The sequence below is a fragment of the Sorex fumeus genome, unplaced genomic scaffold (assembly GCF_029834395.1).
Source record: "Sorex fumeus unplaced genomic scaffold, SorFum_2.1 ptg000041l, whole genome shotgun sequence".
In the NCBI taxonomy this organism is placed as follows: domain Eukaryota; kingdom Metazoa; phylum Chordata; class Mammalia; order Eulipotyphla; family Soricidae; genus Sorex; species Sorex fumeus.
Window position 1 is genome coordinate 7,837,786 of NW_026606098.1, and position 242,573 is coordinate 8,080,358.

Sequence of the window (242,573 nt, forward strand, 5' to 3'; positions counted from 1 at the left end):
ACTAATTTATTACTTTTTATAAGTGACAGCTGGACTGGACTGAGCCCTTGAGGCCGTGGCCTGGTCCTGACCCGGCACTGAGGACCCCGTTTGCAGACTCTTCCTCCCATCCCCGGGCTGAGAAGGAAGCATTTTGGACACGTTCTATGTGTGTTTTCCAGTTTTTCTGTACTTTCCTTGTATTTATGTGGAGTACCTGGTTCCAGTCTTTGCCATCGGCTCAGGTGTCTGGGCCCCAGAATTCTGTGCTCCATCAGCACAGCGAAGGGCCAGGAGTTCAGAGTTGCTTCCACCCGCAGAGCTTCCACCCCAGGCCAGCCTTGTACTCATGTAGGCTTCAACCCAGATGAAAGGGGTATGGTGGTCAGGGCTTTGCTGGATGCATAGGAGTTTGAGCTCTGGACAGATGGGCTCCCTACTCCCCAGAAGCTGCAGACCTTGTCCATGCTGTTTCTGGGAATTCCCTCCTGACAGTCTCACTGGGATGAAGCTTTGGAGAGCTCGAGGCCCAAGGTGGATGTTCATGTCCCAGTCTGTGCCTCAGTTTCCTTGTGTTTACAGAACTAATCCCAAGGCCTGTTTTTGAGATACCCACTGTGTGCCAAATGCATTTTGACTCGGCTTTACTCCCCACCCACTGCCTCCTGGAGAAGGCTGGATGTGGCATTACCCCCATCCACAGGCAGGAAGTTGAGGCCAGCCGGGCAGAGACGCATGCTTCCAGCAACCAGCCCCCGCTGGGAGAGACCCAGGCAGCTCCCTTCTGAGTCAGATGCCCCTCTGAGCTCCCAGTTATAAGGGTGGCCAGCAAGGTAGATTTGTACTGGGCGGGGGGGCGCCTGCCCGCTTTCACTGGTGTTGGAACTAGACCAAGTGTGCATGGCTTCCTCTTGCCTTCCACCCTGGAGCTGACCATAAATAAAAGGCCACTTTGCAAAGAGGAAATATATCGAGTCTGGGTTTCTGAGGAGGTAAGGAACGGAGTGGGGTGGGGATTTGGGATATGATGAGTTTTGGGGACTAGAGCAATAGCACAGCTGGTAGGGTGTTTCCCTTGCAGGCGGCTGACCTGGGTTCGATTCCCAGCATCTCATATGGTCCCCCGAGCACCGCCAGGAGTAATTCCTGAGTGCATGAGCCAGGAGTAACCCCTGTCATGCCTGGGTGTGACCCCCCCCAAAAAAACAGAATGGGTTTTGAAGGCAGCATAGGATTTAACAGAGTGCCTTGTGAGGTTTCCAGTGTTCAGGGATGACTCCAACACAGTCAACACAGTGCTGCCCAATAACTGGATCTGGGGAGTGGAGCTGAAACGGGTGCAAGGACAGCACATAGAACCCTGTCTATCTCTCCGTTCCCAGCCCTTTAAGACTTTGGGAGGCTGGGGAGAGAAGACAGCGGGGAAGAGGCTTGCCTTGCTCCCAAGCGAACCCGGGTTGGAGCCCTGCCACCATAAAGGGTCCCTGAGAGTCACTTCTGAGTGCTGCGCCACGAGTAAGCCATGAGCACTGTAGAGTGTAGCACAAAGTGAAAACAAAGCTTAGTTTGGACACTCACCTGCGGGTCATGTCCCTTCACTGCTGGACTTTGCTGGAGTGGAATGAGGAGGAAGGAAACAGGGGAGACACTCTAAAACCGCACCCTTGAGGCTGGAGAGAGAATACAGGGCGAAGGTGCTCGCCTTGCGTGCAGTCGGCAGGGTTTGATGGCCCATAGGGCTCTCCCAACACCAGCAGGAGTGATCCTGGAGCACCACCGAGTATGGCTCCGAAAAACAAAACATTTACGTAGCACATACACTCCCACCCAGCCCTCGAGCTCTCCCACGAACCGGGCACCACGCGGACTTGGGGGCTCTCCCACTATCAAGGCCCAAGTTCCTTCCGTCGTTCCTGGAAGGTTCAAGCCATGCGACTTTATTTGGGATCGCTCGGGCCACACTGAGCGCGGCTAAACGTAGCCTGGGTGTGCTGGGCCACCCCGAGGGCGCTCGGCTGTTTCCGGCTCCCCTCGGCTTCCGCGGGAGAGCGTTCGGCTCTTTTCGGAAGCCCTCGGGGTGCGCACAGGCCCCGCCCCCGGCGCGTAGGCCCCGCCCACCCCGAGTGCGCTCGGCTCTCTCCGTAGGGGGCGGGCCCGGCCGTTCGGAGCCGCGGACCCACGGCTGCGGCGGCGACGGCGGCCGCGGAGGAGCCGCGGGGACGCTGATCCCGGCTTGACTGTGGTCTCGGCGGCGACGGGGCAGACGGCGAGCAGGTGGGTCCAACGGGCCGCAGGGCAGGCGGCGCGGGGCTGCACCCGGGCCAGACGGGGTTCCCGGCCGAGCGGGGCGGGGGGCTATGCGGGGCGCTGGACGCGGGCGCCAGGCCCCGCGGGGACGCGCGCGGCGGGAGGAGGCGCCGCCGGGAGCGGGAGGCCCCGGGGAGCCCCTGGCAGCTGTGGGAGAGCGCTGGGGGGTGTGCAGGGCCCAGAACTGGCCAGCCGGAGTCCCCGCCTTGAGGCCCTGCCTACAGTCGGGGGGGCCTTCGAGCTGCAGCGGGGGTGTCCAGGCATTGTGCGGGGCAGAGCGGGGTGCAGGAGGGTCGGGGGTCGCGCCACTTCCGGTTCCCGAACTGGGCCACGCAGACCGAGTGCGCAGGCCCAGCGTCCAGCCGCCTCGCCCCCGGCCGGGCCCTGCACCCCGTCGCCGCGCCGAGATTCGGGGCGCCCGCACCTGGGCGTGTGCAGACGTGCTCGCAGCGAGGTCCGGAGGCGGAGCCCGCGGTCTCTCGGCCGCCGCGGAGCCGGGCCTCAGTTTCCCCACCTGTAGAGTAAGGGGGCCGGGGCTCAGGGAACTCGGGCCTCCTGGCCAGACTCCCTCAACAGGACCAGCAGCTTTGGCCCACGCTGACAAGCCTTTGCGCGCACTACCTCCCCTTCCCCTGGTCCCCTAGTCCCGAGGCTGCAGCGGGGGCAGCGGCACAGCCCTGAGGGCCTCAGTGTACCCTTGAGGACGCCTCGTGCTCTGAAGCGGCCGGCGGATGGGCTGGGTTGGGCCCCCACTGCAGTCCCGCAGAGATGCCGCCTTGCAGGGCTTGGACGCGGCGGCACCTCCCCCACCGCCCCCACCACCTGTGGCCTCCAGCTCTCAGGCTTGTCTTCTTCGTCCCCTCCCGCCCAGGACCTAACTATACATGGGAACTCTGGCAGCTGCCTCCCCGTCCATCCTGGGCCCTGGGTCTGGGGGTCTGGCTTCCTGCAGAGCAAGTGGCCCAGGCCCCCCATAGCAAGTCCGTGGCGAGGGGCCCCAGCCTGATAGCCCCTTTTCTTCTAGGTGGACACCTCTCTTGAGCATGCTGATGGTCGGTGTCCCCGGCCCCCTACCCTGGCACAGCGGGCAGAGCCGGCAGCCCCCGGGGCCCATGACCCCCCGCAGGAAGGCCTGAGCAGTCTGGCTCCACCCTGCCCTCTTCGGGGGGGACACGGTGGCCCACCTGCCTCTCCCCTGGCATCTTCAGGAATGGTGGGGCCCCCGGCGTGATCAGCCCCCAGGGCTCCCCACCGCTGCTCGGGAAATAGAGATCTGAGCGGCCCCAGAGGACCCTCCTGGTCCCCAGTCCCGCCAATGGGGCCACCGGGGCCCCTCGCAGCCACCTGACCGCCCAGGGCCCCCCCAGCGCCTCCCCCCCCAGGCCATGGCCGGCGCCGAGGGCTTCCAGTACCGGGCGCTCTACCCATTCCGCCGGGAGCGACCGGAGGACCTTGAGCTGCTGCCCGGGGACCTGCTGGTGGTGAGCCGAGCCGCCCTGCAGGCGCTGGGGGTGGCCGAGGGCGCCGAGCGCTGCCCGCAGAGCGTGGGCTGGATGCCTGGCCTCAACGAGCGCACGCGGCAGCGTGGGGACTTCCCCGGCACCTACGTGGAGTTCCTGGGGCCGGTGGCCCTGGCCAGGCCTGGCCTGAGACCCCGCGGCCCCCGACCCCTGCCTGCCCGGCCCCGTGATGGACCGCCTGAGCCAGGTGAGCCCAGGAGGGGGTGGAAGAATGGGGCGCTCGAACCCTCTGCCAGGGCCCGGGCACCTCAGGCAAGTGCGGGCTGGCCCAGCGGGCCCTGGCAGGGCTCCTGTTGAAGAAGGGACAGGAGCAACTAGGTCGCGAGGAGAAAGTTGCTGGCAGGAGAATGGGGTGCAGTGCCGGGGCCTGTCTGGGTGGGCAGTGGGCAGTGCCCGGGACTCAGGGCTCCACGTGGGCCCGGCCTGCAGTGTGCTTCTGAACCCCTTTGTTATCCTCAGTTGCATCATTTGCAGACATGTCACGGGGACCCCAGTCTTGTCGGGCTTGCCAGGGCAGAGCCGGGGGGCCCTGCGTGGTGCACTGGGAACCAAGGTTCCATCGTGGGGAGCAGGCCAGGCGTGTGGGGTCACCGCTCAGGCCTGGAGCCGGGCTCGGTGAGGTGGGCACCCGCGCAAGAGGCCGGGCCTGGGCGATGGCAGGGTCCATCCCCATGGCCCTCGTGAGTGGCCCGAGGGCACCATTGCCCACACAGCGCCGGCACCTGGGCCCCCCGCTTGCGCGCCAGCTGGAGCAGCCAAAGAGGCCTCATCTGGGCGGGCAGCCAGATCCTGCCTCTGCCCCTGGTAACAGCCACCAGGCCCCACCCCCAGCCCCACCTGCCTCAGTTTCTCCCATTGTACGAGGGAGGGGGCACAGCTGCTTTCCTCTGCTCTGCAGTTCCTGTCCTCGGGGTCCCAGACCACCCTCCCCTCTCTCTGCTCGCCTCTCCAGGCAGGTCCCTGATACCCTGCACGGTGAGGGGGGGGGGCCCAGAAGCCCAGGAAGAGCAGATCACCCCCCCAACAGGCGCGGGAGCCTCCCTTCCATTCTGGAGGTGTGGCCAGGCTGCCTCCAGTGCGGAGGTCCGCGGGAACGGGTGTCCGGGGAGGGACGCAGCCTTCCCGCAGGCACCCCGTGATTATTTAAGGCAGAGGCGGCCCGAGAGGCACATGCGTCACGTGTCAGAGCCAGGGGTTGACAGCCAGGCAGGGCGGGTCGCAGCCATTCAGGAGCAGACATAGGTGCTAGGACGGGGTGGGCGGGCTGTGCCTGGGGGGGGGGGCGGTGTTGGCGTGACTGGTGGGGCTAGAGGGGGTGCTCTGGCCCCTTCCTCCCACAAAAGGGTCTCGGGGTTCTTCGGGGCCCTGGGGATGTGACCTTCCTGCCACCCTCCGCCCACGCTGTCCCTACCTGCCCGCTGATGCCCACCCCTCTCCAGGCCTCACGCTCCCCGACCTCCCTGAGCAGTTTTCCCCTCCCGACGTGGCGCCCCCCATCCTGGTGAAGCTGGCGGAGGCTGTGGAGCGCACAGGTGCGTCCAGGCGGGTCAGGCCTCCAGCGGGGACAGCCCCTTGCTGGATGGGGCAGGTCGGCCAGGGGTACTTGGGGTCTCCTTGTGGGAGTGTGGGTGCCCCCCACCATTCCACCCCCAGCACGGGCTTCCTCTGCCTTCCCCACCCCTGCATGGTCACTGGGCTCACCCGCTCCTGCCCTCTGCTCCTTCAGGACTGGACAGCGAGGCTCTGTACCGCCCGGAGTCACCTGCCTCACGCACAGGTGAGGGCCGGCCAGGACGGGCAGGGTGGGCAGAGGGCTCTGACGACAGCCCTGACCACCACGCCCTGTCCCGGTAGACTGGACCCTGAGTGACATAGAGCAGTGGGACGCGACAGCACTGGCCGACGGCGTCAAGAGCTTCCTGCTGGCGCTACCCGCGCCCCTGGTGACCCCCGAGGCCGCGGCTGAGGCGCACCAGGCCCTGCGGGGTGAGACTGGGGGGCAGGCCGGGGCGAGAGCGTGGCCCCAGGTGCCCTGTCGCCGCACCCGGCTCACCGGGTCCCCGGCCGTCTGTCCACAGAGGCCACGGGGCCGGTGGCGCCCACTCTGGAGCCCCCAACGCTGCCGCTGCACCGCGCACTCACGCTGCGCTTCCTGCTCCAGCATCTTGGACGCCTGGCCCGGCGGGCTCCAACCCCCGGCCTCGCTGTGCGGGCCCTGGGTGCCACCTTCGGGCCGCTGCTGCTGCCGCCGCCCTCGCCGCCGCCAGGGGGCGCTCCCGAGGGGTGAGTGCTTGGGGGCGTGGTCTTGGGCGGGGCTCCCACCGATGGGCGGGGCCTCGTTGTGGGCGGGGCGTCTGTTGCAGAGACTGATGAGAGCAGCAGGAAGCTTGGGGCTAGGGGTATCCCAAGAAGATGCTGGCAGGGTGGAAGGGAGCCTTCTGCAAGGAGGAAAGCAGCGAACCCCTCACCTTACGTCCCCATGCCCCCGAGTCCGCTCGGGGTGTGGTCCTACGTTAACGTGCTGCACGGATGGAGACAGGCACCGATCCCAGCATCTGCCCCTGCTGTCCAGCATGAACTCAAGGGTGCAGGGGGCAGACAGTGTTGCAGGAAAGCTCACTGCGCCCCCCACCCCACCCCCAGGACCGAGCCCAGCCCTGACTTCCCCGTGCTGCTGCTTGAGAAGCTGCTCCAGGAACAGCTGGAGGAGCAGGAAGTTGCCCCCCCAGGTGACCCTCTGGGGTCCCGTGCCCGGGACTGTGGTCAGAGGTGGGCGGGGTGCAGCACACCTTGGTGCTCATCACAGCTCCTCTTCCTGATCTCCAGCACTGCCTCCCAAGCCCCCCAAGGCCAAGCCGGCCCCCACGGGCCTCACCAATGGGGGAAGCCCACCCTCCCTGCAGGACGCTGAGTGGTACTGGGGCGACATCTCCAGGTAGGGTCCTGGGACTGAGGTGAGGGGGGACCTGTAGGGTTGGATCTCCCTCCCAGCAGGTACCTCCATTCTGGGTGGTCCCATTCAGGGAGGAGGTGAATGAGAAACTCCGCGACACGCCCGATGGCACCTTCCTGGTCCGAGATGCTTCCAGCAAGATCCAGGGGGAGTACACACTGACGCTCAGGTAGGGCCCACTGCCCCCAGGTGAGGCTGGATGGGTAGCCAGAGAGCCCCTGGTGCTGACTTCCCGCTGTGCCCCTAGGAAAGGCGGGAACAACAAGCTGATCAAAGTCTTTCACCGGGACGGCCACTATGGCTTTTCTGAGCCTCTGACCTTCGGCTCGGTGGTGGAGCTCATCACCCACTACCGCCATGAGTCGCTGGCCCAGTACAATGCCAAGCTCGACACGCGGCTGCTCTACCCGGTGTCCAAGTACCAGCAGGTGTGTGTGGGTGGCCCACGGGCAGGCTGGGGGCCCGAGGCGGAGACCTGTTCTGACCCCCCACCCCCCACTGTCGGGCTGCGTTGTACAGGACCAGATTGTCAAGGAGGACAGTGTGGAGGCGGTGGGTGCCCAGCTGAAGGTGTACCACCAGCAGTACCAGGACAAGAGCCGCGAGTACGACCAGCTGTACGAGGAGTACACACGTACCTCGCAGGTGGGATGAGGAGGGACAGGGCACCTTGCAGGTCCAGGGTTGGGATGGGGGGACAGGGCACCTCTCAGGTCAGGGGGTGCCAGGACAGACTCAAGACAGGGCAGGCCCGGTTGGATTGGCCAGACATCCAGAAACCTGCATTTTCTTATCTTTATTTATTGTAGTTTTCTAGGGTTTTTTTTTTTTTCTTTTTGTGTTACACCCGACAATGCTCAGGGGTTGCTCCTGGCTCTGCACTCAGGAATCACTCCTGGTGGTGCTCAGGGGACCGTATGGGATGCTGGGATTCAAACCCAGGTCTACTGTGTGCAAGGCAAACACCCTACTCCCTGTGTTATCGCTCCAGCCCCTTACTGTAGATTTTTTTTGTCACACCCCATTCCCTGCTCTGATGCTCAAGGGTTACCCCTGGCTCTGTGTTCAGGATTCACTCCTGGAAAGCTCGGGCGACCCTCTGGGAAGCTTGGGGGGCCTCTGGGATGCCGGGAAGTGAGCTCAGGCTGCTCGTGTGCAAGGCAGAGGCCTTCAGCACGGCTGCTCCATCCCGAGGCAGCTTGCTCAGAGAACAGAAGGAAAGGGCTCTGGAGACGGCTCAAGGGGCTGCGTGGTGCTCTAGGCCCTGCTTTGGGCCCAGCCCCTCCAGCAGCAGCCCCTGAGTACCACCCAAGCCGGAGCAATGGCTCGGAGGCTAAGGTGCGAGCCGCGGACCTACCTCCCGAGTTAGTCCACAGCCATCGAGCCGAGGCTCTCGAGAAGCAGTGGGTGTGCAGGCAGGGCCTCGAGGCCGGCTTGGTGGGTTATGTGGGGCTCAGTGGGGAGGGAGCCCCGATGAAAAACCCGCGCCACCCCCCTCTCCCCACCTCGCAGGAGCTGCAGATGAAGCGCACGGCCATCGAGGCCTTCAACGAGACCATCAAGATCTTCGAAGAGCAAGGCCAGACGCAGGAGAAGTGCAGCAAGGAGTATCTGGAGCGCTTCCGGCGCGAGGGGAATGAGAAAGAGATGCAGAGGTCAGTGGGCCACCTACCGTGCCCGCGGGGCTTTGGAGGATGAAGAGGGGTTCGGAGGCCTGTGCCCACCTGAGCCGCTCCCCTCCCAGGATCCTGCTGAACTCGGAGCGGCTCAAGTCCCGCATCGCCGAGATCCACGAGAGCCGCAGCAAGCTGCAGCAGGAGCTGCGGGCACAGGCCTCCGACAATCGGGAGATCGACAAGCGCATGAACAGCCTCAAGCCCGACCTCATGCAGCTCCGCAAGATCCGGGACCAGTACCTCGTGTGCGTGACCCCAGGACCCCGCTGCAGGCTCCCAGGCGCTCAGTCGGATTGGGAGTTTCCCAGGGGGCCATGGCCCCCACCCTCCATTCACCCCAAAGAACTATGACATTTCTCCCACCCCCACCCCGCAGCCCTGTCTAGTCACTCCTTTTCAGCAGAGAAGCAATGGACGAGCTGCCTGGCCCAGCCCACCGCACCCCACATCTCCCCAAACCCCAGATGTAGGCGGGCCCTGGCTTCAAGCTGCACTCTGCAAGCGGAGGCTGCCCCCTGGTGGCAGCCGGGGGTATCGCTCCTCAGCCCGGATGGGTCCTGGCTGTCTTCCCCCACCCCTGTCCTGCCCCTTTGGAAACCCAAGACCCGCTCATCTCTCCTGCCCTCTGCAGATGGCTCACCCAGAAGGGCGCCCGGCAGAAGAAAATCAACGAGTGGTTAGGGATCAAAAACGAGACTGAAGAGTGAGTCCCGGGATAGAGTGGGAGGTGGCAGGCCAGGCGGGCTTCCTGGAAGGTGCCAGAGGACGCCAGGGGTGGGGTGCGTGGGGAAGCAGGGCTGTTCACCGGCCAGTGAAGGGGGTCCCAGCCACGCCGCCTCCCCACAGCCAGTATGCACTGATGGAGGATGAGGACGACCTCCCCCACCACGAGGAGCGCACGTGGTACGTGGGCAAGATCAACCGCACACAGGCAGAGGAGATGCTGAGCGGGAAGCGGGACGGCACCTTCCTGATCCGCGAGAGCAGCCAGCGGGGCTGCTACGCCTGTTCTGTCGTGTGAGTGCCCAGCGGGTGGCCATGGGGGGCAGCGGGGCAACCGATGGGCGGCCCGGTGACCCCGTGCCCGCACCGCAGGGTGGACGGCGACACGAAGCACTGCGTCATCTACCGCACAGCCACGGGCTTCGGTTTCGCAGAGCCCTACAACCTGTACGCGTCGCTCAAGGAGCTGGTGCTGCACTACCAGCACGCCTCGCTGGTCCAGCACAACGACGCACTCACCGTGACACTGGCTCACCCTGTGCGGGCACTGGGGCCCGGGCCTCCGCCCGCTCGCTGAGTGGCCCCCACCTGCCTGAGGCCCCGCCCAACGGTCTCAGACCACGCCCAGCAGCCTCAGGCCACGCCCCGAAGGAGGCCCCGCCTTCTCTGGTAAAGGCCCCGCCCCTCTGGTTGAGACCCCCACCCCCACCCCACGCCTGACCGCCTTCCCCGTGTGTTCCCCCCTCTCCCGGGGATCCATCCCTGTCCCCCAGCTCTGCCACTGCAGATTTCCGCGCCTTCTGCACACCTCCGCTCCCTGAAGGCCGCCCCCCACCCCCCGGCCTGGGCACCCCTTTTTAAGCCATAGACAACGGAGCCGGTCAGGAAGGAACTGAGCTCGGCCGCTTCCAGGAACCTCGGGGTGACGTTCTCAGGGCCGGGCGGGACCCGACCCACAGACCCCAACTTCCCCTGCAAACACTGAAGTGAAACCCCCGCAGGGGCCCCAGACGCCCCCTCGGGAGAATGGACAGCTACACTAAGCCCGCAAGCGGCGGCGGGCGCGGACTGTGACCCCTGCAGAGCCCCCTCCCCTTTTGGGAGAGCCCCCCGGTTTTCTACGCCCCCCGCGGACCCCGGACCGCTCTGCGGGCGAGTTTTGTACATCGGTACGATAAAACCTCAGACTGCACGAGCCTCTGCGCTGATTCCGAGCCTGGCCCCAGACTGGGTGGGCGCCGGCCGTGTCCTCCTGGGACCCCCTTCATGCCGTGTGGGGGACGGGGGGGGGGGGCGGAACCCCCCGCGGTGGCTCAGATGCCTGGGCCGGGCCCGGGTCCAGCCAAGAGTGGAAGCACAGCTGGGGCCCCGGCTCCCAGGGGTATCTCCACAGCCATCCCCCAGCACCTCGGGCTCCTGGCCGCCTCTGTGGCCCAGAGCGACAACGGCTGCTGTGCTCCCGGCCACCCCAAGTCCAGGAGCCCGTCTGCAGGAGGTCTGGGGATCCCGCTGTCAGCCCCAGCGATTGGGGTGGAGGATGGGCAGGAGGGTACTGGGGCCACCCCAGATGGACACAAGGCCAGGCTGCCTGGTCTCCCCCACCCCCCCATGGTGCCAAGCTGATGGGGTCCCTCTCCTTGGAACCAGGCCTCTGTCGGGCTGAACATGAGCACCTGGGAGTGGAGGGGTGCCTCTTCCCCAGCTGGCTGGGCCACCCCAGCTACCTGACTGCAGCCTGGTGGGGTGGCTGGCCACGTGCCAGGCAAGCACCTCATTTTGTTTTGGGGCCACACCTGGTGATGCTCAGGGCCAACTCCTGGCAGGGTTGGGAGAAACACGCCAGGTGCGCTGGGCGGGCGGCAAACGCCCTCCCCGCTGGCCGCCGTCCGCCCACTCTGGTCCCACTTGGCAGAAAGGGGTGCCGGGGTTGAGGGCTGTGGGGAGCACCCCCAGTTCTGGCTGGCCCCGGCGGGTCTGGGTGCTAGTCCAGCCCAGGAAATAGCTCCTTCCTCCTTCCGGGTCCCTGGGAGGAGGCGACCCCGCAGCCAGCCGCGGACCCTGGGGAGAAGTGACCTGACCGGTGGCGGATCTGAGCCGTGTCCCACCCGCCCCCGCCAGCAGCCCTGCGACCCTAGGGTGGGGCGATGGGGGAAGGGCGGCTGGCAGGGACTGGGCGTGCTGGGGCGGGGTCGCGGGCTGCGGGAGGCCCAGTCCCCGCCTCCTGGAGAGGGGGCTCCGCGCCTGCGGGCGCCCGCGAACCCCGCCGCCAACCGTTGGGGGCGGTTTCAGCCGGCCGGGAGGGCGGCCCCGAGGGGCGTGGGCCCGGCGGGGCGGGTCCTCAGGGGGCCGGGCCTGGGGCCCCGCGCTTAAAGGCGGCTCCGCGGCCGCGAAGGCCCAACCACTCCCGGATCCCGCCGCGATGACCCCGTGGCCACTCGCGCCGCCGCTGCTGCTGCTGCTGCTGTTGTCCGGCCCCTGCTCGGCGCGGGGGGTCCGGTCAGAAGGGGCCTCCTGCACGGTAGGGCCGCGGTGGCAGCGTGACCCCGCGACCAGGGCGGAGCCGCCCGGGGAACCCCGACGGCCCCGGGGAGCCGGGCCAGGGAGTCGCGCCCGGACGGCGGATGTGCGCGTCGGCGCCGGGGAGGGGGGACGCGGTGGGCATCGGGCCGAGCCCCAGGCGCGCAGAAACCCCTAGGGCCCCGGAGCCGATCACCGCGCCAGGTCGCGGGAGCGGAAGCCACGGCTCCTCGTAGGCGTCGCCCCCGCAGCCCGGCCCCGGGGGGATGGGGGGCTCAGTGGGCGCCCCGAGAGCTGGGACGGCCGAGGCGGGCCCTGCGCTGGGCCCTACGCCCGGGCGGGAGGCGGCGAGCAGGCAGAAGACTGCGTGCATGCATTAGGCGCCTACGGTATGCACCGCTGCGGAGCAGGAGCCAGGGCTCGATCTCCCTGCCCGCGGCGCCCACCACCGTGGGGCCGGGCTGCAAGCGCGGTACATGCATTAGGCGCCTACTGTTTGCGGGGGTGGGGGGGCGCATCACCAGTCCGCTGAGATGCCCCTGCTAGACCTGGCCGCAACACCTCACCCCAACCCCACGTGCAGAGCATGGGGGTGCTGAGCCGTCACCCGGCCCTTTCCCCCCACCCCCACCCCCGCGCCCCTAGGACCCAGAGCTGTGCGCGCTCAAGTCGCCCCGGGCCCCGCCCGTCAATGTCACGCTGTACTACGAGGCGCTGTGCCCCGGGTGTCGCGCTTTCCTCATCCGGGAGCTCCTGCCCACCTGGCTCATGGTCATGGAGATCCTCAACGTCACGCTGGTGCCCTACGGGAATGCGCAGGTGCGCGCGCCAAACCGGGGCGGCGAGGCTGGGGGTGGGTGGGGACGGCTCTGGGGCCTCGCACGGGCCTCACCGCCGCACCCCTGCCCGGCAGGAAAGGAACGTGAGCGGCCACTGGGAGTTCCAGTGCCAGCACGGGGAGCAGGAGTGCAGACTGAACAAGGTGGAGGTGTGTAACCGCGCCCGCCTCTGGGGCTGTCCTCAGAGCTGGGGCGGGGGGGTTGGGGGTTGTGCCTGGGTACCCCCCTCTGCCCACTCATGCCCAGCCTCCCCCACCCCTAGGCCTGCCTGCTGGACCTGCTGGAGCAGTACTCGGCCTTGATGACCATCGTCTGCATGGAGGAAATGGACCCGATGGAGAAAAACCTGGCTCCGGTGAGGCCTTTGCCCTCCCGGGCGGGGCAGTGAGGCAGCCATCAGGCCTCCCGACTCGCAATCTCTGGGTGGCACCAGGAAAAACGGCCACCTTTTGGGTAGTCTCTAAGTCTCTAAAACGGGATGAAGGTCAGGAGATCATGGAGGAGGTCCCCTCCCCCCGTCCCCCCAGGCGTGGATGCCTAGGAAGGACTTCCTTCTGTCTGGGGGACAGCGAAGGAAAAACCACCTGCCTCCCTGTCTGGGTGATTATGAAAAAGAATCCCAAGTGGGTGACTCACGGCAGCACGCCGGTCAAACATCGGGGCCACCCAGGAAAGTCTCAACGCAAGACAGCCCGGCAGGGCCCGTGTGGGGCCAGGAGAGGGCGGGAAGACGTGGTGGAGGGGATGCCCCCTGCAGAGGGAAGGGCTGTCCCCGCCATGAGGACTGTGGGGGGGGGGCTGGGGAGGCAGGGACCGTTGGGAGATAAGGGGAGGAAGCTGAGGCCGGCCTGGCCGCCCGCAGTGCCTGCAGCTGTACGGCCCCGACGTGACCCCCGAGACCGTCCTGGCGTGCGCGGACGGCGAGCGAGGCGCGGCCCTCCTGCACAGGAACGCGCAGCTCACGGACACCCTGCAGCCGCCCCACCAGTTCGTGCCCTGGGTAGTCGTCAACGGGGTAAGAGCCCGGGAGTGGGGGCGGGGCCGGGCCGGGGCCGGCAGTGTGCAGGCGCGACTTTCCTGACCTCTCCTGTCCCCGCAGAAGCCCACCGAGCAGCCCGGCCACCTCCTGAGCCTCGTGTGCAAGTTGTACCAGGTGGGCCACAGGCCGGGGGGCGGGGCGGGGGGCAGCCGGGGCAGCGGGGGCTGCAGACCCCTCACTCCTCACCGTCCTTCCAGGGGGAGAAGCCAGAACCCTGTCAGGACGTGACCCGGAGGCACTGGGACCTTTGCTTCAAGTGACCTGACGGCCACTGGCCGCCCGCTGACCCCGCTTTTCGTGAGCTGCCCCCGGATCGTGAGCTGCCCAGCATCTGGGCGACGGACGCATCCCACAGCTGCTGGGCAGAGCTGTGCCCGCGCCCTGTGCCCATGCCCCTGCCCAGCTGAGATGCCGCCGCAGAGGAAGGAGCTTAATAAACCCTCCAGGGTGTTGGGATCAGTTCTTATATCTGCTAGTCCTACCTTCCTGAACCCGACGTTGGGGTCCTAGCAGCCTAGCACAGGGGGTCAGAGCCTGATGGACATGCGCCACGAGATGCACCAGCCCTCGAGGCGCCTTGAAGGGGAGGTCAGGCTGCTGCCCAGGGAAGAAGGGCATTGGTGCTCGGCCTCTGAAGGTTGAGTAGGAGTTCTACAGGCCTGACCGTATTAACTCATAAAATCGCTGGCCACCCCTTTGGTTGGCTCTACAGTAGGTGACATGGTTTGTAGTAGAGGTCAGGTATCCAGTTTGGGGAGTTTCAAAGAATGTATTCACAAACCGGGGGGCAGCTTAGTGGCCACAAGCACCTGCTTTGTGAGTGTGGGGGCCCAGGGATCTGTCCCCAGCATCACTGAAGGCTCATGCGCCTGGCCCTGCGCTGTCTTTGTCACTGTCATTCTGTAGGACCCGCCAAGCCCTCCAGGAGTCAGCCCTGAGCACTGCAGCTTGTGCCCTACCCCACCCCCAAGGGAGCTGCAGGCAGTCAGCCCCCAGGCCGTGGCCAGCAGAGAGCCCTGCGGGCCCTCAGCATTTCAGCAGAGACACTTGCGGGGGAAGGGTTGGGGGGTGCTGTGCAAACAGAGGCAGCAGGTGCTGGCGTGGGGAGGCCACACGGGTCCCGCCAGGGAGCGTCCCCCCGCCGGATTGTCGCGTCCCTGGAGGAGACGCTTGAGTGCTCCCATGTGGCGGGGGTTTCCTGAGGCCCCAAAAACCCCAGCAAACACCCCCCTTCAAACCACAGACCAGCTTTTCTCTTGGGGCTGGGGGCAGGGTGTCAGGAGGAAGGAGAAGGAGGTGGATCGGTGGTCAGGAGGTGTCCCTGCGGGGACAGAGCATAGCCATCAGCAGGAAGTGGGATCCCTTCCTTGGAAACCAGGCCGTGACCCTGGTTCCTTCTGAAAGAGAAGCAATTTCATGTTTGCTGCCCCAGGACCCCGCCCCCACACACACCAAAAAAAAGGAACATTCCAGATAGGGTTGGGGTGTACCATGGTTAGGGACTTGCCTTTCATTCCACACAGCAGACCCTGGTTTGAACCCCAACACCCCATCAGGTCTCAGGAGCGATCCTGAGCACAGCCAGAGTGGGCCCGTACTAGGAGGGGCCCATCCCTGCCCAGCCCAGCAAGAAGCTCTGGCTTCTTCACTGGGGGGGCCCACTGTGAGTCTCAAGGCCACTCCTGGGGGCCTCAAGGGACCTGCATGGTGCACTGGCCAGGTGCGCGACGGCTTCCCTGCGGTGTGGCCTCACCCCTGCCGCCCTGCTTGCGGCTCCTTCCTATTGAGATCACCCTCACGCTTCTGAGTGCACCCCCTTCCTCCCAGGCCCGTAGCTGCTGGCCCCCAAGGGGTCTCTGGGGGAGGTGCAGGAGCAGCCCCAGCTCAGGATCCCCCCCAACGCCGGGACGTTTGGCTGGACGTCAGGGAAACCTAGAGACACACATGCCACTTCCGCTGAGGCCTCTATATTTAATTGGGTTCAGGTGGGTCACACTGCAGGGCCCTGGGGACCATGAGGTGTGCGAGGGATCAAAACTGGTCTGCCACGAGCAAGACAAGTTTCCTTCTTAAGAATCTTTATTTTTTGCTTGCAGTCACACCTGGCAGTGTTCAGGGCTGACTCCAAGCTCGGTGCTCAGGGGTCACTCCTGAGACTCTGAGGGGATGCCGGGGATCGAGCCCGGGTGGGCTGCAGGTCAGGCAAGAGCATACCCTCTACACTACCACTCAGGCCCCGTCATCTTTTTTTATTTATATTTTTGCTTTTGGGGTCACACCCGGCGATGCACAGGGGTTACTCCTGGCTCTGTGCTCAGGAATTACCCCTGGCGGTGCTCAGGGGACCATATGGGATGCTGGAAACCGAACTCGGGTCGGCCGCATGCAAGGCAAACGCCCTACCCGCTGTGCTATTTCTCCAGCCCCCCATCTTATTTTTTAATAATTTTATTTATTTTTTGGTTTTGGACCACATCCAGTGATGCTCAGGGCTTCTCCTGTCTCTGTGCTCAGGGCTTACTCCCGGGGGCTGGAGGGCCAGAGGGACCCTTTGGACTGTTGGGGATCGAACCCGGGTCACCATGTACAAGGCCAGTGCCCCTTCCCTGTACAAGTGCTGCAGCCCACACTTCATGTCACTGCGTTCCACACTGCTCCCGACCTCTCACCCCTTCAACTTTCTTTTCTCCCTTACAAGTTTCAGAGCCTGAGGTCAGAGCAATAGCCTGAGGGCTGAGCACTCAGCTTTGAGGCTGACTCAGCTTTGATCCCTGAATGGTCCCCCAAACACTGCCAGGATTGATCCCGGAGCACCGAGCAGGAAGTAAAACCTGGACACCACCAGGTGTGGCCCCAAAGCCCTCAAGATTATTTTTTAATAATCAGAATCTTCCCAGACACTAAGCTAGGCTGCATCTGACTCCCTGAGCACCGCCAGGGTGGACCCCAGACCCTGGACAGAGCCAGGATTGACCCCTAAGCACGACTGGGTGTGACTCCCCCCCTAAAAAAAAACAAAGAAGGTAAAAGGTAAAGGTAAAGGCCCTCCCGTTGATCGTCGATTTGCTCGAGCGGGCCCAGTAACGTCTCCACTGGAGACTTTGTTGTTACTGTGTCTGGCATATCCAATACTCTCAGTAGCTTGCCGGGCTCTCCGAGAGGGGCGGAGGAATCGAACTCGGGTCGGCCATGTTGGCCGCTTGTAAGGCGAACTCCCTACTGCTGCAAAGAAAGTAAATAAAATACAGACAAATATCCCTCCCAGCGGCGGGGGGGGGGGGGGGGGGGGGGGGGGTGGGGGGGTGGGGGGAGGGGGTCCTTGTGCAGAGCTTCTCAGATTTCCTGATAGAAACTTCCCCTTTCCCCAGCGGCCCCACTCAGAGAAAAAGAGGAAAGAAAGGAAAAGAAGCCAGGAGAACATTTAAAGGAAGCAACTAGCCTTGCTGGTGGCTGACCCGGGCCAGTCCTTGGCACCCCAGAGCCGGTGGGGTGACCAACCCAAACCCCAGATGAAGGAATCCTGGCAGGCTGCAGTGACCAGTGTCCGAAAGGGGACTCCCAAACCCCGTGTTCAATCCCTTCGTTCCCACAGCACCCCAGGGTCTTTGATGGTTTGTTCCTTCACCCCAAAGTTCAGGAGGTGCTGGAGTTGAGTCTTGCCTCTGCCGTTCTCCCCCAGAGGACTCTGGGGTTCTCATATGATGAGGACCCCCTCATCTCTGCAGGGAGAAAGGGGCACCCTCAGAAATGCGGGGTGACGGGGGTGGGGATGCCCAGGACGGGGAAGCTTTAAGAGTCGGGACAAAGGAGTCGTACTGCGGGGGAGGGTACCTGTAGCCTCTGGCCGACCGTGTCAATCCCCCTCACCATCTGGGCTCCCCTGAGACCCACCAGGCCCCGCTGCTCCCACCCACTCCCCAAAATACAGAAGCCAGAGCCACTTGCTGGGCCGCTCAGCGTGGGCGGCGGCGGACTTCCTTTTACGGAAATTCTGAGAGTTCTGGGGAACTGCAGCAGGTTCTGAAGAAGTTTGGAGCCAGGGCTGGTTTCATAGAGAAACGTCCCGAGGCGGGACGGAGACCCCACGGCGCCATCTGGTGGCACTTCGCTGGAACTCCCATAGCCGATTTTCCCACGCTTAAGATTTCCAGCCCTTTTCTTTGCTCCAATGTTAGGTATGGGGTAATTAAGGATCAAGCAGGCATTTTTGGCCGCTGCAGTGGTAGCAAAGCGGTTAGGCCCTTGCCTTGCATTCAGAGGACGCTGGTTCATTCATAGCCAGGACGCTGACTACGGTGCCCCAGTCATGCCAAGGAATGATTCCCCAAAGCATAAACAAACGTGAAAAAAAAAAAAAGCAGCCTCAGTCCCTTGATGGCAGATCCCCTCAACCCGACCTGGCAGGTTCTGAGCTCTGTCTTGATTCCATGTCCTTCCTCCTTGTAGAACAAGGTTGGGCCTCCCTCAGAATGTGGGGTGTGGGGCTGATCATTATAGTAAATATTTAATAAAACAAAAAAGGGCCCCCCGTTGATCGTCGATTTGCTCGAGCGGGCCCAGTAACGTCTCCATTGGAGACTTTGTTGTTACTGTGTCTGGCATATCGAATACTCTCGGTAGCTTGCCGGGCTCTCCGAGAGGGGCGGAGGAATTGAACTCGGGTCGGCTATGTTGGCCGCTTGTAAGGCGAACGCCCTACCCGCTGTGCTATCGCTCCAGTATAAAACAAAATAATATTTTAATAAAAAATAAATTTAAAAAAGTAAAAAAAATAAAACTTGCCTTCTTATGGCAGACTAGGTTCTACCCTCAGCACTCCTCGTGATCCCTAGAACCACACTGGGGTGACCCACCCAGGCCCCCCACAGGTGATTCAGCTATGTACTCCAGAAAAGTTGGGATGGCAAGATTCAATCCCAGGCCACCCGCGTGAAAGAAAAGCCCCCAGATCGCTCTGCCCCCGCTACAAGTGCCGAAGCTGTGTGCTTGGTCCTTAATTAATTGCTCCATCCTCAGAAGCAAAACCACAGGTTTAGAGAAACAGGCCTGGGGAGGGATGGAAACGCCCACAGCGCCATCTCGTGGCGTTTCAGCGAAACTACCGCGGCCCGACTTTCCCATGCTAAGATTTCCAGCCCTTGGGTTTCGGTTCATGTTACGGTAGGCTGGCTACTTACCTTCCAGTGGGCGACCCAGGTTCGATTCCTGCCATGCTGGCTTTTGGGGGCACATAGCTGAATGTCTTGTGGGGGTTCAGAGTAGGACACCCCAACGTGGTTCTAGGGATCATGAAGGGTGCTGAGCATTGAACCTGGTCTACCAGAGCAAGGCTAGATTATTTATTTTTGTTGTCTTTGCTTTGAGCAGGGAAAGTTCTGAACATGCATGAAGGAACCGGCAGAGGAACCCAGGTGTGAGGGACCCAGGGCTGAGATCTTCAAGCCTGTTCGGATTGGGACTGGGCCTTCTCCACCCAGATCCCCCATCTTCCAGTAGCTAGGCCACCAACTGCCCCAGGCACCATGTAATCCCATCAATGGCCAAGATCCAGAGACTAAAACCGAGCTCCGAGAAGAGTACAAGGCAGAGTCTCCTGCCCCCGCGCCTGGCTGTCCTCACTGGGGCCCCTTGGGGGCGGGTTGAGTTTCCCTCCCCACTCTGAGCAGAGTCCCAGCAGCTGAAGACCTCCGGAACCAACCACAGCTATGCTTAAGACCACTCTACACACGCTCGAATGATCCTCACGCATGAAGGAACCGACAGAGGAACCCAGATATGCGGGACCTGGGCTGAGAACTTCAAGTCTGCTCGGATGGGGACTGGGCCTCCTCCACCCAGATCCTCCATCTTCCAGTAGCTAGGCGGTACACCTACCAACTGCCCCCGGTGCCCGTGTAATCCCCTCAATGGCCAAGTTCCAGAGACTATAAAAATAAGCTCCCAGAAGCACGCAGCTGCTAATGCTAGATCTCTTATTATCTAGTTCTTGCTCTCAGAGAACCTGGCAGGCTACTGAGAGTATCCTGCCTGCACGGCAGAGTCTGGCAAGCTCCCAGTGGCATATTTGATATACCAAAACCCAGTAACAATGACGGGTCTCATTCCCCTGACCCTGAAAGAGCCTCCAATGTGGCACTTGCTAAAATCTCAGGGTTAGGACAAAAGGAGACGTCACTGGTGCCTGCTCGAGGAAATCGATGAACAACGGAATGACAGTGATACAGTCATTTCCTGCTTTGAGCAGGAAAAGTTCTGAACCCACTTTGCTATCTCTCTGACTGAGCCCATATTTACGAGAATGGTCAACCCCACACCCCATCACCCCACATTCTGAGGGTGTCCCAAATCCGTACAAGGAGGAGAGTACATGGGAGCAGGATACAGCTCAGAATGCTCCGAGTCGGGATGAGGAGATCTGCCATGAAGGAACTGAGGCTGCTTTGTTTTTTTTCTGTTGTTTTTTTTTTAATTTGTTTGTTTATGGTTTGGGGGCCACACCCTGCAATGCTCCTGACTCTGCACTCAGGAATCACTCCTGGCTGACTGGGGGACTGGATAGAAGCCTGGAAATGAACCAGGATCCTCTGAATGCAAGGCGAGAGCCCTAACCATTTTGCTACCACTGCAGCGGCAGAAGCTGCATGCTTAATATTAAATTACCCCATAAATAACACTTTCACACCTTTTCAAAATGTATATTAAGGGGGCTGGAGAGATAGTACAGCGGGTAGGACATTTGCCTTGCACGCGGCCAACCCAGGTTCGATTCCCAGCATCCCATATGGTTCCCTGAGCACCGCCAGTAGTAATTCCTGAGTGCAGAGCCAGAAGGAACCCCTGTGCATCCCCGGGTGTGACCCAAAAAGCAAAAAAAAAATGTATGTTAATACATCAAGCTTCTCTGAAAAATCTCACTTTGATTTGTTTCTCCCTGATAATAAGTAATAGTATTTTTTTCATATGCTTTTTGATTATCTGTATATCTTCTTTGGTGAACTGGATTTTCAGTACTCTCACTTTTTGTTTGTTAATTTTCTTTTCTTTTCTTTCTTTCTTTTTTTTTTAACTGGGCAGGGGAGGGTGGTGAACATCCCCTACAAAGCTTAGAGATCTGGTGGCTATTCGCAGAGATACTCAACCTTGTGGTATTAGCCTGATGGCTCTCTGCTCGAGAGAGCAGTTTGGTGCTGCTCCCTCTCCCTAATAGTTCTTGTGTCACAGGTATGACACCCAGCAATGCTTTGTGGGATGTGATGTAAAGAGGATTCAACTCAGGACCTTTCACATGCAAGAAAGTACACCTTGAGCTATCTACCCTGCCTCTACTTTGTCCTTTCTTTGTTTCCTGCTCTCCCAATTTTTGATGGACTTTTCTTGGGGGGGGTGAGGAGAGTTTGCTTTTTTTTCTGTGCAGTGCTATTTAATTTGATGTATTATCATTTGTTTGTTTGTCTTGCCTCTAGAGTTGAATCACAAATGATACCACTGAAGCCAATATCCTGGAGCAATGGAAAACCCTTTTTCTTCATTTTTGATTTTGGATCGAACATTCAAGTCTTTGATCCATTTTTTAATTAATTATTAATTTTTTTTCTTGCTTTTTTGGAGTCACACCCAGCGATGCATAGGGGTTACTTCTGGCTAATGCACTCAGGAATTACTCCTGGCGGTGCTCAGGGGACCATATGGGATGCTGGGAATCGAACCTGGGTCGGCTGCATGCAAGGCAAACACCCTATTTGCTGTGCTATCACTCCAGCCCCCTTTTATCCATTTTAAAAGATTTTTTTTTCAATTGTGAGATACTGGTCTGATTTCACTTTTTTGCATATGTCTGTCTAGTTTGTTGAAGAGACTTTTTATTTTTTTATTTTTGGGTCACACCTGGCGATGCACAGGGGTTACTCCTGGCTCTGCACTCAGGAATTACTCCTGGCGGTGCTCAGGGGACCATATGGGATGCTGGGAATCGAACCCGGGTTGGCCCCCGTACAAGACAAATACCCTACCCGCTGTGCTATCGCTCCAGCCCCTGAAGAGACTTTTTTTTTAACTCTAGATTGTCATAAACTAATTACATATATGATTCTATATTTCATCCTTTTTCATTTGTCCTTTTAGGTTTTAACGGAGAAGATTATCCATGACTTCTACTCGGATCTCTTCAATAGCCACATCCACCTGCCCACATGCCAAATTCCACAGGATGGATATGTCACTCCCAACATTCTCCCTTCTGAAATCCGACAAGCCATTTTGTTGGTAAAGAAGTGAACAGCACCCGGCCCAGACAAGGTCAGACCCGAACACCTGAAGAATCTGCCGTCTGTACTCATCAATACACTGGCTCGGCTCTTCACATGCTACCTGTCTGAATGCAAAGTTCCATCCCAATGGAAAACCAGCAGGACTGTACTACTGTACAAGAAGGGAGACATCAACAACATTGGCAACTATCGCCTGTTGTCTGTTGTTTACAAGCTATTCACTCGAGTCATCCTGATTTGGATTGGCAGAACCCTAGATGAAGGACAACCATGCGAGCAAGCCAGGTTCCGAAAAGGATTCAGCACTATCGACACAATAACCAAGCTCATTGAGGTTTCTCCAGAGTTCAAGATGCCGCTCTGTCTAACGTTCATTGATTTAAAGAAGGCCTTTGATTCTGTTGAGACGGAAGCGGTCGTCGAAGCCCTAGCCAAACAGGGCATTCAAACTTAATACATCAGGATCCTCCGTGAGCTCTCTTATGGATTCACTACCAAGATCTCACCATTCTACAAGGAAGTGATCATCCATGTCAAGAAAGGGGTTTGGCAGGGTGATACCATTTCACTGAAACTCTTCAGTGCCTCCCTTGAGAACGTCATGCAATGACTGGAATGAGAAGGAACGGGAGTGAAGATAGAAGGTCGGCAACTACACCACCTCCACTTCACTGATGACTTCGTTCTAATAATGCCAAACATTAGCCAAGCGGCACAAATGCTGGCCGACTTCAACCGTGAGTGTGGAAAGGTCTGACTCCAGTTGAATCTCATGAAGACAATGTTTATGAGAAACGGTCTCATTCCTGACGTTCCATTCGCTCTCAATGGAATGAACATCTCCGAATGCAACAGTTATGTGTACCTAGGTTGAGAAGTCAACATGATGAATGACCTGGCACCTGAGTTGTGCAGGAGGAAGAGAGTGGCCTGGGACGCCTTCAAGAGCATCGAAGAAATAGCTAAGAGGACGAAGAACCTCCCGCTCCAGGCATATCTCTTCAATTCCACTGTTCTTCCTGCATTAACATACACCTCAGAGACCTGGGCCCTATGAAAACAGGATGGGAACGCTATTCGGGTCTCCCAAAGAGGAATCCAAGCTATGCTTGGATTATCACGCTTCACTCAAGTGAGAGAAAGAATCTGGAGTTCCGACCTCTGTCGACAATGAGAATCAGGGACGCTGTCTCATTTACCAAGTCGTTGAAAATCGGATGGGCTGGACACGCGTAATGCGATTTGGAGACAACCGCTGGACTAGTGCCATTACTGACTGGATTCCTCAAGATGTCAAAAGATCACGTGGCCAGCCACCTACGAGATGGTCAGACTTCTTCGTCAAGACCCTGAACGATCCGTTTGAGGCTCTTCGTGTTCCTGGAGCGAGCAGACGCCATTGGGCTACACTAGCATGCGACAGGAATGAATGGAGATGTTACTGGCGCCCGCAAGCAAATCGATGAGTAACGGGATGTCAAGTGATCAAGTGATCAAGAGATCAAGTTCATTTTACCGTTGTTAATTTTTCAAATGATCAATAGCACAGCGGGTAGGGCGTTTGCCTTTCACGCGACCGACCCGGGTTCGATTCCTCCGTTCCTCTTAGAGGGCCCAGCAAGGTATGGAGAGCTTCCCGCCAGCACGGCAGAGCCTGGCAAGCTACAGTGGCGTATTCAATATGTCAAAAACAGCAACAACAAATCTCACAATAGAGACATTACTGGTGCCCGCTCGAGCAAATCGACGAACAGCGGGAGGACAGTGCTGCAGTGCTACTTAACACTGAAGCAGAGAAAAGGGCTGGAAATCATTAAGGTAGGAAACTCGTGCCGCGGCAGTTCCACCAAGTCGCCACGAGATGGCGCTGTGGGGCGTTTCTTAGAGAACCCTAAGGCTTTTCCACGGGGGGTCCTGATCTCCCTCCAAAACCTGTTATAGCTCACCAGGACACTCAGAATTTCTGCCAAAAACAATTTTTTTCTTTTTGGGTTACACCCATTGATGTTCAGGGGTTACTCCTGGCTCTGCGCTCAGGAATTACTCCTGGCCATGCTGGGGGGACCATATGGGATGCTGGGAATTGAGCCCGGGCCTGCCGCTTGCAAGCCCTACCCACTGCTCCGGCCCCAAAACAAATTTTTTTATAATAAAATAATTTCTTCATAGGAGAGCTGGATTCTCAGCCCCCTCTGCAGCCCACCACGCTGACTGGCCAAGCAAGTGATGCTGGCATATTTTTGGGGGGTACCACACATTTCTGGGGGGCTCCGGGGGCCTATATGGTGCCCAAGATCTAACCCAGGATAACCACAGGAGAAGATCGTGCCTTCCCTACAGTCCAATCTCTTAAAATTAGTCCCAGTTCTTAAGAGTTTCCAGCTTGGTCATGCCCACACCCTCCCACCCCACATTTCTGAGGCTGCCATCTTCCTCCCTCCCTGAGAAAGTTTTGGAGTTCTCACAGTCACAGTCACAGTCCTCCCGTTGTTCATCGATTTGCTCGAGCAGGCCCAGTAACGTCTCCATCGTGAGACTTATTGTTACTGTGTTTGGCATATCGAATACGTCACGGGTAGCTTGCCAGGCTCTGCCGTGCGGGCGAGATAATCTCGGTAGCTTGCCGGGCTCTCCGAGAGGGGCGGAAGAATCGAACTTGGGTCGGCCATGTTGGCTGCGTGCAAGGCAAACGCCCTACCGCTGTGCTATCGCTCCGGAGTTCTCACACATATGAGAAATTCCTAAGTCCTCTGTTCTCCTTGGAGGAGGGTGGCAGAGGAAGATTCAACTCCAGCATCTCCAGAAACTTGGGATGAAGTTTCCTGACTAAATGAACTGGGGGTGGGCTGGGAAGAATGTTGATTAGCACAGTAATGATGAACCTAAGACAGGGTAAACTTTCCTGCAAATGCTAAATATACGACTTCTGCCAAGGATGTTTGTTTTATTTGGGGTTCAGAGGGTGGGTCCATAGGGTTTTGGGGACCATTAGGAGTGCCTGGGATTGAACCTTGTTTGCCACAAGCAAGGCAAGTTTTCACATTTTAAAAATTTAATTAAAATATTTATGTCTTCGGGCTGGAGTGATAGCACAGCGGGTAGCGTGTTTGCCTTGCACGCGGCCGACCCGGGTTCGAGCCCAACATCCCATATGGTCCCCTGAGCACCGCCAGGGGTAATTCCTGAGTGCAGAGGCAGGAGTAACACCTGTGCATCGCCAGGTATGACCTAAAAAGCAAAAAACAAAAAATAAAACGGGAAGTTAAGTGATTAAGAATAAAATATTTATGTCTTCTTCTCTCTGAGCAAGACAAGTTCTGAACCCACTGTGTTATGTTATGTCTCTGGCTGAACCGCTTCATAAAAGTTTTCTGTTGTTGTAGACCCCACAGGCCAACACCCCACTTCTGAGGGTTCTCCCTTCCTTGTTCTATAAGAAAGAGGGGTGTGGAAGCAAAATTCAGCTCGGTATTCCACCGAGTTTGCATGTGAAGGCATTTGTCAGCACTGGAACTGAGGCTGCTTTGTTTTCTTGTTTGCTTATGGTTTGGGGCCACACCCGGAGCAATGCTTAGGGGGTACTCCTGGCTCTGCATTCAGGAATCACCCCTGGCATGACTGGGGACGGTAAGGGGAGCCTACGAGCGAACCAGAGTCCCCTGAATGCAAGGCAAGAGCCCTAATCGCTCTGTACCACTGCATCACCTGAAGCTGTGTGCTTGATCCTTAATGAGCCCAGACCTAACAGTGAAGGAAAGAAAAGGGCTGGAAATCTTAAGCGTGGGAAAACTGGGTCACAGCAGTTCCGTTAAAACGCCACGAGAAGGCGCTGTGGGCATTCGTGTCCCTCCTCAGGCCCGTTCCTCTAAGGAATTTCCACCCTTGGGTTTGCTTCAGTGTTAAGAATGGGGTGGTTTGGGATCAAACACGCAGCTTCGGCCTGTGCAACGGTAGCAGATCAATTAGGGCTCTTGCCTTGCATTCAGAGGACCCTGGTTCATTCATAGGTTCCCCATATGGTCCCCCAGCCATGCCAGGAGTGATTCCTGAGTTCAGAGCCAGGAATATCTCCTGAACATCACCAGGCGTGGTCCCCAAACCATAAAGAAACAAAACCCCAAGCGTCCTTAGTCCATTGAAAGCAGATTCCCTCACCCAACTTTGGGGGTTCTGAGCTGTATCTTGCTTCCATGGCCCCTCCTACTTGTAGAACAAGGTTGGGACACCCTCAGATGTGTGGGGTGATGGGGGGTGGGGTTGACTATAACAGCAAACCTTTACTAAAGTGTCCCATCAGAGAGATAGCAAAGTGGGTTCAGAACTTTTCTTGCGCAAAGCGAAGAGAACAACAAAAAACCTTGCCTTGCTTGTGGCAGACCAGGTTCAATCTTCAGCATCACTCATCATCCCTAGAATCACTCTGGGATGACCACCAGAACCTCCAGAGAAGATTCAGCTAAGTACCCCTAAAACCTGGAAAGGCGGAAATCTAACCCAGATCCACTGAATAAATCTCTGATAATCCACTGATAAATTCTCTCTGCTCTGTGTTGGATCCATGAACTGAGGCCGCGAACTTCATCCTTAACGATCTCAGTTTCGCTGAAACGCCACGAGATGGCGATGTGAGCTTTTCCATCCCTCCCCAGGCCCGTTTCTCTAAGGAATTTCCACCCTAGGGTTTGCTTCAGTGTTAAGAATGGGGTCATTCAGCAGGTATGAGCCGGGGGAGTGGGGGCGACTAAAACCTCATGGGTCAGGGGGCGTTCCGGTCCGTCCTTCACGCCCTACCGAGGTCACCAGTCGCCCCCCGCGAGCGGCTCTCCAGCACGGCCATGGCCCCAGAAGCACAAGGACTTAATGCAGACCCAGCAGCTTGGAGCAGAAAAGTGAACGGACTATGCGTTGATCCAGCCCATCAAGTCTGCCGGAGGGGAAAGGGTGTTGCCCCATTCGCCCTCTCCTCTCTGGAAAGAAAGATGGTGGCCACATGGGAGCCTTGTGGACAGCAGGTATGAGCCGGGAGTGTGGGGGCGACTAAAACCTCATGGGAAGGGGGGCGTTTTGCTCCGCCCTTCACGCCCTACCAAGGCCACCGGTTGCCCCCCGCGAGCGGCTCTCCAGCACGGCCACGACTCCAGAACACAGAAACCAATTTCTTAACTATCTGACTTTCAGTAGAAATACTTCCAGGGTCAATAGGTAAAATAGCAGAAATCCAAAACCAACATTTAATTCTTGAACCCAGCTGTAGAAAGCAAATCACTTCATAATGCTTTTTCAGCATGTCTGATTTGGGGGGGGGGGGTAAACTCTAAATAATAGTGGTGAATCTTTTATTGAAACAATGAATCTAATCAAAGCAGATAGAGTGTTAACTAGAATTCATCTGCCTCACAGGGACGGAGAGGGGTGGGGGGTGGGGTTTTATTGGGGTTCTTCATGGTAAAAAATAAGTATTGGTAAAGGGAAATGTGTTTGATATTTGCATGACTGAGACATAAACCTGAAAGCTTTGTAACCTTTCCCACAGTGATTCAATAAATAAATAAATAAAAATTAAAAAAAAAAAAGAATGGGGTCATTAAGGATCAAGCACGCGGCTTCAGCTGGTGCAGTGGTAGCACAGTGGGTAGGGCTCTCGCCTTGCATTCTCGTACCCAGGTTCGTTCCCCAGTACCCCGTATAGTTCCCCGATCACCCCAGAAGTGATTGCTGAGTGCAGAGCCGATACCCGCTGAGCATCGCCTGGTATAGCCCAGAACTATAAACAAACAAAAAAAACAGCCTTTTTTTTTTTTAGTTCCTAAGATGTCTGATTTCTCACGCTAGAGGAGGCTAGCAAGCTGAGTGTTGCTTCTACACCCGGTTCCTCCACACGGAAAGGGATCCCCTCAGCCTGAAGGGCCAGTGGCCAGAGCACTCGCGCAGCAAGTAGGGCCTTTGAGAGTTAGGACCCGTTCTGCTATCTCTTTGGTTGAACCCTTCATAATTTTTTGTTATGGTGAACCCCACATTCCTTCAGCCCTTCACCTCACATTTCTGCCATTTCTCCCTTTACTACGTGGCAGAGTGGTGGTGGAAGCAAGATTAATCTTAATACCCCCGAGTTTGCCCTCAGATGCTTTGTTTTCCTGTTTATTTTTCGTTGGGAAAATCGATGATGCTCAGGGGTTACTCCTTAGCTCTGCACTCGGGAATCATTCCTGGCATGAGTGAGGGACCTTATGGGGTGCCGGCAAACGAACCCGGGTCCGCCGAATACAAGGCAAGAGCCCTAACCCGAAGCTGCGTGCTTGATCCTTAATGACCCGGTACCTAACATTGAAGCAAACCCAAGGGCTGGAAATCTGAAGTGTGGGAGTCGGGCCACTGCAGTTTCGCCAAGCCACCAGGAGAGGGCGCTGTGGGCATTTTTGTCACTCCCCAGGGATCTTCCTCTAAGGAATGTCCACCTGGGTCCTGGTCCTGACCTCCCTTCTAGAACCTGCTAGAGCTCCCCAGTACCGCAGAGTTCTCTTTCTTACTTTCTTTTTCTTTCTTCTTTCTCTCTTGATTCCTCCTTCCCTCCCTCCCTTCCTTCCTTCCTCCTTCCGTTCTTTTCATTTTGGGTCACACCGGTAATGCTCAGGGGTTATTCTTGGTTCTGTCTTCAGGAATTACTCCTGGAGGTGCTTGGGGTCATTCTTGGTGCTGTCTTCAGGAATTACTCCTGGAGGTGCTTATGGGGTGTGGGAAATAGAACCCAGGTCCGCCACATGCAAGGCAAATGCCCTACCCACTGTACTATGGCTCTGGCCCCTACCCGCAGAATTTCTGCAGAGAGGAGCCGGATTCTCACCCACCGTTGCAACCCGCCTTACTGACTGGGCTTGTCTTCTCTTGGGGAGCTATGGGGGGGAGTGGGATTGGAGCAGTACACGTAAAGGTTATTGGGATATTTTTTCTTGTTTATTTGTTCTTTTTTGTTTGTTTGTTTTTGCTTACACTTGGTGTTCACCTGGCTGCGGGTGTGTCCAGTGACGGTTGGACATCACTCACAGGCAGAAGGTGGTTCCAGCCAGCAGAGAGCCCGGGAGGTGGGTGGATGGGTCAGTGGGAGCAAGTGGGTCAGTGCCTGGGCATTGAGGACCAATCCGAAGCGGGGTGGGGCGGACCCGAGTATGGCTCAGCGGGGTGGGGCGGGACTGGACCGCAGGCTCCACGCCGAGCCCCCAATCTAGTGTTTTCTGGAGCTCAAAGGTGAAAACTCCGAGAATTCCTCCAGAGCCTAGTCTGGCTATTTCACTGACCAAAGTCTTAGGGTGAATTCCTCTGATGTTTGTGCGGGGGTCACAACGGCGGCACTCAGGGCTGACTCCTGACTCTGTGCTCAGAATTGCTCCTGTTGGCAGGAGGGGGATAGTACGGGGTGCGGGGGGATTGAACTGCTCCCCACGTGCAGGGCAAGAGCCCTCCCACCTGGTTCTAGCTGTGGCCCTATAATTTGTCTCATTTGTTTGCTTTATTTAGGCTAGTTTTGTGCGTGTTCTGAGGTGTCCGGTGTCTCTGGAGCGCTGGTCCTGAACCCTGGGGCTCCAGCCAAGATTCTTGGCCAAGAGATGGGGGGGGACCAAAGATGAAGGTCCCAGTGCTGCCGGGACCCTGTGCTGTGGTTTCTGGAGCCAGCCCCGAGGTACTCGGTGTGGTGCTGGAGCTGGGTGTGCACCCTAACGCACTCTTTCAGCAGTCCTCACTCATTTCTAGCCCTCAGACTTCTCAAGGGCGGCTTGCGACTCTGCAGTCAGGACAAGTCAGGTCGGCAAACACCCTCCCCACTGTGCTATGTCTTGGCCCCACAAGAAACTACCTTTCCCTACCCTTTTACTCTAGAAGAACACATTCCTGGGGGTACAATTTGCCTAGCAGGCCAACCTGTACCTGCGGGGCAAATGCATCAGCAACCTGAGGGTGCCTTCAGGCTTCCTGATACCCCGAGTTGCCGCTGTGCCTCTGGTCAGACTCCAACAACTTTGGACCACGTTTCCCAAGAGATTAAACAGCCAAAAGTTAGGTATGTGGGAGCCACACCCACAAACCACCTCAGGCTCAGCTATACAAGCTCATTTATCGGCCTTGCTTCAGAGACCCATAAACAAATCTTGAAAAAGAGCAAAATCAGGCCATTTAAACACATTAACAGCCATGATTCAGAGACTCACAAATGAATCCCAGAAGAGAGCAGTGCCGAGATGTCTCCCCACCCCGAGCCAGGCTGACTTCACTGGAGCACCTCAGAGGGGGGCAAGTGTGTCCCTCCACCTGTCCCAAATGAACCCCAGCTGCTGCAAACCTCCAGAACCCAATCACCACCACGTTTATGGCTGACCTTCACAGGCTCATCCGAGTCCCCCACGCATGAGAATGAATCTGCTGAAAAACCCAGATATGAGGGACCAGTGACTGAAAACTCCAGGCTTCATGGAGTCAGGGATGGGCAACCTCCCCCCATCTCCCTGCCCTTCTGGTTCCCTGGCAGTCATGCCCAAGAACTGCCTGTGGGTGCCATTTAAGCTAATTAATGGCCAAGATTCAGAAACTCACAAATGAATCTCAGAAGAGAGCAGCACGCAGCAGAGGTACCTCTGGACTCCAAATATTAAAAAATTTTAGACTTCTAGGAGCACGCAGCCACTTTTGAGGCTGCATGACATCTCATACTATTCATAACAAGCAATACAAAATAAATTATTTAGCATCTGCCTATCGGGCAGGCTTGGGTGGTGGTAGGAAAATTAAAAATAATGGTGGTGGAAGGCGTGATGGTTGTGGGATTGGTGTTGAAATACTGAATGTAAAGAAATTTTGTGAACAACTTTATCAAAATTAAATTTAAAATTTTTAAAAATTAAAAAAAAGAATACACTCCTGGCACCTCATGGTTTTCCTACCAAAACTGTATATCATTTCCCTGGCATATTCTGCATGCAAAGTTTCTCCTGCCCCTTTCTTCTATTGATTAAAATTCCATTGTGCAGTGAGCATTCAGGTGCTATATTGGGGATCAAACTAAATGCCCACACATAAAGGGAAACACTCTGAGCTCCCTCCTAAGAAATCACTCTCTCTCTCTCTGAGCCCCCTCCTAAGAAATCTCTCTCTCTCTCTCTCTCTCTGCACGATTGGTGGGTATGGGCCATACTAGGAGGTGTACAGGGGCTATTCAAGAACACCCCTAGTGAAAAAGCACAGTAGAAATGACATCTGTACCTATATGTTCATTGCAGCACTGTTCACAATAGCCAAAAACTGGAAACAACCCAAGTGCCCTAGAACAGATGACTGGTTAAAGAAACTTTGGTACAGCTACACAATGGAATACTATACAGCTGTAAGGATAGGTGAAGTCATGAACTTTGCTTATAAATGGATAAACATGGAGAGTATCATACTAAGTGAAATGAGTCAGAAAGAGAGGGACAGACATAGAAGGACTGCATTCATTTGTGGAGTATAAAACAACATAACATGAGGCTGACATCTAAGGACAGTAGATACATGGGATAGGTAGATTGCTCCATACCTGGAAGCCTGCCTCATGAGCAAAGGGGAGAAGGCAGCTGGAATAGAGAAGGGATCACTAAGAAAAAGATGGTTGGAGAAATGGGAGATGTGTGCAGAAAGTAGATAAAGGACCAAACATGAGAACCTCTCAGGGTCTGTATTGCAAACCATAATGCCCAAAAGTAGAGAGATTATGGGGAATCATGTCTGCCATGGAGGCAAGGGGAGGGTGGGAAAGGGGGTATACCAGGGATATTGGTGGTGGGGAATGTGCACTGGTGGAGGGATGGGTGTTTGATCATTGTGTGATTACATGAAAGCTTATAACTATCTCACCGTGATTCAATTAAAAAAACACATCAGATTAATCAAATGAAAAAAAAAAAACCACCTCTAGTGGTACGTGGAGACCATGTGGTACCAGAGATCTAAGTGAGACCGGCTGCATGCAGGACAAGCCCCTTACCTAATCAGTACTCACTCCATGGTGTCGATTCTTTTTTTTTTTTTTTTTTTTTGCTTTTTGGATCACACCCGGCAATGCACAGGGGTTACTCCTGGCTCTGCACTCAGGAATTACTCCTGGCGATGCTCAGGGGACAATATGGGATGCTGGGAATCGAATCCAGGTCAGCTGCGTGCAAGGCAAACGCCCTACCCGCTGTGCTATTGCTCCAGCCCTAGTGTAGATTCTAATTCTGAGCTTGTGCTTCCACAGGCTACATTAACTTCCAGGACAATTGTTCAATGTAGCCAAGATCATGGTTGTTAGTGGACCCCAAGGCTTGCATCGCTTTGTCCAAATGAAGACAATAATCAAGATAAACAGCACAGAACAGGAATTGTTTATTGCATTTGGAGTGACCCACCCTATTCAATGGATAGTCATTTTACCTAGTGTTGTAAATAGCTTTTCAAGTCTCTTCAATTCTCCAGAAATATTTTGGAAATGGAAGTTTAACTTGAACATCCTTGTGGGTGTGGGGGTTTGGGGTGGTACAGCTGACTTCCACAGTGTGAAAAATGCCTGCTGGGTGTTGGGTCCCTTCCCCCATTTCCTGCAATCATATTTAATTGCTCACGGAAATGAAATAATTTGGAAGCTTTCCTTAAAAAACGGCTTTGCAGTTCACACAACAGGTGCCAAAATTCACAGAAGCAAAGAATGTACACGATTAAATAAAATTTTTTTTACTCTCTCTCTCTCTCTCTCTCTCTCTCTCTCTCTCTCCATGCACTGTTCTGCTTGATACTCACAGTGCATTTAGTCCCCCCCCCCTTTTTTGTGTGTGGAGGGGACACCAGTCTGTGCTCAGGACTTATGCTTGTCCCTGCACTCGGAGATAACTCTTGGCGGGTACCAAATGGAGTGCCGAGGAACGATGCTGAGTCAGATGCGTGCGTCCAAGGCAAGCGCCTTACCAGCTGTAGGATCGCTCCGGGCCCCAATTGCTATATTTTTCAAAGAAATATTCATAACTCCTGGGCTGCCCTCAAGAAGGCAAAGGTAAGACTGGGTCCTGGGCTCCCTCAGACTGGCAGTGCAGGGGTTTACAGCGAAACTCACCTCCCTCTTCCCCCCGTCCCGGATCCCCAATAGAAATTAGTTGTTGCTATTGCCAAGAGGGTGAACGCATCGAATGCCGAACATTTAATGAAAATTATCACTCCACCAAGGTCAAGTTTGGTCCGGGATCCAATAGGGATGCAGGCGGTAGCCACACCCCCGCTCCACTTCCGCCTCTATAACTGTCATGGGGAATTCCGCCTTCTGGAAGTCTCAGGATCATTGGCTACCTTAACTGAGAAGGCGGGATGACAGCCCAATGCTAACCTACGATTGGCTAATGTTGGAGGAGGCCAAGGAGGGAGGGGGCGGAAACGAGGATGGAACGTCAGCAAATGCCAGCGCAGTGTGGCTGTGATGCTTACTGCTGATCGGCCCGTCGGTTAAATTCCAGTCTTTTATTGGGTTAAACTCTGAGGGGCGGACGGTCAGCGATTGGCCAACACGGCGCGTGGGCGGCTCCTGCGGCGCTTACTGGCGATTGGGTGGTACAGGCTGGAGCCACCGGTGTCGGAGCACTCCCGGGCCATGGCCTCGGGCGGCTGGCGCTGGCTGCGTGGCCTGTGGGCCGCGGGGCAGCCGCTGTTCCAAGGACGGGCGCTGCTCGTGACCAACACGCTGAGCTGTGGCACTCTTATGGCGACCGGGGACGCCGCGCGCCAAACCTGGGAGCTCCGCACTCGGCCGGGCCAGAAGTACGACCGGTGGCGCTCAGGTGGGCTACTTGGCCCTTGAACCCGGGGCTTTTGACCCCGAGTGTAGGTTTGGAAATCCCTGAGCCGGACCCGCGGGTTGTCACCTGGGACTGAGACCGCCTCTCTCAGGGATCCTCACAGAACCCTCTGGCCCTGATTTCCCTCCCCCTCCTCGTTTTCTCTGTGCATTCGAACCCTTGCAGCCAGGACTCTGCAGGCTTCACCTGACCCCCTACTTCCCCGCCCATTCCCGCACTTCACTCTCTCTTGGAAAGCAGGTGGAAGGTACCGCCTGGCGGGGTGAACTGGGAAGGCGGAGCATGGCTGGCTGCAAACTGTCAGCCCTGAGCAGGATGGGTGTGCATAGGGCGATGCCTGCCTGACGGTGGGGACCCTGTTCTCGATCCCCTCAGCAAGGATGTTTGTGGTGGGCTGCAGCATGGGACCCTTCCTGCATTACTGGTACCTGTGGCTGGACCGTCTGCTCCCCGCTTCCGGCCTCCGGGGCCTCCCAAACATCCTCAAGAAGGTTTTCGTGGACCAGCTGGTTGCCTCCCCAGCGATGGGCGTCTGGTACTTCGTGGGTAAGACGCAGCCTGGTGTGGGCAGGAAGCAGAAGATGCTCCATGGATGTGAGGGGACCTGGAGGCGGTCTCAGGCTCTGGTGCTCTTCTAGAAACGGGTGGGGCCGGAAGACTTCCGGAAGGAGGGGGTGCTGTGGGTCAAAGGCCAGGGCTATGGAGCCCCGACTGGGTGCATGCAGCAGACACTTTTATTATCTGCCGACCTGTAATAAAACTTGCCACCGGCTGGCACGCAGTGTCTGTCCTCTGTCCTCCTTCCCTGGGGCACGCTCCGGCCCATAACCTCTCCCTCACTGGGCAGCCCGTCTCTCCCAGCTCCACCCCACCCACTCCCCGAAGCCTCCCTGAGGTCCAGCCAGGTGGGTGGGTTCATCCTCGCAGCTCTGAACTTGGTCTTTTGGCTTCCTTTCCCAGGCATCGGCTGCCTGGAGGGCCAGACGCTGGAGGAGAGTTGCCAGGAGCTGCGGGACAAGTTCTGGGAATTCTACAAGGTGGGCTTAGACTTGACCTCACCCCTTTGCTTCAGGCCAGTGACTGCTAAGAATCTGGCCCGAGGCACATTTCTAAGGCCCCACCCCCTCTGGCTCCCTCCCCGGCCCTTTGAAGCCCCGCCCCTTTTCTAGCCCCGCCCCCGCCCCACCCCCATAGCACCAGGCCCCACTCCTCACCCCTGCTCTCCCTGCAGGCCGACTGGTGCGTGTGGCCCGCAGCACAGCTGCTCAACTTCCTTTTTGTGCCCCCCCATCTCCGAGTCACCTACATCAACGGGCTGACACTGGGCTGGGACACGTACCTGTCCTACCTGAAATATCGGGTGAGGCCCGGATAGCAGGCACTGGCGGGGTAGTGGGAAGGGGGGGCTCAAAAGGCCGTGCCCACCTGACCAGCCCCTCTTGTCTGCACAGATCCCGGGACCCGGCACATCCCCTGGCTGCGTGGCCCTGGGCACGGTGCACACTGAGCTGCCCTCGTCGCAGTCCGGATGCCAGACAGGGCAAGACTGACCGTGTGGCACCCCCGCCTGGGAGAAGGAGCCCGAGGACCTGGACACGGGGCGGGGCTGGCCCTCCCCAGTCAGATTCGTACTTCAGTTTCTCCATCTGAACACACCCATCAAGGTGGTCCAGCCCTCAGTTGGGCACCTCAGCCACAGGTGACAGGCAGCCGAGTTCCCAGTGCTGCCTAGGACCATGGTGGCGCTGACATCGGCCAGACCCCGAGCCCGCACACCACCCGGACTGGAAATGCATTAAATTCTCTGGTGGTCGTGCAGCCCTCAGAGTATGGGGCAGGAGCTCGGCGCACACGGGGGTGTCCATTCGCTTTATTGTGGGGTGTGGTTGTTGTCAGGGCATCTCCTGGGGGTGGGAGGGCAGGTTTGAAAGTCGGGACGTCAGAACAGACGGAAGGGGCCTCCCAGGGTAGCAGACACCCATAGCAGCCCCCCACCCTTAAAACCAGACCCGTGGGGAGGGTGCACCGCGGGCCCCCACCTCGGCCCGCTGTCCCCCGAGTCCCATCCCAGGGGCCCGGTGGGTGTGGCCAACTCCCATCACGGATCAGCCTGCCGGAGGGTGTCATCCAGCCCCCCCCTTTAACTAAACGTGTGGATGGGGCTGAATTTTAAAAAAAGGGGGTTCAGGAGAGGAGGTGCATGGTGAGGTCATGGGGCCACGACAGGCCACGGCAGAGGGACGGGACTGTTATGTACAGGGCGGGGCGGAGCGGGCATCTCCGATAAATAAATAAATAGCTACGATCATAGATAATAAATAGGGGGGGGCGGGCGGCGGGGGGCGGCTCAGCAGGCGCAGTCCTGGTGCGGCGGCGCCTGCTGGTCCGTGAGCTGCGGGCCCTGCTTGGCGCCGGTCACCGCAGGGTCGGCCGCGTCCAGCGACTCGGACATCTTGTCGCAGATCACGTCCACCAGCCGCTCAAACGTCTGCTTCACGTTGATGTTGTCCTTGGCGCTGGCCTCGAAGAACTCGAACCCTGTGTGGGGGCGGTGGGGTGAGGCCCCACCCCCAGAGCCAAGCCCCTCAGCGCCCCCCTCCTCCCCCCGAAGCTGCCCTGTCACTGTGCCCAGGATCTTCCTGTTTTCCTTTGGTTTGGGGGCCACACCCGGAGGTGCTCACTCCTGGTGGGGACCCTCCCGGGGCTGGGGATGGAGCCCGGGCCAGCTGCCCTTCGCCCTGCCCTGCCATGCGCGTCCCGACGCGTCAGGACTCGACCCAGAGCAAACCCCGCAACGCCACAGGCGGCCCAATCCCACTACCACACCCGCAAACAGCTGATCTCTGGCTCAGGACCCCTGTTCTGTGCCCCTCCGCAGAGGGTGGGCGCCCGGGCAGGAAGCGCGCATGCGCGGGCCCCGGGTCTCTCCGTGCACTCACCCAGGTGGTCGGCCAGCTGCCGGCCACGCTCCGAGGACACCACGCGCTCGTCCTCCATGTCACACTTGTTCCCCACCAGGAGCACCTGCGCGTTGTCCCAAGAGTAGGTCTTGATCTGGGTGGACCTGCAGAAGGGCGGCCGGGGTCTCAGCAGGGAAGACCCCTGGGCTCCTCCTGCCACTGCAACCCTCCCAGCCTCTTCCCCACATACCCATTCCTCGCTGCTTTCTGGAGTCTAGAATGTTCTTTTGAGGTTTTTTTTTTTTTTTTTTTTTGCTGTGTGGGGGGGCTTTGAGCCATACCCTCAGGTGCTGAGGGGTGACTCCTGGCTCTGTGCTCAATCAGGAATCACTCCTGGGGACCCTCTGGGATGTCCAGGATCAAAGCTGGGTCAGAGGCATGCAAGGCAAACGCCCTCCCCACTGTACTGTCTCTCCACTCCTGTTCTTTTATTTTGCAAGATGGGGGCTCGGGGGGCAACACTCCACACTGCAGGGCATGGGGGACCCAATACAGTGCCAGGGATCGAAGTTGTGTCATCTTATACAAAGCAAGCAACCTCCCCCCCAGTGCTAACTCTTTGGGGGGGCAGTCAGGTCTCCCGAGCAGTGCCCAGGGGATGTAGGGCTATCTATGGTGAGACTCACCCAGCAGAGCAAGGCCAGAGGACAGGGGCCTTGCTCAGGTCTGGCAGTGTCTGGATATCAGTGGGGGTGGGGACCCCAGGCCACACCCATGATGATCAGTATTCTACATGGTGCCAGGAACCAATCCAGATTCGGGTGTATGCAAGGCTGGGCCTCACCCCTGCACTCTCTCCTGGGCCTGGGTCTCAATCCTGCACACACTCTCCCGGGCCCAGGTCTCACCCCTGCATTCTCTCCCAGGCCCAGGTATCACCCCTGCACTCTCTCCCAGCCCCAGGCCTCACCCCTGCATTCTCCCCTAGGCCCAGATCTCACCCCTACATTCTCCCCTAGGCTTAGGTCTCACCCCTACACTCTCTCCTAGGCCCAGGTCTCATCCCTATACTCTTGCCCCAGACCCGTGTCTCACCCCTGCACTCTCTGAGCTGTGTCTCCTAGTGATCTCCAGGATGGATCTTTCTTGTACATTATTACTATGGGGTTTGGGCCACACCATGTGGTGCCCATTTGGAGATCAGCAGTGCTCCCTGGCAGTGCTCTGGAGCTGCATGTGGGGCCAGGATGTGGGGAGGAGCAAGGTGAAGGGGGGCACCACCCCGCAGGCCCAGCACCCAGGCGCAAACTGTGGGACTTGGAGTTCAGGCAGATTCTCCATCCTCTGGCCCGGGCAGATTCTCTTGGCCCCAGAATGTCTCCCCACCCTATGCAGAACGTTAGAGTGTGTCTGTGGAGGCACCAGGACAAAGAGGGAGGAGCACATGCCTCAGGTGGGATGGGGGGGGGGGGGTTACAATATTTGCTGACTTCAGCAGGAATGGGGGTGTTGTGAGTTTGTTTTCAGAAAAGGGGTGGAAAGCCAAGTAAGCTGGGAGGGCGAGAAAGACAGTCCAACGGGCAGGGTGCTTGCTTTGTGTGTGGCAGACCCAGGCTCGATCCCCAGCACCCCAGATGGTTCTTGAGCACTGCAAGGAGGTGATTCCTCAGTGCAGAGTTGGGAGGAACCCCTGAGAATCACCCATTGTGGCAACAAACCAAAATAAAACAAACTAATAATAATATTAATAATAATTGGGGCTGGAGAGATGGCACAGCGGGTAGGGCGTTTGCCTTGCACGTGGACGACCCGGGTTCAATTCCCAGCATCCTATATGGTCCCCTGAGCACCGCCAGGAATAACTCCTGAGTGCAGAGCCAGGAGTAACCCCTGTGCATTGCCGGGTGTGACCCAAAATAATACTCCAGGAACTTCTGTGTCAGTGCCAGGAGCTGTCCTTACTGTTTGACAGTTTCTGCCCCCTCCTCCATGCCCCCAATATGCCAACAAGCCTTGTCAGCCCCCCTCGGAGCACTCTTTGCCCTAACTCCGAGCCAGTGCCACGCCAAGATCAGAGTATGCCAGTGGCTGCGGGGACGCAGTGCGGTTCTTGCGGCACTAGCTGAGGTAGGGCCCTGCCGCTGGCTGAGTGAGCCCGGGGCCACTCACCAGTCCTGCACGGCATTGAATGACTCTTCATTGGTGATGTCGTACATGAGGATGAAGCCCATGGCCCCTCGGTAGTATGCCGTGGTGATGGTCCTGTACCGCTCCTGACCTGCTGTGTCCTAGAGGAGAAGAGACAGAAGGTCAGAGGGAACCCCACCCCGAAGTCCTCAGAATCAGGGGCCTGACCCCCAAACTAAAACATTTGCTTATAAATGGAGGGATGTGGAGAGTATCATGCTGAGTGAAATGAGTCCGAAGGAGAGGGAGAGATATAGAATAACTGCATTCATTTGTGAGATACTAAAAAAAAAAATAGAGACTGATATCCAAGGCCAGGAAAAACAGAAGCTAGGAGGACTGATCAATGGTTGGAAGCTTTCCAGGAGTGTGCGAGGGGGACGAAGGGAAGTTAGGATAGAGAAAGGGCCAGAGGACCAGTAAGACACTAATAGTTGGAACAGTTGGAAATGATCACTCTGGACAAGAGATGAGTGTTGAAAAGTGATAGACATAACCTTTCATCCTCTGAATTGCAAACCAAAATACTCAAAGGGAGGGAGGGAGGGGGGAGGGGAGAGGGGAAAAGTGCCTGCCATAATGGCAGGGGGGCAGACGGGAACTGTGTGGTGGGAACTGTCCACTGATGAAGGGCTAGGTGTTGGACATCACATGACTAAAAATCATGAACAATTTGTAACTGTGTATCTTACTGTGATCATTTTTTTTTTTTTTTATTTTTTGGGTCACACCCGGTGATACAAGGGGTTACTCCTGGCTCTGCACTCAGGAGTTACTCCTGGCGCTGCTCAGGGGACCATATGGGATGCTGGGAATCAAACCCAGGTCGGCCGCATGCAAGGCAAACGCCCTACCCGCTGTGCTATCTCTCCAGCCCCTGATTCTATTTTTTTAAATTATTGAAAAATAAAACAAAAAATTCAAAAGGAAAAAAAAATACTTACAGAGAGAAAAAAAAAAGAGAGAAAGAAAAAGTCTTCCATTTCAAGTCTGGGGCGGGGGTAGTGGGTGGGGAGCACATCCAACAGTGCTCAGGGGTACTCCTGGCTCTATGCTCACGAACCACTCCTAGCAGAGCTCGGGGGACGATATGGAGCACCTGGTATAAAACCCAGGTCTGCAAAATGCAAGGTAAATGCACTACCCATTGTACTATTGCTCCGGCCCAAACTTAACTGTTTGGCTCAGTTTGAAGGCCACACCCAGCAGTGCTCAGGGGTTACTCCTGGCTCTGAACACAGAAATCACTGCTGGCGGTGCTTGGGGGACCATATGGGATGATGGGGATTGAACCCAGGTCCACTGTGTGCAAAGCAAACGCCCTCCCTGCTGTACTAGGGTGTTGTTTGTGGGTTTTTTTTTTTTTTGGGTTTTCTTTTATTTTGCTTTGGACTCTTGTTTTTTTTTGTCTCTGGGTCACAAGAGCCAGCTGTGCAGCCAGTGATCCCTATTGGGGCCAGGTCCAGAGGGGGAGGCGTCTGCCTCATATGTGAAGACCTGGATTGGATCCCAGCATCCCTTAAGGTCCCCTGAGCACCACCAGGAGTCATTCCTGAGTGCAGGGCCAGGGGTAAGCCTTGAGCATTGCTAGGCCTGCCCTCTTCCCCCCAAAATCACTTCTAGCAGGGTTCAGGAGAATCTATGGGGTTTTGGGGTTCAAACCTGGGTCAGCTATGTGCAAGATAAGCGCCCTCCCTGCCCTTCTGGGGAAAAACCTTACTGTAGGGATGGTAGCGCTGCCCCAGTGCTGGGGGTAGGAGGAGCTGGGGACACCTTTGGGGTCACTGGTCCCCGGTTCACAGCAAGCCCCCGTGCCCTGCATGGGAATGAGTGACAGGCGCAGAGATGAAGCACACAGAGGCCGGCAGGCCCCGCGGCCCCACGCACCCAGATCTGCAGCTTGATCCTCTTCTCATTGCGGTAGATGGTCTTGACCTTGAAGTCGATGCCCACGGTGCTGACGAAGGCAGGCGTGAAGGAGTCGTCGGCGTAGCGGAACAGGAAGGACGTCTTGCCCACCGAGCTGTTACCAATGATGAGGATCTTGAACATGTAGTCGAAGTTCTGGTCTGAAGACTCCTTCTGCCCATAGCGTGAGTCTGTGGCCGACGCCATCTGGGGATGCGGGCAGGCGTGGGTGAGCCTGGGGGTGTCCCTCCATCCGCCGCCCCCCAGAGGAGGGAACGTGTGGGATCGCTCCCAGCAGATGGAGGGCCGTGACCTTGAAAGGCTAGGAGGCTTCTGAGGAGGGGCTCAGGGTGACTACCAGGGAGGAGCTGTTCCTGGAGCGCCCCCCTGCAGGCCTGCACCCACGCTCCGCCAGAACCCCAATAAGCCCTATAGGGCAGCACCGCTCAGGGGGAGGCTGCGCCCCCATTAATCATTCACGCGGGGCGCACGTGCAGCCGCCATCCAGCCGGGATGCAGGACGTGCATCCGCAGTGCCGGTTCTCCTGGGCAGGGACAAGGCAGCTGCGTCACGTGACGGGGAGGAGGCGTGTCCATGCTCACGTGCACCCCGCCGGACACACACTAACCAGTGCATGAGGAGAGTGCACAGGTGAGGGTGCCAAGGCGATGGGGCCCTGGGCGGCCGCTCACACTTGTCCACACAGAGACTTCCATGTCCAAATGTGCACAGACAGCGTGCCCTGCAGCCGTGCGCACGGCCGCGACCCAGTACGCAATCCCGGCACGTCTGCACACGGTCCCTCCTGCACACACACGCAGACCACGCATCTCCGCACACAGGTAGCATGCAAACACCTGGTCCAGGTGCCCCGGGTGTCACAAGACTGTTCCCTGGCGCACACTCCAGGGTACACGAGCCCCGCGGCACAGGCGGGCGCGCACACGCGTGTGCACACCACGCGCACGCGCACGCACTCAGCCTCCCGTGCGCACAGCTTCCCGCAAGGCACCCGCCTCCCCTCCCCCTCCGCCGCAGAGCCGGGGGTGGGGAGAGAGATGGGGGTGAGGGCTGGGCAGGCCGGGGGAGCCCGCACAGGCCTCCCCTTCCCAGGCCCGCAACCGCTGCATCCTTCCCCGCATTCCAGCGCACCCTACTCGCCCCTACCCCGACAGCCCATCAGTCAAATGAAGGTTATGCGGGAGCTCGGCGCAGAGCACACCTGGACACCCGGGAGCTCACCTTGGCCTTCAAGAAACCGGCGGCGACCCTCGAGCGGCGACTTCTTGGGCGGCGCGGGGCCGGGGCCGCGGGGGCGCTGATGCGGGGCTGCGCGGCGGCGGCTGGGGCCCCTGCAGTCCGCGGTGACGTCCTGCAAAGAGCGGGGCGGGGCCTCGCATGCAGATACGGCGTGACGCCATCGTGGGGCGGGGCATCACGCCGGAAGGCGGGCCGCTAGCTCGTGCGCAACCTATAGGGCGCGGTTTCTGCACAGACAGAGGAGTGAGGGTCCAGTAACAAACGGAGGCGGTGCGGGTGGGCGTGGCCACCTGCCGGGTCCCGCCCCTGGTCTGCGTGCGGGAGGTGGGGCTTCTCGCCCCTTTAACGGGCTTAAGAGCTCTGAGCGACGGGGTGAGAAGCCAACCAGCAGCTGTCCCCGCCCTCCTTCTGACCAATGGCAGCTCACGAAAGGAGCAGAAAGGCTGATGGCTGGGTTGAGTCCTAGGTTTCAGGAGGCGTCGCCTTTCCTGTCCCTGACCCTCCTAGTGGGGACTTCTGCTATCGCCACCCCACCCGGGGTGCAGTGACCTCTTCTCCAACACCCTCTACTCTTCGGCAAAGAGAAACAGAGCTCCGTGTCCCCCTCTTTCTGGGGTTCAAGGAGGAGGCCAAAGACCCCCGCCTCATATCTCCCCAATCAGAGGGTCGGGCTGAGGGAGGAACCTTCCCGCCCAGAACTGAGACGAAAGGGAAGAATCCGGGGAAAGGGAGTGAGGGCCGGGGGACCGGAGCGATCCCGGCGCCCCACGGGGTCCCCCGAGCCCCGACACCAGTGATCCCCGAGCGCAGAGCCAGGACTCAGCCCTGAGCACCGCCGGGTGTGGCCCTAAAACTAAAAAGAGAAAAAGCGAGGGGCAGACAGTCGCGCTGAAAGCCTCTCCCTTCTTGCGCCCCATTTTCCAGGGAACAAAATGCCCAAAACACGGCGGAGGCAGGTCAGGAAAAAAATAAAATAAAATAAAGGCCTGTCCCCTCAGCACCGCGAAAGGGAGAGCCGACAGGGCTTCAGAGAACCCACAGTTTGGTCCCAGCATCCGGAGATGCTCCCCTCAAGAAGCGGCGGAGGCTGGATGATGGGACGCAGTGATGCATGGTTTGTCACACACGCCCCCACCTAGTCTTAAGGGTGCGAAACAGCCAGTGCTGGGGGAGAGAGGGGAGAACCGGGTATTTATTTTGAGTCCCTGGCCCGCAACTCTGGCGCCCCCAGAGACTCTGGTTCCCACTTGTCCGTTCCTCCCCAGGAGGTAGGGAAAGGGGGGAGGGTGGGCTCGTCCTGTTTATAAAAAGCTCGCCAGCTGCAGAGGCGACCAGAATAACTTCGCGCCTCCAGGCCGCTCCCCGCCCCCAGGCACCATGGAAGCAAATGTGTCTCTCTCTCCCCCTCTGCCCCCTACCCCTTCTCTCCCCCTCTTTTTCCTTCTCTCCCCTCTCTCCCCTTCTCTCACTCTCCCCCCCCCCCCAATCTCTGTCTGTCTGCGTCTCTCTTGTGTTTGTCCTTCTCTACCTCTCTCAGACAAAAGAAGTATCACAAACCCAGTACGGAGAACAGAGAGAGCTCAAACCATTTACAAAGAAAGAAAAACAGGGGGCTGGAGCGATAGCACAGCGGGTAGGGGGTTTGCCTTGCACGCGGCTGACCCGGGTTCGATTCCCAGCATCCCATAGGGTCCCCCGAGCACCACCAGGAGTAATTCCTGAGTGCAGAACCAGGAGTAACCCTGTGCATCACCGGGTGTGGCCCAAAAAGTTAAAAAATAAAAAAATAAAATAAAAATACCTTGCATGCGGGCTGGAGCGAAAGCACAGCAGTAGGGCGTTTGCCTTGCGTGCAGCCAGCCCAGCCAAGCCGGGTTCGATTCCTCTGCCCCTCTCGGAAAGCCTGGCAAGCTATTGAGAGTATCTCGCCCGCACGGCAAAGCCTGGCAAGCTACCCGTGACGTATTTAATATGCCAAACACAGTAACAACAAGTCTCAAAATGGAGACGTTTCTGGGCCCGCTCGAACAAATCGATGAACAACGGGAGGACAGTGACAGTGACAGTGACCTTGCATGCATCTCTGTCCCCAGCGCTCCACCCAGAAACTCCAGGGCAGCCTCAGAAATCCCTATTGGTCCCTCCCCACAGCAAGAACAAGTCCAGGAGGAGAAGCGGCAGCTTCTTCAGGGATCTTTGTGTGATATAAAGCAATGGGGGGCTTTATTGTCAAGAATTAGCAGAAGTGGGGGGGCTAGGTGAGAGGGAAGTGGGCGCCTCATGTGCCACTCCCGTTCTGTCTCCAAAGTCCCAGGTCATGGTCCTGCTGTCCACTCTCCATCGCCCCCAGCCTAACCCTTGCAAACTAAAATGTAAAATGGTTATATATTTTTACATCAGCATTTAGCATCAAAGATTTGCAGGGGCCCCCATACAGCAGGAGAAAGGGAAGGGAGTCACAGGACACCTCCATCTTTCTTGGCCAAATGTTCCTTGCACTGATGGCGGGAGATACCTGCCCCAGGACCTTTGCACCTGCCACCTGCTGCTTTGGGCCGAACTTAGCATCCTCCGCCACCTGGCGTCTCTGCCATCTCCTGCAGAGGTCCTCTCCTGCCCCTCACCTCCTATCTCCTCACCACAGCTCTTCTTGCTGACCAGCCCCCAGTCGATAGGTCAGGCTCATCAGAGACATCGTGGTGTGAGGGACTGGGAAGAACAGCAGGTCCAGGAAGGGAACTGGACTGGGGCCTCAGACAGGTCTGGTGGAGGGCATGGGGCAAGATGGGTGTACCTGGCTTCTTGGTGGGTGCAGTCAGGGAGGACTTCCTGGGGCTGGGGGCACTGGACTGAGTCTCGGAGAGGGAGGGAGCGTCTGTGGAAAGGCACTAAGGGGACCTTCTTGGGGTACAGAGGGCAATTAGCATGGAAAGAAGACAACAGGTAGGGGAGAAGGAGGACGCACAGGGCCAATCCAAAGGGACAGTCGGGGTACAGAGGAAGGGCAGTGCCCTAGGGAGAGACTCCGAGTGCAACAGGCAGAACTTTATTACAATCCGCGCCAGTGCTCGCTTCTCACTGGGAAGCCCCTTTCCTGGAGAGAAAAACGGAAACCCCCCAAATCTTTGTAACATTTGAATGTCAAAATGTAAATAAATCTTTTTCATGTTAACATTTCGGGCTTGAGGGAGTGGGAGATGTGTGAGTCAGGATGGAAACGAAACTCACAGAGCCGGGGGACCCCTCTGGAACCCCGCTGCGGCTCCCTCTTTATGGGTGTGAGGCTTGAGAATTCACCCTCCAGCCACTAGAGGGCGCCCAGCTCCAGGGCCTGGGGCAGGAAAGTTCTACGGCCTCAGTGTCCCCAAAGAGAAACAGACACAATGTTGATCTAAAATACCTTCACAGCTCAGAGACAACGCGGTGGGGAGGGCGCAGGGCTTGCAAAATGCGGATGACCCGGGTTTGATCCCAGGCATCCCATAGGGTCCCCAGAACCTGCCAAGAGTGATTCCTGAGTGCAAGAGCCCTGAGCATCACCGGGTGTGACCCAAAAGCAACCCAAAGTAAGGGGGTTCCTCAAATCCCACAGACAGTTCAGGTCCCATATACACTTCTAAGACATTTCAGGGAGGGTCCGGCTACCCGCCCCACTGTGTGCGCGGTACGTTCTGGTACCACCAGCCCAGCAATGACTCTCCTCCTAGATTTAAGATCAGAAGACACAGACCCCCCACAGGACCCGGGGTGGCATGGGGACTCTCTGTTTTCGGCGGTTGTCTGCGAGGAAGACAATGTGACTGGGGGACACAGAAACCCCCGTTCCGCAGCTACTTGCTAGAGCCACCGGGAGGACAGGAGGGTAGTGCCCCTCACAATCCCATTCAATAAATGTCAGGGAGATCTGGCCAGCCCCAGGGGAGGTTGTGAACTGGCCTGGCATCAAAGTGGACCCTGAGACCAGCCTGGGCACGTCTGAGGGCTGCAGGGCCATTAGGAGTCACAGGGTGGAGCCGTCCCGCTGTCCCCAACATCCACACAGGCCTGGCCCATGGTCCTTGGGGTGTCCAGGAGGAGGGTCTCTGGGTCTGGACTGGCTTCTGGGGACAATAGTCGAGGGCCGGGTGATCCCGAGGACTCCTGGTTTGACATTCCCTCTTTTCCCTCTTCCTCCCCTTCCTCCTCCTCCTCCTCCTCTTCGGCCTCCTCCAGAGTCAACTCAAACTGGAACCTGTCGGGGCCCCCGTGCTCAGGGCTGCTGGTGTCCATGGGGCTGCGGGGGATCTTGCTCTGGTACCACTCGCGGTTGTCTTCCAGCATGTCCAGCAGGTCCTGGGCATCTGGGTGGACCAGATCAGCCCACGTCTCCCACAGGGGGTGAGCGATGTAGTCGATGAAACCCACCTTGGGGAGTAATGAGGTGAGGGGGGTGTGAACCCCCGTAACCAACACATGGCCCAGCCTCCAGGCCTCTGCCTGCGTTGTTCCTTCTAACTGTGAATGCCTCCCCACCTTTCAGACCCCTCCTCAAAAAACCCTTTCCTGGACTAGAGAGATAGAACACCAAGGAGAGGGTTTGCCTTGCATGTGGCCAATTCGGGTTCAATCCCAGGCTTCCCATAGGGTGTCCTCTGAGTATCGCCAGGAATAATTCCTGGGCTCAGAGTCAGGAGTAACCCCTGAGCATCGCTGGGTGTGGCCCCCAAACAAATAAAAAACCCTTTCTAAAAGTCTGCCGTTTAGGGACGGCGACCCCTGCCTCCCAGGTCCTTTCCTTTATTCCAGCCCTGACCTCTCAGGGCTGCGGGCACCTGGGCATGGTCCCCAGAACAGCTGGGGCAGCTGGTGTTCCCTACAGTCCGGAGACTGTGGGGGGGACCTGACTCCCCGCCGCCCTGCACAGGCCTCGCCTCCACTGCCCACCTGGGCTTCTGACCTGTTGGCACCCACCCCTTCCCCCAGCCCCACCGCCAGACCTGAGATTTCTCCACCGAGGCGCTGTGTTTGTCGCACATGGGGCTGACGTCCAGCCCCGCGTCGCGCTCGCGGTCGCCCTGCTGGAAGAACTCAGCCATGATGCGCTCTGTCCACTGGCGGTACAGCTCCAGCGGCTTCGTGGGGTTGCTGAGGTCGGCGCAGTGCACCAGGCTCTGCAAGACCTGCGGAGAAGCGACTCATGGGGGCGGGAGGCCCCGCCCAGGCTTGGCAGCCCCCAGACGGCCACAAGGATGCAGAGGAGGGCGGATCCATCCTGGCACCCGGGCTTACCCCAGCCTTGAAGGACTACACCTAGCCCTCACGTACAGGAGGTGGGATTGGGTGAAGCCCCACCCCATGGGCGGGTTCTGGCAAGGTCACGCCCGCGAGCACGAGGCTATCAGGTGAGTAGAGGTGGTGGCTCCGCCCCAAGTAGAGGTGGAGTCAGGCGAGGCCCCGTCCCAGACGTGCAGAAGGTGAGCTCCTGCGAGGCCTCGCCCTGTGCACGCACTAGGCAGGATTAGGGGGGCCCGCCCATATGCTCACGGGGCGTGGTTGCATCAACCCCGCCTTGACCGGTCCTGGGCGCAGAGGGTTGGGGGTCAGGCAAGGCCCTGCCGCCTCTCACCTGGATACGGTCTGAGTAGTGGTCTAGCATCAGCACCCCCAGGCTCGTCACCTTCTTAGTCTCCACCATGGTCTTGAGGTCGGCCAGGAGATTCATGTGCTTGGACATGTCAGTGGCCAGCACCTGGGGAGGAGCAAGAGAGGACCTGAAGAAAACCCTGGCGAGCCACAAGGACCCGCCCTCGGCAGCTCCCTGTGCTCTGAAGTGGCTGGGACTGGCCAGGTTCTTGGTCTGCCCCCCCTGTGAGGCAGGCGGGCTGCGGGGTGGTGGCCTGCTGCCCACCTCACACGCATGAGACCTTGGTTTGAACCCCTGCACCACAGAGCAGATAGACCCAGGTAAACAGCACTGAGGAATCGCTTCCAAGTCTCAGCACTTCTCCCCAGACCTCTCTCCCTGAGGGGCGCTCCCCTACATGCCCAAGCCCGAAGGCCCAACTCCTCAGAACCCTCACTTTGTTCCCCAGGCTGGGTCTCCCCTGCGCCATCCTCGCCACTGTTCCCCGTGCAGGACACTTATCCAGCTCAGGGAACCCGTCTCGACTGCCCTCAGGCCCGTCCCTGCCCACCTCCACCCCTGGGACTGCAACTCCGAGTACAGTGACCCCCGTCTTGGTCATGGCCACCAGGGAACATGACAGGTCCCTGAGAAAGCTTGTCAGTGGGATGGAAGAGGTGGAGACCTCAATACTGATGTGTGCCCCCTGTCCACGGTGCCTCACCATATCGATGACCATCCTGCGCAGAGTCAGCCGCTGCTTGGTGCTGAGGTTCTGGAAAATGTCACAGTTCTCTCCCTGAAGGAGCTTGAAGCCCACGGCCAGGTGGTGGTTCTCCAGCACCGACGAATCATTATACATGAGTGCCAGCTCTGAGTCTGGGGCCAGGGTTCAGGAAGAAACACTGAAGAGTCTCCAGATCCACTGCCCCCAACCAAACTCCCCAAAGTGGGTTTTATGTATCCTTGGCAAACTCCTATTCATACACTGGAGCCCCAGCCCGAATACCCTTTCCTTCAGGAAGTTCTCCTGGAAGACCTGACTTCTCTTCTCTGGTCCAGCCCTGACTTGTACGGGGCTGGGTGGGGGACAACTGTGCTTATTGACTCTAAGAGGGGGAGCAGAGCACGTGGCACACACCAAGCACTGCCTCAAGGCGTGTTCCTTGGAGTCAAGTTGGCTTCTTGAACCGGGGTGGCCAGTTCATCAGGGGTATGCCGGAAGTGCCACTCCCGACTCCCAGGTGAGCCTCCTCGGGTCCATCACTGATGGAGCACCCAGTGTGAACCCAGAGCCCCCAAAGGAGGAATGACTGTGGGCGCCAAAGCAGAGCACGGCCCCCGCCTCCAGAGAGCCCTCATCCCACTCACTGGTGTTAATGAGAAACTGGTTGGAGACCCCGGGGTGGTCCACGTCGTGGATGGCACTGGCGAAGATGGCGGCCATTATCTCCAGGTCTGTGAACACGGCCTGCGGGGCACACGACAGGTGAGGCTGCTCGCCCACACCGTGGCGCCCATGCCTGCCTGGCTGCCCGGGACTCCTACCTCCAGGGCCGGTGTGGCCAGCAGGACATGTGCGGACTGGGCCACGTCAGCCGCATGCGTACTGTTGTGGTAGGCCACGTCCTGGCGGTAGTGACTCTCCAGGGTTAGCAAGTAGGTCACCAGTGTGTCGGGGGGGATCTGGAACGTCTTCAGCAGGTCCCTGCCCTGCTCCAGTCCAGGCCGTCAGGGCCACGCCCTGCTCCGACTCCCCCTGCGCTCCCCTCCTGTTCGCTGTCTGGGAGTATCCCCAGTGCCCCCTCCTCTGTCGGTCCCTCCAGCCTCCCCATCCCCCTGGGTCCCTTTGGGGGTGGTCCCAGGGTGGAGGTTTGGAGAGAATGAATGGGTCAACTCAGCCAACTCCCTGAGCCAATGAGTCACTGGGAAGTGACAGGGAATTCAAGGAACATGTGTCCCTGAGGCTGAGGGCAGGAAGAGGAACCCCAAAGTTATTGGAAGGCAGGTTGAGGAGGTACCTGGAAGATGCTGAAAATGACAGCCGTGAGGGGCCGGCCCCCACTCAGCTCCGCCACCTTGAACACATCCAGCCCCCACTTGTGGACGCCTTCCAGCACCTACAGGCAGGTGAGGAACTGTTGGCAGCACCTCCTGCCCCCCAGGACTTGAGCCTCAGCACCCTCCTGGCCAACCCCACTGAGGCGCTGAACCCCTCACACATCACAGAATCCTGCGGGGGTGACCCACCTTTGCCAACTGCTCCTCCTGGTCAGTCTGGACCCCAAAGCGTGGCACAGCAGCTGCAGAGAAGCTGGCCTGGGGCGGGGATCGACGCAGGACACTGATCTGGGACATGGGTCTAGGGGCCTCTGCTTGGGCCACCAGGGGCAAGTCCATCTCAGTCTGCTGGTCTGTAGGTAGGCACAGAAGCTGATTCCTGTGCTGGGATCATCCCCGCCCAGCCTCAAGATGAATGGGTTTCCTTCCTCCATGAGTCAAAGAGCACTTAGAATAGAGTCCCTGTTCAGGGGACTGGTCCCAGTGACTGCTGCAGGTACACAGAAGCGCTTGGCACTGAGGATCAACCCAATAACCTTTCCATCCCTCAAATGAAGACCCATCTGTCTGATTCTTTGCATCACTTCCTTGGTGAGCTCTTATTCATCCTTCAAAACCCTAGCATTAATGCCCCCTTCCTCCCAGCATTTACTCTTGTTCTCCCCTCTCATCCAGCCCTGACTCCAGAGGGTCTGGGGTGCCTGTGTCTGTGCTCTCTCCCAATACAGTTGGGGCTTCTCTCTCTCCCTCTTTCTGCCTCTCAGTGGTGTCCAGGCAGTGACCCCCACCCCTGCTCACCCAGGAAGGTCCGGGCTATGTACTCCGACACCTGGTTCCCGGAGCGGCTGGTTTCCGACAGGTGTGTCAACTCTCGGCTCAGCATCCGCTTGAACTGTGGGGATGGGGGTTGGGGTGCCAGGGCTGTGCTAGGGTGGGGCGGCGCGGCAGGGCACTGGGCTGCTGTGGTCCCTCACCTTGTTGGAGGCCATCTCGCCCACCGAGTGCTGTGTCTGCAGGCTCTCAAGCTGCTCCAGGCACCAGTCCAGCTCCTCTAGAGTCTCCCATGCCAGCTTGTGACCAGGCTCCTCTGAGAGTGGTGAGTCAGGACGCTGCCCCTCCCGCCCAGAAGGTCCCCCCGCTTCCGGCAGGGCCACTGAAGCGCCCAAGATCTGAGCCCCAGAACTGTCCCGAAGGGGCTGTGTGACCACGTGCAGATCGCTGTGCCTCTCTGAGCCTCGGCTATCCTCCGCTCCTTTTGTGCGGGGTAAAATCGCCATCAGATTAGCCGAAGGGCACACCCAGAGGTAAGTCTAGCCCAGAAGCTCACTGTGGAGGGGTGCTCACCTGGAGGTGCGGGAGGCTGAGCTGTAGTCAAGGGGTTCCCCACGGATGCCTGCCTGGGGTACAGTGGACAAAGAGATGGCCATGCCCTCAGCCCTCCAGGTTGCTCTCACCCAGGCCACCCACCTGTGCCAGCAACACCTGCGATGGCCCCATCCTGCCAGGCCCCGCCCCAACAAAGCCCCTCCGACAAAGCCCCGCCCACCACTAGACACCGCCCTCTAGTGTAGGCCCCGCCCCACCGTGTAGGCCCCGCCCCCACCGTGTAGGCCCCGCCCCTCCCTGCCACCACGCTTACCTGGCTGCCCCTCTGCCTGGCAGGTGGGCCAGGGCAGTCACATTGCTCCGAACAGTCCGCAGACTGGCCAGGACCTAACAGCAGGGTGATGGTCAGCATGGGGAATGGTCGGCCATCTGGGAGGGTGTGGGGATCAGGGAGAGAGGCAGCTGGACTCCCACCTGGGCGAAGGGTGTCACGATCATGTCTTCTCCATGACTGCGGAGAGCAGAAGTGGCAGGAGGGCTGTCAGGAGGCGTCCGGCACGGTCTATGCTCCAGCTTCTACCCGCCCTGCAGAACCCTCCATCTACATCGCCCTGTCCACTGCCTGAAGGCCACAGCAGCCCCTCCTACTGGCCACACACATTATCCCTGCCTCCTAAAGGAGGGACTCAGTCCCTGGGGTTAGGACTCACAGGTCACTGGCCACGGAGGAATTCCTGGACATGGCCTTGGGAGAGAGCTCGAAGTCGCTGTCTGATCGGTAGAGGAAGGATTCCCGCCGTTGGCAGTGCTGACTCGGAGCTTGAGCTGCGCGACCCAAGCCAGGGCCCACCTGGGGGTCGAGTGAGCTTCTTCCGCATGAAAATCCATTTTCCAGGTCAAAGCTGAAGGCAGAGGAGGCACAGTGAGAGCTGAGAGTTCTGGGTCACCTGTGAGCTCCTGCAGACCTGAGCCCTTTCCAGGTTAGGGACATCTGACATGTCCTCCAAACAGGGAGGTCTCAGGCTTCCTCTGAGGGCTGTGTACACGCAAAGGGGAAAACGAGGTCCAGGAGACCAGGCCAAAGGCACTCTGGCTCCGCCAGCCCATCCCAGATTCTGTTGGGTCCTTACTATGTGCTCTCTACCTCTGGGCCTTTGCACAAGCTCTATCCCCACAAGGAGGGCCTTACTCCCCACTGTGAGTGCCCCTGCTCTCTTTGATCCCCCTTTCAGCACTTCAGCTGCTCCTTCCCTCTGATCACACCAGGAGTCGGGAGGGGAGGGCGATCTCTGTCCCTTTCTCTGGGATTAGGAGATAAGGGGGGGCAGGGCCGATGGGACAGCGGGGAGGGCATTTGCCTTGCATGTCGTCATTCGGGTTTGATCCCCAGCATCCCATAGGGTCCCCTGAGCATCACCAGGAGTGATTCCTGAGTGCAGAGCCAGGAGTGACCCCTGAAAATCGCCAGTTGTGGCAACCAAACAAAGAAAGACTGGGAAGGGATGCGGACCAGGATGGAGCAATGAGGAAGAGGGGAGGTCCCTCGGACTTTTGAAAAAGGAGGTGCAGTCAGGAGGGGCAGACATCGGGAGGCACTGGCAGTTGCCCAGGGCTCGGGGACCTCGCTAAAGGCCACTGTCCACCTGGGTCACCGTCAGGTACCCTCAACCCCGTGCTGCAGCTCAGGCCGAGCTGGGTGAGGGACAGGGCGAGATTGCTTCCAGGTCGGCTGGACTCATTCGGCTCGTTCAGACTGGGCGGCGGCGCTCAAACGCTTCAGATCCCACGGGGTGGATGCCCAAGGTTAGGCCCCGTAGGATCCGGCAGGCGCACGAGGGTGGGGCCGAGAGGCCCCTCCCCGTGGCGTCATTGGGGCGTGGTCTCTCTGGCCCCGCCCCGCGGGCTTGCTGCGGCTGGGACGCCCCCCTCCCCAACCCTCCTGAGTAGGGGGTGTCAGGGACAATACCCCACCTCCCCACCCCCTCTCCTGCCTCTCCCGCCAGGTTCTGGGGAGGCGCACGCGCGTGCGTGCGGGGAAACTGAGGCCGACGGCCCGCGCTCCGTGTTCCACAGCCCCTGCAGCTGTTTTTCTTTCTGCGCTAAACTTAGCCGCGAGCCGCCGGGTCAGGCCGCTCCATGACGCGGGCGGCGCGGGGCGAGGGCGCCCGGGCTGTGGGAACCGCGTGCCTGGACGTCCGAGGCACGGGGAAACTGAGGCAGGCTCCGCGGCAACCCGGGGCTCAGGCTCTGGAGCTCTGGCTACGCTGGGACCCGGGAGCCCGTCCCCGGCAGGGCTGGCAAGGTGCCACGGAGGACCGGGGTCACGGCTGACCCTCCCCCTCCCCGCGGTCACTGTCTGGTCACACGACCGGGAGTCCGGCGACCGCCAGCGACCGAGGCGCTGACCCAGGCACGGCCACGAGCCACCTGGGTCCCCAGCCTCGCCCCTCTGCTCTCCCCCAAAGCCAGCATTTCCCTACGGGGCTGGGGAACCCTCCACGGGATCTTGGAACTCGGGAACTCTCGGGTCTGGGGGCCACCGGATGTGCCCCCTTTTACCATCAAAGCCGACATCCGAGGCACCCCTTGAGCCAGGACCTCGGCAGGGCTCGGTGACAAGCCCCCCAAGGGCCATCTGGTTGCTGGACACGAGGAACCGCCGTGCCTCTCCCCCCCCCCCCACCCTGACTGGGCAGGAGGAGCCGCGCTCGGTGTCCCTGCTGCAGGGGGGCACCGGCGCGATCCCCCCGGAAGGGTCGCCCCGCGCCCCGTCGGGACCCCCGTCCCCAGCCCCACCTCACCACAGCGGATGGGCCACGGTGAAGCGCCGCTGCAGGCGAATGCTCTGGTTCACCAGGAGTTTCCTGAAGAGCCCGGGGGAGCCGCGCGGGGACCCCCGGGGGGAGCTGGGGCCCGTGGGCGCGGGGGGGCCCCTGCATGACCCCGACTCCGGGAGGCGCAAGGCTGGTGGGGGCCGGGCGGGGCTGCGCGGGGCCTTTTCAGCTTGGCCTGTGGGGGCGGGGCCGGCCCGGGCTGGGGGGGAGGGGAGGCGCCCCACGGCCGCCCAGCTGCTCCCTCCACCCCGGTCCCCGTGGGGAAACTGAGGCAAGGCGCTGTCAGGCCAACCTGATTCCTGCTCTGGGTGGGCATCGCCGCCCCGCTCCCTCCCTATGCCCCCCCACCCCCGCCCTCTGCGGACACCCCTGAGGGCAGCCCATCAGCTCCGCGGGGGTGGGGGCAGCCGTGAGTGAGTCAGAGGATGGTTGTCGGAAGAGGGTCAGTGGGCACAGTGCCCAGCCGGGACCCCACCACGGACAGCAGCTGACGGCTTCAAAGTGGGAAACTGAGGTGGGAAAAGGCAGCGGCGCCGCTGCCCAGCCTCCAGGTCCCTGCCTGACCACCCGCGGCTGGCCGCCGTGTCAGTGACATTCCCCAGGCCCCCTCGGCCCTGTCTCCACCCCACAAACATCCGCACCCCTTCCGCCCTGCACAGCGTCAGCCCCCTCTCCTGGCCCCACAGTGTGAGGCGGGGTGGGGGGACCTAGGGCTGTGTTCCAGTGTCCTGCAGTGATGATGGTGGCCTGCTGCTTCCGCAGAAAAGGCAGAAATCAAAAACAACCCAGACTCAGCCAAGGAAGGGCTGGGAGTCCTTCGCGGGGGGTAAATCAAGAGGGGCCCCCTCCAAGAGCCCTGTCACCCCTGGTCTTGCCTGAGGCACACTGGGGAGGACCCTAGGAATATTCCCGCCCCGCCCCCCCCCTTCCCGGTAATCATCAGGGTGAGTTCCAGTGACTATGGTGTTTGGGGTCACAGTAGTCGGGGTTCAGTGGGAGGCCTATGGCCTGCCAAGGAACAGTGTGTCCAGTGGGTCTTGGGGGTCTGTGGGGGACCCCAAGGCACCTGCTGGGAACCAATGTTGACTGTTCCGGAGACAGAAATATCCTGGGTGGCTGTGGAGAGGACCTAATTATAGTCAGTCCCAAGGGGCAGCCTCAGGGCTCAGGGCCACCAGCACCCGGGCCCAGGAGCCCTGACGGGACCCCCCCCACCCCCAAGGAGGCTGAGTCAGAGGGGCCAGGGGCTGCGCTGGGGAGGAACTCCAGCCTGTCTGCACGTGACACCCCGATGGGCTCCCTGCAAGCCCAGCAGCCAAGTGTCTGGCCCAGCCCTGCCGTGTGCCTTATAACTGTGCAATGGCCACACGATGTGAGGGTGAGGTCACGGTCCCTGAGAGAACTGGGGTTCCTCTGCACACCCACACAGGCGCCTTCTGAGGGGCGGGTGCGACCTCCAGGTTTCCCACCAACTCCACCCAGCACCAAGTGCGATTCTCATTTTGCGGGTGGGGAAACTGAGGTACACGAGGCTTGTGCTCCTCCTCAAATTGTCGCACGGTGGGGTCAGGTCCACCCACACCCGCCGGAGGAGAAGAGTCCACACTCACCTCCAGGGTGTGATATTAAGGCTTTGTTGATTGGTTCATATTTTTCCCTGCACTTGACCGTGCTTAGGGCTTACTCCTGGCTCTGCACGCGGGAATTAATCCCAGCAGTGCCTGGGATCCTTTGGGTGCCGGGGGATGGTGCTGAGTTGTCACTCGGGTCCCCTGCACCACAGTTCAAGCAGCTTAAACCCTGGAAAGGCAGAGAGAGAAGGAGACAGAGACAGAGACAGAGACAGAGACAGACAGAGAGGAGAGGGGAGAGAAAGACTGGGCATTTGAAGTGTGGCCCGAATAGCCCTCCAGAAGGGGCCCGAGCTGAAGGAGTGCTCCCCCCTGACTCTGGAGTGCTCTATGACATACCCAGCCCCCCGCCCCCCCAACGCCGCCACGGCTGCCCCTCACCGGCCTTCCTGGGAAGCATTTTCTCTCCTTTGCCGCCAGGGGGCGCGCGCTGCCCGACGGTGGGGGCTGTTGCGCCTGTTTACTGGGACGCCTACAGTGAGACCTGGAGGGTCCCGAGTGCTCGGAAGGCGTTTGCCTTGCACGTAGCTGACCCGGGTTTGATCCCTAGGGCCCTAAGGGTGCCGCCGACTGGCCTCTCCAGCACCTCCAGGAGTGAGCCCTGAGCATCGCCGGGTGTGGCCTTCAGCAACAGCACAGAAAGAGCCTGAGAGGCAGGATGCCTGACCCACACCCCGCAGAGAGAAAAATGGTGGGTTCCCTCCTGGTTAGATCCCAGCCGCCTTGCTTCCCTCCCTCCCGCAGCTCCCCACCGCCCTCATGCCCTCCTCCGGGCTCACTCCAGCCTCCTCCGCCCCCTTCCCTGTTGCTCCTCAGAACAGCCACGCTGAATCCACTCCACGTTTACCCCTTGCCCAGAAGTTCTTCTTTCTGTTGACTCATCTGCTCTGGAACATCATCTCCTCCAGGAAACCCTCCCTGACCAACCAAGTCAGGTCAATCATCTCAGAGCCCTGTCACGTGTAGTTTTATGATCCATGTGAGGCGCATCTGATGTGCATGTCTGCCTACTTCACCAGTCCTGGAGAGTAAATGCCTGCTCCAGCTGTGTGCTCAGGGCTCACCACTCAGTGGGTGCTCAGAAAAGACCCGGGGGATGTAGGGAGCCTCCCCTCATGCCCGACAGCCACCCCGACCTGTGTCCGGTGCCCCTAATGCCTGATGCTATTGAGTTTGAGGCTTTGTATATTCCATTCCTTCTGATCAATACTCTGTTCCCTGTACCCACTGCTGTTCAACCTCAGTCAGAGCTGAGCTGACCTTTTAGCCCTTCCTCTCTTAAGGTACCACTCTCCACCCTGGAATCTCTGCCCAGTTGGTTGGAATCGCTGCGACTGGGAGCCCATGGCCGTCCTTGCCCAGTATAGGATGTGGTACTCAATAGGTACTCAATAAATGCTCACTGAACAAGACTGTCGTGGGCTAGAGAGCACCCCACGCTGGGAGACATATACCAGCACACAACATTTGAGACAGAATTGCTCCGTGCTCCTGCCCCATGACATAGACTCAGGGAAGCCCCTGCTTGGGAGCTGGTGGGTGGGCCTGGCCCGGCTTCTCGGAGTGCCCAGCCACTCTGGCCCCAGCACATACCTGTGAGGGTGCCCACACAAGCCCACACATGCTACTCACATGCTCAAGGGCCTCACCCTCCACTCCAGCTTTCCAGAGCCACCTGGGGCCAAACCTAGTCCCTGCTTACTCATTCTTAAATATGGAAAATTGTGAGTCACCGGAAAGCGGAAGGGGGGAGGGGGTCACCTGGGTCACCTGGGCACAAGTCCAGCCAGCCTGCTGCCCCGATGCGGTCCTGGGTTGATGGAAGAAGCCAGGACCTCATCATGGGACGCACCCGGCCTCCTCGAGATCAGCCTGCCTCGGATGCTGCTCCAGTAGTTCCTGGGGGGCTCCTGAACCCCTCCTTTGCCCTGTGGGCCTGGAGGGCCAGCTGGGACCATCACCCCCTGGGGCTGGTGCTCCCCAGAGAGACAGGAGGGAAAGCAGCATCACCTCACCGCTTGCCTTCTACCTGGGACTCAGGCAGGCCGCCAGGAGATGGGGTCAGGTGTGTCCCGCGTGCCCCTCCCCGATCCCCCCAAAACTCTCCACTCTGACCTGCTCACGCCCGCATCCAGATTCTTGCAGAGGTCTGGAGGATCCCACAATACCTGCAGACAGGTAGGGCTGACCCCACCTTCCTCCAGCTCTGACCAGCCCAAGATCCTGTGCAAGCAACCGCCCCCCAGAAACGCCCCCACTCCACAGAAGCCAGACCCCGCCCCACTCCTGTCAGGCCTCATCCCATCAGGCCCCGCTCCATCCCACCAGGCCTCACCCAACTGGGAAAGCCCCGCCCACCAGTTCAGCCCCGCCCATCACGCCAGGCCCCGCCCCGTCGTGCCAGGCCCCACCCACCCTCCCGGCCCCATATGCCTTCTCCAGCCCGGCTCCCATGCACCTCCAGGCCTGCTCTCAGCGGCTGATGGGCTTTTGGGGATCCCAATGGAAACAATGCTGGATGCAGATGGGGCGCCAGGGCTGCCGCCACAGGGGCGGCGAGGCTCGGGTTGTGCCTGGGAGGCTGCAAGCGCCCACTCCTTGCACTCTACAGCTCCCCCTGCACCAGAGAAGGGAAGCCCACGGATCTGCCCCAGCTGGAGCCAAGGAACCCCGCCCCAGGTCTGCGGGTGGAAGCCACAGCGAGGAGCTGTCCACGTGGAGGTGCTGAAGGGCCCTGAGGGGGACTCCAGTGGGAGCTGCAGAAAGGGCCTGGGGGGCCCTCCAGAGATCCCAAAGGCTGCCCCCTCTAGTGCTGAATGAAAGAGGGTGAAGATAGGAGCTTGCAGTGTAAAGAACGGAAATAGTCCCGCAGGTGCTGCTGAAGCCCCCAATTCCCCCCATCCCCCACCCCCACCCCCACCCCTCGCTTCCTGCCATGGTGCAGTTCCTTCTCCCAGAACTTGAAAATGCAGCCTGAAGACAGGTCTGGAGAGTCTCCAGTAGGAGCACTGTCCACACAGGAGGTGCTGAAGGGCCTCTGGCCCTCCCCAGTGCTAGCGTCAAGGATCCCCTGCGGGACATGGACCAGGGCACCTCCCAGGTCCCCGCCTCAGGAGGGCAGGCTCTCCAGCCAAGCCCAAAGAGGGCAGCAGGGTGGGTGCAGGCAGGGAGGGTGGGATACGGCTGTCCAACACAGACACTGCAGGAAGAGTCTCATGCAGTCTGGCCATGCACCCAGCCCCAGTTCCACACCTGGAGCCTCGGGTCGGCCCCTGCGCTCCCCTCTGGACATCCAGGCAGTGTAACCTCAGGGAAGAGGATGGGCGGGCAGGACTGGCCATGTGGGACCTCTGGCTGACCTGAGGGCAGGAGATGCAGTGATTCATTATTGTTATTGTTTTCTGGCCATACTTGGAGGGTGCTCAGGACTTACTCCTGACTCTGCCTTCAGGATCACTCCTGGAGGGGCTCAGAGGCCCTTGGGGTGCTGGGAATTGAACCCCGGGCAGCCTCATGTAAGACCCACGCCCTTCCCACTGCCCAATCTCTCCCATCCAAGACCCCTCCGAGCTCAGAAAACTCACAGGGACATTGGCCATGTGGGGCATGGGGGATGCAGGGGCCAGACTCACTCGGAGGTGGTCAAACCGCAGCCTCCCAGAAGGGACAGCAGACGACAGCAGGGTCGGGGGTGAGGGACCCAGGGCTTACAACCTTCGCTCCTAGCACTGATCTCTGGGGCGTAAATATGGTGTTCCTGTTTCTTGGCATCCGTGAGATCAAACATGAAAAATCACAAGTTCAGGGCTGGAGCAATAGCACAGCAGGAGAGCACTGGTCTTGCACAAATGGCTGACCTGAGTCCAATCCTGGCATCCCATAGGGTCCCGTGAGCACCACAAGTAGTGACCCCTTAGTGCAGAGCCAGGAGTCAGCCCTGAACACCCATTCCCCCCGAAAAAAAAAAAAACCTCAAAGTCTAGACTGCACAGATCGTTCCATGAACACCTCAGGGTTCAGCTCAAAGCCACGAAGACACCCCTGGCTCCTCTGAACCCCCACCCATTTGTGGGCACCCCCCCTAGAGTTCCCTTCAAGCCTACAGCCACATGGATCTGTATTTAGCACCTCAGATGCCTATGTTCTGGAGTATGAGGCTTTGCACATTCTGTTCTTCCTACTTGGCACACCTTTCCCTGCAGCCCCCCCCCCACACACACACACCTACATGCCTGCTTCTCACTCTTAAAGCCGAGCTCAGAGACATGCTTCTAAGGAAACCTTCCTTTCCTCTCTGGCGGTCACCGTGCACCCTCCCAGGCCCCTGATCTCTCCCGGCTGCTGTGAGTCTGTTCCCACCTCTGCTCACCTGTGGCTAGCGCCCAGTGTCATGTCCCCCGAGTGCAGTTTGTGCTCAATAAACGCTGGAAATGGGCCAGAGAGATGCACAGCTGGGAGCACTCTGGCCTTGCCGCAGCTGCTCGGGTGGATGCCGGCACCCCATGTGGTTCCCTGAACCCCACTAGGAGTGATCCCTGAGCACTTCTGGGTGTGACCCAAACAAACAAGCAAAAAGAGGCTTCTATGCAGACTCTCCGCTCCCCTCCCCTGGTGCCCCATCCCCTCACCTGCCCGAGGCTGGCCCCTGGCTGGGCTCTGCCCCACGGGTCTCGATGGTGAATACCACACGGGCGCTGGCTTCTGCGTCTGCTCCGGGGGACCCGAGGCGGCTGGACAGGGGAGGCAGCAGCGGGGTCCCCGAGAAGCGTCTCCGGATGATCCTGGTGCTTTGGGGGCTCACGGGCGCTGAGGCGGAATCCGTGAGCTCCCGCACCTGTGGGGAACCCAGGGCAGGTGGTGAACATGGGACCTCAAAACAGCTGTCCCCCGGGCCCCCACCGGCTTCCTGCACTGGCCCAAAGAAACACACTTGGGGTCTCTTCAGTGCCCCTCCCAGCCTCAGTTTCCTTCAAAGGGCAGTGGGAGGTGGCCAAAGCTCTGGGTGGCCCAGAGCACTAGGCCCGAGCAGGAGATTGAAAGGCACAGGCCCACAGCAGCCTGAACACCATCGTCCACCCTGCCCTGGGCAGCGAGGCCAAAGTCCTACTTGGATGCTCGCAGACACGCAGCCCATTGGACCCTGCATGACACACACAGCCCTGACGGTGACCCTGAGTCGTGGTTTTACCTATTTGGGGGGAGGCAGTGCTCAGGGGTTACTCCTGAGGAATGGCCTCCGGAATGACTTCTGGCGGTGCTTGGGGGACAGTATGGGATTCCAGGAACCAGACCCAGGTCAGCCATGTGCAAGACAAATGCCCTCCGTGCTCTCCTCTTGCTCCGGCGCCTGTCAGGGTTCTATTCACCCTCTTGGCCTCTCCTGCTTCCTGTCGTGATTCCCCAGAGGTCTCAGTGCTGACTGCCAGCTCTGCCCCAAGAGTTACTCCTGGCAGGGCTTGGGGGACCCTACAGGGTGTTGGGGCTTGAACCCAGGTCGGCTGCATGCAAGGCAAGTGCCCCTGCAGACATCACTTCTGCTCTGGGGACCTTGCTGCGTCCACTCGCCTGGTTCTCACAGTGGAATCTGTCATTGTCAGCCCCTGGGGACAGACGAGGTAGGCTGCGGATGTCCCCACACTTCTCAGGGCTCACTCCCAGCATAGCTTAGGGACCCTACGTGGTGGTGGGGATCAAAGTCACATCGGCCATGGGCAAGGCAGTGACCAATAGCTGCACTGTCTCTTGGTCTCTGATGCTTCAGAAAAGAAATGACCTGGAACCCGAACAGCAGCCCCGGCGTCGGGCAGTGTGATGTGCACAGCTGGCCTGGCCTGTCCCTCGCACCGCCAGGAGGGATCCCTGAGTGCAGTGCCAGAGCACAGCAGCTGGGGAGCTGGGGCCCAGCCGACCCCCAGACAATCCTGTGGGAGTGGAATCCAGACAAATCAAAGAGCCGAGGGACTCCAGCACCTCAGGCCCCTGAGCGTGGCCCAGACTCGGTCCTTGCTGCAGGCTACGTGAGGCCTGCCTGGGCCCCTGAGCTTGCTCGGAGATACCTGCAAAAAGCGCATTTATGGGCCACAGTGACAGCACAGCAAGAAGGGTGCTGGCCTTGAATGCTGCTGACCCGAGTTCGATCCCCCGCATCCCATGGGGTCCCCTGAGCACCGCCAGGAGTGATGCCTGAGTGCCGAGCCAGGAGTCACCCCTGTGGGATGTGACCCCCCCAAAAAAATAAGGGGCTAGAGCAATAGCACAACGAGTAGGGCGTTTGCCTTGCATGTGGCCGACCGGGGTTCGATTTCCAGCACCCCATATGGTCCCCTGAGCACCGCCAGGAGTAATTCCTGAGTGCATGAGCCAGGAGTAACCCCTGTGCATCCCCAGGTGTGACCCAAAAAGCAAAAAAATTAAATAAAGAAAATAAATAAATAACATATATCAAAGACGCTCTGCAGTCAGCCCCAGGGGCCCTCACTCTGCTTCGCGCACACGTAGCTGAGCCCTGGCCTACACCAGTCTGGGGTGGGTGGTCCCTGGGCCTCAATGTTCCTGCCGGGAGTTGAGCTTTCCCGGTGCCACTCACCTCGCTCAGCAGGAAGGGGAGGGCCGTTCCGCTGCGCCTCATGCTTCAGGCCGCTCTGATCCTGGGGAGGTGGGATGGAGTCCCCCAAGCCCCATGAGCCCCACGCGGTGCACACCCTCCCTGTGGGGCCTCGCCGCAGCTTCCAGACCTCTGCAGGCCCACACGGACTCAGTGAAGTGCAGCAAGGGGCCCACCCCACCTCGAGTCCCCCAAACTCATACGACCTGCACGAGATCTGACACCTGCTGCCGCCACGCATCCAGCTGAGTCCTGTGACCTGGGGTGTCAGGCAGGAGGACGGGCCGGTCCCCACCCCCCACCCCGTGGGGACCTTAACTATCTCTCTGCCAGCCTGACTGGCCAGGTCATACCTTCCTGCTCGGCCAGGAGTGGCCAGGAGGAGCGAGTGGGAGTGGAGCTGAGGCTGTCCTGGGGAGCTCTGGATGTGGCCTGGAGGGTGGGGCAACGGGGGTCTGTTTTATTGCCTCTGTGTTCAGCCCCCCTCAGAGTCAAGCACACAGAGACCATGCATCACCAGGTGGGCACAGGGCCAGGTGCTGGACAGTGATTTCTGCAGCTCAAGTTTCTGGGATACCAGACGCTTGAGGGACTTAGGGGCCAGAAGGGCTCCCGAGCGCCTGCAGGCTCGGGAGGGTAAAGCTGGGCGGTGCGGGCCTGCCCCAGGCCCATCTAAGACCCTCTACAGGTGGACGGACCCCAAAGAAGGCGGGGGTGTGGCCAGGACGATGGGCGTGACCTCGCTCAGGGGCGTGGTCCGGGGAGGTGGGCGTGGTTAAGGAGGGATGGTGGTGTGGGGGGGACCGGGGAACTGCGGGCAGTGGCCAAGGCGAGGCTAGTGGAAGGGGCCCTGGAGCCTCTCCTCAGAGTTAATGTTTCACCCGAACTGCCGCCTGCCCGGGAGGCCCCGCCGTCCTCTCTGCCCCAGAGAACCATCAGAGCATGACCATCGCTGGCTCAGACTCACCGTATAAAACAGGTGACTTTTTGTGTCCCTCTAAGGGCAGTTTCCCTCCAGGGTGGACACGGACCCTAAGGGCCACTTTTGTCCACGTCCTGGTCACCACTGGATGTCACTCAAAGAAAAGCTGAGGGTCCCAGGATGCCACAGGACCCGGGTCCCCAAATCTGCTCCTCCCAGACCAGGTGTTTTTTTTGGGGGGGAGCCACATCTGGCGGTGCCCAGGGGTTATTCCTGACTCTGCACTCAGGAATTACTCCTGGCGGTGCTCAGAGGACCATATGGGACCAAACCCAGGTTGCCTGCATGCAAGGCAAATGCCCTCCCCGCTGTGCTAGCGTTCCGGCCCCCAGACCAGGTGTCTGTCCCATCTTCAGAGGCAGAGGTGTCGCCCTACTTCTGCACACCTGGGCAGCGGGGTGCAGCACAGACTCCTGGGAAAGCACCTGCCTCACAGGTATGCAGCCGTGAGCTCCCGCATCAAGCTGCACACAGTGCCCCTTAGGACCACCAGATGTGAGACCACCAGAGCCAGGTGTCTGCAGACCCCTGCCACTGCAACAACACAACAGAACAGCAGGCAGGGCGCTAGCCTTGCGTGTCGCCAACCTGGGGTCTGTCAGCCAAGTGCCATGGGGCTCTCAGAGGTCTACCAGGACTAAGCCCTGAGCACCATCGGGTGTGCCTCACCCCCCAAAAGAACAACAGGGCCCAGAGAGCACGCATAGAGGGGTAACATTCTACCCTGTGACCTCCAAACCCTCTCTGTCCCGCTTCACCCCCAGAGCTCGCTCCAGCTGGGCCCAGGCCCGGAATCATCATTTTGGCACCCAGTCTGCTCTGCCCTGCGTGGCTCTGCCAACCTCTTTCACGTGCGACCTCTTGCCTTCTCTTATTGCTCTTCTCTGGCTCTGTTTTTGCTCTTCCTCCCGGAGATTTGTCATTGCTGACGAACCTGCTTCCCAGCCACACACAGCATTTGAACCAGTGAGCCCGGCTCCGTGGGCCACTCAACGGCCACGACGCGCATGGCTGTCTCCCCCTGGTGGCTCATCCCAGAACTGCACCCTGGAACCCCATCCGCCCTGAAGTACTGAGGCCTGGATGAGGCTCTATCCTGGAGCTTCGAGGTGGAATTGGGGTGGGGGGAGGCTGAAGAGAGAGGACAGACACCCTCTGCCCTAGCATTTTCCCATGGAGGCATCCTGCCTGCATTGGAGTTTTTTGTTTTGTTTTTTTTGGCTTTTAGGGTCACACCTAGTGATGCACAGGGGTTACTCCTGGCTCTACTCAGGAATCACCCCTGGCGGTGCTCAGGGGACCATATGTGATGCTGAGAATCAACCCCGGGTCGGCCGCGTGCAAGGTAAACGCCCTACCCACTGTGCTATCGCTCCAGCCCCTACATTGGAGTTTTTAAGAGCCCAGCGCGGTCACCCTGGGCCAGCAACCTGGAAGCTGAGAGATTCATGCTTCCCAGAGCAGAGAGCAGGGTCATGTGAATCAGCAGCCGGTCCCACCCCAGTGCCAACCACGAGTTGGGAAGCTCAGGGCACCTCCAGCTAGTAAGCCCCCATTTCTCTCCTGCTTCTGCCACATGCCCCACAAATGAACACACGTACCAGGAAGCAGGCTGTGGAAGGCTTTATTTCTCAGACCCAGAGAGCCACGGGGACTCCGTGCCAGCATTCCCCCCCAGCAGGCAGCCAAAAGTTCTAGTACCCCGGCCACTGAGTGTGCGGGGGGCCTTTCCATGTGTTCAGGCCCAGAAGGTTGTTGGAACTGAGGGCCATGCGCGTGGAGTGGCCCCGCCACGTAGCCTGGAGTCTCTGCGCGGCTGTCCGCTGCTGCATCAGCTGCCGGCGGACGTGGAAGCCCTTCCAGGCGGCCTGGATGCGGGTGGCTGCGGCTTCCCGGCTGAGGGGCTTTTTGGGGCTGTAGTCCCTGCCGCGTTGGCCCAGGCCGTGCACCACCCGCGTGGGGGCTGCCTGGCCACACATGTGGCAGGTCCGAGGGCTGGAGCCCACGAGCATCACCACGCTGGGAGCATTTCCCAGTCCGGAGGTCAGCGACTGGCAGAGGTGGCAAATGTTCGGCTGGCACGACTGGAAACAGCGGTGCTCGGACATCCGGGGACTCATGCTGGTGGCCTCAGGCCACGGGGCCGGGGACAAGGCATAAGGGATGCGTCTCTGCCGGCAGGAGAAGCCGCGCCAGGCAGCCTGGATGACCACTGCAGCCCTGGTGAGCCGGGCCAAGTCCCGCCGCACGCAGTAGCCCCGCCAGGCAGCCTGGATGACCGCGGCCCACTGGTGCCACACCTTGATGGTCTTCCGCACCAGGTAGCCTCGGACACCGGCCTGCAGGGTGATCACTGCCTGAATGACGAGCTTTTCCATCACCTGCATCGATGCCAGCTCCCTGGAGCTTCTAGGGTTCGCTGCCGCTGCACTGCCCACGGCCCACGGCCCCACGCCCTGTCCTTGCTCCCACGCGCCACGGGGTGGGACAGCCACTCTACTGGTGCCGGCAGAGTTCCACGCTGAGCCACCGGCCACACTGGGGTCCTCGGCACCCTGGAGTACAGGGGGAGTCAGGTACTTTCCAGCGGTCCCTGTGGGGCCGCAGGCACACCCCAACCCAAGGGGTGAGGACACAAAGCCCTGATGCACCCGCCGAGCCGCCAAGGATGGTACTGAGCGAGCGGTGACAAGTGGGACTGTGGGAGCCACGGCCTCCTGGTGACTGAAGCGACAGGACTTCTTGAGACAAGAGCTAAGGCACTTGCCTGCAACTGTCACAGTGGCCTCAGACCGACATGGCGGCACACGTGGGGTCCTGGGGATGGCCCCAGAACCCCAGGAAACGCTTGGGGTTGCCATCCCAGCCCCAGATCCTAGTGGTAAGTTGGGTGCCACAGAACTGCCGTGGGTCAGCCCCTGGGATGCCAAAACCCCAGATGAATCTACTACCCCACGGGAACGATTATAGGGTTCAACCTGAGCCACGGGTGCATGCTGGAGGCTCGAGTGGGCCTGCGGGGCCCCGGGGGACATGGGCACCTGCTGTAGGACTGAGTGGACCTTGGGTATCACAGGGGCCACACACACCTGCTGAAAGTGAACTTTGGGTGCCACAGGGACAACAGGCACCTGCTGGAGGGCTGAGGGGGCCTTGGGTGCCACGGGGACCACTGGTGTCTGCTGGAGGGCTCGGTGAACTTTGGGTGTCATGGCGGCCATGGGCACCTGCTGAAGGGCGGAGGGGACCTTGGGGGCCACAGGGGCCATTGGTGTCTGCTGGAGGACTGATGAGGCCTCGGGGGCCACGAGGAGCACTGGAGTCTGCTGGAAGGCTCGGTGGGCCTTGGATGTCATGGTGGCCACAGGCACTTGCTGGAAAGCTGAGGGCACCTTGGGGGCCACTGGTGTCTTCTGGAGGGCTGATGGGGCCTCGGGTGCCACAGGAGCCACTGGCGTCTGCTGGAGGGTTGGATGGACTTTGGGTGTCATGGGGGTCACAGGCACCTGCTGACGTTCTGAAGGGACCCTAGGTGCCATGGGGGCCACTGGTGTCTGCTGGAGGGCTGGGTGCACCTTGGGTGTCATGGGGGCCACTGGTGTTTGCTGGAGGACTGGGTGGACCTTGGGGGCCACTGGGGCCACAGGCACCTGCTGGAGGACTGAGGGAGGCTCGGGGGCCACAGGGGCCGCTGGTGTCTGCTTAAGGGCTTGGTGGACCTTGGATGTCATGGGGGCCACTGGTGTCTGCTGGAGGACTGGGTGGACCTTGGGGGCCACTGGGGCCACAGGCACCTGCTGGAGGGCCGAAGGGGCCTTGGATGCCACAGGGGCCACTGGTGTCTGCTGGAGGACTGGGTGGACTTTGGGTGCCACCAGGGCAACAGGCACCTGCTGGGGGGTTGGGGGGGTCCCCGGAGACACGGGGGCCTGCTGGAGGGCTGAGTGGGTTTTGGACGTCATGGGGGCCACAAATGCCTGCCGGAGGGCTGGCGGGGCCTTAGGTCCCACAGGGGCCACTGGTGCCTGCTGGAGGGCTCGGTGGACCCTTGGTGTCACAGGGCACACGGATGCCTGCTGCCTATAGGCTGAGGGGCTCCAAGGGACCACAGGGGCAGTGTGGGTCATCTGATGTGCCGTGGGGGTCTGGGGGGCCATGGACACCTGCTGATGCAATGGGGTGCTCAGGGATGCTACCGGGGCCTCAGACATCTGTTCATGGCTCTGGGGTGCCTCAGGTGCAATGGACACCTGCTGATGGAACGAGGGGCTCCAGGGTGCCATGGGGTCCATGGACACCTGCTGAGGGAATGAGGGGCCCTGGGGTTCCATGGGGGCCACGGACACCTGCTGAGGGAATGAGGAGCCCTGGGGTTCCATGGGGGCCACGGACACCTGCTGATGGAACGAGGGGCTCCAGGGTGCCATGGGGTCCATGGACACCTGCTGAGGGAATGCGGTGCCCTGGGGTTCCACGGGGGCCACAGACACCTGCTGAGGGAATGAGGAGCCCTGGGGTTCCATGGAGGCCATGGACACCTGCTGAGGGAATGAGGGGCTCCAGGGTACCACAGGGGCCATGGGCTCGTGCTGATGAAACGAGGGGCTCTGGGGTGCCACAGGGACTATGGGGAACTGCCTATAGGCTGAGGGACTCTGGGGTGCCATGGGGGCAGTGTGGGTCATCTGCTGTGCTTCGGGGCTTGGGGGGGCCATGGAGGCCCCGGTGCCCTTGATAGATTCCCTCAGCCCAGAGCGGGATGCAGAGGCTCCCCAGGTGGTGGCTGGCCTCTGCTGCGGAGGTGGGGTTGTGCTCCCAGTTTGGATGGGGCGCTTGGACACATGGGAGGAACGGGGGGGAAGGTGGGCCGGGCCAGTGCCCTTGAGCTGGGCCTGTCTGGAGTCGACCTCCTGCAGCCCGGGCATCTGACCCTGCAGAGGGCTGGGGTCCTCGGCCAGGGAGCCGGTGCTGTACCGCGTGTCGCCCACCAGGGGGTTGGGGTGGACCCAGGGGGTGGCCTCACAGACTGCGGGCTGGGAGGACCCCAAGCTGGAACTGAGCACCTGAGACCCCTGGGTTTCCAGTGTACCTTCAGCACCTGGGATCAGCTGCTCAGCTCCCTGGAGCACTGAGGTGGCCAAGACGGGGAGCAGGCCAGGGGCACTGGGTGCTTGGGAGGGGACTGCAGCTCCCATCCTCCCCGTGCGCCCTTGGAAAGGGCGGGGCGAGAGGCCAATGATCAAGCTTTGGGGCAGACTTGGGGCTTTGGAGCCCGGGGTCCAACCCCCACCGGGTTCTTCTGGGCAGGCCTGCGGCTCACACGGAGGGCAGGGGATTCTGCTCAAAGGTGTCTTCTGACCGATGCTTCTGATCAGGGACCCCAACAGCAGGCCCCCGGGCCCTGACTCCAGAGAGGAGGGGGGTGAGTGCCCTGAGGGGTGCAGGGCAGGTGGGGGTGTCTGGTGGAGGGACTCTGGGCTTAGTGGAGGAAAGCAGGGGGCCGGGTGTGCAGGGGGGTAGGTGTTGGGGCTGATGGTCAGCCTGTGGGACAGTAACCCCCAGGTGAAACTGGGCTGGGATCTGGATGGAGGCTTCTCTTTGGCGGCCTGGGAGACGCAGGTTCTGGGTGGCAGCGCACAGCAGGGAGCCCTTGGGCTCCGGCTCCGGCTCCCCTTCGGGGACATGGGTCTCTGAACCACAGACGGGAACAGGTCAGCTGCCACCAGACCCTGGGTGTCACTGACCACCCCAGAGCCACAGAAGCAGAGCCTGGGGGAGCCCCCGGCCCCTGCACCCTGCCGAGTCCCCTCCCAGCCCACAGAGGCTGATGGAGCGCATGGTGGTGAGGCAGTCTTGGAATTGCCCCGGGGGTCCCTGGGCCTGCTGAAGTGGTCAGACCTGGGGCTCTGGTGGGGGCCGAGATTCCGGCAGGCGGCTGCAGGGCTGCTCAGACCCCGGGCCCGGCTTCTGGTGCACCGTGGGTACGGGTGGCTGTAGGTGATCTGCACGACGAAGGGGCGGCAGGCACGAGCCTCTGGGGTGTCCTGGGGCTGACTGCAGGGGTCATCCTGACCACTGGCTGCCAGTGCTGGGGGGGCCGGGACCTGGGCTGGCGCTGGGCTCTTGGGTGTTTCGGCAAAATTGGGGGCTGCAGTGATGCTCTCCAGTAACTGGGCTGAGATTGGGGCCACCTCACCAGTCGCCGATGTCTGGCTCTGATCAGGGGTCACCTCTTGGGCCCAAGGTGGGCAACTCTGCCTGGGAGCCCCCTCATCAGTTAGGTGACCTGGGCTGGGGAGCACCTGACAGGTCAAAGGTGGACACTCTGGACCTGGGGCCACACCAGCGGTGTTGCTCAGTGGGCAGCGCTGCCTGCCTGGTGAGCCCGCTTTGGGGGCCTGGGAGATCTGTATTTTGGGGAAGTTCCCCCCACCATCCTGGGCCACGTTGGTGCATGTGATGGGCTCCAACAGGATCGGGGTCGCCACAGGGCTCTGAGGCCTGTCAAAGAGGCCGCACCCCTTCAGGGCCCCCAGATCACGAAAGCATGATTTACCCACACCAGGCCCTAGCTGTGGGGCTACGGGGGGCATGTGGACACTCCCCAGGGAGCGGCTTCTCTTCAGGGACAGTTGGTCCCAGCCCAGGAAGTTCGGGTCCGAGGCCTCGCCCAGGCTGCGGCGGTTGTGCGGGCGCCAGTGCAGTTTAAAGGTCACGCGGCTGGACGCGGGGGTGCGAGCCAATGCGGGAATCAGCTCGGAAACATTGCAGAAGGTGGGGGACTCCCCGGGCCCGCCGGCCTCCTTCTCGGCCTTGTTCAGGCTGCCCTCCTGCGCCTCGCTGGCCACCAGCAGGTTGTCCAAGGACGTGGCGGACAGGCTGAACGAGCTTGCGTTGGGCTGCAAGCTCTGTGAGGAGCCCAAGAATAGCGTGCGGGTGAGCAGGCCCTCAGCACTGGAGCTCGCAGAGGCCAGGTTGCTGGGGAGGTGCTTGGCCTGGCACTCCGGGGAACCCTGGGCCGCCAGCCCTAGCTGAGGACCGCCCAGGGGCTCCAGAGCGCAAGGAATGGGACAAGTGGGAGGAGCTAGAACAGGGGGCGGGGCCACGACAGGGGGCGGGGGCAAGGCGATGGGAGGGGCTACTTGCAACGGTCTCGGTTCCACCCGGGAGCCAAGGACCCTGCGGTGGCAGGGGGTCAAGGGGCTGGGCATCAGGCTGAGGCACCTGTCCCCAGTCTTGGGCCGCGCCGGGGAGAGGGGCACCCTGCTGTACTTGGTGGCCTGCCGCGCGCTTGGGGTCACCCCGCTGACCTCCCTGCAGCCTTGCCTCCCAGGCTTAGCACTAGTGGCCCTGGGCCTCTGCACAGTCCCGGAGACACCCTTAGCCGGGTGCTGCTTGGATACGAAGCACCGGCACGCACCGGGGTCCGTCTGTCTGACCCCTGACAACTGACACTCGCACACATGACCCCTGAAGGTGACGGTTTTGGGGCGCATGTCCCTCCCACAGCCCCTGGCAGTTCTGGAAGCCTTATCCACAGCCCCCCGGCCCACTCCTGACGTCTCCCAAGCCTGCGGGGCACCCCTGCCCATGGTGGGAGTCCTGTGGGAGGCCTGCGAGGGTGCACGTGGCAGGGAGGGCTGACCAGTGCTGGGGCCCACGCCATTGGCGTGAAGAGGCTGCCACAAGTTGGCTGGGAGAGGGAAGGGGGATCCCGCAGGCTGCTCGGGCCCCAACCCCTCTGCCCAGGAGGTGAGATGGAACAGCAGCTCCGTGGCTCCCAGCAGTGGGCAGACAGTCTCCTGCGGGCCCCTGAGGCTTCGGGGTGAGTTGAAGTAAGGCTCCAAGGTGAGCAGCACCCTCCCCAGGAAAGGGGGCACCCCGGAGACCACCAGTGAGCAGGATGACCCCACCATGAGAAGCCCATCCCCCATTTCGGCCAGGAACCCCACCGGCCAGGCCGGGACGCATCCCCCCCAGGCCTCGGGCCAGGGCCCCCTGACCTTGCTTTGCTGGGGTCTCCCGGGACCCAGGGTGGGTCCCCAGCTGCCCGGCGGGCCCCTGAAGTCCATCTCCACGGGGGCCCTCGGCGCCATGCCTCTGCTTGCCGGCTTCAGACTGGCCTTGGGGAGGACCAGGCCGGTCCTCAGCAGCGCCTGGCTGAGGACTGCACCTAGCTCGCCCTGGCACAGGGCCTGGCCCAGCGCCGCCCGCTCCTCCTCCGTCAGCGCTTTGCTGAGCACGTCCGCCAGCTGGCCCTGCATGGTCTTGGTCAGCTCCGTCCGCAGCTCGCCCCGTGACAGCGCCCGCGACAGTGCAGTGCCCAGCTCTGTCCAGGACAGCGCCCGCAGCAGCGCCAGGCCCACCATGCCCTGCGGCAGCGCCCGGCCCACGCTGGTGGCCAGCACCTCCTTGGAGAGCGCCTGGCCGAGGGCTGTCCGCGTGTCCCCCTGCGGCAGGCCCTTGGCCAGCAGCACACGCAGGTCCTCCTGGGAGGACAGCATGCTGGCCAGCTCCGAGCACAGCGCCGCCACCTGCGAGGCGGCCAGTTCCTCCTGACTCTGCGTGGCTGGCGTAGGCGAGCCGCGGGCCACCTGGCTGTCGCCCGAGTCCACGCTGGAGGCGGGATGTCCTGCAGGTCGCAGCGGGGAAGTCTTAAAGCTGGTCAGCAGTGGAGGGGACTGGGGCTTACTGTTGAGCTTGGAGGTGGCCTGGGGAGGCATGAACGGGACTCTGCTGGAGCCCAAGGGCAGTTGGTTCTGGGGTGGTGCCTTGGTAGTTGCGGCCGGTGGGCGCCCCTGCGGGGGGGTCTTTGCTTGGGACAGGTTTGTGCTCGGTGGGGAATGCGCCAGCGTCTGTGAATCAGGGCGCTGTGACAGGACCTTGTTGAGCTGAGTGAGGGGGTGGGCCCCGGCTCTCGGCTGCAGAAATGGGGTCACCGGTGTCGGCTGCAGGACCACCTGGGACTGGAGCTTCCCGGGGCCAGGGTGTGCTCTGGCCCCCCAGGGCATGCCCTGAGCCATGGGCCCAGTTGTCCTCTCAGCCTTGCCTTGCTTGGAAGGCAAAGCTCTGTTCTTGTCCATTTCCACAGGTCCCCCCGAAGGTGACGCCGGCTTGGCCTTCCCCGATGCCGGCTGGGGTGGTGCGAACCTGACGGGCCCATCAGGCAGGGTGGGCTGCGACGGGACCTTCAGCAGCCTGGTCACATGCCTGGTGTTCACCGCTGTGGTCTTCATCCTGGTGATGGTTAGGGACAAGTGTTGTGATGAGGCAGTGGCGGGCACTCCAGGAGGTGGTGGGGGCGCTGCCTTGGCGTGGCCAGCAGGCACAGGAGGCGTGGGGGGTGTGCACAGTGTTCGGAGGACGGCAGCTACGGAGCGCAGGTGGGCGGGCGTCTTGGTGATCATAGCGGCCAGACGCGTCTGGGGGGCGGTCTTGGGCAGAGGCTGCGCCTGCTGCGCGTGGGTCGGCGTCCTGCTGATGGTGACGGTGCGGCAGGTGTGCAGGGATGCCTTGGTGACGGTGGAGGGGGGCTGGAGCAGGGACCGGGCCCTCCCCATGCCGGGCGTTGGGCATTTCGGGGGCGGAGTCTTGGCGGGCGCTGGGGAGGGGCCCTGCGGGGGCCGCAGGGATGAGGTGAGCAGGGTAGGTGACCCTTTGGTGGTCACGGCACGTGACTGGGTGGGTGCATTGGTCACAGGGGCCGTGGGACGCATCTGCACGGAGGGCTTGGTCATTTGGGCTGCCGGTTCAGGGGGGCCTGTGGGGGCCGGACTCCTGTTCATCAGGACGGCCAGGCAGGACTGTAGTGGGGTCCTGGCAGGTGGTGGGGGGCACGTGGGCATGGGGAGCCTGCCTAGGAGAGAGGCAAGGCCGGAGGGCAGTGGTGGCGACTTGACTGAGGCGCAGGATGAGGGTGGCGGCGGGAACATCTGCGAGGGCGTGCTGGTGACAGTCACTGTGGCTGGCGGGTACGTCTGTGGGGCTGGCCGGGGTACTGTGGCCACCACTCTGGGCTGCCCCAGCATCCGGCCCGCTGGTGGCGGGTACGTTGGTGGGTACAACTGAGGTGGAATCTTGGTGGCGGTCATACCAGGCGCAGTCTTAGCCACTTCGGGTGTCTGGGGAGGGACCTTCTGGGGCCCTTCACCTGAGTGGACCTGGGTCTTGATGGCCGCCCGCTGACTGACCACTGTGGGCCCAGGGGCTCCCGCCTTGCTGGCCTTAATCGATGCTTCATCCATCTTCACCGCCTGGGACCCGACGCCGGAGCTGTGGACAGTCCTGGTCAGCAGGCACGGCTGGAAACTGGCCTCTGGAGCCCCGGGTCCCACAAGTTTGATGGTGACGGTCTGGTGAGGCAGGAAGGTGACACTGGGGTCCCCGGGCGGTGCAGCACCTTGGGAGGGATGGGGCGGGGGCAGGACGTCGGCGGAGGGGAACTGGGTCTGCTTGCTGGCCTTGGCGGGGAGCCCCAGGGGCTCTGCGTCCTCCACTTGCTGGAAGCGCACCTGTGCGGGCGGGTGGTAGGGGATGTTCTCGTCCTCCGCCTTGGCCTTCTTGAGCGGGGCATGGCTCAGGTGCCGCAGCCGCCGCGTACTGAAGCGGCGCCAGGCCTCCTGGATGGCCCTGGCCGCCGTCACCTGTGAGACCAGCTTCTGCCGCAGCTGGTGGCGCCGCCAGTTGGCCTGGATGAGGGTGGCTGCGCGGGACATCATCATGTCCATTTCGTCCACCAGGATGTTCCGGAACGCCTGGCTCTCCACCACGGCCCGTAGTCGGGGCACACGCGTGGGTGCCGGCGACTCCTTCTGGGAGCATGGACACAGCTTCTCGGCGTTGCCCAGAGGACTGGGGGCCGGTGGGGGCTGCGGGGGCTCTGCTCTGTGGGTGACTGCTGGCTCCTTGTTGCTGGCTGCATTGTTTGGACGCACAGGCGGCGGAGCAGCAGGGCCTGTGGGGGCGTCCCAAAGGTCAGGTGAGCAGGGGGGTATCCTGCAACCCCCTTGCACCGTCCTCTCTGTGCCTGCCGTCTGTCCAGTGGCCTTGGGCACCTGTGCCACCCACTGATCACCTATTTGTGTCCCAGCTCTAGCTCTGGACAGACTGAGGGAACAGCCCAGTCACGGCTCAGGAATCACGGGCTGGACCACGTGAGCAGTAACTGCACCTCAGCCCTAAGGTTGGGAACAGGTGATGGTGATGTGCCAGCCTAGTGATATTTGAGGGGCGGTGCATGGGCAGGAAGATGGATGGATGAATAATGGATGGGTGGATGGATGATGGATGGATGGGTAGATGGATGATGGACGGATGGATGGGGGGATGGAAGATGAATGGATGGGTGGGTGGGTGGATGGATGATGAATGGATGGATAGGTGGATGGATGGGTGGATGGATGATAGGTGGATGGATGGATGAGTGTATGGATGATGGATGGATGGATGGATGGGTGGATGGATAGATGGATGGATGGATGGATGGGTGGGTGGATGGATGGGTGGGTGGGTGGATGATGGATGGATGGTGGATGGATGGATGGGTGGATGGATGGGTGGATGGATGATGGATGGATGGATGGATGGGTGGATGGGTGGATGGATGAGATGGGTGGATGAATGGTGAATGGATGGTGGATGGATGGATGAGATGGGTGGATGAATGGTGAATGGATGGTGGATGGATAGATGGATGGGTGGATGGATGGATGGGTGGGTGGATGGATGGGTGGGTGGATGGGTGGGTGGATGGATGATGGATGGGTGGGTGGATGGGTGGGTGGATGGATGATGGATGGTTGAGAATGTGGATGAGTGAATGGTTGTGTGGGTGGATGGGTACGTGGATGGGCATGTGGGAGGATGGACAGGAGTGGACAGCTGGTGGAGTGACAGGTGACACTGAATAGGCACATGAACAAGGGGCACGCTAGGGACTGTCCCCATGATTGGTGAATGAAAGGTGAACTTTGGAACAGCTGGATTCCCCAGTGAGGCCTGGGACCAGAGAGAGGGCGGGTGCCAGAGGTGACACTGGGTAAACGGGAGAATAGGCAGTGACTATGGCCTGCAGGGCTGGGATGACCTGGCACAGACCGCAGGGGCGGCCCCGCCGATGTACCTTGGAGGGGCATTGGAGGAGCAGGAGGAGGCGTGATCTCAGACGCCAGCTTGCCGGAGGAAGCAGCCTTCAGCCCTTCAGCCCATGCAACACACAGCAACACTGCCCTGGGCTGACTCTGCTTGGGAGCGAGAAGAAAAGGTGTGTCAGCAGCAAACACACCTGAGGACCACCGAGGTGGTGGCGAGGAGGGAACTCATGGTGCGGCCACCTTGCTCTTCAAACTAGCAGAGGGCACAGCACCCACCAGAAGGCCAGCGAGTGCCTGGCCGGGGAAGCCTGAGGAGGAGGAAGCCCTGAAACCACCCAGTCCTGATGACAGGTGGCCAGGGCGGGACTTCCAGCCCCAGCATGGGTGGAAGGATGGGGGAGTGGGGTGGGGGTGGGTGGACGGCTGTGTGGGTGGATGCGTGGGCCAATGGGAGGGTGTGTGGGTGCATGTATGGGTGAATGGAAGAATCAAGGGGCAGAGGGACGGGGGTGAGTGGGGGGCCAGGGGTCAGGGCAGACATGGATCACAGATGGCTCAATGGAGCGAGAGTGAGACGGGTGGGGGAGGGTAGGTGCCTGGATGTGTGGTTGAACAGATGTCCGGGTCCTGGCCAGTCGACCCCGGCACACTGGAGTATGATCCCCTGAAGTCGTCGGACTTAGTCGGACTTACTCCCTATGGCAGAGGGAGTGGGAAGGGGGGACACCTCTGCCCTGGCCCTCTGAGCACCCATAGGGAGTGCTGCTGAGACCCCAACAGACAGTGGGCAGTGGGTGGACGAAGGAGACTGCTCCCCAGGGCTGGGATCTGCCGTGGTTATTGCGGGGAAGGGGACGGCCACATGGTTGAGACCAGAGTAAGTGGAGGACAGTGTGAGGGATGGTGGTGAGGGAGGAGTCACCGGTACCTCCACAAGCCTCAGCTGGGGGCCAAGAGTCGGGAGGGCACTTGCCTTGCATGCGGCCAACCTGGGCTCGATTCTCTGGACCCCTGGGCACTGCCAGGAATTATTCTGGAGTGTGAAGCCAGAAGTAATCCCTAAGTTTCGCTAGGTGTGACCCCCAAACAGACACACTAAAAGCATCCACCGGCTTTAGGAGCAGCCCGACCCCTCTGAGCCAGTTAAAGCCCTTGGTCTAGGCACCCCGGGATGGTCTTGGTTGAGAATCCCAACTCAGGCTTTCCGGGGATGCCTAACCCCTCGCCCAAGAGCTGAGGTGCTGGCGTACCCCATCTAAAGCAGCCTAAAGGGAAGCAGGGTTCGGGGAAACCCCAGCGGGTCCCTGTGTTCCCCCACCCGAGCCCTCCTGCCACCCCACTCACCTGCCCCCGAAGTTGAAGCCAGCAGCCCGAATGGGCAGCCAGGGGGTGTGCAGGCTTTATGACCCGACACCAGGTTCCGGCCAATCGCACTGGGCCTGGGGCAGGAGTTCCAGCAGGCAGCCTGGGGGGGTGGGGCAGGCCCAGGGCGGTGGGGCTGCTGCCTGGTGGAGACAGATTCTGAGCCGAGTGGGACACTGTCCCAGAGCCCAGCTTTGGCCTGGGATCCACCCAGTGCCGGGACACAAACTGAGTTACTTGGGGGGGCCCTTAGAGGGATGGATGGAGCCTAGCCCTGGGAAGAGTGGGCTCTCAGGGGGTCAGCAAGCAGGACAGGACTGGGGGTCTCAGAGCAGCAACGGAGAAGAAAGGGACAGGAAGTGGCCCCTCAGAGAGGACTCAGTTCCAGGGCAGAGCTCCTGGAAATGCCACTGAATCCTATCCCCCTAAAGTCACTGCTGGGTGTGGATGAGGGCAGAGGCTTCCCCGGCATCTGGAGCAGAGGGCTCTGACTGTACCCCTATCCTGGAAGGTCACTGACGGGAAGACCATGGCCGGAGGTCCGGGTCTCGGTATCTGACGGATACCCACTATCCCACCGGGCCAGGCTGGGGAGCCACAGTAGGGGAGCCTGTCCGTGGTCTGGAGATGCTGGATCTGTGGACAGGCCAAGGAAAGGGAAGTGGGGTTTGGGGAGAGCAGGGTCGCAGGCTGGGGAGGGACAGGAGCTGTCCTGGCCCAAGAGCGGTAAGGGATGGTTCCTGGTCAGCATAGGAAGGTGACGGCCTGGTGCCACGTCCGTCAGTCCCTCCCTCTGCTCATGTACTCATTTGTCACGTTTGCTTCTCAGGGGGCCCATACCCAGCAGTACTTGGTCACTCCTGTTGTTGGGAGCCACGAGACACTGGGGATCAAATCTGGCCTTCCTACGAACGGAGCTGCCCAGGCCTCTCTCAGCTGTAGGCTTGGTTCCAGCCTGCACCCTTGGACTTGCCGACCGAACTAAGTGTTCCAGGGCCAGAGGGGGCTGGGGTCGGGCGTGGAGGACGGGCAGCCCAGACCCGGGTGGTGGGCGGAGGGGGAATGTGCCGGCTGGGAGTGTGGGTTCCAGTACCGCCCAAGGCCGAGCACAGCTGGGTCTGGCTCCCAAACAAACGAAAGTCTGGTCCACCGGCCTTTCCCAGGAAGTCTCTGAGGTTGTGGGGTGCGTGGGCAACCCATACTCCAGGCCCCGCGGGTCTGTTTCATGGGCCCCTTGGAGCCCTGCGAAGTTCTGAACCCTTCTCTGCTTGCCAATGAACCCCAAAACGGTCGGGAGCTCGGGTGGTCTCGCGGGACTGGCAGCCAGGCCTGCCCACGTGCCGCCCGCGCACGGTGAGGCTGGAAGGCGGCGTGGGAATCGCGGAGGGCCGGCAGGAGGCCGGGTCCCCGCACCTCTGGGCTCCTTCGAAGGCCGTGTGACTCCCAGGCAGCAGCCGACGCTGTTTCCCCATCCGCCCACGGGAACTCAAGCCACAGCGAGCCACAGGACGCGGGCGCGGCGCCGGGCTGCGAAGGCCCGTTTCCGCCCTCTGCTTCCGGGGCTGCCCTCGCTCCCGCCGCCCGCGGGTGCGCCTAGGGGGCGCTCGCGGAGTGCCGGAGGAGCGGGCCCCGCCCCCGGGCAGGGGCGAGGAGGCGGGCGGCGGGGTGCGGGGCACGCAGGTCCCGCCCACACGCCAGGCCCCGGCGGGGGAATGAGGAGGCCGAGGCGAGCTGGCGTAAGGAGACTTTACTTGAAACAGAAAACCGGGCGAACCGAGGCGTACAAACAGGAATGTGGATCGTAGCAAAGCCCCATAAAACATAACAGAAGAGCGGGAGGCTGGGGCGTCGGGGACGGAAGAGGGGGCGCGAAGGGCGGGGGAAGGGGGGCGCAGAGGGTTTTTTCTCATTTCCTTAAAAAAAAAAAAACCAACACAAGAAAACACACGCGCGCACACACAACCAACGTTTGTTCCCGAGTAGAAACATAAATAGGGCTGCATCGGACACTCTGCTCTTCTCTCTTCCAAAAACAAAAACGAAAGGGAAAAAGAAAAGGAAACGCCGGGCTAGAGGCTGCGCCCCGCCGAGCCCTCTGCGCGGCGGCAGCTAGTACAAAGGGGCGGCCGGGGCGCGCGGGTGGCAGCGCGCGCGGGGAATCATGCGCTCGCCCCCCCGGGGGCAGGGGGTCCAGCTTGTCGAGTCCGAGGAGCCTCTCCGAGTCCAGGCGCCCGGGGGCGGGCGAGTCCCCGGGGCCGCGCCCTCTCCAAGTCCTGGGCGCCCGCGACTCCCCCCCGCCACCCGCGCCCGCCTTCGGGGCAGGGGGGCCGCGCATGCGCCCCGCCGCGGGCTCAGTACGCGGGCACCTGGTGCTGGGGCAGCAGCTGGCAGCCGCTGTTGACGTGGCTGAGGACCTTCTGCTTGAGCTGCGCCACCTGCTCACGCAGCAGGCTGGCCGTGGACGCCAGCTCCGTGTTCTGGCTCTTGAGCGTCTTCACCTTCTCCTCCAGGCGCGAGATGCGCTCCAGCTTGCGCTTGCGGCACTTGGACGCGGCGATGCGGTTGCGCAGCCGCTTGCGCTCCGCCTTGATGCGCTCCTGCGTGTCCATGTCGATGGGCGACAGCGGCGGGCTCTCGCCGAAGCTCGGCACGTCGGGCACCGTCTGCGGCTCGTCCTTGAGCGCGGCCAGGCGCGGCGGCCCCAGCGCGCCTGGGGGCGGCGGCGGCGGCGGGAAGGGCACCGGCTCGGCGGCGAAGCCGACCGTCGCGGCGCCCCCGGCGGCCCCGCTGCCGCCCGCATAGCTGCTTAAGTTCGCGTAGACGGGCGCCTCGGGCGTGGCCGCCGCCGGGGCCAGCTCGCCGGGGGGCGCGGTGCCCGCCGCCGTGCCCGAAGGTCCTCCGGCGGCCGCGGCCGCCGTGGCCGCGCCCGCGCCCAGCTGGTTCTGCTTGTGTAGATCCTCCAGGGCCTTGACGAAGCCCTCGGCGAACTCCTGCTCCTCGCTGGCCGCCACCTTGGGGTAGAGGAACTGAGTGCTAGTCGGCGTGGTGGTGACCAGGCCGTTGGACTGAATGATGAGGCGCTCCAGCTCCGGGGACGCGAGCTTGAGCAGTCCGAGGTCCGGCGAGGCCAGCAGGCTGTCGGGGGGCGCCGCGCCCGGGGCGCCGTCGGTGCGCAGGGGGGCCGGGGGTGGAGCGGCCGCGGGCTTGAGCGCCGCGGCCACCTGCTCGCTGAGGCTCAACGTCAGCGCGTCCTTCTTCATCATGCTGCCGGCCGCCGCCGTCGGGGGCGCCCCGGGGAACAGGCGACCCGGGGACGCGAAGCTGCCGCCGCTGCCGCCGCCGCCACTGCCGCCGCCCAGGCCGCTCAGCGCCTCATCGCCGTAGAAGGGTGTTTCCATCCTCCGCCTCCCCCGCCGCGCCGGCCCGGGGGGGAGTGGCCCGCGGTCGCCCGGGGGGCCCGCGCCCCCCCGTCCGCTCGGCCCCTGCGCCCGCCTCGGCCGAGGCCGCTGCGCCCGGCCCTCCACTGGCGGCGGCTCCTGCGCCGCGCAGCCCGCACGCCCCTTTATAGCCTCGGCCCGGCGCGATGAGCTCACTGCGCCCGCTCGCCATTGGTCGCGGGTGACGTCGCTCATTTGCATGGGAGGCGGGGCCGGGGCGCGGTTACCCCGGTGACGCACGGTAAACGGCACAACAGCGCGCGGCCTTGTGGGTTGACGTCATGGGGGCGGGGCCGCGCGCCCGTTCCCCACGCCCCGGGGGCGCCGCCTCCCGCCGAGGCACGTCCCAGGGTGGCGTGATGGGCCCGGCCCGCGGGCGCCCGGCCCCCCTCCCTGAGGCCGCGCGTGGGGGGCTCCGTGCCAGCGGGGGTGGCGGCGGGGACCTCGAGAGGGCCGGGCCGTGTGGGTTGATCGCGGCCCCGCGTCTTCCGCCGCCCTGCCCGCGCCCGCGCGTCTCCTTTGTGCAAACTGCGGGAAGCCCAGGGTCCGGGGTCCTGTACCCACCCGGCTCCCAGCACACGCACACGCTCGCCCGGCCAAGTCCCCGCTCGCCCTCACTCTCGGGGCCGCGGTTGTCCCGCACCTGCGGTCAGTGCTGGAAGCGCTGCTCTTGGCCCGGATGCTCTTCCTGGGTGGGGTCTGCAGCGCGGAGCATTATTTTAAGACTGAAGACTGAGGATGGGCGCCGTGGTGTGACCTAACGAGATCGTATCCACCCTGTGGAACCCTAGCGTCCATGCCCCTGGGCTGCTGCCTCCTTTTGAAATCTGGTCTCCTCGGTGCATGCAGTGAATCCTTCTCGTGGTGAGGGTGCAGGACTCAGCTGCCCAAATCTCCCAGTAGCCTCCGCCCCCCTCCCCCATCCTCCATTTAGCTCTGGGCAGGCCGGGTTGTTGAGGCTAATTATTCTCTGCTCATTACTGTCATTGTGGCTGTCCAAAAAAGACGGGCTAGGGAGCGACCACCAGCCTTCCCAGTAGACAGATGAGGTGGCGTGGGGGCTGGTACGCCCTGCTCCAGCCTCTGCACCCCTCCTACCTCCTTCAGCCTTGTTTGTCTCCCGGCCTTTGCATGCCCTCAGTCTTCTTACTGTTTCCCCTCCTTTCCTGGGAACATCCCCAGAGGTGAGGTGCCCCGCCGAGTTTCCAGGCAGACATGAATGCCCGCCTTCCTGTTCAGTGCCAAAGTCCTGCCCAACCCGGACTCTGAGGCCAAAGGGCCTCGCAGGCGGTGCTGACCTGGCCCTGCCACAGCCCAGGGGTGTGGGTGGCGTCAGATTCACAAGTGTGGGTGTCAGTAGCTGGTAACAAGCAGGATGAGAGGGGTGCAGCGGAGGGGTCTGCACCTCCCTCCAGAGCTTAGAGGGGCTGGAGGGGTCTGCAGACTCTGACTCACTTTTTTATTTCTTTTTATCACACCCCGCGATGGGCTGGAGCGATAGCACAGCGGGTAGGGCATTTGCCTTGCAAGCGGCCGACCCGAGTTCGATTCCTCCTCCCCTCTGGAAGAGCCCGGCAAGCTACCCATGATGTATTTCGATATGCCAAACACAGTAACAATTGTCACAATGGAGACGTTACTGGGCCCACTAGAGCAAATCGATGAACAGCGGGAGGACAGTGACAGTGACACCCTGCGATGTTCAGGGGTTACTCCTGGCTCTGTATTCAGGGTCACTTCTAGCGGTGCTCAGGGGGCCATTTGGGGATGCTGAAGATCGAACCCAGCTGCCTGCGTGCAAGGCCGGTGCCTTTCCTGCTGTCCTATCGCTCTGGCTCAGTGTGCAGACACCTTTCCTGGAGGCCTTGAAAAAACGGCAAAAACTCGCTGGATGTCTGCCATCCTTCTCCCTTTGGTCTGACCAGGCTCAACATTTGGGGGTGTTCAAGGACCTTTTGTGGGGCTTCAGCCCTTGGAGCCATCTTCGAGGCTCCCTGGCTGCAATTCTTAGCTCTAGAGAGACCCTCTTCAGCCAAGTGGTCAACTCCTACTCATCCTTCAAAACCCACTGGTTGAGATCCCTCCTCTAGGTTCTCTGCAGGACTACTCAGAACCTCCAGATAGGGCTGGGCGGTCCCGGGTTGACTCTGTCTTGGCAGCAGCCCGTGATGTGCTCAAGCTCTTCCCTCTGACCCAAAGCCGGGGACGCCAGCAAAGCCGGGTGGTGCTTTCGCCAAGGGCAGTGGGAGTGACAGATGGGACAGGAAGGAGGCGGCAGTGGGTCGGGCCTGGGACTCGGCATTTGGCCGATTTTCCCGCTGCCCAGACGTCACTGGCTCAGAGAGGACATGAGCACAATAATTAAAACAAATAAACAGGGCGCGCCCTCTGGCCCGACCACACACCAGGTCCCCACCCTGCAGAGCAGGTCCGGCTTCGCCCCTCTAAACCGCCCCAATGCAGGGGTGGGGGGGGTGGTCTCGCGGTCCCCGCTGCGCACCTCCCCTTGGAAAGGCCAGAAACCTCCAGTGGCCTGGATGAGACTGAAAACGAGAAGAGGGAAGGAAAGGGGGAGTGGGCCGGAGGGGCGGGCGCAAGCTCTCCCAGTGCACGCCCACCCCTGCCCCAGCGCGGCCCCCACCAGAACAAGGTACCCATCAAAAAAGGAGCACGCGCTGAAAAGGGGGCGACGGGGACCCCCGGGTGAGAGCAGATGGGCGGCCCCGACCTTTCCCGCAGGACTTCAGACCGCGCGGGTCTGGGCCGAAGGTGTCCCGGGGCTGGCGGCTAGCGCGGGGGGTGGGGGGACACAGGGGGCCGGTTCCACCCACCCCCGTCCCGGCAGGGCGCCAAGGGGCGGCCGGGGGAGGGGCGCTGGCTAGGGCCGGGGGCGCGTCTGGGCCGGCGCATTCCTGAGGATCAGGTTACCGGGCAGGCGGCGGCCCCTTCCCTCCCCTGCCCTCCCGCCCCGCTTCCGCGCGGCCGCCCCGCCGCGTCTCGCCCCTGCAGGTGTCTGGGCCCACTCGGGGCCGCTGCGCACCCGCCCCCCTGGCCCTCAGCGGCGCTGGAACCTGAGGGACACCTCGAAAGGTCCCGGCTGGGCTCCCTTGGACCCGGAAGAGCCGCTGACCCGGGTTGTGTTTGTTGATTGACTGACAGACCACACACATACACACACACACACACACACACCCCTTCCCACACACACACACACACACACACACACACACACACACACACACACACCTTCCCTCCCCCCAGGACTGACTTTTGAAGCTCAGAGGTAATTTCTGCCAGACTGTGGAGGCCAGGGCCAAGGTCTCCTGGTGGAAAGCCGACTGGTGGGCTCCGTCCTGGTGAGGCCCAGGCAGTCAGGACCACCGCCTCTAGTTCGAAGCCTCACCACGAATGGAGGAATAGAAGAAACCCCCCCGGAAAATGGAATGAGCAGTGCTAGAAAGATGGGTCAGGAGAATGTGCATCGCTCGCAACCGGGCTTGGACCCAGAACCGCACAGGGTGTCCTGCGCGGTGCCAGGAGTGATCCCTGAGGACGGAGGGGTGTGGCCCAAAACCAAGGGAAAAACAAAACGGAATGAGTAAAAACCCCAGACACTCCTCGCGTGGGACACCCGCCAGGCCTGGACCCTGAGGGACCCCAGCGCCCAGGCAGAGCTGGGAGTAGGAAAAAACAAGGGGGGTGCACACCAGGTGGTGCTCGCTCCTGGGCTGGGTGCTGACTTATCCCCCTCCCGTGTGGGTACTGAACTTAGTCCCGTCCTGCAGACTTGGGCCCCCTCCCTTGCATCGGCCCATGGAATCCTCAGCCAGGGATGAGCCCAGCCCGGACTGGTGGGGGCCGCGAGGGGGGCCGTGGCTGCCCGCACTCTCCAGGGCCTGGTGCTGGCCTGCCCACTTCCCGGGAAGAAACCGAGGCTTCAAGGCGGGGCCCCCAGGACAGCTCAGGGCCCCGCAGTTCCGCGGAAGGTCCCACTTCTGTGCCGGGGTGTTGGGGCTGTCCCCACCCACAGCTCTCGGCTCAGGACCCTGAGGTGGGGGCAGGGGCGAGTGTGGGGATTAAGGGGTGAAGGAGCTGGGGCAGGGCCCGGGGTGAAACAATGAACGCGGGAGAGAATCCGGGCGATTCTCTGGCACCCGCCGCTGCGAGCAGGTGGGGTCCAGGTGCCGGCAGAGGCGGAGGGGCAGGGTGGGTCTGGGGCGCCACATCTCCCCGGATGTGGGAAGATCAGGGGGCTGCGGGGTGCCAGAGTCCTGGCTAGTTAGCAGGGGGCCCCAAGGAGGAAGAAGGTTTGGGGGCCGCCCCTTCTCGCTGGCACAGAAGCCAGCCCAGCTGCCTCGGGAGGGTGGGGGCGGCGACCCCCTTGGAGCCGGGGCTGCTACCCCAGCTTCCTCGCCGGCGGGCCGCCTCCCCCCCCCCCCCCCCCCGCTGACCCCGCTGCCGTCTCCCCGGGAGGAAGTGGAGAGGATGCGGGGGAAGGGCCCCCCACTCTCACTTCCCCTGGGGCAGGGCGGGGCCTGCAGGTCCCCTCCCCCGCCCCGGGAATGGGGTGGGGGCAGGGAGGGCGCAGAGGGGGGCTGGGCGTGGGGTTCGGTCGATGCCGTCGGGCCGCAGATAGAGGGAAGAGCCTGGGCCTGGACAGAACCGACTGCGGGAACCGGCCTTGGGCCCCACGTGCCCCCCTTGGCACCCCAGGCCAGGGCCCGCGGGCGCGCTCCGGACACGCCCGGTCGGCGGGTCAGGGACGGGGTGGCCGGCGCGGCCACTCGGGCCGGAGGGGCGCGCAGGCCGGGCCTCGAGGCTGGCGTGGGGGGGGCACGCTGGGGCCGTCGGAGCCCCCTGCGCGCTGCGGCGGCGCCGGGGTTAAGCGCGCGCGGGGCCGGTGGCGTCAGCGGGACGTCAGGCCCGGCGGGGACGCGGCGGGGCCCGCCTCCGGGGCCAGGAGGGCTCTGTGTGGCCCCCGCGGCCCCGAGGGTCGTCTGGCCGCGCGCAATCCAACCCCCAACAAGTTCTGGGCGCCCGACCTGTGTCCTGGGAGGCGCGGCGGCGCCACGACTGCGTGGGACTCAGTTTCCCCCGCCGCACTCGGAGGTGGAGCTGCTCTCGGCGGCCCGGGGAATTTGGAGTTTGGCGCTGGCGGAATGGGGCTGAGGAGTGGGGGTGGGGCTGGAACCCAGGCTTTGGGGCGCCCCCTATACCCCTCCCCCCGCTAATTAAATACAGATCTGAGAGGAGTGGAGGGGGCCTGGCGAGGTTAACCCCTTCCTCACCCACTTGTTGGGCAACCGGAGTTCACTGACTTGCCCCCGGGTTTAGGATGTCTGATGAATGTGTAGGGGGCCACGAGGGAGGGGTCTACAGAGAAGGCCCAGCCGAGGGGGTCCTGGTGCCCCGTCTAGCCCCAGAGGTGAGGGAGTCGTGGAGGGACATGGGGGTGCCTGTGGCCCTGGGTGCTCTGGGAGGCACGGTCCATGGACACGGCCCAGAAGGATGGTCTCACGGCCTGGGCCTTCTCTGCCCCCTCACCGTGCTCCTCTCCCACTGGGTTAACCGAGGCTCTGCACAGGGCCCAAGTTCTTGGCAAGGAAATGAGAAAAATGGGCCAGAGAGTTCTGGCAGTGCAGAGTTCAGGGGTAAAGGCAGCAGAGGGTTTGGGGCCCCTTTGGGAAAGGGGATGTGGACTCCAAACATGCTTAGGGAACAGAAGGGTGGTTCTGAGTTAGGAGCGAGGCTGTGTGCCAAGGCCTGGGGCAGCATCATGGGGGATAAGGGGACACCTCGACTGGCGAGGGACAGCTCAGAACCACAGTGCTGCAGGCCCTACCCAGCCCAGGTGGCTCTCCCTTCCTCAGTTTCCCACCTCACCCACGTTTCCCAGCAGGCACGGATCCCACCATCTATCTGAGCCCCAACTCAGCCCTGGCTCCGCTGGAGCACTGCAAAGACAGGGGCTGGCACAGGAAATGGGCCCGAGGGGGCCCTGGGGAAAGTGGGCATCAGCGGAGTAAAAATAGCTGACCTGTGCTCTGGGCCAGGAGGCGGCCGCGGCAGTGACGGGGGCTGTGGTGACGGGGCGGCCACGAAGCATCCGGCAGGGCCAAGTTGCCATGGCAACACTGACTCAGGCTGAGGCAGGTAGAAGCATCTGGTACCCGGCAGCCATCCTTGTGCTCACGGCAGGCTCCGCCCTGTGGTGTCCTGGTGGGCGGCTGGTCTGGGCCCCCTCCCCTCCCCTGTGGGCAGGCCCTCCCAGTCCAGTGCCCTCTGCCTTGAAGGGGAACCTGCTGCTGGGTGGTGTGGGTGCTCAGGGAGGGCTCTGGGGGCCCTCTGTGATGTGTCTCCGCCAAACTGTCCCTCCAGCCCCTTCCACGCCGCCTGCTCCCACAGCTGCACTGCTGCCCCATTCATTCACCAGCCCAGGGGGTGGGGGTCGCCCTGCAGACCCTGAGTTTCGGGGTGTGGAGTGCTGTAGCGCCTGTGGGTGGACCCATAGCTCCCAACGACGTGGTCACCCCAGCACCACTGGGCCAATGACTGTAGCTCCCGCATGTCCTCTACTTCTGAGCACTCCCTTGGGGCCCCTTGATGCATTTACAATGGGCACCAGAGGGGGGGGCGGCCATGTGATCCCCAGTAACCACAGGGGATGGGGAAGGGTGTCCGGGCCACACCTGCTCCCATACTTCCAGCAGTGGCTGCGGGCACGGTCGTGCCCAGACCTAAGGTCAGGGAACTGAGGTGCCAGGGACAGACGCTCACAGCTTCTGCAGGGTCCCCCAGCCTGGAGGAGGGGCTTCTGCCCCACGGTTACCACCAGTAGAAGAGGGGTCTGGGGCAGGGACCCAGGCCCTGAGTCTGACTCCCCCCCTAGGGCCCCTTGAGCACCACTGGGTGAGAGCTTGCCCCCAAACTGCCAAGTGACAAAGGCCCCAGCTGTTGTCTGCAGGACACGCCAGGTTTACTGGGCGCAGAGGCAGGAGTATTTTTAGGCACTGAAATGTTTGCCGAACGGGAGTTTCTGCCTGTCCAGCGGAGGGTGGGGGGCGGCATCAGTCACCTCAGGCCTAGCCAGAAGGGGGTTCTCCAGGGAGGCGTCAGGGTGGGGGCGCCCCCATCCAGGCAGGCCTCGCTGGGTGGCGACTTGGCTGCCTGCCAGCTGAGGCCTGGCCAGGCAGGGTGGGGAGACTTGGGGAGGGGCTTGCACACCTGGGCCAGCAGTCCTGGGTCTCAGCTGCATCTTCACCTATTCCCCCACTGGTTTTGGTGTCTTCCAGAACTTTCTGAGTCAACGACCCTCCCCAACCTTGTCTCAAGCCTCCTTGGCCACAGCTGGACAGCTGTCCCCCCCCGCCCTCACTGTGTCCGTGTCAGTTCACAGAAGGGGTTGGCCAGGTGTGGCCCCAGCTGGCGGGTGGAAGGGCCGCTGCCCCCAGACACCAGCATCTGTACCCCAGGCTCTCCAAGGCCCAGCCCTGCCCCACAACACCTGCCAGGCTGGGCAGCAGCACCCTATGAGGGCAGTAATGCAGGAAGGAACCTGCGGAACGGCCCAGTCACACACCAGGGGCGCCACTGGCATCCAGGGTTTGGGGGTCACCTGGGGCTCAGCCCTGGCACCCTTGGCCAGGAGGGCCTGGGCCGGCCCACCACGCCTCCAAGCATCAGCAGCGACCCCCTGCCACCCATGCACCACATCCCGAAGGCCAGGTCTGAGCTGGGGAAGGACATGGGTCCTCTGGGCTAAGGGTTTATTTCTCTTAACAGCACAGAAAGGGTGTGGGGGGCTGGGGACCAGCTACATCCTGGGAAGCTTCGGGGCACACAATCCCCCACGCGCTTGGAAGAGGCGATTCTGGGTCCGTGTCTCATCCAACACCGAGCCGTGGGCCGCCCCTGTGCCCTGGATCCAGCCCGAGGGCCCGCCTCAAACCCAGGGCACACCAGAGTCCACTGCGACACCCCCAGAACGGCGGGCCACAGCACGTGGCCTGGCCTAGGCTCACTGCTTGCCCGCCTGCCGGCCCGGCTTCTTCTCAGGCTGCCCTCGGCCAGTGCCCGTGATGCTGCCACGGCCCCGGCCACCGAACACACCTGTGGGACAAAAGAGATGCTGGGGCGGGCGCAGGATTTCCCCGGGACGCAGCTGACCTTCGGGAAAAGGGAGGGGTGTGGTACAATGTCCCGAGGTTGGGGAGGGACAAGAACAGGTGGGGTGCACAGGGGCCTGAGAGGCACAGGAACACTCTAGGAGGTAGGGAAGGGTAAGGCCTAGGGGCTGGGGTGGGGGGGAGGAGGTGCCACCCACACCTGACAACCCCAGGAGGCAGGCCTGGGGGCCCCCTGGGAAAGGGCAGTGCGGGGCACGCAGCTTCTGGAGAGAGATGGCTCGGACAGGGGAGGGGTACTCAAAATAGACCAGCCAGGAGGGAGGTGGGTGCCCCACTTCCTCAGAGGGGCACGTGTCAGAGAAGGGCCCCTCCGCAAAGGGGAAACTGAGGTTCGGGGCTGTGCCAAGTGATACACATGACTTGGGCAGACCCAGAGAGCAAGAGGGCGGAGGCTCAGAGCAACCCCCGAGGTCCCAGGGCTCACCCCGCCCCCGGGCCCACCCCATCCATCCCCCAGGAGACTCAGCCCAGCCAGAGGGTGAATGTCCCCAGGTGACCCACCTCGCCCGGTGCCCCCCAGGCCGCGCCCCTTCTGCTGCTTCTGCTGCTGCAGGCCACCGCGCCCGCGGCCCTTGGCCACCACCTCCTCCTTCACCATGTCGATGATCTCGTCCGGGATCCGCAGGTACTTGATGGTGCTGCCCCGGATGTAGCACTCAGGCATCCGCCAGAACTTGTCCCCATCCTACAGGAGAGCTTGGGGGGGTGAGGGCACAGTACCCCTCACCTGCACCATGCTCCCAGCCCACCTGAACCAACTTTCCAGAACTCTCTCCGGCGCCTGGTTCCACCTTCAATCAAGAGCACTCTGCCAGGAGTTCGAGATGGGGGGACCCCCACGTGGCCCATTTAGGGCACTCTGGCCACTCAGCCCCACCCCCAGCCAGTCAGGGTGGGTTTCCACAGAACTCAGCGGTCAAAGCCCCCCGGGACCAAGATCCAGACCCATCCTGGCCACACTGTCCCGCAGGACTTGAACGTGCCCTGCCTGTCCTGGCCCAGCTCACACCAGTACCCCACCCCCCGCCGCGACCCCAGCCCTGGTGTGGCCAGCCCTCAGGGGAGCTGACCCTCAGTGGAATGTTCCAGGAACTCCTCTGGAATGTGCAGGTGTAGGCCCAAGCCCACCGGAAGCCAAGGAGAGTTGACCCTTGGGACACCTCCCACCCCAAGTCTGAACCACCGAGGACCCAGTCCCTGTGGCTGCGCCGGGGGCTGTCTGTGGGAAACAGGAATCCCCTGGTGACCCTCCAGGACCCGGCATGGTGGCCAGGCCAGTCTCCCCAGGGCTCTGCAGGCTGGCCTGGACAAAGGGTCCATGCCTTGGTGTGGGAAAAGCTCCTCACCCCATGGCCGCACTGACCCAAAAGGTGCCCAGTGGCCCTGCCTCCAGGCGGCCTGGCCCGCCCCCGCAGCCGGCTGCCCCGCTCACCCTGGACGTGCAGATCACTTCCCGCAGGTTGATGTTCATCCAGTTGTCACAGCTCACCAGGTGTCCATTGTACGTCTCCCCATTTTTCAGCTCCACCAACTGGAGGGAAAGGTCGTCTTCAGGGCTGGTGACCTGTCCCTTCCCTCGAAGCTAGCAGAGCCCCCTGGGAGGCCCCAGAGACCACCCAAATGCCTGTCAGCAGGGGGAAGCTCTCCCGTGAGAAGGACCCAAGGGACACGGTCCTCCGAGACAGTAACCACCGGCCTCCTCTGGGGCTGGAAGGTTCTGGCACAGAGCAAGGGTGCTCGCCCGGTGGCACTCAGGTGGCTCATCTGTACTCACACGTGCCCCCAGCCTGCCCACTGTGGAAGGGTCCAGTCGGGGGGCAGCACCTGACCTGGCACAGCAAGGCCGGGGGCCACTCACCATGGGGTGGTTCTGGGCCGTCTTCAGCAGTGACAGGGGAAGCTGGGGGACACGAAGATATGGACAGTAAGTACCGTGCAGTCGCCAGGACACCCCAAAGCCCCACTTGGCTCCTCGCTGCCCGCAGGGGCTCCCAACTCACAGCAGTTGGGGCCTGAGGAGCGCGACCTAAGGCCCCGCACTGACCCAGTTTGGTCGCTGGACAGGTTACAGTGCTCCCGTGCGTTCCCCAACCCTGGCGGCCACGAGGGACCCCACCATGACTCTGGAAAAGAGCCAGGGAGGGTCCTGACCTGCCCCAGAATGAGCTGGGGTGTGGGGTGCCCAGGGGCACAGCACCCGCCTTTCCTGTGGGGCAGAGGTCACTGCCGCTCCAGGGCAAAACTTGCTCTTGGTGATTCAGGGGAGCCCCACACCAGGGCCTGTTAATTCTTCAGTGGTCCTGGAGGCCCCGTGGCTGTACCCACCAAGCAGTGATGGACAGCTGGGCAGCAATGTCCAGCCCTCATCTGTCCACCAGACGGCCCTGTAATCGGCCTGTCTATGCTGTCCCCCAGCCAGCCTGAGAGGACACAGGCTCCTGTTGGACAGGATGCGCCCTGTGTGGGGACAATAGCGCCCCATGGTGGCGGAGTCTCCTCCGCACGGCATTTACTCTCATCCACACCCCCAAACTGTGCCCAGATAGGGCGCAGGGTCCCCCAGAACTCGACACTGGGAAAGCGGGAAGCCAGCCGGACAGCCGCGGGAGACTCGTCCCAGGTGGCCTGGGGCTCCTCCACCCAGCCTGGGGCACCCGGGAGGTTGCCACCTGGGTCCCCTGCAAAGCGTGTTCTGAGCCTTCTGGCCTCTGCAGGCCAACTCAGCCGTCCGGCCCTGGCCCGCGCGTGCCTTGGGGACTCCCAAGTCTCTGCGCCGCGGAATGGGGCTGCGCGTTGTGGGGGCTGCAGGCGCTCAGCCAGGATCCCCCCAGGAGCGCCTGGGACACCCCCGAGCCCATCTGCGCTGGGTTTCGGGTCTAGGAGATGCCCCAGAGGCAGGCTGGGGGCTCGACGGGCCTGGAACCGCCCCACCCTGTCTCGACGTGAGCGGGACCGTCTCCTGCCGCAGCCGCAGCAGGTGGACGAGGCAAGAGGCCTCGGGAGCCCTTTCCCATACCCCAGCCGCATCCCCCGAGCTCTGGCCTCAGTTTCCCCATCTGCAAAGTTGGAGACCGTAAAGGCCAGGCCGCAGGACTGGCCGCAGGATGCGGTCCACACATCGGTCCCTGAGACCGGCAAGCTGGGAAACTCTGGCACAGGAGGCCTCGCCCAGCGCCCGGCCGGCTCCCCGACCGCGCCGGGTCCCTGCCCTCACCATGGTGTCGGCGGGGCACCAAGCTCGCCCGCCGCTACTTCCGCCACCGCCGCTCCCGCCGGGAAGCGCCCCGCCGCGCGCCACTAGGCTGAACTGGAATGGCAGCGATGTCAGCCAATCAGCGCGAGGTAGAAGCGACGAGTAACCAATCCACGCGGGGCAAGGTGGAGCCCGCTAGGCACGAGGAGCAGGCGGCCCGAGTTCTCTCCGGAGAGCCGTAAAGTGTCGCGAAGAGTGCTGCAAAAGGGGGCAGGGCAACTCACGCCGACAACGGGGACTTGTGGGTAAAGGCGCATGCGTACGTGTGCTACTCTGAGCCGCGATCCACGCTCGGTGCAAAAGTTGTCGTTGTCTGAATTGCAGACATATCTTCTCAGGTTCTTGCGACGTGCCTTGATGTTGCATTTGACCATCCTGTCTTTGGATGCTCCTTTTGTTGTCCGAACCCGACTCCTGCCTCTTGAGAGGATGGACTCCTGGCTGTACACTTCTGAGCCTCAGTTTACCCCTTTTGAAACGGGCTTGATGATGCCGTGCTCTGGAAATTTGCGGTGCGGACCAGAGGAGTTAAGAGGCAATTGAAGGGGCTGGAGTGATAGTACAGTGGGTAGGACGTTTGCCTTGAACGCGGCCAACCCGGGTTCGATTCCCAGCAACCCATATGGTCCCCTGAGCACCGGCAGGAGTAATTCCTGAGTGCAGAGCCAGGAGTAACCCCTGTACATCACTGGGTGTGACCCCCCAAAAAACAAAAGAATTTGGAGGAAGGAGCAATAGTACACCTGGTAAGATGTTTGCTTTGCACGTCGCCGACCCAGGGTCAATCTCCGGCATCCCGTATAGTGCCCTGAACACCACTAGGAGTAACCCCTGAGCATCGCCAGTGTGACCCAAAAAGACAAAAAAAAAAACCAACAAAGAAGAAGCACTTGAACCCACTCGTACCGCACAAACCTAGGGCTACTAAGCTTGGGACATGGTTCTTAATTCTGGCATCCTCCTGAACATCATCCCAAGCTGGCCAGGTTGCTTCCTCTGGGGACACCGACAGGCCGGCCATCCGTTCTGGGGATGCCAAGGGGCGGGTCACCTGACCCAGGCCCCTCAGCTTCACTCAGCGATTGGCGAGCTTTCCTATCCTGAACCCCCAAAACCCGTGTCCCAGCCCCTGAATGACCTGCCTTGGGGGCTCCTGTCGCCATCCATGTCTTTCTTTTGGCTGTCACATCTGCTGTGGTGTTAGGCTGCTTTGGGGGTGTTTAGTTTGCAGGCAGTGTTGGAGGGGCAGGGGAACCTACCCAAATCTGTTTGCAACGGTAAAGGCCACAGAATGTCAAGAACAGAAACGGGGGGTGGGGAGGAAGAGATGTTCCAGCATCAACATGGCGATGCTGATGACTTTTCTACGTTATTCTGAAGAAGGAATTTGCCAGGCAAACGCCTCTTCATCCTTAAAAACTCGGTTTGGGTGACCCCGTGTGGCCAACAGCTGTCACTGCAGCTTTCTGTTTACTGTAGGATTGGAGAGGAGCCCCGCGGGCATCAGTGATTGTTAAACGGGGCTGGAGCCAAAGCACCACAGGTAGGGCGTTTGCCTTGCCCGCGGCTGACCCGGGTTCGATTCCCAGCATCCCATTTGCTCCCCTGAGCACTGCCAGGAGTGATTCCTGAGAGCAGAGCCAGGAGTAACCCCTGTGCATCGCAGGGTGCAAACCCAAAAAGTAAAAAAAAAAAAAAAAAAAGAAGAGCTTGTGAAGCGGAGGTGGTTAAATTGAGAGCAGTAAACCCAGGGCAGTCAGGATCTGTCTGCTAGGTGGAAATGAACAGGATTCGAACCCCGAGATACTGCGGTGCCCTGGAAGAGGCGCTTTGTTGTCTGTGCCATGTGGAGATGGGACTCTGACCCAGGCCAAAGGTAGAACTTGTGCTCCTGCATCCCTGCGCCTCATCCTCCATGGCCCCTCTTGTACTTTGCTCTTCAGCACCTCACCCTGCCTCTTGCCGCCATCAGCATGTGATTTACATGCTGAGACTCTGACCTGTAGGAGCAAAAATGTGAGGGTATGCAGGGGCCAGAATTTGAGGTTTTGTATCTGGTTCCACCTCCTCCTGTTCCTCTTACCCTCCGCTCCTTCCCCAGTTGGAGGCGTCCCCTGGTTTGCTGCTGGAATTACAGAGCTGGTATCACCCTCTCCAGGGCAGAGCCCTGCCTGGTTTACCCCTGGATCCAGGTGGACTTTATAAGACTTTATTCTTTTCTATCCTTTGCATCACTATTTTTCCTAACAGTGAAGTTTACTATTATTATTATTATTATTTTGGCTTTTTGGGTCACACCGGCAATGCTCAGGGGTTACTCCTGGCTCATGCACTCAGGTTCCCTGGCGGTGCTCGGGGACCATATGGGATGCTGGGAATCGAACCCAGGTAGGCCACATGCAAAACAAACACCCTCTCCACTGGACTACTGCTCCGTGCAGTTTCAGTGGTGTTTCTGACAATGGAAACCCAACGTAGAAACAGCAGGTGCATCAAACAACAACAAAATGTCCTTCCTTCCTCTAAACAAAACAACATGAAACCCACTGCTGGCAAGGTTGCAGTCAAACTGGCCAATACACCCACCCTTTCCATCCAGGCAATCTCAGCCTGAGGCTGAATCCTGAGCAGTGCCCTGTTTTTTTGTTTTTTGCTTTTTTGGGTCACACCCAGCGATGCACAGGGGTTACTCCTGGTTCATGCACTCAGGAATTACTCCTGGTGGTGTGCAGGGGACCATATGGTTTGCTGGGAATTGAACACGGGTCAGCCGTGCGCAAGGCAAACGCCCTACCCGCTGTGCTATCACTCCAGCCCAGTGCCCTGTTCTTTTACTCAGCAGCATCAGTCCTGAAGTGGCACTGGGGAATACCAGACCTGTCTCCCCTATGCCTACTGTCCCCGCTGGCCGGGTTGCTCACTGCCTTTTCGGCAGCTCTCCTTGGGAGATTTCTATCTGAAGCTGATACACACCAAACGGCCTTGGTAGTGTGACTTCGGGTCCAAGGCTGGGCAAGGAGTGGCATCCAAGGCAATGCCTTGGGCTGATAGGCCCCACTGTCCCAAGTCCAAGGATCACCTTCCTCAGTACACTGGCTGGTCTGGAGCCTGAGCATCAGCAGACTAAGTGCTGAGTCCAGGGCCCAAGAGATAGCACAGCAAGTAGGGCATCTGCCTTGTATATGTTGAGCCCTTTGGCATCCCACATGGTCCCTCAAGCCTCACCAGGAGTTATCCCTGAGCACAGAGCCAGGAGTAAGCCCTGAACACAGGTGGGTGTGTCCCCCAAACCAAAACAGCCACGTGCAGAGCTCAGCACTGCTCCTGAGGATGTTGCTTGAACCTCGGCTTGGTGTTTGAAGGGACACCACGGCACAGAGACTCATCCCTGGGCCGTAATCCCCGAGGCCAGGAAAGCAGGCCTGATACCAGATGAGGAAGGCTCCCAGACCGGGTGGGTGCTGAAATCCAGGAGATGGCAGCCCCACAGGGGTTGGGGAGGGGACGTCCCGAAGGCAGGTCTATAAGCAACACAGGAACGAAGATTGAGGCGCCATTGGTTCCATGCTTCCCTCAGCCTCCTGGCCCCTGTGACCCTTGGGATAAAGGGTCTTCTGGGCCTGCTTCTCCCTCCATCTGTAAAACCGGGTGAGGGGCTGGAGCCACAATAAATCGGGTAGGGCGCTTGTGGGGCACTCGGCCACACTGGGCTCGATCCCCAGCATCCCATATGGTCCCCTGATCTCTGCCAGGGGTAATTCCTGAGTGCAGAACCTGGAGTAAGCCCTGAGCGTCGCCGGGTGTGACCCAAAACAAAACAAAAACCGGATCATGAAGAGTCTTGCTGAAGGGAAGCGTGGTCCCCAAAATACAGGACCACGCGGTTTGCATAAAGAACGGTCCCAGTGCTGGCCGACGAAATGGTGCAACGGCCGTACCCTCCGGGGCTCAGTGCCTGGTCCTGCAGGCGGAGTAGCTGAGGCTGGGGCGGCCAGAGCCGGATTCAGGAAGTGGTGAGAGTCGAGTCTGGGTTCTGGGCGCGGGAGGTGGAGCCCGTCTTGGGGATAGGGCCTGGGTGTGGCCCTCCGTGGGGCGGGACTCTATGGCAGCGCGCATGCTCAGAGCCAGCTAGCAGGAGGAGGAGCCCGGCGGGGCGCATGCGTCCAGGAGGGTGGGGGCGGGGCGGGCGCTCAAACCCAGCACGGGGCGGGGCGTGTCGGGGGCGGGGCCGGCGGGCGGGGCGGGGCCGGCAGCGGGGGCGGGGCCGGGCGGCGGCAGCGGCGGCAGCGGCGGCGGCTGCGGACGAGCCAGTCGGGCCGGGAGCGGGTCGGAGTCGCCGCCGCGCGTGCCATGGAGCAACCCAGGAAGGCGGTGGTGGTGACGGGTAGGCGTGGGGAAGGGCCGGGCGGAGGCGGCGGGACAGGTGGCAGAAGCGTCGCAGGTTGGGGCCGTGTCACCTGGAGCCCAGCTCGGTCAGCGCGGCGGAGAAAGCGGAGACGGGGGCGGGGTGGCGCGATGTTCCTGTGTCAGGGGGTGCCCAGGGCCGGGGGCGCGGAGCCCAGTTGGCCACTCAGGCCACTCTGGGAGTCGCTCCTTTCCCCGAAAGGGCATCGCCTCCCCGCGGGTACCTGCTGCTGGCGGCGGAGACCGGACCTTGCCCCGGACCTCGGGCCCCTCCCGGGGTCCGGCCTGTCCGCACCCTCGCCCCAGGGGACAAAGGCCGAGTTGGGGGTCAGGAAATGCCCGCCGCTGCTCCCCTGCACTCCCAGATCTACCTTCGTGGGAAACTGCCTCCCCGTGGCAGAGTGACGTGGAAGTCTGGGCCCTGTGTGGCACGTTGTGACCCTCACAACTGTTCTGGGACAGACTCAGTCAACACCTCCTCTCCCCAGTCCCTCCCTCACGACTCTCCCTGGCCCCCCTAAACTTCCTCCCAGAGGAGAGTGGACTCGGGCCGTGTGGGCGTCACCCGCCGGTCTCCCGTCCTGGTCCCGAGATGGGATGTGCTGTCCAGAGGGGCGGGGGTGGGTCCAGCTGCCTTTGTGATCCCTGGGGGCAGGGCTGGAGGCCGGGAGCGCGCCTGCCTAACAGGTGTGGTGAAGGCTGACACTCAAATTCCGCTGGTCCTGGTTGTTGCACCAGGCACCCTGCCCATAAGTGGCTGAGCTGGGACTCTGGGGCAGGAGGATGAAGTGAGGACCCCACTGGGGCTCCAGACATCCCCCAAACCTCCCAGGGCCACTTGGGCTCCATGTCCACTTAGCGGACGCCTTAACTCTGGGCACCCTTTTCTTGGTTTGCTCTGGACCACAGCCAGCTGTGCACGCAGGTGCTCGGGGCATCATGTGGGATGCTGGGATCGGGATCGAACCATTGTCAGCATGTGTCCTTCCAGCTGTGCTATCACTCCTGCCCTTTTACTAACTTCTTTATTTGCTTGGGCTGAAGCGATAGCACAGCGGTAGGGCATGTGCCTTGCACGCAGCCAACATGGCCAACCCAAGTTCGATTCCTCCGCCCCTCGGAGAGCCCGGCAAGCTACCGAGAGTATCTCGCCCGCACGGCAGAGCCTGGCAAGCTCCCAGTGACGTATTCGATGTGCCAAACACAGTAACAATAAGTCTCACGATGGAGACGTTACTGGGCCTGCTCGAGCAAATTGATGAACAACGGGAGGACTGTGACTGACTTTATTTGCTTATTTTGTTGTGATGATGATGATGATGATGATGATGATGATGATGGCCATATTTGGTGTATTCAGGGACTGCCTGGGAATGGGGGGGGAGATGTTGGGGTCTTGCCAAGCCTGTGCCCACCATGGTGGGTGGTAGGGTCCAGGGTGGGGTGTGCAGGGGGGAAGCATGGAGGGTCACCCCATGGCAGGTCACCCCGTGGCGGGTCACCGGGCTGGCGCTTTAGCCCGGCTCGTCCTCACTGCGTGGCTGGCCTCCATGGTGACACAGCACATGCTCAGCTGCTATCTGGGGCTGTCCATAGGGCAGGCCTGGCCTGTGACTGGCCTGGGCACTGTTGTGGCCCCCAAAGATGCCATCCAGCGGTGAGGCAGCTCCAGGAGGTCCTGAGGGCCACCCCGGAACTCAGAACCATAGAGACATCAGCCTGGCAGGGTGAGGAAACACAGGAGTGGGCTGACAACTCTTCCTTTGGTTACTTTCAGGGTTCGGCCCTTTTGGGGAGCACACAGTGAACGCCAGCTGGATTGCCGTACAGGTAACTGTCGGGGGCCTGAGGCTGTCTGGGGGCTGAGGCTCAGGGTAGGGGTAGGGGCAGGAGTGAGGGGCCAGCCGGGAGGGTTCTTGCCTTGCACAGAGCCACCCCCCCACCCAGGGTCCAATCCCAGCATTCTATAGGATCCCCAGAGCACTGCCAGGAGTGGTCCTTGAGCACAGAGCCAGGCGTAACCCCTGAGCACAGTTGGGTGTGGCCCCCAAACTAAAAACAAACAACAACAAAACCTATATTAAAAACTTTTTTTAAAAAAAGTTTTTAAAAAAGAATAAAAGTCGAAAAACCAGGATGGGGTTGTGGCTCTAGCAGAGGTCGTGAGTGCCCTGTCCCGGGAGTATGGATGACACACATGTGCACCAGGCTTATACCCACTGCTCAGATGGGGAGACTGAGGCTCTAAGAGGGGGCTGGAACCCAGGCAACCCCAGGAACAGTATCTCGCAGGACTCCTGGCCCATTAGGCAGGGATGGGCAGGATGGACGTGCAGCAGCTGGGGCGGAAAGGGCGTGTGTGTGTGTGTGTCTGTGGAGGGGGGGTTCTTCCCCCACAGTCCTGAGCTGGGTCAGCCCCTGAGACCTTCCCATTTCTTTGTCAGACGGGGAGGGGGGGGCAGGGGCCGGACAGGGGAACAATGAGAAAGAGGTGCCAGAGATAAATCAGTCCTGCGGAAAGCCCTGGCACTTCCCCGAGCTCGGCCACGGGAGGGGCGGGGTGCCGCGCACCTGCGCGTGTGCACCTGCAGGGGCGCCCGGCCGGGCCCTGCTGGGAGCGTCCCACCCGCGCCTGCCTCCCGCAGACAGAGAGGCTGTGCGCGTCCGGCGTTCGGCCTTTGTGCCCCAGACTCTGCACAAAGCCGCCGTCTGGATTCCGGCGCCCAGGACGTCATCTGCATCTAAATGGGAGGAAAATCAATGAAACCACCTCGGGGAAACCCCTGCATCCCTCTCGGGGAGTCCCTAGATCTGGGCTTCCGCCACCCCACCCGCAATGTGCCTGCACCCCTGAGCACAGGGGGCAAGATCTGGAAAGTTGTCCTGCCCCTCTCCAGTGACTCCGCCCCCACGGGGAGACATCTCTCCCCTCCCTACTCCCTCTCTGTCACCTTCTAGAAGGTACCTTTCAGCTTATCCCCCAGGAAGGTAGGGTTTGCCTGCCATCCTCAAGGAGCAAGTTCCACCCCCAGCCAGCTGCCACCCTGTCTCCTTCCCTGTCTTCCGAGTCATACTGTCCATTGGGCCACTGGGGATACAGTGGTCCCCCTCCATTTTTCCCCAGATGGTGCTGGCCCCCAGCGCGGCCCTAGGAGGGAGAGAGCCAAGTGGAGGGCCACAGATTTTGGAGAGCACATCCCCAGGGCTCTGGGCCCAACACCCCTGACTTAGAACATGAAGGGTGTGGCCAGCAGGCCTGGGGCTGGCCGTGAGGACCTCACTTTGTGGGGTGCAGGGCGCTGACGGGAGGCGGAGCCCAGACAGAGCCAGCCAAGGCTATTAGCTGGGGACAAAGGGGTCTTTGTGGCTGGGTCAAGGGATGGTCAGAGGCTGCGGGCAGGGCTGGCAGGTAGGCGGGGAGGGGGCTGCACTGTGGAGGCCCCCCTGGCCTGTGTCCCATCGCTGCAGCTGCTCCTGGCTGGTCACACTGGCCTCTGGAGGGATGACCTGTGGGAGCAGAGGAGCACCAGGCCAAGAGGTCAGCGCCCTCAGCTCCTCCGGCCCCTGAGTCCTCTGTGCCCATGGGGACAAGGGACCGGCCTGTGTGCTGCAGGCTTGGACCAAGACAGCCCTTCTAGAAGGTTCTGCATGCATGGGGGAGGGAGGGGCACCACACCCAGCAGTGCCAGGGGGAACCCAGCAGTGTGGGGGCCACACCCAGTCCTGTTCATCTCCCTGACTCTACCTGTGCTCCGTATCCCTTTCCACAGACTTCCTGTCCCAGAAAAAGCTGCCAGGGATGCGGGGGACAATTGGGGGGAATTGAAAGGGAGCAAAAGGGGTTGGTAGGTGGTAGGATTTAAAGATGCGCTGGCCTCGCACATGGCGAACATGGCTCAGGCCCCAGCACTGCCAGGAGTGACCCCTGAGCACTGGTGTGGCCCCCAAATCAAAAACCAAAACCTGAGATGCCCAGTCCTTGGAGTGTCCCTGGCTGGGAGCCCCAGGGCCCTTGGGTGGCCTCTGGGTCGACTCCAGACGCTACCTCAGAGGTGAGTGCACGCAGGGTCCCTGGGTCCCTGCAGCCACCTGCCTGCTCTGTCTGGCAGGAGCTGGAGAAGCTGGGGCTGGGGGACAGCGTGGACCTGCACGTGTACGAGATCCCCGTGGAGTACCAGACAGTGCAGCGGCTCATCCCTGCCCTGTGGGAGAAGCACAGCCCGCAGGTGAGCGCGGCCGGGAGGGGATGCGCCTGGCTAGGCGCTGATTGTGCAGACACACTGCACTCGGAGCAAGACAGGCCCGTCGGCTCTGCGTCAGGTATGGGTGGATCCAGGCGTGCGCCTCGGGTCCCCATGTGGACCACCCACTTCTGCTTTGCACCTGGCCTTTTGTTCGTTTCGCCATCCCCTCGCCAGGCACACCGGGGGGCCGCCAGGATCCCTCGGGTGACGCTGGCACTCCGGCCTCACGTTGGCCTGGCCTCATGCCCACCGCCAAGTGCCACAAACCCTCTTGTCTGGCTCCCTCGACCCGCCCGTCTGTGAGAGCTACTGCAGGGTCTGTCCCAGACACAGGACATCCGAACCGGCCATTCCTAGCCTTCTCCCTGGCAGGCCCGTCTGTCCTTCTGTCCCCACTCAGCCCTGTCCGTCTGCCCACAGCTGGTGGTGCACGTGGGGGTCTCTGGCATGGCCACTACAGTCACGCTGGAGAAGTGCGGCCACAACAAGGGCTACCGGGGCCTGGACAACTGCCTCTTCTGCCCCGGCTCGCAGTGCTGCGTGGAGGATGGCCCGGAGAGCATCGACTCCATCATTGACATGGATGCCGTGTGCCAGCGGGTCACCGGGCTGGGCCTGGACGTGTCGGTGACCATCTCCCAGGACGCCGGCAGGTAGGGGTTGGTGCCTGGCGCTCCTCCCGGACACCCCAGCATCCCCCCCACCCCGACCCGCTGCCTCTGTTTGTTTCCTTGTTTTTTTTTTTTTTTTTTTTTTTATCTAATTCTCCTGTTTTTATAGCTTTGGAGCCGCACCTGGCAGTGCTCGGGGATTATCCTCGGCGCTGGTTATGCGGTGCCGGGTATCAAACCCTGGGCGGCCACGTTGTGCGTCAAGTATCCTCCCCTTGGACTATTGCTCCAGCCCCAGTGGCCTGTTTTCTAGTTTTGGGGTCCCCTAGCACCGCCAGGGGAGAAGAGGGCTCACCCCCAGCGTGGGGCTATTCCCAGGTCCTGCTCTCTTTGGTTTTGGTTTTGGGGCCACACCTGGAGGTGCTCAGGGGGCTCCTCCCAGCTCTCCTCAGGGGGTCCTGATGTGGTGTCAGTCGTGGAACTGGGGTTACCACAAGGCCCTCCTTGCCCGTTCTCCCCGGCCTCAGTCAGAAGGTTCCCGAAGCCCGATTCTCTCTTTTTATTCTATTTTTTTTTGGCTTTTTGGGTCACACCTGGTGATGCACAGGGGTTCCTCCTGGCTCTGCACTCAGGAATTACCCCTGGCGGTGCTCGGGGGACCCTATGGGATGCTGGGAATCGAACCCGGGTCGCCGCGTGCAAGGCAAACGCCCTCCCCGCTGTGCTATCACTGCAGCCCTCCCCCAACCGATGCCCGATTCACAGCCCTTCCATTAGCCCAGAGCAGTGCCTAGGCACTGTTCCCGGGGATGGAACCAGCGGCCCAGGATTCACCCCGAGGTTCTCTGGGCAGGGAGGGAGGAGGCGGCGGTGGGAGAGCTCTGGAGCCTGGGCTGGGTGCCTGGCACTGACGGTCCCACCCCGCGGTACAGGTACCTGTGTGACTTCACCTACTACACGTCTCTGTACCAGAGCCGCGGCCGCTCCGCCTTTGTGCACGTGCCGCCCCTGGGCAAGCCCTACAGCGCGGACCAGCTGGGCCGGGCACTGCAGGTCATCATTGAGGAGATGCTTTTGCTGCTGGAGCAGGCGGAGGGCACCCTCAGCTGCCACCACGCACACTGAGGGCCACAGGCCGCAGCACGGCACCTCCGGCAAGCGTGCAGACTTGTGGTGTGCTGGGCACCCTGGCCAGGCAGTGGACATGTCCCCCACACCCAGGAGCCTGGCAGAGCGTCCTCGGCCGCAACCACGGGGCTGGGTGGCTGGGGCAGCCCAGAAAGGGCCCTCGTGGGGCGCAGGACTGCCTTCCTCCCCCTCCCACCCCTTTCCCATTCTCTTTCTGGAACAACAGTGTGAGCTTGGGCAGAGTAATTTATATTCCCGTGGCTTCAAATTCAGGCTCTCGCCAGCCACGAAAGTGTCTTTTCTGGGTGCTGCTGCTTCGCCGCCCAGATGCCCGTCTGCACCCAGCTCGGGGCCAGCACGGCGCCCCCGTTGGCTCTGCATGCTGGGACCAAGATGGGGGCGCCCCGGGGCCGGACAGACTTTGTTGTCATCGACCTAACAAACGGGTCGATGACCCGTCTCGTCTCGCAAGATGTGCCAACAGCTCACAGCCGAGGACCTGCCCGCGTCTGGCTGGATTTCCAGGGCTCCAAGTTGGGGGTCCCATCCCGGCTGTCCTCTCCAGGGGGCCCAGTGGGGGCCGTGCGTCTGGCTCTGGGGCTAATGGTGCTTTTGAAACTCCCTGGACACTCCAGATTTCCAGCCCAGAGACTAGGGGACATCACCCTGGGGGAGTCCAGGGGCACTTTGGCTCTGAGGGGCGGCCTGTCCCCCAAAAGACACCTTCCCCCCTCCCTGGAGTGGCTGGAGGTGGTATGGCTCCAGGCAGGGAAGCCCACAGCTGGGGGCCCATGGCTGAGAAGTGTTTCCGTCACCTCCCCCAAGTCTTGGGGTTTCCCTATCTACCCCCCAACCCCGTTTGGAGTCCCTGGTGCCCCAGCCCAGCAGGCAGCAACCTCCCACACCCTCTCTGGGATGCAGTCCCTTTTGTGTGAACAGAAAGGAGGGAAGGGATTTTGGATTTTGGGGTGAGGGCATTCAAGGCCTGAGCAGGGTCTTTTTTTACTGGTTCCCCCACTCATCCCCCAAATTTCATTTGTTTGTTCCTTGCAAGAGTCTGGTCCGTTTCAGCGTGAAACACTCCAAACACCCCCAAACACCCGTTTCAGCGTGAAACACTCCAAAAACCCCCAAACACTCCGTGTCGTTTCCCCAGAAGCCTCTGGTCAGCTGCTTGGGTCTGGACCCTGGTCCAGGAGTTTTTTTTTCATGTTGGGGACCTATGGGGCACCTTTCCAGGGGTTCTTTCTCAGGGTCCCTTGGTCATCCGTGTCTCTCTGGGCATGTCCCCACAAGCTCAGTCCCTAACCCCAGGACCATGACTACACTAAATTGGGGTGGGGGGTCCCTGACAGCCCACAGACATTTCCACTCGGACACGTTTTGCCATTTTTCTGCTGACCCCCAACAGCACCCCCTCCCCAGGCAGCCAGCTCCTCCAAGGCGCCGTGTCTCCACTCAGCCTGTGTCCTGGAGGCAGTCCCTGGCCTTTGTCACTCAGAGGGGGTGCAGAGACAGAGGGGCCTAGGCGGGTGCAGCGGGCTGAGACCAGTGTTTGCTGGAGAGCCAAGCAGAGGGGTGATAGGATGGGGGAGTGGGAGCGTGAGCCCCTGCGGGGAGGGGGCTGGAGGGGGTGGCCCGGTGTCCCCCACTGGGCTCTTTGTGGGGGTCACCCAGGCCAGCGTTCCCCCGTGGTTCCCCTTGTTGGCCCTGCAGCTTTCTGTCCATGTCCCCACTCTGGCCACTAGTGATTGGAGTCTGTGGCCTGAAAGAAAAGTCCAACCCCATCCCCACTTTGCTACCATGGAAACTTCTAGGAACAACAGGGCCTGCTCAGGCAGCAAAGTGGCTCCAAGGAGCCTTCTCTCTCCCAAGTCACTGCCTGGCCACTGGCCAGCTGATGCATGTGTGTGTGTGAGCCTGTGTGTGCTCATACAAGCGCGTGTGTGCATGTACTCATGTGTGTGTTAGCCTGTGTGTGCTCATAGGAGTGTGCGTGCGTGTGCGTGTGTGCGTGCGTGTGCGTGTGTGCGTGCGTGTGTGTGTGTCTGCCTTCGTGTGCACGCCCCCTCCTGGGCAGGGGAGGGCCAGTGTGAGGCGGAGAAAATCTGCCCACCAAGCCCCCCGTTTCCAGGCTGCAGCCCTGTCTAGACTGTTGACCTTTCACCTCTCCACCCTTCCGAGTGTCTGAACCCAGAAGTTCCCTGCGGGAGCTGGGCACAAAGCCCCATTCTTCAGCCAGCCCCTCCCAGCAGCCCCCAGCTGGCCTATGGGCTCCTCTCGCCTCTGCCCCAGACGCTTCCCTTCCCGTAAGTGCCTAAGCCGTGGGAGGGGGGCACGGTGCGTCCAAGGCCAGGGTCCCCCTGAGACATACGGGCAGTGCGGGGTGAAGGGGTGAATTCTGAGTCCTCCAGTTCATTCTCCAGCAGACAGCTGTCTCCGGCTCTCTCTGCACCCGGGGCCGAGGCGGCTGCAGGTCAGTCTCCTGTGTGCCCTGCACAGGGGGGCCCCAAGAAGTGCAGACATATCTTTTGCATGGGGGTTCCCTTCCCAGGGGTGCAGGCCTGGCTGCTCCCCCAGAAGCCCTTTCCCGGGGTGTGTATCCTGCACCCCGACAGCTCAGCTGCCTCGCATGGATCCATGAAGAACCCTCCTCCAGTTCCGGGTCCTGCAGTCTTGGAGTACCCTCTGTACCCCCAAGTTCCAGTGAGTGCCTTGTCCAAAACCCTCATGCCTGGGTGTGGCCAGGGAGGGGTCCACTGGCCTTCTCAGGGGGGGCTCGGTTCTGGGTGCCCCCACACCTGACACCCCAGAAAGTAAATAAAGCTGTTGAAATGTGAGCACTGCCGCCTGTCTGGGGGGGAACGGGGGCGCTCCAAGCCCTGCTGACCGCTCTCATCCCCAAAACATCCTCCCCGTTTCGGTGGTGGGGGCTTGGGGGGGTCATCTCAGGGATACATCCAGTGTGACAGATGGGGGCAGAGGGCAAAGGGGGTCAAAGAACAGTCGGAAACTCCGAACATGGCCTTCCGGCCGCCTCAGCCCTGCAGCCTGCTCCTTCCTTCCCGGACCTGCCCGGACATGCCCTGGGGGTGCCTGAGCAGTGACCCCCTGTGCCCTGCAGGGCTGGAGCCACCGCAGAGGAAAAAATGCAGCCTGGCAGGTGTGTGCCTCTCGCCTCTCACCATTACCCACCTGGCACACAGCCCAGAGGCCCCACGCCAGCCAACGCGCCACACAGACACCCAGAACAAACAACGGGAACAGCAAAAGCAGGGGGTGGGAAAGGGGGTGGAAGGCGGGGTTGGAGGGAAAGGAATGAGAGGCGCTGCCTCGCAGGACCTGGGCTCAGTCCCCAGGACCCCATAAGGTGCCGAGATCTGCCAGGAGTGACCCCCAGCTGGGCGGGCTGAAAGCCAACTGGGGAGTCCAGGTTTCATACAAGTGAGGTGCTGCCGGCACGTGAGGGCTGGGGGGGCACACCTAAGGAGCCCATGAGAGGCCCCCTCCACTGACCCACTTCCTGCCAGGGGGGCTGGGGCAGGCCAGCCCAGGAGCCCGCACAGCTGGTGGCAGGAGCTAGCCTACCGCTTCCGGTAGTGGGGAGGGGTGGGGGGCCGTTTTCCTCCAGCAGCTTTTAGTGGCATGGGGCGCTGACTCACACAGGCAACCCTGCTGAGCCTCTATGCTGGGGGGCGGAGTGCAGACTTTGGAAAGCTGCAAGATCACATGGCCCCCAGCTCAGCCCGAGGTCCCCCCAGCCCCCACACACACACTGGAAGGGAAAAGCTCCCCTGGCTGGGAGCAGTAATCCACGACCCATGCTGGGCTCTGCCTTAAAAACAAACCAAAAGACAACTTAACCTGAGGGACTGCACAGCAGGGAGGGTGTTTGCCACCCGGGATTCAATCCCGGCAGCACATAGGGGTTCCCTGAGCCTGCCAGGAGTGATCTTCGCAGACCCCTGCTGGCTCTGGCGCTGGTGATCAGTCACATGCTCACCTATTCCCCACTCCACGTGGTCAGGGAGCAGAGGGCTCAGACAGCAGCGTGGCCCCCCGGGGCCAGAACTCATGGCCAGATACTCCAGGACATGCTCCAGCTACAGATTTGATGTCGGCAGGCAGGGGGAGAGCGAAGGCCCCTCCCAAGGCAGTGGCAGTGAATTTCCTGGGAAAATAATATCAATAGCCCTGAAGTGTTCTCTACCTAAATGTGCTCTACCACTGAGCTACTTTCCTAGCCCAGGAAGCTTTTTCCATAAAAGTACCTGACTTTGGGGCTGGAGCGATAGCACAGCGGGTAGGACGTTTGCCTTGCACGTGGGTGGCCAACCGGAGTTCGATTCCCAGCATCTGATATGGTCCCCTGAGCACTGCCAGGGGTAATTCCTGAGTGCAGAGCCAGGAATAACCCCTGTGAATTGCTGGGTGGGACCCAAAAAGAAAAAAAAAAAAGTACCTGACTTTGGTTTTAACGGCACAGACTGCCCCCATCCGGGTTGCTTCCTGGTGGTGCCCGGGACGGCAATGCCAGGTTGAATCCCAGCCTCTGAAGCCATCTCTCTGGCCCCAGGAGTTACTATGTACTTTTTTTTGTTTCACATGCTGTACTCAGGACTTACTCCTGGCTCTGAGCTCAGGGATCACTCATTAATGCTTGGAGGACCTTATAAGGTGACCAGGATTGAACCCTGGTCAGCCGCATGGAAGGCAAGCGGCTCTACCACTCTCTCCGACAGGTGTTTCCCTGTCAGGTGACTCGCGAGCACTGTCAGCTACACGCAGACACTGACATCTCATGCGGGACTGAGACATGTTTTCACTAAGCAAGCACTGTTTAGTGACTTGTAGTTCTTCTCGCTCTTTCTCCTCTTCCCCTCTGCTGTGCTGCGCTTGTCTCTGTTGATCGAGGTTGCCTGCCTGATTCTGGGGTGCTCACACTTTAGGTATGAGCCCCCCCCAGGGCTCGCACCCCGCAGCCATGGTACTTGTCCTTGTGTTGGTTGCAGTCGGGCCTGCACACTTCAAATGCAGGCCTGGACCCCTGGGGCAGGGATCAGATGCACTCAGGGCTTCACACCCCAATGCTTGCAGGCCAGGTCTTCCACAGCCACGCTGTCCCTGGTCCATTCAGTGACTTACTGATGCTCAGAGAAGATCCTGAGTAAACTTCTGATTGTGCTCTCTGGAGCCCCAGGTGGTCCAGGTATTGTGTGAATGTGCTCCCCGTAACAGTGTGCATGCCTGGATACGTACATGCCTGGGTACAGATTAAATGCCCCCTGCAGAGCAGTGAGGTACTAATCAGTGACAGTTTAATGGGGATTCATGAATTTTTTTTTTTGCTTTTTGGGTCACACCCGGCGATGTTCAGAGGTTACTCCTGGCTTTGCACTCAGGAATCACTCCTGGTGGTGCTCGGGAGACCATATGGGATGCTGGGAATCGAACCCAGGTCAGCCACGTGCAAGGCAAATGCCTTACCCGCTGTGCTATTGCTCCAGCCACTGATGATGGTCTTTATAGAGAAACTTAGCCTTCAGGGACTGAAGAGCCAACACAGCAGAGATAGGCATTTACCCTGCGCGCAGCCGACCTGGGTTCTATCCCCAGCATCCCGTATGGTTCCCGAGATTGCCAGGAGTAACCCCTGTGCATCGCCAGGTGTATCCGCCAATCAAAAATGACAAAAAGTAAAACCTTTGATGTAAGGTGCTTTCTGTTTGGTCACTTAAAAACGTTGAAAATATCTATTAATGAGTCATGAATACAGTTTTTCATGCCTCATTAGGGCTGGACCGATAGCAGTGTTTGCCTTGCACGCGGCCGATCGGGTTTGATTCCTCCAAGAGTATCCCGCCTGCACGGGCAGAGCCTGGCAGGCTCCCTGTGGCTTATTCGATATGCCAAAAACAGTAACAAGTCTCACAATGGAGATGTTACTAGTGCCCGATGGAGCAAATCCATGAACAACAGGGGGACAGTGATACAATGCTACAGCCCTAAAGTTGCAAAAAGCCAACTTTGTGGAAAACAGGAGTTGAGGCTTCACCTGGAGCCAATAACAGACCCAGAGAAAGCAGGACTCCTACAGAGGAGACAGACCAGCAGAGGCAGGATCTGCAATCAAAGACTTGAGGGAGATTGAAGAAAACTGACAAGCTGTCCCTTCCTGACAATACCTGATGGAACCCCCACCAGCCACTCTCTCCCACTTTCTCTCCTTCCTCCCCTTCAAAACCCTCCAAATAAAATCTGTTTTTACTTCACTCCTCCTCTACTCCTGAAATTCCTTTCTGCGAGGTGAGACAAGACCCCGAGACCCTGGGTAAGGCCTGGGCCTGGCCTCTCCTTTCCTGCAAAGAGCAAATCCTCGTTCTGAGTCTGTGGCTCCCTGAGGAATCGGGTGGTGGGGATCAACTCCTGTACCTGATGTCAGATGTGGCGTGGTGGCCAGCTGCCCAAGCAGACTGTCTTCCCAGCTGGTCCTGGGGGGCAGAGGCCATCAGGCAGTGACCGTCTCTCTCCTCCCTACTAAACACAATCCACCCGTGGGGTCCGGCGACCTCACTTCGAGCCTCAGTGCCATGCCTGGACATACCAGGAGGCTGGCAACACCCAGGCTGGAAATGACCCTGGCTCCTGCTGCCAGGAGTCTGTTCTGAATTGCTGGAAGAAGTCTGCGCCAGCAGCAGGTGACCAGGAAATATGCCAGGGTTTTTGAGGACTTGCCAGGCAGGGAGACCCACCTGACCTTGCCCTGCCATCCATCCCCCTCCCAACCGCAGCGCAGTTCACCTCTAACCTGGAGAGGCCTCCCGGGACCGGACGCGGCTGGAGAGAAAGGGGGGTCGGCCCCATGAGCTCATCGCTGGCTGCCCGCCACAGCTGGGTGCCCTGGCCCTAGAGAAGGACCTTCCGGATCGGATCGCCTGTGATCCGGAAAGCCCAGCTCCTTAGCAAGGTGGCGCCTCCCCCTGGGCCCGCCCACGGCCCGCTTAGGGTTTAATGCCCCCCCAACTGGCTCAACCTGCTAGATCCATTCTGGGCGCTAGTCCAGGAGTCAGGCACCTGTGCGGCTCATTCTCAGTGACCTGGGGCAGCACCCCCAACCGCGCTCCAGACACCAAAACCCGTGGTCAGGATTACTCAGCATTGGGTCGTCGGGGGCGTGGCTACGGTGAAACCATTGGGGGCGTGGCCTGGCAGCCTGTGGGTGGTCTAGGCCCCTGCGTTAAGGTTAAGTGTCCTGCACTTAGAGGGAACCTACTGTGTGTACCAATCTGGGGGGGTCTCTCCAGGAGACACCTCAAGTTGTATCTCAAGACTCCTCCCCCGTAATGAAGCAGTCATCACACTGCTTTAAGGCGTTGAGTTTCTTTTTATTTATTTTTTTGCTTTTTTAGGTCACACCTGGTGATGCACAGGGGTTATTCCTGGCTCTGCACTCAGGAGTTACTCCTGGCGGTTCTCAGGGGACCATATAGAATGCTGGGAATCGAACCCGGATCGGCTATGTACAAGGCAAACGCCTTACCCACTGTGCTCTCTCTCCAGCCCCAGGAGTTGAACTTTTTGCAGAGCTCTACAAACTGAAAGTGTGAGCTGTAGATGGTGGGGGCAGCACTTGGTCACGAGTTCAAACCTGAGGCAAAGGTTGGCGGGACCCACATGTGACTAGCGCTGGCCTGGGACATCTGAACATACCACAGCCACAGGAGTGGGCACCGTCCTGGTGATCACCATGGCCAGGAACCGTGAGCCCTGGCGAGCGAGCATGGGAGGAACCCCTGTCCTGGAGAGGAAGAGGCACCATGGGGGCTTCAACTCAGATTACAGCCCCAGGACCACAGCTGGAGGCTCTGCACACAGGAAGCCCTAGATCTACCCACCCCCCACACACTGCATAGTCAGTTCTCTGAGCACTGAGCTGGGAGTAGTCCCTGAACACTGCGCAGTGTGGGACTCCCTCCATAAGAACAGGCCCTGCCAAGCCAAGGAGTTCAGGGCACTGTCTGGAAATTCCTACCTCCTGAGGCTGCAGGGGGCACACCTGGGGTGGTCACTGCCCCAGCCATAGACTTGGCAGCTCTGACTGGGGTGCTCAGTCCTGTGTTTGTGTCCTGCTGTCCATCCTGTGTGGCTGGAAGCAGCAGGCTCCTGTGGTACACCTGTGTCTTCGGCCAGGACCAGGTGACCAAGGAACATGCTGGAAGGTTTGAGGTTTTATGTTTGTTTGTTCTTTTTTTTCTTTTTGGGTCACACCCAGCTGATGCTCAGGGGTTACTCCTGGCTCTGCACTCAGGAATCACTCCCGGCGGTGCTCAGGGGACCATATGGAATGCTGGGAATCGAACCCGGGTCGGCCGCGTGCAAGGCAAACGCCCTACCCGCTGTGCTATTGCTCTAGCCCCTGAGGTTTTATGTTTTTGATTTCTTTTTTTTGGGGGGGTCACACCCAGGGCTGCTCAGGACTCATTCCTGGCTCTGGGCTCAGGGATCCTGGGAGGCTTGGGGGACCTCATGGGATGCTGGAATCAACCCCAGCTGGCCACATCTGAGGCAAGTGCGCCTGCACCACGTTACTAGTTGGCAAGGCTAGGGGACCCACCTGAGCTTGCCCTGCCACGCCCCCACCCCCCAACGGCAGGGTTCACCTCTAACCTGGAGAGGCCTCCCAGGACCGGACCCAGCTGGAGAGGAAGGGGGGTTCAACCACATGAGCTCATCGCTGGCTGTCCGCCATGGCCGGGTGCCCTGGCCACCAAACTGCCATTAGGTAACCTCCAGAGGGGCCTGGCGGCCAGCACATGGTCCTAGCAGTGGACGGTGCTGCTTCCCCACTGGCTCTGTGTCATGACCCCACCTGGATTTCAGGGCCCAGACAAACCCATCCTGGTGATGGCGCTGATGGAAGTTTCACAGCAGCAGAAGGCACTGCAGGACCTGGCCCAGCATGCTGCCGAGCTGGCAAGAAGAGGAGGCTGGAAAACCAGGTGAGGGAAGGTTTCTGGATGTGGGGCTGTCTAAGTAGGGCTTTGCTGGATAAGCAAGAGCTCTCCAGATGAGGCACTGGAAACACACTCAGTTAATTAATTTTTTAAAATTTTTTCTTAGTGAAACACCCTGAGGTACAGTTGTAGACTTACAAATTTTTGTGCTTGGGTTTCAGTTATACAATGATCAAGTACCCATCCCTCAACCAGTGCCCATTTTCCACCATCACTAATCCCAGTATCCCTCCCACCCCCCATCACCCCAATCCCACCCTGCCTCTGTGGCAGGGCATTCCCTTTTGTTCTCTCTCTCCTTTTGGGTGCTGTGGCTTGCAAAAGAGGAATTGAGTGGCAATCATGTTCGGTCTACAGTGTACTTTCAGCATGCATCTCCCATCCTGGGCGGATCTTCCCAATACCCTTTATTTGGTGCTCCCTTCTCTAGCTGAGCTGACTTTTCCCCCCACACTCAGTTAATTTAGCCCCTCCAGTTGCCTGGTCCTATCCCTGACCTCTTATGTGACCTCAGGTCATTCCATATCCTCCAGGTAGAGGGGAGTGTGGCCCCAGGAAGGACATTCTTGCTCTCTGCCCGCTTTGCTTTGCTTTAGGTAGCTGACCTCCTCAGCTGAGGCTACGGAGCTCGTTTGTCACATGCCCACTGCCCACTGCGATCAGCCTCCCTCTCACAGGGAGGGCACTGAGGCTCCTGCAGGTTCTGGGGCGGGTGGGATGACTCGCTTCCGCAAGACCTCCACCCCCTCAACACTACCTCTCCCCCCAGCAGACCCCGCCCAGTCGCGGTCTCTCGGGAATGGAACTGTTTATTCAGCTCCCACGGGGCGGGACAGGCAGGCGGGAGCGGACAAAGTCCGAGTACTATAAAAGGCGTCCAGCTCGCACGCGGGTCAGTGAGAGTCGCTTCTCAGCTGGGTCATGCCCGGGCCAAGCTCCCTTCTGCTGCTGCAGTTCTGGCTGCTGCTGCCGCGACTGCCGGCAGGAGGCGCCCTCGAGCTGCCCCGCCACGACCTCCACGTGTTGCGGGTACCCCCGGGCCCGCCGGACCTCAGAGTGCGGGAGCTGCGGAAGCGCTATGAAAACCTGCAGAGGCAACTCTGGGAGAACCAGACCCGGGACGCCTTGAACCCCGACGCGATCCCCGACGTCCAGGTCCGGCTCCTCAGCTCAAAGCGTGAGTCCAGAGGCCCACCCTAGACGCAGGTCACCCACCTACTGCTGAGCCTGTTTCCCCACCCACAATCTGAGCAAGAACCTCAGGGGTGACAGAGGACCCCAGAGCAGCTGGGGCCAGAGTAGGTTTAACCACCCCTCCCCGGAAAGCAGATGGGTAAACTGAGGCACAGGGAGAACGCGACTCCTGGAGGTTCACAGCGCCTGGAGAGCCCAGGGACGGGGTTCGAGTGGGGGAAGCGAGCAGTAGGGGGCGGGGCCCAGGGATACGGATAGGGCTGGTTAGTTTCTGATGCAACCCCCGGTAAAGACGCCGCCGAAGATCCTCGTGACCGACGGGCGAGGCGTGTCCTGGTGCTGCCCGGAGAGTCGGGGGTGGGGTCAGGGGCGGAAGGTCTGTCGTGGGGGGTATCCAGCCTAAAGGGGGCGCTCTCACCCCATCCCACCTGCACCAAAACCTGAGCCCAGCGAATGGGATGGAGGACCTTTTTCCCAGGGAGCCTCCCCGACCGCGTGGGGTGGGGTGTCTGAGAATACTGGGGACCCTCCATCCTGCCTTGCGTTTCTCGGATTTCTGACTGTCGGCGGGGGGTGGGGGGATTTTGCTGTTTTTGTTTTTCCTCCTTTCTTTTTTTAGTTTTAGACCACACTTGGCGGCGTTTTAGGAATCACGCCTGACGTGGTTCGAACCTGGGTCGCCCGTGTGCAAGGCCAGCGCTCTGACCGCTGGACTGTGGCTTGCGCCCGAGAATGCAGCTGCACGTGCAAAACGCCTGTGTGGGAGGACTGCGGGTGACCGCCTTCCTCTCTCTGTCACCTCCACAGCGCGACTCGGACCCGACAGCCACCTGTACCAGCGGATCCCCCGGAGCGCCCTTACCGAGGGGGTTCCCGCCAGCTCCCGCCTGCATCTGGCCCTGCTCCGACTGGCCCCGACGGCGCCCACCTCGTGGGACGTGACGCGGCTACTGCGGCAGCAGCTCGGATCCGGAGCCCCTGGACGGTCCGTCCTGCACCTGCGACTGCCGCCACCGTCGTCGGACCGCTGGCGGCGGGGCGCGCAACGTTCCGTACGGCCCCAGCTGGAGCTGCACTGGCGGCCGGCGGCTAGCAGGGGGCGGCGAAGCACGCAGGAACTGGGCGAGGACCGCTGCCCGCTGGGGGCGGGGCGCTGCTGCCGCCTGGTGAGCCTGCGCGCGTCGCTGCAGGACCTGGGCTGGGCCGACTGGGTGGTCGCGCCGCAGGAGCTGGACGTGCGCATGTGCATCGGCGCCTGCCCCACCCAGTTCCGCTCGGCCAAGGCGCACACGCAGATGCAGGCGCGTTTGCACCGCCTGCGCCCCGACTCCGTGCCAGAGCCTTGCTGTGTCCCCTCCAAATACGATCCCGTGGTGCTCATGCACCGGGACAACCTTGGCCACATCGCTCTCACACCCTTCGACGACCTCGTGGCCGCTGACTGCCACTGCGCATGAGCAACGGGTGCACCCTCTGCCTCCCCGACCGTCAGTTGGGCAAGTGGGGGTGCCTGCTCCCAGGACAACTGACCTTCCCGCCCAAACCGCTGTATTTATTAGTTCCGTATTTATTATTAAGTTATTGGGGTGATCTACTCGGGGATGAGAAGACCAGTCGGAGAGGGCTGTCTCGAGGTGGCTCTTGGTGGATGGCGAGTCGGAGCAGCAGCTTTGAGGGAGTTGGAGAAAGATCCGGCTGATGTTTGTTGTCCCAGAACAATAAAAAAAATATTTTTTTGCAGAAAAAATTAAATGGAGCTGCTGTTTTACTTGATTTCTCCCTAGAGTACTGGCATAGGAAGGTGCAGGACTGGAACGGGATGCATGGGGGTGCAGGCACAGGACAAAGGGATGGGGTGCATGCACAGAATGGGGTGCAGTGGGGTAAAGGGTGTAGGAGGGGAGTTAGGGTTCTTGTGTGAACTCAGAGACTCAGGCTTGTGGGGTATCTGCCGGGCACCCTTGCCAGAGGCTCCTCCCCCTCTTCTCACTGCTGGGGTGCTGGGAACCTCCTGACCCCAAGGATGGCCCTGGCCGCTCTCATCTGCAGGACTGGGGTGCCGCGGTGGGGGCTCAGCACCCAGGAACCACATAATCATCGTCATCCTGCTCAGCCTCGGGCCGCAGAGTCGGCAGGTTGCAGTAGATGGCATTGGACCCCGACTCTGCGCTCTGCTCCTGGAACTCCATGTAGAAGTCACTGTCGCTGGCCGACTGAGGCCTGTCAGGAGAGGGAGGGGTGAGGAAGGGGCCTGGTGAGCAGGGGCGCTGGAGAGGTCACGCCAGTGCTGGGGGCACTGGGAAGAAGCAGATCCTCCCAGCCTGCCCTGTGCCCTGCCCTCTGAGGGCAGGAAGGAGGGAAGCATGCGGCAGTTACTCCTGGCCAGAGTTACTCCTGGCCGGAGTAAAGAATCACTCCTGGTGAGGCTCAAGGGACCCCCTGGGGTGCTGGGAACTGAACTCCAGACAGATGTGGGCAAGGCCAGTGCCACTGCCACTGTCTTAGCCCCTCTGCGAAAGCGCTATCAGTCCATAAAGTATCAACAAAGCCGGAACACTGACACGGCGGCTCTGAGCCAGGGTTGTCTCCCTGGCAGCACCCAATCATCCTTCTGCTGGGAGATTCAAGTGTGGAGGACAAAGGCCATTGCTGAACTTTGCACCGAGCCAGGGGACATGCCTGGCACAGGGCCAGCTGGTGCCCTCAGCGTCTCCCACTTCTGCTTCCCCGCGCCTTTGCATCTGCTTTGCATAATCTCATTTCTCAGCAGCAGGCGCCCCTGGTGTCCCGACCCGGCCAAATCCAATCCCCTGCTCCTGTCCACAGCTCCCGCTCTGGTCCTGACTTCTGGCCCTTTGCCCCTAAATTGCCCCTGGATGACATTTGTGTCTCAGTGGGGCTCAGGCGAGGTGGGGAGGGCAGCTGCTGCCCCCATTTTGTTGTTGTTCTTGTTTTGGGGGGCCCACACCCAGCAATGCTCAGGAATCACTCCTGGCAGGGCTTGGGGAACTTTATGGGGTACTGGGAACTGAGCCTGGGTCGGCAGTGTGTAAAGCAAGTGTCCTCCTTGCTGTCCTGGTTTCTTACCTAGAGGGAACTGGAAGTTCCATAGGAGCCCAGTCAGTAGATCTGGACCCCAGAACACTGGCCACCCCACAGCACCTCTTTCTCCCACCCCCATGTGGGTGCCAGAAATGGGTTTGCACGTCAGAAAAGATGGGAAGGGGCTTGTCCTCAAACCAAAAACTCAATTCTGTACTCCTACTCCACTCCCCCACGCAGAGGGAGGGGCCCTTGGTCCTGCAAGAGTCCTTGCTGGGCTGGAACCCCGACCCGAGAGGCTCGCAAATGTGTCACCCACCTGTCATCCCAGTGGGGCTGAGCGGGCTCCCCCTGGAACATGTTCTCATAGTCGGGTGATGCAGGACCAGGCTGCACATTCATGGGAGACCCAGGGCTCCCGGCTCGGCTGCCATAGCGCGGCTGCCGGCTGGGTGCGTCGGAGGCAGTGAGCATCTTGCCCAGGCTCTGGGTGCCGGTGGCCCCCCGGCCTCGGAGCCTGTAGCCCAACCAGGAGCCTGCGATGCCAAGAGCCAGGAGCACGAAGCCCCCGGTAGCCAGGCCCGCGACGGCGGCCGTGCCCAGGCCCTCGGGGCAGTGCGTCTCCAGGAAAAGCGTGAGGTTCTGGGTGTAGTTGAAGCCCACCTGGCACTGCGGGCTCGGCGCGTCCGAGCAGTTGGTGCGGGCCTGGTGCCAGGGCACTAGGGCGCATGCGCAGTCCGCCCGCAGCTCTAGCGTGCACAGAGCGCCCAGGGCCCGGCTCACCGTGGACAGGGGGTTGCCGGTCACGTCGAGGACCTGGAGCTTCTCCAGGCTAGCAAAGAGGGGACCCGGGAGGTATTGAAGCCTGTTCCTGGACAGGTCGAGGTGTTCCAAGCTGCTGGCCTGGAGCTCATCCGGGAGCTCGTCCAGGTCTTGGCCGCTGAAGTTCAGGCATGTGGCGGTCAGTCCAGCGGTCCAGTTGACGGGGGATGCGCTGCAGGACAATCCGTGGCTGCCTGGAGCTTCTAGAAACAGCAGCAGCGGCGGCAGCAGCAGCAGCGGCAGCAGCAGCGGCGGCGGCAACCCTTCCAGGGCGCACCCCATTCAACCCCTGGGCAGAGAAAAGCGCCTAGAAACTGCTATCTCGGCCTGCGGTCACCCTCAGCGCCCCCGTCCGGTGATTGCTCCTATATTTAACGCTCAAAGCCACTGAGGCCGCCTCCAAATAACCTCGCACTGGTTTGTCATTTGTCCTCAGTCTCACCTTCTGGGAAATGGGTCGTAACTCTGGCGCTCGGAAATGAGAAAGTGGAGGGAAACCCTTAGGGCTCACGGGTCTCCGCCAGCATCCCAGGCAACTCATTGGCTAGGACGCGGTTTATGCAAACGAGCAGTTGCTCAGGTAACAGCTGGGGGTTGCCGGCAGGTCCTGGATCAGCTTCAACAGCTGGGAGCCTGGGAGCCCCCCGACTGGGGTGGGTAGATGGGCTCAGCCAGAAGGCTGGGGCTCAAGCTCGGGTGGGCACACACCTACCTCTCGGGTACCACCGACACACCTTCGCCTGGCCTCAGGTCCGTGAGGTTCCGGCTGTGTCCTGGGCTGGCTTGCACGCCGCGGGGCGCCCGGCGGGGCTGCGTGTTCCCGGCAGACGGCTGTGACCCCCGACGTGCCTCAGACTCTGCAACTTAACTTGGGGGTGGGGGGAAGAGGAACTGGTGTCCCTCTGGGTAGAGCGCCAAGGGGAAGAATGAAGACGAGGGCCCGCCCCCTCTGCTAGGCCTCCAGGCTCCCGGTTCTCACGACAGGGGAAGGGTCCGCCCAGCCTCCTGCTTCCCTCTTGCAGGAACCCACGCTGTGCCCCAGGAGCGACCGAGCAACGGCTGCCTCCGCAGTCCCTGCCAGTTGCCAGCTCCTGCACTCAACGGCCTCCACCATTGTAAGACTCCGGTCTCACCCGGACCCCTGCCTCCCGCCCCCACCACACTCCCAGAGGCCTGAGCCCGGCCAGATTCAGGAGCAGCACCTCTTCTCGGGAAAAGACAGAGCTGAACACAGCCCCTCGCCACCATCAGGCATGCCTGTAGAGAGTCGGCAGGCCAGAGCAAGACCTGGAAAGGCTTCCTGCAAGGGGCAGCGTAGACTGGGGCTTCCACGCATGGGTAGGAGTGTACTGACGATTCCTAAAACCTGCCGTGGGCTCTCCAAGTTCCTCAGCCCTGCCACAGACCCAGACGGATGTCCGGGCATGGGGACGTGGCGTCCTGCCTCCCCCCTCAGCCTGGGATCTGGAAGAGGAGCTGTAAGGGCGAGCAGGAAGGGCAGGGAGCAAGTGTGACGAGGTGTGAGGGGGCTGGGGTGGTTGCAGATGGGGGGGTGCGGGGCAGCCAGGTATAAGACCACGGGGTTCAAATCTGCTCCCCCTCCATTCACTGTGGGCCTGGGTCAGCTGTAGTTCCATGTCTGCATCTGCAAACTGGGTGAGTGTCCGGAAGCCTGTCCCCTATCCCGCCTACAGGCACCCCCCCATTGCTGGGTGTACCCCCATGGAAGGCGCGGGCACAGTCCCCCGGCTTTCGAAGGTAGGTGTCCACTGACTCAGCAACCCCATCATATTTGCATGTTTGCAAAAGGGTGAACGTGAGTTGACTAAGGAGGAACCAAGCCCAGGGACGTGCAGGGTGGACCCCTGGGGCCCAGCACCCGGGAGGCCCAACCCCAAGCCCCACAGAGGGGGAATTCCTGGCTACTGGGCAACTGGAAATGACCCAGAGCTGGAAAGGAGGAAGGCGCTGATGGTTCCTGCATGGGGAGGCAGGGTGGGGGTGCCAGCTCAGAGGTGTAGGGGTGTGGACCGTGTGAGCGGGCAGGCACGGGGCCATGTCCGAACTGCAAGGCCCAGTGGGAGCGTGCAGTATACCAGGGCACTGGAAGGGACAGGAAGGAAAAGTGGGGGGGAGGGGCTGTGGAGAGTATTATGTCTGGGGGGGCTGTCAGAGGGAGGATGAGGAGCTCCCACAAAGGCTTCTTTTATTCTATTTATTTTGCTTTTTGGGTTACTCCTGGCGGTGCTCAGGGGACCATCTGGGATGCTGGGAATCGAACCCGGGTCGGCCGCGTGCAAGGCAAACGCCCTGCCCGCTGTGCTATCTCTCCAGCCCCAAGGCTTCTTTTATTTTGGAGTCTGAACTAATGCGACAGCCAAGTACCCTTTTAACGAAGTCGCCCACACCAGCGTGAGGCCCAGGGGTGCGAGTGGCGTGTGTGGCCAGCCAGGGCGGGGGCGGGGGGGAGGCAGAGTCCCTGAGCCCCAGATCTGAGGAAAGGAGGAAATGAGGAAAGAGGAAGCAACAAGGCACGTGAGCAGAAGATGCGACTTAGGAGAATGAGTTCTGGGCGTGCTGTGGATTTGGGGCGACTTTGGTCCTGGAGTCCAGATCTGGGGGTGGCTGTGGCATGATTTGCAGCACCAGGCATTCTGTTCTCCCTTCTGCAGCCGTGGCCCCGCACCGCCTCTGCATTTGGGCCGTGGTTGTTCCCGTCCTGGTGTCTGGGAAGTGAGCAGGACAGTGAGGTGTCACAGCGTGAAGGCAGAGCTCTGTGTCCTATGGGACTGAGGGGCCCGCAGGGGGTGGCCTGGGAAAACAAATGTGCAGGAGTCAACCCTGAGTCTCCTCCCAAAGTGGCAAGGCTGTTTTGTTTGCCTGGGGACCGACCGTGCTCAGGCTGACTCCTGGCTCTGTGCTTGGGGCTGACTCCAGTCTCAATTTTTTTTTTTTAATTTTTGGGTCACACCCGGCGATGCACAAAGTTCACTACTGGCTCTGTACCCAGGAATCACCCCTGGCGGTGCTCAGGGGACCATATGGGATGCTGGGAATTGAACCTGGGTTGGCCGCGTGCAAGGCAATCGCCCTACCCGCTGTGCTATCACTCCAGCCCCTCAAATTTTTATTTGCTGTGAAAACCTCCTACGTGGACACATGCCAGTACATTCTTGGGTTTCTTTATCTGGGGGGAGGCACACCGGTGATGCTCAGGAGTTCCTCCTGGCTCTGCACTCGGGAATCACTCTCCCGTGCTCCGGGGACCCTAATGGGATGCTGAGGATCCAGCCTGGGCCGGCCACTGCAGGGCCGGGTCCTCTGGCTGTCCTATCGCTCTGGCCCCGGTGCATACTTGGTTTCAGACTTGGAGACCTGAGCAAAGTCCAGAGGAGCCCGTTACCTCGGAAGCCCCAGACGCCCCCTCCCCCCACAAGGCGGGACACTGCCGCCTCAGCAGGCGGCTCTCTGCTGCCACCGTGCGGCCTTTCCTGCAGATGGCAAGCCCGGGTGCCTGCGGGGAGCCCCCTCACCCCGTCCCCCGCCGGAGAGCACTGGGGAGCTGTTTTGATCTGTGCAGCCCTGGGGGTGGGGGGTAGGGTCTGCCGCCCCGTACAGTGGGGCACGGGTATTGGGAACCCCAGCGGAGTCGGCTGCTTGTTCGTTCCCCTGGCAGGCCCCCACAGTCCCCGAAAGCTGCTCCCAGGCTGGAGACCCACTTGGGAGAACTTTCCAGAAACTTTTCTGCAGCTAGACCCTCCTTCCATCGCACCTCCAGGTCTGAAGTTTCCGTGAAATGCCTTCCACTGCCAGGGTGAGGACCTGGGTCATAATTGGGCGCCCGAGTGAGAGCTCCGATGCCCCTCTGAGCCTCAGTTTCCTCAACAGTAACAAGCAGGGGTGAGGCTTGATTTGTGGGCTGGAAGGTGCGGAAGGCAGGGTGGCTGGGGGCGCCCCTGGAGGGGGGATCCCGGGCCGGTGAGACCCTGCTCAAATGGCCACACGGCAACCACACCACACCGCCAGGAGTTCCCCCCTGCACCCCGCCGCCCGCTGGGCCCCAGGGCGCATTGCTATTTGGGAACCGACCCTCAAGCCCCGCTCCTGGACTCAACCTCCTCCCAGGGTTGTCTTGGCGCCGCCTTAGAAAGCTGCGAGGCCGAATTACCGCCGCGGAGAGCAGCCGGGCGGCCCCACCGCCCAGGGAAGCCCCCGCGGGGCGCGCAACTCTCCCCGCCCCCGTCCAAGTCCAGGCGGGGTACCGGGGGGGAGGCGCATGACGGGAAGAGCCGCAGGGAAGGGAGGAGGGAAGGGAGGGCGGCAGGGGCGGAAACAAAGGGGAAGGGGGCGGAGGAAACGGCGCGGGCTGAAGGAGGGACTCGTGGGCTCCCCGAGGAGCCTGAAGCTGTCAAGTTCCCAAGGAGAAGCGCGAAGGCGGCGGCTGGGGCCAAGCACGCTCCTCCTGCGGGCAGCCTCCAGGGCGCTGCTTCGCGGGCGGGTCGGGGTGCTGTCCCTCCCACCCTGCCCCGGAGAGCAGCCCCGATCGCTGCCGGGCCGCGGCTCCCCATAACTTTAGGACGGCGCCTACATCCTCGCCACGTGCGGCAGCCCCGCCTGAACGCCGCGGGGGGCGGAGAGGCGTCTGGGGCGCCCTTTGCGGGCGCCGAGCCTGTTGCCATGAGAACCGCGTTCCCGCCGCGCCTCCCCCTCCACCGGGGCCGCGCCGCACGGGGCCGCCCTGGCTGCCCGTGCCGCTGTCCCCACCGACCCCCGGTGCCACCAGTCAGCCTGACGCGTCACGGCTTCCAGTTGCGAGCCCAACGCGGGGCTCACAAATGCCGCCCCATCACCCTCTTTCTGCCCCGAGAGAGTGGGCGCTAAGGTCGACCGCCCGCTGCGGGGGCCCCCTAAGCACTCAAAGTCCGTTGGAAGCGCGCAGCGCCGGCGGGAGAGGAAGCTGGGGGAGGGGACGGCTGGACAGGAAGTGGGAAGGGCGGGGGGGCCCAACTCCCCGGCTGGTCTGTCGGGATGGAGGCGGGGTTGGGGCCGCCTTCTTAGCGGGAGTGCAGGGGGGGATGCCGCCCTGGGCTCGGGGGCGCTGGCAGCGGACGGGGGTGCACACGCACTACACGGGGTCCTGGAGCACCTGCGGTACCCGGGACTGGGCCCCTCTCCCGCTGACCAAGTCTGGGGGTGCGCGCTCGGCTCCAGTGCCACACGCGCGCACGCGCACAGTCGTGCATAGGAAACAGCGAGCGCGTCGCTAACGGTCGCAGCCGGGCACGGCGTTCCAGTCCCGAATTCCGTGCGCGTCATGTCAAGCTCAACTCCTGCACACCTGGGGAAAAGACGGGGCAGGAAACTTGAGGGAAGAAGGGGGAGGAACACTGCTGGCATCCGACGCCAGCCCCGGGACCCTGAAATCCGAGGTACGCCCCGTTTGTAGCGGGCACCAGAGACTGCTAGGCGTTGTGAGCACGGAACTGCCCACTAAGTCGACCCCTCCTGTTGCCCTGTGCGCCCGTGTCCTGTGGCTCCTGATTTCTGTAGTCTATGCGGCCTCCAGGCGGCTGCTGTGTCTGCGGGATCCGAGGCTGTGTCCGGTTCGAGCGTGTCCACGTGGGAGCGCCCCGGGAGCCGTGCAAAGCACCGGGGGAGAGCCTGGGCCTCTGGTGATGGAGGTTGCTCAGCCCGGGCTCACGTGCTCTGTACGCTGGGGCCCGCGTGCGGCCACCCGTCGTGGGACGGGCCGACAACTGGTTCCAGGACAGCGTGCGCAGCTCCGTGAGCGGAGCGCCTTCCCGGGATCCCACGGGGGGGAGGGGGGGTTGGGGCTGGCTCGACCCGCGGCCGATTCTCTGCGCGTGCGCGGCGAGACCCACCCGAGCGCCCGCCCGCCACGGCCCCTTTAAGAGTGGCGGGGGCGCGCGCGGCGGGAGGAGGGAGCGCGCGCTTCCCGGAACAGCCGCGTGCAGGAAAGAGCCAAGAAAACCGGACCCAGCGGCCTGAGCCCCAAAGCTGGAGCCCCCGGGGCCGCCGGAGCCGCCGCCGCGGCCTTCTGGAGCTCCCGCGCGCGGACGATGCCCAACGCGGCGGCGCGGGGCTCGGGGCGCTGAGAACAGGGGACACGGGGTAGCCATGGTGACGGCCAGCGCGACCCGCCGCGCCGCCTGACAGGTGGAACCGGGCCGGCCACGGCGCAGCATGTACGCCAAGGGGAGCAAAGGGTCGGCTGTGCCCTCGGACAGCCAGGCCCGCGAGAAGTGAGTCGAGGGGCGCGCGGCCCGGGTGGCACGAGGTGTGAGCGGGGGACGGGGGGTAGTGGGAGCGCGCGCCCCGGGTGGCACGAGGTGTGTGGGGCGCAATGGAGCCCGGAGGAGCTCGGGGGCGCGCGTCCCGGGTGGCACGAGGTGTGCGGGGCGCACTTGTGCCGGGAGGAGCGCGGGGGCGCGCGAGATCCGAACGCTAGGATAGAGCCGTGAGCTGCGGAGACGCACGGGAGAGCCCTGGACCTTGCCGGCGCGGGGGCTCCGGAGGTCTCCAGATTTGCGGACGTGTCCGAGACCCGAGGATGCGGGCCCCCAGGGTCGTGGGGGCGGGGCCGCGGGGCCTCCCGCAGATTCCAGGGAAGTTTTCTGGACTGGCCGCACGGGCACCCCCGTTGCCCCCATCCTGGTGACCGGGAGAGCTTGAGAAAAGGAAGGGGGACCTGCGCGGTGGGGGGACGCCAGTGCCACCCCCACAAAACGACTTGTCTGCCTGCTGCGGGGTTAGCGGCCTTCCATGTCCCCACCAGGTGGAGGGCCGGGTCCCTCCCTCCAGACCCGGGGTGCGTAGGACAAAGCAGGGGTCCTCCTGGGGAGGCAGGTGAATGGACCCCCAGTTGCAGGAGGAGGCGGAGCCGCCAGAGGATCCTCCTTGGAGGCCTGTGGGTCCCTGATGGGGACCTAGTCCGGGGATCCTGGGCCCCCTCTCTAGACGTGGCCTCCAGGCCAGGGGTGCCCCTGGTAGAGACGTGGACATGGGGCCCGGCATCCCCTGAGGTGGCTTCCCGCAGGCTGGCGCTGTACGTGTACGAGTACTTGCTGCACGTGGGGGCTCAGAAATCAGCACAGACATTCCTCTCCGAGGTAAAGCAGCACCCCTTGCCCTGGGGCCTGAGGGCTCCTCCTGCCCCCTGTGCTGTGGCTAGGGTTCAGGCAGGCCCCCACCCCCCTGAGGGCAGCTTCTCTCTCATCTGCAGATCCGGTGGGAGAAGAACATTATGCTGGGGGAACCCCCGGGGTTCCTGCACTCCTGGTGGTGGTAGGTTGGGGGCCAGGCAGGCTGGGGGGGATGGGCGCGATGACCTCACTGACCCCCTGCTGCCCACAGCGTGTTTTGGGACCTATACTGCACAGCGCCCGACCGCCGGGAGGTCTCCGAGTTGGCGAGTGAGCCCAAGGCGTTCCCCGACTACGTGAGTGCAGGGGAACTTGCGGTGGTCACTGTAGACTGCAAGGTGGGCACACGCGGGCAGTTGGCGCGCCTGGAGGTCATGTCAGTTTTCAAAAGTTGTGAGGGTGGGGAGAGGGTCCCTCAGTGTGAAGCCCCCCACCCGAGTCCTGACCTGGCTTCCCTCCACCCCCTCCGCAGAGCACTGCAGCGGCCCCTGCCCCTATGGTGGGGGGCTTGGTCCCTGGGGACATGATGGCAGCGGGGCCCTTGGCCCCTGGCTTCTTCCAGGTACAAAACTCAGGATATTTGTCTTTGGAGGGGTGCACCCGTGTTGGGATGCGGGGTGGGGGGGTGGCGGGCAGTAGGCAGCATCTGCGCCCTCTGCAATGCTAGCTTCCACCAAGCGGGGTTCTCCGAGGCAGGGGTCCTGCCACATCAACCCAGCCTCTGGGGGCTCAGGGAAATGGAGCTTCCTTGGCCGGTGTCCAACCAGAATCCCCCAACTCCCAGCTACACTGACCCCAGTGCCCCACTTATGGGGTTCCAGGCCCGGTTAGACCTCGTGGGACCCGACCCCTCCCCTCAGGCACACATGCATGCCTTTTGGGGCCAGGGAGAGTCCCTGGGGAGTTTTGGGGAGCGGGCGGAGGTGTGCTGACCCCAGCCCACCTCTTGCAGCCCTTCATGTCCCCGCGGTACCCAGGGGGCCCCCGGCCCACCCTGCGGATGCCGAGTCAGGTGAGAGCTGGACACGGGAGGGGCTCGTGTTGGGGGGCCAATGACTGCCCACTCAGTGTCCACGCACCCCCTCTGCAGCCTCCTGTGGGCCTCCCGGGTCCTCAGCCCCTCCTCCCTGGCACTGTGGACCCCTTGCGCGCTCAGGGTGAGTGGCCCGGTCCTGTCGCTACGCCTTGCCTTTGGGGGTGCCCCAATAAGAACCCCCAGTCCTTCGCTGCCTAGGGCACCCGGGCCTGGGCCCCATGCAGAGAGCACCGCCGCCCCGGGCCATGGCTGGCCTTGGGCCACAGGTAAGGGCAGGCCAGGGAGTGGGGGGCCGGGTTCCCCCTTTTTGGCCCCTGCTCATGCCCCTTTCACCTCCACAGAGCTATGGCGGGGGCTTGCGGCCGCCACCCCACGCCCTCACCGGCCCTGCCCTGCCCCCCTCGAACATGTGAGTCCCTGGGATCCAGTCCGAGGTTTCACAAACTGAGGCCGTTATATGGGGACCGGGGTCCCTGGGTGTCTGTCCCCTGCTGATGGGGGCACCGGCCTCCAACCTCATCTCTTTTAGGAGCCCGGTGGGCCGAGGCCCCTGGACCAGCCCCAGCGGCAACTCAGTGAGTCTGGGGGTGGGGGCAGGGGACACTGCTGGGGGTGGTCGCTGGCGGGTGGGGTGCTGAGCATTCACAGCCGACTCTCCCCAGGCCCCCTACCCATCGTCTTCCCCTGGCAGCTACACTGTGAGTCGGGGACCCACGCGGGTGGGGGGTGGGGGCTCGGACAGGGTCTGTTCGGCTCACCTGCCTCCCTCCATCCCCGCAGGGACCCCCAGGAGCAGGCGGGCCCCCAGGAACACCCATCCTGCCCAGCCCTGGAGGTACTGGGGGGCCTGAAGGGGTTTGCAGGGGGGAGGGGAGAGGCGCTGACTTGCGCCCCACATGTGTGTGCCCCGCAGACTCCACTACGTCCAGCGAGAACATGTACACCGTCATGAACCCCGTGAGTGCCCGCAGAGCTAACGTCAGTGCGGGAACGTGGGGCAGGCAGGAGGTGCGGGGCACTGCGATCTGTCAGCCAGCTTCACCTGCCCTCTGCCCTCAGTTCCCGCTTGGGCCGGCCCCTGAGGGCCCCCTGACAGCGCTGAGCGCCCTGGAGCCTCACCAGGCCAATGGATCCCTGGGTGAGTGGGCACCCCGAGGCGGTGTCGTGGGAACAGTGGGCGTAGGCATGGCAATCTCAGCTCGCCGTCCATTCGTCTGTCTGTCTACAGGATCGGGCGACATGGATGGCCTGCCCAAGGTGAGTGCCTCCGCAGGCCAGGGTCAGCGCTAGGAGGCGGGATTAACGCCAGGGCGGGAGAGACCTGGGGGCGGGGTCCAGCGGCTGAGCGCAGACACTCGGTGTTGGCCACTACCCCCAGAACTCCCCGGGCCTGAGCAACGCCCCGGGCACCCCACGGGATGATGGCGAGATGGCACCCACTGGGACCTTCCTACACTCATTCCCGAGCGAAAGCGTAAGCGACTGTGTGGACTCCCCTCCCGCGGCAGCGGCGGCGGCGGGCCGGAGGGACCTGGCGGGCAGGCCCCGAAGGGGCGGCCGGGGGGCCAGAGCAAGACCATGACTGCGTCGGGCCAGGTGGGGGGGGCGCCCGCGCACACCTCTCTGCCCCTTCCCAACCCTCCCTACTGCCCTACCCCCAAACCAACCCGGGACCCGCGTGCCCTCATCCCTGTCTCTTCTCTCCCCGCCCCTGGACGGGTCAGGGTGGGCCCCGGGGGAGACCCGAGCTGAGCCACTGCCCTGGTCTCTGCAGTTCTCCCCTGGGATGACCATGAGTGTGTGACGAGTACTGTCCGGCTGCCCTGCCCAGTCGCAGGCTGCAGGAGGCGACGCCTGCATATGCTTTCAGCTGGCGAAGAACCAAATGCCCTGAACTGGGCCTGCAGACCTGAAGCCTGGTTGGGACGAGTGGGGGCCCTGTCAGGGGTGGGTGGGTAGGGCACCGTTGGAAGCGCATGCCCGGGCTGCGGGGAGCTCTGACAATAAATATTTTACTTTGGTTTTTGGTATCTGGTCTCCATGTTTTAAAGGTGCTCTGGCAGGTGCAGTAGTGGAGCAATGGGACTGGACTCAGGGGCTGGATTGGACACAGGGATTAGAGGCACTGGCTTTATTGGGGTGTCTGGGAGAGGGGGATGCAGAGCCAGGACCTCAGTTGGTGGTTGTCTCAGGCACCATGTCCTGCGGGAGCCCGTTGGGGTCGGCGGCCACTTCCTTCTTGACAGACAGCGGACGGGCGTCACCTTGCACCGCAGCAGGCGCGAAGGCGGCCGGGCGCTCCATTTTGTGCTCCAAGAGCATGTGGTTCTGCGGCGGGAGCCCCACGCAGGCCCTGCAAGAGTCGGCCGTCAGTTTTGGGGTGGTGCCAGGCAGTGCCGGGGACGGATTCCAGGCTTCCTGCATGTAAAGCCTGGGCCCCGCCCGTGGTGCTCTCTCGGGCCCCATGCGGGGCTCCAAGACCACCCAAATCCCCGCGACACGGCAGGCGGCCGCACCCACCTGATAATGTTCTCAATGCAGCTGCGCTGGCGGAAGAGCGCATTGACCACGGGGCTGCCCGGCGGCACCAGAGGTGCCTTGAAGAGGAAGGCGAGCAGGGACAGCACCGGGTGGAAGCCCTGAGGCTCGGGGTCGCTGTCCGTGCAGAAGCTCACGCGCTGGCACAGCTCGGTCAGCAGCACCAGGTCCAGCATGATGGGCGCGGCCAGCAGCGAGTCCTGCGCGGCAGGGTCAGAGGGCAGGGTCAGAGGGCAGGCCCGGCCGGCCAGCCAACCGCCCCCCTGCCCCCCTCCCTGCCCCGCCGCGCCCCCACCACCTCGCACGTGTTGTGCAGCACCAGCGTGTTGGTGCCGCCCAGCATCAGCTCCGACGTGTACTCATCCAGAGCGCGCTTGCTGTCACCCACATAAGGCACGTACTTGATGACCACCTGCAGGGGCGGCACGTCAAGCGGAGCCCCGCCCACCGCAGGCCCCGCCCCGCCCCGCCCCGCCCCACACACGCAGTGGTCTGGCTCCTCGCCGGGCGAGTAGAGGACTGGGTTGCTGTGCACCATGTCGTCCACCACGCTGCTCTTGGACACCTCCTTGGAGCGGAACTGCGGCGGCGCCGACAGGTTGCGCCCGTCGTTGTTGCCCAGGTGGTTGTAGCTCACAATGGACATAGTCTAGAGGAGCACAGGGCCGAGCCAGCGGCAGCTGTACTACCTGGCCCTCATTCGGCGGGACCCCTGGGAAGTGAGCCCCCCCACCCTGCCTAACCCGCCCTCCGGGTCGCCCTCGAACCTTGAGGCCCGAGCCAATCAGGAAGTCCACCAGCACAGACTTGACCTTGGTCTGACCTGACTTGAAGTCGTCCCCGCCCACGAAGACCCGGTGCTGACTGGCCAGCTCGAGCGCGCCGGGCACCAGCGTGTTCTGCGGGGACCCGTTGAGGAAGGCGCAGCCCTCGAGGATGCTGGCCACGGCGAACAATGTGGAAGGTGACACCTCCAGGCCCAGCTGTAGGCCGGCCAGGGAGAGTCAGCCAGAGAAACCAGGAACCCCCAGACACCCCCCCCCACCCCAGGCACAGCGCCCACCTGGATGGTGCGGAGCAGGTTCTCGGCTGTGTCGTTGAGGCCCGAGACCACTTCGCAGAAGCGCTCCGTGTTCGCCGTCCACATCACGATGACCTTGTCCAGGCCGGCCTTGGACCGGAAGTCCCGGATGTCGCTGCGAATCTGCTCCAGCTGGGGGCGGGGAGGGGGTGAGGTTGGACACGACCTCCTGTATGTGGGGGGGTCCGGGCTGCTTACGCCCCCAAATGTCCAGTGGGGCCAGGACCCTGGGGGCAGGGATCGCGTGGGGGCCACAGGGGGTGCGGGCACCTGCTCAGCGCGCGTGCCCGGGATTACGTTGTCGGCGCGCGTGCACTGGTTGGCAGCGATGAACTCCGGGATGTAGACGGAGGGCCGGGGGCGCAGCGTCTCCATGTGCGCCCACAGCTGCTCCTGCAGCCCGCAGTCCAGCACCTGCGCTCGGCGCATGGCCTCGGCCAGGTTCAGCGACGAGATGTCCCAGCCTGGGGGCGATCCCGAAGCTCGGCCCGGCTCGGATCCCAGCCCGGCGTGGGGGAGGGTTGGCACCACCTTCCCCGCCCCTCCTCCCGCCGACGCCGCCCGCCCCCCAACCCAGCCCGGGGCCCTCGCACACCGTCGAACTGGAGGTCGTTGGGAGCCACCATGGGTAGCACGGTGCTTAGGGGCACGAACACCTCCCGGCCCTCGGCGTCCAGGCCCAAGCTGACCGTGCCCGCCTGCGTCAGCGAGCCGTAGTAGTTGGCCTCCTGGGGGCAGGCACGGGGCCTGGGTGAGCACTGGCGGGGGCCGCTCATCCCCTCCCCCCCACCCCCGTCCGGCTGTCCCCACCTTGCTGCCGCTGCGCGTGGGCCAGGACAGGCGCAGTCGGTTGGCCAGCACGGCGGCGGTCAGCGTGGAGCCGTTGTTCCCGCCCCAGCCGACCAGCATGACCCCGAGCCGGGGCACCTGCCGGACGGTCCGGAAGGAGAACCGCGTGGACGTGGGGCGCACCTGGAGGCGGACAGTGCAGTGAGCCGGGCGGAGCCCTCCCGCGGGCCGGTCCCCGGCGCCGAGCCCATCTCCAACCCTCTCACCTTGAGGACGCCGCCCTCCCGGCGGACGCTGGTGGTCCGGTAGTCGTACTGGGCCTCGATGGCCTCGGGGCTGTACACCACGTCCGGGCTGTCCACCACGAAGTGAGCGGCGGCGTCCATCGTGGCGGACTAGCTGGGGGCACGGGAGAGCGGGAGGTGAGCGGGTCCCCGGCGACCAAGGTCCGGCAGCCCGCAGCCCCCCGACCCGCACTCACCGGCGCCGAGCGGCTGCGAGCGAGGGCGTCAGGGCTGCGGGCGCGCGGCCGCCGAGAAAAGGGCCGCGGCCCCGCCCCCGCCCCGCCCCCGCCCGCCCGCTCGCCAGCCCGCGCCGGGGAAGGGAGTGGCGCGCTGGCCTTGGACTCGGGTCCGAGGCGCCCCACCCCGTCGTGCTCCGCTTGTCCTTTGTGCGAGGGAGTGTGGGTCCCGAGCTCAAGGCGAGACGGGGGCAACTGGGGCCGAGGGCGGAACCGGGACTCTGAAGCCACGGCTTGGTCCGAGCGGCCAGCCCGCACCCCCCCCCCCGTGTTCCCCCTCCCGTACCCCCGACCCTGCGGCTTCCACAGCCCCACCAGCCCTTCGTTCCCGGGGTCGCGTCTGCGGGCCTCGAGTTCCCCACCTGCGACCTCCGAACGGGCTTGCAGGGCTGGGCTGGGAGGAGGGGGTGCGCGAGGCTTCCGGTCTGGGGGGTGCTGCGGGGCAGCGCCCGGAGATAAGAGCGTGGGAACCCGCGGGAGGGCGCGGGGGCGGCTCCCCCAGGAACTTTCCAAAACAAGCCGCCTCCCTCGGGCTGGAAAGTTTCCAGGCTGGAGCGGGCGCAGAAGGTGGGAGAGGGGAACGTGGCGGCCTGCGGGGCTGGCGGAGGCTGTGGGGGCGTGGGGCTACGGGAGATGGACCGGGCAGCCCAGGAGGGGGTTTGCGGGAGGCGCGTGACAGCCATGAGATGCAGGGGCAGGGCAGGACTTCGGGAGGGGGTCCCCGCAGGAGACCACTGTCGGGGGCAGGAGAGGGGGTGGCAGGGCGGGGTGGGCCTGAAGCCTGGGCTGAGGAGATGGGGGTGGCGGGGCCATGGGGCCACCGCGGGAGGTCAGTTCTGAGCGGCACTGCCATGTGGGGGCGGGGTGCAGGCCTGCAGCTGCCAGACTGCCTCCCAGGGCCACAGCCCTGACCCCTGGACCCCTTAATCCTGGTCTGATTCTTGCTGCTGCTTCCTCAAGTCACCACCGCCCACCCCCGCCTGTCCTTGGAGGTCGGACTCTGACCTGGTATGAGGGGACCCGGGGTGGGTCGGCCCCAGAGCGCTGTGGGGGTGGGGGAGAGACGGAGACCCCCTGGCCTAGCCCGGCAGCTCCCTGGGTCCCCTCGGCCCGGGCCCCACTGTAACAAACACACACAGGGGAGGGCTCAGCTGGTTCGGGGACATTTATTGTGGGTTGAAAAGTCAGCGTTGGCCGGTTCCGCATACAAAAAGGACACTGGCTCTGGTAAGAAAATATCAGGGATTGAAGTCCGGCTGCTTTTCAATTGTAACATTTTGGCAAAAGTGAAAAGTTCCTGTAAACACCAACTCCATGGCTCAAAGTTTCTCTCCACAGCCCGAGGGGCCGGGGAGGCCCGGCAGAGACCCCGTGCCCCCTCGGGCCTGGGGATTCCTTCGGAGGAGGAAAACCCCTGCTGGCAGCGCGGGGAGCTGGGGTGGGCCCCGACAGTCCGAAACACGCAATACTCTGAAACATCACGGATCCATTGCCTGCATTTCTCCCGTCTGGGGAGGGAGGGGCCCAGCCCACCCGGCCCTGCACACAGTGAGCAGCTGGGGTGCCTCAACTCTTTGGAAAGCTCTTCGGGGGATCACTCCCCAGGGTGGCAGAGGAAAAACAGCAGCTCTGTGGGCACTTCCGCTCCCCCCACTTGTCTCCTCAGCCACACATGTGGCCCTGAACGCGACCCAGACCTCGGCCCGGTGCGTGGGGACACGCAGGCGCCAGGCCTGACCGGCAGCGCTCATGCATGCGCACCCCAGCACACGCGCCGCCCTGACCGGCGGAATCTAAGACTAGGCACAGCAACTAAGCAGCATTGGGGTGTCCGTGAGCTGGTCCGGGCCCGGCCCTCCCTGAGTGCGTACAGCGAGGCCGCGGACACGCATACGGCCCACGAGCAGCAGCGGTGCAGCGGCGACGGCAGCAGCTGGCAGTGGGGCGCCCAGAATAGCAGCCGGGCAGCCGCCTCGGTGCCAGCTGGGGCCCTGAAATAGCCCGGACGTCCAGCCGCCCAGCCCCCTCGCCAGCGCCCCCGGCCAGGCCGGGGGAGGTGGGCGCCTTCTCTCACTGCAGGGGCGCAGGCGTCTGGGGGGAGGATGTTAAAAAAAGGGGCGTCTCTTCCATACAAAAATAGAGTCTCACAGGCTGGGCGGGAAGGGGCGAGTCTATGAAGGGAGGGGCCGGGGGCAGCTAGCAGGGGCCCAGCAGGGCGAGGCCGGCAGGGGCGGCCAGCTGCACCACCTGATCTCGGCGGGGTCCGGACCGGCTCCGAGGAACGTGCCTGCCTGTGTTTCTTCTGGCAGGGCCTCCTGCGGGTCCCGCCCGCTGTGCGCTGCGGGCCGGGGCCGGGGCTAGGGCCAGGCGTGCAGCTGCCGCTGGTCGTACTCGGCGATAAGGCGTTTGATGTGTGCCAGCTTGCTGTGCAGGTACTCGCAGCGCCGCTTCTCCTGGCTGTAGTTGGTGTTGGTCTGCAAGGGGGGTCAGGTCAGGACCGGAGCCACCTCCCAGGGGGACATCCCAGCACAGCCCCCTGTCCCTGCCCCATGCCAACTGGGGGCGGGTCTCACCTTCTTGATCTTTCGATACTCCTGCAAGATCTGGCCCCGGGTGGTCTGCAGGGAACAAAGAAGAGACGAGAACAATACCCCGATAACCCCTGACCCTGAATAAGGTGGGGGAGGGCCATGGGCGGGCAGGCGGGCGCACCTCGTACTCGGTGGAGCCCTGCGTGAGCTGGCGTAGCTGCGCGTCGAGCTGCGTGAAGCGCCGTGTGACATGCTCGATGCGGGCGTGCAGGCCCCGGTACTCCGTGTACTCGGCGTTGAAGTCGTTCTTGTAGCTCTGCCGCTGCTCAGAGCTCACGATGGGCGCGTACTTCCTGGGGGACAGCAGCTGGGGCTCAGGGCCAGCCCAGGGGAGGCCGGGCAGACCCAGGGAGCAGCGGGGTGGGGCCAGGCACTCACAGCAGGTAGTCGGGGGTCTCCGAGGTGGACGTGGGGGTAGGGACATTGGAGCTGCTGCAGGTCCCGTTGAGCCCTGGAGGGGGGAGGGGCAGGGGCGGTGAGTCCCGAGGGTGGGGCCTGCGGAAGTGTGCCCAGAGGTGCCGAGTGAGCACCAACGGGCCCCTTGGCCCTGGGGGACACAGGGTCATCCTTGCCAGCGCCTGCCAGAGCCTAGCCTTGACCTTACAGCACAGGCCATGGCCTGACCCAGCTGTGGGGCTCTGCCGGGAGCACACCCAAATGTCACTTCCCCCCGGCTGGGCTCTGAACGAAGGTGGGCCCCGCTACCCTGGAGACCTCAGACTTGTGTCTCCAGAGCTCGGCGCCCCCTGCAGACCAGTCCCAGGAAAGGCCTCTCTGGGCAGATGCAGGCACTGGAGTGGGGGGGTCACAGGGCCCCAGTCACAGCCCCCTCCGCCTTTAAGTGTGCTGGGTGGGCAGAGGGGCACCCCCTGACGGTCACCCACCCACCATCGAGGCAGCAGCTCCACACACACTGGGTGGCCTGTGGGAGCCCGGCACGGCACCCTTCAGTCGGCGTCCTCTGCCCATGCCCAGTCCTCAGCAGCCATGCGGGGACCCCCGTGCTGGTGTGATGCCCCACCCATGGCACCCCCGGCTCCCAGGCTCCGCCCCTGCAGCACCCACCCGGGGCGTCGGGCGCCAGGGCCGGTGGTTGGGCGTGGGGCTGCGCCTCCACCTCCCGCTCCCTGAGCCTGTGCTTCTTGGATCGCTTCTTGGCCTTGCTGCGTGCAGGGCCGAGTGCGCGGCTGGGCGACGCACAGGCTGGGGGCGCCGATGGGGCCGGACCGGCCACTTCCCGCCGCTCACAGTCCCGGCCACTGTGGCCCAGGTCATTGCTGACGTCAGCCAGGGGGTCGTGGGCGCGCGGGGGCTCCAGCCGAGGGGGCAGGGGGGTGTCCATGGTGGCCAGCGGGCCTGGGGTGGGCAGCAGGGCCTCCCGGCTGTGGGGCGCACTCAGCTTCCCGTTGGCGATGGGCTGGGTTCTCTGGGTGAAGTGTGAGATCCGGGGCTTCTTGGGGGCCAGGGGGTCGATGAAGTCGGGAGGCGGCGGCCGTTTCTGGTCCAAGCGGACAATCTCTCAGGGGAGCCAGGCAGCCCCAGGCTCAGAAACCCACCCGCAGAGCCCGTGCCTGCCACAGGGGGGCACCCGGAGCTGACAGCCAGCCTCAGCAGCTCAGGCCCACAGGCAGTGGCGGTTGGTGGGCTCAAACACTAGGCAGTGGTCACCGGACTTCCTGGCCCCCAAACAGAAGTGGGGCTGCTGGGAATGGAAAGGGGACAGCAGGGGTTCCCCACGGTGTTCCCAACCTGCTGCTCCCCACTGAGAGCCAGCCTCAGCACAGAGCCTCCCCATGCTCTGCCCCACTCTTACCTGCAGGGGTGAGGCTGAGCGGTCATGCTCCCTTGAAGGGCTGGTGCTGGCAGACTCTCCAGAGAGTGCTCCGGCCCCTTGCGGCTGCAGCAGCTTCCTGTGGGGCACAAGCGGGGTTGGTGGCTGTGGCCACGAAGCACCCCCCAGCCCCTCAGCCCGCCACTACCCACTGCCATGGCCCAGCAGGGAGTACACATGACACCCCACAGGCCACTTCTGCAACCCCAGCGCAGCAACACTCAAGGTTGTATGGGGGGGGGGCTGGCCCCTAACTTGTACAGCAGCGGTTCTCAGAGGCTTCAGACAAACACGCACCCCAAGCTGGACGAGCCAGGGCCGACGAGGGCGTGGCCGACTCACTGCGCAGAGTGGACTAGGCAGGGCAGGACTTGCAGTGCCCACTCGAGGAAAAGCGAACCTGGGGAAGGTGCCAGGGTCTTCCTCCCAGATGCTGCCCACCCCGGCCCACTGCCCGCGACCCGGAAGCCCTACCTGACCAGCACGCGCTTCAGCAGTTGCTGGTCGCCCTCCGAGTAGCCGGGCCAGTCGCGCTGTACGTCCCTGTAGACGCTGTCCTTGAGGGTGCATGCACCGTCCCGGGCATCTACATTGGCCAGCTGCCAGACCAGAGGGGTCATTGGGGCACCACGCGGCATCCACCCCCAGCCTGGCGCTCAGGGGCGGTTGGAGGGGCTGGGGGGGGGAGGGGAGCCGCACCTGCTGCAGGAGGCCGTCCAGGGCGTCCCTGTCGGCGGCGGCCAGCCCATCCCTCTGCAGCCGCAGCAGCAGCTCCGCCTTGCGGTAGGGCCTCAGGGCCAGCAGGTGCAGCACCCGGTCCCGAAAGGGCCTGTGTGCCACGCTGCCGGCCCCGCCCCGCCGCACGGCACTCGCCAGGCTGATGGGGGTCGCACGCTTGCGGGAGGGCACGGCCTCCGTAGCCCCCGGTGCCGGTTTCCGGAACTGCACCCTCTTACCTACAAGGATGTGGGGCTCAGGCGAGGAAGTGGCCGCGGGCGCCACCTGCTGGCCGCGCTCGGCTCCAGCCGCCCCCGGCCCAGGCCCCGGGCTCACCTAGGTAGCGGCCCCCCGGCTTGATGACGATGGCACTGCGGCTGCGCGTCTCCTCCTCGGCCTGTGCCAGGCTCTGCCGCGCCTTCTGGTAGGAGTCATCGGTGGCGCACACCGTGATCTTGTCCTGGACGCTGCCCAGGTAGTCCAGCTGCTCGTCCCCGTGGCTGAAAGAGCGCCCGCGTGAGCAGCGCCGCGGCGGGGTGCGCTGGGGAGGGTGGGGCGCGCAGGGCACGGCCGCCTCACCTGGACACATACTGCTGGATGCAGTCGAAGCTGCCCTGCGGGCCGTCGCGGCCCACGTTGGTGAGGTAGAAGGAGAAGGTGCGCGACTCGGTGGCGCCATCGGGCTGCGGGATGCAGATGTGCTGCCCGGGGAAAGACGTCCGTCACATGCTACTGCGGGGAGCCATCAGCACAGAGACCCCAGCCCGCACACAGGGCACACACAGGAAGGGGGCAGGCACAGTGACAGAGGACACATTCTAGAGCAGTGCTCCTTCCACTGTGGGTGGCACTCCCTCCTGGGGGTTCTGGGATGATGGGGGCGGGGGGGAGGGCAGTGACCTCTGGTGCAGCTGGTGGGTGCCCATTCGCTGTCTGTCCACTGATATGCAGCAGTTGCCGGGGAGGGGGGAGTTGGGGGGAAGGGGAGACGACAGGCAGATCTTGTTTCTCTGGAAAACGAGTGTCTGTTCAGGAGCCCTCGGACCAGAAGGTCCACCAGGTGGAAGACAGGACAGAGCTGGGGCCTGGCAGCGGGCTTGGCAGAGGAGTGGGGGCAGCAGGGCACTCGTCCCTTAGGCATGGCCAGCCGCAGACACTAGAGGGCGCCACAAGACCCGGGGAACAGGAAGGCAGGAAAGGGGTGCCGGGAATGAAAAGCATTGGGGGGAGGGGGGAGGGTGTTCCTGGGAAGGCCCCCCGCACTAGCTCAGGGCAGCCCTGAGCGGCCCGATGCCCCAGGACAGGGACTCACCCCCTGGCTTCCTTGAAATTGGATGGACGGTCTCAGCGACGAGGTGCCCTGCAGAGCAGAGGGGGTATTGGGGGCGTGGCCAGGTGCCTACCTACTGCCCGCCACAGCCTGCAGCACACTGGGGACACTAACGGGAACACCCTGATGGCCCTCCCGCACACACGCAGCCCATGCAGGCAGGATGTACGCACCCCTTACCACCTGGGGCAACTGGGGGCAGCAACATCAGAGCCTTTCAGCCCCCATGTGGGGCGCAGAGGCGCACATGTGAGGAAGAGGCGCCCACAGTGACCCTCAGCTTGGTGGCCCCTCAACCTGAGCTGGGAAGGAGAGCCAGCCAGCATGCACTCATGTGCACGGGGGCATGGGGAGCAGGGCAGGCGCCCCACGAGGGGTCTCGGAGGAGACTCCAGCACAGCTGATATGACAGGGCAGGTGGGTGACGGGTCAGAGGGGAGAGGTTGGGGGGCGTTATCCACGCAGGCACCCCCTGGCTCCAGCAGGCCAGGCCGAGGCCCCAGCCAGCCACATGCCTGCTGTCAGGGTACCCAGCGGCCAGAGCCCATGCGTGACCTGTCCGGATGGAGGGCCGGACTGCCCCTCCAGGACCTGCAAGCCCTCGACGCACAGCCCACTCTGGTCAGGGGGTGCAGAAACTCAGAGCAGTCTCACACGGATGGCCATTTGAGGCCCCTGTCAGAGAGGGAGACGCACCCCGGCCCCAGAAGGTTCCAAGAGGTCTCACTGGCTCCCAGGGAGGAGGAGGGGCTGTGGCTCCCTGTCAGGGTCACTGGAACAGAGGGATCATCACAGGCAGTTCCACTCAGCATGACATCAGCAGTGGGCGGCCAGGGGACCAGTAAACCCTGTCCCAGGTTATCTCAGTAAAGCTTCACTCAGAAACCTTAGCAGCCGTCCCCCGTGTGTGTGCCTGTGGCCATGGTCCCCTGGCCAGCCCCCCAACTCCAGAGGGCACGCATGCGAGGCGGCCGAGTGCTGAGCTTGGTATCCCCAATAACAGAGTCCCGCTGGGCCCCTAGTCACCTCCTTCTGAGCACGGAGACCCAGGGTACAGACAGGAAAGCTGAATTTCCCAAAACCATCATTATTCTTAGAAAAGGGGAAAGAAAAAGGAAGCCCTGCCCCCCCCCCCCAGCAGCACGAGGGGCAGGTGAGGCTGGGTGCAGTCTCTTGGGCCCCCCCCAAATGCCCACACGATAGGGCAGGCTCCCAGCCCGCCGACCTGGCATCACCCCTCGGTCACCCTCACAGCCCCAGCCCAAGAGGGCCTTGTGGCCCAAAGGCCACCAACAAGCAGCAACAGCAGGGTCCCGCTGGGGAGGGGCGGAGGGGGCTGGTGCTTTGTTCAGGTTCCAGGTGCCACCCTGGAGCACCAAGCAGGAAGTCAGGGGCACCACTGGCACAGAGAAGGACGCAGAGAGGGAGGAGCTCGGGGCTGCAGAGGTGCAGCCACAGGGAGGGTAGCCTGCGGGACTGTAGGGGAAAAGAGGCTGCAGGCACTGGAGGGCGCCCTCTCTGATGAGGGGGAAGGACACTCGGGTGCTGTGACCCAAGCCCCACAAGGAACGGACTGAAGGTTCCAGAGGGAGACAGGACGAGGCCGGGAGCTGTGCAACCCCTAGCCGGGCAGGTGCTGAGGGCTCTGCATGCAGACTCCCGTGACCCCCCACTGCCAGTATAGGCCGGGGTCGCGAGAATGCTGTCAGGCGCATAGAGATGGGGCCAGGATGAAAGCAGACAGCGGAGCATGGTTCTGGGGGCAGACACACTGGGCAGGGATAGCTGAATCCTTGCCCCCTGCCTCTGAAACTGAGAACCTGCTTTGCCTGGGGAAACTGAGGCTGGACCACTACAGCAAGGACCCCCAGCTCTCAGCAGAGCCAGGGTTGGGGGTCACCTGCCCAGTGGGACACCAGCGGAACAGCAGAAGTGGGCCCAGGCCGGGGAGCGCAGACACCCGCTGGCGATGGCCCCAGGACAGACAGAAACCAGAGACCCAGGAGGACACACATGGCAGTGGACAGGCCAGAGCGGGCCCTGCAGCCCCTCCCCACGGGGCTGACCTGGTGACTCAGCAGCCACCATGGCTCAAGTGGCCGGGGCAGTCCAGGCCATGACATGACAGGGTGCCACACGCAGCGGCGTTGGGCCAGGTGCAGCTGCCGGGAAGCAAATTCTCACAGCAGCGTCTCTGCAAAGGGCACAGCGGGCAGAACCCGAGACACGTCCCACTCGGGACAGGGCCTAGCCCTGGAGGCGGGACACAGGGCTCCCCCCAATCTGAGGCCCATTGGGCTCTGGCCACTGCAAAGCCTGGACATGGGACGGTAAATGGTCCAGATGGGCGGCCAGGTCGCGGTCACCACTACTGGGGGGGTCACCTGGAGTGGGGGGTAGAGGCCAGGGAGGTCAGTGGAGGACAGGGGAAAGGGAGGAGTGGGGGGGAGGAGCAGGAGGAGGGGAACAGGGGGAGGAGCGGAGGGAGAAGGGGAGGAGCAGGGGAGGGAGAGCAGAGACTCTTAGGACTCCCCAGGGATGGCACCAGCCAGGATGATGTCAAAGACGGTGGGGACGGTGACCTCTGGCCTCGGATGAGTCACCAGAGGCCGGTTCTGAGTGTGCAGCCCAGCAGCCGCCGGCTCCGCCCGCCCACAGCGGGAATGGGCATGTAGGCAGGAAATAGGCGTGTCACGAGGGGTCACTCGCAGTCGAGGGTCACGTCACGGGTTTGGGGGGGGTCACACATAGCCAGGAGTCACGTCACGAGGGTCTCACAGCTGGGGGTCACATCACGGGGTTCCCAGGGTTCACGTCAGAGGAACGGAATAGCACCACTCCCCCTTGAAGGCTGCCAGCCCTGGCAACAGGGCTAGGAGTCCGCTCCCTGCGGTCCCCTCATGCTGACCCCCCCACCAGCGTGTGCGGTCAAGGCGGAGAGGAGAAGGGGAAGGGCCGAATGGAGGCTCTGTCCCTCCCTGCCCCGCACGGTGCCGCCACCTCGCCCTCCCGACACAGCCCAGGCACCCCCAGCTCTGGGCGCCGGAGGATGGGATTTGGGGGTCAGGCCCAGGCTGAGAGTGACACAGGTCCCAGGGCTGTTCCCCCACCCCCACATTCCTGAAGGGAAAAAAGAGGGGTCTTTAATCGCAGCTGGTGGGGAGCCCTTGAGGGCTGCCAAGGGGAAGGCGCCGGCTCATTTCTCCCGTGAGAGGTCCACAGTGGCCAAGGCACAGGTCAGGCCTCTCTGGCTGCAGTCCCAGGGGACCCCCCAGCAGTGCTTCTTCCTCCTCCAGGGTGGCCGCCAGGCCCTCCTGGAACAGCCAGAATCCCAGGTCCCGGAGGAGCATCCCCCCTCCCCCACTCGTCTCTTAGGAAGCGCCTTTCCAATCCCGGCCACATCGAACTTGCGAAGGTAAAAATAAAAAACCTGGGCAAAATGCACTTGGCAATCTGTCATCCCCTGCGCCCCCCCCACAGGTGCCCTCAGCACCCCGCTACACTGGCCGCAGGAGCACCCAGGAGCCCCAGGACGGCCCTGGCTGCCCAACCAGGAAGAGGAACCAAGAAAAGCCCCCTGAGGCCTGGATCCTCCTGGGCCGGAACTGGACCAGTCAGCACCCTGCCCACCCCCCAGCCCCCAGTAAGCCTGGAGGACTCACACGCTGGGGTGGGGGGGGTGTTACAGGGTGGGCAGCTCCCTCTGCCCTCCCGACAGGGACTCAGCCCCCTTGCGGGGTAGCCCACACCCCACATTAAAAATAGCCGCGTGTCCGCGGTGGACGCGGGCGGGCCTTCCGGGAGGACGCGACGGGCTGCGGGCCAGCACTGACCAGGTACCAAGTTCACCCCGGTCGTGCGTGACTCACGCAGCCCCGCAGCCGCTGCGAGCAAAGCCGCGCCCCCTCCCGCGGGGGGGGGGGGGAGGGGGGCGGGGGGGGGGGAGCGGGATCTTCCGGTAAGGGGAGATCGGCTCTACCCCCACCCCGAAAGTTGAGGGACCCTTTCCACCACCTGGAGGAGCTGGCAGGACGGCGAGGAAAGTGACCCCAGATCTGCTGCGGCCGAGCACGCGGCAAGGGGGACCCCGGCGGCGGGGAAGCAAACCCGGGCTGAGACCCAAGCGAGCGACATTCCTTCCGCCTGAGTGTGTCCCCGCCGGCCAGGCCTGCGCGCACGCGGGCCCCGCACACCGAAGCACTGCCCCGTCCCCAGCTGGAGCCCACGAGACCGAGGCCCCAGGCGCGGGGACCCCGAAGGCACAGCTCCCAGGCGCGGGGACCCCGAGGGCAGAGCTCCCAGTCGCGGTGACCCCAAGGGCAGAGTTCCCAGGCGCGGGGGCCCCGAAGGCACAGCTCCCTGGCGCGGGGACCCCGAGGGCAGAGCCCCCAGGCACGGGAACCCGGAAGGCACAGACCCCAGGCGCGGGACCACTAGGGCAATGCCCCCAGGCGCGGGGACCCGAGGGCAAAGCCCCCCCAGGAGCGGGGACCCCTAGGCAGTGCCCCCAGGTGCGAGAATCCCGAGGGCACAGGCCCTACCTAGGCGCGGGGACTCCTGGATCTGTCCCCCCCCCAGGTGCCGAAAGGGAGGCGGCACGGCTCCCCCAGGCCCCCCGAAGATCAGGCGCTCCCACCTCCCGAGGCACCTGGGCGAGAAAGATAACCGGAAGCTTCGGGGTCTCCCGACTCCCCACGGACCAAGACTGGGCTCAGCCGGGGGCTATTGAGGATCAGCGCGCGGCGGCGGGCGGGGGCTCCCGGCACCCCGTCCCGCAGGTGCCAGGTACCCGCACGGACGCTGCCCCCAGGCCCGCACGAGACCCCGGCCTCCCTGCGCCGCCCACAGGGAACGCGGCCGCGACATTCCGAATGGGCCGGACGCCCCGCCGGCCCGGACAGTCTGGCCCCGCGGCCCCGGGCCCCGGCGCTGGGGAGGGGGCGCGCCGGGCCAGTTCGCGCCCCGCAGCGCCCCGACGGCTCACCTGGCAGGCGCGGTAGCTCTCGAAGGCTCTCAGTGCGCTGTCGGTGAGCTTCACGTGAAACACCGACACCCGGCTGCCGTCGCTGACCCGCCCGCACGACAGCCCGTAGCTCCGAGCCTCCTTCAGCGCCGCCATCTTGCGACCATCGCGCCCCGCCCCGCCCCGCCGCGCAGGCGCCCGCGCGCCGGCCCCGCCCCGCCCCGACTGCATTATTCATAAGGGACCGAGCCCCGCCCCCGTAGCGTCCAATCAGATCCGCCACCGCTGGCTGCTGCATTATTCATGAGGCACTTAGTCACGCCCCGTCCCGGGTCCGTAGTCTCCGGCCTGTTGCATTATTCATAAGGTTCGTCTGAACACGCCCCTCCTCGACCGCCGCAACCTGCATATTCATGTTCGAGGTTCTCCGACAGCGCCGCTTCCGCGTTTAAGCTCCATCCCCCTACTCGCGCACCACCTCCCCCAAGCCCCATCTCTATATGCATTATTCATGATCCTGACTCAGCCAGGCTCGCACGAGACCCCGCCCCATAAGCCGCTGCCGTGACGCATTATTTAGGAGGCTTCTTCAACACTTCCGTCTTTGGTTTCAGTTGGGCGCCGCAGAGGGCGTGGAGGGGGCGTGGCCTTGCGGAACACGTGGTGGGCAGGGCCGGGCGGGCTCTCCCCCTCCCGCGTGGGCGTGGCTATGCAAAAAGCCAGTGCAGCTGCCGGGTTGGGGTTTCCCTTAAGGTGGGAGGTTGGGATTTCCCTCTTCCAGATCTTATTGGACATCAGGGTCTGGTGATGGGAATGGATTTTTAAGGGAATGAACGTCTACATCCCCGGGTCCTGAGAGATCATTGTCCAATTCCCACAGGTTTTAAATTCCATCTTATTGAGTGCCTCTGCAGAATATCAGGGCCCAGGCCCTGGGCTCCCCAGTCAACGCTTCAAGAAGGGTTAATGCAGGGCTCAGTGATGCAGAGAACCCCATCCCCACCCCCTCAGCACTGGGCGGGGTGCTGGGCTCCAGGGCTACTGCTCTAGTACTCAGGGGGTCCATGTGGTGACAGGAGAATTTGGGTCCTTGCTCTTGGGAGTCAAGTACACCAGACTCCGGAGCTGTAACACAGCTGACACCCCTTTCAACAAAATCAAGTCTTGTGGGGCTGGAGAGATAATGCAGGGATTCAGGGGCCTCAGCACCTCATATGGTCTCCCCTGGCCCACCAGGAGTGAGCACTGAAGACAAGACTTGGGAGTAAACCCTGAACACTGCCAGCTGTGCCCCAAACCGGCCCCCCATATAAAAAAAGAAAACAAAAACTTCTTATCATAAAAGTTACCATTTCCAGTGGGCAGTCCAGGGGCATGCAGTACATTCACATGCCATGCAACCACCTACTCTAATTCCAGAACATTCCATCCTCCAAGTGAACTGCATAGCTATGAGCAGTTCCCTTTCTACCATGTCCCTAGGTCTTGAAAGTCCCCGTATTCCTGGGAGGGGCTTGTTCTGAATGTCTGTACGTCCATTTCTCTCCCTTCTGTGAAAGGAAACGGGCCACACCCAACCCTGTTGATGACCACTCCGTTATTCACTACTTAGCTTATTTCTCCTGTGGCCTGTGCTTGTGGTGACCCCCTGCCCCATCTCTGCTCCCCAAGTGGGGAGCCTCACTGGGGAGCAGCCAAGCAGGTCAGGGCAAGCTCTCCTGGGAGATGGGCAGTGGAGGTTGTCCAGGCCGCCCCAAGTTCCGAGTCACTTTGTCTGTTTTCTTCAAGCAGCGCCCGGACGGCTCACCTGACAGCTCTCTGAGAGGAGCCTGGCAGGAAGGAAGTTGGCCTGGCCTGAGTCCACTCCCTCCATCAGGACACGTGGACCCCAAAGGACAGAGGGAGTGCTCCCAAACTCTTCCTGCATCAGCTGACACATTAGTCCACAGACATGACAGCACCAGGAGCTGAGCAAGCGCTCTACAGGAGCCCTGAGTTCTGTCCCCGACACCCATGGCATGGCACCCCCAAACATCACGGAAGTGACCCTCAGCCACCAAGCACAGGCATGCGTTCCCCCATGAACAAAATACCAGTGAAGAGATGAGGGGCCAGAGCCATAGTACAGCCGGAAGGACGTTGGTCTTGCACATGCCAACCTGGGTTCGAGCCCCAGCACCACAACTCAACCAGGAAGAATGATTTATTATTTTTTGTTCTTCTTGGGCCACACCCGGCAATGCACAGGGGTTACTCCTGGATTTGCACTCGGGAATTATTCCTGGCAGTGCTCGGGAACCACATAGGATGCTGGGAATCAAACCCAGGTTGGCCGCGTGCATGGCAAACACCCTACCCGCTGTGCTATTGCTCCAGCCCCTGGAAGAGTGATTTCTAAGCACAAAGCCAGGAATAGGTCCAGAGGGCCCCAAACCCCCCCCCCAAAAAAAAACGAGAGGGGTGAAGACTCAGAAGGGTGAGAAGGGCTGGCAGGAACCTGGACATGGGTCAGTTCAGTCCCCAGGCCCCTGGCCCAAAATCACCTTTCTCATTTCCCCATCTAAGAGCCAACATCAAGGTGTGTACAGAGACCACTGTCCCTGACCCCAACCCAGCATGACCTGTTTCTTGACGAAGCAGGAGTCGAGCCCAGGAACCCTCTCCCCAAGGCACCTGCCCAGACCCGTAGACCTGCCTGCCTACTGTCGGGGCCGGAAGATTATTCTGGAGGATGGGCCGGGCCAGGGTCAGGATTGGGTAGAGTCAGCTTAGGCTGAGTGCAGGCCCAGCTGGCTGTGTGGCCCCAGGAAAGAAACCCGCCCCCTCTGAGCTGCAGCAGCAGACACGTGTCTCCACCCGAGGCCAGCACTGACAGATGCCCAAGAAAGGCCTTGAGCAGCCCGGCAAGCCTGGGCCACTGCGAGGAGTCAGCTGGCTTCACCCTGGCTCCCAATATCCAGCAGAGCTCAGTGTCTCCAGGCTCGATACTGGGGGGGACGCTGGGATCCATACAGGCCAGAGAGTGTAGGGGGAGGCACTGGCCTTGCATAGGGTAGACCCCAGTACTGTATTTGGCCTCTTGGCTACACACCAGGCCTTTGGTCCACTGGGACGCGAAGCAAATGCAGCGGACATAAGGATGCACCCAGCCCCAGGCCTCAGGCCCTCTGCTGGCACTCTTCCGTGGCTGTGCCCTGAGCCTGACTTCACAGGCCCCTGCCCGGCTGGGACTCGGTCTCCCCAGGGCTCCTGCTCCAGGCTGGGTCACAAATGAAGCGGGGTATGGGTCCTGGGGTAGCTGCACCCCAGCACGAGACTCTGCACAAAGCTCCCCCAGCATTCACACCCACTTTGTCAAGCCTTCCTGCCAGCACCTCCCTGGGGCATGGTGGCAGGACCCTAGACGCAGACACCAGCTTCACAGGCAGCAGAGAAAGCTCTGGAAAGGAGTGCGGTGGGAGGCTTTATTTCACCGTGGGGAAGGAGCCTGGGCAGAGGGCAGCAGGCGGGGAACGAGGGGCTGGCACTGAGCGGTATGGGGGGAGGGGGCTGCCCCTAGGCTGGTGGGGAAGGAGAAACTGAGTCAGGCCCCAGTGGGACCTGACCCAGCAGGTGGGAACTGAGTCTGGAGGAGGGAGGCCCCTTCCCTCAGGGCTGGGCGGGGTCCCTGGCCTGCCTCTCCCCTAGGGGCCTCAGTCCCTCCTACTCTCTAGGCGGCAACCCACCCACAGACCCGGCTGCCCCTGCCCTGAAGGAGGGGGCTAGGTCACAGAGGGCAGTGGACAGGGGGCCGGGGGGGCACTGGGGAGCGTGGGATGGGATCCACAATGTGCAGAGGGGCAGCGGGCAACCTGGGCAGTCAGTTCCTGGCAGCGATGACCACAGAGAGTGCCACACCCCCCAGGGCAACGGCGGTGGCACCAAACAGCCACTTCCATGGAATGGACTGTGGACAGAGACACAGGGTGGTTAAGGATGGTCGAACCAACGTCCCAGGCACCTGCCTACACGTTAAGGTCCACCCACCACTCAGCAAACTCCTGTTCGTGCTTCAAAACCCTAGAACATAGCTCTCCCCTCCGCTCCCTGAAGAGTCTCCCGCGCGATGGGGTTTCAACCTCCAGGAAGGGCCTCCCTAGGGAGTCCAGCCCCAGTAGGAGAGACCTCCAGAGAGCGTTTAAGGAATTTCAGTTTTCTTCCGTGTATCCTGCTGGAGCCCCGCCCCAGCCCCAGCCTGGCCAGCTCCCACAGGGCCCCGCCCTGCACGCACCCAGGCACCCTTGCCCTGACACTTGGTGGGCAGCCGGCTGGGGTTGCCCAGCATCTTCCGGTATAGCGCTGTCTCGGTGCTCCGCTGGGCAGCGTGCTTCTTCACCAGCTTGGACAGCTCCGCATGGATCGTCTGTCAGGGCGGGTGGAGCGATGCCCAGTGAGCCCCGTGCATTCCCAGCTGGGACTATGAGGTACAGGGGCTCTGATACCCTGTCATGTCCATCCCCTCAGGGAGCCCATGGATGAGGCAGAGCACAAGGAGGCCAGATGGAAGGTTCTGGAAGGTGGACGTACTGGCACTGGCCTGGCCAGCCCAGTCCTCGGCCTCTGGGAGCCGGGAGCATCCGGTGTGGCAATGCTCAGGGGCGCAGCCAGGTGGCTGGTGGGGGGCTCACCTTGTTGGAAGGTTCCAGCTTCAGGGCGGCCCGCAGGATAGGGATGGCCTCGCTGTACTCGCCCTGCTGGGCCAAGACCTGAGTGGGGGCACCGACGATCAGCACAGACCCCGGTGACACAGCCGGGGGTCCAGGCCCTCCTGCCACCCACTGCCCTGGGCCAACTTCAGGAGCGGCCCTTCAGCCTTGCTCAGCCTGGGGGGTAGGGGGGCGGCGGATCCCCAAGAGCTGGCCCGACTCCCTCCCCACCTTGGCTGACCTAAAGCTGCTGGGACCCAACCAGTAGGCAGAGCTGGGGCCAGGAGGTGAGCAGGGAGCCCCCAGAGGCCCCGCGGCCCCGCATCCTGCACCTTGCCCTTGCGGAAGAGTGCCTTGATGTTGTCGGGCTGGTGCTGCAGCACGAGGCTGCAGGAGCGCAGCGCCGCGCGGTAGTGGTCCAGCTTCAGCTGCGAGGCGGCCAGGTTGTTCAGACACTTCACCTTCAGCTGCAGCAGCTGCTCCTCCTCCTCCAGGGTCATGTCCACTGTGGGGTGGAGAGGCGGGGCTCAGCGCGCAGACCCCAGCCCCCTCCCAGCACCGCTCAGTGACCCCACACGTGCGCAGCAAGGGCGGGCCCGGAAGGTGGCGGGTCACCTTTGGCGCTGGAGGTGATGGCCTTGATGGCCAGGTCGTAGGAGTTGGCGGCCAGCACAAAATCTGCCCGCTGGTAGTGGGCGTTCCCGCACTCGCGCTTCCGGTCGGCCAGGGCCACACGCTCCTGCCCGGAGAGCAGCTCCAGGTTGGGGCCATCCACCGCCGCCTTCAGGGTCACCTCCAGGCACAGGGCCGCTTGCGGGGGGATGTAGGGGCTCCTGCTGCGGGGAGCGCGGGGAAGGCACTCACTCAGGTGCACCCCCCACCCTGGTGGGGCACCCCGGGGTCCCTGGGAAAGGGTACTGCCCACCACCTCTCCCACCCCCCTGCCCCGCTCACCTGCCCTGGGGGCCGTAGCAGTACTTGGAGTCAGCAGTGACCATGGCCGTCTCGCCCACGTCCATGAGCGGCACGCTGAGGTCCAGGGCCTGGAGGGGAGCAGAGGCTCAGCGGGGCTAGGGAGCAGGGCCCCTGCCCCCAGGCAGCAGCCCCTACCTGGATGACGTCGCAGTCGCCCAGCGTGAACTGCAGCTCAGGCTCGTCCTGCACTCGGGTCCCGTTCTCCAGGGCCGTCTGCAGCCGCACCGTCACCACCTGGCCCTTGGTGGGGCGCTGGGAGTCCGGCGGGCCCGGGATTAGCGTCTTCTTCCTCAGCAGCCCGTTCCCTGCGGCCGGGGGGCAGAGTCTGTCACCTCAGCTCCCGGCCAGCGCCAGTGGCCCTGTGGGGGGCTGACCACACGGGCCCTGGCGCTGCCCCGGAGTCAGCTCGGAAAGACAGGAAGGACAGCGGGGAGGGTGCTGGCCGTGCACGCAGCTGACGAGCCCCCAGCCCTGACGAACGCCGGGCGCGGCCCCCAGAACCTATCAATAAAACTCTTCAGAAGGAAGAAGAGCCTGTGGCCTGGCCAGCCAGCCCCCTGCCCTCTCCGCAGAGGCCTGTCCAGCTGCTGGCACCCGGGCCCCCAGCACCCCCTCCCCCGCGGCAGCTCTTTCCTGCCAAAAAGGAAAACAAAGCACATCAACGCTGGGCCGGGCTGTGGCCCAAGTGGCAGGACCATGGCTGGCACAGGGGGCTCCGGCACACGCTGGCACTGTGTGCGCCCACAGCACTCGGGTGTGGGCCCTGGTGGGCACAGCCTAGAATCACCAGCGTGACCCCACAGCCAGGAGAACAGCTGGGGCCCCATCCCAGAGCCATGACCCGTCACCGCGGGGGCCTCCAGCAGCCGGACTCATCATGGCACTGGCGGCCCCAGCCGGCACCCCAGGTCCCTGTGCACTCCAGAACAGTGCAGAAAGGTGGGAGCACAGCCAGCCCCACTGGGCTTCAGTCAGGGGCCCCAGGACCCTGTCACCCCGTGTCCTGCTAAGACCCCATTGTCACCCCTACCGCTGTTATCTATAATCTGTAACCCATGACCTACTGTGGTCCATGACCTCACAGTGACCCACAACCCCCTGTGGCCACCAACCCGTGTCACCCACCATCCGTCACCCCAGGTCAAGAGCTATCTCTTCCCCCTCCCCCCGGCCCGAGTTCCACTGATCTGGTCTGAGCTGGCCCCATCTAGAAGCAGGAAGCGAGGGGAAATATCTGTTCACGACCGACCCAGAAAGTTCTAGATTGTCCCCAAGGCTTCTGTCTGAGCACCCAGAGCTCCTGATGAGGCATGTCCCAGGGCACCTGCAAGTTGGGGGATACTCAGTCCCCTCAGGTGCAGGGGTGGGGTGCTGGGAGCCTGGGGACTGGGGCAAGTCAGGGGAACAAGCTGCTCTGGTCTCGGGAGCATTTTCCAGGGCGCTGCTGTGTGGCCCCAGGGGGGTGACTCAGCCTCTCTGAGCAGTGGTAAGCATGATCTACGCACGCAGAGCCCTGACCCCCAGTGTCTGGTCACCAGCCCAGTTACCACACATTTGACTCTCAGCCTCCTTCAGCAGAACGAGGCTCAAGGGAGCAGAGGCCAGCCAAGTTGACCCCTGACCCTGCGCTGTCCAGGCGCCAGGGGTCAGTCACAGTCACTCCTGTTCCTTACCCAGGATGTCCAGCCACTCATCCGGGTCTGGTGCGGGTGCAGGCTCGGGCTCCATGGCCGACAGGAACTCGCGGGCCAGAGCCCCGGGCTGCTCAGCCTCATCCAGCGGGGGCCGCCCCACGTCCTGCAGGGGCGGCAGCTCCTCGTCCTCATCCTCATCCTCGTCGTCCTCGCCCTCTGCCCCGTCCAACATCTCAAAGTCCTCGAGTGGAGGGATCCCGGTGGTGGACGGGGCACTGGGTTCTGGGCCTGAGGCCGTGGGCTCCGTACAGGACGCCATGGTGCTGGGGGACGGGAATCGGCCCTGCAGAGGGAGGGCGGGTGAGACCTCAGGGAGGACCCCCATGCTCCCAGCCTCACCCACCCCGGCCCCCACTAGTCCCGCTACAGGGGGAGGGGCCGAAGCACTGAGTGTGAGTGAGGGTTAACTTCAGATGAAGTAGGTGCCACCCAGGGAAACTGAGGCCTATTCAAGGGTCACTAAGAACGAGGTCACCAGTCAGCAGAGTGCAGGGGCACGATCTGAAGCCCGGAGGCCACTTACAAAGCAGGAGAGCGAGAAATGAGGGGAGAGGGCACTGGAGTCTACACCCAATTCCCGCCCATCTCCAGACACCCATTGGCCTCCAGGGAACCCTGCTGATACGACCACCCCCTAAAGCTGATCTCTTCCCTTCCACACCCGCCACTCGCGCTCCCAGCCCCGACACCCGGGGCTCTGGCCCAAACGCTCTGCCTACCCTGCCTACCGGCTCCCGGGAAGACTGGGGACCCCCGGGGTTCCTCCTCCACCACTGCCGGTCCGGTGGGCCCAGGCCCCAAGTTCAGGGGCGACTGGTGCGCCGCCCCTACCCCTAACAGCGCCCCCATCCTCACCTGCCCCGCTCCTTCCGGGCTCCGCGACCCTCCCAGCCCCCAACGCACCCCCACAATCCCCCGCGCCGGCCCCCTCCCCAGCCACCGCCCCCAGCCCCGCCGGCTCCCCCCGCCGCCGCTCTGCTCCCGTAAACAGCACGTTCCCGGACGCCCCCCGCATGCCGCTGGCCCCCCGCCCGGGCCAAGACCACCCCGGGGCCTCCACCCGGGACCCCCAACGCCCCTCGCCTGTTTGACGCCACCTCTTAGGGCCCCCGACCCCCGCGCCCTCTGGGCCGTCCCACCGTGCAAGTCCCGGCGGGCAGCGCCGCCCCCCCCGGCCCCCCGCGATGCCCCCTGCGGCGCCCCCCGCGGGCACCCTGACTCCCGCACCGCCCTCCACCCTCCTCCGCGGCCCCCCGCCCCGCCCCTCGGCCCCGGGCCCAGCCGCGCCACTTCCCGGACAGTCGCGGCCCCTCCTGCGCCCCCGGCCGGCACAAACCAGCCGGTGCCCCAAGACACGTGCCTCCGGCTCCGCGACCCCCGTCTGGGGTCCTGCGCCCCCTCCCCGCCCCCAGCCGTGGCCGCCGCGCCTCGGGAACCAGGCTCAGGCCCCCGGCTCCGCCCCTGCGGTGTCCATTGGCCGCCGTCGCGGCGTACGCAGCACCCATTGGTTACTGCGCACGTCCGTCTAAGCTTCAGACACCGCCTCCTTCCTGCTTGGATCCGCGGGACGCTCTTAAAGGGGCCGCGGCCTCCGCTACACAGGGCGGGGGCTGGGGTGCAGGTGGAGGTGGGGATGGCTCGGGAATAGGAACCCTTCTCGGCTCAGAAAGCGCCCCCGCGTGAGCTTCCCGCTGCTTCTCTGTGAAATGGAAGTGAACAACCCCCTCGTGCCCCGCACCTGGGGGAACCCAGGACTCAGGTGCTCGGGTTTCCAGGCAGCAGATCAGGCGCCTCTGGACTTCAATGTCACCATCTGGAGCCTCGGTTGCAGACGTGCCCACAGGCACTCGGTACCCACCCTCTCCCCACACGGAGCCTGTCTGAACCCCCGCTAAGTTGTCAGGTGCTCACGCAAGGAGCTCACCACGCGAGTGCTCACTGCGCCCCCGAGCGCCAGGACTCTCTTGCCACTTTCTGCCACCGCGCGATAAGGTGCCCGGGCCTCACAGGTGGCCAGCTCGATTAGGTGTGTGCTTTGGCTGTGCTCTGGAAAGTGGGGTGCTCATACGCCTCGCCTGGCCCTATTTCATGCCCTGCCCAGCCCCTGCTCTCTACCCCTCCTCTGTGCTCCGTTCCAGAGAAGCTTTGCCTCTTCTGTTCACACTGCCTTTTTGAGTGCTACCCAGCATCTATGGGAATTTAAGGCATAACTGAATGGGTGGGTGGATGGGATGCTGGCGGAGGGAACAGGGAACTGGTTTCCAAAACATCAAGGTCCCCTACCAGAAGCCTCCCTGATGTTCTCTCTTCTGGGATGTATAAGTCCTGACCTGGACTCTGCAGTCATATCACTTACCCCTACCTTGCCCCCACCCCGGATGATTGCCTACTGGGATCCTGAAATAAGGACCTAATACTCTTCTTTTAGCACGGTCCTCTGAACCTTCACAGTCAGGGCACCACACTGTGGTTGTGTGTGTGTTTGCGCGTGCATCCAGTGGGGTGGGGTGGAGGGGTGACTCAGAAAAAACTCATTATAGGAGGGAGGGAGGGCAGTCAGGGGTCACAGAACCTCTGGCTGGCCCCCTGAAATGATCTCTCTTGTCATCCTCCAGCCCCGGTGTTGTTAATGGCCCACAGGAACTATCTGCCCAAGGGCAATGAGGAGTCCAATAAGACGGGCTTGCTAGACCCTGGACTGCTATTGGAGGCTCTGAAGCTTGGGGCCAAGCCTCCAGCTATGGGCCCTGAGGTGGCCTTCCTCTTCCCTACAAAGAAACAGAAATTCCCCCTTCTCAGCTCCCTGCCCATCTTCAGGTGGACTTTGCCAGACACAGGGCATACACGCCCTTTCTCCTTCCTGACCCTTCACCTGCCAGTGACCTCATGCCCCGCAACCTGATTTGCTATTTCCTTTTATATATATATGATCTGCTCATCTATTCATTCCCTTAGTTAGGGCCTTTTTTTTGGTGGGGGGGGCATACCCAGCAGTGCTCAGTGTTTACTCTTGGCTCTGCATTCAGGGATCACTCCTAACAGTGCTTGGGGGACAGATGTGATATGTCATGCCCCAGGGCTCGAACCAGTCAGCTGCATTCAAGGTAAACATCTCTCTGGCCTCTATAATTCTAATTAACAGTGGGCCAGGATGTGGCTCAGCTACAAGGAGCATGGCTTCAATACGCGAGATCCCGGGGTTTGGATCCAGACTCCAAACACAAAAAAATAACAACAAAATCGCTGTTACACAAAAACGACTGGAATAACTGTTGTGGGGCAGAGCCAGGAAAATATGCTAAACCCAGTGAGAAGAAATGTGTTTAAAAAATAAACACTATTCACTATTCCCCCCCAGCACCATCTTACAGCGCAACAAAGAAGAAAACCGGCTGGGCGGCGCCACAGCTCTCGGAGAATGCTCCAGGTCCCAAACAGAGCTGATATCACGGGGAGGTCCCAGATGGGGTAGGTGCTGCATCCCGCCTTCTGCAGATGGAACCCCGATGACCATGAGCCTGCAAGCGGGCACCAGGACATTCTTTCCAATCCTTATATACAAAGTAATCAATGTAAAGTAAATCATCCAACGTTTCTCCCTGAAAATCAGACTTAAGTCTTTTGTAAACCACAACACCCAAAAGGAGAGAAAGAGGGGAATGCCCTGCCACAGAGGCAGGATGGGATGGGGGGGTTGGGGGGGATGGATACTGGGATCCATGGTGGTGGGAAATGGGCGCTGGTGGAGAAATGGGTATGCAAAATAAATAAATTAAAAAAAAAAAACCAACACTATTCCCATAGTCTCCTAAGTATCCTAACCACTAAATTCATTGCCTAAGAGACAACAGTTGCAAGTGAATGTGGCAGACCTGCTTTCTGCAAGTCTTTAAGATCAATGTCACCAATGAGGCCACATGGATCTATTGTGCCCACCGAGCCAGTACAGTGTGTGGTGAATCTCCTCCCAAGGAACAAACTCAGACTGATGGAACCCAGAGTAACATAGGTTGGGTTGGTGGTTCACGGCTCAGCCGTTGAGTGGTGGTTCACGGCTTTGCAGCCGCATGCAAACGGGGAGGCCCTGGCGTCGATCCCCAAAACCACAAAACCTCCCCAAAGACAAAATAAACAAGTTTAAAAAAAGTAAAAGTAAAAACAACAAATATATACAAAGAGCTCCCGATAACAACAGAGAAACCAAAATATTTTGAAAAACGGATACAAATCTTAAAAGGGCTGGAAAGAGAAAAAGATGTGTCAAAATAGAACCAAGATCCGGAAACGTCCAAATCCCCAAAGTAAGACTCCATAAAACGGATAGGCAGGTCCCGAAGGGTCAGAGAAGGAGGCTGCATCAATGAGAGGGGGACGCTAAGACCAGGAATAAATGCAACCGGGGACTCTAGCGGGGAGCCTGGCCCAGAAATGGGCTCCAAAGAGCATAGCTGGGATTTCTGCCGCGGGACGGGGAAAATTCCCGGTCCCCCCAGGGGATGTCTTCCGGCCTCCCCGCTCACTTCCGGCCCGCTGGAGAGTCCGGCTTGGCCGCGGACTGCACAGGCGCGGGAGGGGGCGGCGGGATTGGCTCCCGGCCGTGACGCAGGCGCGTACGGACGCTACGTCGGCCTCTCGCTCCCACCCACCCCCCCGGGCGCGTCTCCGTTCCGTGCGCGCGCGCTCGCACGTCGGCTGCGTGATGACGTCACGGTGGCGCGGGCGCCATCCCGGAAGCGCGAGCAAGGCCGCCAGATGTGCAGGTGCGGCCGCGGCCGCCGGGGCCGGGGGCGGGGCGGGCGCGGGGCCGGGGGCTCGATGTGGTGCCGCACGGGTGGTCGCACCGCGGCGGGGGCACCGCTCGCTGCCCAAGCGGCCCGTGTCCGCGCACACGCCCGCCCCCGCCCGCGCGCCGCGGACGCGCTGCACTTCGCCCAGATGCGGGAAGCGGGGTCGCTAGCGTTGGGGCCGTGGGGCGCGTCTGCAGTCGGGCGTGTCCCGCGTGGCGTCAGGGGCCGGGCGGGAAAGGAGCCGAATGGGGTGGCCGCCTTGTGGGGTTGACCGGGTAGTGGACGAAGCTTGTGTGGAAGCGGCGGGGAGGCACGAAGTGTCTCATGAGCACCCTGCGGCGGCCCTTCACATCCGTCCCCTTCTTTGGAGGAACCTTCCTGCCCCGTGTCCCTGTCCTTTATCACAGTGGCGATGCCCTGATTCTCCTTCCTTGGATCCTGAGGGGAAAGCGAGCGAGGAGGGGGGAGTGCCCAAGGTCACAGGCCCGCCCCACTTAGCTGGACACCCAGTCTCTGCCGAGTGTGCCGCAGAGACCGGAGCCCTCGCATGCTCCTTTCCACCCAGATACGGGAACGGAACGGCTGTCAGTTCCCGAAGGCTTCCTGGTGGAGGCAACTGGGACCCCGCGGGTGTGCCGGCGTGTGTATATCCTTAGGTGCTGGCAGTGCTGCGTGCTCATGACTTCTGGGCCCCTGAAGCCTCTCTGTCCCTGAATTAAAAGAAAAAAAAAATTGGCGTTGGGAGACGGTTAGTGCAGTGCTGGGGTGCAGCCCGTTTAGCAGCTCCCTGCACCTGCCCCCTCTTCCAGTTTCCGCTTTGTCCATCTTTTATTTCAGGGGTGCTGTCGCTTCCTAGTGGTACTCAGGAAACCTGGGGCCTTCTCCGGTGCCTCTCAAGCCCTTGGGCCCGCGAGAATGACTTTGCTGGGGTCTGTCATCCTTCTGCCCCCCAGCCCATAGCAGTACTGGTTCCTGACCTGGGTCAGATTGTGCGTCACTGCGAGCCTCTGAAGCTTGACTGTCCCCTCCCTGGGGGTTCCTGGGGGCTCTGAGCAGGAGAGGTGGAGATGGAGGTACAGTGATGCCTTCAGGAGCTCTGGAGGCCATGGGGAAACCAGGCCATCCTCGGGGGGGGGGGGGGGGGGGGGGTGAGCTCAGAGCCCCTGGGGGAGCAAGCACCGATGACCCGCAGCCTCCCCGTGTCCCCATGTCCACGCCTCCCTTCCCCCTTTCAGACTGCGGAGGAGGAAGAGAAAGAGATGGAGCCGCCGGACTCGGCCTCGAGGGTTTTCTGCAGCCGCATCCTGAGCATGGTGAATGCGGAAGACGTCAACGCCATCATCCTGGCCCAGAAGAACATGTGAGCCCAGTTCCGCCCGGTGATTTCTGCTGTGTGCAGAGCTGGCTTGAAGCCGTGAGAAATGTAGAAGAGCCGGCCCCGGGGAGGGCATTTGCCTCTGCATGCACACACGGTTCCATCCCAGTGCCCCATCGGGTCCCCCGAGCACTGCCAGGAGTGATTCCTGTATGCAGGCCAGGAGGAACCCCTGGGCACTGCTGGGTGTGGCCCAAAAACAAACAGAAAGGAATGCAGAGGAAAGGCAAGAGGCTGAGCACAGGGTGAAGGGCCTGTGGGCTGGCGGTCTCAGGGGAGCAGGTCTGCGAGTTCGGGTGTCCAGGGTGAGCTGAGTGCCCCCTTCCCTCCTCAGAAGTCAGGGGCTGTCCAGAGCTGGGGTCGGGCAGATGGTGCGGGACAGGAACCAGCCTCATTCAGGCTCAGCCCTGCTCTGCTCCCTCCTGCTTTGGGGGTGTGGAGTCTCTCTCCCGGTGCCGGGGCCTCTCTCTTGCCCTGTCCAGGCATGACAGAAACCTGTTTGTCCCTCATCCCCCAAATTCTCCCACTGAGGCGACACAAAGCCGACAGCCACCTTCCTGGCCCCATGAGGTCAGGTGGGATCAGGCCCAAGCCAGGGGAGCCCCTCCAGGGAGAGGAGCAGAGTTTCCAAGTGTCCCTTGGGAGGGCAGGACATTCACATTTGTTTTGGAGGCCTGAGAGGAGTTTGGGGTGGGAGCGGGGTGTAGGGGCTGCAGGTTGCTCTTGCCATCAGTGCAACACCCGCAGCCCACCCCTGCCACAGGCCGGACCTCTTTGATTTTGTTGTTGTTGTTGTTTTGCTTTTGGGGTCATACTCAGCAATGATCAGGGGTTACTCCTGGCTTTGCACTCAGGAATTACTCCTGGCAGTGCTTGGGGGACCATATGGGATGCTGGGGATTGAACCCAGATCGGCCACGTGCAAGGCAAATGCCCTACCCACTGAACTATCGCTCTGGTCCCCCAGGCTGGACCGCTTTGAAAAGACCAACGAGATGCTACTGAACTTCAATGGACTGTCCAATGCGCGCCTGCAACAGATGAGCGAGCGCTTCCTGCAGCACACACGCGCCCTGGTGGAGCTCAAGCGCGACCTGGACAGCATCTTCCGCCGCATCCGGTGCGTGGTTGCGCGTGGGGAACCTCTGCTCCTCGGGTGCCACGGGGTGCAGCTCAGGGCCAGTGGTGACAGGACTCAAACGGGAGTAGCCCCCCCAAAGCTTCGGATTTATTTAGGTAGCAGTAATGCAGCCTGGCCCCTGACTCACAGTGCCGGGGTGTGGCCGGCCCCTGCCTTCTGCGGGGCAGATGAGCTTGGGATCCCAGGCCCTCCCCGAACTGTGTTTTCCTTTTTTGACCACGACCCGTTTATTTTTATTTATTTATTTACTTTTTTTGCAGAGACCACCATACCTGGCAATGTTCAGGGGTTCCTTCTAGTTCTGCACTCAGGAATCACTCCTGGAGGTGCTCAGGGGATCCTATGGGAGGCTGGGAACCAAACCCAGGTCTTCTGCATATAAAGCGAGCGCCCTCCCAGTTGTGCTATAGCTCTGGCCTCCCCAGACTGTTTTTGAGCACAGAGACGGGGGTAAGAGGAAAGTGCTCAGCCCTGGGTCGAGCAACCTCGCTTCACAAGCATGGATCTTTTCTGGGGGACCAGTCTGGTGTGGGAGCGCCTGCCAAGAGCCCAGGGTTGGTGCTTTTTTTTTTTCTTTAATTACTTTTTTGGGTCACACCCAGTGATGCACAGGGGTTACTCTTGACTCATGCCCCCCGGAATTACTCCTGGCAGTGCTCGGGCGACCATATGGGATGCTGGGGATTGAACCTGGGCCGGCCGCGTGCAAAGCAAATCCCTACCTGCTGTACTATCGCTCCAGCCCGGGTGGGTGCCTTTTGTGGGTTTCACCCACAGCAGGGGTAGTTGTGTCTTCCCTTGCCTCTGGAACTTGGCTCAGCCAGGGTGGTCCGTGGGGGTCCTGCTGTGGGGGAACTGGAAGCACTTCCCAAGATCAGGCCAGTGGCAGGTGAGATAGTAACGGCCCGGGGTCTGGGGTATGTGCAGCTATGGGGACTCAGCCCGGTGCCCTTCCCTCCCCCAGGACACTGAAAGGGAAGCTGAGCAGGCAGCATCCTGAGGCATTCAGCCGTAAGTAGTGGGGGGCCCTCCCTGTGGGTAGCCTGAGCCCCAGGACCCCTTTGAGCCATGGGTGTGCGCCTTGTCAGATGTCTCCTGGGGGTGCATGTGAGGAGCCTTCCCCCAGCCCACGCCTGTCCCACAGACATCCCTGAGGCCAGTTTTCTGGAGGACGAGGACGAGGACCCCATCCCACCCAGCACCACCACCACCATTGCCACGTCGGAGCAGAGCACTGGCTCGTGTGACACCAGCCCCGCCACTGTCTCGCCGTCCCTGAGCCCTGGTTTCGAGGACCTGTCTCATGCCCGTCCTGGCTCCCCGACCATCAATGGTCGCAGCCCAACGGACCAGGATGATGAGGTCGAGGCGCTGGGCGAGTGACCTCAGGCAAGGCCCCGCCAAGCAGCTCGGCCTCTGCTTCTGTCAACTGCCCGCATCCTGGGACATCCAGCGGGGCCTTTCCCCAGCCCATCCCGCCCAGAGCATCTCCTGCAGACCCTCCCTAGGCTGGAGGCTTTGGCACAGCCGGCCAAGAGTCACTGTTGAAGGTTCCAGAAAAGGAAGCTGACCCTGCCTGTCCTGCGATGGCCAGGCCCTCCGGTGGGCAAGCTGGCACGCCGCACGTTCCACGGCCCACCCTGCACAACTCATTGTAGCTGCCCACTCCGGCCAGAAGGCGGGTCCCGCCCAGCCCGAGACCAGTCGCTCGTTCCAAGGCTGCTGGGCCTGGGTCTGAGGCGCAGCAAGCGCAAGGTCGATCTGGAAAGAGTTTCACGGAATATTTTTGTACCCGATGTTTACAGATGCTGTTGGGAAATTACCAATAAAAACTGCTACTAAACAGCAGGGGACACCGCTGAGCTGCGCCTTCCTTCTGGCCAGGGTCCCACAGCCCAGTGCCGGCATGGGCTGGGCGACAGCTGTGGTGCTGCCCTTCCAGGGAGCATTCCGTCTACTGGGGGCAGGACAGCCGCATGCACATGCTGTTCCGGCCATCTCAGTGTTGTTCCTTTTGCTGGCCATTCTTTGAGTGCACCGCCCTTGAGGGGCTCATAGGGTGGAGATGGGGTGGTCCCCTCCCCAGTGGGACACTGTGAACACCCTCTCCTCTGTAACACCGGGCTGGTTACTGTTCCCAGCTTCCCAGGCCTCAAAAAGAAGACCAAGGCCTGGAGCTCTTCCAGTGACCATCAGCCCCCTTCCTCAGATGCCCTCGAGCGGGTCATCAGCCTCTCTGCAGTCGCCACCTCCTGGACCCCAGATCTTTGTGTATTTTGATTTGGTTCTTGGGCCACATTTACTGGGTGCTCCCAGGGATCACTTCTGACAGGGTTTGGGGAACCCCGAGGAGTGTTAAGCTCCAGCCTAGGGACCCCAGGTCTGTGACCAAGGACCCCCTCCACCCTACTCATCAGTGCCCCGTCCCTCCCCTGGCGCTGGCCCTTTGGTTCGCAGGCTCTAGGCTGTGGGTAGGTGAACCCGCCCAGAAAAGTGGCCCGCACTCCTGGGACTCGGGGCCGCACGCCTCCAGGCGCTGTGGCTTCGCTCGCCAGTACCCAATATGGCGGCGCCTCGGGGCGTGGCTTTCTCGGATTGTGACGTAAGCCCGCAGCGTGCGCCGTGCGCAGGCGCCCTCGGAGACGAATCGCGGGTTTCCGGTTCCGCCGCCCTCTTTCTCGTTAACGAGGCGGCCGAGCGGGTCGATTCCGGCGGCCTTGCGGGTTCGCGTGGGGCCGGGGCCGGGCGGGGGGTTGCGGGGCCCAGGGACGCGTGTGGGTGCGCGGAGATGGCAGAAGGGGCATTCCGAGCCGGGCTGGGCGCTTGGGGCCGGGCCGCCAGGGCCTCGGCCATCGAGGCGCGGGGCCGTTCCGAGTCCGTCGGGCAGAGCGGCTCGGGCGTGCTGCATGCGTCGCGGGGCCAGGCCCGGGCCTGTGGCGCCTCCAGGCGCGTAGCCTCGCGGCTGCTGCCCACCACTCACTTCCCTCGGTCTGCAGGGGGCGGCGGGCATCGGAGCCCTTTGTGTTCGGGACGAATGGAACGTTAAGTGCGGGGGGGGGGCGTCACGGAGAAGGGAGCCCAGGGGGAGGGACCTCAACCCGGCCTATAGGGGGCGGGTCGCCGCCGGCGACCACCCGCGCCCCGCAACTCGCTGTCTCTGCCGCTCACTTCCCTCCTCCCCCGCCCCCCCGGCAGGAGACGCAAAGATGCAGATCTTTGTGAAGACCCTGACGGGCAAGACCATCACCCTTGAGGTGGAGCCCAGTGACACCATTGAGAATGTCAAAGCCAAAATCCAGGACAAGGAGGGTGAGCGGGGGCCGAGGGCTCATCAGGGTTCGCCTGGGCCGGCCGGTGGGGATGACGCGGGGACGGGGAGCTGCCAGCGCTTACAGACTCTCCCGCAGGCATCCCGCCCGACCAGCAGCGTCTGATTTTTGCGGGCAAACAGCTGGAGGATGGCCGCACCCTCTCGGACTACAACATCCAGAAAGGTACACGATGGCTCCCGCTCCAGGCCTGGGTACCCCGAGTTCAGTGGATGGTGGGGGCAGGGTGGTCTGAGACACGTCCCCCTCCCCCCTAGAGTCCACCCTGCATCTGGTGCTGCGTCTCCGCGGGGGCATCATTGAGCCCTCGCTGCGCCAGCTGGCCCAGAAGTACAACTGTGAGAAGATGATCTGCCGGAAGTGCTACGCCCGCCTGCACCCCCGCGCCGTCAACTGCCGCAAGAAGAAGTGCGGGCACACCAACAATCTGCGCCCCAAGAAGAGGCTCAAATAAGGAAGGCCCCTCGATGCGCCGCACCCCCGGGCTGCCGTTATTGAGGCCCTGCTGCCTCAATAAAGTTACCCTTTGATTGACTGGAGCAGCAATCGGTGTCCGAGTGTCCGTCTGTTCATCCACCTGGGGTGGGGCATGGTGTTCCTACTCCTCCATTCTCACACTGCCCAAACATAAGCCGGGGTGGTCTTGGGGTTCTCGTGGAAAATCAGTGAAAAACCGAGGTGCTGGTGTTGAGTGGGGGTGGGTCCAGGAGCACCCTCAGGTAGAACTCTCCATTCGGTTTCGACTAGGGTTTGGAACGCTTGCAGAGACCCGCTGATCCCACCTATTAGGTGCCTCCACAAGAGTGGGCTTTTTTCCCCTAGAGATTGTGACAATCCGGTCCTGGTCCCTGTGAGCCAATGAACTCTGCCAGCTAGTCGTCAGCAATGACCCCTGCACACCCGTCTACCTCTGGGTTACCGCCACCCTCTGAATTAAGGGTGCGTCTCCAGCAGCTACTTCTGAGGTCTGGTGTGCCGGCAGCCAGCCTGGGGTCACCCCCGGAGGGATCAGCAGGGCGAGAGGAGTCTGAGAACGGAAGATCCGACCAGACTAAGGCCTGTGCAGAAAACCATGGATCTTGCTGATTTCGTGTCCCGCGTTGCCCCCCGCCCCCAATACAGCGAGGTGTATGCGTTTCTGTTCCCAGTTTAGGGCAGGAGGCCTCCGGGCCTCTAGGGGGCGCCAGCGCCGCGGAGCAGGTTGGTCACTGGCAGTGCCGGGGCCGCACAGTCATGCTCACCTCTCCGGCCGCGACCGAGGCGCCCGTCCAGGCGGGGCCCGTTGCGGCCCCGATCGCCGGAATCCCGGAGCGAGAAGCAACGTGGCCCTGGGTGAGCCCGGGCCCGAGCGGGAACGGGCGTGGGGTGGGCGGTCAGGCCGGGGGCGCCGGCTTCATGCCGGGCCATGCCCTCCTCCACCCCCCGCCTCGTAGAAAGATGCCCCGATTGGGGCGCTGGTGCAACGCGTCCACCAGCTGCAGAGCGAGCGCGCGCAGGCCTTCCGCCGCCTGGAGGAGTAAGTGGGCGCCGGGGTGCGTGGGGCGGCCGGGTTCGGTGCGTAGGAACGCCTGTTGGCCCGGTCTAGGGCGGGCCTATATCCCCGCCGGGCTGTAGCGTCACTGGAGGAACAACCTCCAGACTTGGGGGGGCCGATTCGCTTTCCCCTGCATGGACCCCAGCCCCGAGCCACACTCTGCGTGGATTTCTCACGTTCCCAAGCGACGGGACTTTAGGCCTGTCGTGGTCCTCTCGGACTCAGCAGCGCCCTGCACGGGGTCCAGGGACATTCTCCTGGAGGCTTTTAGGTGGTGGGTGCGGGTACGGGCCTTGATTGGCCTCGGGACCCCACCCCCACCCCACGTGCCGCAGAGCACACCGGCAGTACGTGAACAGCGGCCCGCCCTATGACTTCCCGCGGTTCCGCACCACCGTGCATGAGGTGACCCAGGTCTTTGCCGCCGCCTCGCGGGAGGTGCTGGCGGTGGAGGCTGAGCTGGCCGGACCCCGAGCGCAGCCACTCCTCGCAGGCCACGTGCGCCGCCTACAGCAGCTGGAAGAGACGCACCTGGTCACGGTGAGTCCCGACCCGCGGAACCCCACCCCACCCACCCACCCCCGTCTGTCGGGCTGGCCCCTGCAGCGCCCCGTGATAGAGTGGGTGTGTTCCAACCAGGTTCGCGCACCCTGTCCAGGGCACCTCCTGTCCACCCCCGCGGTATTCACGGCTGATCGCTAGCTTCCAGCATTCCAGGGCAGCCCAGATCCGATCCCCAAACCCTATTTCGGCTTTAGTCCTGGCTTCACCATTCTGCTGGGTGTGGACGTTCAGGCCACGCCCATTTCGGGTCGCCCGAAAAGCTTTAAGTGCTGGGTCTACCTGCCTGCTGCTGAGCCCCGCGGCCTCGCCTCCTCTGACACAGCCAATCCTGGCTAACACTCTGTTCCCAGGTCCGGGCCACGCCCCATTCCCCCGAGACCCACGCCCACTCCAACCTTGCACCAATCATTTGCCGGGACTCGGGTGGGTCTCCCGCCCCGCTCATATTGCGCTCTAGACACGCCCCTAACCCCTCAGGAGCCCGGCTCCAGGCACCGGTGGCCTCGGGTACCGAGCTCTGCCTTGTTCGACTCCGGCCCCCGCTCCACCCCTGGGTGCCGCTAGATCTGCCAGAGTTCGGTGGGCGCATCGCTGGTGCCCTTTTGCCCTTGTGATGTCCTCCCCACACCCCGCCAGGTGGCTCTGCTGCAAGTGATGGGGAGCCCCGAGCTGGCGCAGGAGGAAGACAGCCAGCAGAAGCACCAGCTGAAGACGAAGTGAGTCCGCCTCCTCTCCTCCTCGGGTCCCCGCTGCGGAGTGTGGAACTCTGGAGTCTCCTGGGCGCATGCCCCAGGACCAAGCAGGACACAGCTGCGCCTCCTGCACACCAACCCCGTTTAGGGAGCTCGACCCCACCTGGGTCCGCAGCCCGCCCCCTCCCCCACACTCCCCCCCCACAGGCACACCCCTGCTGCTCCGCTGCCTTCATCATGCTGCCTGCCCCTGGGGGGCTAGCACCAGGAGGGGCTTCTCCCCACCCACTTTGGCCGGCTCCTGCCAGGCACCCAAATAGTCACCCGGTTGCCTTGCAGGCTGGAGGCGGGGGCCGGGGAGGGCCCCGGGGCTTGCCACAGCCCCCTCGGAGCTGAGCTGCGCCGCGGCGGGCTAATTCACCCCATCTGGGTTTTATTTATAGTTCCCATCCGCTCTTGTAGGGTAATTAAAACCATGGAGGAGATCAGCGAGGCCCTTCAGGACCTCAGGTTTGATGCAGAATCTACCCAGTGATGGCGCCTGGCCCAGCCCTGACGGCCAGCTGGTGGGGGTCGAGCCCCAAGGCGCCAGACCTTCACCGAGCTGCTCTGCGCTTAATAAACACCTTCTTTGCAAGCTTTTGCGTCTCTGTCCAGTGGGGGCAGGCTGAGAGGGGTCTTCCCACTGTAGAAACCAATACACTGAATACTCCAAGGAGTTCTGATTTGGGGTCCACACCGGGGAGGGGGGGTTCAGAGGACCATATGGGATGCTGAGGATTAAACCAGGGTTAGCCGCATACAAGTCAACTATCCCCACGCACTATCGCCCCAACTTCCTCCAGAGAGTTCTGAACCTGCTATTCCAATCTGCACAGAAAGCACCTGGAATTCTAGGAAGTAAAGAGGTACAGGGGTTCTCATGCCTCAAAACCTGCAGCCGCTCCCGGAGACGCCTTGGTTTCAAACTCACCTGTAGAAGCAGGGCACCTAAAAGCTTTTTATTTAAAAAAAAAAATAGTAAGACTTTTGGAGGGGCTTGGCATAGGGGGTAGATCCCAGCACTCGTGCCCACCCCCAGCCCTGACAGGGGTTCTGGGTAGCTCTGCTCTCCCCACAGCACCCCAGGTGCACACAGAGGCCACAGCTCCGCCAGGTGTGGGGTGTAGATCTGGAGGCGGCCGGCGGGCCTTGCAGCAGGATTCAGGGCCGTCCAGGTCCCTAGAGTTTATCAGGCAGAACCTACAAGCAGAGAGGGCTAACCAGCATGCATTCTTATTTAGGGTGACATTCCTGGGGATCCCAGAGCCAGGCACACGGGTGTTAAGTGCAGGTAAATAGGAGATGAAGGCGGGGGGGGGGGGGGGTGGAATGATTCCGACCCACGCCCCTAAGACAGAGAGCTGGGGTTCCCTCACCTTACCTCCCACCTGGCAGATCCCCTTACCTCTCGCCGCGCCCCGTCTGCTCGAGGGCAGGATCCCCTCGTCCTGTGCTTGTAAGGAAGGACGCAGTGTCTGGGGGCTGCGGGCCACCCCCCGACTCCGCCTCACCGCCCCGCCCCGCGGGGTCCCCCCTTCCTACCTGGTTGCGGGTCTTATGCGACTTCTGCATCCAGGCCCGCCACTGGTCGTAGAGACGGAAGCTGAGGTTCGAGCAGTACGCGTGCTTCTTGAGCCAGCCCACGAACTGCTTGAGCTCGCGCCGCACCGGCCCCGAGCTCGGCTCGGCGCCCCGCGGCTCGCAGGCCCCGCCGCCCGGGCCCGGCCGTTCTGCAGAGCGGAGCGCGGCGTCAGGGCGCGCCGGCAGGGGGCGCGCGCGGGGCGGGAGCAGGGCCGCCGCCGCAGCCCAGCTGCGCGCCGAGCAGGGGAGGGGCGGGGCGGGGCGGGCCGGGGGGAGGAAGGGGCCCCTGCAGCCTCCTCCAGGACCCGGGTTCCCGTGGCCTGAGCCAGGTGTGAGCAGAAGGGAGGGGGAGAAGGGGAGAGGCCGGGAGACACGGGAGCCGCAGAGAAGTGGGGAGAGTGGGAAAAGCATGCATGCGGGGTGGGGCGGGGGACGCGGGCCAGGAGATTCAGGGGGCGGGGGCTTGGAGACTCGGCTGGAGGTGGGGGGAAGGCTTCGAGCAGGGCAGAACGTCAGGCAAGCTCAGATGAGAGATGGAGGGCGCTGGGGTGGGGGCCGTGGGGAGTGGCCTGTGGGGCCAGATGGGAGGCCGGCCTGGCCGAGCAGTCGCCGCGGCCAGCCCCCAGCAGGCCAGCGGATAAGGACATCGGCCTCACGTCATAAATATCGCCGGGGACCCGCTGACAGGCCCTGGCACGGCCGCGGCCCCCGCCGCCCCTGCCGGCCTCCCCGGCGGAGCGGCCGCTGCTGGCTCCCGTGCAGCCTCCACAGGTGCTGGGCACGAGCGGGGGCCAAGCTCAGGGCCCGCCCCCGCGAGCTCCCGCCCGCCCCCGAACCTGGAGGGGCCTGCGCCGGGGGCTGGGGGCCTCTGCCAAGCCGGCCCTGCCCTTACCGGAACGCTCTCTGGGCCTCAGTTTCCAGGTCAGCCCATGTGAATGGGCCTTGCCCGCAGGGACTGTGGGGGATGGCCGGCCCCTGGGAGGAACCAGCAAACTTTCTGGGGGCTCCTCAGCATCCTCAGCAGTAAGGCCAGGGGGATCAAACCAGGGTTAGCCGCATACAAGGCAACTGATTGGAGCAATCAGATGATTTCTGGCTTCCTTTTTTGGGAAGCACCCTCAAGTCGCACTGTGAGACGGTGTGGTACTAGCCCCAAACCCAGGCCTCCTGCATGCAAAGCCGCCCCCACAAACACCTTCACACCATTTCACAAGATACCCCTGATGGATGATCCCATCAAGGGGGAGGCGGTGAGTCCCAGGTTCCCTGACCCCCAGGCCCCCAGGAGCAGAAGGGAAAGTGGCTCATCATCCTGATGTTGGTCCTGACACTGACCTACTGGACAGGAAGGGGGCATGCTGCCGGCTGGGGGAGGAGAGGGAGAGCCAACGCCCTGAAGCTAATGCTGCAATCTTATTTCCTATGGAATCATCCTCTTTCAGGGTTCTGAGTTGTGGGTGCAGACATTTGCTGCCCTTTTGGAGATTCAGCTTGTTGGTAGTCAGGGATTCTTGAACCTATCTCCTGTGTCAGGCACAGAATCAGGGTGTGCAGCAGGCGAAGCGGGCAGCGATCTCCTGCACTATCTTTCTGGGCCACTAGCTGCTTTTCAACTGTCCACAGCTGTCAAGTTTTTGTTTTTTTTTTTTAAGGAGCCACTGCAGACAGTAGATCCAGGGGATCGCCAGCACCCCCAGTTTGAGGCCCCTTGTCCCTGGGCATGAAGCCTATGTGGTCCTCCGGCGCCCAGCCCTGGCGGGTGCTCACCACTGCGGGGGGTGGACGCTGCTGTGGGGTGACTCCACTCGCTCCAGATGCCAGCCTTCTTGGAGCCGTAGATTCCGAAGGGGTTACAGCGCACCTGCACGAAGTAGACGGTGCCCGGCTTCAGGCCGGCCAGGCGACACGAGGTCTGGTTGCTCACATCATCCACCACCTGGGCATCAAGGTCAGGGGACAGAGGTGCTGAGGTCAGTGTGTGAGTTAAACGTTGAATGGGGTGGGACCAGACAGGAGGGGCGGGCGGGGCTATAGACCAAGACAGTGAGTGGGGGCGGGGCCAGAGCAGGGAGGTGACTAGGCGGGGCCATAGGTCGAGGCAGTAAGTGGGGCGGGGTTAGATCAGGGCGGTGGCTGGGCGGAGCCAGAGAACAGGGCGCTGACTGGGCGGGGCCAGAGAATTGGGAGGTGACTGGGGGGGGGCCAGAGAACAGGGAGATGACTGGAGCGGGGCCAGAAAATAGGGTGGTGGCTGGGCGGGGCCAGAGAACAGGGAGGTGACTGGGGCGGGGCCAGAGTACAGGGCGGTACTGGGGCGGGGCCAGAGAACAGGGCGGTGACTGGGCGGGCCAGAGTACAGGGCGGTGGCTGGGTGGGGCCAGAGAACAGGGCAGTGACTGGACAGAGCCAGAAAATAGGGTGGTGGCTGGGCGGGGCCAGAGAACAAGGCGGTGACTGGGCGGGACCAGAGTACAGGGAGGTGACTGGGGCGGGGCCAGAGTACAGGGCGGTCCTGGGGCGGGGCCAGAGTACAGGGAGGTGACTGGGCGGGGCCAGAGAACTGGGCGGTGACTGGGGCGGGGCCAGCACCTTCCAGTCCACACTGTCCTCCACACGGTAGCGGATCTGGTACTTGGCTTGGAAGAGGAAATCCTTGAGGGCAGGTGGTGACACCCAGCGAACGCTGAGCTGGTCCTCCAGGCCCCCCACGCGGCTCACGTGTACCTCGGGTGGAGGGTCGGTGGTCACTGTGGGGGCAGTGGGGTGCACAGGTAGGGTGAGTCCTGGGCTCTCCTGGGCCTCTGACAGTCCAGCATTCACTGGGCCCAGCCCAGGAGCAAGGGGCTAGAGGCAGCCAGTGCCCGGGGGTTGGAAAGCAGCCAGAGACCTGCCCCTAGTGCCTTCTCACTTGACCCCGGTCCTTACTTGACCCCTAAGGACAATTCAGGACTGCATCCTGCAGCCTCACATCTCAGGAAGCTGATTTTGGGAAGGGCAATGGCCCCACGCGGCTCAGAAGTCTTTCTGGGATCCTTCTGGGCAGCAAGGAGGGCTGGCCGCTCCCTGTGAGGCCTCAGTAAGGGGCGGAAAGGGTTAAAACACAGGCCTGCTCTGGGCTGAGAAACCTCCTAATTAGATTAGGCCCAATTCTACTCACAGATCATCCATTTCCTGCCTCCTGCCTGCACCCCCCCCCCAGCTCCAGGCTGCGGCTTCCTGGGGCGCCCTGCCCTGGGCGCCCCCTTCCCAGCTCCCTGGGGGCCCCCTCCCTCCCGCACACCTGGGCCAAGCTGAGGGGGAGATGCTCAGCCAGGTGTTCTCAGCAGAGTGGGGGTAGAGGGGGGCTCTGGCTGCTGTGGTAGGGGGGACCTGGAGCAGGGCCGAGGGTTGGGACGGGCCCCGGGAGCGGGCTTGGGGCTCACCCACGTCCAGGATGTCCAGTGTGAGCACATCCGAGCGGGCCGAGCCCAGGCGGTTGGCAGCCTCCACCCAGATCTCATAAGGCGTGAACAGGGCGAGGTCCTTGGGCACGCGGCAGGAGTGGGGGCCCACGGTGTGGTATTCCTCACACGTGTTGTCCTGTCCATACCACCTGTGGGTGGGCATCAGGGGCTCCCATTCAGACACGGTTTTTTCATTTTAGGGTTTTTTGTGGGGGGCACACCTGGCTCTGAGCTCAGGGATCTCACTGGTGTGGCTCGGGGAACTTTGAGGGACGCCGGAGATTGAATCCAGTCAGTCATGTGCAAAGCAAATGCCCTCCTCACTGTGCTATCACTCCAGCCCCCCGAGTCCAGACTTTGGGGGAGCTGCACCCACCTCAGCTTGTACTTGAGGGAGTAGTTGGTGCGCAGGAAACTCTCTCCCCCCGCCCCAGGTGTCCAGCGGCACGTCAGCTCCTTCATGTTTTTGGACCAGCAGCTGATGTTAAAAGGCTTCTCGGGGGGCACTGGGGAAGAAAGTGGGGGCAGACGCTGGGGGAGATACTGGCAGCTGTGCGCTGTGCACCTCTACCTGGGTAAACAAGGCCCAATGTTTTGTTTTCACTGAGCCACACCCAGCAGTGCTCAGGGAAGACTCCTGGCCCAGTGCTCAGGGATCTCTCCTGCCAGGTCTAAGCCGACCCTATGCAGTACCGGGCACCAAACCCAGGCTAGCCGCATGACCGGCCAGTGCTCCCCCCACCCCGTGCTGTCTCTCCAAAGTAAGTGCAAGCCCAGGGTCTGGAGGATGGGGGGCTTGTTGGCTGAGTCTAGAGCCCTAAGTCAGCATCACTGTGCACTCAGCGCGACCCGTGAGCCCAGGGTGGAGGTCGGGACCACTTACGGCCCACGTAGAGGCAAGAGCCGGCCAGGATGCTGCCGTCACGCGCATGGCACACCAGATTGTCACCCGACTGCTGTTTGGACCCGTTGAGGTTGGCCAGGGCCAGGGCCAGGGTGGAGGCGTTGAGCACCCGGGAGAGTTCGGGGGGCAGGCGGCGCCCGTTGAGTGTCCAATAGAGACTCTCGGCTGTGGCCCCCGGCGTGTCCCCATGCACTGAGCACGTGGCCTGAAGGGAGGAGCCGATGAGGAGTGTGGGGTCCTGGGGGCTGATCACAGCGGTGTCTGGGGCAGAGAGGAGCAAGGTCAGGTCGGGGAGGAAACCCGGGGTCCCCCTTCCCGCTCCTGTGGACTCATAGCCTGGTGCTCACGCTATGACTGTCCCAGCCACTCCGGGCATGGGGGTGGGGGTTTGGACCACACCTGAGGCGCTGGGGGGCCCTGCATGGCATCAGGATGGAACTGGGGTCCCAACAGTCACAACCTTGTGCCAGACAGTTACTTGGGTCCTGTACTAAGTCTTAGTCCCAGGCCCTTGTCACTGTACTCATTTTTTTTTCTTTTTGCCCCCCCCCCCACCGTGATGCACAGGGGTTACTCCTGGCTCTGCACTCAGGAGTTACTCCCGGTGGTCTTCGGGGGACCATATGGGATGCTGGGAATCGAACCTGAGTCGGCCACGTGCAAGGCAAATACCCTACCTGCTGTGCTATCTCTCCAGCCCCTGTACTCTCATTTTTGGACAATCCAAGCTGCCTCTGGGAACACTCCCAACTGTGCTCAGGGCTCACTCCTGGCTCTGTTCTCGGGGCTGACTGTTGGGTAACATTGGGTTCCTTGCTCCTCCCACTGGGAGCTTAGGTTTATTGAGCTACTCCCACAACAGTGCCCTTGAGACAAACCCAATTCCTTCAGGCACTAATAATCCGATATTGCTTTCTCTTTTCTTTATGTCACTTGCATGGCTTAGCAATGTCCTTTTTGTAGAGACACAAGAAGACAGTTGATGCTATGCTTTGTAATGTGGGAGTTAATTGACTCTGAATAATATTTACTCCCGGGGATTTCTCTCTATATATTCCAGACCATAGTCCTCAGGCCAGGTCAGTCTTTCCTAACCCCAGCAGCTGACCTTTACTTCTATGCTCAGGGCTGACTCCTGGCTCTATGCTCAGGGCTGACTCCTGGGTCTGTGCTCAGGGCTGACTCCTGGGTCTGTGCTCAGGGCTGACTCCTGGCTCTGTGCTCAAGGCTGATTCCTGGCTCTATGCTCAGGGCTGACTCCTGGGTCTGTGCTCAGGGCTGACTCCTGGGTCTGTGCTCAGGGCTGACTCCTGGCTCTGTGCTCAAGGCTGACTCCTGGCTCTATGCTCAGGGCTGACTCCTGGGTCTGTGCTCAGGACTGACTCCTGGGTCTGTGCACGGGGCTGACTCCTGGATCTGTGCTTGGGGCTGACTCCTGGGTTTGTGCTCAGGGCTGACTCTTGGTTCTGTGCTCAGGGGTGACTCCCGGCTCTGTGCTCAGGGCGCACTCCTTGCTCCATACTCAGGGATCACTCCCATGTCTGTGCTCAGGGTTCACATCTGGCTCTGCACTCAGGGATCACTCCTGGCTCTGCGCTCAAAGTGTATATAGTACAAGGGATCAAATCCAAACCAAGGTCCAGCCGCATCCAAGGCCAACACCTTCGCCCCTGGACTTCCTCCCCAGCCCCACAGGCCATGTCAATCCTGACTGTTAAAAGCCCTTAGGTGGCCATTTCTTAGTGCTTGGGGGTCACTTCTGGCAACTCTGGGGGGATATGAGAGCAGAACCTGGACCCCCTGGACAAAGCGGAGCCGGGAGCAACGGGCCATGGCTGACGGTCCGCGGGAACCTGCCCAGAGCCAGGAGGAGCGCAAACCTAAGGCCACGCCAACCAACCACAAGCCCGTGGGCTCGCGTGGGCTTCCAGGCGGAGCCAATGTGCCACAAGCTGTCACCCCTCCACACCCGCAGCAGACTCATCCTGCGGAGTCCTTTCCTCCTCCGAGCAACAGGAAACAGAAGTGCGCGCTCCCCAGTGCTCCCAGAGCCCCGGGTGCTGTCACAGAATCCTGCCTAGCCAGCAAAGGGCTGGTGCGCAGGTGAGGTCCAACCCCCCCCACCCCCCCCACAACCCCCCCCCCCCCCCCCCCGCCTCAGGGTTCCCAGGAGGCGCCTGAGGCCCTTCCCCCACAAAGGATCTCCCCCTCAGAGAGAGCATCAGGGAGCGTCTGAGAGGGAGAAACAGGGCAGCCACCGCACAGAACCCCACCCTTAGCCAAAGGGACTGGACACCCTTGGGTTTCCCTCATTAGCAGGACGAAGTGACCCCTCGACCCCCCAAAGTGTACAGGTGGTGGATGGTGCACTGAGGGTCTCAGCCTCCCTCGGAAGCGGACTCTGGGGAAACTGAGGTGCGCAGATGGTGGGGTGGGGGAGGCATGGTCCTCTCAGCACCCTGTCTGGAGGCTGTCTTCCCAGGAACCCCCATCTCCTGCCGCTCACACACTGGTACGGTTCTTGGGGCTTTGCGAAGAGCTTCTCCCGGTTTGGGCCATGGTGAAGACTTCTCACCCACCCACCCTCACTCACTCCTTCCTACCTCACCCCTCCACTCACCCATCCCTCCCTTCACCCCTCCCCTCACTCCTCCCACCACCATCCCTCCCTCCATCACCCTTCCTTCATTAGCCCACCCCTGCCACCCTCATCCCTCCTTCCCTCCTCCTTCACTCACCCACCCCTCTCTCACTCACCCCTCCTCCATTCACTCACTCAGGAGCGGGGGTGGGGGGGTACCCTGCCTCATTTCTCAGCTTTGCGCCCTCCGGACAGCAAGGCTGCTTGGGGACCAAGAACAGACAGAAGAAGAGGAAGAGAAAAGCTGACCGACAGAGATGGGAAAGCCGGCCGGATGGTCAGGCCGGCTAAAGGGAGTGAAGAACACAGGCAGAGACGGGAGTGGGTACAGGCAAGGGCAGAGGTGTAAAAGTCCTGGGGCAGAAGCTCAGTCAATGAGCTCAGTGGCCAGCCCTCAGGAAGCAGATTCCAGGGCAGTGAACAGGGGAGGAATTTACATTTACATTTAAAAGTTTCCCTGTCAGAGCTTAGGGACTGGGAGGTGGGGAACAGCCCCCGCTTGCCCGAGGCAGCTAAGGACGGGGTGATCCTGCCCCAGGGGAGGGCTGGCCCGGCTCTCACTGCCCCCAGATGGGCGAGGTGGGGTGGACAGGGCTCCTGGGCCCAGCGCTGACGATTTTCCGGGGCAAACTTGGCTGCAGGGCCGGGTCTCGCCGGAGCCTGGGACGGGAGCTGCGTTTGGGGCTTGGCCCACGGCTCGCTGGAGGTCTCGGCGTCCGTGCGAAGAAGCCGGCAGAGCGGGCCAGCGCCGGGGAGGCGGGGGCGGCCGGGGGGCGGGGGGGGGGGGGCCAGGGGCCGCCCCGGAGGTCCCAGCAGCCAGCCGCCCGCTAATTCGGAATTCCTTCGGCATGAACTCGGGCGTGCCAGCCAGCGTTTCTGCCCCGGCCCACCCACCGCTTCCTGCCTGCCCCCCACCTCCAGCCGGGTGGGAGGCACGGCCAGGCCTGCCCAGGACCCCCTGGCCCCCTTTCAGCCCCGCCACCCCCAAGCAGAGCCTGGCCGGGCTGAGAAGGGGCTGGGGGGGTGCTTGGCTGAGGTCAGTGTACCCCTCTTACCATGGCTGCCTGGCCGGGGCTGGCGTGGCCCGCCTGCCAACAGCTGCAGCTGCCCTCCCGGGGCTGGGCGGGGGACGGGGCGCGGGGGCAAGGCCAGGCGGGCCTGGACAGGCCAGGTCCCCCCCTCATGCTCCCAAACCCCAGCAGGGGAGGTCAGAGGGAGGCCGCCTCCTGGGATGGGGATGCCAAGCCCAGCTGGGCACCTGAGCCTCGGCCCTCCCCTGCCCTGCACTCAGCCTCCTGCGCCCCTACAGAAGGGAGCTCCATCCTACCTGGGAGAGGGGTGGGTAAGGAGCAGAAATGCGGGGGCCCTGGGGCTGCAGTATCCACCAGGAGCCCCTGGGAAGCTGGGGAGAGCAGCCGGCACAATGCACTGAGGTCGGGATGGAGGACGGCTTGGCTCCGTCTGGGGGCTCTTGGAACGCTCACCAACGCCATCCCTGCACTGGGTGGGGCCTCTGGACACCCCTCCTGTGTCCTCCCCGCCTTCCCACAGAGCTAGGGCCTTTACAAGTTCTTCCCTCCACACCCCGCCTCTCCCCAACCCGGAGCCACTGGTGCTGTTAAAAGGAACACCATGTGTTTTAAAAGGGAAAAGTGTGAAACTTCGCTGGCAGGGCGGGAGGTGGCCCCATCCCGGGCGCCCCGCAGGGGTCCCTGTCTCCTGGCTGGCCTATACCTACAACCGCTTTATGGCTCTCCTGCCCAGAGCTCAGGTGCTAAGACACCCGGTAAGTAGAAACATATTGTGGAGGTGTGAGAACCGTTTATTTAATTTTTTTCCCCTTAAAGGAAAAAACATCCACCCGTACAACGACCCCTCTACACACACACACACACACACACACACACACACACACACACACACACCCCACCCCTTTCCCTCTGCTCCAGGGGCTAGGAAAACAAAATCCCTCACTCAGGGTGGGCGGGGGTCCCCCACCTTCCTTAGACTCCTCCAGAGCCCCCACCTGTCCCACCACCAGAGGTGAGCTGGTCTTCCAGCAGAGGCCCCGGAGGTGCCCGACCAGCCCGTTAGGGGGAGCCTGCAACACCCCAGGCAGCGGGGGTCCACCCGGGCCTCTGTGCCGCGGCAGCGCGCGCCCCAGACCTGTGCGCGGGTGGCGTGGCAGAAGCCGGCGGCCGCCAGCGCGCCCCGGCCCGGCCTCCCCCTCGGAACGGGTGTGTGACCACGCATGTGTGTGTGTCGGAGATGGAATGTGTGTGCGCCTCGATGGTGTGCGAATGTGCATCTGGGACGCAGCGAGCGCGAGCTGAGGGCGAGGGTGACGGGCCACACGCCAGTGAGTCTTTGTGTGGCTCTGGGTGTGTCCGAGAGCGGGGCTGGATGTGGGGACGGTGTCCGGGCAGGGGGGTGCGCCGGGTGCGGGGCCCGCAGCGCCCCACTGGGCGGGGGTCGCGGCCAGCCCGGCCCCCGGGGGTTCCCGGTGGCAGTCCCCCCCACCCCGGCCCGCCCCGCCCCGGGCTGGGCCCGCGGTGCCCGAACTCCCACTGGCTCACAGATTGCTCTCGCCGGAGGCTTCCAGCGCAGCCCGGCCGGGAACGCCGCCGAGAGCCGCCCGTGGAGGGGACTCCGCGGACCCCCGAGAGCGGGGTCCCGCCGGGGGAGGGCGGCGGCGCCGGCCCGCGGAGAGGCGCGTCCCCGGGGACCCCGGGACGCGCGCCAAGGCGGCCAGAGCGGCCCCCTTCCCGCCCCGCCTTCCTCGCGGGGCTCATCCCTTCACGGGGTGGGGGGGCGCTCGGGGCCGGCACCCAGCGCGCCTACCGCGTGCGCCCCCGCCCGGGAGCCGTGCCCCGCGGCCGCCGAGACTCCGAGCCCGCGGGCGCCGTCGCGTGCGCCCACCGCATCCCGCCGTGCGGAGGGTCCCAGGCCGCGGCCCCGCGACCCCCGGGGACCGGCGCGGGCGTCCGTGGCTGCGTAGCCTAGGTAAGAAGGCCTCGGGCTCGGGAGGCAGAGCCCGGGGACCGAGGCGTGCGTGGCCGTGCGCCCCGCAGGTGAGGGCGCCCCGAGGGCCGCGCGGGGGGCGCCTTTCTTTGTTCCCCGGGCGTCCAGGTGGCGCCCACGCCCCCTCCCCCCCGCGGCTGCCCCCAGGGCGCACGCTCTTGGCCCCGGCGGGCAGGGGAGATCGGTGTGCCGGCTACTCACGAGCTCCCGATCCGGCTCTCGGCGCCCCGAGGACGCAGAGCAGAAGCAGGGGAAGCAGCGGCGGCGGCCGCCGCGCGGATTGGGCGGCGGGGCTCGGGCGGCCGGCGGGCATGGGGCCGGCGCTGCCGGGGGCGCGCGGCGGGCGGCGGCGGCGGCGGCGCGGGGCGCGGGGCGCGGGGTGCGGGCCGGGCGCGGGAGGGCGCGGGCCGGGCAGCCCGCACGTCGCTGGGCGCGGGCGCAGAGGCCGAAGCAAGTCCCAGCAGCGGAATTGACAAGGCGCTAATGCGCCGCTGGCCCCGCCCGGCCCCGCCCCCGGCCCGGCCCGGCCCCGGGGGGGCGGGGGGGGGACGGCGGGCCCCGCACCGGCCTCCCCGCCGCCCGCCCGCCCGCCCGCCCGCGGGCACCACGCGCCCCACCCGTCCGGCCTCCGCCCCGCCGCGCACCGCGCGCGCGCCGGGTCCCGGGCCCTGTATCCCCACTGAACCCCTAGCGCCCGAGACTTCCCTCCGGAACCCCGCCGGCTCCCGGCTCCCCACCCCCAATCTGGGACCTGGTGCCCCATCCCCTTTCCATACCCCCGCCCGCTCCCCCGCGCGCGGTCCGGCACCCCTTACGTGTCCCCTGCGGCCCCCAACCTGGGCCCGCTCCCCCTCCCATCCTCAGCCTCGGCCCCCACCCCACCGCAGGCCCCGCCCCCCCACCGAGCGGTCCGGGGAGCCCCGCCCGCTCCCGTTTCCAGCCCCCTTCCTCCCCAGGGTCCGGAAAGTCGGAGAGCCCCCGCGCCCCACGCCCTCGGCACGCGAGGAGTCCCGGCCGAGCGCCCCCCTGCCATCCCTGCCCTCCTCCCCTCCCTGCTCCGGCGCGCAGCCTCGGGCCCCTGGCTTCGCTGGAGGGAAGACGGAGCCGAGGCCGGAAAGCTGAAGTCCCCGGCCCTCGCCCGAGCTCCCCCGTCCCCCTGGCGCAGGACCGGGCTGAGGTGGGGGGGGCTCGGGAGCGGAGAAAAGGGCCCCGCGCGGCCCCGCACGTGGGGCAGCGGGACTCGCAGCAGGAGAGCGGCGAGGCGGCCCCCTGCGGACTCAGGGGCTCCCCCCACGGAAAAATCCGCTCAGCGGCCCGCGGGTGGGGTGTGCCTGGCCGTGAGTAATCGCTGGGCGGCCGCCGCCCGCCGGCTCCAGGTAACGCGCGGCCCGCGCGAGCTCATGCAGCCGAGCTCATGCCTGCCTGCGCGCAAGGCTCCTTCCCCGGCTTATTATTTTTGGCACCGCCGGGGACTCGGGACCCCTCCCGGGCCCTGCTCCTCGGCCCCCTCCGCGGGTCCCCACCCCCGGCGGGCGCCCGAGATAAAAGGGCTCGTGGCCTCCGCGCCTCGGGGGAGGGGGAGCCGAGCTGGAGAGTTCCGGGGCGGCTCCGCCCCGCCCCCAGCCGCGTGCAGAGGAGGGGCCCCGAGTCCCCCCGCCAGCCGTCCCCGCGGGGCCGCGAGAGGGCCCAGGGGGCTCAGGGAGGACCCTCCTACACGGTGCCCAGACTCCCGCCACACAGACGCCACCCGGGCCGTCGAAGGAGGGCCGTGGCGGGGCTCTGCGGACCCTCCAGCCCCGCGTCCACCGGGCTCCGTACAAAGGGGCGGTGCGCAGCCCTTTCCTGGGGCGGGGGCAGGGTAGCCAAACCTGTGACTCAGTTTCCTCCTCTGCCAGCCTCTGGGCTGTGGGCAGACCCTACGCCACACACCACTTAGCACTGCCGGGCGGCTGAAGCGGTCTCTGGTCTTAGCCTGTCACCTCTGGGCGATGGGAGTGCAGTCCCCCGCAGCGCGGCGGCCCAGCGTGCCGTGGAGGGGGCCTGCCACCCCTTGCCTGCAGTTCAGCCTCCTCCTGGAAGGCGTTCAGGAGTCCAACCGTAATTTCCCACCCAACCCCAGCCTTGCTCCTTCCCCCCTTCCTCCGCCTGGGAAAAGCCCCCCTCCCCTCCGCCCAGGTGCGCGGCTGGAGACCTGGAGCCGCGCGTGGAGTTCTCCCTCCCCTCGTCCCCCACATCCAATCCATCAGTGAATCCGGTTCGCGTGCGGCTGGGGTAAGATCAGCTTGTCCCCAGCCCATCCGCCCCGAGTGCCGCCTCTCCGCAGCCGCCCGCTCCCCGGACAGCGGCAGCAGCTTTGCAGGGAGCCTGGCGGGTCCCCTCTCCACACCCCGAATGGCTCCTGCTTCCATCCCACACTTGATCTGGCCCCACAATCCCGCGGCTACAGCCCCCCCCCACCCCCGCAACTCCTCCCTTCTGCCGGCCCACTGCACACTGCTTGCTGCCCTGACAGGGATGTGGGCCCCCAGTCTTTCCCCCTCCATTCTCTCTCTCTGTGTCCCACTTTCTCAGAGCAGCGCCCCCCTGCAGCTCCCAGGAACCTTAAATTGTCCTGGGAACACCCCCTCCTCCCACCTCTCAAGCTGGATGCCCAGTGAGAGAGCCCAGGCTGGGCCCACACAGGGGGTAGAGATGTCCCCCAACATTTGCAAACCCCATGGCTGAAAATTCCTCAGAGCCTCTAAGAGGGAAACCCAGGTTCGGTGCATCATGGCAGGGTTCCTGTCGGGCCCAAGCCAGCTGCGCTGTGCAACCCAAACCAGTGGCCAGCCCTCTCTGGTCCTGCCCAGGAGCCCTACTGAGACTCTTCACCCCGCCCACCCTGCCCTGTGTTCTCTACCTTGTTTGCCCTTTGCTCCCTACCTGTGACTTTAAGGAAAGAGGTCACTCCTGGGGCATCTTGCCTGCCTTGGGGTCTGCAGCATGATCCCTTCCTCCACACCCCACACCCCACTGACTGAGCAAGAAGGGATGAGAGAATTCTGGCAAATATTGACCCAAGTCCTCCACGGTGGCTGGGAACTTTGGGCACAGGCGGAGGACGCCGCTCTTGTTCTGTCGGGGGAGACCAGCGCCAGCTCCGTGGGAATGCCCAGGGTGTGGCAGGGCTGCGGCGAGCAGCCCCTCCCCTGCGCCATCCTGTGTCACTGGCTGTAGTTCCCACGAGGGGCTGGGTAGACTGAGGGGCTGACCTTGGACATGGTCTTGGCACAGCAGAACTGGGGCAGGACCTCGGGGTGCCACCACGGTTATTGCTTCGCTGAGCCCAGGCAAACGGGGTGCTGGACCGGCATGGGAGCCCAGCCCACGGAAGCCCCCTGGCAGCCTGGAGGTCCTGGGGTGGGGGGCAGCCGTACCCCCGGCTCCCTCCCCTCAGCTGTCAGCCTGCGCCGGCGCCACCCTGCCGCTCTCCTCCCCGGCCGGGACCCGGCTTGGGGGTGGGGGTCAGCGGGGTCGTGGCGAGGGCGGCGAGGGACAAAGGGCGCTTGTACGATGCCCGCCCTGACCTCGGCCGCCGCTTCCCGGACGCCCGGCCGCGGCTGATTCACGCGGGGACCAGCCGAGCGCCCCCCTGCCTGCCGCCCCCGCCGGGCCGCCCCGGGGGGTAGGAAGTGGGGGGGCGAGGGGCGGCGCCGAGTCAACTTTCCCTCTTAAGCCCCGAAGGAATGTCGGCGGATTTCCTGAAACCCGACCCCGGCCGCCCGCCGGCCCGCCCGCCCCTCACCTGGGGCCGCTCCCCCGGGACGCGCAGGAGGGGCGCGGGGGGCTCACCTGGGAGGCTCGGGGTCGAATCCTCCTTCCGCTCCCGCCCCGCGGCCACGAGGAGCGGAAAGGGGGAGGGCGGGGCGGCCAGCGGACCGCCTCACCGCCTTTCCCGGGCGACCTGGGTCAGCTGGTGGCCCACCCTCAGCCTCAGTTTCCCCTTCTGCCTGGAGCGCTTTCCAGGACACCGCTTAAGCCTGCCGCCCCTCCCACCACAGGCAGCCCCCTCTCTCCTCCGACTGGTTCGGTGTCTCCCACTTGCCACCGGGGCGGCACTGCTTATGGCGGGTCCTGTGCCTCAGTTTCCCCATCTGTCAGACAGCCCTCGCAGCGTTCCCAGGAAGTACGGGGAATCGCGGGAGGCCGGGCCGGGCGGGGCTGGGGCACTGAGTGTGGGGTTTGACTCCTCGCTTCGTCGGTGTGTCCCTATCTGGGGCACGGGGCACGGGGCACGGGACTGACTGCCCTGTCTGCGTGCCCTGCTCGGCCTGGCGCGCGGCGACCTAGACGCGGGGGTCCCCGCTCGCGCGCCGCCCAGGGGGCTGGGGGAGGCGCTCGCCGCGGGGTCGCTGCGGCCTCGTCGGGAGGGGCGGGGCGGGGCGGGGGAGGGGCCGCGCCGGCATCCAGATGTTCGGGTCCGCCAGGCACAGCCGCGCCTGATTAAGCCACGTGGGGGCCTGCGGAGGCCGCCGAGATGAAAGCGCTGCGGCCGGTCGGGGGAGGGGGCGCGCCGGCCCCAGGTCCCCTCCTCCCGCCCCGGAACCTGCGGCGCCCTTTGCCCCGCCGACCCCGCGTGGCGGTCGCCCCGTCTGCGGGGGCGGAGCGTGGCGCAGAGTTGCGCGCGGAGGCGCCGGGGACCCGCCAGGCACCTGCGCCGGGCGCGCGACCCGAGCCCCCACCAGGGCGAACGCCCAGCCTGGGCTTTAAGTGACCGTGCTGTACCCCCAGCGTCCCTGTGGACCCCAAGTTTTTCCACGAAAATCAGAAATGTCCATAGCTCCGACAGCTCCATCTGCGCATCTGAACCCTCTTTCCCACGCGGCCCCGGGTCGAACAGCTCCCCGGATCGGGGAAGCAGAGGCGAGATAGGTCAGGCCTGTGGATCCCGCGGGGACGCCCGGGAGGGGCTGGGAGGGCTTCCCGAGAGAGACGGCGGCGGCCCTAGACACCGCGTCCCCTACTTCAGCACCAAGGGGACCCAGTGCGTTGCAAGCCGTCCCCCCTTCGGCCCCCCTGACTTTATAGCCCCCTCCCCTGTGGCCCGCTTCCCAGACACCTGGGGAAGTCCCCCCTGCTATACCCCCCAAAACCCCTCACTCCCTTGCACCCCACCCCCATTCTTTTCCCTCAGTGCCCTCTGTGACCCTGCGCTAAGGGCACTCCTGCAGGGTCTGGGAGGACCCTGTGGGGTGCTGGGGCTCAGAGCAGGTGGTTCTGCATGACCAGCGCGTCACCCCCGCACTAACTCTCCGCCTGCCCACCCATGTTGGCTTCTGGCTTGACGGGTGGAGAGGCCGGGTGGGGGCAGGTGTCGGGGCTCACCGTGGGGCTCACCGGCCACCTGTCCCGCCGCCCCACGCGCGCCGCGGCTCCCCCGCCCATTCTCCGCATCCCCCGCCCCCCCTTCCCAGGCTGCCTCGCTCGGGTGACGTCAGCGACTCGGTCCCCGCCGCCGCCGCATCCTCTGAGCCCGCCCGGAACCCCGGTGCCCGCGCCCCCCGCGCCCGCCCGGCCATGGCTTGGCTGGCGCTGCTGCTGCTGCTGCTGCCCGCGCCGCCCGCCGCCCCCGCGCCCGCCCCGCGCGACCCGTTCGTCCCACAGCTCGGGGACACGCAGACCTGCCAGCAGCGCTGCCGCGACCGCTACTCGGGACCGCAGTCCCCGCAGGTGAACAACGGGCCGTCTGGCTGGGAAACGGTGGGGGTCTTCCCTGGCCAGCCAAGGCTTCGGGGCTGCGCTTTCCTCGGCCGAAGAAGGGTGGGGTGGGTCCCTGGAAGCGCGGGGGTGAGCGGGAATGGGCTGGCGGCCATGGACCTGGTGCCCAGCCCCCACGCCGCTCCGATCTGCCATCCCCGCCCCAGTATCCTTCACATCTTTTCACTGCCCACTCTCTGGAGGCAGCGGCCCTCCCCCGCCCACCCCCGCCGCCCCCAGCGCAGCCCGGTCAGCTTCTTTTCAGATCCAGCCTCTGAGCTTCCCCAGGCCACAGGACCCCTCAATCTCAGCTTCTCCCAAAGGTCTGGGGGAAGTTCACCCCATCTTCCCTGTTGGCCCCTTTGCAAGCCCCGCCCTAGTGCCCTTGGCACTGAGCCCTCCTCCCCCAACGCACCCCAGCGCCCTCACCTGGGCCTGGGACCAAACCTCTCAGCCTGCCCAGGGCTTCAGCTGGCATCACCTCTCCCCCTCTGCCTCTGGCCTCAGCATCCCTCTGAGCCCCCATGTTCCCTGTCCCTGTCCTCGTCCTTAGCCCCACCCCGAACCCGTGGCCCCGCCCACTAGTGCCTATGCCCCTCCCCCTCCGCGCCCTCAGCCCTGCCCCCCTACACCTGAGCCCCGTGTCCCCTCCAGCTTGAGGACACCACCGAGTCCCCGCAGAGGAAGTATGGCCGGGCCATGATGGTCAGCGCCTGCGACCGAGGCTGCCGCTTCTTCTCCATCTGCCGCTTCGTGGCCCGGAGCGCCAAGTCCAACGGCACCCAGGCGGAGTGTGAAGCAGGTGAGGGCCGCAGGGGCAGGACCGGGAAAGGGGGGGCCCAAGGCAGGAACCGCCACCTCACGGGGTCCCGCGCCTGCCCACAGCCTGCCTAGAGGCCTACGTGAAGGATGCAGAGCAGCGCGCCTGCAGTGAGGGCTGCTGGAACCCCAACCCTGAGCCGGACCACAAGGTGAGTCCAGGTTGGGCACCACAAGGCTGTTTTGGTCCTCTGGCCCCTGGGCCTCACTCCCCTACTGGGGGCTTCCCTGCTTGTCCCCAGCCAAGTTACAGCCTTGAGCCTTCCTGAACACAGAGCTAGGGGTGGCGGGGGGGGTGGCTATTGGGGTGTCCAGGCCTGCACCCAGCTGACTCCAGCTCTTCCTCACGTCCTCCACTTGCCATCACACCCTGGGGTTGCAGTGCTGTTAAAGCTACTCCTGCTGGCACCTCCAGAAGCCCCTCAGATGCCAAGCCCCGATCTAACGCCCACTTCCCAGGATCTGGCGCTTGGGGGAGCAACTCTCCAAGCACACCCAAATCAGCTCCCCAGCCCCCCCCCCCCCCCATCACTAACCCCTGCTCACCTGTCCCGGTTCAGGAGTGCCATGGCAGGGGAAACTGAGGCACAGGTGCATGGACTGGGGTTGCCCTGGAAATGCTTCCTCCCCCCATTCAGAGTTGCCTCTTCACCTCGTGAACAGTACAGGGAGGTAACAGTGACAGTGCCAGGGCTGGGCGCCTCGAGCTGAGTGTGGGCTGGCCTCACCACTGCCCCCCAGAAGAGAATCAGCCCTTTTCAGGGCTATCCGCTTTCTTCAGCACCCAGCTAAGCTGGCAGGTCTGTGGCAAGTCATCCCTGCTGGGTGACATTGCTGTGCCTGGGGCCTCCCATCAGCAGAGAAAAGTCCTGAAAGCCCCCACTGGGGCCGTCTCCTTCCTGGATTTATTCTCCACTCTCTGCAATGACCTCATCAGCTCAGCCCAGGGCTTCGTCTCCTCCACCTGGACCTACTACTTGCAAACCGACAGCGGGAAAGTGGTGGTATTCCAGGTGAGGAGCCAGCAAGGGTGTGTCTGGGAGAGGAGGAAGCAGGGGAAGAAGTGGGATGGGGGCTTATTAATCCCTTGGTTTATGAGATGCAAAGTCCACAAGGGAAGTGGGTGGGCTTCAGTCATAGCTGGATCCAGTAGTTCAGCATCTTCCTCCACACCTTGATTCTGCTCTGCTCTGTGATGGCCCCTGCCCAGGTGACCTCCACCATCCTGAGAGCAGGATGGGTGCCCAAGGCTCCTTAGACTGAAGCCTCGCTGGCATGTCCAGATTGGTCTCGGTCACTTCTTGTGGTTGCGGGGGGGACATGTCTGAAGCGCTCCCTCCTCCCCCAGCAGGGAAGTGTCCTCGCTGCATGCAGGGGTTCATGCGCCAGCTGGAACAGGGACAGGGCAGGTTGTTTGTTTTTGTTTCTGGGCCATACGCAGTGATGCTCAGGACTTACTCCTGGCTCTGCACTTAGGGATCACTCCTGGCAGTGCTCGGAGTGATTGTGCCAGGAATGGAATCTGGGTGGGTTATGTACCAGGCCAGCGCCCTCCCTGCTGTGCTTCCGCTCTGGCTTTCTAAGGACACGCTGTGCTATCTTCCTGCCTAGACTCAGCCTATGGTGGAGGCCCTGGGGCATGAGGGGTACCAGCGGAAGCGAGTGGAGGTCACATGGCGGGGACCCCACCCTGAGGCCTTGGAGGTGCACGTAGGTAAGGCCTTGCCAGAGCACCACCTTGTCTGGGGGTTGCCCCGGGATTCCAGCTCCCGTCTCCCTCCCCATCTGGTCTTGCATCTGGTCCAAAGCGATGACCCACTGGCCCCAGCTGACCTACCTTCTCCTGCGGGTCTCTCAGACCCCCTGGGTGCTTTGGACAGAGCGAGGAAGGCCAAATTCCGAGTGAAGACCAGCAGCAAGGCCAAGGTGGACGCCGAGGACCCACAGGACAATGACTTTCTCAGCTGCATGTCCCGGTGGGTGGCCTGGTCCTGAGGCAGGGGCTGGGGGACTGTTCTGCCTGACACACAGACTCCCCAGCTAAACACACTGTGCTGTGGCAGGCGCTCAGGGCTGCCTCGCTGGATTCTGGCCTGCTGCCTCTTCCTGTCTGTGCTGGTGATGCTTTGGCTCAGCTGCTCCACGCTGGTGACAGCGCCTGGCCAGCACCTCAAATTACAGGTGGGCAGAGCAGGAATGGTTTGTCAGGAGGGTGGGGTTGATGCCAAGTGGGCGTGGTTTATAGTGGGTGGGTGGGGCTGCTGGAACGTGGGCGGGGTCTATGGTGGGTGGGTGGGGCCTTCTCCCTAGTCCTGGATTGGACCACTTTGTCGGGGGGCGGAGCCTAGCTGGTGGGCGGCTCTGATGTCCTGTTTGCAGCCCCTGACTCTGGAGCAGCACAAAGGCTTCATGGTGGAGACCGACTGGTCCTTGTACCCTCCTCCGTCGCCCGCCTTTGGGGACAGTCCCCCGCCCTACAAGCTGAAGCTGGACCTGACCAAGCTGTAGGTCTTCGCCCTCCCCCAGCCCCCGGAGGCCTCTCTGTGCCCGCATTGTCCCCAAGTCCAGGGAGGGTTTTTTCCTCGCGCCCCGCCCTCTCCCCACAGCCCCGCCCCACGGTGCAGGGGGTGGCCGTCCCCCCTTCTCACAGTGTGCTACTTTTTCTGTCTTCAGTCTTGTTGCTGCCTGAGTCTGTGACACCCCTCATCCCCTACCCCCATCCCCCGCCTTCTGTGCGGCTTCCAGTTCGCCCCTCACCGCCCCCTCTCTGTGGGGCTGAGTTTCCAGGGACACGGCCTTATCTAGGGTCCCCCCACCCCACGCCTGCTCCATGACCCTGGGAAGTACTGGGACAGGGCTCAACTGGGGGACCTGCAGGGAGGAATAAACTCTCTACAAAGAACTCTGCTGAGCTGGTTTCTTTTCTCTCCCCTTGGCCCAAAGAACCCCCTCTGCACAGGCCCTTACTTGGAGACGGGTATATATAGGAATACCAGAGTAAGCCAACCAGGTACTACCCAGAGGGGCAGCCCCTTGCTACCCAGCCCATGGGGATAATCCTGACTTGAGGCCTCCCTGGAAAGGTGACTTGTGACACTTGCCCAAACTGGGGGGAAGGATTGTCTGGTCCCCAGTGTCCCTCCTATGATGGGTAGGTGGCTTTGTCCACTGGTGGTGTGACGGCCTGCTTTCCACCCCCCCTCTTCTGGGCTTGGATTTCTGCCCCCAAGGGCAGCCTCAGGGCATTTCCTGGGCGCAGACTGGGCAGGAGGAGCCTCAACACAAGGGGAACAGGGCCTGGGAGCTTCCATCTTCTCATCTTCTCCACAGAGCTGCCAGCTTTGTGACTTTCTGGCATCAGGGCCACACCCAGCTATGCTCGGGGTTGACTCCTGGCTCTGTGCTTAGCGATCACTCTTGGCAGGGCTGGGGGAGCAAACCCTGGGTTGGCCACGTGCAGGCGAGATCACATACACTGTGCTCTCTCCAGCCCCGACCTGGCCCTGCGGCTTCCAGTATCTGCACTGATGCAGACTCATGTTCTGTGTGTGTGTGTGTGTGTGTGTGTGTGTGTGTGTATGTGTGTGTGTGGTTTTTAGAGCCACACCTGGTGATGCTCAGTGGTCACTCCTGGCTCTGTGCTCAGGAGACCATATGGGATGGGGTACTGGGGATAGAAGGATTGAACCTGGGTCACAGGACAAATGCCCTCCCCACTGTCCAATTGCTCCTGTCTCCAGTTCTGAATGTTTCTGATCAGTTTCTGACTCCAGGTCTCTGGCACTGGCTTGCAGGTGGGAATGAGGTGTGCAGAACTTTTTGGGGCTGAGGGAGCCTGGGAGGTTGGGGGAAGACAGTTTTGGGGAGTTGCTTGGTGGGGTGGGATTCCTGCACCCCAGCCTGCCCTGCATCTCAGGACCAGGTGTGACTTCCTGATAAACAGCAGGGGCCCAGCAGAGGGATGCAGCATCCTCCCTGTGAGGCCACTGCATGGCAGCTGCTTTGATGTTGGGGCCACACTGCACCTCACTCTGTGTTATTCCCGAGCCTGCCCTCACCGCTACAGACTCCATTTCCTGCAGCCCCGCAGAAGCCCTGTTACCTCTGGTGGTCCCGGGCCTGGCTCAGGGCTGCTCCTGGCCTGTGACCACTGTCTTCCCACCTGAGGGGACCGGTTCAGCTACTCTGAGCATGTGAGGGTCCCAGCTACTTCACCAGAGTTACCTGTAGGGGAGCTCCATGTCCCCCATGCCTTTCCTTTTGATCTTTGGCTACTTTTGTTTGGGGGCCACATCTGGAGGCCACTCAGTGCTCACTTCTGGTAGGGTGCAGGGGACAATATGCAGTGCCAGGGATTTGAACCAGGATCAAAAAACAAGCCAGGGACTGGAGCTATAGGACAGCAGGGAGAGCATTTGTGTTGCACACAACTGATCCAGGTATGATCCCTGCAATCCCATATAGTCCCCTGGACACCACCAGAAGTAATTTCTGAATGCAGAGCCAGGAGTAACCTCTGAGCATTGCCAGGTGTGGCCCAAAAACTAAAGAACAAACAAGCAAACAAAAAAACTAAAAAGAAAAAACCCTAAAAAACAAAACCATGCCACCCTCTTGCTTTCCTTCTGAATCCTCAGGACTTGTCGAGGAAGAACAGGCCTGGGCTGCCTTGTGAACAGGAAGTGGGTGTGTGGGCAGAAAAGTGAGTGAGGACGATGGGCAGTGGTGTGAGAGAAATCTGTCCTTTGCAGGACAGGGGGAGTAGCTGCCTGGAGGAGGTGGCGGTGGTTTTTGGTGGGTGGGTAGGATCTGGAGTTTCTTGCAGATTTTTGCTCCTCCTGGAGTCTCGTGAGAGAGGATTCTCCTCCATGGGGTCAGAGAAGAGAAGACCTGGGAATTTGCTTTGTTCTGCTTTGGGATGACTCCGAGCTCTGTGCTCGTGGGTCTGTCTGGTAGATAATATGCACCCAGATGGAATGGGCCACCATTGTGTGAAGCCTGTGCAGTCTCTCCTGCCCAGGAGACCTGGCTAAACCCTGACTCTGCTGCTCACTGGGCCTCAGTTTCCTCTTCTGCCTCCACCCCTGGCTCTGCCCAGCATGTGGCAAGTCACCGAGGCCCCTCCTCTCTCTCTTGGGGCCCCACCATGGGCAGACTTGGTAGAAGGCAGGTAACAGGAGGAGTTCCCCATCACCAGGTTGCCATGGCAACCAGCCATTCTCCTTCTGTGGCAACGGGCCTGAGTTTCTGCCCAGGTGCCCTCACCCACAGGCTGCGTCTCCCTAGAGACAGACAGAGACCCGAGACCTTCCCTCTGGGGTGAGGGGAGATTCTGTACAGGCAGGAACCAAGGCTTTAGGGGTCCCTGTTTAGGCCGTGCTGCCCTCAGCGCTCACCCCAACCCTTTTCCTCACATGCCCAGGGTCCCCACAGGCTATTCCCTGTTCCCTCACAGACACTCCAGCCTGAGCATCTCTCCTGGGCACTTCGACCCAGCCCACACCTCCCGGGTCACAGGCGCTGCGCCCCAACTCAAGCCTCTATCATGTTGACAATTAAGTTATTGCTTCTTGGCTTGTGTGATGATTGGTTTAATAAATGTTCCCTCTGCCACATGGGACGCCGGCAGCCTGGGTCACAGCTGTGTCCCACACACTGCGGAGCCTGCTCAAATGCATCTTTGTCGACACCTCCCTGCACAAGCCAAGTTTTGCCCACGGTGCTCCAAGGCCGCCTCTTCTCCTCATCCCTCAGGCTCCCGCTGGCCCCGGGCTTGGATCCTATACAGGACTTCCACCTGGAAGATTCTGCAACATTCTGAACACTTCCATGGCATTCTGAAATGTCCTGGAACACCTTAGAACATTCTGTCCCTGGCTTTCAGAAAAGCTGGGCCATCCCTCCTAGGAGTTCTCATACCTTCCTGACCTCCTTCTCCAAGGTCACCCTCACATAGCCTTGGTGAGGTGATTGCCTTCCTGTGTAAAAAAGCCTTATCCTAGACCGGCTTGGCTTGTCTGTCTCAGGCTGGTCTTCTCCGATAGAACAAAACTTCCAGAATATTCTATAACTAAGAGGCAGGTGTTTTGTCCTGTGTGCTTGCTGTGAAATCCCATCACCACCTCCCTTGGGACCGCCCATCCATGTCTGTTCCCTGCCCACCTCACCACTGAGAGTTTAGTTTTGTTTTTTGCTTGTTCTTGAGCCACAACTGGCCGGACTCAGCACTTACCCCTGGGCTGTACTCAGGAATCAATCCCAGCAGTGATGGGGAACCATATGCCTTGCCAGGATGGAACTGGGGTTGGCCACATGCAAGGCAAGAGCCTTAACCCCTGGACGGTCTTTTTGGCCCCTTGGGCTGGGCTGTTGTTTGGGGGGCCACACCCCATGGTGCTCAGGGCTGACTCCTGTTTTTGCACTCAGGGATCACTCCTGGTGGTTGAGTTCAAGGGGATGTGGGATGCCAAGGATTGAATCTGGGTCAGTCGTGTACATGGCAAAGGCCCTCCCCGCAGTCCTATCACTCGGTGTTAACCTCCCCCCATTTTTATTTTTCAGTTGAATCACTTTTAGGACCAGGGGGGTTAAGATATCCATGGTGCATGTGGCCAATTCCAGTTTGATTCCTGGTACCACATGTGATTCAAACCCAGAAACAAACCCCAACCAGGGCGTGGGAGACCCTGGGACTTTGAGCAGAGGTTGCCCCTGCACATCACAGGGCTGGAAGCACTCCGTGTATGAGGCTTTGCATCTCAGCTCTTGGCCCCTGGGGTAGGGCTGGTGGCCCGGAATACCACATCCACAACCTGCAATGAATGACAGAAGGAGATGCAGGAAGCGGAAAGGGTAGCGAGTGGGGGCCACGGAAGAGAGTCCCAGCCCCAGGGGTACCGGAAGGGCCAGCTGGATGGGAGTGAGACAATCCCTCCCAGGGGCCCCCAACCCTCTGGATGATACCTGTGGCCTGCATGCCCTAGGGCACAGGCCACAGCTGGGCCAGAGTGGGGAACAGGTGATGAGGCCCCCAGTATTGGGAGAGCAGCACCAGCTGTGGGCCAGATGGTGGCCAGGCCTGTGGGTTCCCCTGGATCATGTGATGATGGGTGCAGGCGTTCTCAAGAGTCCCCACTACCTCATGCCTCCAGGCACTGAGGGCAGCCGCTCAGACAAGGACCTGAGTCAAGGGCCCTTGTACACATGCCTTCCCGTGCCCTGCTCCTGGCCACCAGTCAAGGAGTGAACCCTGTGTCCAGCGGTGTTGCCTCTCAGTAATGTCCAGCCACTATGTCTGCTCCAACTGCTCAGTTGCACCCATGGCTACAGAATGATCCATGCGGAGACCCATGTCCTCTGCCCTCTTGCTTCCCTCCGCCTCAGGACTCTGCATGGCAAGCCCGGACCACAGGCTCCCGGCCAGCTCCCCCTGCAACCCCGCCCACGGCTCGTGCCTTCCACATGCGGGTCTGGGTGTTTGTGAAGGGTATTCGCATATGGCAGCCGCTGACTCTCGGCTGTGTGGCGGGCGTGTGGGCTGAGAGCGAGGATGCTTCTGCACATGTTCATCTGGAACAAAGGCTGGGGAGGCCCAGCAATCCAGCACCGGGCCTGGAGGGAGTGAAGGATGTGAGCGGATATGTGTGTGCACATGTATGTGTGCATGTGTGCAGCCATGTATGTGAGTGTGCATGCGTATATGTATGCACATGTATGTATGCATATATGACCATGTATGTGTGCATGTGACCATGCATGTGTGTGCACGTGTAGGTGTGTGCATGTTTGTGTGTATGTGCACAAGCACACCCAGCATTTACAGAGCTACTCGGTGCTGGAGAGGTCAACAGGTCAAGGTGTCCCTGGGCTTGTGGTGCTATGGAGGTAACTGAGCACCTTCTGAATCTAGAGTCCTGGCTGTGGCCTGGCCCCTACTGGGATGGGTGGGTATCTGCTTCCATCTGAGGGTACCTGCAGCCAGCGCCCCCCCCCACTCCAGCCTGTCTCTAGGAACTAGGGAAGGTTGCTGTGTTTGCACCTCACCTGACCCCCCACCTGACCCACATCGAACCCCCACACATGATCCTTATCTATCCCCCATCTGATTCCCAGCTCACCTCCCAGCTGATTTCTCCACCTGATCTCCCCACAACTGAACCCCCATTTGAACCCCTATCTGACTTCACATCTGACTTCCCACCTAAACCCCCACCTGAATCCTCCACCTGACCCCCACCTGAATCCCCACCTGAACCTCCCACCTGACCCCTACCTTATCTCCCCCACTTGGCCCCAACTTGACTCCTTCACATGACACTCCACCTGACCCTTACCTGACCTTCAGGTTTTTCAACTCAGAGGATGAAAATAAATCAAGCTTCAGACTGGAGAGAGATGGGCCAGAGCAATAGGACAGCGGGAATGTGCTTGCCTTGCATATAGTGACCTGGGTTTGATTCCCAGCACTCCATATGATTCCCCAAGCCTGCCAGGAGTAACCCCTGAATATTACAGGCTGTGCCCCCAAAACAAACAAAAAAGGTTGGAGAGAGGATGCTGGGGCCCCCAAGATAGGTTTTTGGCAGTGGAGGAGGAGGGTTCCCTAAAATCTCTGTGATCTTTGCGAAGGCCTCATGGAGATTCCATGGGGAAAGAAGAAAGATATGAACAAGGATGGAAAGAGAAGGACGCAGATGGGGCTCTGAGTTGTGGCTGAAGATGTGGGTGTTTGGGATGGGGCTGGCTTTGCTGTCCTTAAGGGCTGAGTCAGGTGGTTTGGGTCTGAAGGGCATTCACTTGAGTGAAAGTTGGTATTTAGTGGAGAAAGGCGGAGATCCTCTGAGGGCAGAATTTTGGGGTGTGAGGAGGCAGGTAATTGGGGTCAGAAATGGATGTTCCGAGGAACAGGGTTCCCTGCTCCAGACCTTAATACCTCACCACGTCCAGGAACGACACGCCCCTACAGGTATATAGCTATGCCCCGCCCCTCACACGAGCCCCTCCCACCTAAGCCACACCCACACCCCTAGGTTGACCAATCCATCCATCCCTGATCCTCTTCAAACAGACTCCGCCCAGCGCTCAGGCCCCGCCCCTCGCCGTAGACAGCCCGACCTCGGCACCAGTACCGCCTCTCTGGGTCTAGTTCGGGCCCCCTCAGAGCTTTCAAAGTTTCGGTGGCCACGCCCTCTAGGCTCCGCCCCATAACGTCAGACCCCGCCCCTTCTCTTCGCACCGAGGTGAGCGGTCCGGTCCTCTCCGGGACACGCCCCCTTCATCCCTTTGGGATACGGCTCCGCCCCTTTTTTCTCCAAACAGATTCCCCGCCCTCTCTGGCCCCGCCCCCAGACCCGCCTTCGAGGCACAGGCCCCGCCCCGGCCCCCCGCGTCTGCGTCTCCCCCGCAGTCGCGCGCGGCTCCGTCACTCGAACGCGCGGCGCGGCGGGAAGATGGCGGAGTCCGGCGGCGGCGGCGGCGGCGGCGCGGGCGCCGGCGGCTTCGGCGCGAGCCCGGGTTCCGAGCGCCCGAGCAGGTGGGAGCCGGCGGGGAGGGTGGGCGCGCACCTGCCGGGGGACTGCACGGCGGGGCGACGTGTGGGAGCACCCGAGAGCCGCTGGGCCGCGGAGGTCGCTTGGGGGCGACTCGAGGACTTTCCCCGGGAGACCGCGGGGGCGCTGGGGTTACCCGGAGTGCCCGAGCGCCCGGGGCTGCCGAGAGGCCGGCCGGGAGTCGGGCTCCGCGCGGCGTCTGCGGGCGAAGCCCAGGCCCTCGGCGTGCGGAGGGGCGTGCAGGTCCGCAGGGAAACCCGGGGCTCCGTCCCGTGACGGGGAGCTGGGACAGAGCTGCTTCGGGCTGTCGAGGCCGGGATCGTGTGGCGGGGGAGCTGAAGGTCCGGGCGAAGCCTGAGGGTCCCGGGCTCGGGGTCCCGGCGAGGGCAGGCTGAGGGCCGGCGAGCCTGGGAAGCTCGGGGCGGGGCCTGCCGCGGCTCCTCCTCCGTCACGCCCTTGAAGCGGCAGAGATGGGGGGACACGCATCCCCTGAGCTGAGGGGGAGGCGCCCCGTTTCCGAGCTGCTTTTTAGAACCCCGAAGTAACCCCACGGTGGCCTGGCTCCTGGGGCGCGGCGGGAGTCTCTTCACCTGAGACGGCATCCCGGGGCTTCCCCTTAGAAGCGGGGCAGGAGCAGCGCTGAGCCTCGGGGTGTTTAGCTCTGTGGTCACTGGGCCATCAATTGTGCAGAGGGGCCTGGGCTGGCCCCGGTGGGGCCTTGAGCAGGGAGCAAGGCAATATTGACAAATTTGGGGAACCCCTTAGGGGGCAGAGCTTGGGGAGCTGGTGTGAGCCGGCCTGTGAGGAGCTGTGGAGTCTGGGTCTCTGCCTGGCACCAGGGTGAGATGTGGTCAGTGTCATCCCAAGGGTGGGTTTCTTTCCAAGGTGGTTCCCGGAGTTCCACTCTCTCCCCACATCGGACTCCTGTACCCCTCAAAGAGCCCTTTGCAGAGCCCTCCCCCCTCTTTGGTACTTTTGCCTTTTCTAGGGCTTTCGTAGACTGGAAGACAATCTGAGGGGCTTGTGTACGGGAGGGAGCCTGGTTTCCTGGAACTGCAAGGTCCCCCTGAGCACCACTGGGGCTGGGTCCCAAAAGCTATAAGAAAAAGTTACCACCCGGGCGTGGGAGAGAGCGCACATGGTTTAAAGGAACTATTCTGCCACTTGGCCAACCCAGGTTCTATCCCCAGCACTACATAGGATCTGTGTCTCAGCATGAGGTGAGGAGGGGTTTCTGGGAGTCCCCAGTCCCTGCTCACATCCCTGCTTGCAGTGGCCTGCCTTGCACTTCCCGACTGGGTTGCAGCATGTACCCCTGAACCCCCAACTCCTGCTCCTGTTCCTTTGTTGGCTCTTCGTTCGCGCCCTTCTCCCCCCCCCTTTTTTTTTGGCTTTTTGGGTCACACCCGGCGGTGCTCAGGGGTTCCTCCTGGTTTGCGCTCAGGAATTACTTCTGGCAGTGCTGGGGAACCATATGGAATGCTGGGGAATTGAACCTGAGTCAGCTGTGTGCAAAGCAAATGCCCTACCCGCTGTGCTATCGCTCTGTCCCGTCACAATGGAGACGTTACTGGGCCCGCTCTAGCAAATCGATGAACAACGGGAGGACAGTGACAGTGACAGTCATCTCCTTTGGTGACTTTGGTGAGTGGCTGGAGTTTCGGGTGCTAGGCTTCTGTTGTTTGATACCTGAATGTTTTTCTCGTTGCCTCTTCTACCCCAGAGTTCAAGGGGGTCCTTCTGTGCTGGCCAGAGAGGGAACCCGGGGCTCCTGCGGGCACAGAGCACAGAGCACGTTCAGACTGCCTCCTGCCAGCTGTGCCAGCCCTGACCAGGCCCTATTCCCTTCTACCCGCTTCCCTCTCATCTTCTTCCTCCCCTCCCCTTCCCTTCTGATTATTCCTGGTAGGGCTCAAGGGACCAGGGCTGCTCACTTCTGACTTCCACGTGAACCCATCTCTAGCCCTGTGTGGTCCTCCGCCAGGCCCCAGGCCTCTTGTCCCCCTCACACGGCCTTTGAGGCTTGCCAGGCTCCCCAGCTCTGTTGGTTGTCCACCACTGCCTAATGGGTTTCTCTTGTGAGGGGCTTCTTGGGCTGTACCCAGTGACCCAGGAGCTGCCCCGGCCGTAGCACCATGCTGGCAGTTGCTGTGCTGGGGTGCAGCTTCATCCCTGAGAAGAGCCAGGACGAGCGCCCTTGGCACGCCCACCCTCTTATCGGAAGCTCCCACACACCAGGGCCCTGGGCACTGGCATCTCCACCCTGCAGGCTTTGGGCCACATCCTGCCACACACACTCGGGCCGGCGACAGAGCTGTTCCATGGGCACCCTCAGGTCTGGGGCTGCTGCTGGACCATGTGCGGTCCGCCTTATGGTCCTTGCAGTGGGCAGGGACAGGCCTGCGGAAGCCATCGTGGCTGCTGGCATGGGGTGGCCTGAGGACTGGAAGCTTCAGAACTATGTTGGAGTGGGCACAGGGCAGGCTGTCCCCTGCCTGCTTGGGGTTACTGGTGGGGTTGCCTTGGACTGGGAGGCCTCAAGTGGTGTGGGCGGTGCCTGGTTTTGGCCCCATAAACAGTGCTGCTACTTGACAGCGGTGGGTGGGGGTCCTGCCTGGGGTCCCACCTCTCCAGCCCCCTCCTCAGGCCTGCTGGCACCCCACCCCACCAGCCCCAGACTTATAGAACTTGTTTGTTTCAAGAATGGGGGCTGGGGGAAAGAAACCCGTTTGTATCCTCCCTCCAGGGACCCACAAACCGCGTTGCCCAGTCGGGATGCTCGTTAAGACACAGCTGGCCCCTGGCGTGCGGAAGTGGGGGTCCTGGCTGTGGCTCCTTCCGCTGGATCCCTGTCCTCCAGTCCTGTTGAGGCTCCCTGAGGGCTCCCTGGGAGTCTCAACCCCTGGAGTTTCATTCTTCCACGTCTCCCGCCTTGCCTTTCCATCCTGGGGGTGCGGGGGACATGGGGCCCAGGCTGGCGGTCTCTGGCTGCAGGGGCTGAGGGGTGTGGAATGCTGTGACCAGCAGATGTTTCTGGGTGACGTGGGACCAGGCTGACTGGTCGCCTTTGCCTGTTGAAACAGTTCCCCCAGGCCTTCTAGCTGGGCCCCGGGTTGTCTCAGTCCCACGGCGCCAGGAACCGAAACAACCCCCCTCTGCAGGGAAACGGGCGAGTCTTTCTGAGCCAGTTTCAAATGCCTTCAGAGATGGGACCCGGGAGGGAGAAGGCCTCGGCCGCACCTCTCTGGAATCTGGGGGCGGGAGTCTGGGGTCCCCAGACCCACCTGTGCTTGGAGACCCATGAGCAGAGTGGCCCCCGGGATGGGGTGGCTGTGGGGTGGACAAGGAAAAGGCTGCGTCCGCACTCCACAGCTGGTGCCCCAGGCAGGCAGAGAGAGGCCGGGGTGGCGGGCACACAGTGTGTGTGTGGCGTTCTTCCTGTGGGGCCCTCTGCAAGGGCACTTGTCCCACTCAGGCACCAGGGCCAGGCTCGGCAGGGAGCCAGAGAGGCGCCGGAAGGGGGAGGAAGCAGCAGCCAGGAGCTGGGGAGCAGAGCTGGGCTGGGGCGAGGGGCACCCCCCGATTGGCCCCCTCCCCCTGCTCAGACTGTGGTGCTCTGCTCTGACCTGGGGTCACCCAGGCTCCAGGGCTCCCGCTAGGCTCCCAGCCGCACCCCCTGCTGGCACATTCTGCTTGGTCTTAGTAGGGGCATTCTCTGGGGTCCTCCTGGGTTCCCCTGTGCTAACCCCAAGGAAGCATCACATTGCAGGATCCCCCACTCTCAGCAAACTGCTTCTCCCTGGGACCCTCAGTGGCCACCCCCCACCTCCTGTGCCCTCCGCCTGTGCCTGTCTGGACCTTCCCCCGGAATGTGGTTAGGGCTTTGCTAAGGTGGCTCTGAGGCTGCCCTCTCACCCCCAACATGGCCTGGAGGCCTCTGAAATGCCCCCCTCCCACTGTGAAAGTCAACATGGGGCGCCCTCTTCCCCCACCGCTCCCCAGGGCACGCTGATCCCCGGTGGGCGGCGGCTGCAGGAGAGAAGCTGTCCAGCTGCCTGCAGGGAGCAGGGCCCCTCTGCCCCCCCTTCCCTCGCTGTGGTAGCCGCAGCTGTGTGGAGGGATGAGCTCTCTTAACACTTGTTATCCCCCCGCGCCCCCTGCTCCAACCCAGAGGAAGTCTCAGCCCGGGCTCCGGGACCCCCCCTTCGAGGGGGCAGCTTCCAGAATTGAACACGCTAGTGGAACCTGGGGGGAACCTTGGCAGGGTGGGGGACGGGGGGCTGTCAGAGGCCTCTCAGAGAGGGGGGGCCCCTGCCAACAGGCATGAGGTCACAGGGGGACAAGGTCCGCCGAGGATGTCAGAGCTGAGGAGCCAGTCCCCCTGATCCCCGGTGCCAACATGTCACCGAGCCTGCTGGAGCTTCCCCTCCTCCCGGCCTCCCTGGCCAGCCTCCAGGTCTGGAGAGAATGGGCAGTGTGCTTGTCTCTGAGTGGTCTGGTCAGCCCTGGAGGGCGTCTGGGGCTCTGTCACGCGAGGGGGGACGAGAAGGACGCCCGCTGCCCTGTGGGCAGGGCGTCTGGGAGTGCACGAATGTTTACGTTCCCCGTGACTCACGGGCAGAAAAGGGTGGGTGGTGTTTGCCTTGCTGGGGCCCGTGGCATCCGCAGCCCGAGGCAGGCTGCCAGCCTCTTCGCCTTTAGATCTGCTGAACTTTGACAGTGGTGGGGGGCGGGGGGCACCGGGAGCTTGCTGACCTTTCTTGGAGCCGTGTCCGGCACAGAGCGAGGGCGTAGGCCGGAGGGCAGCCACTGCCCACACCCCCCACCCTTCAGTGCCCTCTGATGACCCTCCGTGACCCTGCATGCTCCTCTGTCCCCCCGGGGCTGGGATGCTGTGAGGTGGCTCAGGGCCAGGACACTGCTGGGTGAAGCCATCACTCCATGGGGTGTTGGCCAGAGTCTTGTCCAGCGTGCTGTGGACGGGAGTCCCAGCCTGGGCTTGCTGGGCTGCCTCTGCTTATGCACTGCGCTGCCCTCATGTACCCAGGGAAAGAGCCGCACTCCCATCGGAACTCTTGGCGGGTGTTGGGCTTTGTTAATGTGGCAGCTCCTCCAGCTTCGCTTTTGCCTGGACTAGTGATGCCAGCTTGCTTCCTGCAACCCCAGACACCCAGCAGGATGGGGGGCTGCGGGGTGGTCCAGATTAGGTGACCACCACAAGAGAGCCAGAGAAAACTCTGATTGGAGCAGAGGGGTCATGCCCCCATCCTGGAGCCTATCATCACCATGACGGGGAGGGCTGGGGACTCTGGTTCTGGTTGCGCACCATCATCCCCGAGCCCTTTGGCACTCTGGGAGACCAAGCCTGGCGTGTTGTGGGTCTCCTGATCTTCCACTGAGACTGAGGGAAGACAGGCAGCCCTCTGGGGGAACAGGGTTGCTTATCCGATGGGAGCTCCCCGAAATGAAGGGATCCCACAGGACCTGCTGGTGCTCAAACCTGCGCTACTGTCGTGGGCTGGGCCGGGTGTCCCCATGCCCGCGTTCCTGGAGGGGCCCCCACAGCTGTGCTGGCAGGGCGGCTGCGGGCAGGGCCCCGCGACGCTGGAATTTGGCATGCTGGCGTCTCCCTGGTTCCGAGCAGGGCTCTGGGCCTCGTGTCATGCACCTACTTGCCTGGTGTTTAGAGTGAAGGTTTTGCTCATTCAAGCGCCCTGTCCTTAAGCCCCGCCACAGTGGGGGGATAATGTGGGGGCGGGGTGGGGAAGGAGATCCCCCGCACCTGCAGGTAGGCGGGAGCACAGCCCATAGTATGGGCCCCCCGGGACACTCTTATGTGGAAGGGACTGCTGGGCGGGCAGGCAGCCACAAGGCAAGGGTGACGCCCCGCTTAGCGGCTGTGCCCTACCTATGCGCACCCACCCGCCCTTCATATTTGTCCACTTGTTGGGCCATGTGGTTCCCGGGTGTCAGGCCTGACTGCTCAGCACAGCACAGGTGCTGGGGCACACAGGAAACCCCCCCACGGAGGCTCCTGGGAGTAGAGCAGACACAGCCAGGAGAGGGGACACACAGCCTGCCCGGGGAAGAGTGCAGGTTTGCTGTGGGTGCAGCTGGGGGCCAGGGGTGCAGTGTGCGGGGCGCCCACACATGCCCTGGGAGCCCTGGACACTGTGGGGAGGGGGCAAGTGTGCTGTGGTCTGTGGGGGTGGGTAAGCTGTAGTTCCTGTAGGGGTGTGGTGTGGTCTGTGCAGGTGATGTGTGTGTGTGTGTGTGTGTGTGTGAGAGAGAGAGAGAGAGTATGTGCACAAGCGCATGGCCTGGGAGTACCGTGCTCTATGTATGTGGGGGGGGGCAGATGCACTATGGCCTGTGGAGGTGGGTAAGCTGTGGTATCTGTGCGTGTGTGTGTATGTACATGCATGCAACCCGGGAGCACCATGCTCTGTGTGTGTGGGGGCAGGTGCCCTGTGGTCTGTGGGGATGTGCTGTGGTCTGTGTGGGGCTGTGTGTGTGTGCGCAACCCAGGAGTACCATGCTGGGGGAGGGCAGGTATGCTGTGGTCTGTGGGGGAGGGTAAGCCGTGGTGTCTGTGGGCTGTGCTGTGGGCTGTGTGTGCTGGGTTTTGGGGTGCCTCGGAGGGTTCTCTTAGAAGTGGCCAGAGCTCCAGGGTACCTGGGCATGGGTCAGAGGCTGCGAGGAGGCCAGGGCTGGGGTAGGGGATCCCCACCTGGCTGAGACCTGGACAGATAGCAGGGCTCCATGGCACGTGGGCAGGGAGGGTCTTAGCAGCGTGTGCACCAGGTGGGCTCAAGCTGCCGCACCCCAGGAAGAGTCCTGGCAGGATGTGCTCAGCAGCCCGTCTTCCCCTCTGAAACTGCCTGGTCTGGGTTTCTCTCTGCCCCACCATCTCTGAGTCTCTGCCCCCCCATTCCTGTCTCTGCCCCCAAAGAATCTGCTGGCTGATGGGTGTGCGTGGCTGGGCGGTGCAGGCTCCCCGGCCCAGCTGTGCTTGCTCTCTGATCAGGCTTTGAAGGTGGAGGCGCAGGGCTTGGAGGGGAGCAAGGCTTTGGAGAGGGGTTTCATCAGCCAGAGCTCCGGAGCTGGGTAGAACTTGACACAACTTCCCAGAAATGTTTCCGTGGAATTTTTTCTCCTGGCCTTTCCCTGTGCAGTGTGTGTGTGTGTGTGTGTGTGTGTGTGTGTGTGTGTGTGTGTTTAGGCAGTTTTGGGGCTCTGGGGCTCCTGTAGCTCAGGGAGCCACACAGGACTCAGGAGGACACCCACACTTCCGCTGGCACCTTCACCAAGGCTCATTATTGGCTGCATCCCTCTGAAGCAGCCCCTGATATGAGGTGCATGGCTGGGGTGACCCCACAAAAGGGGTCAGGACTGGGAGGGGCCACCAGCTGGGAGTCGGCTGGCTTGACTGGGGACCTAGGGAGATTGGGGGATCCTGCAACATGTGTTTTCACGGGCTGGGCAGGAGATATTGCCTGCACCCCCTCAGGGGCAGTTCAGGGCCTGGCCTGCAGAAAGACCTCGTGAGACTAGAGAGAACCTTCTACAGAGAGATGCGGGCTGTGCACCACTGACCTAGGGTTCACCCCCACCACATAGGATCCCCTGGGCCCCATCAGGAGTGATCCCTGAGCACCGCGGGTCCCCAAACAAAATGAAACAGAGACAATGCCCTGGATGTGTGGCCTGGGGTCAGGAGAGGGGTACCCCTGTCCTCCAGGCAAGAGTCTGGCAAGGGGGCAGCAGTGAGTGGCCACAGAGATGCCCCAGTGGCTACTGATGTGCAAGCTCCGATGAGTCAGTTTTGTGAATGGTGGCTCATGTGACCGGGCCCAGGACTGCCGCCATCCTGCACCCTGTGTCCCTGAGCCGGCCGCCCTCTGTCTGGGCTAGTCTGAGTAATGGGTTCTGGTTAGTCATTGCGCCCGCAGTCCCGGCTGTGAGCAGGAGGCAGAGGGCCTGGGGTGCTGCCTTATCCCCTGCAGGAGTATGTGAACCCAGCCACCCCCCGGGGGAGACACCCCATCACCGTGAACCCCTGACTGGAAGTGCCCCCTTTGACCTCAGAAACAGTGTTTGGGGCCTCTTCACACATCTCATACACAGAAGGCTTGTTCCTGCCTACCTGCCCTCTGGAATTGTGGCCTTTGCTGCAGTTGTGGAGGGGGGTGGTCACACCTGCCTGACTGGAGAGCTTATCCATTCCTACGGTCACCCTTTAGTGACCGCCTGCCAGCACGGGGATCACACTTGACATGTAGGTTGGGCTTAGGAGCTTGTGGCTGTGGGCTGGCCAGGCAGGTACTAAGCCCCCGAGTTACTGAGGGAGAAGCAAACAACTGGGGATAAAGTACCCGCCAGATGCCAGGAGGCTGAGGTATAGGGGAGACCCCTGTACTGGCCAACATAATACTCAGGGTTCCCTGGACAGGCAGGTGTCCCCAGGCCCCTCCTCACCTGAGTGGGGCAGAGGGCAGAGCTGACCCAGCCCCTCAGGGGGATACACGCTGCTCAGAGCACCCCCAGGTGGTGATGAGTGGGGCTGCAGGGAGAAGTATGTGCTCTTGTGGGCACCCACGCCGAGGGACTGTGAGAATCCGGGAGCTCCCCCCCACCGCCCCCGCAGGCACACACAATTACTTACTGCAGCAATGTGTGTGAATGGGTTCCACATGCTGATGCTGCTTGGCATCAGTGCTGATTGGGTTCCAGCATGGTCCCCAGCACACCTGCCACTCTGACCTCTGGCACCTTTGTGCCAGTCCCCGGCACTGTAGCCAATGCCCCACAGTGCAGTTCCAGTGCCCCCCACACCCCCTATTCAGGACCTGTAGCCCCCTTTCCCGCTGGCTGTTCTTACCCGGTTTCCCTCATGCCTCTGGAAGGAAAGCGAGGGGGGTAGATTATGTGGTTATGTGGGTGAACTATGTAGTTAGGGACCTTGGGTGCCCGTGTAAGCTGATTATGTGTGGGCTGTGGCCAACTCTCAAGCCCTATGTATTTCTTACTTCTGTCTATGCTCTGAGATCACTTCTGGTGAGGCTTAGGGACACCATGCGGTGCTGGGGATCGAACCTGGGTCAACTGTGTGCAAGGCAAGGACCCTCCCTGCTGTACTATCTCTCTGGCCCCAAGTGCCAGCATATTTTTTTTCTTTTTGGGCCACACCTAGCAATGCTCAGGGGTTACTCCCGGCTTTGCACTCAGGAATTACTCCTGGCAGTGCTCAGGGGACCATATGGGATGCCGGGGATTGAACCTGGGTGGGCCGCATGCAAGGCAAATGCCTTACCCGCTGTGCTATTGCTCCGGCCCCGTGCCAGCATTTTTTGAGTGCTGACAGTAACCACTGGTTGGGGGCCGGCTATGTACCTGTGTGTGCCATCGCCTGGCATCTGTGCTGATTAGATGCCTGAAGTTGCTTGTGTCAGTGCTGATTGGATGGAGCCTGTGTGTGTGTGTGTGTGTGTGTGTGTGTGTGTGTGTGTGATATCAGTGCTGATTGGACAGAAGCTGTGTGCATGCCTGGTGTCAGTGCTGACTGGGCTAAGGCCATATTCCCATGCCTGACGCTAGAGCTGATCGGGCGCAGACTGCTGTGTGCCCATGCCCTGTCTTTAAGAGCTCTTGAGCACTGTACAGGAAGCTGCTGGTTTCCCCGATGGATGTGGGAGCTATGGGTAGGGCCGAAGGAGGCTGCTTGCCCAGCATTCTTGGAAAGCCCAGCGTCCACATTCTTGCCCTCGTTTCCAGGCAGGCGTCGGTCGCAGGAATGGGAAAGCAGTTCCGGAGAGCTGGGGCCCAGGCCCAGGGACGAGTGGTGGACGGGGAGAGTCTTGGGTGCCGGCCACGGGGCAGGCCTGCTCCTTTGCCACTGCCATCCCTGGGAGTGCAGTGCGGGAGCCTGTCCTGAGAGCTCAGGCCTGGAGGGTGGCGGGTGCCTGGTGTGTTCGGGGGACCATGCAGTGTGCTTCCATGTGCAAAGCTCGTGCCTCAGCCCCTTGAGCCATCTCCTGACCTGAAACGGGGTGGTGGGGAGGTCGCTATGTGCTGGAGTGCGGGACCTGCAGGTATGAGGCGGGCACGCACTCACCCATGGGTGACGCCACGGCATGACTGAGCCGGCTTCGTCGGCAAGACAGCAGCCAGCCTGGGCCTGGCACACCTGCTCTCGGGCGGGGCCTGGCGGTCAGCCCATAAGAAGAGCAGGTGTGGTCCAGGCCCTGAACGTGCCCCCCTCTGCCCACAGCCTGGCCGACAAGAATGGGGCCAAGTGCACCTTCTCAGCACCTGGCCACAGTGCCAGCCTTCTGCAGGGCCTGGCTGCCCTTCGGGCGCAGGGCCGCCTCCTGGACGTCACCCTGACCGTGGGCTCGGAAATCTTCCGTGCACACCGCGTGGTACTGGCCGCCTGCAGCGACTACTTCAGGTGAGCCTTCCCTGGCGTCCCCGCTGAAGTGAGCTTGGACCTGGGGGCCAGAGGCCATCTGCCCATCTGACCTCTGCTCACCCACCCTCTGCCCATCCTACCTTCCTGGTGTCAGCAGTGGCAGTGGTCACTGTTTCCTTCCGCAGTGCTGGGCGGGGATGGGGTGTCCACCCACTTGCATGGGAAGTGTCACCCTGAGCCCTGTCCCCTACCCCAGGCCCACTCAGTGGCAGGGTGGTCCCAGGGTGTGAAGTCTACGTGTCCCTGTCAAGCTTCCCCTGGGTCCCCTGGAGGGAGGCTCCACCCGCTCCTGGCCCAGGTCTGCGCGGCCAAGGCTTGTGCTCCTGTAGTGCCCCCAGATGCGTCCCTGAAGCCCCGTGAGGCCGCTTGGGGCGCCAGCACTGCCAGCCAAGCGGGGCGCCGCTTCTATTTTTACTCTGGGTTTGGGGACGAGTGCGGCCCAGCCAGAAATGCCCTTTAAAGGCGCCTCTGAGCTGGTGCTGCAGCCGCGGCCCCTTAAAAGGCAAAACTGCGGAGGCTCTGCCTCCATGGGGTGCCGAAGCTCCCGGGGACCAGAGGGGCAGAGTCGGGGGGCTGGCAGACGGGGTGCCCGGGACATCCTGCCAGGGTCTAGCACTCAGACACAGGCCGTGCCGCCATTTTTCCAGAACCTCCCAAGTCTAGCAGGTGTTCGGGTGCCCTCCCTGGCCCTGCACTGTTGGAGGCTGTGTCTCCGGGCGACCCGGGGCCAGGAGAGGGTGGGTGAAGGGCCGCTGAGGGGGCGGGCGCCAGGTAGGGGGGCAGGCACTGTGTGTTGGTGGGACCTGCCCTTGCGTCTGCCCCTCAGGGCCATGTTCACTGGCGGCATGCGGGAGGCGCAGCAGGAGGTGATCGAGCTCAAGGGCGTGTCCGCGAGAGGCCTGCGGCACGTTATGGACTTTGCCTACAGCGCCGAGGTGACGCTGGACCTGGACTGTGTGGAGGACGTGCTGGGCGCCGCTGTGTTCCTGCAGACGCCTCCCGTGGTGGCACTGTGTGAGGACTTCCTCAAGGCCGCCATGAGCGTGGACACATGCCTGCACATCGGCCACATGGCCGCCACCTTCAGCCTGGCCTCGCTCAAGGAGTCAGTGGACGCCTTCACCTTCCGCCACTTCCTGCAGATTGCGGCCGAGGACGACTTCCTGCAGCTGCCGCTCGAGCGCCTGGTCTTCTACCTGCAGAGCAACCGGCTGCAGAGCTGTGCCGAGATCGACCTGTTCCATGCCGCTGTACGCTGGCTGCAGCACGACCCAGCGCGGCGACTGCGTGCCAGCCACGTGCTCTGCCACGTGCGCTTCCCACTTATGCGCTCAAGCGAGCTGGTGGACAGTGTGCAGACGCTTGACCTCATGGTGGAGGACGTGCGCTGCCGCCAGTTCCTGCTGGAGGCCTTCAACTACCAGGTGCTGCCCTTCCGTCAGCATGACATGCAGTCACCACGCACAGTCGTGCGCTCTGACGTGCCGGCGCTGGTGGCCTTCGGAGGCACCCCATACACGGACAGCGACCGCGCCGTGAGCAACAAGGTGTTTCAGCTGCCCGAGCCCGGGGCGCGTCATTTCCGCGAGCTCACCGAGATGGAGGTGGGATGCAGCCATACCTGTGTGGCCGTGCTTGACAACTTCGTGTATGTGGCCGGCGGCCAGCACCTGCAGCACCGCAGTGGTGAGGGCGCGGTGGATGTGTGCTACCGCTATGACCCGCACCTGAACCGCTGGCTACGACTGCAGGCCATGCAGGAGAGCCGCATCCAGTTCCAGCTGAATGCGCTGGGTGGCCTGGTCTACGCCACGGGTGGCCGCAACCGTGCCGGCAGCCTGGCCTCAGTGGAATGCTACTGCCCCAGCCGCAACGAATGGGGCTACGCCTGCTCGCTGCGGCGCCGCACCTGGGGCCACGCTGGCGCTGCTGCGGGGGGCCGCCTCTACATCTCAGGGGGCTATGGCATCTCAGTGGAGGACAAGAAGGCTTTGCACTGCTACGACCCCGCGGCTGACCAGTGGGAGTTCAAGGCACCCATGAGTGAGCCACGCGTGCTGCACGCCATGGTGGGTGCTGGCGGCCGCCTCTACGCACTGGGTGGTCGCATGGATCACGTGGACCGCTGCTTCGATGTGCTGGCCGTGGAGTACTATGTGCCAGAGACTGACCAGTGGACCAGTGTGAGCCCCATGCGTGCCGGCCAGTCGGAGGCTGGCTGCTGTCTGCTCGGCCCCAAGATCTATATTGTGGGGGGCTACAACTGGCGCCTCAACAATGTCACGGGTCTCGTGCAGGTGTACAACACCGAGACTGACGAGTGGGAGCGCGATTTGCACTTCCCCGAGTCCTTTGCGGGCATTGCTTGTGCACCTGTGCTCCTTCCGCGCGTGGTGGAGCCTGCATCTGGCCCTGTGCCTGGCCCCGGCCCCGCCCCTGCGCACAGGTAGCCCCACACTTCTCCCACCCAGGACCCATCCACCCAGCCTGCAGAGCTCTGCCTACACGGGCCCCGCCCACCTAGTCCGCAGAGCTCCGCCCACTCAGCCTGCAGGACTCTCCTACCCACCCAGCTTGCAGAGCTCTGCCCACCCAGGACCTGCTCACCCAGCCACAGGACTCTCCCACCCAGCCCACAGGACCCGTCCACCCAGCCTGCAGAGCTCTGCCTACCCAAGACCCACCCACCCAGCCCGCAAGACTCTCCTGCCCACAGGACTCTCCCACCCAGGACCCATCCACCCAGCCTGCAGAGCCCCGCCCACCCAGCCTGCAGAGCCCCGCCCACCCAGCCTGCAGAGCCCCGCCCACCCAGCCTGCAGGACTCTCCCACCCACCCAGCTTGCAGAGCTCCGCCCACCCAGGACCTGCTCACCCAGCCGAAGGACTCTCCCACCCTGCCTTCAGGGCTCCGCCCACCAGGCCCTTCCCAACATACCGGCAAGGTTCCACTCACCCAGGCAGCAGAGCTCCGCCCACCCTGTATGCAGGCCTAGCTCACCCAAGACCCTCCTGGTCTGCAAGGGCCCAGCCTGAGGAGCAGCAAACTCCTGGGACCCCTCATCCCTGTTGGGCCCCTCTGCCACTGACCTCCGGACTCTGAGTGCTCCTGCCACCTCTCTAAGCGGCCTGTTGCCTTTGGCCCACAGGAGCCGAACCCCCAGGCACCTGCTCTGGTTCTGTCACCCCCCTTTAGTCTTGGTCTGTGGCTTGGAGGTTGGGGGTCGTCGCACCTTCTGTCCCTGTGCTGCCTTGGTGCCAAGGGCCAGCCTGACCAAGGCCCAGGAGCCGTGGGGCTGCACTTGTCTCTGGAGGAAGCCCCTGGGCCTGCTCCTGGTCACCAGCCCTTTCTTTAGGGGTGCAGTCGGCCAGAGGTCAGCCCCTCAGACTGGTCAATGGGCCGCATGCCCTCGGGCAGCTCCGAGGGCTCCTTTGCTGCTACCCCTATCCCTGACCACACAGAGGATTGACTTCACACCTCAGTTGATGCTGACCCCCCAGTCCCTTTAATAAAAGGGTTCGGTGGAAAGGGGAGCATGCCCAGCACTGAGCCGCTGGGCCCCCCAATCATATCCCTGGTGTCTTTGGCTGGGCGCCTCGCCCCTCTGCTTTCCCTCTTGGTAGCATTTCTGGGGGAGGGGCAGCCCACGCTCAGGGCTGGGGTGGGGGCGTCAGTGGGCGGAGTGGCGGGGCAGGCTGTCTGCTCAGTCCCAGGGTGCACCTCTTCCTGGGGGCTTGGAGTTCTGAGAACAGCCCCCTCCCCAGGCCCCCCTCAAATGCTCCTGGTGGTATGCGCTGGGGCTGGGCACAGGTCTTGGAAGCCGGTGATTTGGTTCGATCTGGGCACCTCCCACCCCCACCAAGCATTGCTGGGGTAGCCCCGGGGGCAGAGCAGGAGTCATCCTTGAGCACCGCTGGGCAGGTACCCAAAACACCCCAAACACCAAACTTATCTGGGGCCTGGCGCCCCCACTCTGCAGCTGGGGCGGGGACACGGGTGCTAACCTCGGAATTTGGTTGGGAATCAGGAAGGAGCCCATGATGCCAGGGGCATCGGAAAGCTGCGGCCCATGGGGACTTACTAGAACATTCCAGCCCCTTCCCCTCCGCCCACCCTAATTCCCCTCTCTGCACAGGGGCTGGGGTGGGGAGGGGGACAGGGAGAACCCTTTGCCAGCTCCAAGTCCCCCATCAGCTCACACCTCAGAACATCTTGTCCCCAGCGAGCTGGCAGGGGTGCGACGGGCGGGAGCTCGGGCGTATCTAACGGGGCGATTGTGCAGAACCGTCTGGACTGGCGTATGGAATGTTCTTGAGGGCCCCTGCCCCTCCCGCTCCTCCACCATCCCCCCAAAAGCAGTCGCCCGCCCCCCTCCCCCCTCCCCCCGCACCCACTAGAGGAAAATTATTTTTCGTGTTGTAAACTTTAAACACGAAAAAGCTGTTTTTAATTTAGCGGAAACTGGCTTGAATCTTCACTCTGAAGGATTGCGTCCTGCAGAGACAGGCGGACGGCGCACGCGCACACGCACCAACGACCCTCACGCCCTGGGACCCCTGCATGTGCGTGCGCGCGCGTGCCCCTCAACCCCCCACTCGCCGCCGCCCCCCACGCCCACCCGTGGCTGTCGTGGCCGCTGCCGTGGCCCGAGCGCGGAAGCTGCACGGCCAGATGTCCCGGCAAGAGCTCTCGCACCTGGGCCTGGCTGTGGGAAAAGACCGCTCCCAGGGGGTCCGGTGGGCTGTGGGCCCGGGAGGAGGCAGCCAAGTGTGACTTATGGGGTCGTTCCCGGAGCAGGGCCGGGGCCCCCCAGGGACCGCGTGCGCGGGGAATCGGCAGCAGCCGGGCCAGCTTGGACACGCGCCCCTGGCTTCGCCTCGGGAACTTGCTGTGTTCTCACGGGCCCGGCCCCGCTCTCTGCTCCCCACCGCGGCCCTGGCGCTGGCTTCTGAGGGGCACCTGGGCTGGTGCGTGCAGCGCCCGGCCGAGGGTTCGGCATTGGGGGTGGGACTGCCCTCCTGGCGACCCCACCTGTCAACCCCCCACACCCGGTCCAGATTGTCCCTGCTGCCAGCTCACCTTCCTGGCTCCAGGGCCTTATGCCCCACCAGCCTGGGGCTGAGGGTTAATCTGGAACTTGGCTGGGCCCACTGCAGGCTATTGGGGTCTGGGCACCTTTCCCAGCTCTGGCCAGCAGGCTTGGGTGTGTGTGTGTGTGTGTGTGTGTCTGTGTCTGTGTGTGTATGTCCTGGGGTGGGGGTGGGTTCTTGGATGAAGATTTGGGGACCCGGGGGGAGATCCTCTGTCCCCTTTTCAAACTGCCCTTGCTGCTGCTTCCTCTGTGGATGCTGTGCCAGGAGCTTCTGCAGCCATCTTGTGGCCATGAGGGGCAAGTCAAGGCAGTGCTGGCGCAGCCTGCTCCCAGCCGGCTCCCCTTCCTGAGGGTGTGGGGTTTTTGTCAGCAGACCAGGAGCTGGGGGAGGGAGTGGAAGGTGGGAGAATCAGGCTTCACAAAACAGCAGGATTTGCTGGATGGAGAGTTCCAGGGGGGTGGGCTGGGGAGCTTTTTTGACCTCTGGTGTTTGGCCCTGATGCCACCTCTGTAACCACCCACCCTCTATGGCCACAAAGGCCTACGCTCGAGTCCTGGCAGCTCCCATGGGGAGCCCCCAGACATCTATGCCTTGTGCTGCCTGTGGGCGAAGACCTTGCCTCACCCTGCCCAAGGCCAGCCCAGACGAGGCCCAGGGTCAGCCACCTGGGTTCCTCACTCGCCTTCTCAGCTCCCCTGCCTAGTCACCCCCAGGCCATGCAGGTATCCCGTTCACCCTCTGGTAGTGTGGGTGCCCCCTAGGATTCCCAGGGTTCCAGATAATTTGATGTAGACACGCCAGGCCAAGGGACCATATACCTGTAAGATACAGAGGTCAGAGCTTCCGGCCTATCTATGCTCTGCATTGTCTGTCTGTCTCTCTGTGTCTGTCTCTCTGTGTCTCCTCTATCTGCGTTGCTCTCACATCTTTGACTCTCTGTCTCTGTCTCTCTGACTGGCTTGTCTCCCCTTGAGCCCATTGAGCAAGACAGGGCTCTGTCCTCTAGTCACCATGGGCTGGAGTTGAGTTTGGGGTTGCTCCTGAATTTGGAAGCTTTACAGGAGGAGTGTGTGCAATGTTCCTGGGGTAGGGCCAGTGGGGTGAGGAGCAGGCTTGAAGCATGATGAGCTGAACAAAGAAGGAAAAAAGGTGCTGCCTGCAGGCCATGGGACACGACTCTTAGCACTCGCCTGGAGGTGCGGCAGGAGGACCCAGGGTTGGGCAAGCCCAATAGGGGAGGCAAGAGCAGTGGCAGCTCTCCTTTTGGGTCAGGAGGTATTTTCTTGGGGAGGGAGTATTTGTGGTGGGTTTTGAGGGATGAGTAGGAGTTTCCCAGGCAGAAAAGGAAACTCACTCAGCCAAAGACTGACTTACCAACTCCCCGGCTGTACCTTGCCTCCCATCAGGTCACAAGAGGAGCACAGATGAAGCTCTGGGGAGACCCCGGGCGCTGGGTGAGCAGGGAAAGGCCCTGTGTGTCGAGACGTGAGCTCATTCAGCGCTGCTGCCAGGCCGCAGAGGGAAGGACTGCAGGAGCCGTGCCTAGAGAGGAAGGGGATATTCCCCCGTCCAGGGGGCCTGAGGTTAAGCCAGAGCCAGACTGGGGACTAACCAAGACCCAGGCCACCCACCACCCCCTACTTGAGCCCAGGGGTCCATGGCCAGAGAGCACAGCCTGGTCACCAAGTGCACTTTCGCAATTGGCATGCTGGCGGCTTCCTCTGAGTCATCCCCAGGGCTCAGGACAGATCGAGTTACGACCGGGTGGGGGTGCACTGGAGGAAAGCGGGGGGGGGGGGGGGGGGCAGCCCTGAACCCTGTATGCACACCTTTTCTGTGTGGCCCCTCTGTCTCCCTGTGCCACCTCTGTGCTTGGCCACCACACTCCTGCCAGGTCAGACCTTTCCAACAAAGTCAACAATGACTTCCGGTCTTGCCCCTGGCCCCTCCCTCGCCTATTCCCTCTTCCCAGACAGGCAGGAATGAGGAGGGGTCTCCTGCACAGAAGGTGGCTTCCCATACAAGACTCCCCCAAAATGCAGTGTCAGTCCACATCAGAGAGCCAGGCACCATGGCTTCCGGTCGGCTTCCATAGAGAAAGGGAATCCACCATTGGCTCAGGTAATAAGGAATGAGTTCCAGGCATGGCTGGATCCAGGACCCCAGACCATGTGTACCTCTGGCTTTCACTCTTAGTCCCTCTGTCTTGACCTGTTGAATTGGCACTGCAGACTCGTGTTATCCCCTCAAACCAGCAACCCAAGCAAAGAGACTTGTTTTTCTCCACGACTCATCCAAAGATTGCAGAGAGGGATGTCCTTGGACAGAATGGGCCACAGGCAGGCATGACATCTTCCTACAGGGGGGACAGGGGAGAAGGAAGTCAGGAGGGACGTGAATATCCTAAAGAGGGGATCAGCTACAAACTTTGGAAGAGTGGATAGATAGATGTCTGCTAAGCACAAAGGCTCAGCGTTCCCCAAAGCTTGTGAACAAGAAGGGCAGTGTGGGGACATCCTGGATCCTCTGTGCAGTTAGATCAGCTGTGGCAACCAGTTAGTTATTGTGAATCAGAGTGAAGAAAAGGCTATTTGGAAAATGTGGGTGTCCTGCAGCCCCCAGGGACCTCTCCCCAGTGAGAAAGGGGGTGCACTCAGCCCCCCATTTACCCGCTCCATGCCCCTCCTGGCTTCCACTCGCTGTGCTCCCAAATTCCAGGAGCCCCTAAGATGGGCCAGGAACCCTGGTGGGGGCCCCAGCCTGGGAAGAGTCAGCTGCTCAGCAGAAGCCAACTTGGGAAGTGGGGGCCCTTCTGCCCCAGATTGGTTGGGATTGGCTGGGAGCCCTGGCAGGATGCAGGCGTCGGAGTGAGGGGTCAGAGGACAGGTCCTCGAGGCAGGTTTAAGGGCGGTGCTCTTGTTTGGGCTGGGGGCTGCTGTGAGCTCCCTTGGCTCAGTCCCCATATCCCCACAATTTCCTGATCATAATTGCTGGGATCCCCCCCATGCTGGTCCCCCATCAGCCTCATTTAGCGTCCACGTCACTGTCTCGCCCTTGGGAACCCTCTGGGTCACACGTGGGCGGGCGGGCCTGCCTGCTATCCCTGGCTGCGCTCACGGAGGCCTGCGGGGGTGGGGGTAGGTGGGCGGGGCCGAGACCCCCGCCTGTCCCGGCCTGGGAGCGGCCAGTGCGGCGCACAGGGATGAGGCGAACTGGGTAAGTGGAATGAATGGCAAGCGAAGGGACGACTGCTGCCCTGGGCAACGCCAGGTCCCATCCCTCTGCAGGACCCCTCACGTCACCCCTATTTGCGGGGCACAGATGCTCCCATAGCACCCCCCACCCGGAGGGGACAGGTGTTCCCACCTCCTCCCTACCTGGAGCTCCAGGACCCCAGACGGTCTGCGGACCGCGGCCAGCAGCCAGGCGGCCGCTGTCCAGCGGGGCAGGAGGTAACGTAGTGCGCCTGCGCGGGCTCACCGCACTCGCCGCTCCCCCCTTCGTGGGTTCTTTGGAGCCCCTGAGGCGCGCGCATGCGTTGTGCGCGCCGCCGCGTTCTCCCCGTGCGCCTGCGCCACGCGCGCGCAAGCGCACTGGCCACTGCCCGCGGGCCCGGCCGGCGCCTGCGCGGTGGCGCGGGGTGGGGGGCGCGGAGTGGAGGAGGCGGAGGAGGCGGCGGCGAGAAGATGGCGACTTCGAACAATCCGCGGAAATTCAGCGAAAAGATCGCGCTGCACAACCAGAAGCAGGCGGAGGAGACGGCGGCCTTCGAGGAGGTCATGAAGGACCTGAGCCTGACGCGGGCCGCGCGGGTACGGGCTGCGCGCGACCCCGGGGCGGGACGGGGCGAGCGCGCGCGGCGGGGGCGCGCGGCGGGGGCGGGGCGGGCGCGCGCCGGGACAGGTGTCTCCACCGCCTGCACGCGCGCAGGGCCCCCCTCGGCCGTACCTGGCGGGGCAGGTGCCGGCGTCGTCCGTGCGCCGGGTGTGAGACAGGTGCTCCGCGACGGCTGGCAGGTGTCCGCGTGCAGGGCGCGTGCAGGAGAGGGGCGCCTGGAGGGGACTGGGGGCACAGGTGCCCGCATCACCTGTACCCGAAGGAGACAGGGCAGTGCGCCAGGCGCCAGCTCCCCGACAGCCAGAGGGGACAGGACCGCTAGGGAGACCGGGTCACCTGTCAGCCACCGTGAGCAGGACGGACACCGCGGTGCCACTGGGATGTGCATGACACCTGTTCCCGGACAGGAGCCCCTGAGCACCCTTTCTGGAAGGACAGGCCCCCCAAGGGTTGCCAGTAGGAGGCAGGCGACTGTGGGTGAGGTTGGAGAACAGTTTATGTGGGGAGGGGAGAGGTGCCCGTGTCATGGGCAGGGAGACGGGACAGGTGCCCGTGTCACAGACGAAGGGGGACAGGTGCCCGTGTCACAGACAGGGAGAGGAGACAGGTGCCTGTGTCACGGACAGGGAGGGGGAATAGGGACCCGTGTTACGGGCAGGGAGAGGGGACAAGTGCCTGTGTCACAGATGTAGATGGACAGGTGCCCATGTCACGGACAGGGAGGGGGACAGGTGCCCGTGTCAGGAAGAGGGACAGGTGCTTGTGTCATGGACAGGGAGAGGGAACAGGAAGTCGTGTCACAGACAGGGAGGGGTGACAGGTGCCCATGTCACAGATGAAGAGGGATGGGAGCCCATGTCATGGACAGGAAGGGGGGACAGGTGCCCGTGTCACGGACAGGGAGAGGATACAGTTCCCATGGCTTTGGTGCTGAGGGATGACACACCTGTGCCATTTTCACCTCCCCCCCCCCCCCCCCCCCCGTCAGAGTCCAGAGGTGCCCACATTGCTGTCCGATTCCCACGCAGGCCCTCTGTGCCAGCTGTCGGGTGTGCCGGGATACGGGAGCGCTACCCCTTCCTGCCTCCTGTCCCCCTGCAACCCTGGACAGGCAGCTGGTGGCTCAGTGCTGGGGTGCCGGGGTGCTCACACACTCCCCTGACTTGGCGTGCTGGCCCTGACTGCCTCCTGGCCCAGCTCTGATGCCAACTCCACGTCTGGGCCTCCTGATCTCTTGATCCCTAGCAGGTCCCCTGGTGTTGTCACCATCCTTGCTGTGGGCCAGCAACCAGGTGGCGCCTCCCGGGGCTGGGTTGCCCATGTGCCCTCTTGCCACCCAGGCTCCTGTCTTCAGGACTTGGGACTGGGCCTGGATGCTGGCATCAGGCGACCCAGAGTGCAGCTCTGCAGGGGATGGGTGGGTGTGTTTCTCTGGCCCCCCCAAACCCCTGTCAACAGCTGCATTTCCCTGTCGTCGTTGCCCTGTCCCCATGTCGTGCAGAGGTGACTGTTACGTGAAGGAGCAGGGAGCAAAGGAATGATCGGTGGAGCTTGAGTGCATGTGGATGAAGGAATGAGGGAAGCACTGAATGAGTGCATGAATAGTTGTGTGAACAAATGAATGAATGAATGAGCAAGTGATTAAGAGAAGGCCCAAGAGTGAGTGAATGAATGAGTGAATGAATAAATGAATGACTGAATGAGTGAAGGGTGAATTGAATGAGTTAATGAATGAACGAGTGAAGGAATGAGTGTAGGAGTGAATGAGTGAAGGACTGGAGCAGATGGACAGGTAAACGGTGACTGACGGCATGAGTGCGTGTGTGACTGAGACCGAGACTGGGAGTGTGTATGGATCAGGGGATTAGGGGGCGCCGTGGGCAGACTGCATGTCCCACAGGGGGAAAGGGCAGCATTGTGGCCCTGCTGCTGGGGGCGCTGTGGCTGGAGTGTTGGTGCCGTCACCTGTGTACATGCAGGGGCCTCAGGCCAGGCCCTGGCACTGGAAGTCTTGGGGAGCAGGTCTGCGGAACTGTTCCCTGAGCAACTCTTACCAAGGGATGCGTGACTCCTAGGCCTGGTTCCATAGTCGGGGGTCTCTCCCCGGGCGTGGTTCTGTATGGGGGTCTCAGACACCTCCTGGGAACACAGCTCAGAGAACCCACTGGCCTGCTTCCAGAACATTTCAGGGGTTCCACTGTCTGGGTGTCTCCCTCAGAGTGCTGAGAGGCGTCCCCCGGACAGGGCTGGGTTTCGAGTTTGCACGTGCGTGCCTGCTACCCTTGGACTGTCTGTCCTGCTGAGCATGCATATACATGTATATGTGTTTGTGTGCACATACATGCATGTATTTCTGTGTGCATACATGTACACATGTATGTTGTGTGTGTACACGTGCCTGTGTACATGTTCATGCATGTAGCACATGGCACACATCTGTGTCGTGTGTGTACCACCTCGAATGCTGACACGGGTGCCGGGCACCGCCCCCATGCCAGCCACCCTGGGCAGGGCCTGCAGAACCCTTGCGAGGGGCAGGCTGGAGCCTGTGAGGGCAGCGTGGGGGGTACCTGCTGTGCTGACAGGTGGGAGGCATGTCCCAGACCCGGGTGTCCCTCCCATGCCCTGGACTGGAAAGAACCTCTGCCGCTGCGGTTGGGGTGTAGGTGGGACCCTGAGTTCAGAGTCAGGGCGAAGCCACAAGCCAAGGCGTCCCGAGTCCCTAGACACAAGAGTTGGGACACCCCTAAAGCCCTGCTGGGGTGTGGCCCTAGGGTGACTCACCACGCCGGGACTCAGGGCCCCTGCAGATGGGTACACTGAGGCACAGGTGGGACCCATATGGGGGTCTTGGGGGGCCCTGGCTTTGGGAGGGCTTCCCCAGAGCCTCGGGAAGGGGGAGGCAGCTCCCCAGGAGGGCGCGCACTGAGGGAGGAGCTGTCAGGAGCGAATGCTCCTTCTTCACCACTTTGGAGTGAGCGTCTGCCTCAAACTTGGGGAGCTGTGCCTGGCGTGACGTCTGTGGGAAGTCTGGAAGGTTCTGGAAGGACGTGCAGTTCAGGGAGGGTGGGCCGCGACCCCTCACGGGCGCCCAGCAGCAGATCAGGGTATGGAGCTGCCTGGGGTCCCCCCCATGCGCTTTTCCTCGGAGCCACCTATCCAGGGTCTGGTGGGGTCACTGGCGGCCCTGGTGTCCTGCAGCCCCAAGTGGGCAGTGGGGGGGACAAAGGTGTGCAAGTGTGTGGGGTTGCCGGGCCGGCGTCTGGGGGTCCAGGTGCACAAACACGGAAGCACTGGGCATGGCCCAGGATGCTGCGTGTCAATATTTACCCTCTGAAAGCGGCACGGGGCGGGGGCCCCCACTTCCTCCCGGGGTGCCACCTGACCGGCACCTGGACTCCTCCTTCTGTGGACACAGGCCTGGGGGTCCCGAAGGACTGCAGCAGGGTAGCGTGGGTGCATCTGGAGGGGGAGGGGAGCAGAGCTGCCCCTCTCCTTCCGCCTCTCGGGCCGTCTGTCCGGGTAGGGAGCCACCTCAGGAACCGGCTGTAGGAGAAGGTTTGGGCTCCATGTCCTTATGTACCCCGGGGCCAGCTCTGGGTGTGAGCTATGCAGGGCACTTGCTCTTGGGAGGAGTCATGGTGCTAAGCCAGTTGGGGAGTCTGGGGGTGCTTGGGAAAGCTTGGGGGCTGGGGCACCCCCACCTGCACTGCAGCCAGCTGCTCCTGTAGGGCTTCCACCTGGGTGGAGATGGGGGGCTGCCCATCCCCCCACTGGGCCGGATTTCCCCCTTGCCGTGGCACTTCATCTTCGACCTCGTGACTAGGGTCTTTCCCGGGACCACCCCATGACTGTTTCCCACGCTTGCCCTCACCTCCAGGGCTGGGCTAAGGGTGGTGCCCCCTCAGTGCCATGCCAGGCTGTTGGGTGTTTGTTGGCTTGGGGGCCACACCCGACGATGCTCAGGCTGACTCCTGACTGCACTCAGGGAACCATAGCATGTTCTGGGGACTGAGCCCGGGTGGGTGGTGCGCCAGACCAGCGCCCTCCGCGCTGTACTCCTGCCTCTGGGCAGAGATTCCCTCCAGCCCTGCCTCCGTGTGTTCCTGGAATCCGAGCATGAAGCCCTCCCTCTGCTGGGGGGGGGGGGGCCTGGCATTTCCCGGGACACGAGTCTTCCATTTAGGATGCGATTGTGCAATCAAAGGGATCCTGCACCTGCCCTGGGGCCCCTCTGCTGTGTCGCCCCCATCTTCAGCGTATTTGTGGTGTAAGGAAGTTTGAACGCAGGGCATGGGGGGGGGGCGTGTCTTGGTGCTTTGGGATCTTGTCCCTGTGGATTCCAGACACTTTAAGTGGGATTTTTTTCCAACTCTGGGAAAACTGGCAAATCCATTCATGGGCAGTGCAGGGGCTGTACTGTCAACTGGGGGTCCTTCCCATCTTCTTAGGTGCACAGGAGACCCTGGCCAATGACCCAGCACCCTGTCCATTTCCTACCTGTGAGAAGTGCTGACTGGCAATACCCACACACAGTGGCACTGTAGTCTGGTCACCCCGGGGGCTGCTGGCTGCAGAGAGAGACAAGTGCATAGGGCAAACCAGGAGTACTGCCTGCAGGAGGAGCCCCTGCCCAGGACTGCAGTGATAGCAGACTAGAGCACAGAACTGGAGGGTCAATTTGGGATCAGGTGACTCAGGGTGGGGTGGTGACAGGGTCTATCAGACACTCCTCTCCACAGCAGGGGGGTGGATGCGGTCCTTTGGGGTCTGGGCGCAGAGTTGGGACCAGCTGTCTCTTTCGGAGGCACCTGAAAAGACCAGGCATGGGGGCGGGGCGGGGCGTGTCAGAGCAGTGGGCATGGTCGAGTATAGTAAAGAGCAGGGGCGAGGTATGGGCGTGGCATGGTAATGAGCAGGGCTGTGGGCGGGGTGTGGGCGTGGTTGGGGAAGGGCTGTGTGTGGGTTGGAGCGGGGCGGTTGGGGGCAGGGCTGTGGGCGTGGTTGGGGAGCTGGGGAGCGGGGGCGGTGGTGGGCAGGGTTGGGGGCGGGGGTGTGGGCGTGGTGCGGGGTCAGGGGTCAGGGGTGTGGAAAAGTGGTGTTGGGTGGGTGAAGGGGACGCAGGTTGCTGCAGTGCCGCGTCCTAAGAGCTGTGCGTGTGATATCCTGAATGTGGGGGCCTACGAGGAATCCTGGCAGGAGGGTCGCAGGCACCCTCCCCTCGGGCCCTCTGTTTCACCTATGCTTCCCCCGCTGTGGACATACGTGCGGGGGCGGGGGCGTAGGGCGTGTCGGGGCGGCTCCCGGGGGAGTTTGTGACCAGCAGGATGGCGCCCTCTGGGGGCACGAACAGCAGGCGCAGTCGCACCCTTTGAACAGGGGGGGGGGGCGCAGATGGAGTATCAGGTTGGGGACAGGGAGAGGCGGGGGCCACGGAGTCCGTGGGCCGCCCGCTGCCCTGTGGCTTGAGGGTTTCCCCAGATCGTGGGGTGCGCTGGCCAGACCTCCCAGACCACAGCGACCCGTTGCATTAGCCGCAGCTGTAGCCTGTGGCCGGAACAGGGCTATCATCTGGCCTTTGTCTTATCTCCAGGTATGTTGCTCCAGGCTCAGCCTAGGAACCCCGCGCACCTGCCCGGGGACCCTGAGTGGAGGGTGGCACCTGCCTACGACCTGAGGTCCCCGGGGTTTGTCCCTACTGGGTGATGGAGTGCTGAAGGTGGCGTCTCCCAGGGCATGTGCCGAGATGTTCTGGAAGAGAGCAGCCAGCACCTATGCCCCTGTAGGGCCAGGCAGGAGGAGGCTGTTGTGGGCCTGTTGGAGGGTTTGGGTGCGCCCCCCCATCAACTCATTGCATCTGGGGTTATGGGGGTACTCTGGAGGCCCAGGGGTCCTGGCTGTGATCCCTACCTCCCCCAGTTCGATGGACTCCAAGAAGACCCATTTTCAGGTGAGGCCTGGCTCATATTGGGCTCAGGGCGGGAGCTCACAGCGGTCCCCAAGCTGGACACCATATGGACCTTGGTCATTTTAGGGACCCCCTTCCTGCGCTGTTGGGGGAACTGTGGGCAGGCCACTGTGTCCAGGGTGTGTGTACAGCCTGATCCCCCACCGTGGCCCATTTGGGTCCGTATGGGCTCCCCTGCAGACCCCTGGTTCCCCAGGTGGGGGTGGCCGAGCCCAGTTCCTGCCTGATGTGGGCTGAAGGGTCTGGAGTGCCGGTAGTACAGCTCCCGTCGGGCCCCAGGGCCTGCTGATGTGGGGCCACCTGAACGTTTCCCCAATTTCAGCCTGTGTTGACATGAGTACCTGGATCCGGGGACACAGGCTGGGGTGGGACAGCATGTGGGTGGTTTGGCCCAGACACATTCCCATCCGGATTCAGCAGCGTATTTGCAAATGGGGTGCTGGCAGGTGTTAGCAGGTGAGCCTGATGCGAGGTCCCCCCCCCAGGGAAGGGGAGGCCGTGTGGTGTGTGATGATGTGGGGGGAACTGGGAAGGGGGGCTGGGTCTCCCCCTCCACCATCTTTATTTTTTGTTTTGTTTTTAATGTTGGTTTGGGGCCACATCTGGTGGTGCTCAGTGCTGACTCCTGGCTCAGGAATCACTCCTGCCAGGGCTCAGGGGACCCTCTGGGATGCCAGGGATTGAATCCGGATCAGCCGCATGCAAAGCAAGCACCATCCCTGCTGTACTATGGTTCTAGCTCTTCCACCCATCTTCATCTGCAAGTGATGGTTGGTGCCTACACCCTTCCCAGGAACCCAGGAAGACAGCACCCCTAGGCCCTTCAACCCCTTTCCAGACAAGCTCAGAGTCCTGGGGATCAAGGGTGGCCTGAGGCACCCCAGCAAATGGGCAGAATGGAGCGACAGGGGCAGCCATGTCCCCGGGGCACCAGACGGGAGCCCTCAACACTCATCTCTCCCAGGGCACCGTGTCTATCTCCCCCAGACAGCAGGAGGGGGTACCCGACTGGTGGGTGCCAGACTCAGCACAGCGTTCATTTTTCCTGCACTCATGAACTGAAACAGTCGAGACACCCCCAGCTACCCCAGCACAGGTCCCCAAGGTGGGGGACAGGGACCCTGGAGCTATTTCACACCTTTTCTTTGCTCCAAAGAGAAACCCACCCATGTGCTCAGCGGCGTTCTGTGCAGCCCCCCAGTTCTAGAATATCTCGGTCCTGCCTGGCGGCTGTGTCTGGGTCAGCTGTGCAGGCCCCATGAGGGGGCTCGCATATGTCTGGACAGGACCCCGGTGAATGAATGCAGGCCCCCCGGTGTCCCAGACACTCGCCAGCTGCCTCCCAGCTCGTCCGGAGCGTAAATACAGAGCCAGCTACACAAACAGGACCCGGAATGCTTTAATCAGCCGGCTCGCCGCCGGGCGCCCGCTCCTGGGTGGCGGCGGCACAGATGTCTGTGGGGGGCGTGTGAAGGGTCCCAGGGTCTCAGCACAGCTGGCTCCTGGGGGCCTCGCTTCCTTGCCCACTGCTAGGCTCCGCCCTGGAGGGCCTGGTGATCTTGGCGAGAAGAGGGAGAAGGGAGGAGATGGAGGCCCTAGAGGGGCGCGTGGCAGGAGTGGGTCTGGGCACTCTCCCCACTAAACCCCAACTTCCTGTGGGTGCATGCTGGGCCCTCCTGCCTTGCGCCTCCCCATCCCCCAAGTCCCTTTGCCAGAACCTTCTATGGGCTCTTGCTCCTGTCTGGGGCGGGGTGCTGCTACAGACATTCTCTCAGGGAAGCTGACCAAGCCTGGATCTGGGGGCTCACCTCAGGGCACGGGGTACTTTGGGGGGCCCCCGGGTTTGAGGCCTTGTCCAAGCACCGAGTGCTCTGGCACCCCAAGGCTGGCAGTGCCGCCACAGCTGCCGCTGTGCCCTTTCTTGCAGCTCCAGCTTCAGAAGACCCAGTACCTGCAGCTGGGACCCAGCCGCGGCCAGTACTACGGTGGCTCGCTGCCCAACGTCAACCAGATCGGAAGCGGCGCCGCCGACCTGCCCTTCCAGGTGAGCCGGGGCCGCCCCCTGGACCGAGACCCCCCAGCTGGTGTCGGGGTGCTGGCCGCAGAGCTGGTGCCTCAGCCAGAGACAGAGCCCAGGCCACCCTGTGCTGACAGGCAGGCCCGGGGAGGCCCGCCCCACCCAGCCCCGCCCTCTGGGGCAGGTCTGAGGACCCCGCCCTGGCTCAGGGTACACCCCCAAGGGGACCGACTCTGTTGCTGATGACCAGGGAGCACCGACACTGACCCGGGTGTGTCTGTGGCGTCTACCTCTGGGCTCCCCACTCCAGCCCCCTTTTCTCAGGGTCCCCCAAATCCCTCTTCCCCTCCGGGACAGCGTCCGTGCACCCACCTCCAGCTTGGCCCTGCCGGACCCTCGCGAGTCCCCTGGGCCCCCAAGGCAGGGAGCGTCTCAGTGTCCGTCTTTGATTTTCAGCCCGGCGGATTTCTGGGGGACGCCCTGGCAGCGGCTCCAGTTTCTCTGGTAATCGAGCCCCCGGGCTGCTGCCGCGGCTCCATAATGTGCTTGGCACAGGGTGCCTCCCCCATGGCCGCCGGGAGACAGGCAGGGATGGGCGGCCCCAGGCTCCGGGCATGCGCCCGACGCTGCATGACCCGCGCGCCAAGCCTGAGCCCGGCGGGCTGTCCAGCGCCAGCCCCGCCGGCCCTGCTTGGCCGCCTGTCCCCCCCCACCCCCCCCCAAAGCAGAGCTGCCTCAGTTCTGCCGCCCCCACCCCGGGCGCGGAGATGGGGCAGGACTCCGGCTGCTGGCATCGTGCCCGGGGACGGCGACAGCCTCGCCCTGGGGCGCCTTCTGGAGGGAAGCGGCTGCTGCCCGGAGAGGACATAAGAGCCCTTCAAGGGCCAGATGGCTGGCGGGGGGGCGGGAGGGAGGAGGGGGGCGGGTCCAGAGCTGGCACGGCCGCGGCTCCCCATCAGATGGCGCCGGGCTCCGAGCTCAGAACCGAGCGAGCTGCGCGGGCTGGAGGGACACACATCTAGCCGCGGGTGCCCCAGCCGCCTGGGCGTAGCTCAGGTGGATGGGGAGCTGGAGGGGGGCGAGGGCTGTGACCCCCTACGGACTAGGCCGGGAGCCCCGCCGGGGATGACGTAGGTGGGGACTGGAGGGCGGAGGCCCATCAGCACCTAGTGAGGGCGAGGGGGGCCGGCTGCCTGCACCCCTGGCACCCTGGCCAGCCCGTCGGCTCGAGCTTCCGCCGCTCTGCCTGGCCCGCGCATGCCCGCCGTGCTGCACGCCTGCCGCCCACCGGCGCCCAGGACCCCGAGCAACCCCGCCCTGCCGCCCGTGTGCAGGGCGATCGGGCAGACACAAGGTGTGTTCGCCTGCGTAGATAACCACCATCCGGGTGTCTCTCCTGCCCTGCCCCCGCCAGACCCCGTTCCAGTCCTCAGGCCTGGACACCAGCCGCACCACCCGGCACCACGGGCTGGTGGACAGAGTGTACCGGGAGCGCGGCCGGCTCGGCTCCCCACACCGCAGGCCCCTGTCCGTGGACAAGCATGGGAGACAGATATCCTTTCATGGGGTCCTCTTGGCCACTGTTGGTGGCCAAGTCTCTGCCCGGGCTGGGTGCTGGCCTCCAGCCCTTGGATAGCATCAGGATCTACTGGGAGGACTTCTGGAGGCAGCGGCGCCACACTTGGTCAAGCGAAGGATGTAGAGAGGGCTGCTGAAACAGGTGCCCATGGTGAGGGTTGGGGAAGGCAAAATTTGATCAGCACGTGGGGACCCTCCCCTTGGAATCTGAATGAGGTCCCTCGGGGAAGATGTGAGTAAGGGGCGGGGTCTTGAGGGGCCAGGCCAGGCTGAAAATCAGTTCCCTAAGCTCTGAGCCCACCCTGCCCAGTTGAGTCAGGACTGGGGACCCTTAGGGGGGTGTGCACAGCCCACGCCTGCTTGCAGCCCTTGACTCTGGCGCACACTGACAGCTGTCCCTATGGCACCGTGTACCTGTCACCTCCTGCCGACACCAGCTGGAGAAGGTCAGCACCCAGTGAGCCCCTGTGAGACCCAGGCCAGCATCCAGCCTCTCCCCTGCCTTGCCAGGCTGCCCGGGGCAGGGGGCAGGGGCGGTGCATGTGCGCGTCATGGGGGGGCAGGGTGTACACTTGTGCATTGGGAGCCGTGAACGTGGGCGTTGGGGACACGTTCCCTTTTACTCCTGAGGGTCCAGTCCGGGCCATGGGGATGGGGCATCAAGACCCTGTGGAGGGACTGGAGTGATAGCACAGCAGGGAGGGTGTTTGCCTTGCATGCGGGCGACCCATGTTCTATCCCCGGCATCCAATATGGTCCCCCAAGCACCGCCAGGAGTGATTCCTGAGTGCAGAGCCAGGAGTAACCCCTGAGCTTCGCCGGGTGTGACCAAAATGAAAAAAAAAAAGATCCTCCGGAGGGCACCCCAGTGGCCACCTTGTGTGTGGGGCGCACTGCTCCTTGCCATGTCCCTGAGGCAGAGGTCATCTGCTAGCTCCGCCACACCTTGCAGCTGTCCCATGGGCGACTAGAACCTTCTTGTTACGCTGCGAGTATCCCACTGTCTCCCCCACAGCCTGTAGCAGAGCCCCAAGAGACGCTGGGGATGGCCCTCCAGCGTGGGGAGGGGCTGACCCCGGGGCCCCTTCTGTCCCCCAGGACCAATTCAGACTCGGCCCTGCACCAGAGCACGATGACGCCTACGCAGCCGGAGCCCTTCACCGGGGGCTCCCAGGACGCGCACCAGAAGAGAGGTACGTCCCCACACCCCCCGCCTGCCCGCCACGCCGAGGGTCCACGTTTCCAGCTCCTGGACCCAGGAAGGACGACTGTGGTTGGGGCCAGGAGAGGGGTGAGGCCTTCGGACATGGCACTCCTTGGATGGGGTTTTGAGGGATGCCTAGGCATTTTCTAGGCAAGGCTCCTCAACTTCCGGTCATGGACTCAGGTCGGCCCGTAAGTGGTCAAGCAGAAGGGGTGCAGGTTTGTGAACCCTTGAGCCTCAGCCCCGTGGGCCCGCTGTCGAGCTCAGCAGGACCCAGCCTTTTCCCAGGGCCCACTGTCCAGAGCCCACCTGCGGGCCGCCCGTCGTGCCCAGGGACCAACGCGGGTGCCTGCCCGAGCTTACTCCGCTCATTCAGGACATAAGGAGTACCAGCAGAAAGACAGCAGGGAGGGAGGGCGCTCGCCTGGCACACTCGCCTGGCATCCCACAGGGTCCCCCGAGCAGAGCCAGGAGGAAGCCCTGAGTATCTCTGGGCGGGCAGGGGCAGGGTCGCAGGGCCTCCCCCCGGGCCCCCCGGCTCTAGAATCCCTTCTCTGCCCGGCACCCAGTGTTACTGCTGACCGTCCCCGGGATGGAGGAGACGGCGGCGGATTCGGACAAGAGCCTTTCCAAACAGGCGTGGGACGGCAAGAAGGTACGGGCTGCGGGGCTGGCCCGCCGCGCGCCCCTCCGCCCCTGGGGAGCCTCTCGCACCGGAAACCCCGCCAGCAAAGGGAGCACGCGTCGGACATGGGGCAGGGAGGCCATGGCACAGCCCAGCCTGGCACTGGCCTGACGGGACCGTGCCTGGGACCTTGTGCCCCGCGTGCACAGCTGCATGCTGCCCCGGGGGCTGGCGGGCACCACGACAGCACCGACACCCCGAAGCGGTAAGAGGCGGGGCCGAGGGGCGCAGGCCCAGTGCCGGGTAGCTCAGTGGATGGCGCTAGGGCCACACCCGCCCACACACACACACCCAGGGTGGACCTGACCCCGGTGGCGCGTGCGCCTCGTACCGCTTGTGCCCCAGCCCCTCCTCCTGTCTCTCAGGCAGGGACCCGGCCCAAGTCCTGCGAGGTCCCCGGAATCAAGTAAGTGGGCGGTCCCCGTGTGCTTGTTGGGGCTCGGGCACCCCTCCTCATCCCCGACGCCCCCGACCGCCGCCTCCAACTCACCTGCGCCCTCTGTTCCCACCAGCATCTTCCCGTCTGCTGAGCAGGAGAACACCGGCACCCTGACGCCTGCCCCTTACAACACGGGGGGCTCCCTGCCCGACCTGACCAACATCCACTTCCCCTCGCCCCTGCCCACCCCTCTGGACCCCGAGGAGCCCAGTTTCCCGGCGCTCAGCAGCTCTGGCAGCACCGGCAACCTGGCGGCCACCCTGACACACCTGGGCATCGGCGGCGCCCAGGGTAGGGCGGCCCCCACATACCCCTAGGCTGTGGCCTCCGGCGTGGTCACCCCTGTTCCTCCAGGACCAGCCCTGTCCCTAGAAGCCTCCCCAAGTCAGGACTGCCCTCACTGGGCCCCCAGGTCCAGACACCCTGCATTCTGCTGCCTTGCCCTTGTTCCCTGCAACCCTGGGGTGCAGCCATATGGGGGCGGCCGGGAGCGGTTTGGGGGCTATTGCCCCACACCCCGGCTCAGCTCCTGGCGAAGAGCCAGCAGCAGCAGCTGAGGAGCAGACTGTGCCCCACACACCTCGTGCCCAGCCAGCCGCCCCCACAGGCGTGGCTTTCCCAGGCTTAGACGCCAGCCAGCACCGCCCCCTCCAGTCCTTGGAAGCCCCCCAGCGCACCCTGCCACACAGGGGAGTGCGCTGGGCCCAGGGTGGCGGGGGGGGGGGGGGTGGTGGCTCCGGACTCAGAAGAACACAGGCCAGGCCTGGGAATTGCCACCTCCCCTCGGCCAACCCCGCTGGCTGTGAGTGGTACTGTGTGCACTCAACATGGGGTGACGGGAGGGAGGGTCTGGGGCGGCCTGTGTGTCTGGCCTGAGGAGGAACCCCCCATCTGGCTCTCACTCAGCCAGTCGGCCCTGCTTCATGCCTTGGGGCATTAGGGGCTGGGGTCGCGGGAGACCAGGGAGTGTGGGCACACCCCGCCTCCCAGAACGCTTGGGGGGCATTGCGGAGCAGGTGTGAGTGACAGCCGTCCCCCTCACAGGGCTTGGTACCCCCAGCACGTCACCGCAGCATGGCCCAGCTGGCGTCACCCCGCTGTCCCTGAGTGCCGAGGTCCGGCGACCACCAGCCCAGCCTGTGTCTCCCAGCCTGTCCCCACTGTCGCCCATAACGCAGGTGCGCAGGGGTGGATGGGGGAGGTGCAACATCCCCCGCATGCTCCTGTGTTCCCTAAGGGGTCTTTTGCGGGGGCTTCACCACGGGCTGCTTCATCTGTAGAGGTGGGGGGTTGGCACGTGGTACAAGCCCTTGCCTGCCCCGGGTTTCTCGTGACCAGGGCCCCCCTCCCCTTGAGACGGTGTCCATCCTGCCCACCATGCCTAGGAGCTCCCAGTAATGCTGGTCACCCGGGCTTCTTGGGGTGCATGTCCAGCGCTGGGGTCACACTGCCTCTTCTGGGATGAGGCTCTGAACCCCATCTCCCATTTCTGGGAGCCTCCTGAGGGTGCCCCATGGGATGCCCCCAGCCTCTTCACCTCGCCCACCCTCCCACCTGCTCCTGCGTCTCAGTGGGCCCCCTCCCCCGCCGCAGCCTCCCTCCCTGGGCTCCCTCCTCCAGAAGCTGCAGCTCGTAGTGGGGGTTCCCCCCCCCACCCGCTGACGTCGCTCACGGGCGCCCCACCTACCCGCCCCGCAGGCCGTGGCCAGGGACGCGCTGAGCCTGGAGCAGCGGCTGCCCTACACCTTCTTCGCCCAGGCGGGCTCCCCGCCGCCGCAGCCGCAGCCTCCGCCGCCTGCCGCGCAGCCGCCCCCGCCCCCACCCCCGCCCCCGCCGCCCCCACCCCAGGTGCCCGGCGCGGCACCCCCGGGTGGCCCCCTGATGCCCAGCGCCAGCCTGACCCGGGGCCCGCCGCTGCCCCCGCTCGTGGTCACAGTCCCGCCCTCTCTCCCCCAGTCGTCCCCAGAGAACCCCGGCCAGCCGCCGCTGGGCATCGACCTCGCCTCGGTAAGCCCGGCCCGCAGGTGCGGGTTGGGGGTCTCATCCTCAGCGACTCGACTCGCAGACTGTCGTGGGAGACCCCACCCGAGGGACTCTCAGGGCCCTGGGGGAAGGGGCTCGGGAGGGTCTGAGGTGAGTGGGCGGGAGTGTAGAACTGAACTTTGGACACCAAACTGGGGGGGGCGGGGATTTGATCCCTGCACGGCAGACTCCAGGTTCCCAGGGGTCAGGAATGACACCAGGCCGGCCTATAGGGGTGTCGCTGCTCCCGTGGGACCCAGCCCCTACCCTGCTCCATCGGCTCCACGTCAGGTCGGGGCCAGGATGTGGCAGCACCCCGAGGGGTTGGTGCTCCTCAATGACAGTAACAGGTTTCAGGGCAACAGGAGAGTAGGAGGCGGGACTGCCAGCGGGTCACTGGCCTTTCCCTGTGCGTGTGGTTGTGAGTCGGTGCCGTGTGCGTCAGTGCGTGCGTCCGTGCCTGCGTGTATCCCTGCGTGTGTGGTACCGCGTGAGTCCGTGCAGTGCCTGGTGCGAGTGCGTGTGGGACGCCTGCCTCCCCTCTGCTGGCACTCTGAGACAACCTGGGACGGAGCGACGTCAGTACCCCAACTCCTCCTAGGGCTGGATCCCCCGGGGGGCGCCTGCTGGGGGGCCAGTGAACCCGTCCTGAGCGCTTGTCCCCTCAGGCGCCCGCTCTGCAGCAGTACCGCACGAACGCTGGCTCCCCAGCCAACCAGTCCCCCACTTCGCCCGTCTCCAATCAAGGCTTCTCCCCCGGGAGCTCCCCGCAAGTAAGGACAGTGACCCCGCCCCCACCCCCATTTTCCCACTTTGCCCCGCGGAGGACGTGGCTGGTGTCGTGTCCACTCACCAGCACAGCCCTCCCGGCCAGACATGCCGTCCCCTCTGGCCTGGCAGCCCTGCCCAGGTGCGGTGAGGTGATAAGCACCTGTCCCCCACCCCAGACGCAGCTACCAGACCCGTGTCTGACCCTCCTCACGGCTACATACGGCCTTATTTCTCAGCAATCTCTCTGGCTGGGGGCGCCCGTCCAGAACCTTCCACCAGCACCTGCCGCAGACGCCGGGGCGCTCACCATCCCTGGGACCCTCTACCCCCAGACCGGAATCCTAATCCTGGCCACAGAGACACGGGGTCCCCCTTCCTGAAGGGCCTTGGGCACCAGCCCCTCAGCTGCACCCCTACCCCCGGGTGAGGGTGCAGGCCCCCGGTGCTCCCCCAGAGACTGAGGTCTGGGCAGTGCCTGGGCCGTGGGGCCAGCGGGGGTCGGGGCCTCACCCGGTGGAAGGGGGCCGGGGAAGCGTCCCCACTAGGCCTTCAGGTCATCTCTGCCCGCAGCACACCTCGGCACTGGCTGGCGTGTTCGCTGATGCCTACTACGAACAGCAGCTGGCGGCCCGGCAAGCCAACGCCCTGTCCCACCAGGTGAGGACGCCCCCCGCCCAGTCCCCCCTTCTCCCTGCTCAGGGGCCAGCCGGGCCCTGACACATGCGCTCCGCAGCTGGAGCAGTTCAACATGGTGGAGAGCGCCATGGGCCCCAGCGGCCTCTATGGCGCCAGCCCAGCCCTCGGCTACTCGCAGGCGGCGATGATGGGGTTGGCGGGCAGCCACGGGAACCTGCCCGATGCCCCGCAGCTCGGCTACCCGGGTCCCGGCGGGATCCCCAACATCATTCTCACAGGTGAGCCTGCCCGCAGCCTCGGAGGCTGTTCTGAGACTGCAGCGGTTCCCCACTCCCCCCGCACAACACCCCATCTCGAGGTCCTCCGGGTCTTGCGGTGCTGTGAACCCTCTGGGTGTGGGTAGAAGCCAGGGGAGCACCCAGGAGTGCGGGCTGGGAACAGGGCAGCAGAGAGGCGCCCCCCTGAACCGTGTCCCGTGTCTCCGCCCGCCCAGTGACTGGCGAGTCCCCGCCCAGCCCATCCAAAGAACTGGGCAGCTCGCTGGCGGGGCTGGGAGACGTGGGCTTTGAGGCCGATAGCCACTTCCCGCTGGACGAGCTCAAGATCGACCCCCTGACCCTGGACGGACTGCACATGCTCAATGACCCCGACATGGTCCTGGCCGATCCGGCCACCGAGGACACCTTCCGGATGGACCGGCTGTGAGCACAGCCCGTTCCCTGCGCTCCCGCACCGCTGGGCGGCTCTGCCCCGCACCGCACCGCACGGGCTGCGCCTGTGCCCCCGCGCTTGCCTTGCCGTCCCCGCGGACCCTCCCCGGGACCCTCCTCGCGCCAGGCCCCGACGGCTACAGGCCTGGGGGGACAACCACCGACTGTTGCCAGCCGTCACTGCCGTCCCCGCCCAGCGCCCCATCCACGGCCACGTGGGGCCCAGCTCGCGCGGGGGGAGCGTCTGGGGTGTGTTGGAGGCTCCTGGCGGGGGAGGGGGTGGGGGTGACGACTTGCTACCCCCGCCTCGTTTCTGTTCTGTGCGCCCAGGACTGATTTCAGGAACGGGGGAAGCGTGCCAGGGCCATCTCATCGTGATGTTCCGTTTGTCTCGGGTTTGTGACTAACGCTGCGGGGGGTCGCGGGGGGGTGGGGGGCCCTACGCCCCAACTGTCCTCCTGCCTGTCAGCATGTTGTAACCCAGACCCCCCCACCCCTGCGCACATTCTGAAGCAAACTGGAAATTTCTGGACCCCGCGGGTCTACAGGTGGGGCCAGGTCAGGCCAGCCAGGATGAAGTTGCATCTGTTTGCGTGGGTCTCCCGAGACCCCGCCCCGCTGGGGGCTGTGAGGGAGTTCTCATCCCCGACCCCGCTGTGTCGGAGCAGGAAGCCCCATTGGTGTCTGGTGGGGGGTCCCTGCCACATGTCCCCAGGGGGTGACCCCAGCATTTGGCCAGGCTATTGGCCCCCTGGCGTGAGGACACCCCCTCCTTGACTGAGCTGCCCCTCCACCGTCTGGGTGGGGGTGCTGAGCTGGCCGGCAGGGGGGGCCAGGGGAGCCCCATTTTGTTTTGTTTTTTAAAAAACTACGTGTATATAGAAGAGTTTGATTACATTAGACTTGTATGTAGACCTTTTTCTAAAAATGGCCTTAATAAAAAGACGAGCAACCTTCCTGCGCAAAGTGAGCCCCGGCCACGGGCCCCCACCCCAGCCCCGCTGCGCAGGGGGGAGGCTGCCAGGCGGGGGGCAGGCAGGACACAGCCAGAGGCCACCGCAGCCCGTTCCCGGGCCAGCCTGTGCGACTTTTCAATGTTTTCCACTAAACACTTTTGAATTTCCAAGACTTTCTTCAACCAGAGCACCCGGAGGACTTGTGAAATACTGTGATTTCAGGGTGAGCCGTGCCGTGAGGGGGGCGGAGCCCCCCACCATGTACATAGATGCGCCACCACCTGCATCCCACTCCCTCACTCGCTGGATCGCTTCAGGGGCTCCAAGCCCCCTTCAGTCAGTGCTGCCCGTCCCCACCGGGTCCCACAGCCCGCCACCTCTTGGCCAGGGAGCAGGGACCACCCAGAGGCGTTGTTTGCCTCAGTTTACCTCTGTGCTCTTCATCCCGAGGGTGGAGTCAGGGCCACAGTCTGTACCCTAAGGTCAGGCTGGCGTGGGAAGGGGAGAAAGGGGGTCCCATCTCACCCGGGCAGTGGCCCCGAGGGACACTCAGGCCGACTTCCTCTCCCATGTGCTCTCTGGGGCGCCCTGCCCAAGACACCCCAATTCCCCTGCAGAAAGCTCAGGGGGGCATGTTGACCCCTCTGCAGAATTTGGGGTCCCCCAGCCGGCAGCATGCAGAAACTGGCTGGACCCCCTCTGGGTATGCATGCGTGTCAGGAGGGGCCTTTCCTGGGGGTGATGCCACCCCAGCCCTCGACGTGGCCCTCAGGGCTACCTGAGATGACCCCCTCCACAGCACCCCCGCCTGCTGCCTCCCCCCAAACTTCCCTCTGCTCCTCCCTGCCAGAACCTGCTGGAGGGTTTCCGGGTCTGGGCTGCCGCATCATGCCTGATTCTTGGAGGCAGCCCAAGGCGCCCCGGGGGGCAGTGGTCGGTGCAGCCAGGGCCACTGTCCATCTGTTCGTATGTCCACCCAGGCTGCGTCTGGGGCAGAGTGGCCTGTCCTGCACTCAGGAAGATGGAAGCTGACTTGAGGGAGGCCGATTGCAGCCCCCGCCTTGGTCCAGGGCCTGTGGGGATGCGGAAACCCCCACCGTGGGCTGCTGCAAAGCCAAACCTTCCTCCAAGCCCGGCTCCCAGCTGCACTTGGCGTTTCCAAAGGAAGCACCATGCCCCCACCCCGAGACGGGCTGGACCTGTATTGGAGGCCTTGCCAGGGACCCCCAGCCCCCGCCACCATCCACGCTGGGTCTCGTGGAATGCCAGTGGAGACCTGGGCCAGGGTGGTGACCAGCAGAGCTGGTGGGGGCTGGCCTGGGGAGAGGGGGCAGCTGGTCTGTTTCTGTCCCCATCTTCCTGGGGTGTCTTGTATGACAAGTTTACTGGCACATGCCTGAGCTGACCATCGGCCCTGGCTGTCCCCATCTGCAGGGCTCCTAGCCTGGGCCACAGCAGGGCCACAAGCTGCACTCCCCCAGGAAGGCGGGAGAGAGCCCCCTGGAGGCGGAGGTGGCACCTGCAGCCCAGCCCCGTCCCAGGCGCCAGGGGAAGGCATGGCTTGGGGGTTGCCCCTTGTTCTCAGGATTCTGGTCCTGGAATTTGGGGGCAGTCGGTGCCCAACGCCGCCTGTCACTTCTGACCTCTTGTCCCTGGGTGTCCTGGCCGTGCCCCCCCTCTGCCAACACGCGACGCTGCGGGGTGAGAAGCCTCAGCAGCGAGCAGGGCCACTGACATATGCAAATGCGCCTCGGCCCAGCCCGCCCCGCCCCAGCATGTACACGCGCTGTGGATGGCCCGCGGCCTTGCGTTCGGGCCACCGCGGCGGGCGGGATGGGCAGCTCAGGGCCCCTTTGGCCGGGTCCTGCCCGTCCTCTCTGACCTGGACGCATTTTTCTTTGTACCTTTGCACCCTTTGTAATGAAATGTAATAAAAACCCGATGTTTTTGTCTCCGCCTCCTCCTTTATTCCCGCCCGCCCCTGATCCAGAGTGGTACCTGGGCAGTGAGGGGGTGCCAAAGGGGCACCCCTGTGGCCACCGTCCTGGTAAGCCACACGTGCACACAGACCAGTGAATGCGTCGCAGCCCCTCATGGAGATGGGGGTGAGGACCAGGCCCTGGGAACCGAGCCTTAGGGGACAGCAGAGCTGAGTCTCCTTCAGGCTGGACACCGTGCCAGTGAGGAGGGGGCCGTGCAGGCCGCCCACCGGTCACGGAGTACAGAGATTGGCCCAGCCTCCGCAGGCAAGGAGTCAGTGAAAGCCCCGCTGAACAGACTTTATTATGCCCCCTTCTGCCCCCTGGGCCTGCCACTCCTTGGGCTAGGTGCCCGGCCTCCAGGAGGCCTCCGTGCTGGTCCTAGGCCCGCAGCCGTTGCTGCTGGTTTTCATAATCCTCCGGGATGGTGTCTGCAGAGAGAGGTGGTGGTGACAAGCGGGAATGGGACAGGGTTGAAGAGAATGGGGAGAGGACACGGGCGAATGGGAGGGGCCGGTGGAGGGAGTGGACAGGGCCAAGGTGGGGGGGGAGCAACTGGGGAGTGGGCGGGGCAAAGGTGAGGCAGAGCCTGTGGGTGCGTGGTAGGGGCGGGACCAGTGAGTACGTGGGAGGGGCAGTGGTGAGGGGCGGAGCCTCCAGGAAGTGGGTAGGGCTGGCTGGTGAGCAGATGGGGCAGGAGGAGCCCCCTTCCTCACCATTGCAGCGGTAACGCAGGTTAGCCCAGATGATATTCTCCTGGGAGAAGCAGAAGACTCCCAGGCGGCCGCCCCGCATGGTCGTATCCAGGACCACGTTGCTGTCTGCCACCAGCTCTGGGCCCTCATAGAACCGCACCCTGCAAGGAAGGGGTTCTCCCTGAGACCTGCCTGGAACAAGGCCCCTTCCCTCACGCCCCGGCCCACACTCCGCAGGTGCTGAGCAGAGTGCTGAGCCCAAGCTGACTGGGGAAATTCCCCCATCCACAGAGGATCCCCAACGCCCTCAGGGTCTGACCAAGGTTAATACTAAACACATCCCACCCAGCATCCCGTTCTAAGCTAAGGAGACCAGACAAGCGCTGCCCCATGCCCTCAATGCCCTGGAGAGAGACGGGCCCACCTGATGTAGCCCACTTGGGGCCGGTGCTGCAGGAACCAGCGGTAGGAAGTCTTGTCCTTCCAGCCCACATTGCGAGGATCCTTCCACAGCAGCCGCACCTGGGACCCCGTGTCCCCTGTATGCCACAACGCATTCCGGAGGTGCTCTCCGGGGCCTGTGGACGACTTCACAGCCTGCCTCAGCCAGGGACAAGGGGAATGGTCAGAGCCCACATGGGCCACTGGGACCCCGGGAACCCTGCACAACAGAATGGGGGGGGGCAGGCAGCGTAGGGGTCTGGAGGCTCATCAAAGCCTGAGGTTCCCTGGACAGATCTAGAGACACTGGAGGGTTTCAACCCCATGGCCTGGGGGCTGCAGATGGACGCAGAGCTCAGAGCCAGTTTAGGGCGCTGAGGTTTGGGGAAAAAAGTGAGGGAATCTGGGGTGATTTTAAAGGCGTGGGGATGTAGAGGGGAGAGCTCAGGGTCCACGAGGAACTTTAGGCTTTGCACTTGTGGTCCCCAGGTTCAATCTAGGGCACAGCATGTTTCTCCAGCAATGCCAGGAATGATGCCTGAGCATGGCCAGGTGTGAACTTCCAAACAAAGCACAGCGGGGAGGCCGGAGCGATAATGATAGCATGCATTCCGGAGGTGCTCTCCGGGGCCTGTGGACGACAGGGCTTTTGGGTTTGATTCCCGGCATCCCATATGGTCCCATGAACACCACCAGGAGTAATTCCTGAGTGCAGAGCCAGGAATAACCCCTGTGCATTGCCGCGTGTGACCCAAAAAGAAAAAAAAAAGCACTCCAGGGCAGGGCGAGATGGGGGGAGGGGACTGGTGGTGCTGGTGGGACTATAAATGCTTTGGGGTCTGTGGAAAGGTTCAGGCCTCAGCAGCACACGGGGCCAGGAGGGGGCTTAGCTAAGACACCTTGAGCTGGATGCCCGGTTCAGCCACAGCACGGAAGGGGCTGGCCTGCCAATACGTCTGCTCCATCTGCTTCCACATGACCACGTAGAAGCTGGAGCTGTCCTGGTAGCCAAAGATGAAGCCTGCATAGTCGTCGTCCGTGACCGTGTTCACATGGAACGTGCCTTCGAAGTCCACGCCATTGAAGGCCGTGTAGCCTGCAAAGGGAAGGATGCGAGCCACCGCCCACGTCAGTCCAAACACCAAAGACCTAGAGCCACCCCGTCCAGACATAAGCAAAGTGCCCAGACCCTCACCCCCAGTAATTTGGGGCTCCATCAGGTCAGTGAACCCAGACCCAACCTGGACTGCAGCTGCACACCCCAAAGCCCAGTGGCCCCACCCCTCGGTGGCCCGCCTCTCACCCACAGCCAGGCCTGGATCACTATTCATTGTCTGCACAATTTCCATGCCCTGAGGGAATCAAAGGGGGTCTGATCTCAGAGCTGGGGAGACGGGTAACCTGGCTCCCCTCTCCCAGCTCAGCCAGGCTCCCTCCACCTACACTCTGGGCCATGCACTGACCTGGTTCAGCACCACCCAGTTGGGGTCTATCTGTGCGTCGCCCTCAGGGTCTAGCACGACTGTCTGGAAGGCCCTGAAGTCAGTGAGGGTGACCTCTGCGTTCTCAGGACACACATCGATCTTGTCAACCACCTTATCGGCATCGAAGTCACCGTGACACGCGTCTCCCACACCAACTCCTGAGATGGATAACACCAATGACCCAGGGGTGATGAGATCCGGGCTGCTGGATCACAGCCCACCCTACCACATCCCGAGCCAGCCACGCCCACATTATTCCCACGCCTCATCTACTCAGACCCCAGGCCCTAGTCCAGCCTGCCCCGCCCCCCCACCAAGCCAACCCTGTCGCTGGTTAAGTTCCTGTATCAGACCCAGACCCCACCATACCCAGGCCATTCCCAAACCCGGACCACACCCATGAAGAGACACGCCCATGCAGAGACCACGCCCACACCCTGCCCAAGCCAGCCAAGCCCACACTGTAACCTTGGCTGAACCCATCAGTCCACACCCTTACTTGGCCAAGCTCCACCCAAGCCATCCATGCCCATCCCCACTGGCGACTCCCACACCCCACCACCTAGGGGGCCAGCACTGTCCCCGCCCCCTCTCACTATTTGAGTCCTCCTGGTTGGGGTTGGGCACCAAGCGGCAGTTGTCGCTGATGTCTGGGATCCCATCATTGTCATCATCATCATCACAGGCATCACCCTGGCCATCATGGTCCGAGTCCTGCTGGGCGCTGTTGGGTACCGTCGGGCAGTTGTCCCTTGAGTCCTGGTGCCCATCCCCATCTCTAGAGGCGGGAACAGAGTACGAGGTCACTAAAGAGTCTGGTCAGGGGTGCTCAGCCAGGGCTCCTCACCCATCCCGCACGGCCTTACTGGTCCTGATCGCTGTCACATGCATCGCCCACGAAGTCGTGGTCCACATCCCTCTGTGGAAAAGATGCAGGGTCCAGCCTCAGGCGGAGGAAAGCTCGTGAGCCCCAAAGCCCTCCCACTGCAGCTCAGGGGGTGCCATTTCCTCCCCTGTGTTGGACTTCCCCGGGGCCTGGTCCAGAACGGCTCTGCCTGCCCTGACCTGGTCTGGGTTGCTCTTCTGGGGACAATTGTCACACGCATCCCCTACACCGTCACCATCGCTGTCTTTCTGGTCTGAGTTAGGCACCCTGGGACAGTTGTCTGCTGAGTTTCGAATCCCTGCAGGAAGCCAGGGCACAAGACCAGGTTGACATCAGCAGCGCAAAGACTTCATGGAATGGATGAGCGGACACCAAGGGGGCTGGATCCTGCATGGTCTCCCCTGACCTCCCCTTCCCTGGGACACAGCGGGACACACACACTCCCTGGGCCATGAAGGACAGCTCCACCCCGAAATCCAGTTCTCCCAGCGCGGCCTCCGGTGCTGCTTTTCCTGTCCACCGCCCTGCCCCACCTTATGTCCAAGGGGCCCCCAGCACTTTTCTTACCCCACCCCTGCCCCTGAGCACAGCCTGGCCCCTCTCCCACGCTCACGATCGCCATCGATGTCATCATCGCAGGCATCCCCTCGGCCATCGCTGTCAGTGTCCTTCTGGTCATCGTTCTTCTGAGCCCGACAGTTGTCACATGCATCACCCCATTTGTCACCATCAGAATTGCGTTGGTCTGGGTTCCTCATCAGTGGGCAGTTGTCCTGGAAGACAGGGTAAAGGAAGGAAGAGGGTCAGGCCAGGAGGTGCAAAGGTCACTCCGCAGATGAAGAACGCTTTTCCAAAATACCCAGTACCCCTCTGAGATACGGAAAACAGGGTTCTCCGAGGCGACGCCTCTGCAAACTCCACCCACTGGGAGACCACGACCCCGTGCAGAAGCGCCCTGGCTCTCACCTCCTCATTGATGATTCCATCTCCGTCAGCATCAGGGTCGCAGGCATCTCCGATGCCATCGCGATCTACGTCCTCCTGCCCTGAGTTGGGCACTGTCATGCAATTGTCCTAGGGCAACAAGTGGGCACAAAGGGCTCGACCGGCGACCACACCCACTCAGGGGGTCCTGCCCATCTCCGGTCGGGCCCCACCCACTATACCTACGACCTGGTGCCCATCCAGCAGAGAACTACAAGCCTGGCCCACCTCGCCTGGCCCCTGGGACCTGAGCCCCGACCACCAGGCTCTATCCCCGCCCACCTACCCTGAGCCCCGCCCTCCAGACCCAAGTTCCACCCACCTTGCGGCACTGCCTCTCGGAGCAGCGCAGCTTCTCATCCGGGAAACCGTCCAGATCAGTGTCTCGGCCACAGAGAAGCCCGTTGCCTGCCCAGCCGACAACGCACTGCCCGGGAGGTAGGGTGAGGATGAGTGGGTGTTCCCGTTTGGCTGCACCCCGTGTCCCCAATCTGGCCGGGCCTCTCCCTCCCGCACTCACCACGCACGACCGGGAGCCGTCGCGCTCCAGGACGCAGTCGGCCTTCTCATGGCACTGGCTGGGCGTGCCGTCGGGACAGAAGCGCTGCCCACGCCGATAGCAGCCCGACTCCTGGTCGCCCACAAAGCCAGGCTGGCATTGGCCGCACTGGAAGGAGCCCTGCGCCGGAGGCGGTGGACGGTCAGTCGCTGGCAGTGTCCCGTGGGCTCCCGAAGACCCCGCGCCCGCCTCCCGCGCAGCCTTACTTGGGTGTTGAGGCACACGGAGTTGGGGATGCAGTTGTGCTGCCCCGTCTCACACTCGTTAATGTCCGTGCAGACCTGGGTGGGAGGGCACGGAGGTCATCGCAGGCAGCCCACTGGCCCTCCACCAGCCCGCTGCTGAGTGTCCCCCCTCCGGACCTCACCTGTTTGTTGGCCTTAGCGAAGGCCAGTCCCACGCCCTCGTGGGTGGCGCCGCTGTACCCTGGCGGGCAAGACTCGCAGCGGAAGCCTGGGCTGGTATTGATGCAGCGCACGCGGGGAAAGCACGGGTGAGCGTTGCACTGGGGGCGGAAGGGCCAGCGAGGGTCAAGAGGGTGCAGAGCTGGCAGGCCCGTGACCAGGACCAGCTGAAGGCGCCCTATGGGGCGGGGTCAGACCTGCCGCCGCCTGGACCCGGACTTGGCGGCGTCCAGGAGGGGAGAGAGGCTATTCGCGGGTTCCAGCGCACTGTCCGCTCATGGGCGGGGCAGCATGGATGAGAGGGCGGCCGTCTCCAGCAGACTGGGGCAGGGGACGGCGGCGGGGCGTGCGTGCCGGGCGGCGGCGGAGGCGCGGAAGTGGACGGGGCGGGCACTCCGCGGGGGTGGCAGTGTGACCGAGGGGGCGCCTGGCGAGCGGTGAAGGGGGTCGTTGCGGGGGATCACTCCGCGCCGTGGCAGAGTGGGGGGAGCTAGCGTCAGGGGTTATGGGGGCAGTCGGTGGGAGGGGCACCCGGAGAGGTAAGCGGAGTGGTCGGGGAACGTGGTCCTGGATCTTGGGAAGGCCCTGTGGCCATGCTCCCGGAGCGGTAAAGGGGTGTTTCTGGAGAGCCCCCCCCAGTGGAGGAGGAGGTGGCAGGAAGGGTGGGGAGTGGGGGGGTGGGCGTTGGGGGGCGAACAGGCGGGCGCACCTCGTTGACATCAGCGCAGTGGGAGCCGTTGCCGGTGAAGCCCTCGGGGCAGGGGCCGCAGCGCGCGCCGCTGGCCGTCTGCGTGCAGACCACGCCGGGGAAGCAGTGGCCGGGCGCGCAGCCGGGCAGCGGGCGCACGCTCACCCCGGGCGTCATTGCGGGCTGCATCCCTGCGGGCCGGGCCGCGCCGGTCAGAGCCACGCCCCGACCTGGGCGGGGCCCGCGCCTCCCCCACCCGCCCGCTCCCCCGCGTGTCCTCGCGCCTCCCGCGGGCTCCGCGCCCCGAGCCTCCACTCGCCCGCCCCCCGCCGCGCTCCGCATCGCCCGCGCTCACCGCACGCGTCGCACTCCATCACCGTGTTTTTCAGGAACGTGATTTCCTTGACCTACGGGGGTTGGGGGTTCCGGGGAGCCGGTCCGCGGGTTCCATCGCTCCCTGCCCTCTCCATCACCCCCCAGAAACCCCCTGGCCTCCCACTCGGACCGCCCCCTACGGAACTTCCTACCTTCTCTCCCCAGGACCCTCCTTTTCTTTCCTTTCTCACAAGCCAGTTCTGGGACGGACCCTCCCTCGCCCCGTTTCCCTTGCGCCTCCTCCCAGACCCCTGCGCAGACCCTTTCCCTCGCCCCCTCTGCCTCTGGGCCTCTCCTCCCGCCCGCGCACTCCCCGGAGCCCCGTGTTTCCAGGACTCCCCCTCCCGGGACCCCCGCTCTCCCCAGGTCCCACGCACGCACGCACCTGCTGCCTCAGCAGCTCCCGCACGTCCTGCAGCGCCGCGTTGGTCTCCTGAAGTTGTCGGAGCATCTGCGGGGCCAGGTCGGCACCTGCGTCGACAGGGGGCGCTAGCGGGGAGTCGGCTGGGGGGACCCCAGCACCGCTGTGGCGCCCACCCTGTCCTATCGTCTGCGCCCTGTCCCGGCTGGGCCATATGTCCGGACGCGATCGCACCCCCCTTGCGGAGCCTCCTGCCTTAGGGGGTCGCGGAATGGCCGCCCCTTACCCAGCGGCATCTGGCCCTGGGCGGATGCGCCCCGCGCAGCCAGCGCGAGCAGGAGAACGCAGGCGGCGGCGAGACCCATGGCGGCGGCGGCGGGCGAGTGGCTGCAACCGGCTAGCGCTGTGTGCCGCCCACCAGGCCCGCGGGGCCTATTTATTCCCGCGGCGGGCGCGGCGCGCCGGCCCGGGGGCCGGCCCACCCCAGCCCTGCCCAGCCCTGCCGCAAGGTAAACAGACTAGGCTGGTCTGGAGGTAAGAAGCCCCACCCTGCAGCCAGCAGGGACACAGAGGGGAAACTGAGTCACAGGGTCCTTGGCAGGGGGCGGGGCTAGACCCCAGGGGGGATTTTATTTTATTTTACACCTTGGGCCACACCTGGTGGAGCTGGGATGGGGGACCCCTCCAGCCCCTTACTCCCTGTAGTGCCAGCAATGCTCCGGGCACCCATGCGGGCCTTGGTGCCCACCCCAGCCTCCTTCGTGCAAAGCCCGCTCAGCGCTTTTATGTGCCAAAGGCCCTCGGATGCCAGTTGTGGTGTGGTCACTGGGACCCGATCTGGAATCGGAGCCAAGTTCCTGCTGCCCCCTCAGGCCTCGGGGCAGCCGCTCCCCTCCCCTCCTGGCTTCACTTGGCTGAGTGTGGCCCTGGGCATCGGTCTCCTGAGAGCCTCCACCATCAGCAAGGGGCTGGCAAGCGGGCGCGCTTTCTCCCTGTCTGTTTCTGGCTGGTGGTGGGACAGAGGGCAGCTGACTTGGTTTCCTTGGCTGCCCCAGAAGGCACCCCCACATGCCTTGGAGGAGGGGGGAAGGGGTGCAGGCTCTGTCAGGCTTTAAGGGAGCTTCCCAGCTCTTGCTCCAACTACTGTGGGAACAGCCCATCATAAAAGTACAAATGAGCCGATCAGGAGAGAGCATCATCCTCCCAGCCCAGCAATGGCAGCCTGCACTGAGCCACAGAACATCTTGGCTTTCACCCCGGGCCCTCCGCGCATCCCCATGCCTAAAGTCTCTATGGTATAGGGGCTGGAGCAATAGCACAGCAGGTAGGGCGTTTGCCTTGCACGCTGCCGACCCGGGTTCGATTCCCAGCATCCCATCTGGTTCCCTGAGCACCGCCAGGGGTAATTCCTGAGTGCAGAGCCAGGAGTAACCCCTGAGCATCGCCGGGTATGACCCAAAAAAAAGCAAAAAAAAAAAAGTCTATGGTATAGACTGGGAAACTGAGGCCCTCGGAGGTGGGGGCAGCCGACTAGCCTAAAATCACTATGAGGAGCAAGGGTAAAGCAAGGATCAGGTCAGAGCCAGCTCCTTTCTCTTGGTAGGTGGCAGAGCAGTCAGAGGGGGCTGCCTGGAAGAGGTGGCAAAGCACCTAACAGAGAGGAGGGACCATTGAGTCAGTGGGAATGGCTGAGCTGGGGAGTTTCAGGACCCTTCACACCAGCTGAGTGTCGGTCTGTGCTGGGCTCATGAAGCTGAGAAGGCACAGAACAAAGACGGAGGGAAGTGGGGGCTATGGTCTGGGGGCCTCGGGGAGCTGCAGGGGCGGGCGGGGCGGCAGGCGGCAGGAGCCCTCGCGCCCGCGGCTGCCCATGAGCTCACCTCCTGTTTTCCTTGGCGCCCCACGCACCTGGGGGCCGGGAGCTGGAATTCTCGGGAAAACCGCAGCTCGGCCAGGCCTGCTGCTGGCGTGTGCCTCATGCAGCTGGGCCTGGGGCCCATGGAAGCCAGGCCCCCGCCACAGGCAGGCACAGGGCCGGCGCTACACACACACGTGGCCTTGTTCATGGGGACATGCCGGGAAGGGCGTTACTAGCAAGAGGAATGGTGAACGTGGGGCCAGCAGGATGCCAGGGGGTGCATGTCAGACCCCAACCCTCCTGGCGCCTTCCTACATCAACATCCCCCCAGCCTCCTCCTGCATCCTTTAGGGTCTGTCTCTGCTCACACCCTCCCCTCCCCCCAGGAAGCCCTCCATGATTGGGGCTCGGGGTGCTGGCACCCTAGGTCGGGACCGACGGCCTGGCCCCTGACTGTGGGTTTGGAGAACCTGACTCCACACGTTGCGTGTACTGAAATCACTCTGATTTCCTACATGACTGTAGCCAGTCCTGCCCCCGTCACTGGGCTTTCTGCTGTGGGGAGGGCAGACTTGGGGGGGCGGGAACTCTCAGGGACCCCACTTGTGACCGGGCGCAAACTCCAATCCTGTCCAGTGGGGTCATCCGGGAGGAAGCTCCTGGCTGAAAAACTCTGGAGCGAGCTTCTTATTACTTTGGGGCGCAGGCAGCACTCGGCTGAGCAGAGCTGGGGGAACTTGACACTGGACACGAGCGTCTGCTGGCCCCTGTCTGCTGCCCAGTCCCCCTGGCTATGTCCCAGCCCCCCCACCTCCCCACCTCCTCTGGCACAGCAGCCTCTAAGCCCGCCCAGCGGGGGCACAGGGCCCGGAGGATGGAGATGGGGCTGCTGGGAAAGTATTTGAGGAAGGCGCTGGCCTGCGGAGGGCGGCCTGGCCACAGAGGTGGGGGGTGGGGGGAAAATCCATGTGGAGGCCAGCAAGGCGCTGGGCCTCGGCCTGCCCTTGACCGCCTGGCTCAGCGGTCCCGCTGCCGGGGAGGGATAGGAGATGACAATCTGTGAGTGACCGCAAAGACCCAGCCCAGAGGGAGGTCTCCGCAGCCTTATCCCAGCCCATCACAGGGTCTTGGTGGGTTTTGTTTAGGGGATTGTAAACTGGCGGTGCTCAGGGCTTTGCCCTGGCTCTGTGCTCAGTGAGCACTCCTGACAGTGCTCAGGGAACCCAGTGTGGTGCCGGGGATCAGATGTAGGTCAGCTATGTGTCAGGCCGGCGCCTGCCCAAGACCTTTCGACACGCTGCAGGCTGCGCCCACCCTCGCCGCCAAGCCATGCCAGCCAAGTGCCCTTCTGAGAAACCTTCAGCCCTAGTCCCAACCTCCCTCCAGAACCCCAGGAGCCTCTGAGCTCTGCCTAAGGGAGCCCAAGCTTTGTCCTCGCTGCAGCCCACCACGCCAACTTGTCCAGCAAATGGACCTGGTTTCCTGATTTTATTGGATGGGGGACTCCTTCAGTGACTGACTCAGTGACTGCCTCCGGCTCTGCGCTCAGGGCTCACTTGTGATGATGGGCTCTGGGGACTCTATGTGGTGCCAGGACTTAACCCAGATCAGCCTGGTGCCACGTCAGCGCCACCTCGCACGCTGTCCGGGGCCCCAACTCAGCTCCTTTGCTCTTTGTCAGACCCTGAAGCTCAAACAGGAAGCCCCCCCCCACAACTCTTCCGACCCAGAGCCTCCGACTTCCACAGCAGTAACCCCCACACAGCTCTGTGTGGGGCTTGTCGGGGAACAGGGAACCAGAGCGGGCGCCCCCCCCCACTCCTGGCTCTTTCACAGCAGTCCCTTGTTCGGGTGGGAAGTGGGGTGGGGTGTGTTTACCCAGCGGGGTGGGCACTGCCCGAGGGAGGGGCAGTGGGCCTGCAGTGGCGAGTCACAGCCAGTTCAGCACACGTGCCAAGCCTGTGATGCAGATGAAACGACCCCAAAGCAAAGAGAAGGAAGGAAATGGCAGGGTGCCTGAGCAGAGCTGGCCCTGCCCCTCCCCGGCCCCAGGGTCAGGCTCCTGGGCCTCTTCGAGGGCTGGTGGAGCTTGTCCTCTAGGGCAGGTACCCAGGCTGTACCTGCATCCCAGCCCCTGCCCTACCTTGCTCCCTGCTCCGCCAGTCCCCACTGGCCTTGTGCAGCCCTGGTGGCCCCTGGCACCCTCAGCACATCCTGTCCATGCTGCCAGGTTATGGCTCAGGGGGAAGCGCCTTGAATGCGGGAAGTCTGCTTCTATCCTTGGAACCACAGAAGAAAAGTGCAGGTCATGCATGGGGTGGCCTGCGTCCCCACTCATGTTTCCCGCATTTCCAGCATCGTGCGTGTTTGATGGAGGAAATGAAATGATGGGAGCTGGAGGGACAGTACAGTCGGTAGAGAGCTTGCCTTGCTTGGGCTGATCTGGGTTCGATCCTTAGCACCCCATATGCCCCCCTCCAAGCCCGGCTAAGAGTAATCTCTGAGTGCAAAACCAGGAGTTAGCCCTGAGCACAGCCGGATGTGCACCCCCCAAAAAGTAAAAGAAGGGGCTGGAGCGATAGCACAGCGGGTAGGACATTTGCCTTGAACGCGGCCGACCCGGGTTCGATTCCCAGCATCCCATATGGTCCCCGAGCACCGCCAGGAGTAATCCCTGAGCATTGCTGGGTGTGACCCAAAAAACAAAAAAATAAATAAAAGAAAATAAATGAACGATGGACAGATGATGGGCCTGGGGCAATTATGGGGCAGTGATGCGGTGGCATGGCTGGATGGCTGGATGGAAGGATGGATGGAAGGAAGGATAGGTGGATGAATGGGTGGATGGATACATGGATAGGTGGATGCATGGATGATGGATAGATGGTGCGTGGATGTAGGATAACAATGATTTTTCCTTTCTACCTTGCTGCAGGGAGCTAAGGTTTATTGGGTTACTCCCATCACAATGCTCCCATTACTCTGTGTTTATTTGTAACTTCTTTCTTTGTGCTCTGTTGACTTGTAAATATTGTTTTTCTCTTCTCCTTAAGTCCGTTGCATAGTTAATTCAGAGCAATGTCCTTTCTGTATGGACACAAGAAGGCAGTAAACTCTGTGCTTTTATAATCTGGGAGTTAATTGACTCTGAATGATATTTACCTCCTGAACATCTGTTCTGTCAACTTAAGCCTCAACTGTCCTTAGTTCCTAGCTTCCCAAAAGCAGGGTCCCGACGACGAGGGACTGGATGGACCCAGGGCAAGCAGTGAGCTATGTGCTACCCTGGCATTGAAATGGGCCTAGTCTAAGTGACGTAATGCTTAACTATAAGTTAAGAGCTTGGTCATGGACAAATGCTGTCATGATCCAAAAAGCAATAACTAGATCCGAACCCTGCTAGGGTAAGGAACAATTAATCTGGCCTGAGCACTGTAGTCTGAGTCTGTGGCAAGATGTTTCCAGGAGAACCACCCTACAAGCCTCAATGTATCTCTTACTGTGTCCATACAAAAATAATATTAAGTAGAATTAAGGGGCTGGAGCGATAGCACAACGGGTAGGGCGTTTGTCTTGCACGTGGCCGACCTGGGTTCAATTCCCAGCATCCCATATGGTTCCCTGAGCACCGCCAGGAGTGGTTCCCGAGTGCAGAGCCAGGAGCAACCCCTGTGCATCACCGGGTGTGACCCAAAAAGCAAAAAAAAAAAAAAGTAGAATTAAGATGTTAATTAATTTATTGGACTAAGGAGAAGAGGAAAATAATATTTATAAGTCAGCAGAGCACAAAGAAAGAAGTTACAAATAAACACAGAGGAATGGGAGCACTGTGATGGGAGTAACCCAGTAAACCTAAGCTCCCTGCGGCAAGGTAGAAAGGACAAACCAATGTTATCCTACAGGTGGGTAGATTGACAAATAGAGGGACGGATGGATGGGTTGGTGGGTGGGTGTATGCATGGCTGAGCTGATGGACCCCTCAGAAGCCCCGCTGCTGTCCCACTCAGTGCTCACTATGCAGAGTCACGGGCGGGGTGTGGGTCACACAGAGGCTGCTTCTGTGCCCGTGGTCCAAACTCTCCTGACTGGGGCGGCTGCAGGAGGGCGGCTGGTGCTGTGTCTAGGGCTGACTCCGGGACCCAGCCAGTCCCTGTCAGGGGCCAAGTGAGGTTGTCCAGATATGGGAGGCCGCGCCAGCATGGCCCAGGAGTGCCAGGACACCAAGTGCTCGGCAGCAGTGGAAAAAGAATCAGCGAGCAGCAGCGACTTCAGCATCCCTGACCTTTCTGAGCCAACAGCAACATGGTACACAGGGGAGGCTGTTCCTGGCTGCGACCCCCGCCCCCCACAGCCGGCCAGCAGGGGTCTGGTCTGCCGTCCCCACCCTCCCCAGCAGCCACCTCTGCCCACGCCAGGACTCACAGCCCAGACCGGTTCCACCAGACACACCCGCTCATGAATGAACTGTCCTAATGCAGTACATGATGCCCAGCTCAGGCCATCCCTTCGGAGAGGGAAAACTGAGGCCTGGGGTGGCGAAGGCAAGAGTTCTTAGGTCTCAGAGGGTTGGAGCCATGACCAGAACTCACACTGGCATCAGCTCATCAGCACCCCACCCTCAGGGCTTTTTCTTGGATCCCCTTGATACCACCATGAGGCCCCCAGTTACCAGCCCCAGATGAGGTGTAGGACCAAGCACGAGCCTGGCCTTCTCTGCCCTCCGCTCAGAGGGTTGCCCCGGGGACCAGAGTGAGTTCTCATGCTCGTGAAGATGTCCTGTCTCACACGGTGGGGGGTGTCTGAGATCAGAAAATGGGGGCCTCACCCTCCTATGGCCCCAGCACCATCAATCTGGGCATTCATGCCTGCAGAGCGCGGGTGTGAACTGTTGCAGTTGAATCTCTGAAAGGACAGATTACTGGGAGAGAAACCACCTTCAGGCAGGGCCAATCCAGACCCCAGCAGCTGCTATCATGATCTGTTTCTCGAGAGGTTTCAGGGTTCTCTGTGAAGTCTTAGTCCGTTGATGGCCCAGGGGTGCGTCCCCCTGGCCCCCCGAGGGTGTGGACTGGCTGAGCTTGTGCAATCACTGGCTGATAGAAATTTTGGCAGGATCCGCTGGGAATCATACAGACTGGGAAGGCGCACACAGGTCTTTGGGTTCTTGTATTTATTCCTTTCTCCCTGATATTTGCTGGTGGAAGCCACGGATCACATGATACTGCCGTTTCTGGTTTTCTGAGAACCCTCCACTTCATTTACCGCAGTGACTGCACCTGTTTATGTTCCCACTAGCGCCCAAGAATTCCGGTGTCACAGCGCCAAAGATCTCTCCGGGCCCCATACCGAGCCAATATCATTGGGGTACCCCAGATGTGCAGGTACAGTCTTCCTGCCTAGTCCAGATGGAATCTCAGTGACCAAGAACTTCCACAAGCAAGGCCCAGGTATGCGTGTTCAGGACTAAATCTCCAGGCTGCATGGTGGCAGAGGACCCGGGCTGTCCCTCCCTGGGTCCCCACCTGCCTAGAAGACTGGCTGTCGTGCCCACAATTTGCCTCTGGACACCATCTTAACATACCAACAGCCCTGGCCCAGAGACTCCCAACTGAATCCCAAAATGGATTAGTGCCATAAAGAGATGTCTCTGGAACCCAACCATTTACAAACTAGAAATTTACATTAACAATCGAGGCTGAAGAGAAGGTAGAACCAAGTAAAGGGTGTTGGGAGGATCCTCCCAGGATGGGAGAAGCATGCTGAAAGTAGACTATAGATCAAACAGGATTGCCACTCAATGCCTCTTTTGCAAACCACAACACCCAAAAGAAGAGAGAGAGAGAACAAAAGGGAATGCCCTGCCACAGAAGCAGGGTGGGATGGGGGGGAATGGGGGGTGGGAGGGATACTGGGACCCGTGGTGGTGGGAAATGGGCACTGGTGGAGGGATGGGTATTTGATCATTATATAATTGAAACCTAAGCACAAAAATTTGTAAGTCTACAACTGTACCTCATGGTGTTTCACTAATAAAAATTAAATTTATAAAAATCGAGGCTGAGCGAGCTCTCATGATATTCAAAATGAGCAATGGAAAATATATTATCTAGCATTTGACCCTGGCAGGTAGGCTTGAATGGTGGTGGGAAAATTCTTAATCACTTAATCACTTAACTTCCCGTTAGTCGTCGATTTGCTCGAGCGGGCGCCAGTAACGTCTCCATTTGTCCCTGTCGCGTGCTAGTGTAGCCCAATGGCATCTCTTCGCTCCGGGAACATGGAGGGCCTCAAACCGATCGTTCATGACCTTGACAAAGAAGTCTGACCATCTGGTAGGTGGGCGGCCACGCGGTCTCTTGACATCCCGTGGAATCCAATCAGTAACAGCTCTAGTCCAACGGTCGTCTTTAAATCTCATTACGTGACCAGCCCATCTGATTTTCGACACCTTGGCAAATGAGACAGCGTCCCTGATCCTTGATCGTCGACGGATGTCAGAACTCCGGATTCGTTCTCTCATTTGAGTGAAACGTGATATTCCAAGCATAGCTCTTTCTATTCTTCTTTGGGAGACCTGAATGGCGTTCTCATCTTGTTTGCGTAGGGCCCAGGTCTCTGAGGCATATGTTAATGCAGGAAGAACAGTGGAATCA

At 62.5% G+C, this 242,573-nt stretch overlaps 23 protein-coding genes across 31 annotated transcripts; 12 read left to right on the forward strand and 11 right to left on the reverse strand.

The window, feature by feature from the left end:
• Nucleotides 1–2,108: 2,108 nt before the first annotated feature.
• Nucleotides 2,109–9,778, forward strand: PIK3R2 (phosphoinositide-3-kinase regulatory subunit 2). The gene is made up of 16 exons (XM_056119833.1): nt 2,109–2,253; nt 3,311–3,993; nt 5,246–5,338; nt 5,533–5,583; nt 5,661–5,792; nt 5,885–6,089; nt 6,450–6,535; nt 6,633–6,741; nt 6,830–6,928; nt 7,007–7,187; nt 7,279–7,404; nt 8,272–8,414; nt 8,504–8,680; nt 9,067–9,138; nt 9,282–9,452; nt 9,531–9,778. Exons 2-16 carry the CDS (start codon nt 3,672–3,674, stop codon nt 9,733–9,735), a joined length of 2,172 nt encoding a protein of 723 aa, XP_055975808.1. The 5' UTR covers nt 2,109–2,253; nt 3,311–3,671; the 3' UTR covers nt 9,736–9,778.
• A 1,630-nt stretch (nt 9,779–11,408) lies between these two features.
• On the forward strand, nt 11,409–14,002 carry IFI30 (IFI30 lysosomal thiol reductase). The gene is made up of 7 exons (XM_056119566.1): nt 11,409–11,676; nt 12,321–12,494; nt 12,589–12,663; nt 12,777–12,869; nt 13,377–13,529; nt 13,614–13,667; nt 13,751–14,002. Exons 1-7 carry the CDS (start codon nt 11,578–11,580, stop codon nt 13,811–13,813), a joined length of 711 nt encoding a protein of 236 aa, XP_055975541.1. The 5' UTR covers nt 11,409–11,577; the 3' UTR covers nt 13,814–14,002.
• A 19,403-nt stretch (nt 14,003–33,405) lies between these two features.
• Nucleotides 33,406–35,515, forward strand: MPV17L2 (MPV17 mitochondrial inner membrane protein like 2). The gene is made up of 5 exons (XM_056119489.1): nt 33,406–33,645; nt 34,039–34,209; nt 34,624–34,700; nt 34,895–35,023; nt 35,115–35,515. The coding sequence occupies exons 1-5, from the start codon at nt 33,459–33,461 to the stop codon at nt 35,211–35,213; spliced, it is 663 nt and encodes a 220-aa protein (XP_055975464.1). The 5' UTR covers nt 33,406–33,458; the 3' UTR covers nt 35,214–35,515.
• Nucleotides 35,514–42,061, reverse strand: RAB3A (RAB3A, member RAS oncogene family). Its single transcript, XM_056119488.1, has 5 exons — nt 41,902–42,061; nt 40,638–40,865; nt 38,733–38,851; nt 36,603–36,727; nt 35,514–36,201 (listed from the first exon to the last, which is right to left on the reverse strand). Exons 2-5 carry the CDS (start codon nt 40,863–40,865, stop codon nt 36,011–36,013), a joined length of 663 nt encoding a protein of 220 aa, XP_055975463.1. The 5' UTR covers nt 41,902–42,061; the 3' UTR covers nt 35,514–36,010.
• Nucleotides 42,062–45,860: 3,799 nt separating this feature from the next.
• Nucleotides 45,861–62,001, reverse strand: PDE4C (phosphodiesterase 4C). Its single transcript, XM_056119678.1, has 17 exons — nt 61,960–62,001; nt 60,002–60,207; nt 53,710–53,841; nt 51,619–51,810; nt 51,383–51,419; nt 51,222–51,295; nt 50,927–50,979; nt 50,557–50,669; nt 50,381–50,474; nt 49,772–49,935; nt 49,543–49,641; nt 49,070–49,234; nt 48,893–48,992; nt 48,246–48,400; nt 47,525–47,647; nt 46,896–47,078; nt 45,861–46,323 (listed from the first exon to the last, which is right to left on the reverse strand). Exons 1-17 carry the CDS (start codon nt 61,999–62,001, stop codon nt 45,913–45,915), a joined length of 2,343 nt encoding a protein of 780 aa, XP_055975653.1. The 3' UTR covers nt 45,861–45,912.
• Nucleotides 62,002–64,653: 2,652 nt separating this feature from the next.
• IQCN (IQ motif containing N) lies at nt 64,654–77,885 on the reverse strand. The gene is made up of 4 exons (XM_056119679.1): nt 77,751–77,885; nt 76,396–76,516; nt 70,963–73,913; nt 64,654–65,514 (listed from the first exon to the last, which is right to left on the reverse strand). The coding sequence occupies exons 1-4, from the start codon at nt 77,883–77,885 to the stop codon at nt 64,654–64,656; spliced, it is 4,068 nt and encodes a 1,355-aa protein (XP_055975654.1).
• Nucleotides 77,886–78,145: 260 nt separating this feature from the next.
• On the reverse strand, nt 78,146–79,963 carry JUND (JunD proto-oncogene, AP-1 transcription factor subunit). The gene has a single exon (XM_056119524.1). The coding sequence runs from the start codon at nt 79,809–79,811 to the stop codon at nt 78,765–78,767; it is 1,047 nt and encodes a 348-aa protein (XP_055975499.1). The 5' UTR covers nt 79,812–79,963; the 3' UTR covers nt 78,146–78,764.
• Nucleotides 79,964–87,646: 7,683 nt separating this feature from the next.
• Nucleotides 87,647–91,408, reverse strand: LSM4 (LSM4 homolog, U6 small nuclear RNA and mRNA degradation associated). The gene is made up of 5 exons (XM_056119562.1): nt 91,251–91,408; nt 89,895–89,936; nt 89,469–89,567; nt 88,538–88,721; nt 87,647–87,959 (listed from the first exon to the last, which is right to left on the reverse strand). The coding sequence occupies exons 1-5, from the start codon at nt 91,251–91,253 to the stop codon at nt 87,868–87,870; spliced, it is 420 nt and encodes a 139-aa protein (XP_055975537.1). The 5' UTR covers nt 91,254–91,408; the 3' UTR covers nt 87,647–87,867.
• Nucleotides 91,409–95,549: 4,141 nt separating this feature from the next.
• Nucleotides 95,550–101,786, forward strand: PGPEP1 (pyroglutamyl-peptidase I). The gene is made up of 5 exons (XM_056119435.1): nt 95,550–95,673; nt 97,471–97,523; nt 99,803–99,919; nt 100,358–100,590; nt 101,481–101,786. The coding sequence occupies exons 1-5, from the start codon at nt 95,640–95,642 to the stop codon at nt 101,671–101,673; spliced, it is 630 nt and encodes a 209-aa protein (XP_055975410.1). The 5' UTR covers nt 95,550–95,639; the 3' UTR covers nt 101,674–101,786.
• An 8,794-nt stretch (nt 101,787–110,580) lies between these two features.
• GDF15 (growth differentiation factor 15) lies at nt 110,581–113,395 on the forward strand. Its single transcript, XM_056119680.1, has 3 exons — nt 110,581–110,675; nt 111,626–111,867; nt 112,692–113,395. Exons 1-3 carry the CDS (start codon nt 110,581–110,583, stop codon nt 113,339–113,341), a joined length of 987 nt encoding a protein of 328 aa, XP_055975655.1. The 3' UTR covers nt 113,342–113,395.
• A 168-nt stretch (nt 113,396–113,563) lies between these two features.
• LRRC25 (leucine rich repeat containing 25) lies at nt 113,564–116,487 on the reverse strand. The gene is made up of 3 exons (XM_056119681.1): nt 116,461–116,487; nt 115,246–116,037; nt 113,564–114,104 (listed from the first exon to the last, which is right to left on the reverse strand). Exons 2-3 carry the CDS (start codon nt 116,028–116,030, stop codon nt 113,957–113,959), a joined length of 933 nt encoding a protein of 310 aa, XP_055975656.1. The 5' UTR covers nt 116,031–116,037; nt 116,461–116,487; the 3' UTR covers nt 113,564–113,956.
• Nucleotides 116,488–121,585: 5,098 nt separating this feature from the next.
• Nucleotides 121,586–125,876, forward strand: SSBP4 (single stranded DNA binding protein 4). Of its 2 annotated transcripts, XM_056119332.1 has the most exons (17): nt 121,586–122,011; nt 122,806–122,878; nt 122,992–123,053; nt 123,123–123,207; nt 123,384–123,473; nt 123,864–123,923; nt 124,002–124,068; nt 124,146–124,213; nt 124,289–124,356; nt 124,477–124,522; nt 124,610–124,645; nt 124,728–124,782; nt 124,861–124,925; nt 125,007–125,085; nt 125,176–125,204; nt 125,326–125,421; nt 125,722–125,876. In XM_056119332.1, the coding sequence occupies exons 1-17, from the start codon at nt 121,953–121,955 to the stop codon at nt 125,749–125,751; spliced, it is 1,068 nt and encodes a 355-aa protein (XP_055975307.1). In that variant the 5' UTR covers nt 121,586–121,952; the 3' UTR covers nt 125,752–125,876. The 2 variants fall into 2 exon arrangements, with proteins under 2 accessions (XP_055975307.1, XP_055975306.1); XM_056119331.1 differs by having other exon boundaries at nt 124,146–124,356; nt 124,861–124,904; nt 125,326–125,543; nt 125,722–125,744.
• A 189-nt stretch (nt 125,877–126,065) lies between these two features.
• On the reverse strand, nt 126,066–129,377 carry ISYNA1 (inositol-3-phosphate synthase 1). Of its 2 annotated transcripts, none has more exons than XM_056119469.1 (11): nt 129,238–129,377; nt 128,622–128,754; nt 128,377–128,538; nt 128,162–128,294; nt 127,837–128,030; nt 127,549–127,698; nt 127,253–127,468; nt 126,970–127,134; nt 126,784–126,897; nt 126,468–126,685; nt 126,066–126,300 (listed from the first exon to the last, which is right to left on the reverse strand). In XM_056119469.1, exons 2-11 carry the CDS (start codon nt 128,739–128,741, stop codon nt 126,120–126,122), a joined length of 1,653 nt encoding a protein of 550 aa, XP_055975444.1. In that variant the 5' UTR covers nt 128,742–128,754; nt 129,238–129,377; the 3' UTR covers nt 126,066–126,119. The 2 variants fall into 2 exon arrangements, with proteins under 2 accessions (XP_055975444.1, XP_055975445.1); XM_056119470.1 differs by lacking the exon at nt 129,238–129,377 and adding an exon at nt 128,837–128,890.
• A 652-nt stretch (nt 129,378–130,029) lies between these two features.
• On the reverse strand, nt 130,030–140,479 carry ELL (elongation factor for RNA polymerase II). The gene is made up of 12 exons (XM_056119328.1): nt 140,329–140,479; nt 135,327–135,374; nt 134,594–134,715; nt 134,351–134,514; nt 133,997–134,253; nt 133,772–133,896; nt 133,280–133,376; nt 132,532–132,964; nt 131,845–131,917; nt 131,588–131,759; nt 131,449–131,493; nt 130,030–131,349 (listed from the first exon to the last, which is right to left on the reverse strand). The coding sequence occupies exons 1-12, from the start codon at nt 140,461–140,463 to the stop codon at nt 131,233–131,235; spliced, it is 1,788 nt and encodes a 595-aa protein (XP_055975303.1). The 5' UTR covers nt 140,464–140,479; the 3' UTR covers nt 130,030–131,232.
• A 3,281-nt stretch (nt 140,480–143,760) lies between these two features.
• On the reverse strand, nt 143,761–147,944 carry FKBP8 (FKBP prolyl isomerase 8). Of its 2 annotated transcripts, none has more exons than XM_056119330.1 (8): nt 147,641–147,944; nt 146,103–146,272; nt 145,947–146,035; nt 145,608–145,825; nt 145,325–145,497; nt 144,975–145,052; nt 144,578–144,709; nt 143,761–144,253 (listed from the first exon to the last, which is right to left on the reverse strand). In XM_056119330.1, exons 1-8 carry the CDS (start codon nt 147,918–147,920, stop codon nt 144,167–144,169), a joined length of 1,227 nt encoding a protein of 408 aa, XP_055975305.1. In that variant the 5' UTR covers nt 147,921–147,944; the 3' UTR covers nt 143,761–144,166. The 2 variants fall into 2 exon arrangements, with proteins under 2 accessions (XP_055975305.1, XP_055975304.1); XM_056119329.1 differs by having other exon boundaries at nt 145,608–145,828.
• A 4,359-nt stretch (nt 147,945–152,303) lies between these two features.
• On the forward strand, nt 152,304–156,812 carry KXD1 (KxDL motif containing 1). The gene is made up of 5 exons (XM_056119465.1): nt 152,304–152,421; nt 153,684–153,808; nt 154,791–154,943; nt 155,929–155,975; nt 156,109–156,812. Exons 2-5 carry the CDS (start codon nt 153,708–153,710, stop codon nt 156,345–156,347), a joined length of 540 nt encoding a protein of 179 aa, XP_055975440.1. The 5' UTR covers nt 152,304–152,421; nt 153,684–153,707; the 3' UTR covers nt 156,348–156,812.
• Nucleotides 156,813–157,589: 777 nt separating this feature from the next.
• On the forward strand, nt 157,590–158,832 carry UBA52 (ubiquitin A-52 residue ribosomal protein fusion product 1). The gene is made up of 4 exons (XM_056119471.1): nt 157,590–157,687; nt 158,160–158,273; nt 158,372–158,458; nt 158,551–158,832. The coding sequence occupies exons 2-4, from the start codon at nt 158,171–158,173 to the stop codon at nt 158,745–158,747; spliced, it is 387 nt and encodes a 128-aa protein (XP_055975446.1). The 5' UTR covers nt 157,590–157,687; nt 158,160–158,170; the 3' UTR covers nt 158,748–158,832.
• A 663-nt stretch (nt 158,833–159,495) lies between these two features.
• REX1BD (required for excision 1-B domain containing) lies at nt 159,496–161,720 on the forward strand. 2 transcript variants are annotated; one of them, XM_056119483.1, is made up of 5 exons: nt 159,496–159,625; nt 159,727–159,809; nt 160,163–160,367; nt 161,028–161,107; nt 161,546–161,720. In XM_056119483.1, the coding sequence occupies exons 1-5, from the start codon at nt 159,527–159,529 to the stop codon at nt 161,616–161,618; spliced, it is 540 nt and encodes a 179-aa protein (XP_055975458.1). In that variant the 5' UTR covers nt 159,496–159,526; the 3' UTR covers nt 161,619–161,720. The 2 variants fall into 2 exon arrangements, with proteins under 2 accessions (XP_055975458.1, XP_055975459.1); XM_056119484.1 differs by having other exon boundaries at nt 159,501–159,809; nt 160,321–160,367.
• A 324-nt stretch (nt 161,721–162,044) lies between these two features.
• CRLF1 (cytokine receptor like factor 1) lies at nt 162,045–173,031 on the reverse strand. Of its 2 annotated transcripts, none has more exons than XM_056119536.1 (9): nt 172,917–173,031; nt 167,033–167,314; nt 166,526–166,655; nt 166,129–166,298; nt 165,296–165,453; nt 164,474–164,642; nt 162,668–162,855; nt 162,531–162,573; nt 162,045–162,325 (listed from the first exon to the last, which is right to left on the reverse strand). In XM_056119536.1, exons 1-9 carry the CDS (start codon nt 173,026–173,028, stop codon nt 162,315–162,317), a joined length of 1,263 nt encoding a protein of 420 aa, XP_055975511.1. In that variant the 5' UTR covers nt 173,029–173,031; the 3' UTR covers nt 162,045–162,314. The 2 variants fall into 2 exon arrangements, with proteins under 2 accessions (XP_055975511.1, XP_055975510.1); XM_056119535.1 differs by having other exon boundaries at nt 162,231–162,325; nt 162,531–162,578.
• Nucleotides 173,032–178,168: 5,137 nt separating this feature from the next.
• On the forward strand, nt 178,169–181,814 carry TMEM59L (transmembrane protein 59 like). 2 transcript variants are annotated; one of them, XM_056119485.1, is made up of 8 exons: nt 178,169–178,424; nt 179,106–179,253; nt 179,337–179,422; nt 180,128–180,283; nt 180,882–180,984; nt 181,129–181,246; nt 181,334–181,451; nt 181,650–181,814. In XM_056119485.1, the coding sequence occupies exons 1-8, from the start codon at nt 178,272–178,274 to the stop codon at nt 181,776–181,778; spliced, it is 1,011 nt and encodes a 336-aa protein (XP_055975460.1). In that variant the 5' UTR covers nt 178,169–178,271; the 3' UTR covers nt 181,779–181,814. The 2 variants fall into 2 exon arrangements, with proteins under 2 accessions (XP_055975460.1, XP_055975461.1); XM_056119486.1 differs by having other exon boundaries at nt 180,131–180,283.
• A 6,873-nt stretch (nt 181,815–188,687) lies between these two features.
• On the forward strand, nt 188,688–201,794 carry KLHL26 (kelch like family member 26). The gene is made up of 3 exons (XM_056119284.1): nt 188,688–188,802; nt 199,089–199,268; nt 200,116–201,794. The coding sequence occupies exons 1-3, from the start codon at nt 188,720–188,722 to the stop codon at nt 201,737–201,739; spliced, it is 1,887 nt and encodes a 628-aa protein (XP_055975259.1). The 5' UTR covers nt 188,688–188,719; the 3' UTR covers nt 201,740–201,794.
• Nucleotides 201,795–208,009: 6,215 nt separating this feature from the next.
• Nucleotides 208,010–224,482, forward strand: CRTC1 (CREB regulated transcription coactivator 1). Of its 2 annotated transcripts, XM_056119349.1 has the most exons (15): nt 208,010–208,195; nt 216,116–216,232; nt 216,662–216,709; nt 217,620–217,757; nt 218,168–218,229; nt 218,882–218,976; nt 219,557–219,642; nt 220,038–220,078; nt 220,185–220,402; nt 221,156–221,289; nt 221,810–222,118; nt 222,802–222,906; nt 223,475–223,561; nt 223,638–223,818; nt 224,034–224,482. In XM_056119349.1, exons 1-15 carry the CDS (start codon nt 208,070–208,072, stop codon nt 224,243–224,245), a joined length of 1,959 nt encoding a protein of 652 aa, XP_055975324.1. In that variant the 5' UTR covers nt 208,010–208,069; the 3' UTR covers nt 224,246–224,482. The 2 variants fall into 2 exon arrangements, with proteins under 2 accessions (XP_055975324.1, XP_055975325.1); XM_056119350.1 differs by lacking the exon at nt 216,662–216,709 and having other exon boundaries at nt 208,011–208,195.
• A 2,989-nt stretch (nt 224,483–227,471) lies between these two features.
• COMP (cartilage oligomeric matrix protein) lies at nt 227,472–234,432 on the reverse strand. Of its 2 annotated transcripts, XM_056119362.1 has the most exons (19): nt 234,349–234,432; nt 234,087–234,172; nt 233,682–233,733; nt 233,348–233,517; nt 232,602–232,739; nt 232,441–232,515; nt 232,196–232,354; nt 231,998–232,102; nt 231,658–231,765; nt 231,305–231,464; nt 230,871–230,989; nt 230,672–230,724; nt 230,402–230,583; nt 229,785–229,963; nt 229,625–229,673; nt 229,221–229,417; nt 228,305–228,477; nt 227,902–228,041; nt 227,472–227,616 (listed from the first exon to the last, which is right to left on the reverse strand). In XM_056119362.1, exons 1-19 carry the CDS (start codon nt 234,425–234,427, stop codon nt 227,567–227,569), a joined length of 2,274 nt encoding a protein of 757 aa, XP_055975337.1. In that variant the 5' UTR covers nt 234,428–234,432; the 3' UTR covers nt 227,472–227,566. The 2 variants fall into 2 exon arrangements, with proteins under 2 accessions (XP_055975337.1, XP_055975338.1); XM_056119363.1 differs by lacking the exons at nt 234,087–234,172; nt 234,349–234,432 and adding an exon at nt 233,854–233,964.
• Nucleotides 234,433–242,573: the final 8,141 nt, after the last annotated feature.

Bases quoted from the DNA above. Each gene is read 5' to 3' on its own strand.
- GDF15 (XM_056119680.1), top strand. From the start codon at position 110,581: ATGGCGCTGATGGAAGTTTCACAGCAGCAGAAGGCACTGCAGGACCTG. The intron at 110,676-111,625 runs GTGAGGGAAGGT...GCCCGGGCCAAG, and splicing joins AGAGGAGGCTGGAAAACCAG to CTCCCTTCTGCTGCTGCAGT. The intron at 111,868-112,691 runs GTGAGTCCAGAG...TCACCTCCACAG, and splicing joins CCGGCTCCTCAGCTCAAAGC to CGCGACTCGGACCCGACAGC.
- REX1BD (XM_056119483.1), top strand. From the start codon at position 159,527: ATGCTCACCTCTCCGGCCGCGACCGAGGCGCCCGTCCAGGCGGGGCCC. The intron at 159,626-159,726 runs GTGAGCCCGGGC...CCCGCCTCGTAG, and splicing joins GAGAAGCAACGTGGCCCTGG to AAAGATGCCCCGATTGGGGC. The intron at 159,810-160,162 runs GTAAGTGGGCGC...CACGTGCCGCAG, and splicing joins GCCTTCCGCCGCCTGGAGGA to AGCACACCGGCAGTACGTGA.
- PIK3R2 (XM_056119833.1), top strand. From the start codon at position 3,672: ATGGCCGGCGCCGAGGGCTTCCAGTACCGGGCGCTCTACCCATTCCGC. The intron at 5,584-5,660 runs GTGAGGGCCGGC...CTGTCCCGGTAG, and splicing joins GTCACCTGCCTCACGCACAG to ACTGGACCCTGAGTGACATA. The intron at 6,536-6,632 runs GTGACCCTCTGG...CCTGATCTCCAG, and splicing joins GCAGGAAGTTGCCCCCCCAG to CACTGCCTCCCAAGCCCCCC.
- KXD1 (XM_056119465.1), top strand. From the start codon at position 153,708: ATGGAGCCGCCGGACTCGGCCTCGAGGGTTTTCTGCAGCCGCATCCTG. The intron at 154,944-155,928 runs GTGCGTGGTTGC...TCCCTCCCCCAG, and splicing joins AGCATCTTCCGCCGCATCCG to GACACTGAAAGGGAAGCTGA. The intron at 155,976-156,108 runs GTAAGTAGTGGG...CCTGTCCCACAG, and splicing joins GCATCCTGAGGCATTCAGCC to ACATCCCTGAGGCCAGTTTT.
- MPV17L2 (XM_056119489.1), top strand. From the start codon at position 33,459: ATGGCCTCGGGCGGCTGGCGCTGGCTGCGTGGCCTGTGGGCCGCGGGG. The intron at 33,646-34,038 runs GTGGGCTACTTG...CGATCCCCTCAG, and splicing joins GTACGACCGGTGGCGCTCAG to CAAGGATGTTTGTGGTGGGC. The intron at 35,024-35,114 runs GTGAGGCCCGGA...TTGTCTGCACAG, and splicing joins TGTCCTACCTGAAATATCGG to ATCCCGGGACCCGGCACATC.
- COMP (XM_056119362.1), bottom strand. From the start codon at position 234,427: ATGGGTCTCGCCGCCGCCTGCGTTCTCCTGCTCGCGCTGGCTGCGCGG. The intron at 231,766-231,997 runs GTGGGTGGAACT...TTGTTGCCCTAG, and splicing joins CCGAGAGGCAGTGCCGCAAG to GACAATTGCATGACAGTGCC. The intron at 229,418-229,624 runs GTGAGAGGCGGG...TTCCCTTTGCAG, and splicing joins TGATCCAGGCCTGGCTGTGG to GCTACACGGCCTTCAATGGC.
- LSM4 (XM_056119562.1), bottom strand. The intron at 89,568-89,894 runs GTGAGTGGCCCC...CTTTCCCTCCAG, and splicing joins CGGCCCAGAACCACCCCATG to TTGGTGGAGCTGAAAAATGG. The intron at 87,960-88,537 runs GTGGGTCACCTG...TTTGTCCCACAG, and splicing joins CCTGGGGGGCACCGGGCGAG to GTGTGTTCGGTGGCCGGGGC.
- KLHL26 (XM_056119284.1), top strand. From the start codon at position 188,720: ATGGCGGAGTCCGGCGGCGGCGGCGGCGGCGGCGCGGGCGCCGGCGGC. The intron at 188,803-199,088 runs GTGGGAGCCGGC...CTCTGCCCACAG, and splicing joins GGTTCCGAGCGCCCGAGCAG to CCTGGCCGACAAGAATGGGG. The intron at 199,269-200,115 runs GTGAGCCTTCCC...TCTGCCCCTCAG, and splicing joins GCCTGCAGCGACTACTTCAG to GGCCATGTTCACTGGCGGCA.
- JUND (XM_056119524.1), bottom strand. From the start codon at position 79,811: ATGGAAACACCCTTCTACGGCGATGAGGCGCTGAGCGGCCTGGGCGGC.
- PDE4C (XM_056119678.1), bottom strand. From the start codon at position 62,001: ATGAGGCGCAGCGGAACGGCCCTCCCCTTCCTGCTGAGCGAG. The intron at 50,475-50,556 runs GTGAGGGACCAC...CCATCCCCACAG, and splicing joins GCGAGATGGCCTCCAACAAG to TTCAAGCGGATGCTGAGCCG. The intron at 48,993-49,069 runs GTAGGAGTCCCG...TGTGCCCCGCAG, and splicing joins TGGCCACACCGGCCCTGGAG to GCCGTGTTCACAGACCTGGA.
- IQCN (XM_056119679.1), bottom strand. From the start codon at position 77,885: ATGGGGAAACAGCGTCGGCTGCTGCCTGGGAGTCACACGGCCTTCGAA. The intron at 76,517-77,750 runs GTGGGCAGGCCT...CCACCCCCCCAG, and splicing joins TCACCGTGCGCGGGCGGCAC to GCTGCCTGCTGGAACTCCTG. The intron at 73,914-76,395 runs GTGAGTGGGGTG...ACGCCCCCACAG, and splicing joins GGCTTCAACTTCGGGGGCAG to GCCCTGCTGCTCCGCCGCCT.
- ISYNA1 (XM_056119469.1), bottom strand. From the start codon at position 128,741: ATGGACGCCGCCGCTCACTTCGTGGTGGACAGCCCGGACGTGGTGTAC. The intron at 128,295-128,376 runs GTGGGGACAGCC...GCCTGCCCCCAG, and splicing joins CCACGCGCAGCGGCAGCAAG to GAGGCCAACTACTACGGCTC. The intron at 126,686-126,783 runs GTGGTGGGGGCG...CCTGCCGCGCAG, and splicing joins TGCTGCACAACACGTGCGAG to GACTCGCTGCTGGCCGCGCC.
- IFI30 (XM_056119566.1), top strand. From the start codon at position 11,578: ATGACCCCGTGGCCACTCGCGCCGCCGCTGCTGCTGCTGCTGCTGTTG. The intron at 12,664-12,776 runs GTGTGTAACCGC...CCCCACCCCTAG, and splicing joins GCAGACTGAACAAGGTGGAG to GCCTGCCTGCTGGACCTGCT. The intron at 13,530-13,613 runs GTAAGAGCCCGG...CTGTCCCCGCAG, and splicing joins CCTGGGTAGTCGTCAACGGG to AAGCCCACCGAGCAGCCCGG.
- CRLF1 (XM_056119535.1), bottom strand. From the start codon at position 173,028: ATGCCCGCCGGCCGCCCGAGCCCCGCCGCCCAATCCGCGCGGCGGCCG. The intron at 166,656-167,032 runs GTAAGTGGTCCC...TTTCTTCCCCAG, and splicing joins CTCTTGCCTCTACGTGGGCC to TGCCCCCCGAGAAGCCTTTT. The intron at 162,326-162,530 runs GTAAGGGGATCT...CTCTGCTTGTAG, and splicing joins CAGACGGGGCGCGGCGAGAG to GTTCTGCCTGATAAACTCTA.
- FKBP8 (XM_056119329.1), bottom strand. From the start codon at position 147,920: ATGGCGTCCTGTACGGAGCCCACGGCCTCAGGCCCAGAACCCAGTGCC. The intron at 146,273-147,640 runs GTAAGGAACAGG...CCCCGGCCGCAG, and splicing joins TGAGTGGCTGGACATCCTGG to GGAACGGGCTGCTGAGGAAG. The intron at 145,053-145,324 runs GTGCAGGATGCG...GCCCCCACTCAG, and splicing joins CACTCTTCCGCAAGGGCAAG to GTCTTGGCCCAGCAGGGCGA.
- TMEM59L (XM_056119485.1), top strand. From the start codon at position 178,272: ATGGCTTGGCTGGCGCTGCTGCTGCTGCTGCTGCCCGCGCCGCCCGCC. The intron at 178,425-179,105 runs GTGAACAACGGG...TGTCCCCTCCAG, and splicing joins CGGGACCGCAGTCCCCGCAG to CTTGAGGACACCACCGAGTC. The intron at 180,985-181,128 runs GTAAGGCCTTGC...CGGGTCTCTCAG, and splicing joins GGCCTTGGAGGTGCACGTAG to ACCCCCTGGGTGCTTTGGAC.
- RAB3A (XM_056119488.1), bottom strand. From the start codon at position 40,865: ATGGCGTCGGCCACAGACTCACGCTATGGGCAGAAGGAGTCTTCAGAC. The intron at 36,728-38,732 runs GTGAGTGGCCCC...GCCCTTCTGCAG, and splicing joins TTCAATGCCGTGCAGGACTG to GTCCACCCAGATCAAGACCT. The intron at 36,202-36,602 runs GTGAGTGCACGG...GCCCCCACACAG, and splicing joins GCAGCTGGCCGACCACCTGG to GGTTCGAGTTCTTCGAGGCC.
- UBA52 (XM_056119471.1), top strand. From the start codon at position 158,171: ATGCAGATCTTTGTGAAGACCCTGACGGGCAAGACCATCACCCTTGAG. The intron at 158,274-158,371 runs GTGAGCGGGGGC...ACTCTCCCGCAG, and splicing joins CAAAATCCAGGACAAGGAGG to GCATCCCGCCCGACCAGCAG. The intron at 158,459-158,550 runs GTACACGATGGC...CCTCCCCCCTAG, and splicing joins GGACTACAACATCCAGAAAG to AGTCCACCCTGCATCTGGTG.
- SSBP4 (XM_056119331.1), top strand. From the start codon at position 121,953: ATGTACGCCAAGGGGAGCAAAGGGTCGGCTGTGCCCTCGGACAGCCAG. The intron at 124,523-124,609 runs GTGAGTCTGGGG...GACTCTCCCCAG, and splicing joins CCAGCCCCAGCGGCAACTCA to GCCCCCTACCCATCGTCTTC. The intron at 125,086-125,175 runs GTGAGTGGGCAC...GTCTGTCTACAG, and splicing joins CCAGGCCAATGGATCCCTGG to GATCGGGCGACATGGATGGC.
- LRRC25 (XM_056119681.1), bottom strand. From the start codon at position 116,030: ATGGGGTGCGCCCTGGAAGGGTTGCCGCCGCCGCTGCTGCTGCCGCTG. The intron at 114,105-115,245 runs GTGGGTGACACA...CTCTCCTGACAG, and splicing joins CAGCCCCACTGGGATGACAG to GCCTCAGTCGGCCAGCGACA.
- CRTC1 (XM_056119349.1), top strand. From the start codon at position 208,070: ATGGCGACTTCGAACAATCCGCGGAAATTCAGCGAAAAGATCGCGCTG. The intron at 216,233-216,661 runs GTGAGCCGGGGC...TTTGATTTTCAG, and splicing joins CCGCCGACCTGCCCTTCCAG to CCCGGCGGATTTCTGGGGGA. The intron at 216,710-217,619 runs GTAATCGAGCCC...TGCCCCCGCCAG, and splicing joins CAGCGGCTCCAGTTTCTCTG to ACCCCGTTCCAGTCCTCAGG.
- ELL (XM_056119328.1), bottom strand. From the start codon at position 140,463: ATGGCGGCGCTGAAGGAGGCTCGGAGCTACGGGCTGTCGTGCGGGCGG. The intron at 134,254-134,350 runs GTGAGCCCGGGG...ACATCCTTGTAG, and splicing joins GCCGGGGGGCCGCTACCTAG to GTAAGAGGGTGCAGTTCCGG. The intron at 131,918-132,531 runs GTGGGTGCTGCA...TCCCCCCTCCAG, and splicing joins CCTGGCGCCCGACGCCCCGG to GGCTCAACGGGACCTGCAGC.
- PGPEP1 (XM_056119435.1), top strand. From the start codon at position 95,640: ATGGAGCAACCCAGGAAGGCGGTGGTGGTGACGG. The intron at 97,524-99,802 runs GTAACTGTCGGG...TCTGTCTGGCAG, and splicing joins CCAGCTGGATTGCCGTACAG to GAGCTGGAGAAGCTGGGGCT. The intron at 99,920-100,357 runs GTGAGCGCGGCC...GTCTGCCCACAG, and splicing joins GGGAGAAGCACAGCCCGCAG to CTGGTGGTGCACGTGGGGGT.